The 202261-nt window shown below is 43.1% G+C and overlaps 5 protein-coding genes and 2 pseudogenes across 9 annotated transcripts in view; 4 read left to right on the plus strand and 3 right to left on the minus strand.

The window, feature by feature from the left end:
• The window catches only part of SNAP23 (synaptosome associated protein 23), a 35509-nt gene extending 17106 nt beyond the window's left edge, over positions 1-18403 (plus strand). Inside the window, exons 2-8 of the mRNA XM_082835602.1 lie at positions 3055-3156; positions 3730-3771; positions 4187-4235; positions 4985-5102; positions 14179-14337; positions 15417-15561; positions 16765-18403. Coding sequence (XP_082691728.1) covers positions 3100-3156; positions 3730-3771; positions 4187-4235; positions 4985-5102; positions 14179-14337; positions 15417-15561; positions 16765-16830 — 636 coding nt within the window. The 5' untranslated portion in view covers positions 3055-3099 and the 3' untranslated portion in view covers positions 16831-18403. The remainder of the gene's footprint in view (positions 1-3054; positions 3157-3729; positions 3772-4186; positions 4236-4984; positions 5103-14178; positions 14338-15416; positions 15562-16764) is intronic.
• A 2134-nt stretch (positions 18404-20537) lies between these two features.
• LRRC57 (leucine rich repeat containing 57) lies at positions 20538-26766 on the minus strand. Its single transcript, XM_082835485.1, has 6 exons — positions 26582-26766; positions 26386-26491; positions 26142-26280; positions 25207-25475; positions 22708-22893; positions 20538-22061 (listed from the first exon to the last, which is right to left on the minus strand). Exons 2-6 carry the CDS (start codon positions 26467-26469, stop codon positions 22020-22022), a joined length of 720 nt encoding a protein of 239 aa, XP_082691611.1. The 5' UTR covers positions 26470-26491; positions 26582-26766; the 3' UTR covers positions 20538-22019.
• A 110-nt stretch (positions 26767-26876) lies between these two features.
• HAUS2 (HAUS augmin like complex subunit 2) lies at positions 26877-36229 on the plus strand. Of its 3 annotated transcripts, none has more exons than XM_082837808.1 (6): positions 26877-26984; positions 30378-30470; positions 30827-30896; positions 31875-32007; positions 34091-34199; positions 35820-36229. In XM_082837808.1, the coding sequence occupies exons 1-6, from the start codon at positions 26892-26894 to the stop codon at positions 35982-35984; spliced, it is 663 nt and encodes a 220-aa protein (XP_082693934.1). In that variant the 5' UTR covers positions 26877-26891; the 3' UTR covers positions 35985-36229. The 3 variants fall into 3 exon arrangements, with proteins under 3 accessions (XP_082693934.1, XP_082693936.1, XP_082693935.1); XM_082837810.1 differs by lacking the exon at positions 35820-36229 and adding an exon at positions 34968-35150; XM_082837809.1 differs by lacking the exon at positions 30378-30470 and having other exon boundaries at positions 26878-26984.
• A 15848-nt stretch (positions 36230-52077) lies between these two features.
• Positions 52078-178090, plus strand: STARD9 (StAR related lipid transfer domain containing 9; the record flags this gene model as incomplete). Its single annotated transcript, XM_082834581.1, has 34 exons — positions 52078-52124; positions 56503-56572; positions 58363-58479; positions 112908-113024; positions 114521-114553; positions 114643-114704; positions 116796-116908; positions 127986-128055; positions 129486-129558; positions 132233-132300; positions 133373-133470; positions 133887-134096; positions 134262-134359; positions 135496-135573; positions 135998-136069; positions 139476-139655; positions 143156-143207; positions 143541-143678; positions 144364-144446; positions 144566-144669; positions 149832-150025; positions 150462-150921; positions 152641-152915; positions 153416-162707; positions 162914-163111; positions 163530-163713; positions 164066-164203; positions 175803-175920; positions 176096-176217; positions 176419-176483; positions 176650-176852; positions 177018-177115; positions 177334-177492; positions 177989-178090. The coding sequence occupies 34 exons, from the start codon at positions 52078-52080 to the stop codon at positions 178088-178090; spliced, it is 13491 nt and encodes a 4496-aa protein (XP_082690707.1).
• Positions 87186-89531, plus strand: LOC309960399 (importin subunit alpha-1-like; annotated as a pseudogene). Its single transcript has 2 exons — positions 87186-87676; positions 88370-89531. The product of its transcript is annotated as an importin subunit alpha-1-like (transcript).
• Positions 111346-112720, minus strand: LOC309959737 (non-selective voltage-gated ion channel VDAC1-like; annotated as a pseudogene). The gene has a single exon. The product of its transcript is annotated as a non-selective voltage-gated ion channel VDAC1-like (transcript).
• A 3954-nt stretch (positions 178091-182044) lies between the features above and the next one.
• On the minus strand, positions 182045-194784 carry CDAN1 (codanin 1; the record flags this gene model as incomplete). Its single annotated transcript, XM_082842867.1, has 28 exons — positions 182045-182216; positions 183033-183140; positions 183404-183561; positions 183748-183811; positions 183939-184046; positions 185461-185609; positions 185795-185873; positions 186040-186103; positions 186446-186604; positions 186883-186986; positions 187072-187208; positions 187429-187483; positions 187670-187759; positions 188005-188092; positions 188484-188650; positions 188767-188913; positions 189260-189380; positions 189675-189880; positions 190421-190496; positions 191381-191470; positions 191939-192048; positions 192221-192341; positions 192764-192842; positions 192925-193038; positions 193171-193340; positions 193531-193734; positions 193975-194465; positions 194695-194784. 28 exons carry the CDS (start codon positions 194782-194784, stop codon positions 182091-182093), a joined length of 3675 nt encoding a protein of 1224 aa, XP_082698993.1. The 3' UTR covers positions 182045-182090.
• Positions 194785-202261: the final 7477 nt, after the last annotated feature.

Here is a 202261-nt window from a genome sequence, read left to right on the forward strand (position 1 = left end):
CACAGATATTTAATCTATTGGGTTATACCTAAGAAAAGTAAGTTTAATGGGATCTTTGTGTCAAGTGATGTTTCATTTTTCCTTCCCCGCCCCTTCTCTAATTCTCTTTACTCTACCATTCTGGATAGCCTTTCCTGACTGCATGAGAAAAACTTCTGGAGATAATAAATACGAGTAAAGCTATATAGCTAGTTCTAGCTTGCACCCTGCCTGACACTTCTGAGCAGTTTAGTAAAGGCTAAAAGAGCCTAGGGAGTATTATTCTTTGTCTCTCTTTGGCCTTCCCCTTACAATTCTGCTTTGTCTCACTTACTCCCATTTTCTATAATAATGTGCTCAACATCCTCAAAAATCCAGAGTAGAGAAGTCTTAGGCAGCTCTGTCCTGATATCAGCATGCCAAACATGTGAGAACTTTACAGAAGTCTGTTTCTTGTTTGTGTGTCATCTGCTCAGGGAGGGAAAAAAAGAAGTACTAGGCAGCACTTTGAGTTCACTTAAAGGGTGTGTCCTAAAACATGGCACCACTGCTATGCCAGGAGTGACTCTTCACATCTGCTTCCCAGCTATATCTGCCTTTTTTTTTTTAATCTGCCTTTTTGATAGTTAAAGGCAAGGACTCTTGGAATCTTTAAGTTTGACAGAGGTCAGTTTTACATTCAAGCCTCTCTTTGAACCTACATGGAGTTTTGCTCATATTTACTAGGAGAATAACAAATATTGACTTGTAATTGGCAAGAATCACTTCTAGGAGTAGAATTACAAAATTATACAGTTTGAGAGATCTGAGCTTCCTTGCTCCCAAAATATCTTCCTACCCATAGTATACTATATCGGAAAACCTAATCGGGATGTCATTTCCAGATACTAACTGATTAGCGTGTATTGCTTTTCTTAACACTTTCTGCTCTGTGGGGCATTTAGGAGTTTCACGTGAGAGGGATAGATAACTTTGGAGCGTACCGCCTAGGAAGGACAGGCTTTGAAAGGAACCTTGTGTGGGAAAGCACGAGACTGCCTGGGCAGGCAGATGGGGATATTATAGAAAGGAAAAGCATACAAAAACGGTGGGAGGGTACAAAGCAACTTCCTTTTCTTTTTATAATTACAACTATGAAAGATTGACAGAAGAGAAACTGTAGCATAATCATATGTGTAATTAAAGCTAAAGTCTCATAAACAATTAGCAAGGTAATAAAGCATGTGGTTCTGTTTATGCTTATATCTAATGAATGATCAGTTCTTAATTCAAGAGAGGCCTTTATATCTTGATTATGTATCTTAGTATATGAACCTTTTGGCAGAGCCACAGTCCTACTATGGCATACAAGCTATGAGATTAAATTTGCAACTTTTGGCAATTTAATAATTTTAATAACAGTAGTTTTATGAACATTAATGTCTTTAATCAAGGCTCAAAATCTTAATTAAATCCTGAAATGGTTAGCAATGACAGTAGAATTATAAACAAGGCTCTAAGTGTAATGCCTTCCTGTCCTAGGAATGGGATATTGTCGCTTTTTGTTTAGATGGTTCTAATAAAAGTGTTGGTTAGCTACGGATGTGACTAAAAATATCTGTATGTGACCAGCAGGCCATTCTAAATCATGCACATGTAATGGCAATTTTTGGTTTGTGGTTCTAGTGTTGATTTGAAGGCTTTGTGCTACTATTACATGTAGCTTTGTTTCTAAGATCCACTTAAATGAGCGTACATCTTGTTTTTCTACTTACTTGTTCATTCAGCACACATTTACTGGGGTACGAACTGTCAGATCCTGTTAGGTGTTAGAGGTACAAAGATATAATAAAATCCTTTCCCTCCAAGTGTTCAGTACTAAGAAGTTAACAAAGTTCCCTGCTCGTCAGTGTACTCCATGGCAGGATTTCTCAACCTGAGCACTTTGACATTTTGGGCCAGATAATTCTTGTTGTGGGACTGTCCCAAGGAGCATTATAGGAGGTTTAGCAGTATCCCTGGCCTCTACCAACTAGATGCCAGTAACATTACTCCTCCTTACCACCCCCCAACTCCTGGCAATCAAAAAATTCTCCAGACATTGCCACATGTCCCCTGGGGATAAATCCAGAATGTGAACCACACTTTTATATGTGTCATTGACAAAGGGCTTTCGTAAAATTGGTTTTCAAATTTTTAATAACAAAGCTAGCAAATGTAATAAAAAGAAAACAACCTAGGTAAGTCACACAGTGCTTATTACTCCACATGACTGCTCAAAGAAGAATACTATACAACAGTGTATCGCTGTTAATATTAGAGGGCAGGACTCTTGGAATCTTCACCTATTAAAAGTTTTATGTTTCAGTTTGAATGTCTGTGAGATCACTTCCTGAGTTACTATGAGTTACTAAGTTACTAAGTATAGAAGAATAATTGTACAGTTTCTTAGGGACTTCACTAAAATAACAGACCATACAGTAATTGGAAAGGGAGAGTCTACTCTTAATAAAAACTAGGTCTTTTCTGAGCTCTCTGTATCAGCATTATCCTTCTCTTGTTAAGAAGGAAAGTATTTCATTTTTTCCAATGAGTAGCCTGGACAACTGGCACATTTTTAGAATGTTTCCTGTGCTTTGCAGGCACAGGACTTTGAATTTGTTACTTTACTAATGGAATACTACCTAACTTCAACTTCTTCACCTTATTGCTTTTCCATATTCAGACAATGTACCAAGAACATTGTACAACCAGGAATTCATTTTAATAGTTTCTTGAAGCTTGTCTTCTAGTAATGCCTTCCTTCTCAAAGTAGAAGGACCACTTTCCTATTAGAAACAGTGCTTCACTGGAAGTCCTGAAACCTGAGTTTTAGTTTCACCTCTGGTAATAAGTAGCATTTAAGCATTTACTTACCATCTCTCAGCCTTAATTTCTTCACCTGAAATATAGATAGATAGGTAGATAGATAGATAGACAGATAAATAGATAGGGATAAAGATAGGCTATTTTACTGTGGTTTCCAAGTATCCTAAATTCTATAAATATACACTCTTTGCTCAAACAAACTTGTTTTTTGTGTCCTTATTCTTACAGAATATCCACATTTCAGTTTCTCCACCTATCAAGTTTTAATTCATCATGGATAATCTGTCAGCAGAAGAAATTCAGCTGAGGGCTAACCAGGTTACTGATGAGGTAAAGGTTTTACTTGGAATAAGTAATAATTCTCTTTCAGTTTTCACAGTGGAAGGATGAGAGGACCTTCTTAGAAGACCATTTTGGCTTCTTCCTAGTCTCTTTATATCAAAGGATGCATTTGCTCTAGAGCGCCATTACTAGCTCCTTATTTTTTCAACTCATCAAAAAGCTAAATAAGTGAAAACAACTTGTATGTTTTTTTTGTTTTTTTTTTAGTCATTACTGAACAGTTACTTACAACAAAGATATTCTAGATTTGAGGAATTCTGACATTTAATTTTAACAGAATTTTCTAATATCTGTGTAATATACCTAGATTTCTGCTTACGTTAAATTTTTTATAAATCCCATTAACTTCACCTTCCAAATTTTCTCTTAAGGACCATCTGGTAGGAAGAAAGTAACCAAAATTATAGTAATAAGCTTTCTTTTTTAGTTTTAAAGGGAGAGGTGGATGGGCTGGCAATCTTTAAATATAGAGTAGCATTATGAATATGGCCTGTGTTCAGATTTTGGGCGGGGGGGGAGGGGAATTGTTGTAGAATGCTGAAACTCTGTGTTTTTTTCTAGTCTCTGGAAAGTACAAGGAGAATCCTGGGTTTAGCCATTGAGGTAAGAAGGTGTTTAATCATCAAGTTAAGTATAGTAACTGTATAGAAGGGATTCTGATAGCACAGGCTGGAATTACTGTTAAGAATCAGAAGGGTATTGTATCAATAAGCTTTATTATTTGAAACCAGCAATTGCTGAAATTGTCAAACCATGCAGTAATGGGCCTTTTTGTTTTTCTAATTGATAGTATTGGAATATGACAAGGAAGACAATTCACCATGAGTCTGCGACTTATTTTGGGGGGTTAATATGTTAAAGTGTGTTGGTTTGGGGAGATTAGTTTCCTCTGTAGCTCTAGTCCTCTGAGAAACTTAAGTTTCTAATGATTCTCTCTTGCTGTTTTTCAGACTTTGTAGGTTCTGTTTCTGTTTTGTTTTTATTTTGCTGTGCTCTCAGCGTTTTTCCCTTCTTTTAGTCTCAGGATGCAGGAATCAAGACTATCACTACGCTGGATGAACAAGGGGGTGAGTTGCAGTCATTGGCAGAAATTCTTGATTTGATTTAGGATGCCAGAAAGCCTTTTCAAATCAGCCGTGTATAAAATTAATTAAGCCTTTGGGAGTACCTTCCCTTTGTAAGATAAGAGTGACATTTTACTTCTTTTCTGCTGATTTGAATTATATCATGTTTGTTGCCTATTTGAGGTGGGGGCCACAATACCCCATTGTATACCAAGTATTTATTATGTAGCAGGGCTTATTGTGTGTATTGGTCGTACATGAACTAGACATTATGATATTTTTGCATCATTTTCAGAAATCAAGTTAAGTCCTTAAATAGGTCAGATTCAGGCAGGCTTGGAAACATTCTGTTTGATTTGGCCCTGAGCAATCTGGTCTAGTTTTTATTAATCTTATGACAGCCTTCAGGTTTTGAGCCTATCCAATAATAGAAATGCTGGGGATCTGGTCTAGTCACAGTACACTTAATTTGGTTGCAGAAGTGATGTCTAAACCAATCCTCACATGCTCCTATTATACAAATTTCTTTAGAACAAATCTTTCCACAGTCAGAGGCCAGGTGCCCCAGGATCAGTATGTGAAAGACTATTTTCATTCTGGACAGTCTGTAATACCATCTGGCCCTGATACAGTCACTGTGATGGGTTACTGGTGGATTCGAGGTTAAAGTTTTTGCTGTTCCATCATAATGGCGTTTTCTGGTTGGCACCGTGAATGTAACACAAAATGTAACTTCCACAACTTATTCTTAGAACAACTAAAACGCGTAGAAGAAGGCATGGACCAAATAAACAAAGACATGAGAGAAGCAGAGAAGACTTTAACAGAACTAAACAAGTGCTGTGGCCTTTGTGTTTGCCCCTGTAATAGGTGAGTTGATAAATCAAGACCTTTTTCAAATAAATCTAAAGTGAGAGCACACCCCTCCCCACCTCCCAATAAGTATGACAGGGCCTAAATAAGGAACTTTGTTAGATCAAGTGAAGCTGTTTCTCCTTCAGTCAGATCAAACTTTTTGTATAAATGGGCATGTTCACTGCAAACCATCGCTTAAATTTGATCAATCTTTCGATCAAGTCCCAATTTCATTTTTTAATAATACAAGAAAAGGTTAGGAAATATACATCTGGGTAATACAGAGCAGGATAGAATTAGTGTCTTTTCCCTTCAAATAAGGAGAATTAACAAAATATATGTTCTGTGGTAGGCACATGATGGATGGTCAAGGGAATAAAGGACTTGGATCCTGGCTTCAAAAGACTTACCATGTGGTTGGCTATATGAGAGAGAATAGCAAAAAGTAAGAACTATATAAATCTAGGGCTAGATCATGTGATATCAACTGAGGCTAAAGGTATAGAACTGATAAAGGTTGGTTTGGAGACCATCTTATAGGAGAGATAGGACTTGAGTTGGGCTCTGAATGACTAGAAAGATCTGGATGGACATGAAAGAAGTGGGAAGACATTTCCTGTGGAAGATTTAATTTAAATAAAGATTACAGAGGAGCTTGACTTAACTGTACTACATGATTCACATAGATGAGAAGTGGAAAATAATACATAAGTAGGCAATAGAGGAACTTTGAATGCCAGCCTAAGGGGTTGATTGATTGGAGTGGAGTATATAACTGCACACCAAGAAACTAGTTAGGAACCTTTTGTAAACTAGGCCCGTGGGGTATAACTTTATCATCAAGATTAGAGAGAAAAATGTAAGTCAAAAAAATTCACGTTAAATCAACTGATTATATATCAAACATGAAGAAGGAAACATTAAAGAACACTCTGAAGATTTGAGGCCTCTAGTAAACTAGGAGATGAAAAGTCTTCAAATTATTTGTGTATAGTGTATGAGATTATACTTGACAGAAAGGAATTCATTCTTTTTAGTGACTTTATTATTAATATTTAAATTCTCTACTTAATCTTGGATAATACAAACTCCATGGTGTTGACAAAAGTACATGTATTCAGACAAAGATGAGGAGTCATTAACAAAGCAACTTTGAACTTACCTTTGGCTGAAATGACGTTGTCTGGAGATTGAGTGACTATCCTTTCTGCTGAGAGTATTCATTTTTAAAGAGCTTTGTAAGCATTACTGCTTCCATCCAGTTGTCTCAGCTGGTGTGGTAAACCAAAAATGAGATACGAAGGTTTACAGACTCTCAGCATTTGTTTACTCCTCAAAGGAGTTAGAAATGGAGGAGGTTTTGCTCTGTCATGCTTTCAGATAAGTGTTTCATGTGACAGCATTCTCTGTGCCATTTCTACTGGAGAAAATAGAGTTAAATTACTTGTTGGTCAACTTTAGTGTTTGTTTTGGGCATAAGAAGCTAAGAAAGACAAGTCTGTTGACCTGTTTAGACCTTGGTTGACTCTCCAAAAGTGCATATTTTAATAACTATGACCTGCGAATCAGGGTTTAGCAGATTACTTTCAGCAAACAAGTTAGAAATGCACAGATTTTTTTTAATCTAAACTCTTTTTTTAACTATGTTTTGCAAACTTACTTGCACTTTTCTCCTATGTTCTATGTACCCTCTTGGAAGAGTTCAGGGGAAAAAGTAAATGAACTTCATTGAGATACATATTAAGAGAAGAGCAAGGAAGAGGAAGTCCTCCCTAGAACCTAGAGCAAATTATCTCTGATGAGTAGGAAGAGCAGGGAATAAGGTGGTCTGATATCATAAAAAGTGGGAAATGGAGCTACATAAGTATTAATTTTATTTTTCTTTGTGTACCCAGACAAGCATAGGCAGGATTTTCTTGGACAGCCTGAGAGAGAAGGTAGAGTATGGTCCTGAAGCAGTCCGTCGTCAGCCTCTAACCTCAGCAGAGCCCTTTCCTAGTGGGTCAGGAGAAGAAAGCACTTCATAACAGTTGGAATCAAGGGGCTCCTATAACAGAACACTTGTTCTCTGAAGAGGAGAGAGTAGTGTTTCACTTTAAATATTCCGATTTTAATTGCCTCCCTTACATCCATCTCTCCTTTACACCATTGAGTCCTTGCCCTCTATGGTATCTCTTGTCCTCTGCTTTATCTATTTTCACTCCTGCCAGGGGCGTGATCTTTCTAAGCTTAATCTGCTAATCTGTGTTTCAGTTAGGCTTATCATATAAATAGCCATAACATGAGCTTCTCAAAGGCAGAGACAGTATCTTAGTCTTCTGTATAAAGCTAGTACTAATTCTGGTACTAGTAATAACAACTCAGGTCCACAGTCTCCTATCTGCCATTTAGAAATCTAAAAAACTCTGAGAGCCAAAGGTTTGTTTTTTTTCGGAATGTAGTGCCACAACTTATTAATTAGGCTACGAGATGTAACCTGAACTGAAGCTATTTAATAGTCTTTATTACACTTAGCATAAATGTTAATCTGTTTCACTGCAGAAATATTGATGTATGTGATTGTGTGGTACTGCTCAAAATGTCTCACATCCAAACAAAGAGTTGTGAGCCTGTATATTAATTTAGGCTCTTACTATCCTGAGCACTTTAAATTTAATCCTTACAATACCCTTAATATGAGATAGTTCCTCTTATTATCACCATTTTACATATGGGGAAACAGAGGCATAAGGAGGCTACACTAACAAGTGGAAGAGCTGAGATTCAAAACCAGGCAGAGCCCTAGTTTTTAACTGTATGCTACATTGCTTGACTGGCAAGAAAAGAATGAACCTTTTTGTTGTTGCTTTTGTTAGATGCATTACTATATAGAAAATGTCTTGAGTAGATTTGTTCTTTGAGATTTCTTTTTTTAGTAGTATTCATTAAAGCCATATCAGCAGATCTTTTTCTAATAAGACATGGAAATAGCTTCACTTAACAGAACCCTATATTAGAAGTGAATTTTAATTTTAGCTAATTCTTTTTAAAGGACTACTAGAATTTGAAAACAGACTATCAGGATTAAACTTTAAAATTGTGAATAAATGTCATTCTTTTAGCTTGCTACTATTTGAATCCTAAAAGCAAAATAGAACAGATCCTTATTAAAAATCCTATATCTTTGTCAGTAAGTTTGGGGTTTTTTGTTTTGTTTTGTTTTGTTGTTTTGGCCGCGTCACACTGCTTGCGGGATCTTAGTTCCCTACCAGAGATCGAACCCAGGCCCCTGGCAGTGAAAGCACCCGAGTCCTAACCACTGGACCTCAAGGGAAGTCCCTTTGTCAGTAACTTTGATAAGTTGTAATTCTAATTAACGAGTTTAAAAAGAGGCAGGTTTAAAATGGGAAGTCTCAGAATAGTAAACTGCCTGATGTCCCACTTTAACCATTGTCAGACAAAGTATTCCTCTGTCTTAACCTGCCTCTCTTCATTCTGTGCTTAAAATGTCAAACATATTGGCACATAGTTTGAAGATAGGTTGGTATTTCTGGACCACTTGCTAGAGAAGTTGAAAATTGGTACTACAGGTTTTATCCTATTGAATCTTATGTCATATTAAAATGTAAATATTCAACTCTGATTAGTTAAAATAAATATTGAATTACTGTATTTTAGTCAACATTTGAGTGCTTCCTCCATCCTACTCACTGGAGATACAAAGTATTTGCCTTCTCTTCATGTTAATTTTCATAATTTTAGGACAGAATATCATCATTCAGACATTCTTAGGAAAAACGAAGTATGCTCTGGTTTAAATAGTTTTCATGTTTTTCTTTTTATCTAGATTCTCAGATGTTGGTTGTTTCTATGAAACCAGGCAGGAATTTAAATGCATTATGCTTTGAAAACTAAACCTGTTTCTGTTCTGTTTGATTGGCATTCACTGTTTTCTGCATTTCATTCTCTCACCTAATCTCTTCCTTTCTAATATGCTTACTAAAAATGAAGATTTAACATCAGAAGCTGAGCTCAGTAACTGATCAAAGGGAACTTTAAGATGCAGTCTTGTGGCGCAATTTGGGCTGTTAACCTGCTATCTAAAGGTGATGCTTCAAATGGCTTTTCTGTGCATGTGCATGGATTTTGTGAATGGTAGAGACTCTTAAAAGCTGTGCTGTGGTGTGTAATGTAAAGTGAATTTGTTCTTGATGAGTGCTGTCTGCCAGAAGATGGATTGACGAAAGGATGTTAATTTATAATACCACCCTTTGACTAATGGCTCTGATACTAAGTTTTTGCTTAAAAAACACTTAAGATTATAAAAGTAAAAACACCCCTAAAGTTTCCTAAGAAGTTTTAAATAGGTTGATCTTTGTAGAGAATTGCTGCATTCTAGTTCTGATCAAAGGGAAGGGAATTCAGGCTAAATACATAGACTTTGATTTCAGCTTCCTTTCTTCTGTTAAGTTTTCCTACTCCTTCCTGGTTCCAGAATCAATATTTCCTCTCTTGAAGTATTGCTTCTAATGATTTTGGATTCCCCATGATTTAGGCCACTACCAAATTGAGGAATTAACTGCCAATGTAAGTCATCTTAAATGCCATTTGGAACAAGGTGGGATATAAATTTTAAATGTTGCCATATCTAGTTACCTCCTTTTTTTAAATAAGGGTTTACCCTCTTTATATATATTATCATCTGTTCCATAATACCTATTATGTCATGTGTTAGCTTGCTGTGGTTTCGTACTGAACTAATGCAGAGCTAACTAATCTTAATTTTTTTATGGAAGTTAACCCTCTAGTCAGCCTACTGTTTATTATAATGTTTGACTCCTAAATTTTGGATCTTTATTGGGACTATGAATACCATGGTTAAATGTTAGAAAATTGTTTGATTTGTACCCTTTGTTTCTTGCCCTTCTTTTTCTTCTTTCCTATAACCTGATCACCTCTCTCCCCCCCCTCCGCCCCCCAGCTTGGGCTTTCTTTTTGCTATTTTATTCAGTTAGTACTAATGTTGACAACCAAAACTCAAAAAAGAAATTGTTAAAGTTACTGTGTTCATATCCTGATACTTGTTTTCTATATTTATAGCAGCTTCTTAAGGGATATTTCAAATTCTTATTTCAAACATGCCATTTTTTTTTTTTTTTTTTTTTTGCGGTACGCGGGCCTCTCACTGTTGTGGCCTCGCCCGTTGCGGAGCACACCACTGCGCCACCAGGGAAGCCCAAACATGCCATTTTTGAATGTGATATTTATCTGAAAAAATGTAGTAGTTAAAGATTATTAAACTCTTCAAAACTGACAGTCAGGGGTAAATCTAACTTTCTAGATGGAGTTCTTAATTGCATTAAAATCTACCACAAATTTGCTTAAGCATTTTATTATGAAATCTAATTTCTTCCCAGAGGGGCTGTTAATTTTGTTATGCAGAAGAGTTCTGTTGCAAATCAGAACCATTTCTTTCTTACTGTAGACCAGAAACAACCCTGGCCTAGATGTCTTTTTATATAGCTATATTCCTACTATATTCGGCTGCTTGTAGATCTCAAAGCTAGGGAATGTTAATGGGCTATAAGAATAAACATGCCAATTGGTAATCTGTGCAATTAAAGACATGAACTTTTAACTAAGGATCAGGTTGAGTTGAAACCAAAGAACAAAAATATTTGTCTGGGCTTCCCTGGTGGCACAGTGGTTGAGAGTCCGCCTGCCGATGCAGGGGACACGGGTTCGTGCCCCAGTCCAGGAAGATCGCACATGCCATGGAGCGGCTGGGCCCGTGAGCCATGGCCGCTGAGCCTGCGCGTCCGGAGGCTGTGCTCCGCAACGGGAGAGGCCACAGCAGTGAGAGGCCCGCATACTGGAAAAAAAAAAAAAATTGTCTAATGCTTTACAGAACAATTTTACATCTATTATCAACAGCCCTGTGACTTATTAAGTACTGTTATCATCTTAGTTTTACATATAAGGAAAAGATGCTCAGAGATGGAAGTTTGCATAAGGTTCTGTAGCTACTGAATGACAGGTCTAGGATTGGGATTCAAGTCAATTTACTCTAAATCTTGTGGCTTAAAAAAAAAACCTTGTGTATACGTTCACTTCCTCCAGATTAATTCCTCAGTGTCCCAATATATAGTAATACTAAGGTGTACTACCATAGTAATCTAAAATATTCCTTCTACAACAGATTGGAAGTCTCTTAGAACAGTGTTTCTCTTCCTGGTTGGGCAGCTAAATGATCTATTGAATTTAAATAAAATCATAGTTACAACAGAAGATTCCCAGGCTCCATCAGACAAAAATTGAAGTAGAATTTTCAGAATGTAGCCTGAAATACACATCTGTGTATTCAGAATCATCCAGGTCACTTTGGTGCTCAGTCAAGTTTAGGAAATACTACCTTTTAAAGTACTTAAGACCCTTTGAAGGAAGACAAATTAGATTAAAACCATTGTTGTTTTTATTAGATACTCAGCTGTCTGACAATGCCCTTAAAAACAGGTGTCTTTAAGGGTTTTACAACTCAGTGGGAGAAGCTCCAGGGTAACAGCATGTGGCAGGACCTTGAGCAAGCAGAAGGCATTATTACCTGGAGTAGAGGTGCTGAAAGAGACATGGAACTATCACAAGGATGAAGATATGAAATCAACAGCATATGAAAATCACTGCTTTATAAACATGCAGAGCATGTCAAAACTGCATGAAAAAGTAGTGCAGAGATTTTTTCCCCAATCCATTTGAAAATAAATGTGACAATTCAAGTCAGCTTTTTGTACCTTTTCCCCTTGATATTGGAAGAACATCAAAGATCCAGTCCTCTTAAAGGGAGAAGGGTTTGATAACCAGTCTGATTCTTTATTTATAAACTATGCTTTAATTGAACCTCATTCACAATATCATGTTAAAACAATTCGTTTGCATCTTATGCCCCTTATATCTAATTGAAGGAAGAATTCTCAGAAGTTGAAGGAATTTCAAATATTATTTCTTAAGGTTGAGGAGGTTGGAGCATGTGTATATCCCTTACTAGACCAAGAGCCCACAAGTCTGTCCCAACCCAGTGCTTCTGTGCTAAGACTCTCAGAAGCACAGTGTCTTATTATTTAGTGACATTAGAATTCCAGCCTTCAATCTTTGACCTGTTTTACAGTCTAACATCCTGATAAAAGCCTCACTTATATTACTTCTATTAATATTTCTGGTTAACTTTCTGATAAACTTATATGTTGTTTATTTTGCTTGGTTGCTATTACTCGGCTTCAGAATTTTGCCTGAGACCCATCTTATTAACAAAGAATACACGTAAATGGGTTTTTTACTAAACAGAAATTATTTATAAATATTCATTTAAATAATGTGTATATCAGGGACTTCCCTGGTGGTCCAGTGGTAAAGAATCTGCCTTCCAATGCAGGGGATGCGGGTTCGATCCCTGGTCAGGGAACTAAGATCCCACATGCCACGGGGCAATTAAGTACACATCACAACTACTGAGCTCGTGTGCCTCAACTAGAGAACCCGCGTGCTGCAAACTACAGAGCCCACACACTCTGGAACCTGAGCGCCACAACTACAGAGCCCACGTGCCCTGGAGCCTGCACTCCACAACTAGAGAAGAGAAAACCTGCACGCCACAACTAGAGAGAAGCCCGCGCAATGCAAGGAAAGCTCCCGCATGCCTCAACGAAGACCCTGTGTGTCACAACTAAGACCCGATGCAACCAAAAAAAAAAAAGTAGTACTAAATAATGTGTATCCCACCTTGTTCCAGGAAGGATTTAACATGGCTTATTAATAACTAAATAGATTGATTTATTAAACATATAGTACCCTTTCTGTGGCATTGATGATTAAGGTCTAAGATCCAGTTCTAGGTTTGCCAAACATGAATCCTCACAGGATCCTATTAAGAAAGGAGCCACTGCTTTCCTAAAATCTCTCCTTTGCTTTTGCGATTTCAAAACTTCCTCATTAATGTATCATGTGGAATAAATCAGAAACCAATGTTATAGCCATATACTACTTTGTTTTTGTTTATAGAAAAGCAAAAACTAAAATTGTGTGAGTGGAAACTTTACCTAGCCAAATAATCAGTAAGAAAAAGTTTTATTTGTGTTTTTTGTAATAGCCACTTAAAAGTCATTTTACTAGGTTCTTTTTCTTGCCATTTATACCAGTTCAAATAGTAAATCCCACGGTAAAATTCTGGCTTTGGCTGATTTTTAGCTATGTCAGTTAATCTAAACATACGCTTCTATTTTTAAGAGGCTTGGATTTAGGATCTTTTTTTTTTTTAAGGTGGAACAGTAAACTCTTAAATGAAAAAGTCCTAAACCAAAGGATTTGTAACTGGTACCATTGTAGCCAAAGAACTCATTCATTGCCTTTCCTTCATAATGTTTGTTTCTTAAGAAACCTTTCTTAAAAAAAATTTTTTATAATAACTTTTTTAAAATTTTATTTTTTTATACAGCAAGTTCTTATTAGTTATCCATTTTATACATATTAGAGTATATATGTCAATCCCAATCTCCCAATTCATCACATCACCACCACCCCCCAAAGAAACCTTTTTTAAAAAATTTAATGCACAATTCTAACTTTAAAAAACAGATCAGCTGAAACTACTACAGTTTAAGTAAGTGAGCAACTGAGGTCTAAATACTGCCCACTCAGCCTTCTTTCTCTTCCATCCCTCATCAACATCTGAGATGCTTCCAAGCAACCATTAAGGCATCCCAGAGCACCTTTCCTAAGATTTTTTTCCTAGTGTCCATTAACCTCTTTTCTGGAGAGTGTCAGAGGCTAGGAGAACCTGAAAAATCAAATAATTACATTTTGGTACTTGCTAACTGCTCAGTGAAGATTTGGTGGAAGTAGTTTAACCTTTAAAAAAATGTTTTTAATGTCAGTGGGCTTACACAGTTCATCTTTTTCAATGCCAGATTGTGATGGAGCATAGTGTAGATAATCTAGATCTAGCTGCATGTAGCTTTTATTCTAAGGGTGCTAGGGCATCCCTAAGGTAACAAGCACTAATAATGTCATTTCTCCCTCTCCTGCTTTTTGGTATCTCTCTACACTCCTGACTCTTATATAGGACAAAGAACTTTGAGTCTAGTAAAGTCTATAAGGCAACATGGAGAGATGGTGGAGACAACTCTCCTAGCAATGTAGTATCTAAGCAGCCAGGCCGAGTGACAAATGGTCAGCCTCAGCAAGCAACCACAGGAGCAGCCAGCGGCGGATACATTAAACGGTATGCCAGCTCTTCCCGATATTTTTATTCTTTTCCTAAATGAATGGCTTTCTCTGGAGACTGGGTGTAATTATGCATGAACCCCAACTTATTAATTAGAAATAGCATTTATTCCTTTTTTTTTTTTGGATTTTTTTAAATTTTTTTTTGGCCGCACAGCATGTGGGGGTGTGTGGGATCTTAGTTCCCCAACCAGGGATCGAACCCGTGCCTCCTGCAGTGGAAGCGGGGAGGCTTAACCACTGGACCACCAGCGAAGTCCCTTATTCCATTTTAATATTTGCCTTCTGACAAAATGGTGACTGGGATTGTTGACATTCAAGGATGGATTAACTTTTCTTTGTAAAGTACTTTCCAAATTATTCAAGTAATCATGTTTTACTTCTGTAAATAAGAAGATGTGTTTTAAAATGTATCATCTAGAGTAGGAGTCGACCAAATCCCTATAAGGATATCTGTAAAAGGTCAGATAGTAAATATTTCAGACTTTACAGGCCATACAGTCTCAGTCACAACTACTCAACTGCTCAACTCTGTTGTAGGGTAAAAGCAGCCATAAACAATATATAAACAAATGAGCATGGCTGTGTTCAAATAAAACCTTATTTATAAATTCAGAAGGCAGGCCAGATTTGGCTTTGGGCCAGGATTTTGCAACCCTTATTTTAGAGCAGTAGTTCTTTAGACCTAAGCATGCATCAGAATCACCTGGGAGGTTTATTAAAACACAGATCGCTGGGGTCCCTTCCAGTCACTGATTGAGGAGATCTGGAGTGGAGTGTGAGAATTATCATATTTTCATGTCTAACAAGTTCCCAGGTTATGCTGGGAATTACACTTTGAAAAACCACTATCCTAAAGTTATTTCTTAATCTTAAATGGCTTTAAGATGTTGTGCTCTCTTGGATTAGTCTTTCCATTTTTACTATGGAATGTTTCCCAAGAATGGTAACCTGCATCTGTTGGGTCCAACACTTGCTGAGGTCATTTTGGTTACTTATTTTTATAAAAACTAAATCCAGACTCACTCCATTTCTAATTCACCCCAAAGTACTGAATTAACTATCTTTTTGTGATAGTATAACAAATGATGCCAGGGAAGATGAAATGGAAGAGAACCTGACTCAAGTGGGCAGTATCCTAGGAAATCTAAAAAACATGGCCCTGGACATAGGCAATGAGATTGATGCTCAAAATCGACAAATAGAACGGATCACAGAAAAGGTAAGAGCTTTTTAGTGCCACAGGAAAATGAGACATCCGGTATAGTGTTTAGTAATAGACATCTGTGCTAGATGCTCTGGGGGAGAGCAATAGGGATAAGATCCTGTCCTCACAGGCCTTGCAGTTTTGATGAGTTCTAACACATTGAAAAACAATAGTCGAGTTCTCCTGTCTTACTCAACTGGTTCATTTTGAAACCAAGACCTTGGGACGAATTGGTTTTATTTAAAATTCCACACATGAAGCTCACAATCTCCTCTAACCTTTCTGTGAGCTGTCGGGGTTTTTCTTTTTGTTTTTTTGTTTTTCCCCTGAAAGAGTGAGTTAGCTTTTGGAATTTTATTTTGTTAACTAATAACAAATTAGTAAGTTCCTGAATCTTAATCTCATGAGTCAGTAGGTAAAAATCAGTTCTGCAGAATGGTTCTCATGGGGTGGACACACAAAAACAAGAGTAACAAAAAAGTGTGGTTGCTATTTTTTACTTCATATGATATAAAATATACTGAAATTGTGTCCTGTGTTTGGTTGTGTCACATCTAAAAGCTGTTCTTATTTATTGTTACTTCATTAAAATCTCAGTATACTTTAAAGATTGGGGTAAGTTTTTCAGCTTGGCTTTCTGTTGAATCACTTATGATGGATTTCATTGAGGCAAATAATGGTTCATAAGATGTTTTCAATGCTGTTATGTGGGTTTAGGCTACATATTACCCATCATTTTAACTTACATATTGATATGGATGGTGATACATCTGTTCCACAGATCTTGGGGTAGGTTATTTCAGTCTCTGGGTGAGATCTAGGCTAGCTCCAGATGAGATTCTATGATTCAGTTCAGGGGACTCCCGCAAAGTCCAGATCTATAGCAGAGAAGAGCATTATATTTTCACTGCATCTACATGCCATTGATTATAAGATGCATCCTAGTTTCAGACATGTTAAACTATGAAAAAAAATGTTATAGAACTCATGAAATACTGGCAACTTCTTCTGTTATATCTTTGTCATGTTTATACACCCAGGTTTTTCCAAATGAATTTGATATTCTGTCACTTCTTGCCCAAAATGAGTTTTGTAATGTGGCTTGGACTATTTCCTGAATTTTCTCAATGTGTCAGTTACTCTAAGTACATGAAATTTAATGTTTCTTAGAGCAGCTTATCTTGTGAAGTAATGCTGGTATATTTTTCTTTTTTCCAGGCTGACACCAACAAAGATCGTATTGACAATGCCAATGCCAGAGCAAAGAAACTCATTGACAGCTAAAGCTACTGCTGTACTTCTTTATCATTTATTCACTTCCCTAGCTCCTCCTTCAGTCATTACCTTTCCAGAGTTTGAAATTTTGGTTCCACACTCTTCTAATCGGGAGATGATGTGGAAGAAGATCTAGGAGTAACAGCCCCCCTATTCTTTTATTTTCTCTTTTTCCCTTGAGGGTAGACTGTGGCTTAGTTTTCCTTCTAGTACTTTCTTTCTCAGTCCATACTCTTAGGTTGGTTTTCATACATCATATATAATGTTATTTTTCATTCTCTCCATTTACTTAGCAAGTTCTTCTGCTTTGAAACTTTGGAAGCATTGCCAAAGACAGCCATGTCAAAGGCTGGGGGCAGTAGGGGCAGGCACAAGGAGGAGAGGCAAGAGATAAGAGGTTGTTACCTCAGTAAAACCTGCAGACCCTAAAGCCAAAAGTTGCATAACCACAGTGAAGATCTAGTTGGTTTTAATTTCTGTTTAAGTTGCAGTTTTTGCCAGTTTAGGCCAATGCTTGGTTTTGGAGCCTTATACACAATATTTTTGTTATACATCACAACTTTGCAACCTCTGCTTCAAATAACAGAATGAGTTTTCTTAAAGTGAGCTTAATTTCTGAACTCTTGGTGGTTCATCTATGTACATAGATTCTATGATCCCATTTCATATCGCACCATATAGGAACACATGGTATAAATGAATGGCTTTTTATTTTCATATTATTAATAGTATCATGGTCCCATTACAGGCCTATTAACCTCATAAATTTGTCATTAGTCTTTGAAGAAGAAATATGTAAATATGTATATATATTATGAGAATTTCTCTCTACAGCAGGGCTTAAAATTTTTTGGAAAAGTTTGACAAAGTATATCACGTGAATTCAGATTTACCTCAATGCCAAGAATTGTATAGATAGGAAAAAAGAAACTTGTTTTGATCTCAGGTAGAAAATAGTTAGATTACTTTGAGTTTTATGTAGCTTTAAACTTTTTTAAAAACTAGAATTTATTCTGTTTAAAAATGATTTAGAAAATTATGTCTTTGGTTTACTTATTGATGATTGCACTATGATTCTCTTAGCTTTTTGGATTCAACTTCCAGAATCACATTTGCTTAGATCCTGAACAGTGTTATAAGAATCTGATTGGTATTTGTCACCTTTATTTAAAAACTAGCTTCTGCACACTTCAAAGCTATTAATGTCGATTGGTTTGACCAATAACCACTGTTTGATCCTTACAATTAAATTTTGTAACTAACTAATGGAACTGTTTTTTCAAATAAGTGATGTGCTTCTGTGAGTACTTTTTGGGGGGTGGAAAGCAATAATTTTGTCTGCTCTTATTTGACAAACTGAATAGAGCAAAGATCCATAAATCAAAAGGCACTCCAACAAACACCTGACTTTATTAGCACCTTTCCCATTTTCATTGGAAATATAGGACTTTTCATTGCTATGATTTGTCATGAGGTTCCTTTTAATCATTACTAGTTGTTTTATTCATTTGAGCTTATAATATACTAGCGACTGAAAGTGTTTATGAGTGAAAACTGCAATGCACTTACTGGAGGAGATAGAGTTAACATGGGAACTTTCAAAGGCTGAAAAGGAAAATATTTATAGTGAGATTTAATTAGGCCCTAAGTAATAGAAATGCCACATGCCAAAAAGGAGTAGTTTGGCAGGTGGTAGTAAATGTGTGTGTATAATAAGAAGGTATAAAACACTGGGGGCTGTTCTATACTTAAATATCCTTCCTAAAAGCGTTAAAAAATTTTTTTAACACTATTATGGCTGAAGGAAATAGTTCTAAAGATACCAGTATGCTGTTCCAACAGTATAATTGGTTAGAAGTGTGAACTAAGGCACCATATTGTCTGGATTTACACTCTAGCTCTGCCACTTGCTGGCTGAGTGACTATAAAACCATTTCTGTGCCTCAGTTTCCTTGTGCGTAAAGTGGGATTAATGATTCCTACCTCATAGAGTTGCTGCGAAGACTTAATGTGGTAATGCATGTAAAGCACTTAGAGCAGTGCCCAGCAAACGTAAGAGCTTATTAAATGATAGCTGCTATTCTCTCTAGAGCGGAGCTCTTTTTGGGTCATGGATCTCTTCGTGAATTTGATGAAAGACAACACAGCCTATCTCTCCAGAGAAACAGACACACAAACACACACGTGAATCATGCATAAATGGGTCTTGAAAGCCCATCCATGGATCCCAGGTTACATATTTTTTCAAAGCTTCTGCTACTGAGAAAAGAGGAATGAGGACCTAGAACTTAGGCTCATAATACACTAGAAATAGAAGCTGTTGACTTAAAAGTCTTCTCCTGTGACACTGTCTGGAAACTTGTTTCTATTACTTTTGAAAGGTAGTGACTGAGGTGGTTAGCACAAGCTCTGGAGTCTGACCAACTGTGTTCAAGTTTTGGTTCAATCATTTACTAGTTTTGTGACCTTGAGCATAAAACTGACCTATAATTAAGGAGTTAAACATTATTCTCCACTGAACTTAATTTTTTTTTAACAATAAGCTCCCTCTTCAGGTTTCTGGTCTTATGACAGTGATCGTTATCCCCTATAGTTGTGCCTGTTTTTTTCTTCTTTCACAGTTTTAATTCATCATTTGTTTACCACATTTCAACTCTAGATCTTTTCATGTCATGTATGGATTAGGAATCTCCCCTTAACTTAAATTTCTACTTCCCAGACATCCTATACTCAATTGCTCTTAGAATTAGTTTCTTTAAACGCTATTCTTTAGGTTACTCCCTTACTAAAATCCTAAGTTATCCCAGTTACATTCCTAAGCATACTTATAGTTCTCAGGTTGATATTCAGGTTCCTTATTCTCTACTCATTTGTTTTTCATCCTAATGTAGTGTTTGCTCCAAGCCTTCCATTTCTGTACAACTTGCTAAATTCTATTTTAATGTTTTACAGGTAAAATAAATAGCACCATTTATTGAGCGCTTACTCTGTCATAGGCACTATTCTAAATGCTTTTATGTATATTTTCACCAAATCCTCATAACATACATGAGAGGTAGGAGGTGTTTCCCCATATTATGGATGAGAGTAAGTTGCTCGAATTCATAAAGCTAGTAAATGATAGACTTTGGATTCAAATCAGGATCTTTCTGACTCCAAGGCCCATGTTCTTACTCAGTATACTACACTGACTTCTAACCAAGCTCTAAAAGAAGGTAGGTGATTTAGAATCTCAGTCTCCAGACCTCAAGTCAACCCACTTTATTAGCTCATATCTAAGTCTAAATACTTGTGTACTGTATCTTTGGGCATATTACTTTACTTAATCCCTGCCCTCAAGTAGCTCAGTCTAGCAAGAGGCAGATGAATACAGAATGTGAGAAATGCTGCCGTAACAGATGGAGCAGTTAATTCGGCTTAGACTTCTCAGGAAGGGGCTTAGACATAGAAAAGGAGCGTGTTAGTAAGAGAGGGCATTCTGACTGAGCAAACAATGTAAAGACAGTTAAAGGAGACAGACGTTGCACTGTGGGTTTAAGGAGCAGAATAACCTGGTAAGACTGGGCAAGTGAATGAGAGTGAAGAGAGGGTATCTGGAAACAAGGCTGGGTCCAAGTTGTGAAAGTTAGCCATCAAAACGGGATTCTCTTAAGGGTAGGGATTTTTAAAACTCCCATTAATAAATGTCTTGGGACATTTAAGTTATTTAATTTATAAGTTCTGATTTATTAGATAAGTATTGATAAAATAGAGAAATGTTCAGTAGATCAATAAGATTAAGCATTAAACAAAGTTTATAAAAAACAAAACTCAATTTGCAATGTAAACTGACACCCCCATCCCTCCCCAGTTGAGAAACAGAATAACATGGGAAAAAGAGAACCTCTAGACCAGATTTAAGGTCAGAGAGACTTTCCTCATATAAACACTAGGCTCTTGTGATCTCTTGACGTAATGGTTAAACTAGGTTTGTAAAATGAGAACTAACAGTACGTGGTAAATGACAGCCCCTTGGCTAAGACAAAACATCAGAAAACAGCAGAGTTGTAGCTTTCTAAATGTTCATGCCAGTAACAGTCTGAAAAAATCTACTTTTATAGCTTCAGTTTCTCTTAATAAGCATGGTTTCCAGTACCACAAAATGTTTATAAGTCACATGAAGGCATTTCAGTACTCTTGCAACCCGAACAAGAACATAAAACATTTCTTATCAGTTTACTTTCAAACAAAGGGCCATTTACAGGTTAAAGTTTCCCTGTTGTCTTACTTTAAAGGATTAACCTTTCTTCCAGCCATAGTTATTAAAAAATCTTTAGTATATTCTCTCATTCAGAGAATAAATTTGATAAACATAAGTTGTTGTAAAATACTGTAACAGTAGCTTTTTGATAGGTAATTTGATTATTAGAGTTCTAAATACAAAAAGATGACCAGAAAAAAGAGACTGTTTCTAACAAAGCTTCAGGAAAATCTTGATTATTAAAACCCTTGTATCTTACAAGTTTTGCATACAGTTTTAGCTCTTCAGAGCCCTCTATCAATAAGGCACCTGCAATAGTAAAAAAAAAAAAAAATTGCTACTGCAGCCTTGGGAACACCTCTTAGTGTTGTGTTGTTGCTTCTCTGACAAAGTACACTTTTAATCAAGAGTCATACCTTTATGTACATCCTAAATTCCAAGTATAAACATTGCAATTGAACTAATGGACTGGAGTAAAATCATAAATCCTTAGATTAACCATAGCAGCCTCTCATGAATTATTTGAATTTCATAAAAATATGAAGTGTCAACACAGGGTGGAATGGCAAATGATTTTCTGAAAGCTCGCACATTGAGACACATGAAATTTCAAGCTGTTGTGTGGAGCTATTCTGGTACCAGGCAGCATCCCCTCACTGTATACATAGCAACTAGCTACTGGGTTTCTCAAAGCCAAACAAATGATGGTTTCAAAGATCAACATTGTCCTTTGCCCTATCCATGACTCAAAATGGAAGAGTCTTCCTGTGTTTGATTCCCTTTAGCTTATTTGAGATGAGCCCTGGAAAGGAAAAAGATCATTGAGTGAAATATAACCTCCTGGAATATCATCTCCTCACTGCAGATATCCTTGACAACAACAGGAGCCTTTCATTCAGCCAGATTGCAACAGGTTCCAAGTCAGTGTCCTGTATGGTTCACATGCTCCTGGAGAACATCATGCAAACTTCTTCTTGGTGGCTGTGAACCTCTCCATGTACTGAAAATCATGAAAGAATACATGTGTTATTTTCCCCTGAGCAAATAACTAACTTATTGGTTATTTGAGATTTTATGATTTTTTTTCCTTTAGTTTTTTTTTTTTTCCGGTACGCGGGCCTCTCACTGTTGTGGCCTCTCCCGTTGCTGAGCACAGGCTCTGGACGTGCAGGCTTAGCGGCCATGGTTCACGGGCCCAGCCGCTCCGCGGCGTGTGGGATCTTCCCGGACCGGGGCACAAACCTGTGTCCCCTGCATCGGCAGGTGGACTCTCAACCACTGCGCCACCAGGGAAGCCCATCCTTTAGGTTTTTATGGTCCTTCATTTCCTACAAAATCTACCTATTCTAGATGCAAATTTAAAGCACATGGTTTTGTGGGGTGTTTTTTTTCTTTCCTTTATATCTTAATAGGACACCTATCAAAAGAAAAAGATGCTTTACAATAAGCTGTCGAGAGAAAAATATCATCTTGGCACAATACCATTTGGCTGATTCTCAGAACCCACCTCCAAAATGGAGAACAAATCCTTACTGACATAAACGGATTATACATACGTCCCGTACCTAGAAACACTCGTGTGAGTTACTTCACCTTTCTCTTCTCTGGAGCAGTGACTAGAAATTCAGAAGTACACTAATACATACCTTATCATAGCCTTCCAGTTCTCGAAGTTTCTTTATTTCAAAAAGGTTGCCTTCTAAAGCAAGCAGACAGATCTGGGAATCACTGAGGATGCTCTGTGGAAGCATACTGAGCTCAAGACAATTCTCCTCCAAACGAAGAACTTTAAGGCGAGGACAGCAAGATATCTTCACTGAGATCTGAGCTATCTATTGAACAATTTATAAAAGGGATAATAGGAAAAAGTATAAGCACTGTAATGATTATTTTTTACTAAATTAAAAAATCTTTACTTGACTATTTGTCCTAGTTCTTTCTTCTACCACCTCCATTTTCTCACTACCCACACTCACTCCAGAAGCCTCTTGTGTTATCCAGCTTCTGTTACTACTACACTTTTTTGGGGAAAAAAAACAAATCTTTTTTGAAGGTCACCAGTGGCTTTTTGGAAACACATTTTTCTGACAATAAAAGCACTGTTCATTATAGAAAATTTGAGAATCATACGAGGTTAGAGAAAAAAGTTACCTGTAATCCATCACTGTAAACATTTTGGTACAATTACTGCCAATCTTTTACGTGTACATAGATGCCAACCACTTTACTGCCAAAGTCAAGGATTCATTGCCCTCATTCCCTGTTGCATTTGACTGTGCTATCCCTTGCTTGAAACTCCCACTTCTTGTACCTAAGTGCTGTGTTTTTCTTCCTATCTTTTGAATTATTCCTGATTTTTGGCTTCCCTTCTTGTTTGTATGGACATTTTTCAAGCAGCAGTCCCTAATACTTAATATTCAATCTTTCTAAACTTTCTCCTAGAAAGCTCATTCATTCTCTTTTTTTTTTTTCTTTTTTGCGGTACGCGGGCCTCTCACTGTTGTGGCCTCTCCCGTTGCGGAGCACAGGCTCTGGACGCACAGGCTCAGCGGCCATGGCTCACGGGCCCAGCCGCTCCACGGCATGTGGGATCTTCCCGGGCCGGGGCACGAACCCGTATCCCCTGCATCGGCAGGCGGACTCTCAACCACTGCGCCACCAGGGAAGCTGCCATTCATTCTTAAAGCTATCACTTCTTTTAAGCTATCTATCTACATTCATTTCTGCCCACCTCTATTCCACTCCTATGTCTCTGATTTTTACTAAAACACATTGGATGTTTCACCATCATAACCCACTCAGCATGCCCATTCCCAATAGCACCACTCTTCTTTTAGGCTCTTGAGCTCAATACCAAGCAGTTATCTTTGATTCATTCAGCTCTTCTGCCCTTTAAATGCTCCAAGCCACCTAGTTATATTTACTATGCCTGGTATCATCTCAGACCATCACCTGGGACCTTGTTAAAACTGCAAATTCTCAGACCCTACCCCAGACCTACAAAATCAGAAACAATGAGTGTGGAGCCCAGTGATCTCTTAACCAGCTCTCCGGGTTATTCTGATGCACACTAAAACCTGAGAACCATTGATTTAAGGCAGCATAGGTGAATGTGGAGCAAGTGCTCAATTTGCTTAACAAGTTTTTTCCAATATTTTTCCCCAAATATTCAGAATTTTTTTCCAAAAAGCTCAAGAACATACAAGAATATCCACTTTAAGGAAAAGATAAAGCCAATCTCATCCAAGACTGACTGAATTTCATCATAACGTAAGGTCAGGACATTCTAGAACAGTTTTGTCCAATAAAACTTATTGCAACTAGTGGAATGTTCTATATCTGTGCTGTCCAGTATGGTAGCCACTAGCCACATATGGCTGTATTAGCCATACTTGAAATATGGCTAGTGCAACCGAGGAACTGAATTTTTAAGTCTAATTTAAATGAATTTTAATGGCCATGTGGCTAGTGGCTACTGTAATGGACTCTGCAGATCAAGAAGCGTAGACACTAGAAAAACTAAAGACTACCCAGTCTCACTATGATCAGTGTTTCATCATTTGTGCCTTATGTCTAGACCAAAGATTGTTTCTGCAGTCAGATATGTGTTAACCAAAGAGTTTCTGAAGTTATGGAAATAAATTTTAAATACTGCAATTAAAGCTGTCCAACAAGCTCCAAAAATCCTACCACTGACGGTTTTTCCGCAAAAGCAGGACACACACTTGACAAAGATGTCAGCAAAAGGACAACTGAATGAACTCTGATGTCCAACTCTGAGAACATATGAGTTTAAGCCTCTTTTCCACTCTATCCTCCTGACATAGCTCCTTGCTAGATGATTAGAGGTATATTTGAGGATGATCTGAAGAACTCAAGGTTTGTGAAACAGAGGTTTAACTTTTGAAATTGCCTCACCATGTTACCCATCCTACCCTCCAAAAAACACCTACACAACAAACACACCCAGTGTCTCAACTAACTTCACGGCACTTTGGGCTTTGAAATTAGTCCAGCCCATAGAATAGACCTCTCTTCTAGCCTCTGATACCCCTCTCCATGATTACAGTTTAGAGAACAATTGTTTATTCAGGAGACCGTAAACCCACATACATGCTGTAGAAAAAAACCCTTAAGCTCTAGACCTGGTTCTGGTTGAGGTTGAGTTCGATGACCTGCAGCTCCTGCACTGTGTCAGGTATGCTCCGAATTTGGTTCTTGGAGAGATCCACTACATCCAGGTGCCGTAGGTTACAAAGTTGGGATGGTAGTGCTCTCAGCTGGTTCCCAGAGAGGCTCAGGGTCTTAAGGGCAGATAGTTGCCCAAAAGTAGATGGCAGCTCTCTCAAGTGATTGTTGTTTAGGCTTAGTGTCTCTAGTTTTTTCAGATTGCATAACTCATCAGGAAGGACAGCTGGCAAAGAAAAATTTAAAAACCTGAATCCAATACAGCTGAAAAACACCTTTGATGAAGTTGATAAAAACTATATGGCAGTCTGTTATGCCTCTTGTTAATATACATAGGCATTTCACATGTTGTGCCATTTTTAAGTATTGCATTTTTACCAACATCGTCTTCAGAAGGTGAGGGTGCCATCAAAATTCAGGAAAGCATTATGTGTATAATAGGCTCCTTTTGTGAAGGGGCCACTGCACAATCCCACAGCAATTTTGTGGGATTTGGAAGGCCCTCTCCTTCCCATCCCATCCGCCCTTCCAAATTAGCAGCAAAGTTAGCTCTGCTTACATTACACCCCAAAGATGGTCCCTTTCAAGTCCAAATTAGCCTCCTACCAATCATTACACCAGGAGAGGAGGCTTATATATGTAATTACAAGAGATAGAAAGCTTCAAGGACTCTGACATTCTTCTGCATCTTGAGCTCCTGAACAGTTTCATAACAAAAATCAGCTTGTAAGAAAAAAAAAACACCCTTCTTTTTCTTTTTTAAGATTCTGATACATTTATTTGAAAACCAGTTTAATAACATTATAATCGTACTCCACACTCTATTCCAAGAGAAAAACCACCCTTCTTAACAGCTGATAACTAGCAAAATTCCCAGGCGCAAAACCCATACTCAGTTTGTTGTTGTTCAAGGACAGGCTCTTCAGCAGAGTGAACTTCCCTATAATCATAGGCGGTAGACTCTCGATCTTGTTGTTGGACAAGTCGATGGTCCTGAGATTGCTTGTCAGCTTCTGCAACTCTGAGGGGAACTGAAGAAAGGGGCTCTCAGCGCGGAGAATCCCTTACCTATTAACTTCACCGCCCGCCGTCCCTCTCCCTTTAAATTCCCTTGGTCGGATCCCTCCCAGTCTCACCTCGGTCAGCCCACGGTCCTTAAGCTGAAAGACACCAGTTTTCTGCGCGGTTTCCACATGAGCGCGGAGGGCACTGTTTCCCATCCTAGCGCCAAGGCTCGGGTCTCTGCGGGAAGGAAGAGCAGCTGTCACCGCTCGGCCCTGCACCCAGCCACCCCGTCGGCCTCCCGGCTAGGTCTCAAGCTCCAGCTGTCACCTCCTGCCGATCCCTGGATCTTGGGGGCCAGCTCAAGAGTGGCAAGGAAGGGAAGAACACCAGGCCCCACCGCTTTTGCAGCTGTTCCAAGGCTAGACGCCGCTAGGAGCCTACAGAGGATCAGGGATCCCCGAACTCGCCTCCTACCCCTCCGCTCACAGCCGGCTCCGCAGGGGAGGACCCGGGACCCGCGCTCGCCTGGGATGCGCTCCCTAGGCTTCCGCCGGGTCGGAAACGCCCTGTGACGTCATCGAGCCGCGCGATGCGTTCCGCTCACTCTCCGCGCCACCCGGAAAGGCGGCTGCCAGCCATGGCTGAGGCGAAACCTTGGGACCCGGTGTCCGAGCCAAACGCTGCGGGGCTACTGCTGGGACATTTCGTAGCTTCGGGGTTGGTTACTCAGGTGCGTGGTGGGCGATGCCGTCATTAAGGGGGTGCCCACGGTGGTGACAGAAGATAGCTGTGAGGTGGTGGTGCTGGCTGCGGGAGTGGGTGGGAGGGTGCTGGCTGGGGGCTGTTCTAGAGTCGGGGCCGACGAAGCTTCTTGTAGGCAGCAGAAGTGACTGGTCCGCGATGGGTTCTGCAAAAGCGGGGCTCTAAGGAGATGGTGTTTCAAGTGTCTGGCAGGCGAGTTATCCCAGGTCAGTTCTTGGGCGGTAATAAAGACTAGTGTTACCCGCCTTTTTTCATCCAGTGATACCGCCTCTAGATTGTAATCGGTGGTGGGGTTGGGAAATAACGGGTAGGTGGTTAAAACATACGTTCCCAAAGAACGCTCGTTTGTGTGAAATATTGAAGCATTACGGGAGGCGCCGGGTACAGGAGAGCGCCAAGGGAAGCACGCATCTTTAAAGGCCGGGGGGGAACAAAAAAACATTGGTGAAAAAGACCCGAGAGACCTTGGAACATGATTGGAGGAAGGAATTAATTTTGAGAAGGAGAGAAGAGGGAGATTAGCCAAGGGGTGGTAGTTTTAGGTTCGGCGGGAAGAGCATGTTCATAGGCCAAAGGGAACAAGCCAACAGAGGGAGAAATTGAAGATGTGAGGGAATAATGGAATAGAAATGGCAGATGTGACAAGGGAATGGGAGAAGGTTGAGAGAAGGGAAAGAAAATTTGAGACAATGAGGAAGTTGAGGAATTTCACTAAAAAGGCAACTGAGAAAAATAGAAAAGGTAAAACCATCCACAGAGATTAGCACTATGCACATGATGAAAGATTTATGAAAAATAGACAACTTTTTATACCTAGAAGAGTCATTAGAGAATTCTACTATCTACTTACAGTAATTTTAAGATGCAGAAACTAAGACCTGAGGAGACCAAGAAACGTGTCCAGGGCCACTCAACTAGTGAAGTAGAGTTAGATCCCAGAGCTCTCCCTTTTCTGACACATTATATCATCTCTAAAATGAACTGTAATAGATGATAGATACTGTAACACTATCTTGAAAGAGTTTAAACTTCTGTTGAAGGACTTTTCTAGATTACTTGAAGACCTAGTAGCCAGACCTTATGGATTTGGGGGGAAACAAGGGGTAGGAATGAATGCGTTGGAAAATAGGCAAAACATAACCACAGCACTCCCCAGTTCTCACCTTCCTCACTTCTCTCCTGTGTTTTCTTGCTACCAGATTACCTAGTGCTCTCACCTGTATTGTCCAGTTCTGTAACAAAGTAATTTGGTAAATTCATACTATAAGACATTTGGGACTGAGAATTGGGCTGCGGGTTGTCTTTGGGACTATCTTCGTAGTGTCCTTCAAGTAACACTAATTAGACAGATACCTGTTTTGCCAATCCATAGCTCCATAAGACCTTGTTATAGGGACTTCCTTGGTGGTGCAGTGGTTAAGAATCCGCCTGCCAATGCAGGGGACACGGGTTCGACCCCTAGCCTGGGAAGATCCCACATGCCATGGAGCAACTAAGCCCGTGAGCCACAACTAGTGAGCCCAGGTGCCACAACTACTGAAGCCCGTGCACCTAGAGCCCATGCTCCGCAACAGGAGAAGCCAGAGCAATGAGAAGCCCACACACCCCATCGAAGAGTAGACCCCGCCCGCCGCAACTAGAGAAAGCTCATGCACAGCAACAAAGACCCAATGCAGCCATAAACAAATAAATAAGTAAATAAATGTTTTTTAAAAAGACCTTCTTATAATCTTACTGCACAGCTAGGCCCAGTGAGGAAACTTTGAAGATTTGTAGCATGATTTTACTTTAAGCAAACTTTACATATAAAAAACCTATTTTTATTACAAGGATTTATCATTGATTCTTTCAGAATGATGTATTATATGATCCCTTTAAGCAGTCCATCCCTTAAGTGCACATCCTCCCATGTGAATTAAAAATTGAGTGATGCTTAAAATTGTGATGTGATATGATACAACTCTTATAGAAAATGTTGTTTGTTTCAGCTTTGTTCTTTTTTTAAAAAATATTTATTTATTTAGGCTCCCTTGGGTCTTAGTTGCAGCACATGGGATCTTTAGTTGAGGCATGCAAACTCTTAGTTGTGGCATGCATGCGGGATCTAGTTCCCTGACCAGGGATCAAACCCAGGCCCCCTGCGTTGGGAGCACGAAGTCTTACCCACTGGACCACCAGGGAAGTCCCAGTTACTGAGCATTTATAATGTTTAGTTCTTTCTGTCTGGAATACCTTTTCCTTCCCATCCATCATGAGCTTGTTAAGGGCAGAGAGCTTGTTTCGTTCATCCTTGAATCTTCTATTGCCTAACTCAATAAATGTTGTAAAATTGATTATCATCAGTCAGCAAACATTTGCTATGAAGGGCCAGAGCATAAGTATTTGAGGCTTTTAGGTCCATAGGGTCGCAACTAGGCTGTTGTAGTATGAAAACAACATGAGATAATAAGTAAATGAACGAGTGAAGTTGAATTTCAATAAAACTTTATTTCTGGACCCTGAAATTTGAATTTCATATAATTTTCATGTGTCACAATGTTTTTCTTTTGATTTTTTTTCTCCAACAATTAAGAAATATAAAAACCATTCTTAGCCCTTAAGCTATACAAAAACAGGCAATAGGTGCATTTAGTTCATAGGCTGTAGCTTCCCAATCCCTGGCCTATATGATATCTGAAGTTCTATCCTGTGCTAACATTCTAGAGAAGAAAAAGAGGATAGAAAAAATTATAGATGAAGCCAAGGGATGAACAAGATAATATTCTTATTCTGAGATAACCTGCAATTTAAGAAAGCAGTATAATATAGAATGAAAGGATAGAAAGGAGGTGGGGGGTAGGCTTTTTCAAGGAATAATTATGCCTGGACAAAACATTCCTTTATCTAAGAGAGGGAGAATGCGGAAAGAGACAGTATGAATGACTTGTAACCAATAGAGGTCATTTAATGAATCAGGTGAATGATTCCATAGCCCAGGAAGTGTTTAATTTTAGCCCCAGGAAGGTCTGAGAGACTATGTCATTTGTGTAGAAGTGATTCTCCAAGAATTTCAACTTTAGAATTTTTTGGTAAGCTATCAGCAATGCCAGTCTATTGTGCATGATGCCTTAAGAAATAGTACAAAGTGATTTTCTTCTTTGTTTTTCTTATTTTTAAAATATTAATATTTAGGCAAAAGATTTGTGATGGTGCAGGTTTTAAAAAACAGGAAATATACATTGCACTGTCCTACTCTGTATTTCATTTTTCAGGGGCAGCGTTGGACATAATATATCCTCATATTTTAGACACGTGGCCATGCTATTCCAACACACACATAAACTCTGACATATTGCTGCTTTCTCTGTTCACTTACCAATAGGAGATGTTAAATATATCTAAGAAATCAACTTCTTGCTTTGTGAACTTCTCCAGACTACAGCAGATCACAGATATTCAAGCTGAAATCTACCAGGTAAATTATGTTGGAGTTTTTACTTTCTACCTCTAGTATGGAAAAAAATCTTAACTGGCTCCAACAGTAATCCTCTTGCACGCAGAACAGTGTCTAGCACATAGTCGTATAGGCTTTTCTTTGCAGTAGTTAATAATAGTAGTAATGGTCATAGTAGTAGTTAGGAGTAGTAGCAGTAGCAGCAACAGGGCTTGAACACCAAAATGAAAAGATTCAGTAAATCCCTGGGCTCTCATAACAAATCATCCTCCTGGTCCCCTTAAATATTCCTGAGTTAAAGACTGTCCATTTTTATCAAAGCCTTTACTTCAGGCTACTTTCTGCATGAGCTAAGTGTTTTTTTGTTTCTAATGTAGAAAAACCTGGAAATTGAACTCCTAAGACTAGAAAAAGATGCAGCAGATGTTGTCCATCCTTCCTTTTTGGGTAAGTGGTTTAGTTAAATGAGTAATCATTGAAATTTCAACTTTTTCTTGGATTACTTTAAGCACTAGGCTATAAAATTATGATAATTTTTCCAGGTATTGCCCCAAAGCTAACACAGTCAGTAGAGCTTAAAAGACAAAGGCTGAGGAACTTTCCAGATGAAAGGATCCTAAAGAGACATGACAGCTAAAGCACAGGGTAGTCATGGATTGAATATTTGATTAGAAAATTTTTTTTTTAATATAAATGACATTATTGGGATATTTGGTGATGTTTAAATATAGGCTGTATTAAATATTGGTAGTATTGTACTAATGTTAAATTATCTGAATTTGATACTTGTAGTATAGTTATATAAGAGAATGTTCCTATTTTGGGAAATACTTGCTGAAGTTTTAGGAGTAAAAGGTCCTGACATCTGCAACTTACTCTCAAATTGGTTAGCAAAAATATATGTATGGGCGTGTAGAGAAGAAGGGGAAAAAAAGAAAACGTATCCAAATGTTAGTTGGTGAGTCTGGGGGAAATGTATATGAGAGTTCAATCAATGAACTATTCTTGAAACTTTTAAGTTTCAAATTTTTTCTAAATAAAAATTTAAAAGAAGAGACAACTGACAACCATTAACAATTCTGGGGAAAATATTGAAATAAAAGTAGCTTATAAGACAAATGCTTGTTTTTTAATGCTCTAATATAGAATATTAGAGACAGACACTTTATGTGAAGAATATGGCTCTGGCTATAAACACTGAACTAGGAGTAGAATTGGGAAACAAAGAATTTAGCACTAGATTGGGTTGTCAGTAGGAAAAGTAAGAGAAAATAGTTGAAAATGAAACTGGTATTGGTATTAAAGACAGCAAAGGGGAGATATTTAGGAGAGAAATGGTGGGATTAATTTTTGACCATTGATAGTATTAGTGACTTGAAAACTTGTCCTGTTGCTAATTATAATTACTGTTTCTGGTTTGTGTAGCACAGAAGTGTCATACTCTGCAAAGCATGAATAATCATTTGGAAGCGGTGCTAAAAGAAAAGCGGTCCCTCAGGCAAAGACTGTTGAAACCCATGTGCCAAGAAAACTTGCCTATTGAAGCTGTTTATCACAGGTTAGACTAAAAAGTAGACGTTAACAGTCACACATGTTCCCTGAGGGTAGTTTTTGTTTAGACTAATAGTTATTTCATAGCATAATTCATTAAACAGTATATGAGTGATCGTATCTATTAATATTGTTATTAATGCTGATACATTAAACCAGAAAGAAAATGCTTTACTTTTAAAGAATTGTAGCAATGGTTAAGAGAAAGACATTCCTTTTGCCCATTGTGTCTTAGGAATTATAAATAATGACTTTAATGAAAGAAATTAGATCCATAACATATAGTAAGGTGGATAAAAATCATTTTTATTATGTATAGACAGCTTTCTGTGATGTAAATTTATTGTTGCATTAATGTTGCCTCTATATAAAAATTCTGTTGGGGGAGTTTAAGCAGGGACAGATGAAAACAATGTCAACTGAAAGGAGAAAAATAACAGTTCTGATCTCACCTCTGCTGTTTATATGCCTCAAAGCCTTGGGCAAATGATTTAAGTTTTTGCCTTAGTTTCCCAATCCATAGAATGGGGATGCTTTCTATTGCTCTCTTTCTCATAGGAGTATGGAAGTTATCAAATTGAAGGTGTAGGTAATTATTAATAATAAATAACAGTAAAATTAAAAAGCAGTCATCTGGGGATCTGATGGCTAACTTTCTCCACCAGTGCCTCACTAACTGACCCTGAGCAAATCAATATTTCCTCTAAGTGTCAGATCTTTTATCTTGCAGTAAAATAATAAATATACAAATCCCATTCTTGTGGATATATTCAGTATCTATTCAGTGTAGTTAAATATCATTAATGTGTATATTATACATTATATATATCAGAAGAACTGAGTAATAGTTTTAAGGCATTTTGCAAATACAAAGATTCAAAGTAGTTTCATGTGTAGGCTATTTCAGTGAAGTACATTTATCCTTATTGTCTTCACCCATCACCAAGAATGTGTAGATTGAAATGGAATGAGGTTTTACCTAGAGAAATTTTTTTTAAGTTCTTCACTCTTTTTTAAAAATTTATTTATTTTTTAAAGTTTTTAAAAATTTTATTTTTGTCTGCCTTGGGTCTTCGTTGCTGCGCACGGGCTTTCTCAAGTTGCAGCGAGCAGGAGCTACTCTTCGTTGTGGTGCACGGGCTTCTCATTGCGGTGGCTTCTCTTGTTGCAGAGCACGGGCTCTAGGTGCGCAGGCTTCAGTAGTTGTGGCACGCAGGCTCAGTAGTTTGTGGCCCACGGGCTTAGTTGCTGTGTGGCATGTGGGATCTTCCTGGACCAGGGATTGAACCCGTGTCCCCTGCACTGGCAGGCGGATTCTTTTTTTTTTTTTGGCGGTACATGGGCCTCTCACTGTTGTGGCCTCTCCCGTTGCAGAGCACAGGCTCCGGACACGCAGGCCCAGCGGCCATGGCCCACAGGCCCAGCCGCTCAGTGGCATGTGGAATCTTCCCGGACCGGGGCACGAACCCATGTCCCCTGCATCGGCAGGTGGACTCTCAACCACTGCACCACCAGGGAAGCCCCAGGCGAATTCTTAACCACTGCGCCGAAGTCCCAATTTTTTACTTATATGAGAAAATTATTAACATTGATGTTTGTCTAACATTAGATTGGGCTACAGATGTGATTAGTGTTGTCTCTTTCTGTTTTTGTGTTTGGATGAAAAGTTAATTCCTGTTTAAATTGAAAGAGAAGAACCTTTTTTTTTTTTTTTTTTTTTGCGGTATGCGGGCCTCTCACTGCTGTGGCCTCTCCTGTTGTAGAGCACAGGCTCCAGACGAGCAGGCTCAGCGGCCATGGCTCACGGGCCCAGCCGCTCCGCGGCATGCTGGATCCTCCCGGAGCGGGGCACAAACCCGCGTCCCCCTCATCGGCAGGCGGACTCCCAACCAGTGTGCCACCAGGGAAGCCCAGAAGAAGAACCTTTTTTATCACTGATATTTCCATGAATGCAGAAAGGTTATTAACGGCTCATTGGGTGGATTGTAATTCTCTTAATTTCATATTAAAAGTCCTAATTAAAGGGAAAAAAGAGAACACAAAATACCTGAAGTAAAAAAAAGAGTTGACTTTTTTTCTCCCTCCTTCAGATACATGGTGCATTTGCTGGAGTTGGCAGTAACTTTCATTGAGAGATTAGAAGATCATCTTGAAATAATTAGAAATATCCCTCATTTAGATGAAAATCTAAAGAAAATGGTGAGTATTACCAATAGCATTTAAGTACCTCATCAACTCCTTTCACATTGCTTTTAGCTATCTTTAGTTCTTTTATACTAGAATCTCAAATGTGTGATCTCCTTGTCTAACTTCTTTGTTGGCTAATATTATGAGCAAATTACTTTTTTAAAATCAAGATGCCTTTTCTTTATTTAGAAGTCATTTTACATTGTTTTATTCCAGTATTTATTAAATATGTGTTATCTTCATTGTGCAAGGGACTGTGCTATAGGTATCATGAGAGATAAACAGATATGACCAATCCCTCTCCTCAAATTCTCAAGGTTTGGTGAGAGAAAGTGTAAGATACTCTCTACTTTATAGTATTGTATTTGCACAGTGAGTGCAGCAGAGAATTATAAAGAAAATGCTGTCTTTTAACACTGGGAAGGAGGTGATTACTTTCACTTTAGGGAGATTAGGAATAGGATAGGAAGTAGGAATACTTGAATAAAGTTTTAAATAGGAGTTAATAGCAAGCTCCATCTTGAAGAATCAGTGAAAACTGGATGTGCATCAGAAAGAGTAGTTCCGCCGAAAGCAGCAGTGTGAGGAAAGCCATGAAAATTAGAGAGTACAGGTAGTTTGAGGGAAGAGTGGTACTCCACTTTGGCTGATGCTTCAAGGTATTGAGAGGGAGATTGACTCGGGGTTAGTTTATGGAATATTTTGAAAACCAGACTAAGAAGTTTAGACTTTGTCTGAGTACTGGGGAATCACTGGATGTTTTTTTCTTTTGTTTTTTAGAGAAGGGCACAGAGGGTTGACTTGAGCAGGACTGTACCTTAATCATGGAGAAAATATTGGATAAAGTAGACTGAGGCTTGTCACTCAAAGTATGGGCAGAGCATCAACATCACCTGGAAGCTTGCTAGAAATGCAGAATTGCAGACTTCATTCACTTTAGACCTTCAGAATCTGAATCTACATTTTAACAAGTTCCTCAGGTGATTCCTATGCACATTAAAGTTTGACGAACTGTGGGTTAGAGGACTAGGCAGAGGAACAAAAGGCAGAGGAACTTGGAGAATAGTCATTCAGATAAAAGATTTAAAGCATAGGAATACAAAGGATTGTATAGATTTTTAGATTTTTGGAGGTCAAATTTCTAGCACATGGCTACTATTTGGACAAGGGACACATCCAAAGAATGAAGTTTCTAGCCTTGGGGACTTGAGGATAAGTAGGATCAAGAGATTAAAGAAGCCAATGAGTTTGTTTTTTGATATGTCTTGCAGAGACAGTAAATGTTCAGTCATGGTTTGTTGAACTGTGGTTAAATCAAGTTTGAGATATTGAATATGCATCTAGATGGAGATTTCCAGCAAACTGAAATGTAGGACTAAATTTTAGGAAGAAGATTAGGTTTGACAATATAGATTGAGGGTCATCTGCATTGAGGTGATTATTGAAGACAAAGGAGAGATGAACTCACAAAGAAAAAGAACATGTAGGACAGCACAATTTTAAGGAACCTTTGTATTAAGGGGCTGGAAAGGATGAGTTGTCAACTTTTGGTGTCATAATTACTTATGATATAGTAATGTATTAATGACACATGATTTCTCTCCTGTTTTCCCCTTCTTTCAAATGTTATAGAGCACAGCCTTAGCAGAGATGGATATTTTGGTGGCTGAGACAGCAGAACTGGCAGAGAATATACTCAAGTGGCGAGAACAACAGAAGGAAATTTCCTCTTGTATCCCCAGAATGTTAGCTGAAGAAAATTTTCTTCATAAATATGATGTTACAGTGCCTCCTTAACCTTTTATTTCTAAAATTAATGTTCAAACTATTAATGAAAAGTAATTATCAACTTTTTATTTTTGTTTAATTATATGTAGTCATGTGAAATCCATTTCTAGTCAATTATAACATGGGTATTTATAGACTTTGCCACTAGCAATACTGAAAGAGCCCTCTTTATATTGAAATACCGAGATTCCAAGTTCATTAAGACAAAACTGAGTTTTCCTTTGTTTTTCATGTATTTTCATTCCACTTTTCAATAAAACTCAAACACAACTATAATTAACGTGAGTGCATTAACCATATCTTAGGCAGCAGACTTTATTATGTTGTTTTTTAAAAAAATGCTTGTTTCTGGGTTCGAAGAGTCTTGAATCTGAAAGTATGTTGCTTATTCCTGTGAAATTGTCGCTAAGTATGCAAAAAACAGCAAAATAGCAGACCTGACCACTATGCTTTGAAAGGCCTGCTTGTAAGGTTGGTCCTTGGCTGGCATCTGGGAACTTAGATTTCTAGGGTTCCCTCCACTCTCACTGATAAGAGTTGCTTGCTGTGACTAAGGCGTTTGTACGGTGTGGTTTGTGCTGAACACCAACTTTCTTCCCGGGAGTCTAGAATTTTGGTATATGATAGGCAGAAGGTACCTATGTGACTATCCCGCAGTAATAACCCTGGCACTGCATCTTTAATGAGCTTTTGTGGTAGACAGCATTTCACACATGTCACAACTCAGTTGCTAGGGGAATTAAGCACCTCCTGTGGTACTCCACTGGCAGGGACTCTGGAAGATTGTGCCTGGTTTCCCCCGGACTTTGCCCCATACACCTTTTCCTTTGCTGTTTTGCTTTGTATGCTTTTGCTGTAGTAAATCATAGCCATGAGTACAGTCATATGCTGAGTCCTATGACTCCTCCAAGCATATCATCAAACCTAGGAGGTGGGGAGGGGGCTCTTGGGGACCTGACACACTAAGCAATTGCAGAGGGTGTTCACTGGCAGCCTTAGAAATAGGCAAAGAAGAAAAGTAGAGCAAAGCAAAGAAAAAGGCACATTATTGTAAAACTTACAGAGGTTTTACCTTACAAATTGCGCAGATATTTTACCTGAGATTATTATGCATATAAAAGGGAGTGGTATACTAAGTCTCAGGATGCTTTCATTTATATCAGTAGTAGAACTACCCTTGGCTTATTTTCAGACTTAGGGTTCTCTTTTGCTTTTTTTTTAAATTTTTTAAATTTTATTTTATTTATTTTATTTTTGGCTGCGTCAGGTTTTAGTTGTGGCATGCGGGATCTTTGTTGTGGCGCCCAGGCTCTTTGCTGCAGCCTGCGGGCTTCTCTCTAGTAGTGGTGTGCGGGTTTTCTCTCTCTAGTTGTGGCGTGCGGGCTCCAGAGCACATGGGCTCTTGAATTTGTGGCACACGGGCTCTCTAGTTGAGGCACGAGGGCTCAGTAGTTGTGGCGCGCAGGCTCAGTTGCCCTGCACCAGGTGGGATCCTAGTTCCCCAACCAGGGATCAAACCTGCGTCCCCTGCACTGGAAGGTGGATTCTTTACCACTGGACCACCAGGGAAGTCCCCTCTTCTGCTTTAAATGGATGCTTCAATATTTTTATACTGTCCTATTCTCTGTATCACTGGAGTTCACTCATCCTTGTATTCATCACACTCTTAAAGGCAAGAAGACCTTAACATAGTGGATGAGTTAAGTAGTTGTTCATAAGGAAACAGGATCATTACCCAGAACTACCCTGCTAAGAAAACATGTCTTGAAGCCTATTCTGCTGACCTTTGCAAATGGGTTATAGAAGAGTGGTCATAATTTCTTGAACATTGCCTAGACTCTTTAAGCAAAACTTTTAGTTGTATTTCATTAGAAATCTGTTCAAGCCCAGCCTTGGTTTCAAACATCTTACTAAGCTTCGTCATGTATTGTCAAACTTATATATATGAGTATATGTGTGTATATATATACATATATATGTGTATATATATATATTTTTTTACATCACATATGTCACAATTATTGATACACCTGGTTGTTTTGGGTTTTATTTTTGCTTTTTTGACTTTTATGTCTTTTTCAAAATAAAAAAATAAACCTGAGATTTTTAACTAAAATTTTGTGGCTCTTGTCTGAATCCTATATGATTAAAAGGACAGATTCTTTATTTAATATACACAGTTAAAGTGTAAGCATACAGGTTATCTGACTCACAAAAGCTTGAGGTAAGTTGAGACAGGTCTACTACAAAGAGAAAAGCTAATTTAGTCTGTGCTAGAGTCAATAAGTGTGCATCAGTTTTTTTTTCCTCCGCTTCTAGATATGTGGATAAAAACAAACAAAAATAACTCTGAATGTCTTTCTATTTAACACCAGAAGTTGTGTGAGATTTGTGAATTCACTTCCAACATAATAATGATGCCACTTTATGAAGACTATTCTGAAGGAATTGAGATGCTACCTGGTTTTTCCAGCATTTTTCTTACTTTACTCCTTGCTCTGATCTGTGACTCTGCCAGCCTGACCCCTGTTATCCTCTCAAACCTCCATAAAGTTAGGAAAATAGTCTGAGGAATAGGAAAACCCAAAGGGTTTCTTGACATGCAAAATATAGAGTTTAGATATTAATAAAACTAATCAATGTATTGTGGAATTTCCTGAGATGTAAAATGAATTTATGTAAGAGATTTATTCTACAATTTGGGGAATCTACTCATGTAATTGAGTTTACTTTAAATTAGTTCAAGATAAGCAGATCACGTTCTAGAGTTCTTTTAATTTTGCCTTTTCTTTTTCCTTTTTCACCATTTCCAAGTTATATTTTCTCTTCTCCTTTTGGAAATACCTCATAAATATTTGTAGGAAAAATCTACATTAGGATGTGGTAGGAGCAGGAGTCCCATTAGCAGTTTATGAACTTTTCCTGGGAGACTATAGACCTCTGATGTTGCTCAACCAGAATTTAGGGTAAAAAAATAGGAGTCAAATATCTTACTTGAGACTTTGAATCACTTTATTTTCTTAATGTGGAAGGCTAGTAAAAGTCATTCATTTCTTGAAGGTTGTGGTGAGATGACATTTTCAAGGAGACCCTACACAAACTCTGAATATGCTTCCTTATCAAAAATCAATTTACCTCTAGAGGGCAACATACACTATTTTTTTGGGGGGAGCTGTCTCAGGTCTTAGTTGTGGCACGTGGGATCTTTGCTGAGGCATACGGGATCTTTCGTTGCAGGGCGCAGGCCTCTTTCTAGTTGTGGGATGCGGGGTTTTTTCTGTTCGCTAGTTGTGGCGCTTGGGCTCTGTAGTTTGCGGCACACGGGCTCTCTATTTGAGGCGTGCAGGCTCAGTAGTTGTGGCACGCAGGCTCAGTTGCCCTGCGGCATGTGAGATCTTAGTTCCCCGACCAGGGATCGAACCCGTGTCCCCTGCCTTGGAAGGCGGATTCTTTACCACTGAACCACCAGGGAAGTCCCATATACTTATTTTTGATCAGTAGATGCTAATAAAGTTTTCTGTAACTTAACATTTTCTTTTCTGAGTCTTAGCTTTTGTGGGACATAAAAATTTACCTTGGTCAATGAAGATTTACTTGAAAAACTGCTGGATGGAAGTCTTTCCGTAGAATACCTGACGGTAGGTGGGAATCATGGAATAGGATATCAGTAATCTGAACTGCCTTATCTCCCCAAGCTCATCTTAATCTTATATTCCTCTCTCCATCTCCACCCCCAAGTTCAGGAGATTTAGAGACAGGGCTTGTCTTTAGCTACTACAATATGGAGAGTAATAGCAAAGGCTTTAGAATTATACCTGGTTTTGAATCCAAGTTCCACCATTTACCAGCCCTATGTTCTTCCTAACTTATTTAATATCCGTCTTACTTTCCTCATCTCTAAATGAGATGATAACAGTACCTACTTCATGGATTCTTGGGAAAATTAAGTGAGATAATGCATAAAAAACAATCAGTTCCTAGTACACAATAATTGAAAGTCATTGCTGTTATTAGTTATAACCAAAACAAAGATGGCTTTGGTAATTCCCTTTCTAAGCTATTCCTTTTATTCCTTCAGGCAATAAGTTCCAAAATATGAGTTAGATATGGTGGAACTTAGTTAAAGAGACTTTTCTGGGTTTCCTGAAATTTTACCATGTAAATCATGGTGAGGTCACTCTAAGGAGTCAAGAGGGAGAGAGCTAGCTTGGTTAAATCACAGAACAGTGTAACTTCACTTACAACAGAGGAAATTCAGATGAAAACTTCTGAGTTATCATTTCTCACCTATCTGATGGGCATAAATTCAAAAGTTTGTTGAGATACTCTGTTGATGAGGCTGTGGAAATACAGGCATGCTTAGCATTGCTGATGGGAATGCAAAGATCAGTCATATGGCCCCTACAGAGGAGAATTGGGGAATATTTAGCTTAATTACATAAGCATTTCCTTTTGGACTCAGCAATTCTATTTATAGGAACTATTGCAAAGATATACTGGCAAAAATAAGAAAATATGTATGCACATGGCTATTCATACCAGGAATATTTCTGATAGCAAAAGACTGGAAACAACCAAATTTGCAGTTAATCAGGGAGTGATAATATAAACCATGGACATCCACACTGTAGAGCACTATGCGGTTGTAAAAGGGAATGAAGTATATCTATATTTACTGACAAGGAGTGATCTACAGGATCCACTGTAAAGTATAAAACAAAGTCAGAATCAGGAATTCCCTGGCTGTCAGTGGTTAGGACTCGGCACTTTCACTGCTGTGGCCAGGGTTCAATCCCTGGTCAGGGAATTAAGATTCCGCAAACTGCACAGTGCGACCAAAAACACAAACAAAAAAAACAAAGTCAGAATTGTATGTATGATATGTTACTGCTTATGTAAGAAAGGGGGGAGATAAAAAAATATATATATATATACAAAACTAAAAAGCATGGTTACCTATGGGGGAGAGAGGCAACAGGGTAGAAGCAACAGGGTAAGAAGCTAAACTTCTGAATAGATCTCGTTTTGTAAATTTGACTTTGGAACCAGGTAAATACATAATTATAAAACAAAATTAAAGGATTCCTAACATTGATAGAAAAATGAAACATTTGACTATATATCAAGATGGTGGCCTAATCAAACTGAGAGTAATTATTTCAAATGACTTTAAAATTCAGTAAATTTGACTGAATATTCCTAGTGAGCTATTCCCTATGAACAAAAAAACTCCAAAAAAATAAACTGTTTTCAGTACTCTTCTTATTGATGGTATTATTATTATCATTATTACTCAGAGACTGTGAGTATACCATGAGTTAAAGCAAATGACTAATTATGTTGATATAGTTAGGATAGCAGTATATGTTATGGAAGACAGTATTTATACTCTTTTTTGGAAACTTTTTGATTTTATTTAAGTATAGTTGATTTACAGTGTTGTACTAATTTCTGCTGTACAGCAAAATGACTCAGGTATACACATATATATTTTATATATACATAATGGAAAACAATATTTTATATTCTTTTCTATTATGGTTTATCCCAGGAGATTGGATATAGTTTCCTGTGCTATAGAGTAGGACCTTGTTGTTTGTCCATTCTATATGTAATAGTTTGCATCTACTAACCCCAAACTCCCAGTCCATCCCTCTCCCTCCCCTCCTCCCCCTTGGCAACCACAAGTCTGTTCTCTATTGGGAAACAGTATTTATAGATGTAAGATTTCAATGAGACTAAAAACTCTGTGGTCCTGAATTTGAATTAAAAGTATGTATACAGCAACTATACTTCAATTTTAAAAAATATAAATAAATAAATACATTTTAAAAACTATGCAAGTGGAAAAAAGGCCTTAAATCAATGACAAACACAATAGCAACAAGCACCAAGATTATAGTCTCTGAAAAGCAATTCATACTAAAAGGAACCACATTATGCTGTACAGTACATCCCCATGATTTGTTTATTTTATTAATTTTTAAAATATTTATTTATTTATTTATTTATATTATTTTATTTATTTTTGGCTGCGTTGTGTCTTAGTTGAGGCACGCGGGATCTTTGTCGAGGTGTGCGGGATCTTTCATTGCGGTGCGCGAGCTTCTCTCTAGTTGTGGCGTGTGGGTTTCTCTTCTCTAGTTGTGGCACGCAGGCTCCAGAGCACGTGGGCTCTGTAGTTTGTGGCACACGGTCTCTCTAGTTGAGGTGCACGAGCTCAGTACTTGTGGCGTGCGGGCTTAGTTGCCCTGCAGCATGTGGGATCTTATTTCCCTGACCAGGGATTGAACCTGCGTCCCCTGCATTGTAAGGCAGACTCTTTACCACTGGACTACCAGGGCAGTCCCGACTTGATTATTTTATAACTGGAAGTTTGCACCTTTTGACCACCTTCACCCATTTCTCCCACCCCCGACCCCTCACCTCTGGCAACCACCAATCTGTTCTCTGTATCTATGGGCTTGATTTTTTTCTTTCTTTTTTTTAAGTTTAAATTTTTATTTATTTATTTTCTTAATTTTGAGCTTGATTTTTTTGTTTGTTTTTCGTTTTGTTTTAGATTTCACACACAAGTGAGATCATAGAGTATTTGTCTTTCTCTGTTTTATTTCACTTAGTGTAATGCCCTTGAGGTCCATCCATGTTGTTGCAAATGGCAAGATTTCATTCTTTTTTATACTACTGAGTAATATTCCACTGTGTGTGTGTGTGTGTGTGTGTGTGTGTGTGTGTGTAACATATCTTGTTTATCCATTCATCCATCAATGGACACTTAGGTTGTTTCCATATCTTGGCTATTGTAAATAATGCTGCAATGAACATGGGGTTGCATATACCTTTTCGAGTTAGTGGTTTTGTTTTCTTTGGATAAATACCCAGAAGTGGAATTGCTGGATCCTATGGTAGTTCTATTTTTAATTTTTGAGGAACCTCCATACTGTTTTCTATAGTGGTTGCACCAATTTACAATGCTACCAACAGTGCACAAAGGTTCCCTTTTCTTCACATCCTTGCAAACACTTGTTGTAGCTTGCTTTTTTTTATAATAGCTATTCTAACAGGTGTGAGCTGATGATCTCATTGTGGCTTTGATTTGTATTTCCCTGATGATGGTGATGTAGAGCATCTTCTCATGTACCTGTTGCCCATCTGTCACATACCTGTCAGCCACTTGTATGTCTTCTTAAGGAAAATGTCTATTCATTTTTAATTTAAAAACTCCACTTTTTAATTGAATTTGTTTTTTGGTTTTTTTTTTTTTTTTGGTCTATTGAGTTGTATGAGTTTTTAATATATTTTGGATATTAACCCCTTATCAGATACATGATTTGCAAATATTTTCTCCCATTCTGTAGTTTGCTTTTTCACTTCTTTGATGGTTTCCATAGCTGTGCAAAAGCTTTTTTAGTTTGATGTAGTCCCACTTGTTTATTTTTCCTTTTGTTGTTTTTGATTTCAGCGTCAGATTTTAAAAATCATCACCAAGACTTAGGTCAAGGACTTCCCTGGTGGCGCAATGGTTAAGAATCTGCCTGCCAAGGCAGGGTACAAGGGTTCAAGTCCTGGTCTGGGAAGATCCCACATGCGGAGCAACAAAACCCATGTGCCACAACTAAGGAGCCTGCACTCTAGAGCCTGCGAGCCACAGCTACTGAGCTCGCATGCCACAACTACGGAAGCCCATGCACCTAGATCCTGTGCTCTGCAACAAGAGAAGCCACCTCAATGAGAAGCCTGCACACAGCAATGAAGAGTAGCCTCCTCTCGCTGCAACTAGAGAAAGACTGCATGCAGCAACGAAGACCCAGCAAGGCCAAAAATAAATAAATAAAAAATAACTAAATTTATTTAAAAAAAAAGACTCAGGTCAAGGAGCTTAACGCCTATGTTATTAGGGATTTTATGATTTCAGGTCTTATGTTCAGGTCTTTTTGAGTTAACTCTTGTGTATAGTATAAGATAATGGTCCAGTTTCATTCTTTTGCATGTGGCCACCCAGTTTTTCCAACACCATTTATTGAAGAGACTGTCTTTTTACCATTGTATATTCTTTGCTCTGTTTTCATATATTCTCTATTCCGTTCTGTTGATCTATGTGTCTGTTTTTATGCCAATACCATACTGTTTTGATTACTATAGCCTTGTAATATAGCTTGAAATCAGGGAGTATGATGTCGCCAACTTTGTTGTTCTCAAGATTTCTTTGACTATTCAGGGTCTTTTGTGATTCCATTACAAATTTTAGAAATTTTTTTTCTATTTTTGTGAAAATGCCTTTGGAATTTTGATAGGGAATGCATTGAATCTGTGGATTGCTTTGGGTAGTATGGTTATTTTAACAACATTAAGTCTTCCAATCCATGAGTATGGAAAATTTTTCCATTTATTTGTCTTCTTCAATTTATTTTATTAATGTAGTATTCAGTGTATAGGTCTTTCACATCCTTGGTTAAATTTATTCCTAGGTATTTTATTCTTTTTGATGCAATGTAAATGGTATTTAAAAAAAATTTTGTCTTTCTAATAGTTTGTTATTTGTGTATAGAAATGCAAGATTTTGTATCCTGCAACTTTAGTGAATTCTTTTATGAGTTTTTTTTGGTGGAGTCTTTAGGGTTTTCTATATATAATATCATGTCATCTGCAATTAGTGACAGTTTTACTTCTTCCTTTCCAATTTGGATGCCTTTTATTTCTTTTTCTTGCCTAATTGTTCTGGCTAGGACTTCCAATACTATGTTGAATAAAAGTAGTGAGAGTGGGCATCCTTGTCTTGTTCCTGATCTTAGAGGAAAAGCTTTCAGCTTTTCACCTTTGAGTATGATTATGATGTTAGCTGTGGGCTTGTCATAAATGGCCTTTATTATGTTGAGGCACATTCATTCTATACCTAATTTGTTGAGAGTTTTCATCATGAAAGGATGTTGAATTTTGTCACATGATTTCCTGCATCTATTGAGATAATCATATGATTTTTATCCTTCCTTTTGTTAATGTGGTGTGTCACATTGATTGATTTGAAGATGTTGAACCATCTTTGCATTACTGGAATAAATCTCATGTGATCATGGTGTATGATCCTCTTAATGTATTGTGGAAATAGGCTTGCTACTATTTTGTTGAAAATTTTTGCATCTATGTTAATCAGGAATTTGGTCTGTAATATTCTTTTCAGGTGGTGTCCTCAGGGTAATGCTGACCTTGTAAAATGAGTTTGGGAGTGTTCCCTCTTATTTTTCGGAAGAATTTGAGAAGGATTGGTATTAACTCTTTTTTGAACGTTTGATAGAATTCACCAGGGAAGCTGTCTGGTCCTGAACTTTTGTTTGTTGGGAGGTTTTTGATTATTGATTTAGTCTCCTTACTGGTAATCAGTCTGTTCAGATTTTCTATTTCTTCATAATTCAGTTTTGATAGGTTGTGTGTTTCTAGAAATTTATCCATTTCTTCTAGGTTTTCAAATTTGTTGGCATATAATTGTTCATAGCAATCTCTTATGATCTTTTGTATTTCTGTAGTATCAGTTGTAATGTCTCCTCTTTCATTTCTGATTTTATTTTTTGAGTCCTCTCTCTTGTTTTCTTGGTAAGTCTAGCTAATAGTTTATCAACTCAAAAAATCTTGATAAAGAACCAGCTCTTAGTTTCACTGATTTTTTTTCTGTTGTCTTTTTAGTTTCCATTTTACTTATTTCTGCTCTGATATTTGTTATTTCCTTCCTTCTACTAATTTTGGAAATTTTTTTCTAGTCTTTCAGGTGTAAATGTAGGACATTTATTTGAGATATTTCTTGTTTCTTAAGGTAGGCATTTATGAACTTCCCTCTTACAACTGTTTTTGCTGCATCTCATAAATTTTGTTGTGTTTATTATGTTTGTTTGTCTCACATATTTTAAAATTTTTCCTTTGATTTCTTCTTTGACCCATTGGTTATTCAGTAGCATGTTGTTTAATCACCACATATTTGTGAATTTTCCAGTTTTCTTCTCGTAATTGGTTTCTAGTTTCATACCATTATGGTCAGAAAAGATGCTTGATATGATTTCAATCCTCTTAAATTTATTAAGACTTATTTTGTGGCCTAACACAAACAAATATAATGTTATATGTCAATTATACCTCAATTTAAATATTTTTAATTAAAAAAATAAAATAGAGACCTAAAAGGAACCAGAAATCCTTGAAGAAAAGGCTGATAGCACACTTGGAACATGTTCAAGAGGCACCTGGAACTTCTTATCACGTCAGGAATAAAGGAAGCTAGCAAAGATTACTGAAGCTGAGTCAAAAGTCAGTGAGGGTCCCGCTGGCCAAAGTTGGGATGATTTTGGCTATCAAGAATAGTAACTGGGCTTCCCTGGTGGCGCAGTGGTTGAGAGTCCGCCTGCCGATGCAGGGGACACGGGTTCGTGCCCTGGTCTGGGAGGATCTCACATGCAGCGGAGCGGCTGGGCCCGTGATCCATGGCCGTGGGCCTGCGTGTCCGGAGCCTGTGCTCTGCAACGGGAGAGGCCGCAACGGTGAGAGGCCCGTGTACCGCAAAAAAAAAAAAAAAAAAAAAAGAATAGTGACTGCAGGGACTTCCCTGGTGGTCCAGTGGTTAAGACTCCACGCTCCCATGCAGGGGGTCCAGGTTCAATCCCTGGTTAGGAAACTAGATCCTGCACGCCGCAACTAAGACCCGGCGCAGCCAAATTAAAAAAAAAAAAAAAAAAAAAGAATAGTAACTGCAGTAGGCTGAAGCAAACAAAATATGCTTAAATTCATGAGTTTATAATAATGTCAAAAAAAAACAACAGCTCATTATCCACCTTTGGAAAGTGCTAGGGAACCAACTTATTTTGAAAACTAGTAATTGAAACAAGCATTTGTCCTGCCTTTACTATGCTACCTGTCCCTCAGTTGATGAAGAAAAGTTGCTCTTTATAAGTATGTCAACACATAAATGAAAAAGGATAAAATTGGAGTTTATCACTTTGCAACCTTGTGATATTGTGATTTATAGTGAAAAATATATATTTGGTCTTTGTCTCACTTTTGGCACAGAGCTCCTAAAACCCTTGGGATTTCCTAAATGATGAGTCTGGTAAAGGTGTCTCTTGTGATGTTAATGAGGTGACTTTTTGACCCCACTGAGGGATGGGGCCTGGTTGCCAGGAGAAGCTACCATATAATTAGAGGATTGGAACTTTTAGTTCCAATCCTGGAGGTTTAAACAATCCTCCTGGGGCTGGAGGTTTAAACAATCAGCAATGGCCTATGATTTAATCATCCATGCCTATGTAATGAAGCCTTCATAAAACCCCCAAAGGATGATGTTCAGAGAGCTTCCAGGTTGGGGGACCAGAACACTTCTATGTATCATGTGCAGGGCCCCAAACTCCACAAGGACAGAAGCTCTTTTGTTCAGGAGCTTGCCTTATGTATCTCTTGAACTAGCTGTGGATTTATATCCTTTAACAGCCTCTGTAGCAAGCTGGTAATCTCGTGAGTAAATGGGTTTCCTGAGTTCTGTGAGCTGCTCTAGCAAATAAGTCAAACCCAAGAAGGGGGTTGCGGGAACCTCTGATTCTATAGCCAGTAAGGTCAGAAGTATCAATAAAAGTAACAACCTGGATTTTCGACTGGGATCTGAAGTCTGCTCTAGCAAATTAATTGTGCCCAGGGAAGAGACAGTCAGAATCTCTAATCTATAGCCGGTGGGTCAGAAGAAGAGGTAACAACCATGGGCTTACGATTGAGGTCAGAAGTGGAGAGCAATCTTGTGAGACTGAACTCAACCTGTGGAATCTGATGCTATCTCTAAGTAGATAGTGTCAGAATTGAATTGTAGGAGACCCAGCTGGTGTTAGAGAATTGCCTGGTGTTGTGGGGACCGCCCCCCAGCCCCACGTTGGAAATTGGGTCCAGAACCTTTAAGCTCCTAATGAAGTGATGATCTAATTAACTCAGAGGATGCTCATTAGTGACTGCAAATAACACAAAAAGAAAGATAGGTGCCGACTGATTTGATCAAGCCTCTAAATTGAACTACCAAGTTACAGAAAATGCAGAGGACAGAAAAACATTTAAATATCACCATAGGGATTAACTTGCAGAACTAGTCTGTGGGAAATTTACCGGAAAACTGCCTGGTTTCTTAAACAAATAAATGCCAGGGGGGAAAAAGGAGAGGGACGAGGAAGCTACTGAATAAAAGATTAAAAGACATATCAATCACACTGTATTTGGATCCTCATTCAAACAAAGAGACTGTTAAAAAAACTTATGAGAAAATTAGGGAAATTTGAATGCTGAGTATTTGATGGTGTTAAGAAACTAATGTCTTTGGTTGTGATAATGGTATTATGGTTATGTTAAAAAGGTAGTCCTCATCTTTCAAAGACACATATTGAAATACTTATGAGTGATATAACCAAAAATACAGAATATTGTTATGCTGACTTCTCCAACCTTCTCCAATATAGAAATATAAATATATATTTGGCTGCACCATGTGGCTCGCAGGATCTTAGTTCCCTGACCAGGGTGAAAGCACGGAGTCCTAATCACTGGACCGCCAGGGAATTCCCAAGATAGAAATATATTCATGCAGCAATACTTTCCATCCACCCCCCGGCTTTATTGAGATATAATTAACATATAACACTGTGGAAGTTTAAATTATACATGATTATTTCATACATGTATATATTGTGAAACATTAATATTGGTTACTATATCCTTCACCTCCCATAATTACCATTTTTTTGGTGATGGTAGTGGTGGTGAGAACATTTAAGATTTATTCTCTTGGCAATTTTCGAATGTACAATACAGCATTGTTAACTATTGTCACCCTACTGCACTTTAGATCCCCAGAACTTATTTATCTTACATCTGGAAGTTTGTACCCTTTGACCAACATCTCATTTTCCCCAACCCCAGCCCTGGCAACCACCAATCTACTCTCTGTTTCTGTGAGTTTGTCTTTTTTAGATACTTATACAAGTGAGATCATACAGGGTATTTCTGTCTGAATTATTCAACTTAGCATAATGCCCATCTATGTTATCATAGACAGCAGGACTTCCTTCTTTTTTAAAAGGATGAGTAATATTCCACTGTATGTGTGTGTATATATATATATATATAAATAAATATATACACATACAATTTGAGATGTATATATATATATATCAAATTTCCCATTCATCCTTCGATGGACACTTAGGTTGTTCCACATCTTGGCTAATCGTAAATAATGCTGCAGTGAACATGGGGATGCAGATATATTTTTGGGATAGTGATTTAATTTCCTTTGAATATATACCCAGAAGTGAGATTGCTGGATCATAGGTAGCTCTATTTATAATTTTTTGAGGAACTTTCATACTGTTTTCCCTAATACAGCCATTTTTTCCACTGCAAAGCACAGTGAGTAGAGAAGCCATTCAGAAGCCTAGGGTTCCAGGCAAATTTGAATTGTAAACCAGCTGTCCCAATACTCTAGGGGTGGGTCCTTTCAAATAGATGAGAGAGGAGACTGGATAGGTAAACTACTATTGGAACATGCCTGACGTACAAATCAAAGGCTCACCGTGACTCTATTACTGCCCCTGGGATACTAAAATAGCCTCCTGACTGATCCCTCTTGGGCTTCCATCCTTCCCCACTCCTCAGAATAATCTCAAAACAGTGGCCAGAGTAATCATTTAAAATATGTACATCATATGATTTTACTTTTCTCCTTAACACTTTCCAATGGCTTTCCAGCTCACCTAGAATAAAATCCAAAGGCTTTACTACGGTCCCATGCTACCTCTATGACTCTCCCCCCCTGTCATTCCATGCTACCTCCACTGGCTTTCCTGTTGTTCCTCTAACATTCCAGGCTTTCTCCAAGTTCAGGGCCTTTACATTGGCCTGTTCCCTGTGTCTGAAATTGCCTTTTTACATAACAGCATGACTCTTTTACAACCTTCAGATTTTTCGCAAGTGTCACATTCTCAAGGAGGTCTTCCCTGGGCATATTATCTACAGTTTCAACACTCTCCTTTACTCACTTCCCATCCCCTTTCCTGCTTTATTTTTCACTCCTTAGCTAATCTGATATACAGTTTACTTAATTTGTCTTACTTATTATAAGTTTCTCTCACCAAGCTGCATGAGGTCAGAGGTTTGTCTGTTTTCTTCACTGCTATGTCCCTGGTCATAATAGGTGATTACTTAGGAAATATTTGTTAAATACATAAATGAATACCTGCAAGTCACTCCCCGCTCCACAGTTCATTCAAACCTAGTCATGTCACCTTACCAATGATGCCTTTCCTGAAGATCCTATACAAAGTAGCACCTTTCCCCCTACATACACACAGAGATCATTACTGAATCTCCTCACCGTTCTTTTTCCAAAAAATTGCATTTAGCACATTTCGACATATTATATATTCATGTATTTATTCTCTCTTCCCTTCCCTGTGGATTCTAATTTCCATGAAGGCTGGGACTGTATCCTCAGGGCCTTAGAACAGCCCTTGACTCTTGGTAGGTACTCAGTAGCTATTTTTTTTTTTTTAGATTAATTTGTGCTTTTATTTGCCAGTATTAACTACAGTGGCCTGCAAACTTTTTTGATCTAAAAGGTACATTTTACATCACGATCCAACAAACGCACATATATATAATATGTATACATATATAAAAGTGAAACAAAAGTTTTGCCAAAAACGTCTACCCTGAGTGTTCTTTTTTTTTTTTTAAACCAAGGATGAATTTCACTGACACATCATAACCACCAAAGTGCCCAGTTCATCTTAGGGTTCACTTTAATGAAATGAATAGTGTTGCACGTTCTACAGGTTTGGACAAAAGTATGGTGACATAAAATCATTATAATGTCATACAAAGTATTTTCACTGCTTATAAAAACTTCTGTACTCTACGTATTCATCTCTCCTCTCCCCCCAAATCCTGGCAACCATTGATCTTTTTATTGTCCCCATAGTTTTGACTTTTCCAGAATGGCACATAGTTGGAATCTATTTTTTTTTTTTTCCTTTAAAAGAGAGGTTCAAAGCCTTTATGTCTGTAAGACTACTCATGGCCCACCCACGCGTGGACCTGACAGGCTCTAGGTGGCAAACTCCCCCACTAAATACCGTAGCTTTCCTTCCAATACTGAGCCCTATCGCACTGGTCCTGCCCAGCAGCCACGTGGAGGTGCAGGGGAACACGTGTTGGGTATTTGCTCATAGGAAGGTCACAAGCTTTGTGCCCCTTCTCACAATGAACCCAGATTCCTGTCGGGTGTGTTGTAAACACACGAGCCATTTCTTCAGGCCCCCTGCTCTGAGCACACCCCAAGTAGCTATTTCTTGGATTAATTAATGAACCAGTTCGGTCCGATAGTCTTCCCGCCACAATCACGAACTCTGTCAGGGTGGCTATGAGCTTCCAGCACGATCAAGAGAAGCTCGCCTGCGAGCACTCTAAACTCCTTCATCTCCCGTGCCTCTTCAAAGAAAGGCGATGCCCTTTGCAGGGAACTGCAAAAACATCGGTGTTCCCCATTTCATTTCTGCTCCTAAAATTTAACCACTGAATTAACAGCTCAGGCGAACGCAGCGAATAAAAGTATTTAGCAAATTACTTTGTAAACTGTCTTTGTAGTCTGTCTGTAAACTAACTTAAATTTAACGGATTTACTCCACTTTATACCACCGTCACACGGTGGGAGAACAAAAGCTAGTTCCCAGTAGGCGGGAGCCGGCCCCAACCAGCCAGGATCTGCGCCCTCCCGCCCCCGACAGGATTGGTCCAGGTTCCGCAGGCACCGCCCTGGTCGGGCAGCCTGCGCCCTCGTGGGCGGGGCCGTCCCGTGAGGCGCGTGGGAGGAGCGAGGCGGGGCGGCCCGGGCGTCTTCCAGTCCACCGAGCTCAGGATTGGCTGAGGTTCGGCAGGCACAGCCGCGGCCGGGCATCCGCCCGCATATGGGCGGGGTTGTCCCGTGAGGCGCGTGGGGCAGGCGGGGCTGGGCTGGGCCGGGGCTCGGCTTGGGGCTGGCGTTGGGGATGCTGCAGCTGGGCCGACCTGCGGGACTTGAGCCTTGGCCCAAGGGATGGCCAACGTGCGGGTGGCCGTGAGAGTCCGGCCCCTCAGCAAGAGGTGAGTCTGGGAGGGAGGGGGCGCCTGAGGCGTCAAATGAGCTGAGAGGAGGGCGAGGTCCTCGCCTCTCCCTTCAGTGATTCTGGCGCGGAGAAATCAGACACAAAGTGGCCGAAGGGTCCAGCGTCCGGAAACTGTAAAAGCCTGGCGGGACAAAGCCTCGCTCGGGTTGGGTTTTCAATTAGTGCCCTGGCGGGGAGCGGTTAGTGGATAGCCTCAGGGTGGCCTACCCTGTGTCCCTGGAGTCCTGCCAGCAGGAGTTTTGAGGGGCCGCGGCTCCAGTCTTTTTTTTTTTTTAACATCCTTTTTGGAGTATAATTGCTTTACAATGGTGTGTCAGTTTCTGCTTTATAACAAAGTGAATCAGCTATATGTATACATATATCCCCATATCCCCTCCCTCCCACCCTCCCTATCCCACCCCTCTAGGTGGTCACAAAGCACCGAGCTGATCTCCCTGTGCTATGCGGCTGCTTCCCACTAGCTATCTATTTTACATTTGGTAGTGTATATATGTCTATGCCACTCTCTCACTTCATCCCAGCTTACCCTTCCCCCTTCCCGTGTCCTCAAGTCCATTCTCTACGTCTGCGTCTTTATTCCTGTCCTGCCCCTAGGTTCTTCAGAACCTTTTTTTTTTTTCCCCATATATATGTGTTAGCATACGGTACTTGTTTTTCTCTTTCTTGATGCATGGTGTGGGCCTTTCTCCCTGGGTACACCGAGAAGGGCTGGGAAAGGGGGAGAGGGATCGGGCGGTCTCCTGTCTCTCCTTGGTGGCTCTGGAGTACCTGTGAGGAATGGGGCAGAATTGTGTGCGTGCCTGTGTGCACATGGGTTTGTCTGTGAAGATGTGGAGGAAAGCAGATTGTAAGGTATGAGAGGGAAACGGAGGCTCAGAGAGATGGTGGTTTCATTCGGTGCTCGACAGCAGAACTGGCAAGAAGGGGAAGTTGTTTTAACCCCTTCCCGCAACGTAGTCAGTGCCCATTTCCTCATGCGTGAATCTGATCCTGCACGTCTCAGCTGTTGAGGCATCCAGGGTCCGGCCGCATAATTTCTTTCCCTTCTTACTGATTTTCCACTCATAGGTTTGGAAAGTCAGGGAAGGCTTCACAGAAGGGTTGGTGCTTGAACCCAAACGCTTTTAAAAGAGCTGCTAGAGTCTGCTGACAGGTGGAGAAGGTGTAAAGAGCACTCCGTGAGAATACTGAGAGCGAAGGACTTAGGCGGTTAGGAAACAGAAAAGTTTCTGTTGTTTGAGGAGAGGGTGTGTGGAGGGAGATGAGTAGTAGGAGATAAAGCTGGCAGAATGTGGTTTGGGACCTGAAGGCACATATTGGAACTATTTGGGAGGCACAGACTCAGTTAACAAAGTCATTGGATCTTATGTGGTACTTGGAAAGAAATCTTAGCGGTCAAGCTTCCATTCTTAATTTTTCCAGATGAGAAAATGGTCTTGTTTAAGATCTAAAAGTAGGTAAGAGCCGAGATTCCTTTCACCAGACCAAGCCGCTCCTTCCTGAGATAACAGAAAAGTTGGACTTCTTTCTCAGATGCCTGTTTACTCAGTAGGACTAGAATAGACCATCAGTAAAATGATAATATGGGAAATGGCTTTGGTGCCCTCCCTTCTACCTCACAGTTGTTTCCCATAATCAGAAAATCCATGTCTCATTATAAGATGCTGCCCCTTGTTTGTCCCAAATCATCCATCATTGAGAAAACATGTTTTCTTCTGCCAATACTGTAGTCTCTGGAACACTAGCCACTGCTCTGGCAAAAGTTACTTTTCATGCACTATATTCCCTTTCTGTGCTCTTCTTTTTAAATCTGTGAAATAGTGTAACTACTTTAATGGGTTTTTTTGTGAAGATCAAATGAAAGGGTATATTAAAAATACTTAGAGCCTGGCTCATTTTAAGTGTCCAGTAAAGTGCTAGCTATATAATTTTTAACAGCTGCTTTTATTCCTCCCTCTTCTTAGCTGTCTTTTTTTTTTTTTTTTTAAGTTTTACAAATGAACAGATCAGTGGAAATGGCTTGGTTATTTTCTCCTCTAGGGCAGTGATTCTCAAATTATAGGAGACATACAGTCCACCTGGGAAGCTTGTTATAATGCAAGTTGTTAACAGGAGTTCCAATTAACTAGCCCCACCTTCTCCCATAATTCTGATGTAGGTAACCTGTGGACCACACTTTGAGAAACACTGCCCTAGGAGTAACCGTGTAACTGAGCATTTATTCCTGTGCAAAATCTTTAACCCTAACGAATGAATGCCTGTTGGTAGAATTCAGGACCCAGAGACATCAGTAGACTTCCTATGAGCTCTGTGCAGTCCGCTGCCCAGTTGAGGTTGGTGCCCTTTCTTTCCCTTCTGCTCAACTTTAATTTGTCCTCATTTTGTTTTAGAATATTTTGGAATCACTAGATTACCAATGGCAGTGGTCCAGGCAGGGGAAGGGCAGCATCTCACCCACCTTTAGTGCCATATCTTTCTGTCAAGAGGTCAAGTTCAAGACCCTTTTTTCTTTTGGCTGCTTTAGCCTAAAAAAGTCCTAGATAAATCCTCAAAAAAGGGCTTACTTTAAAAAATTAAATAGATTTGCAAACATTATTGCATATTTTCCCCCTTATTTTCTTTATTGTGCAAATTTACTATAACCTGTGTATTTTATAGTGGGTGGAGGGAGAATAAAACCTACTTTTAAATGCAGAGAGGAAAAAAAATTATCTTAACACCAAAGATGAAAGATTTTCTTTAGGAGAGCTGAGGGCTGGGGGCAGGAGGTGTAATTTTATGATCCTGGGGGACAAAGAATATCCCTGCTGCCTTAAGTACTGTCTTGTATGAAATGTGAAAGAAAGAGCATCAGGGCCTTGAGGAAATTTAAGTAACAGAAATGTCATCACCTGGGAGAGGGAAATTTTTTATCCAGGGCTTTATCCCAAACACACTGATAGGTTTAAAAAAAAATCTTAAATGTAAAGACCCCTGTCTCACTGTGCACCCCTTGCCATCCCCCAGCCCCCAAATCCTCAAGGTCACATCCTGGAAACCCTGAGGAAAGATAAAAATGAGACTGAATATATTTGCTCAACTTTCAGGTCTCAGGCCAGGAGTAATTTAATTGATAACTTTCTCTGTAGTAGAAAAAGTGCCCATGAGTTAACTCTCATCTATTAACATTCTGACCTTAAGCACTTTAGCTAAAGTTCTTTATGTTGTGAAAAAGGATTTCATATCTAGAATGGAGTGTATTCCATTCATTTTGGCCTTAAGGTATATGGGTCATATGGATTAAGCCCCTTAAAGTGAATTTAGGGGTTGGATAGTTGTTAGCAGTGTTACTACAGAACTGCAAGTTTAGGAAGATTCTTAAGGATCTTGGCTCTCATTCTGATTTAGGAAGACATAAGGAAAGGATTTGGGAAGCATGTTCTCAGGTCTCAACAGAGAGGACTCCAAAACCTTTTTTTGTTTTTTTCTGTGCTCAGAATATCAGAGAAAATGAGAAGTGATGCCATGCTGTGCGCTGAGCAGAGGATATTCTCCACGGTTTCCAAGCCCGATTTCTAAGTCATATGGCTTTGTGGTTAGACAGATCTGGGTTGAAATTTCAGCTCTGCCACTGCTAGCTGTGTGACCTTGGACAAGTTACATAATTTCTCTCAGCCTTGGTCTTCATTCTGAAAAAATGAAGATATGTTAGGAAGCTATGTCAGGAGGGTGTGTTAAGAGGATTGCATAAGATGAAGTATAGTACATACTCAATACAGTGCCTGGCACATAGAGGGTGCCCAACAACGGTGACTCTTCACTGTTTCCAAGCCAAATTCTAATAATCCAGGGAAGTGTGCCAACTAGGGGACTGCTTGATATGATGCTGATAGCCATTAATGGAGATGGACACCCCAGTTATGGAGACAGCAGTAGGGAAACACTTTGTCCCAATAGCGCTGTTCTCAGCTGCTCTTTTCTTTCTTTTTTTTTAAAAAAAAATAAATTTATTTATTTATTTATTTTTGGCTGCATTGGGTCTTCGTTGCTGTGTGTGGGCTTTCTCTAGTTGCAGCGAGCGGGGGCTACTCTTTGTCGTGGTGCACAGGCTTCTCATTGCAGTGGCTTCTCTTGTTGTGGAGCACAGGCCCTAGGCGCGCGGGCTTCAGTAGTTGTGGCCCACGGGCTCAGTAGTTGTGGCCCATGGGCTTAGTTGCTCTGCGGCATGTGGGATCTTCCCAGACCAGGGCTCAAACCCGTGTCCCCTGCATTGGCAGGTGGATTCTTAACCACTGTGCCACCAAGGAAGTGTCTCTTTTCTTGATTAACTTAAAGAAGCAATATTTCTTCTCATATGGGTTATGTTTTGTTTCTAGGGAGACCAAAGAAGGGGGAAGAATTATTGTGGAAGTTGATGGCAAAGTGGCAAAAATCAGGAATTTAAAGGTAAGCGTGAAATTGTTTTCCTTTTTCTTTCCACTGAGGAGCTAGTATTATTACAGGGCTTCTGTGGGTGAAGGTGGGTATGTGAATGTGTTTAGAGAGGGGGATTGGGAGAGGGAAGGGCATGTATGGGGAATTGTGGGAAGAGCTTTGAGCAACCACAAAGCAAATATAAAAATACAGCAGGAAAGAAGTTCCAGGGATGTGGCTGCTGCAGCCCAAGTTCTATCAAGTGGGGTACAGCTGTTTTGGAAACTGGTCAGTAGTTGTTCTGAAAGTAAACCCTAAGAGTGTTATGGGGGCTGTGGCCAACTGGAATCATGCTGGGGACAATCCATGCATATATTTAACTCACTCGATCCCCAGTTAGACTTCGGCTCAAGTCTCTTATTGGATATCACTTCATCTAGAAGCACTACCAGGGCTTTTAGTATCCATCTGCTAATGCAGGACTCTTCTTTTGGCCATAGTGAAGGCTAAGTAAGAGACTTTAGATCTCAGAAGAGAGTCAGTCACTAGCCCGAGTTTTGCTACAAATTCTCTTTTACAGATCTGACTGATCTTTGAGTCACGATCGGACAAATACTGGCAACTTCCTCCCCTCCCCTTCACCCCTTCCTAGGGCTAATTTCCTCCATCCCATTCCTCCATTTCCCAGGCCAGTGGAAGTGGAAGGGATTCTTTCGAAAGAACAAATGACCCTTGAGCAGTGGAGAGGGACGGGGCAGCCGGCCATGTGACTATTGCTGTGGTCAGCTTGCAGGTGGTACTGAGCATTCCTGAGAGCTGAGGAAGCTGACTTGCAGGACGAGGGTTATCTGGATCCCAGGGCCCCCAGCCATGCCCACTCTTGTGTTACTCCTCTGATGTGATCTGTTTCCTTTTGTCAGTAGCTCTCTGCTGAAAGAGAAGCCTGCCAGACTTTGAACAGGAGCTCCCCGGGGACAAAAGACCTTTCATTCTCTGCTGTCTCTTATTTATGTCTCTGTTGCCTAATCACTTCAGCTGCTTTGTTCTGAGAGCCCATATTTTTGGTTCTTAAGAATAAATTCTGGCCAAGATCAAACTCTAATCTGCCCCCTGCACACCTCGCTGACTGCTTACTTCACTGAGGCCAACTATCCACTAAGAATCTCTTAGTCATTCTGGCAGCCTCATTCTATTGTGACTTATGGTACCTAGTTCAAAGGATTGTTTCTCCCTGTCCAGAGTCTAAATTTTAAATAGTAAGATAGGCATTTCTGTGAATAATGCCATTCTCCCCAGTACCTGGAGGTCAGTACAGTTCTAAGCTCTGGCTCTGCCCTCATCTACCTTGGGCAGTTGGAGTGGCCCTAACTCTTCTGTCCAACATGCTTTCTCATTCACTGGGAGTGGATACCCCAAAGACCTCTGTGTTTGCCCTAGGTTGATAGAGCCTGTCAGGCCCAGGGACTGAATTACTCATGTACTACCAGTATCTTCTACAGAAATACTTAGAGAAGAAATGATAGTAAGAAGAAGAGGCCCAGAGAAGGAAAGGCTTTTTCTCCCAAGCTGTCTCATGCCTCATAGGGCTGGTTCGTATGTGGGTTGATATGTGATAGTATGATAGACAGGCATTTAATTCTCTGGGGCTTCATTGTACCTAACAAGATGAAAACAAAGGTTACTTTTTCTTTTTCGGGTAGATATGATAAAGATTCTCATGATCAGTCCAGGTATCTCTAGCTACAGCAGAGAGGAATCAAGTGCTACTGGCCAGATTCTGATATTATAGTAGAGAAGACACTGGATCCTATGTTTGATTTTAGGTGGACGGTCGACCCAGTGGCTTTGGCGACTCCCGGGAGAAGGTTGTGGCATTTGGCTTTGATTACTGCTACTGGTCAGTCGACCCAGAGGACCCCCAGCATGCATCTCAGGATGTGGTAATGTCATTTTTCCTTCACTCTCCCCAGCTCTTTATAATTGGATAGTTATTGGGAAATTAAAATGGAATCTGGGCCCTGGCTATTTCTTACTTATGGTAGTTTGGTCAGAAACTAATGATGTTTTGATCTGGGAAGTGGTAGTGAGAGGCATCAGTTGCAGAAAGAGCAAAGGAGATAAGAAAAGACTGCTTGTTGAGGGCACGGAAATTGACTAGTGTCCATTTAGGCTTGGACCTCCGTCTGATTCAGATGGGTACGAGGTAGTTCAGGCAGTGTTCTGCTCCTGTGGTAGGTGAATGGGCTCACCTCAAACTTGACCTTGTGTTGTATGCAGCAGAAGGGCCCATGAGTCGTAGAGACTGGTATCTTCTTTGATTCTTAGGCTTGTGCTCCTAGGCTGAGTGTAAAGGGCTGGACAGTTAGTCTGCCAGCCTGGAATGTATGTAAGAGGCGAATTCCGTTCATCTGCTGAGGATTGAGAGGATGAGCCAAGCCTGTACTGGCTGGTGCTGTAGGTCACCCTTCCTGCTGATTAGCTCTCCCATAAGTTTCTGAGGCAGCACGTCTGGCCAGGTGGGTCTACAGGACTTCTCTCTGTTTCTGTGAAGTAGCAGCCTTGTCCTGGTTGGAGCACTGTCAAAGGTCATGCATTTAGTCCCCATGATGTCCAGCAAGCCTTGCCTGATTCAAGTCTGTGACCACAGACAATAGTCCTCACCCTAGTAGCTGCCAGGGTCCTTTCTAAAATTAGAAAAATCATTTATTTGGCCTTTCAGATGTTCTTTCTTACACGTGAAAGAGAATACTAGAGGAATATGTCTTTAGGAAAAAACATTGAAAATGGAAAAATTTGGGGGAGAACCCTAGACAACCATTGCCTATCAGTGCATACATCTTTGAATAAAAAGCCAAAGTGTGTCTTCTGCTAAGTATGTTAGTCTTTTGTGAAACTTTTCCTAATTATGCCAAAGAAACAATGTTATCAAGCCTGAGTGACTTGGAGGACAGCATAGGCATACCTCGTTTTATTGCACTTTGCTTTATTGCCTTAATGGATACTGCATTTTTTACAAATTGAAGGTTTGTGGCAACCCTGCATCAAGCAAGTCTATCCGTGCCATTTTTCATAACATTTATTCACTTCGTGTCTCTGTGTCATATTTTGGTAATTCTCGTAATATTTATAACTTTTTCATTATTATTATATTTTTTATGATGATCCCCGGTCAGTGATCTTTGACGTCACCACTATGACTCACTGATGGCTCAGATGATGGTTAGCATTTTTTAGTCATAAAGAATTTTCAAATTAAGGTATGTTCAGTGCTTTTTAGGCATAATGCTATTACACACTTAGTAGACTGCAGTATAGTGTAAACATGACTTTTGTCTGCACTTGGAAACCAAAAAATGCATGTGACTGGCTTTGTTGCAATTATTTGCTTTATTGTGTTGGTCTGGAAGTGGACCTGTAACATCTCCGAGGTCTGCCTGTACTGATTTTCTGCTGATACAGACTTCTGAAGATGATTGAACTTCTGAAGATGATTGGATAATTCTAAACCATGGAAGTATAATTCCCCATCCATCCCTTTTGAGGGGAACATGTGGAAACAAGACCCTAGACCACTGTGAGATTTGTTGTTTCAGTGGGTCCCTTCTATTATAATATGAGCACCCCTCTTTTTTTTTTTTTTTTTTGCGGTACGCGGGCCTCTCACTGTTGTGGCCTCTCCCGTTGTGGAGCACAGGCTCCGGATGCGCAGGCTCAGCGGCCATGGCTCACGGGCCCAGCTGCTCCGCGGCATGTGGGATCTTCCCGGACCAGGGCATGAACCCGTGTCCCCTGCATCGGCAGGCGGACTCTCAACCACTGCGCCACCAGGGAAGCCCGAGCACCCCACTTTTGTAGTCACAGTGTGTTTGCTGTAAATGCTCAGCAGAAAGGGGCAGTGTGGGTATTACCTGGCCCCTACCAAGTCTTCTCCATCCTTTGGAGGATGAGGTCACTGGCAGGTCCAGGCTTATCTTGTGGCCCTTGACTTTTATCCCAGCACTCAAGCAGGTATGAGGTATCTGGTTACTGGTGTTTGTATTGTTCCACTGAGATCCTCCAAGAAGAGCCAGGAAAGGAAGTGACTCTCAAATAAGAGCATGGGACTCCTAAAGCAGTTCACCGTTGTGACAGTATTTGTGGTATCGAAGACAGTGGTCTTTCTATTAGCAGAAAGTGTGAGCATTCTGATGGCTCTTTCCATCCTTCTTGATCATAGCATACTTAGGACTGTTCTGTACATAAGAAACATTAACTATTTTGTGTAACATATTTTGGGTTTTTTTTTTTTTTTTTTTTGCGATATGCGGGCCTCTCACTGTTGTGGCCTCTCCTGTTGCAGAGCACAGGCTCCGGATGTGCAGGCTCAGTGGCCATGGCTCATGGGCCCAGCCGCTCCGCGGCATGTGGGATCTTCACGGACCGGGGCACGAACCCGTGTCCCCTGCATTAGCAGGCGGACTCTCAACCACTGCGCCACCAGGGAAGCCCTGTGTAACATTTGATAGATAATCTGGGAAGTATGTGTAAACTAAACAAAACTACATATCTATATCTATATATCAGCAAGCCCAGGTATAATTTTGATATGAGGCTCACTTTTTATATTTATGTAGCTTAAGTGTATAAAAATAGCCTAGTGGAAACCCAGAAGCCCATAGAGGAGGGGAATTCATAAATATGATTCCTTTTCTGTTGCCTGATTTGAAGTTCAATGGAAAGATCAAATGGCATTTGGACAGGAAGCCTGTGCAGAGAGATAAAACCAGTGTCTCCTAAGGTTTATTCTGGCTTGTTTACTAATTGTCTAAGGCACTCATGGGTTACGAGAGGGAAGGAAAGGAGTCTCTGTCACAGGCTGGAGAAGGGCCAGAGGTCCCAGAATGGTGGCAAGACTAACATCCACATGATTTGGTTGGAGGGACTCATCGCTTTGACACAGAAATTGGAGCCCAGTCTTAACCCTAATCATTACGGCTCTGAAGTCACCAGGGATAGGAAAGGCAGATTATCATAAAATCATAGGACTTGGCATAAGAAAGCATTTAGATGTCATCTGTTTCATCTCCCAAAGTACAGCAGTCCTCTCTACTGTCTTTGTGATCGTATTTTGGCGGGTGGGGGGAAAGGGGCCAGTCTTATTGAAGTATAATTTTGGTACAGTAAAATTCACCATTTAGTGTACAGTGTACAGTTCTGTGAGTTTGGACAAACACATACAGTTGTATAACTTACACTACAATAAGTATATAAAACAGTGCATCATCCCCCCAATTCCTTCATGTACCTTTGTAGTCAGGCTGTTCTTACCCACCCAGCCCCTGGCAACTGCTGATCTGTTTTCTTCCCTACAGTTTTGTCTGTTCCATAATGTTGTATAAATGTAATAAAATAGTATGTAGCCTTTTGAGTCTGGCTTACTTAGCATGATGTATCAATACATGATATTCACCTCTGCTGTTGTGTGTACCACGTATCAGTCTGATCTATTCAGACTCATTTACGTCATCTTCTTGCCCTAAAGAAACCTCATGGCTTTGGAAACACCAACTCTAATTGCACAGAGTAAGGGACCAAGTCCCTGGAGGACTGTGGCTCCTTTTGTGAAGGAAGGACTGTCATCACCCTCAGAAGAACAGCACTGATTTCAGAATATCCAGATATCGGAGGGGAAATTTTCCCCACGGGCCTTAGGGGGATTTTTGAGCAACATCATAAGGCATTGCTTGATGGATGTTGACGAGAAGTCACGTGTTCAGTGTTGGTGTTGCTTTCTCCTCGTAGTCTCTTAGAGCGTTAGCACTTGAAGGGAACTTAGCAGTCCTCTAGGCCAGGCTTCCCCAACCTTAGCACTGTTGATATTTTGGCTGGTTACTTCTTGGTTGTAGGGAGTCTGTCCTGGGCATTGTAGGATCTTTAGCAGCATCCCTGGCCTCTACCCATTAGGTGCCGGTAGCAGTCCCAATCGTGACAATGAAAAATGTTTCCAGGCAAGGCCCACTCATCTAGGCCACCCTCTCCTGTTCCAGATACAGCGTGTAACTTACATGGTCTTATACAGGCAGTTAATGCCAAAGTGGGACTGGACCCTTGCCTGCTGTGGTGGCCTTTGCATTGCATTGTACCACTCTACCTCCCTCTCTTTATGTTTATGTTACAGCCTCAAAAGATAGGTTCAAGATTAAAATTCCTTTGTGCTTTAGCACTTCCCAGTCCTTAGTGGTGACACACTTGAACACGTAGATCAGGTGTCAACAAATATGAGCCTCTAGAGAGCAAATCGGCTACTGCAAGTTCTGCTGAGAGGCAGCTTCCTTGTTAAATATCTATAGACTCTAAGTGCTTATCATTTCATTTGACTTTCTTCCAAAATCTATTAACCCTATATTATTTACTCCATTTTATAGATAAGGAAACCGAGCCACAGAACGGCTACAAGACTTGCCTGAGTCACTTAACCAGTAAGTGGTAGAGCAGGGATTCAAAGCCAAGACTGTCCGGCTCTAAATTCTATGTCGTGTCCACCAAGCCTCACTGACTCTCAAAAGTAAACAAATCTCATTCAGTCTGCTAGTGACCTGGTCCTCTCTTTATGCATATTATCTAATTTAATCCCTTCAACAGCCTGAAAGGTAGAAGATTTTATTCTTCTTCTGTAGTTGAGGAAATTTAGGATAAGAGCGATATGATCTGCCCAAAGTCACACAATAAGAAAATGAGTCTTAGATTTGAAAACAGGATCATCTGAATGCAAAGTTCATATTCTTTACTAAACTACAGTGTAAAAAGATAAAAAGACGGATATAGGAAAAGGAAGAGATGGAAAGTTGAGGAGAATGGGTGAAGGGAAAGAAGAGAGAGAAAAGGTTATAGTGAATGGGGACTAGCAGGGGATTATACTACCTGACTTGTCCATTACCCCATGACCCTGATGTCATCAGCATCCTATTCTTTTTTTAAAAAATTTATTTATTTTGGCTGTGTTTTGGGTCTTCGTTGCTGTGCACGGGCTTTCTCTGGTTGCTATGAGCAGGGGCTACTCTTTGTCGTGGTGCGCGGGCTTCTCATTGTGGTAGCTTCTCTTGTTGCGGAGCGTGGACTCTAGGCGCGCAGGCTTCAGTAGTTGTGACACACAGGCTCAGTAGTTGTGGCTCGTGGGCTCTAGAGCGCAGGCTCAGTAGTTTTGGTGCACGGGCTTAGTTGCTCCGCAGCATGTGGGATCTTCCTGGAGCTGGACTCGAACCCGTGTTCCCTGCATTGGCAGGCGGATTCTTTTTTTTTTTTTTTTTTTTTTTTTTGTGGTACGCGGGCTTCTCACTACCATGGCCTCTCCCACCGCGGAGCACAGGCCCCGGACGCGCAGGCCCAGCGGCCACGGCCCATGGGCCCAGCCACCTTGCGGCACGTGGGATCCCCCCGGACCAGGGCACGAACCCGTGTCCCCCGCACCGGCAAGCGGACTCCCAACCACTGCGTCACCAGGGAAGCCCGGCAGGCGGATTCTTAACCACTGCACCACCAGGGAAGTCCCCAGCGTCCCATTCTTAAGGGAGGTCGTTACTGACCTAATTGTGTTTTCAGTCTTTATTAACATTTGGACTTGCAGCCAAAGCTTTTCTTAAAAATTGACCTGCATTTTATCTGCCTTGAATCTATATTAATCGGCTTCTTCTCTTGAAGTTAGACCTGGACTTGAATTCAGGCACGGCCACTTACCAGCTGGCTTACTTTGGGACAAGTTATTTAACCTCTCTGAGTCCTAGTCTTTTCAACTTGAGTTACTGTGAAGAGGAAACAAATAATGATGTGAAGTGTTCAGCCCAGGGCTTGACAGCTAAAAGTGGAATGTGAGGTCATGAGTGCTGTGGCTTGTGTCCCTGTTGTGATTACCACTATCACAGTACAAGAGAAGTGAGGCCCATGCTTCTTTCTAAGAGCTGAACTAGATTTGAAAATCTTCTTTGAATCTGGTTGTGATCCCTTCTGGGATCAGCATGCTCCACTTGGAAAATTAACTTCCCTCCCTTCCTCCTGGTCAGGAACATCTGTTGGAGCGGGAGTCCTCTGCACAAGCATTTTGTGTTTGGGCGATTGTATGTTTGTAAAACTTTCCATGAGGAGCATTAGCTCAGCTTTACCCACCAAGGACTGTGAGTGGCTGTCAAAACAAGTGTAGACTGAGTCAACAGAAAGTGCGTCAGGAACAAAAAGCTACCCAGCCCTTGTGGGACGTAATTGCTTCTATTCTCCTGGGAATCTTTATTTTAAAATGCTCTGTTATTTGGCTAAAACACAATAGTTAAAAAACCTGTAGCTTTTCCAGATGAAATATCGTGTGAGTGAGCAGAGATTTCCTCCCCACAGCCACCACATTCAAAACTGAAATTATAGCAGCAATGTGATTATGCTTGTTGTTGTTTTAACACTGTTTCATCTCCATAATACACTGAACACCAAACAACACACAGAGAACATCCATTGCTTACCCCCAAAGAGCCCTGCCACGGGGCAAGGTGGGGAGGAGTGTGTGTGTGTGTGTGTGCGTGCGCTCGTGCATGTGCGTTTGTGTTACAGGTTCTTTGGTGAGTATTTTCTCCAGTTCTGGACTTCAGCTTGAGGATGTTAGGAACTTGGAGAGGCTTCAGAGGAAAACCCCACATACCCCAAAATGATTAAAGGGCTGGCTGCAGGAACCAAGAGGAAAGCCACTGTCAGTGTAGTGCACCTCATGTGCATTCTGCATGTGATTATTTAATGAAGGAATGTTGCTCCGGAGACGGGAAGACAGGTAATAATAATGCTCTACAAAAAAAAAAAAAAAAAAAAAAAATGCTCTACAGGTACAGAACATGATGATTTTAATAGTTTATGGAGCATTAGAACCAGCTGGTCTTCATTGCCATTTGGAGAAAATAGAGGATTTCAGATTAAATTGCAGAGGATTGTTTATAAAGACATGAAGAGTAACTTGTGCAGAGTTTTTGAATCTGGATATGTGGACCTAAATAGTTTGACTTTAGAATTCCAGAATGTTGGTGTTAGAAGAAATGCTAGAGACCATCATGGCACGTATTTTAAAGATGAAGGCCTAGAGAGACAAAAATAGTAGTTAATAGGATTTTTTTTTTTCTTTTTGGGCGGTCCAGAGTTGTGCTTGGTGTTGCAGGGAAATGCCTGTTGCTTATTCTAGTGACAGGATCATGAACTGCAACACATAGTTTCGTGCAGGGCAGGAAGTGTGCTGCTTAGCAGAATCCCAAGGAAAGATCTTGTTCTTGAGACTGGGCCTATCCCTGGCTCTGTACTCGTCAAGATGAGGAAATTACACTATTGCCATTTAGTAGCATGGGGATGGGAAGGCATTGAGTGACTATTATCATAGGTTCTGTAACATGACCAGGCTGGGGCTAGTTAACTGCTGCCACAGAAGCAGCATTTCTGTCTGGGGACTGCAACCCATTATAAGATGAAGACAAGTGATCTATGAGCTCCTGCTTCGGAAAGTAAGTAGGGTGAGGTGGAGAGGGGTATGGCTGTCACTTCTTTTGTATCTCCTGAACTTGGAGTATGAATGAAGGCTTTGGGGAAAGAGGAAAGAAGGTGGAAGAGCTACGGAAACTGAAGAGGGACCTTGGAGGAGCAAGAGGAGGGGCAAACATGAAGAAGAAACTAAGGTGAGAAGGAATTTGAGAGTTCACAGAGGGGTTAGGGGTATATCACTTTTTACAGTAAATATTATTATCTCCAATTTAGGTACAGGAGCAGGCTCAGATAGGTTGAGTAGCTTGCTTGAAGGTCACCAGCCAAGTGATAGAACCAGCATTCAAACCTTTGACTGTGTGATTCCAAAGTCCAAGCTCTCAAATGCTGCACCACACACAGCTCTATTTATTTCTGTATTTCCAGTGTTGCACATCTTAAATGATCAGTTAGTGGTTATTGGGTTGATAATTCAATTTATGGTTCAGTGGATAAGTGATAAGTTAGCACTCTGTCTTCTTGAATCTTGCTGCCCGTTTTGAGGAGGCCTTGCAGTTTGCCTAAGTTGGAGAACCATAGACATCTATGAATTTCTCTGTGCATCCCTTTCCCTAATGCATGTATGTGCTAGGGCAGCTGGGGAGCGTGTGGGCGTCAAAGGATTTTCTCATGAATATTTGCAGAGCTGTGTACATTCCAGCGCTAGTGCTATTTCTTCCCAACCAAGATGGAGACAGAAGTTGAAGGGAGAGAAGTTTATAAGAAAAAGCCTTTTTGTTCAATAATTGGATGGGGCTCTTCTGGCATGAGTGGGGGAAGGGAGATTACCATGAGTGCTTCATTTCAGTAAGTTCCCTCTGCCAATAGCACAGCTGCTCAGCTCCATAAGCATGTCCATGGGCTGGATTTTAAAGGAATAAGGTCATTCTTTTGGCTTCTTCTAACTCATTTTTTCCCCCTCTCTGGAAACTTGATTATGAATTTTTAAAGGGTAGCTTTTAGACTCAGAAAAATCTGAAGAACAGAGATCCTTGACACTTAATGCTTGCTGTTGGTGCTGGATGCCTTTACAAAAATGAACAGCAGAAACTAGAGAAATCTTTTAAAATGCAACAGCTTGTTTGGATTCTTTTTTCTCCTCTGTGAGTCAAGGGTAACAGGAATTTCTGGTTGTATCTGGAGTCCTTGAGATTTAGGCTTGGGAGAGAGGTTATCTGTAGGGGTGGCATGCCCACATTTTGATAGTCAACTGGAAACCTGGTGCAGCCTAAGCATAAATACAGACAGAGGTCCTGAGCTAGGTGTCCTTGATGTTCCCCAGAAGTTCTCTTGCTTGCATCTGCAGTGCTGAGAAGTTGCCCTATTCTCCGCTCCCTTTACACTTGAATTTGTCCTGGGTTTATAAGGATTGTCAATTAATTGCTTGAAGAAATGATGATGGAGGTGATCACTTTGAGGGTCTTTGGAAAAACTGATTTGCAAAATCATGTGAACAAGAGGATATAAGATGAAGCACAGCCCTTTGAACAAAAGGTCTGTGTGTCCACCACAGCAGAGGTGTGCACAGGCAGACTGGTAACAGTAGCCTTCTCCAGAGGAAGCCACCTGGTCTGCATCACCAGGTGCTAAATTCTCTCCCACATACTTGCGCAGTAAGCCTGTGTCCAAGTCCCCTCTCAGCACCTTTCAATGGTCCTCTGTTTGTGGGAGCCAGTCCAGCTGACCAACAAAAGGCCCCTTCTAAGTGCAGTGTTCTGAAAAGGGTTCAGAAAGTATGGGGAAAGGAGCAGGACTGGTCTCTCTCTAGTTCTATGCTCAGCAGAAAGCAGACAACTGCATAAAATGTGTCAGTAGATTAATTAGTTTCTTAAAATATTTTGCTATGAAAGCAATACAAGCTAACTGGAAAACGTTCAAACAGTCCAGAAGGGTGTAATGTAAAAGGTGAAAATAGCTTCCCCTTCCATGCCTCCCCACTGGTCTCATTCTCCAGAGGTAACCACTGTCGGCAGTTCTTTGCTATCCTTTCAGACATTCTCTAATCATAAGTAAGCATATATAGTATGTCTCTTTAAAAAAAAAATACTAAGGGGCTTACACTCTGTACTTTTTTTCAACTTGCTTTATTCTATGCAACTTATCTTGGCCCTAATTTATTTGTAGTACCTATAGTTCTACCTCATTGTTTTAATGCTACATGGAATTCCATCGTATAAAGGTATTGTAGTCTAACTAGTTTTCTAATGATGGATAGTTAGAATATTTCCAGCTAACTATATAATACAATATATTATTACATATTATATAATTATAATTCCAAAATTTTGTAATTCTGCTATTATGTAAATATATATTATATTATGTTTCTATTATTCACTATAATACTAGAGTGATCATCTTTGCATTTTTGCAAGTGTAACTGTAAGGTAAATTTCTAGAAGTGCAGTTGCATGTTCAGAGAGTATGTATATTTTAAATTTCAATAGATTTTTGTCTAATTGTCTTCCAAAAAGATTGTACCAATTTACATGCTTAACAATAGTGTATCAGAATACTTTATCACATTCCTTGTCAATACTAGGTGTTATCAAACTCTTTAATCTTTGTCTATCTTGTAGGTAGAAATGGTATCTTATCTTTGGCTTTTCTTTTTATTATAATTGGGATTGAGCATCTTTGTATGTTTCTGGGCCATTTGTATATTTTGTTCCCTGTGAATTGCGTGTTCATATATTTTTTCCCCATTTTTCTACTGTATTGTTCATCTTTTTCTTTTTTTTTTAAAGATTTATTTATTTATTTATTTTTGGCTGCTTCAGGTTAGTTGCGGCATGCAGGATCTTCGTTGAGGCATGCAGGATCTTTCCTTGCGGCGCGTGGGCTTCTCTCTAGCTGTGGCGTGCAGGTTTTCTCTCTCTAGTTGTGGTGCGCAGGCTCCAGGGCGCGTGGGCTCTGTAGTTGTGGTGTGCGGGTTCCAGACCGCGTGGGCTCTGTAGTTTGTGGCACACAGACTCTCTAGCTGAGGTGCGCGAACTCAGCAGTTATGGCGCGTGGGCTTAGTTGCCCTGCGGCATGTGGGACCTTAGTTCCCTGACAAGGGATCGAACCCACATCCCCTGCATTGGAAGGCGGATTCTTTACCACTGGACTACCAGGGAAGTCCCTTTTTCTTACTTATTATTTTTTTTGCGGTACGCGGGCCTCTCACCGCTGTGGCCTCCCCCGTTGCGGAGCCCAGGCTCCGGATGCGCAGGCTCAGCGACCATGGCTCATGGGCCCAGCCGCTTCGCGGCATGTGGGATCCTCCTGGACCGGGGCACGAACCCGTGTCCCCTGCATTGGCAGGCGGACTCCCAACCACTGCGCCACCAGGGGAGCCCTCTTACTTATTTTTAAGAGCAGTTAGAATATTAAGGAAATTGATCCATGTCATAGATGTTGCATGTTTCCCCTGTTTACTTTTGTTTTGACTGTGTAATTTTTTTCCCGTGCACCCGTGTGTGTGCGTTTAAATGTAGTCAAATTATTGACCTTTCTCTGTGGCTTCCTAGTATGCTAAGCTTAGAAAGGCCTGTCATTCTGAGATCATAAAAGTTTTGCCATTTTTTTTTCTGGTGTACTAATGGATTTATCTTATTAATAGTTAAATATTTGATCCATTTGAATATTTTTGTTGTAGGAAATGCAGTGGGGCTTCATCTTTACTTTTTTTCCCAGATAGCTAGCTAATTGCCTCATTGCCATTTACTGAACACCCATCCTTTCTCCACTGATATGTAAAAGCCATTTTTATCATTTGCTTAATTCCTGTATATACTGGGGTCTCTTTTATTATTATTTTTAATTAAAAAATTAAAAAAAATTTTTTTGGCCACGCTGTGCAGCACGTGGGATCTTAGTTCCCCGACCAGGGATCGAACCCACGCCCCCTGCATTGGAAGCACGGAGTCTTAACCACTGGACCGCCAGGGAAGTTCCACCTGGGGTCTCTTTTAAAACTGTTTTGTTTCATTGATTGATTCGTACTTTTGTGCCAGAACTATACTGTTTCACAAGTTTTCAAATATTCATAAAAGCATATACCATACTGTTTTACTACTTTTTAGTGTTGGACAGGGCTGGTCCTTTCTCATTTCTTTTTCAGGCTATCCTGATTATTTTGGTGTTTGCTCTTCCCCAAATGCCATGCACTTCCCTGCTTTTGCTCATGCTGACTCCTCTTTCCAAAATATGTTAAAATATCTCACCTCCCCAGTTCCTACCATTCAAAATGCTGCTTATTCTTTAAGACCCAGTTAAAATGGTACTTCCTCCTTGAAGTTGTCACCATCCCTTAGATTCTCATAATATCTTGTTACTCTCTTGTGACACTCTGCATATTAATTTAAATTAACGCTCTTTGGGTACATGACTTACCTATTTTATTAGACTGAGTGATCCTTGAAGGCAGACTAGGCCTCATCCATCTTTGAATACCCTACATTTCCTAGCGTAGTGACATTTCTCTCATTCAGTCAGTAAGCACTTGAGAAGCAACTACCATCTGCAACACAGTGGGGTTGAGTGCTGTGAGGAATATGGGGTGATATAAGATGTGATTCCTGCCCTCAGAAAGCTTAGTCTTATTGGGAATAATAATAAATATAATAACAGTATACTTATATTATTATAAATGTATAATTTTATATTTATAAATAATCCTTAAAATAATAAAAATAATCAACAATACCAAGCATTCAAGTGTTAAATGAGTGGTACTTAGATTAAGTATTTCAGGAATCCAGAGGAGTAACACACTACCCATAGATTCCTTTGAATGAGTTCAAGGGAGGTCACTGCAGTCAGAAGGAAAGGCATAATAAGCAAAGATTGTAGGGCCAGAATGTACAAGATGTGCTTGAGTGGATCAAGTGCTGCCAGTCCAGGGTGAAGCTAAGAGGATGTAGTCATAGTGTCCGTCTCTCCAAGTGTCCCAGGAGGCCAGACTCCCACATTCCATCTCTGTGCTGCTCCAGACTCCTAGGGGATATGGAGGCTAATCCCAGGTTCTTTGGGACAGTGGCAAAGTGGCCTCGGGAGCATCCTGGATGCTTAGCTGAATCCGCAGATACAGACCATGAAGATATTTAACCTGAGGGCAGGAGGCGGCGTATCCTGGGTTACAGAAACAGCATTCACTCACCGTTGTCTGTTGTATGTCGGTATATGCTAGGTGCTGGGTAAACAAACTGTGAGTGTGTGTGTGTGTGAGTGAGTGAGTGAGTGAGTGAGTGACAGAGACAGAGTTTTGCTTAGTTGCTTTACCTCACCTGATATATCGCGTTTTATGCTGATCAGATTTTGAGCAAATCTATGTCTCATTCAAGATTTTTTTTCTGGAGGTTCTAATAGGCTATAGTGCCCATTCCATCCTTTTGTCCATCCCCATTGTTGCTTGGACACCACTGCCTTTCTTTGTTTCCAGAACCTTGGTTTGGGGCCATGGTATCTCCATTGTTGCTGCTCTCTCAAGAGTCTGCCCCTGGGACATCTTGCAGATCTGTTTTGTTCCAGAATGGTAGAAGTGTTCTGATTTATTGTAGAAAAATGCCTCCCAGGAACACATTACTGGTTCTTCCTTCTGGATGTGCCTGTTGAGCTTTACTAAGAACTGTGCATGTCCAGATGCTTCCATACAATGAAAGGAAGAGGACATGCTTCCTATTCTTTGGGAACACAGATGTAGAGAGCCTTGCTCCTCAAAGTATGGACCTTGGTATTGCCTAGAGCTTGTTAGAAATGTGTACTTTCAGACCCTAAGCCAAATGCATTGAATCAAAATCTGCATTTTAAAGAGATCACCAGGTGATATGTATGCATGTGAAAGTAATTAAAGTTAGAGACGCAGATTCAGATCAAAGAGTTCTGGGTTGGAGCTTAAGATACTGCTGGACTGAGGACTACACTTTTAGTAACAAGATTCTGGAGTTCATGATATATTGTACCTTAAATTATACAATTTTGAATAGATGACTGCTCTTCCCAAGGTCCAGATAACTGTGCTTTTGCTTTGGCTGTAAAATGTGGATTATTCCCTGGTTGACATTTCTCTTACTTGTATGTCTGGCTGACGTAAGAAGGAAGACATGTTAGACACTGACATATCCACTCACACAAGTGCCATCTCAGGCAGACCTTGATGGCTTTTGGTTTAGTGGAACAACTTTATATTATGTGATTTAAATAGCCTCAGTTTTCTTATCTTTCAAGAGGGAGTGATGATCCCAACCTACCAACACACGGGAATACTGTTAGACTAAAATGAAGTATTAGGCTTGAGAGGACTTTGAAAAAAATCAGAAAGATTAAATAAATATCAGTTGATATTATTACTACATTATATTCTCTGATGTTTCTGTACCAAGAAAGAAGTCTCTTTACAGAGTTGTGTATACTGCCAGTGAAAGTATCTTTTGTTCTTAATTCTTTAATGATAAAATTTTTTTCTAAAAATACTATAATTAATTAAAAAATAGGTAATATATGCACATGGCAGATAAGACAGTACAAAAGGATGTACAGTGAAAATTAAATCTCTTTTCTATCTCCTGGTACCTCTTTCCCCTATGCTGAGGCAACCATTGTTATTGATTTCTTGTGTATATTCCTATATATTTTGTGTACATCTAAGCATGTAGTTGTATATTTATTCTTTTTTAAAAAAATGGTAGCAGACACATATTATTCTTGCTTTGTTCAGTTAATGCATCTTGGAGACATTTTCATATCTGTATATATGATTACCTCACTTTTTTGATGACTACATAGTAACATTTTATGTGAGTGTACCATAATTTATTTGCTACTGTGAACTTTTAAACTATTTATGTCTTTATATTTACAGTGAATTTCTTGTAGGCAGCATATATGTGATTGAGTCTTGCTTTGTTTTCCTAATCAGACCATCTCTGCCTTTAATTGGGGCTATTTAGAACATTTACATTGTGTAATTACTAATATAATTATGACAATCATTTTTCTTTTTTCTTTTTTTTCTATTTGACCTATCTCTTATTCCCTTTTTTGTATTTTTCTGCCTTTTTTGGATTGAGTATTTTTGTGTTTCCATTTTGTTTTTGTTGGTTTATTAATTAAAGTCTTTGTTTTGTTAGTGGTTGCTTTAGGGTTTATAGTATACATTTTTAACTTATCACAGTCTATATTTAAGTGATAATATACTACTTCCCACATAAAATAAGGTACACTAAAATACTTCTGTTTCTTCTCTCTCAGTCTTTATACTATCAAGTCATACATTTTATATCTACATATGTTATGAACTCCATAATGCATTGTCAATAATTTCATTTAAATGGTAAATTATTTTTTAAAGAATTTAAATAGTAAGAAAAAAAATCATATACTTGCCCATGTAGTTAACGGTTCTAGCGCTCTTCGTTTCTTTTTTCCATCTGGTATCATTTTCCTTCTATTAGTATATTCTTTAACTTCATTTCAGCTATCATATTTTGGACACTGAAAAGATGAAGACCGTGTTTGAGTTATATCTGACAAACCGTATAGCATTAATTCTGGTGTCAGCAGATGGATCCACATTGGTTTGTGACTTGCTCTATGGACTCAGTAGAGCAGATTTTAATTTAGCATTTGTCTTCTAAACCAAAGACAGATCCTTTGACAGGCACAGTGATAATATGCTGTGGCTTCTAGAACATGTACAGGAGACTTTTCCTTATATTCTAAAGACAAAATCAGAAATTGATAATTTACTATGAAACATTTTGGAGCATTTCAAGTTGTAGGTCTTAGCTGTCCAATATCTTTGTTACTGCTTGCTGTTCTTTCTGAACTGCATTTTTTGGGAACAGGAATTTGGCTTCAAATTATTTTTTCCGGGATCTGAAGTTAGGGGTGGTTGTTACTGTATACTGGCTCTTACTAGTCTGTGGTTTACATACATTTACATAATCTCAGCTTCCAGCAAAAATAGCCTTTTTGGAATCCTGAGCAGGTGTGGAGATGAAGGGAAACAATCTGTTTATATCGCTGTTTTGTTTACTTTTACCTGCTTGGCCCCCTTTTCTCTCACCTCTCCCTTAAATCAACATTAAATTTGATGTATCTTTTATTTGTGAAAAGCTCACTAAGGTCATGTAATATGTGATTGTTTTACCTTATCCATTCAACATACTTCTACTGAAAAATATGCCAAGAATTGTGCTAAGCACTGGAAATAACCAATAAGAATTGGACATTGTAGTTACCCATGAAAAACTCTTAGTTCTTGAGGGAGGCAGATACACAGAGTTAATTACTTCACAGTGTGGTAAATACTACAGTACTGATAAATATTTTAATTAAGCATTTGAAAATATTTGAAGAGGGAGGTAGGCCTTTTTTGTCGGGGGTAGGGAGGGGAGGTTGTAAAAAGTCTAGTCCGGGCTTCCCTGGTGGCGCAGTGGTTGAGAGTTCGCCTGCTGATGCAGGGGACACGGGTTCGTGACCTGGTCCGGGAAGATCCCACATGCCGCGGAGCGGCTGGGCCCGTGAGCCATGGCCGCTGAGCCGGTGCGTCCAGAGCCTGTGCTCCACAACGGGAGAGGCCACAACAGTGAGAGGCCTGCATACCGCCAAAAAAAAAAAAAAGTCTAGTCCACAGCTTGCTTGCTCTTTTCAGGATTGAATAGGATTTAAACCTGTAGTTCTCTTCCAAAGGTGGGAAGGGCATTCTTCTTAAGACTTGAAAGTGGTGCTTCACATACATGGATTTAACTACACAGCTTGGTGTGTTTCCAAAAAGACTTCTCAAAGCATCCCATGAATCATTCACTAATCCTAACTTGAAGCTCCTTCCTGGTTTCATTCTAGATACTGTTTAGTCTTATAAAATAAGTGTATGAATCATTTGATTGAGTCTGGCTACTTAGCATATTAACTTGGTTTATGATCATGATGAGGGAGCTGGGTTTGGTGAAAACCTCTCTTCTCTGCAGGAAAGGCAGAGTAGATGGTTTCTCATTTTTTCGAGTGTGAGCTATTTATAGACTCACTTCCCCCCACAGACTGAACACAATAGGAGCCTGAAATCAAATGGTGACCAGATGTGCCCAGGCATCCCCCAGTTTGTACTTAGAAGTTGGAAAAGGCAGAGCCCCAGGACGTTGGTCTTAGGGCAGAAACGGTTGGACTCACTCATGAGATTATCATCTGTATACAAACAGTCCCTTGCATCTGGTCCCCAGGAGCGGAGGAGGTAAACAGAAGCGTGTGCGCACTCATTTTTGCTTCTCTTCCTTGAAGTGGGGGATTGTTCCTTTGTTAGTCATTTCATTGCTCAATTCTTGTCTCTGTAGTTAGGCAGTTAGACAAAGTACAGATGCTTTCTGGGGATATGTGCTGAATTGATGTAGGAGGAAGAGCTAATGCAGCTTCCATGTAGTTGGTGGAGACAGTGGCTCTGCTCAGATGAGAAGAGATCTGACAGGAATGGAAACCCTTAATTACTTTTTTTCTTTGCTCTTCCTCCCCTAGTAAACTAACCCCATCTTGTTTGTGGTGGTGTTATGGTTTAAAGCACAAACATGTAGTGGTTTCTGGCTGGTATTGCTTTTCCTTTTCTCCCACATTAGAGATTTTGAGAAAGTAGAAGCAACTTCCCCCTTCAGTAAGCATCTGGCAACATTTCCTTGGAGTTTAGAGATTTTTTTTTTTTTTTCCCGGTATGTGGGCCTCTCACTGTTGGGACCTCTCACTGTTGTGGCCTCTCCCGTTGCGGAGCACAGGCTCCGGACGCGCAGGCCCAGCGGCCATGGCTCACGGGCCCAGCCGCTCCACGGCACGTGGGATGTTCCCGGACCAGGGCATGAACCCGTGTCCCCTGCATCGGCAGGTGGACTCTCAACCACTGCGCCACTAGGGAAGCCCGAGTTTAGAGATTTGATTTCAGGGTTTGGAAAAGTTGTGCTTAATTTCGGACAATATTCTCATGAACAACTCGCTTAAGGGGGATGTGAGAGAAGAAAATACCACCTTTTGAGAACCTGCTCTGTTCCAGGTACTGAACTGAGTACCTGACTCATCTCATTCACTCTTTAACAGCAGCCCCCAAAGTGGGTTATTATCACCTCTATGGTACAGATGTGGAAACCAAGGCTCAAAGAGTTAGGTAACTTTCCCAGGACCACAGTACTAAGAGATGGAGCCCAGATTGAAACCCAGATCTGCTGCTTCCAAAGCCCTTGCCCTTTCCACTGCACCTGCTGTGTGCGCTAACTACTCCTGACTGTGCGCGTGCCTCTGATATTTGAAGTATGACATAGATTAGCTGACAATTAGAAAAATTTCAGCTGATAAACTGTGCATTTACCATAGGAAAGGACCCAGGAGCCGTGATGAGGATCGTGTGTTTTCAAGCCTCCCTGTTGATGCCTTCCTCTGAGATATGGAGGACACCACCTATTTTAAATTTTGTATCTGAAGTGCTTGTCTACAGGTGCAGTCAGCGTGTGTTCTTCTGAATCCCCCGAATAGCTCTAATTGACCCAATCACTTTCTGAGATACAAGAAATAGCTCCCACGTTACAGCAAATGGATGCTTCATTTCACCTGTTCTGACCCAGGGGCCAGGTTTTGAAGTGGACTTTAAAAGTGTCGAAATGGGGACTTCCCTGGTGTTAACCACCCTGGTTCAGTGGTTAACAATCCGCGCTTCCACTGTAGGGGTCGCAGGTTTGATCCCTGTTTGGGGAACTAAGATCCCACATTCCATGCAGTGCGGCCAAAAAAATAAGAGTAAAAGTGGTGAAGTGTACCCAGAAGTGCCCATGAAGGAGCCTGGGGTCTGTGCACTAACCCTGCCAGTCAGTGTGCTTCTTTCCTTCCCGGCACAACTCAGTATTGCTGGTGCCTCTTTTTCTGAGTAAGTCCTTTCTCATCTGTGAAGTACCCTGGGGTGACCAGTTTCATATTGGGGAGGGAAAGAGTGAATGCAGGACCTCTAGTTTGAATCCAGAAGAATCTTAATATATGTTTTTGAATGAGATGAAATCCTACATTGTTTTCTAGTTTTTTCCTAAATTCCACCAGCTTTAATTTCCAAATATTTATTTTTCTGCAAAGATGAACCTTATCTGCTCAGTATCTTCCACATAGAAGCATTTATGCACCAGAGAGAATGAATCTCTTAGGCATTCATCAGCTCTGTTAGGGTTTTTGGAGGCTTATTAACTACGCTTCATTGAAAATCAGTCCCAGGTTCCTAACTGTCCAGGTTTGTGTCAGTGCATCTCTTGGTTGTCACCAGCAAGTAATTTTTGAGCTGAGTGCTCACCACTGTCGGGTCTCTCTTGGATCATCTAATTTTTTTGTCTTTTGCATGCACTTTAGTAAGTGGCTGTGACAGCTCCAAGAAGCACCTTTGTTCCGGGGCTGTTGGCTAAGGCTGCTTTGTTTATTTGGTTGAGGTGACTTGAGATGAGGGGCTGAGGCACAAGAAGCACCACAAGATGGGTGCGGTTAGAGGTCTTGTGGTTCTACAGGCAGCTCTGTCTTCTGCAAACTACCAAGTCTTCAGGGAAGACTGGAGGAGGGAACTGTGGCTCGAGGGAGGAAGGCCCCTGCCAGTGGGATGCATGAGGCAGATGCAATTCAGATCAACGCAAAACTAATTTCTTTAACTAGACCTTGGATTGCTGAGAATGGTATAGGCTTAAGCTGGGCTGACTGAGCTCGACTATGAAATTAGAACTGTCTTGAGGGCTCAGCTTGTTTGCTTCTCCAGCATTAAGTTTGGTCTCTAGAGACCCATTCAGACTAAACAATATTAAAAACAGGAAATTTGCTCCTAGCAGCATGGTTGCGGAAAACTTTTTCCACTTAGGCAGGAATGAGAGTTAAAAACAGGAACTCCATCCTTGGGGCCTGTTTTCTTCTTATATAGAAGTAGTATTAGCAACTCCAACAACTTGAAGCAGCTTTGCCCTACTTGACTTCCCTTCAGAGTGCTGCCTGAGGGCATCCATTACGAAAGATGGTAAAGAGCCCTCTTGAACACATTCAAAAATATGGAAACAGTGCTATGTGGAGGATGCTGACCTGGTGATGTATAGCTTGGCTGAAGATCACGTGTGTGGAATTAATGCAGGCAGTGCTTAGGGGAGACCTGGAGAACAGCTGTCGTTAATTTTATTCAGCACACATTTATGGTGTGTATTCTGGATTGGGTCCGCGGGTTATATATTCATTTATAAAGTCAGTGTTAACTGAGCGTGTACTATGTGCATCGTGTGTGGGGCCCTTAGGTGTATGATGTGTGTGTCCCCTTCAGTACTGCAGGGGCCTGCTCGGGTTTGCTCGTGACGGTCAGCCCAGGGCATCCCTGAATCTGGGGGTTCAACTCCTGGGACTGCTGCTTTTTTGCATAATTTGCTGCTGAGGTTGGTGGGGGTGGACAGGGGACATTTTGGAAGAAGGGAGTAAGGACAAAGAGGAAGCTAACAGCTAGAGAGGAAATGCTCTTCTTTTCTTCCTCCCCCGCTGTGATGGCACTCTGCCTAAACAGTCCAGCGTTGAGGAAGGCTTCTGAAGCCCTCAGTGGACGTGAGCCAAGCCCTCGCTGTCACCCCACCCTTTGTTCACAACCCCCTCCTCTGGCTCAGTCGATGTGTCATGAACAAGCTTCTGCAGCAGAACAGCCTGTGTGGTGAAAAGATTCCTTAGCAGATGCGTGTCATTATTTTTGGCTGGTAAGGAGACAGAACTACTCTTTTTAAAACTTTTAAATTGAAATATACACACAGAAAAATTATATGTTCACACATTATAAGTGAACAGCTCAAATTTTCTACCCACTTGAACTTTTACAAGCTGAGCATACCCACATAACCAGCATCCAGATCGAGAAATAGCGCATTACCAGCACCTCAGAAGTCCCACTTGTGCTCTGTTAAAATACACTGTAAAGCTCTTTCCTGGGGCTTTTTTCCAGTGAATGCTCTGAGAGGCAAAGTAATGTCCCTGCCTAGCTAATCACTGAATTTAAGAGAGGGCAGGCGGGCCAAACACAGCCCTGCCAGCCTTTCTCCTCAGCCTTCCCTTCTTTTTCTGACTTGGCAGCTGTCAGGATCCAATTAACCTCCTCGTGCATTCAGCCTGGGGCTGGTTTCTAGTTATAGAGATGCATTTTGGTTTGTTCTTTTTTTTTCTGGCTGTGCTGCGTGGCATCCAGGATCCTAGTTCCCTGACCGGGGATCAAACCCGTGCCCCCTGCATTGAAAGTGCAAGGTCTTAACCACTGGACCGCCAGGGAAGTCCCCATTTTAGTTTGTTCAGTGCATTTCTTTAGCAAAAAAGTGATGTCATGGAGAGCATCTTCAAAATAGAGTAGATTAGTGAGGTTTTAGTACGTGTGCTGTCTATCATCCCTTCTCAGTTTTGGTACTCTTCAGGTTGAGTATATGCCATATTTAATATTTGTATGTGGGATTGTATTACAGCCCAGCATTATGAGTTATTATCCACATGTAGGCAAAGCAACTGGCAAGCTTCCTGGGAGCCATGCCTGTGCTTGGGGTAACTCCATGCTTGATCATATGGCCCACATAGTAATGGAAGGTATATACGTAAAGGGGAGCCAATAAGAAGAAAGATCATAGAGTTAGAATTTTGTAAACTGGTCAGAGTTTTAAAAAATCATCCATTATGCAATGTTGTTCTTGGTTTAGACCGTGGACTGTAGTATCACACTGCTTGGGTTTGAACCCCACCTCTGACATTTGCTAGCTGTATGACTCTGGGCAGCTTTCTGGACGTCTCTCTGATTTGGTTGCCTCACTTGTAAAATGAAGATGATAATATCTACTTCATGGGTTGTTGTGAGGAATAAATTATTAATGCAGGTAAAGTGCTTTGAATATTACCTGGTACATTTCAATAGTGAATAAATTGTTGTTCTTGTCAATCTAGTGTCATGACAGATGTTAAAGTAACAGCTATCTGAACCTCTTTTTTTTTTAAATTAAATGCAAGTCACTATAGAATTGAGATGGAATATAGAAATTTTCTTCTACAGAAATTTTCTTCACAGCCAACTTTGCACGTTTATTTCATAACATAGGACATATATCCACAGCATGGGAAAGAAAATCTCACAATAAGTTTTTTTAAAGCTTAGTCTTTGTTTCCTATAAATTCTCTCTATGGTAAGGTAGGACCACTGTAAGTTTCATTCTGCAGAGGTGGCTGAAGTTTTCCTTCTCAAAGTGAGGTCTCCAGATTAGCAGCATTGATATTACCTGGGAACTTGTTAGAAATGCAAATTATTGGGCCGTACTTCAGACACTACCACTGTACAAATTTTCTTCTATTTGTAGACAGTGGGGAGCATAGTCATAATTACAGGTTGGGGGAAGGATTAGAAGTTGGGAAACACCTATCTTAAATGAGCTAACTTCTTCCTAGTGTAATATTCTCTAGTTTACAAAGTGCTTTCACATGTATTGTCATCGTCCCATGTATTTGTCACAAAATTGTTGTGTTAGGTACCATTATTTCTACATTTTAGAAGGGTTGATAAAGACTGCTGTTACCTAATAAGTTGTCAGGTGGGAACTTTGTCATTTGGAGTCTCCTGAGTCCAAATCCTGGTCTCGTTCTGTAGCACTGTATAGCCTTTATGTCCTCAAGCTGTGAGTGGGCTGTTTTCAGTCTGGCTTCCTCAGTAACAGACCGAGATAAGGAGTTATGTGAAAGTCATTTATTAGGACGTATCACTGGAAAAGAAGTGGTAGGTAAGGTGGGGAACTGAGACTAGCAAAGGAAGGAGGAGGCCAAGCAACTCCACAGAGGTGCTCTGAAGACAGAGTATAGAGTTTTCCGAATCAAGAATGTCCCGAGTTTCCCTGTACCCATCAGTCATTGGTAAAAACTGCCTTCTAAAGAACAATTGGCTGTTATTCCTGTCCTGCCCCTAGGTTCTTCATATCAATTTTTTTTTTAAGATTCCATATATATGTGTTAGCATATGGTATTTGTTTTCGTCTTTCTGACTTCACTCTGTATGACAGACTCTAGGTCCATCCTCCTCAGTACAAATAACTCAGTTTCGTTTCTTTTATGACTGAGTAATATTCCATTGTATATATGTGCCACATCTTCTTTATCCATTCATCTGTCGATGGACACTTAGGTTGCTTCCACGTCCTGGCTATTGTAAATAGAGCTGCAGTGAACATTGTGGTACATGACTCTTATTTTTTCTTTTTTTGCAATACGCAGGCCTCTCACTGTTGTGGCCTCTCCCGTTGCAGAGCACAGGCTCCGGATGCGCAGGCCCAGTGGCCATGGCTCACGGGCCCAGCCGCTTCGCGGCATGTGGGATCTTCCCGGACCGGGGCATGAACCCGTGTCCCCTGCATGGGCAGGCGGACTCTCAACCACTGTGCCACCAGGGAAGCCCACATGACTCTTTTTGAATTATGGTTTTCTCCGGGTATATGTCCAGTAGTGGGATTGCTGGGTGGTATGGTAGTTCTATTTTTAGTTTTTTAAGGAACTTCCGTATCCATAGTGGCTGTATCAATTTATGTTCCCACCAGCAGTGCAAGAGTGTTCCCTTTTCTCCACACCCTCCCCAGCATTTATTGTTTGTAGATTTTTTGATGATGGTCATTCTGACAGGTGTGAGGTGATACCTCATGGTAGTTTTGATTTGCATTTTTCTAATGATTAGTGATGTTGAGCATTCTTTCATGTGTTTGTTGGCAATCTGTATATCTTCTTTGGAGAAATGTCTGTTTGGGTCTTCTGCCCATTTTTGGATTGGGTGGTTTGGTTTTTTGATCTTGAGCTGCATGAGCTGCTTGTAAATTTTTGGAGATTAATCCTTTGTCAGTTGCTTCATTTGCAAATATTTTCTCCCATTCTGAGGGTTGTCTTTTTGTCTTGTTTATGGTTTCCTTTGCTGTGCAAAAGCTTTAAGTTTCATTAGGTCCCATTTGTTTATTTTTGTTTTTCTTTCCATTTCTCTAGGAGTTGGGTCAAAAAGGATCTTGCTGTGATTTATGTCATAGAGTGTTCTGCCTATGTTTTCCTCTAAGAGTTTTATAGTGTCTGGCCTTACATTTAGGTCTTTAATCCATTTTGAGTTTATTTTTGTGTATGGTGTTAGGGAGTGTTCTAATTTCATTCTTTTACATGTAGCTGTCCAGTTTTCCCAGCACCACTTGAGGACACGGGGAGTGGGAAGGGTAAGCTGGGACTAAGTGAGAGAGTGGTATGGACATATATACACTACCAAATGTAAAATAGATGGCTAGTGGGAAGCAGCCGCATAGCACAGGGAGATCAGCTTGGTGCTTTGTGACCACCTAGAGGGGTGGGATAGAGAGGGTGGGAGGGAGAGACGCAAGAGGGAGGAGATATGGGGATATATGTATATGTATAGCTGATTCACTTTATTATAAAACAGAAACTAACACACCATTGTAAAGCAATTATACTCCAATAAAGATGTTAAAAATAAAGAAAGCAAGAACATCTGGCTCTTAAAAGGTGTTTCAGTAACCTGAGGGCAGTCGTCCAAGAAAAACAGATAAAGAGACACAGATACTGACTTTTGGAAGTTAAAGCACACCCACTGGCTGGTTCACATGAAAATAGTAAAGGAATCCAAGTGTATATAGGTGTAGAGCATTAACAGCACCTGCTATGCCATCAAAGCTGGTCCAGAAGACTGAAGTAGGGAGCTAAGGAATTCTGAAATACATGCTGGTCTTGGAGAGGGCTGTGGAAAAACCACTCTGTGTATCCTGTCCTCAAAACTTCCTGGGAGAGCCCTGCCCCCAGCACAGCTTCTGGTTATGTCCTGTGGTCAGTAAACACTCAGTCTACTGTATTCTCTGCATCTACCAGTATGGGCATTAAGAATTGATACTCATGGGCTTGCCTGGTGGCACAGTGGTTGAGAATCTGCCTGCCAATGCAGGGGACACGGGTTCGTGCCCTGGTCTGGGAAGATGCCACATGCCGCAGAGCAATTTGCCCCGTGAGCCACAATTACTGAGCCTGCGCGTCTGGAGCCTGTGCTCCGCAACAAGAGAGACCGCGATAGCGAGAGGCCCGCGCACCGCAATGAAGAGTGGCCCCCACTTGCCGCAACTAGAGAAAGCCCTCGCACAGAGACGAAGAGCCAACACAGCCGTAAATGAATAAATGAATAAGTAAGTAAATAAATAAATAAATAAACAAAGGATTGATACTCATAATGATGACCTCAAGTCCTGCCATTGCCAAATGCTTAGACACTAAGGAAGAGTATACCGAACACTTTGAAATTCTAATGTAAATGAAGTTGACAGTGGTTTCTGGCTATCCAATATATCAGAAATGTGTTTTTAATAAGAAAATCTCATTTTGTCATCATCTAGGTAAAAGTGAGTTAACCATTGCTATGTGATAGTCACTCATGCTGCTCACTCAGTATTCCTGGCTTTTCATCTTCTGTTGCATGATAGAATTTCACTTCCTGGTCCCATTGTGTGAGGGGAGGGGGGCCATATTATGAGCTCTGTCCAGTATATTTTAAGGAGAAACGATGTCTGAGCCTTCAGTTGCTGGAGTATGACCTTCCAAAGCCCTCTTTCCTTCTGGCACCAAGATCAGTAATGTCGGAGATAGGTAGTTCTGTCAGAGAAGATACAACAATCAAGACTCCCTACTGACCCACAGGTAGCATGAGCCAGAAATAAACTTTTGTTGTTTTAAGCTACTATGCTTTAGAGGTTTGCTACAATAGCCTAAGCTAACCTAAGCTTGTCCTGGCTGATGACTCTTCAATGTTGATCTTATTGAGTGACTTTAACTTTGGTACAGTATCAGTTATTGTAAGAAAATGGGTCGGGACTTCCTGGTGGCGCAGTGGTTAAGAATCTGCCTGCCAGTGCAGGGGACACGGGTTCGATTCCTGGTCCGGGAAGATCCCACATGCCACGGAGCAACTAAGCCGGTGTGCCACAACTACTGAGCCTGCACTCTAGAGCCCGCGAGCCACAACTACTGAGCTTGCCTGGTGCAACTACTGAAGCTTGCGTGCCTAGAGCCTGTGCTCTGCAACGAGAGAAGCCACTGCAATGAGAAGCCCGTGAACCATAACGACACCACAACAAAGAGTAGCCTCTGCTCGCCACAGCTAGAGAAAGCCTGCACGCAGCAACAAATACCCAACGCAGACAATAAATAAATAAATAAGAAAATGGGTCTAGGTGATCTGTCCATATACTTTCACTTTATTTTCAACGATAAATGATTTTAATGTATTTCAAAGGATTAGAAGGCCTTTCATGTATGTAGGACGCTCTTTAGTTTTGCTTTGTTTCTTATTCCACTTGGAACCTTCAAACCCACTTATATTTTTGAAGTTGGCTCTAAAAAGGACTTTTGCCTTACAACTGTGGGCCATATCTGTCCACCACCTGACTTAGTGAAGTTTTATTGGAACATAGCTATGCCCATTTGTTTATGTAGTGTTTATGGGTGCTTTTGTACAAAAAGGCAGAGTTGAGTAGTTGTGACAGAGACTCTGTGGCCCGTAAAGCCTAATATATTTGCTGTATGGCTCATAATAGAAAAAAATTTGCTAACTCTGTCTCACAGATCCTTAATTATTAGGAATGGAAAGATTCCCGGATGATTTGCCTGAATTGCTGCAGATATCCTAGCTCTTGGAAGTTCTGTCTGATGGAGTGAAGGCCTTCTCCTGGATCTGCAATGTCCCTTTATTTTATATACTACCCTGAAAGCAGTGAAACAGCTTATTCCTCTTGGATTCTGCCTGTGAATAAGCAAAGACTCCCTCACGCCTGATAATCAAATCATTTTTCCATATTGCCTCCGTCGTTGTCTTTGTCCAGACCAGACCAGCTGCTGGGCAAACTGCTAACGAGTCCACTTGTCATGTGATGCTGCTCAGTGATTTGACTTTGTGCTTGTTGCTGTTGACAGTTGAACCTGCCGTTTTGATAGGGCTTTTTCAGGCTACATGGGAGAGAGGTGATCAGGTTGTCTCACACGATGGGTCATGAATGTGAGGCTACGTGAGGAAATAAGGAAACTGTCCACAGTCACACAGCCAGGCTACATGACAGTGGAACGTTATTCATTACTGCTCAGAATTCAGCAGTAACTGTAGGAGGCCAACAGCAGCTCTCTGTCCCGCATTCAGAGCTCCCCAAGAGTTGATCGTGTCCGTTAATCTTTATCCAATTTGGCATACCCTTATTAGCATTCTTATTTGGGGTCATCTAATGGTTGACAGTCTCTCTTTTGCCCATACTTGCTTTGCTTGGGGCCCAGTCAGATGGGGCCTAGAAAACAGGGTTAAATGACATAAAACGTGGCAGATTATGATCAAGGAATCACTTGTGGTTGTCTTCTTAGAAGTGGCTGTGGGAATGGCAAGTCTTTAGATTCTATTCCAATAAATCCATCTTTCATCTTTTCTCATAGGATCCTGTATAAGGAATCTGTCTTTTTGCAAGGAGGAGGGAAGCATTAGAGCCAGAAACCCATCTATCTGTCCTGGGAATTCCTTGCTTATGTCCAGAGAGTATGAAAGCCGCATATGGGACCTACCAGATGGCACATGCCACTTGGACAGTTGTTCATGGGAACATTCCTTAGCAAAAAAGCATTGTTAGAAATAGCAAAATCTTGTATAAACAAAGATACGTGTTTTGGTGATCTCAAAGCTCAGTTTTTCTGATTCATTCAGTAATCAGAGGCTTAAACTAAGAATATGAATTTATGTTTCTCTGTGTGGTATGTGTATCTATTACCTCTGTATGAGTATTTGCTGCTATGTGCAATTTTCCTTTTTTTTGAGGTTTATTTTTTTTTAAATTAATTTATTTTTGGCTGCGTTGGATCTTTGTTGCTGTGTATGGGCTTTCTCTAGTTGCTGTGAGCGGGGACTACTCTTCATTGCGGTGCGCGGGCTTCTCATTGTGATGACTTCTCTTGTTGCAGAGCATGGGCTCTAGGCACGTGGGCTTGAGTAGGTGTAGCTCATGGGCTCTAGAGCGCAGGCTCAGTAGTTGTGGCACACGGGCTTAGTTGCTGCGTGGCATGTGGGATCTTCCCAGACCAGAGGTTGAACCCGTGTCCCCTGCATTGGCAGGCAGATTCTTAACCACTGCACCACCAGGGAAGTCCCTCTTTTTCTTTACTTTTTTTCTTTTCAGAAAAAGAAGCCCTAGACAAATAGACAGGGATTTCTATTTTTATCTTTTGATAAAGGTGATAAGAGTTGCATTCAGTAGGGCATATTTTAGGGTCTGACACCAGAGGGACCCTAGACTTTCCTCTTTGACACCCCATCTCCTTCCTGGATGAAAGGTGGTGAAGTATAGTGATTAAAAATATGGTTTATGGGCTTCCCTGGTGGCACAGTGGTTGAGAGTCCCCCTGCCGATGCGGGGGATACGGATTTGTGCCCCGGTCCGGGAGGATCCCGTGCTCCGCGGCGGGAGAGGTCACAACAGTGAGAGGCCCGCGTACCGCAAAAAAAAAAAGGTTTATTTTCCAGTTTCACAGATTACTGGCTGTAATCCTGGACTAGTCCCTTTATCTCTCTGTGCTTCACTTACCTCATCTGTAAAACAGCGATAATGACACCTACCTCAGAGTTGTTGTGAGGACTAAATGAGTAAGTAAATATAAAACACTTAGAACAGTGCTTCGCAGATAATAAATGCTACATAAGTGTTATTATTATCTTCTCTGATACCTGATCACCATCTTATCCAGCACACAATAATTTCTCCAATCCCTTTTCTGTTCACAACAAAGTATCCTTCTGTCTTTCCTGGTAGCATGTGCATTTTAATAGGGGCACTGTGAAGTTACAGCAAACTCAGATGAATTACTCTAATGGAGAGAATTTCTAGTATTCTACTGGGTGGTGGGGAAAGTCATTTGGGGGCACGTCGCGGCAAGAGGTTGAAGAATCAGGGGAAATCACATGCTTAGAGAATATCTAGAAAGAAGAGACTTGAATATGTCTGTTTCCTTCCGTTTCTAGCCCCAAGTTTTCTTAAGTCAAGAAGCTATAGGGTCTGCACAGCCTCCTGTGGAAACCTGAGCTGGCTCTGTAGCTTTCTTCCTGTGTCTCATAACCATGTCCAGCAACAGGAATGCTAACTCACCAGCTGCCTGCCTTAACAGATTCAAGGGCATGATAGTACAGAAAAGAGGCTGCACTGAATACTGGTTAATGTGGAGCTGAGGAAAGCTAATAAGCTAAGAAGGATGACCAGGTGCTGAAAAGGAGAAATGTAAGGTTGCTTCCTGAGGCTGCTGCTTCTCCACTGCAAGAAAACCAAAACAACCAGGGCACTGTAAATTGGTCTGTTGATGATACTGTCAAAGGCATCAACAGCAGCAGTTGGGAAAGCCAGCTCCAAGTGACTCAAGCTGCTGGGAAACTGCCTTCTAGGAAAAACAGCCCCCTGTAGACAACATAATCTGGGCTGGTTTGATTCCAGAATTTGTGTCCTTCTTGGGCAGAACTGACTTTAGTCCCATTCAGTTTGAATCTGCTTGGGTGCTCATTAACATTGCCTCTAGGACGTCAGAACAGACTGGGGCTGGGACTTCCCTGGTGGTCCAGTGGGTAAGACTACACACTCCCAATGCAGGGGGCCCAGGTTCGATCCCTGGTTGGGGAACTAGATCCTGCATGCATGTCGCAACTAAAGATCCCGCGTGCCGCATCTAAGACCCGGCGCAGCATACATGCATAAATCAATCAATCAGAACAGACTGGGATATAGAAGATGTGGCACATATATACAATGGAATATTAGCCATAAAAAGAAACGAAATTGAGTTATTTGTAGTGAGGTGGATGGACCTAGAGTCTGTCATACAGAGTGAAGTAAGTCAGAAAGAGGAAAAACAAATACCGTATGCTAACACATATATATAGAATCTAAAAAAAAATGGTACTGAAGAACCTAGGGGCAGGACAGGAATAAAGATGCAGACGTAGAGAATGGACTTGAGTACACAGGGAGGGGGAAGGGTAAGCTGGGACTAAGTGAGAGAGTGACATTGACATATATACACTACCAAATGTAAAATAGCTAGTGGGAAGCAGCTGCATAGCATAGGGAGATCAGCTCGGTGCTTTGTGACCATCTAGAGGGATGGGATAGGGAGGGTGGGAGGGAGACGCAAGAGGGAGGAGATATGGGGATATATGTATACGTATAGCTGACTCACTTTGTTATACAGTAGAAACTAATACAACATTGTAAAGCAATTATACTCCAATAAAGATGTTAAAAAAACAGAAAAAAGAAAAACAGACTGGGGCTATGCTGTCCCAGCATTCATTTCTCTGCTGGCATCTCCCCATGCTTACATAGTGAACAAGGTGTATGGGCTCTTGGAAACATTGCAGGTGATGGTTCAGTTTTTTTTGACTAGGCTATCAAGTGTAGTGCAGTTGATCCACTGTTGGCTTTTTCTTGCAGTTCCTAATGTGTCATCTTTAGCATGTGGTTACTTGTAGCACCTTACCTGGACACTTTCAAACCTTTGTTGCAACAAGAATCCTGCATCCCTGTTAGATGCTGTTGAGCAAATTCTTCCTACTTTAGTTCGTCTCCTGTATCATGATGTCCAGAAGTATTAGCAGATATATGGACAATATCAAATATCATAGCTGGCCACCATCACCAGATACAGTGAGTTGTGAATCATGGATTAGTCCCATTCCTCATTGGTGTTCTAAGGCAGACTTTAAGACGCAAAAGGAAGCTGTATGGGCTGTGACCAGATAGAAAAGTTGTGGAACAGTTGAACAGATTGTGTAACAGATTGTTCATTGGGGCATAGTAGAATTGTTGATGAACCTCTGAACTGTGAAAGATACCAAAATTACCATGGTTATTCTGAATGCCATTTCAGGTATCTTCCAGGCTGCTGAGAAACTAGGTGAAACTGAGAAACTTAGTATAATTGAAGAATGTAGAGGTCTGGACAAAACTGAAGCTCTATAAAACCATGAAAATGAGTCTGTGTAACAAAGTTTCATTAAGTTTGATTGAGAAATGCTTCCCTATGGAGGAACAAGAATATCAAAATGTTGTGCCAGAAACTGCCTCTGAAGGCTGTACGTCCCAAGTTCCGGATGGCATTCTGGGACCACTTTTAGATTGTACAACTAAAGCATAAGTTTATTATACCAGACGTGTACTATGTTTGGTATAAGTTTGTCTTACTGTTTCTCTAAGAGCTCTTTAAATGTGGTTTGCTATGGTAAAACTACTTTTTACAAGGAAACTATACTTGAACAGTTCCAAACTGTGCATATTGTATGAAGCTTCTCCTCTCAAAGGGTTTCTTAATTTCAGTGTGGAATTTCATATCTTGCAGCGTCCTATAAAAAGATTATTTCACCCTTTGCTTCAAAAAAAAAAAAAGCAGCAGCAGCTGTGGGTCAGCAGGCAGTCAGGGCATAGAGGGTTCAGGGGAGGCCTCAGGTTTTGTTGCAGTTCTGATAGAGGAATTTAGACTTTATACTTTGGAGTGTCTAGAGGTAAGGGTCATATTCTATAAAAATAAAAACACCAGTAATAAGGATATATGGTCAAGGATATTTATTGAACCATTTTGAGTAGGGATAAAATAGTAGAAACAAGTCATTGCCCATTTATAGGGGAACGATTGACTCAATTTTGGTACATATACACCGTGAAATATATTGCAGATGTCTTAGAAGAATTCAAAACCCATAAATATGTGAGTGAGCGTGTGTGCGTTTATGGTTATGACTGTGGGAAGAACAAGAAATGATGCCAGTTGTTAATGTCTTACCCACAGGTGGGAGTTAATGTATGAGGGAGGAAAAGAGGAAGGGAAAAGAGGGGTGGCAAATAAAAAGGAAATAAAACGAAGCATTGCCCCCGCAGCATGCATGATAGCCCAGTTATTTTAATTATTTATTTATTTATTTGACTGCATCGGGTCTTAGTTGCAGCACGCAGCATCTCTCGTTGCGGTGCGCAGGCTTCTCTCTAGTTGTGGTGCGTGGGCTCCAGAGAGCGCAGGCTCAGTAGTTGGCGGCACGTGGGCTTAGTTGCCCTGTGGCATGTGGGATCGCAGCTCCCCAACCAGGGATCGAACCCACCTCCCCTGCATTGGAAGGCGGATTCTTAACCACTGGACTGCCAAGGAAGTCCCCCAATTATTTTAAATTGTGTTTGTGTAACTGTGGATTTGTGTATGCATGAAAAAAGGAAGAGTTGTATCTATGGGAAATAACCTGTATGTTAATGCTATGTTATGTGATAAAAAGCAAGTTGCAGGTTGACGTGCATTATATGTGTCTCTTTCAATGAAAATAAAGAAAAACGAAGAACTGTATATCCTTATATATGTGGAGAAAGGTATGGAGGGACATACCTGTTCGTTATATCCTTTCCGTCAGTACTTGAAGGGGACTTGTTGGATACTTAAATGAGTAGGATTAGGGGTTGAGGTAGGGAAGGAAGGTTAGTTTTTTCTTCATGCGTTTTATTTTTTCACTTGGTACAAGAAGTGGGTGTTCTTTGTAGTTTGAAAAACAGCAAAGAAAGAAAAAAATGTAATCTTGTCTGTCTCTAATAAGGCTTCAAATTCTGGTCATTTAATAATAGCAATGTCGGTGAAATTTGGGGGTGAGATTATAATTCTCTTCATGTGCAAACGAAAAGGTTAATGGAGCAAAAAGACTCCAAAAGTGATTAACAAATGGCAGAAGGATCAGATTTTATTGTTTTTGACCAAAGGCTTTAACAAAATTTTACTGAGACTGCTATTTGGAAATACTCAAAGGAGACTTGGTAAAGTTTCTCCCAGTGTGAAGCAAAACAACAGGAAGTAAGGAAACCTTGAAGAACAATTTTAAATTGTAGGGTAATAGCTTAGTGTTCAACAGATAAGATTTGCCTTTCCTGATAACTCTGGTGAACAGTTATTTTGCTAGTGGCAGAATATCACAGTGGTTAAAAGCAAGAGCTTTGTTTAGAGGTACTTACTACCCATGGGACGTCAGTTTTCTCGTGTGAACATTAGAGAACTTTGATAATATTAACTACCCTCATAGATGTATTGTGAGGATTAAATGGATTAATAACATTTAAGGTGCTGAGAGCCTAACACAAAATAATTGCTCAGTAAATGTTACTAGCTATATGAATCTAAAACTCTGGTTTTTGAAAAAGTGCTTTAAAAAAAATGGTAGACTTTTTAATGATGGCCATTCTGACTGGTGAGAGGTGGTACTTCATTGTAGTTTTGATTTGCATTTCTGTAATAATTAGTGATGTTTAGCATCTTTTAATGTGCCTATTGGCCATCTGTATTTCTTCTTTGGAGAAATGTCTCTTTAAGTTTTCTGCCCACTTTTGGATTGGGTTGTTTGTTCTTTTGTTGTTGAGTTGTATGAACTGTTTGTTGAATAAAGCACTTCTGTTGAAGTATTCATTGTGCAAAGTAATCCTAACAATTATCCTTAAACAATAGGAGTAGTGCAAAGCACAGTATTTTGCTTTAATAGGCACTTTACAAATATTGGTTGAGTAAATAATTTCATATGGCTTTGTTAGAGTCTCTGTTTAGATTAATATCATTTCACATATTTATATTTTTCAAAAATTTGAAAGGAAAAGTACATATATAGAGTGATAATTTAGGTGCATCTTAGTTAATGGATTCAAGAATAAAAGAGATTCCTATGTACTTAAATATAGACAGCTTTCAGTAGGGAAATATGAGGGTACTAATTTGTATTTTAGAAAATTATTATGAAGGAGAGGATTCTGGGAAGAAAGCAGGAATCTGTCTTCCCACCTAGATGACAATTGCACTGGCAGAATCCATCTTAAGTAACTGTTTTGGAACTCTGGAGTCTATTGAAGACTTGCCACTTCCAGAGGAAGACTTGGAGGACAAATTGAAGTTAATTTCAGCTCTTAACATAGTAGCAGCCACCCATTCCCTATTCCCAGCCAAGTGGCAGGCAGCTATGCACTGGTCCTGGAGCATCTTGCACGTAGCTTGCAGAAGTCAGGGTGGGCAAAAAGGACCCTGTTTTCCAAATATCGGGAATCTACTCTGATTGCTAATTGCTGCTTCTGATCACAGAGGTGCAGGCAAAGAGGTAGGCAGCCATTGTTGTTGCACCTTTCTCCAAGTCCCTCCCCATCCTGCTGAAGTGACTTCCAGGGGATTTAAAGGGCCAGCACCCTTCTCCCCACCCCCACCCCACTTCATTTTTCTCTTTTTCTCTTTTTGGGAGCTAGATGTTTATGACCAGGGCATTCAAAAACAACAAAACACACAGGGGAAATTAAAAAGTGACTAGACATGCCCAGGGAAAGGCTCAGAAAAGACCTGAGAATACTTTAGCTTTACACCTCTGTCTGATCCTCAGCACAAAGACAGCCTACAACAATCAAAAACACAAAAACAATAAATGAAAAGAATAACAAGAGACAGCATATGCTGGAGAAAGGAAAGAATCTGATTTCCAGAGTTACTACATTATTAGGTTCAAATGTCCAGTTTTCAACAAAAAAGTCACAATACAAAGAAACATGAAAGTGTAGCCCATGTAAAGGAAAAAATTAATCAACAGAAACCACCCCTGAGAAGGACCTAAAGGCAGATATACTAGACAGAGACTTTTAACTGTCCTAAAAATGCTCAAAGAACTAAAGGAAGATATGGAAAAAGTCATTAAAACGATACATGAATAAAAACCATATGATCACTTCAATACACGCAGAAAAAGCTTTTAACAAAATTCAACATCCATTTACGATAAAAACTCTCCACAAAGTGGGTATAGAGGGAACATACCTCTACATAATAAAGGCTATATATGACAAGCTCACAGCTAACCTGATACTCATTGGTGAAAACCTGAAGCATTTCCTTTGAGATCAGCAACAAGACAAGGATGCCCACTCTTGCCACTTTTATTCAACACAGTATTGGAAGTACTAGCCACAGCAATCAGACAAGAAAAAGAAATGAAAGGAATCTAAATTGGAAAGGAAGAAGTAAAACCGTCACTGGTTGCAGATGACATGGTACTGTACATAGGAAATCCTAAAGATACTGCCAGAAAACTACTAGAGCTCATCAATGAATTTGGTAAAGTTGCAGGACACAAAATTAAAATACAGAAATCTGTTGCATTTCTATACACTAACAACAAGCTATCAGAAAGAGAAATTAAGAAAAAAATCCCATTTGCCGTCACTTCAAAAAGAATGAAATAACTAGGAGAAAACCTGGTCATAGCACTTTCTCCATACACTGCACAAATCTTTTTTTTTTGTATTCGGTTGCATTTTTACCTTGCTTGAAATAATAAAGCATAGCACGCCAAAAATGTTGCTTTTTTCTTCCATCTTCAATATTAAAATGGCTACACAAAAATTCACCAATTTTGATAAGTCTTTTTCAAATGCATTGACATGACAGCTGTCACATACAATCTAACAAGATTGTTTCAAATGAAGTTAAATACAACCAAGTGCTACTAGAGCTATCTTTTTTTTCTTTTTCTTTTTTTTTTTTTTTTGCGGTATGTGGGCCCCTCACTGCTGCGGCCTCTCCCGTTGCGGAGCCCAGGCGCCAGACGTGCAGGCTCAGCGGCCATGGCTTACGGGCCAAGCCGCTCCACGGCATGTGGGATCCTCCCGGACCAGGGCATGAACCCACGTCCCCTGCATCGGCAGGCGGACTCCCAACCACTGTGTCACCAGGGAAGCCCTACTAGAGCTACCTTATGGAAAAAAACAAGTGAACCTTTTGGCCAACCCAATGAAAGACCTGTACTTGGAAAGCTATAAGACACTGCTGAAAGAAATTGAAGATGACACAAACAGGTGGAAAGATATATCATGTTCATGGTTTGGAAGAATTAATATTGTTAAAATGACCCTACTACCCAAGGCAGTCTATAGGGTCAACACAATCCCTATCAAAATACCAATAGTACTATAATAAATCATTTCATAGTACTATAATAAATCATTATAAAATTTGTATGGAAACACAAAAGACCCCAAATAGCAATTTTGAGAAAGAACAGCTAGAGGTGTCATGCTCCCTGACTACTGACTATACTACAAAGCTACAGTAATGAAAAGAGTGTGGTACTGGTACAAAAACAGACACATAGGTCAGTGGAATAGAATAGAGAGCCCAGAAATAAACCCATGTACTTATGATTAATTAATCTATGACAAAGGAGGCAATAATATACAATGTGGAAGAGACAGGCTCTTCAGTAAGTGGTGATGGGAGAACTGGACAGCTACACGTAAAAGAATGAAATTAGAACATTTTCCCACATCATGTACAAAAATAAACTAAAAATGGATTAAAGACCTAAATTTAAGATCAGAAACCATAAAAATCCTAGAAGAAAACATAGGCAAAACACTCTTTGATATAAATCATAGCAGTATTTTTTGATCCATATTCTAAGGCAGTGGAAACTAAAGAAAAAATAAACAAATGGGAACTAATTAAATTTAAAAGCTTTTGCACAGCAAAGGAAACCATTGACAAGATGAAAAGACAACCTACTGAGTGGGATAAAATATTTACAAATGATATGACCGTTAAGGAGTTAATACCCAAAATATATAAATAGCTCATACAACTCAGTATAAAATAAACAAAAAACCAACCTGATTAAAAAAATGGGCAAAAGACCTGAATAGACATTTTTCCAAAGAAGACATACAGATGGCCAACAGGCACATGAAAATATGCTTAACATCACTAATCATCAGAGAAATGAAACTCAAAACCACAATGAGATATCATCTCACACCTGTCAGAGTGACTATCATCAATGACCACATATAACAAATGTTGGTAAAGATGTGGAGAAAAGGAAACCCTTGTACACTGTTGGTGGGAATGTAAATTGGTGCAGCCACTGTGGAAAACAGTATGGAGGTTCCTCAAAAAACTAAAAATAGAATTATATGATCCAGTATTCCACTCCTGGGTATATATGCAAAGAAAATGAAAACACTAATTTGAAAAGATGCGTGCACTTCAGTGTTCATAAGCAGCGTTATTTATAATAGCCAAGATATGGAAGCAACCTGAGTGTCCATCAACAGATGAATGGATAAAGAAGATGTGAGATATATATATATATATGTATATAATATATGTGTGTGTGTGTGTGTATATATATGTCATGGAATACTACTCAGTCATAAAAAAGAATGAAATCTTGCCATTTGAAACAACATGGATGGACCTGGAGGATATTATGCTTAGTGAAATTAGTAAGATAAAGACAAATACTGTACATATCACTTATATGTGGAACCTAAAAAATAAAACAAACAAATGAATATAACAAAACAGAAACAAACTGACACATATAGAGAACAAACTAGTGGTTACCAGTGGGGAGAGGTGAGGGGCAAGATAGGAGTAGGGGATTAAGAGGTACAAACTACTATGTATAAAATAAATAAGCTACAAGGATATATTGTACAGCACAGGGAAGATAGCCAATATTTTATAATAACCTTAAATGAAGTATAATCTGTAAAAATTTTTAATCACTTTGTTGTACACCTGAAACTAATATGATATTGTAAATCATCTATACCTCAATTTTTTTTGGCTAAGCCATGTGATATGCGGGATCTTAGTACCCCGACCAGGGATTGAACCCGCACCCCTTGCAGTGGAAGCACAGAGTTGTAAACACTGGACCACCAGGGAAGTCCCATATACCTCAATTTTTTTAAAATGAAAGAAAAGAAAACCTCATCCTTTGCATCACCCCAATATTTAGTCTTATCTTACAACATATCTGACTTTCTAAATTTCACCTGGACAGCCATGCATTTTCACTACTCGCAGCTTTATATGTGTTATTCATACTGCCTAGATAATCAACCTAATAATTAAAATCCTACTCATGGCTTGAGGCCCACTTCAGATGTTCCCTGTTTCATGAAGTCTTCCCTGCTTCTTCAGTTGAATTCAGTTCTGTTGAATGTCTTCCTTTTGCTCTTCCAGGTCAACTCTTCATCGTTTTCTACCTTTTTCTATGCCCCAAAAGCTGACCTGTTGGACTAAGCATTGGGCTTCCTTGCCCTCTGGCTTGAGTTGGGGTTGAACGGTGGAGAGCTCTAACAGATGAGAGGGAGAGGTTTCCTCCTGAGGGATTGGCTTGGTCTGGCCTCACCTGTTAACTTAAGTCACAGCTCCTCTCAATGTGGTGCTCTCCGCATGGTTCTCTTCTTCCAGGTTTCGGTGAACGTTTTTCCCCCTTCGTCCATTTTGGCTCTGAGGTGGTGAATTTCCAGGTACTGGTTCCAGGTTACTCCACTGTCCCTTGTGGTTTTCCTACTTCACACCCACACCTTTGTGAATAGTCTTTTTACTTAATTAAACCTGAATGATTCTAATTTGAATATACCATCTGTTTCTGTTTAGACCCTGATTGATATAGTGCCACAATGTGTTTCTTGTACCTGTAGTACATTTCATTTTATCTTTATGGTTATTTTTTAATTTGATTCAACAGGACTGCAAAATAAATATCTTATGCTTCATTAGCATTTTCATGTATTAAGCGTTTTCTCATAATTTACTTCATTTGATTTTTACAATAAACTGTTTACAATAAACGTCATCCCTATTTTACTGATGAGGAAAAAGGAAACAAAGCACGTTACTCATACCAGGTCACACAGCTAGTAAGTGGCAGTGCTGTTATCTGTAGGAACCCAGGCCTGACTCAGAATCCAGGGTGCTTTCTGTTGTTGTATTTTTCCTTACATCTTTTTATTAAACTTAAAAAAATTTTTTGAAATGATCACAGATTTACAGAGAAGATGAAAGTACATTCAAAAAAATTTTTCCTGAACCATTTAAAAGTTGCCAACCTGTTACCCAGTTATCCCAGTTACTTGGGTGTGCAGTTCCTTATACTAAAGGACATTCTTTAACATAACCACAATACAACCTTCAAATCTGGGAATTTAAATTGTTATATTACTACATCTAATCATTAGATCCCATTTGAGTTTTGCTGATTGTCCCAGTGATGTCCTTTATAGAAAAAGGATCTGGTTCAGAATCACTTGTTGCATTTAGCTGTCTTATGTCTAGTCTAATTCATCCTGGAATAGTTCCTCAGTTTTTCTTTGTATTCATAATCTTGACACTTTGGAAGATTACAGGTGAATTATTTTTTAGAATGTTTCTTAAGTTGGTTGTTCAATGTCTTCTCATGATTAGATCCAGGTTATGCATCTTCGGTAGGAATATCACAGAGTTCACTTTGATTTCTTGATTAAGGTGGCATCTTGCTAGGCTTCTCCACCGTAAAGTTACTCTTTTCCCTTCTTTGTAATAAATATTTTGTCGAAAGGTACTTTGAAACACTATGTAAATATCCCATTCCTCATCAAACTTTCAAATTATTTACTTGTTTATATTTGTACTGACTTGTGGTTTCCCATTTTAGTCAGTGGATGACAGTCTGTTAGTATTATTGTTTGTTATGATGCTCAGATTGTTCCCATTAATGGGAAATGGCATTTAGCCAAGATCTGGGTGCTAGGTGTGATCATTGCTATTGAGATATCACTGTTCCTTGGTCTCCTCAGTAGAGTTAGACAAAGCTAGGGAATATATATTTGCATATACAGATGTATATACACACACACATGCATACAGTTCCATTATATCTATTTACTTATACTGAAACTCATGAGTTCTCACTGATTCTGATCAAATACTCTACAGTTGAAAGAAGGAAGTATGAAGAGAGAACTTGAGTGCTAGATGGAAGTAAATGAAAAATAACCCAACCAACTTAGCAAATTTGTTTCAGGACAGGGAGTGCTTGACTAAGGAGAGTTGTGTTCGTAGAATTTTGGAAATTGAGGGCTTACAAATAGTGAAGGTAACTCTTCTGCTTTTTTTCTTTGTGTTCCATACCACTAGGAAATATTGACCTTGAGCTGCAATTATAAATACTAGTTGCTAACTGATATTTTCTAATGGGAATTTTGGATTTCATTCATCTCATGTTGGTATGAGAATAAGAAAACTGTCAATGGTTAAGAACTCATTAAGTTAGTTGTGTCAGTTATGAACCTCTAAACTCAGAATTGTGAAAATGAATCACAGAAATGTTTAAAATGCTTAAGTGTTTGAGGAATATAGGAATGGCAAGCAATACACAACAGGTTATATACTATGAATAACAATATAAAATTTATATATTTGTAGAAAGATGGAAAAGTACAGTAAAAATTTATTGTGCTTAGCAATGGCATTTGGTCAGTTATTTAATTTTTTTTTACTCTTTTGGGATGTTGATTATTTTCTTACTGATTTGGAACTGCTCATTATATTGCAATATTAAGTTGTGGTAAATCTACATTGTAGATAATAAATGCCATTTGGAGAAGATAGAAGAAAATGAGATGGAAGTATTTTACATTTCAGTCTTTATTTTCCTTCTTTCTGCTAACTAACGCAATATAGTGAATGCACTTGGATAAAGAATGAGTGCTTTGGTCTTTTCCAAGTGCCTCCTGGTTCTATGGTCATGGCAGTAGCTGTAGGGTCAGAGAAACTTTAAGTGGGGACACTTCAGGAGATTCTTCAGGCCTATGTCATGGTTAAGAAAATTGCAGCCCTTCTGTCTCCTTCTCTTCCCTCTGTAGGTGGGAGCTCATGGATCCTTTAGCTTTCGGGGGGTTGTGAGAAGAGGGCTAGTCTATCAATCCCAAGCAGAAGATCCTAGAAAGACCCTGTGATATCCAGCCACAGAGTAATTTTCATTTTAGGGAGTGATACTCTCATACCACTAAAGGGTTGCATCGTGGGAATGGACCACTGTCACTATAGTTGGGCCTCTCTCATTGAGGCTAAGAACAGCTGCTGATGTCTGTCCTTTTTGTACCCATACTTCCTTGTTCAAATAAGAGTAATAAAATAACTTCAGTGAAGCGATGAGGCAGAGAGATTTGTTTGGCTGTTTCTGGGGTTACTTGCCTGGATGTTTGTTATTCCTAAGGTGGCAGATCTTTAGTCCTTGGGATGAACTTTCCACAGTTGACAGCCAGGTATTAAGAGATGGCAAGTGGAGGTCTGAAGGTTTTTCAGGGAGAGTAAAGTGACGTAGTTGTTCTGTTGTTTCACCCAGAATTCTGACTTCTTGAAGGATTGAAATGACAAGGATACATTTTAGATTTTGTGGTACTGCAGTCCTGAGGTCACCCTCACTTAAGAGAGAAGGCCTTTATCCGGGGGACATTATTCAAAGAAGGGACTTATCTGAAAGCAAGCTTAAGACACAGGTTTAGTGCCACCTATGCTATGAAGATTTTTCTACCCCAGCCCACAGTCTTTTTTCCTTCTCGAAATATAATATTATGTCTATCCTTCATTCTTTTTCTACTATGTAAAAGTACTGAACTTTTTACTAACTCTGTGATCATTGTAGATCGAGACAGTATTTCAAATGTCTTTCAAATCTCCCACAGAGACCATGCAGTGCTAGGGCCCTGTTAGGAATTTAATAAATACTTGCTGCCGAGGTGAAGAGAAATCCAGTTCTGGGAACTGCCAGTCTCAAAACTGGTTTCTTTCAATATAATAAAACAAGAAGCAGACTCACAGATATAGAGAACAAATTAGTGGTTATGGGGGTTGCGGGGGGCATATAGGAGTGGGGGGATGGGAGGTACAAACTATTGGGTGTAAGATAAGCTACAAGGATGTATTGTACAACATGGGAAATATAGCCAATATTTTGTAATAACTGTAAATGGAATGTAACCTTTAAAAATTGTATAAATATACAGTGGAGATGGGCTTCCCTGGTGGCGCGGTGGTTGGGAGTCCACCTGCCGATGCAGGGGACACGGGTTCGTGCCCTGGTCCGGGAGGATCCCACATGCCGCGGAGTGGCTGGGCCAGTGATCCATGGCCACTGAGCCTGCGTGTCCGGAGCCTGTGCTCCGCAATGGGAGAGGCCACAACAGTGAGAGGCCCGTGTACCGCAAAAAAAAAAAAAAATTGTATAAATATACAGTGGAGAAAAGACAGCCTCTTCAATAAGTGGTGCTGGGAAAACTGGACAGGTACATGTAAAAGTGTGAGATTAGAACACTCCCTAACACCATACACAAAAATAAGCTCAAAATGGATTAAAGACCTAAATGTAAGGCCAGACACTATAAAACTCTTAGAGGAAAACATAGGCAGAACACTCTATGACATAAATCACAGCAAGATCCTTTTTGACCCACCTCCTAGAGAGATGGAAATAAAAACAAAAATAAACTAATGGGACCTAATGAAACTTAAAAGCTTCTGCATAGCAAAGGAAACCATAAACAAGACCAAAAGACAGCCCTCAGAATGGGAGAAAATATTTGCAAATGAAGCAACTGACAAAGGATTAATCTCCAAAATTTACAAGCAGCTCATGAAGCTCAATAACAAAAGAACAAACAACCCAATCCAAAAATGGGCAGAAGACCTAAATAGACATTTCTCCAATGAAGATATACAGATTGCCAACAAACACATGAAAGAATGCTCAACACCATTAATCATTAGAGAAATGCAAATCAAAACTACAATGAGATATCTCACACCAGTCAGAATGGCCATCATCAAAAAATCTAGAAACAATAAATGCTGGAGAGGGTGTGGAGAAAAGGGAACCCTCTTGCGCTGTTGGTGGGAATGTAAATTGATACAGCCACTGTGGTGAACAGTATGGAGGTTCCTTAAAGAACTACAAATAGAACTACCATACAACCCAGCAATCCCACTACTGGGCATATACCCTGAGAAAACTATAATTCAAAAAGAGTCATGTACCAAAATGTTCATTGCAGCTCTATTTACAGTAGCCCAGAGATGGAAACAACCTAAGCGTCCATCATCGGATGAATGGATAAAGAAGATGTGGCACATATATACAATGGAATATTACTCAGCCATAAAAAGAAACGAAATTGAGCTATTTGTAATGAGGTGGATGGACCTAGAGTCTGTCATACAGAGTGAAGTAAGTCGGAAAGAGAAAGACAAATGCCGTATACTAACACATATATATGGAATTTAAGAAAAAAAAAATGTCATGAAGAACCTAGGGGTAAGACAGGAATAAAGACACAGACCTACTAGAGAATGGACTTGAGGATATGGGGAGGGGGAAGGGTAAGCTGTAACAAAGCGAGAGAGAGGCATGGACATACATACACTACCAAACGTAAGGTAGATAGCTAGTGGGAAGCAGCTGCATAGCACAGGGAGATCAGCTGGGTGCTTTGTGACCGCCTGCAGGGGTGGGATAGGGAGGGTGGGAGGGAGGGAGATGCAAGAGGGAAGAGATATGGGAATATATGTATAACTGATTCACTTTGTTATAAAGCAGAAACTAACACACCATTGTAAAGCAATTATACTCCAATAAAGATGTTAAAAAAAAGGCATGTACCAGTATGTTCATTGCAGCTCTGTTTACAATAGCCAGGACATGGAAGCAACCTAAGTGTCCATCAACAGATGAATGGATAAAGAAGATGTGGCACATATATACAATGGAGTATTACTCCGCCATAAAAAGAAACGAAATTGAGCTATTTGTAGTGAGGTGGATGGACCTAGAGTCTGTCATACAGAGTGAAGTAAGTCAGAAAGAGAAAAACAAATACCGTGTGCTAGCACATATATATGAAATCTAAGAAAAAAAAAGAAAAAGGTCATGAAGAACCTAGGGGTAAGACGGGAACAAAGACACAGACCTACTAGAGAATGGAGTTGAGGATATGGAGAGGGGGAATGGTAAGCTGGGACAAAGTGAGAGAGTGGCATGGACATATATATACACTACCAAACGTAAAATAGATAGCTAGTGGGAAGCAGCCGCATAGCACAGGGAGATCAGCTCGGTGCTTTGTGACCACCTAGAAGGGTGGGATAGGGAGGGTGGGAGGGAGACACAAGAGGGAAGAGATATGGGAACATATGTATATGTATACTGATTCACTTTGTTATAAAGCAGAAATTCACACACCATTGTAAAGCAATTATACTCCAATAAAGGTGTTAAAAAAATTAAAAAATTAATTAAAAATAAAAAGAAGGACTTGTTTCTTTCAGAATAATGATTCTTCTCCTCATTGGGTATGGCATACGTTCCAGTTGGCCTTGTGTATCTTTACCTGCATTTCAAAATTTCTCTTGTAGTTTCTTTCTCCTCCTGTTTATTGGAAACTGTTTAAACAGAAATTTCCATGGTATACATTGCATGGATATACATATATGATATGAATAAATATGGGAAATAAATCTCTCTGTAGTTCACAGTGTAAAGTGGAGGAACCAAATAGTTTCATCTGTCAAAGTCAAATATAGGCCGTTGCCTGTTTTCTCTGGAAAAATCTGCTACAAAAAACCAGGGGCAGGATCCAAATGATGTTGATTAACCCCTAGCTGGGCTTACAGTGGGAAGGAAATGTGAACATTTATACTGGGCAGAGACCCAAAGATCAGTGACCTGCAGTGGTGTTGAGGGAGTGGCCTGACATTTATAAAGAGTGGACAGCATTTCCTGATACTTTGTGGGGTTGTTTTGGCACAGCTGGCACAGTTGAGACTTTCTTTCCCTTCCTAAATACGTTGTTTGCTCTTTGGGTAAGCTATAGCCAGGTGGACAGTGGGGCCTGGGCTGTGGCTTAGATAGACTTGGATACTTGATGGGTGGGGCTATAGCATGCTTTCCTACTGAGAAATTAAATAGAATTTTAAATTAAAATATTAAGTCATCTAATTATAAATATAGGGAAAACTGTACTTATGAGTATCATAAATAACTATAGTAAAATAAAAAATAAAAACAATTGGGTTTAGTTAGTATCCTCATTGTATTCAAGTATTCCTAATTACTATATTTACATCAGAATTTAAGACCTGAAAGGGACATTAGATATTATCTAGGAATAGAACAAAAGTCTGAAAGAGTAAGCTGTACACCAAAATGTTAACAATGGTTATGTCTAAATGGTGGGAGTATTTTTATCAGCATTTTCTGGGTTTTTTTTCTATTTTAAATATATTTATTTATGTAATAAAACATTATAAGAATACTTCTCATGGTGAATACTCAAATACTGATCCTTGTCAATAAAGATGACATCTATTACTGCATTAAGTAGCAGTGTTACTAAAAGGGAAAAAAAAGTCTTCTAGTACAGTCCTTTTAACAGTGGAGTTATAGACCAAGAGATACGTGATGTTTAAAATCCATTTAGATGGAATACATCATAGAATTTAAAGCTGTTTTCTCATAAATATTTCTTAGGTAAATTAACAAAAACTGGTGAAGAATTTCTTTTCTGTGTGAAAATCATAGTTGATAATAGCAATTTCATTCTATAATAGAAATGTATGGGTCAAAAGGTACAAATTTACAGCTATAAAATGAATAAGTCATGGGGATATGATGTACAGCGTGGTGACTATAGTTAATAATACTGTATTGCATATTTGAAAGTAGCTAGGTGGGTGGATTGTGAAAGATCACAGGAGGAGAAAAAAATTTGTAACTGTGTATGGTGATGGATGTTAACTCGATTTATTGTGGTGATCATTTTTCTTAAAAATTTATTTATTTATTTTTGGCTGAGTTGGGTCTTTGTTGCTGTGCGCGGGCTTTCTCTAGTTGCAGCGAGTGGTGGCTACTTTTCGTTGAGGTGTGTGGGCTTCTCATTGCTGTGGCTTCTCTTGTTGTGGAGCGTGGGCTCAGTAGTTGTGGCTCGCGGGCTCCAGAGCGCAGACTCAGTAGTTGTGGTGCATGGGCTTAGTTGCTCCGTGGCATGTGGGATCTTCCTGGACCAGGACTCGAACCCGTGTCCCCTGCATTGGCAGGCGGATTCTTAACCACTGCGCCACCACGTAAGCTCTGTGGTGATCATTTTGTGGTATATAGAAATGTTGAATCATTATGTTATATACCTGAAACTAATATGTCAGTAATACCTCAATTTTTTAAAAAGCCTGGGAAAAAAGAGAAATGTATGAAGCCTTTCTGTGGGAAAGTATTAAGGGTTAAGAACTTCATGTATTTTATTGGCTAGGTAACCTCTCTTTCAGTTACATGATTTTCATACTTATAGAAGGGAAAGAATGATCCTTAGGCCCTAGCAAAACCGATAAGACATGAAGAAAGAGTTTACAGTTTTTTTTACATTAATGGTTTCTGAAGATTTTTTAGAAATGAATATTTAATAAGGTGGAAGGTAGAAGTTTTTTTAAAGGTATCTATGTGAAGTTGGGGCATATTAACTATGGTGTCTGTATTGGATTTTCCAAAAGTCCATGGTTCTTTTAAAGTACATGGGAGTACCAGCGAGAATGTTAACTCTTTTGAGTACTCCTTATACCAAAAAATGGAAAAAAATAATATGTAGTAACAATAACAACAAAAACTAGCACAGTAAAGTGCTTACTTTGTGCCATTGTTCTTAAAGTTTTACATGTATTTACACAGTTAATCCTCTCAAAAACCCTGTGAGTTTTAGGTGCTCTTTAATCTCCATTTCACAGGTGAGGAAACTGAGGGAAGGTTACTTGCCCCAGGAACCAGATTTCAAATCTGTTAAGTTGCGAAGCCTGTGTTCTTAACCATTAAACTATAACTGTAGCTATTTAGAGGAAGGCAAATTATTCTAAGCCCTTTCCCCAACTCCAGGCCGCATTGTTATATTTTGTACATGAATACTCTCTTCAAATAATAGGCCCTGAACCCTAGTTTTCTGTACTGCTGCCACAAGTTTGGAGATAGGATGGATCAGTAGATCCACAAATAGTACCAGCTGTACCTCATGGTCTCTGTGTGATGAGAAGTAAAAGTAAGTACAACTCTGGGCTACTTGAGGTTTTCCTAGCAGCTAACAGTGCTAGTGAAAACATATGTTTGAATAGTTTCCAGAGTTGTCTAGAATTATTTTCCAGTTTAAAGATGCCTACTAACACACGGTTTTAGGATTTATTATTTTTTTACATCTTTATTGGAGTATAATTGCTTTACAATGGTGTGTTAGTTTCTGCTTTATAACAAAGTGAATCAGTTATACATGTATTCCCATATCTCTTCCCTCTTGCGTCTCCCTCCCTCCCACCCTCCCTATCCCACCCCTGCAGGCGGTCACAAAGCACCCAGCTGATCTCCCTGTGCTATGCAGCTGCTTCCCACTAGCTATCTACCTTACGTTTGGTAGTGTATGTATGTCCATGCCTCTCTCTCACTTTGTTACAGCTTACCCTTCCCCCTCCCCATATCCTCAAGTCCATTCTCTAGTAGGTCTGTGTCTTTATTCCTGTCTTACCCCTAGGTTCTTCATGACATTTTTTTTCTTAAATTCCATATATATGTGTTAGTATACGGCATTTGTCTTTCTCTTTCCGACTTAGTTCACTCTGTATGACAGACTCTAGGTCCATCCACCTCATTACAAATAGCTCAATTTCGTTTCTTTTTATGGCTGAGTAATATTCCATTGTATATATGTGCCACATCTTCTTTATCCATTCATCCGATGATGGACGCTTAGGTTGTTTCCATCTCTGGGCTATTGTAAATAGAGCTGCAATGAACATTTTGGTACATGACTCTTTTTGAATTACGGTTTTCTCAGGGTATATGCCCAGTAGTGGGATTGCTGGGTCATATGGTAGTTCTATTTGTAGTTTTTTAAGGAACCTCCATACTGTTCTCCACAGTGGCTGTATCAATTTACATTCCCACCAACAGTGCAAGAGGGTTCCCTTTCTCCACACCCTCTCCAGCATTTATTGTTTCTAGATTTGTTGATGATGGCCATTCTGTCCGGTGTGAGATGATATCTCATTGTAGTTTTGATTTGCATTTCTCTAATGATTAATGGTGTTGAGCATTCTTTCATGTGTTTGTTGGCAGTCTGTATATCTTCTTTGGAGAAATGTCTATTTAGGTCTTCTGCCCATTTTTGGATTGGGTTGTTTGTTTTTTTGTTATTGAGCTGCATGAGCTGCTTATATATTTTGGAGATTAATCCTTTGTCAGTTGCTTCATTTGCAAATATTTTCTCCCATTCTGAGGGTTGTCTTTTGGTCTTGTTTATGGTTTCCTTTGCTATGCAAAAGCTTTTAAGTTTCATTAGGTCCCATTTGTTTATTTTTGCTTTTATTTCCATTTCTCCAGGAGTTGGGTCAGAAAGGATCTTGCTGTGATTTATGTCGTAGAGTGTTCCGCCAATGTTTTCCTCTAAGAGTTTGATAGTTTCTGGCCTTACATTTAGGTCTTAAATCCATTTTGAGCTTATTTTTGTGTATGGTGTTAGGGAGTGATCTAATCTTATACTTTTATAGATTTATTTTTAACTAACATTTTTCCCTCCTTGAAATGTCTCTTTTACTTCTCACTTATCAATAATTTTTTTTAGTAGTTATTTATTTAGGCTGCTTCAGGTCTTAGTTGCCGTACGTGAGATCGTCATTGCGGTATGCGGGACCTTTTTTAGTTGCGGCACGCGGCATGCTTGTGGGATCTAGTTCCCTGACCAGGGATCGAACTTGAGGCCCCTGCATTAGGAGCATGGAGTCTTACCCACTGGACCACCAGGGAAGTTCCAACAATTTCTGATACCTGTATTTGAAATCAATATTTATTTCATCATTTTGAACCCTTTTTCATCCTAAATGGAAATCACAGTTTTTGTTGTTGTTGTTGAGTCTACTTGGGGCTCAGAGAACATAGTATATAATAGAAAGAACTACAGAGCTACCAAAAACAAGCAAACAAACAAACAAAAAATCTATCAGTGAAAAGTTCCTATAGGAAAATACAGCGCAACCATTATTCTTGGACCTTAAACAGTCATCATGAAATCTCCAGAGACATAGTTGATTCTAACTGCTTTTGAGAAGGGTTTGTCTGCTAAATGTCGCTGATATCAGGGAAGTCCATTCCTTGAGATTTATCTTGTGGATCTTCTTTTTAAAAAATAGACTTTATTTGTTAGACTAGTTTTAGGTTTACAGAAGAATTGAGCACAAAGTGCAGAGAGATCCCATATACCTCCTGCCCCCAAACTATCAACATTGCACACTGTTGTGGTACATTCGTTGCAGGTGGTGAACCTACATTGACTGATATATCATCTAATGTCCATAGTTTATATTAGGGTTCATTTTTGGTTTTGTTCATTCTTGGGTTTGACAAATGTATAATGACATGTGTACACCATTATAGTATCATAGAGAGTAGTTTCAGTGCCCTAAAAATCGTGTGCACTCCACCTGTCATCTCTCCCTCCCCCAACTCCACCCAATCACTGATGTTTTTACTGTCTCCATAGTTTTACGTTTTCCAGAAATTCATATAGTTGGAATCATACAGTAAGTAGCCTTTTCAGATTGGCTTCTTTCACTTAGCAATGTGCATTTAAGTTTCCTCCATGTTTTTTCATGGCATGATAGCTCATTTCTTTTTAGCACTGAGTAATATCCTGTCATCTGGATGTACCACAGTTTACACATTCACCTATTGAAGGACACCTTGGTTGCTTCCAAGGTTTGGCAATTATGAATAAAGCTTCTGTAAACATCTGTGTGCAGCTTTTTGTGTGGATATGTTTTCAGCCCCTTTGGGTAAATACCAAGGGAGCATGCTTGCCACATTGTATGTTAAGAATGATATGTTTAAATGGAATATTACTCAGCCATAAAAAGAGTTATTTGTAGTGAAATTGAGTTATTTGTAGTGAGGTGGATGGACCTAGAGTCTGTCATACAGAGTGAAGTAAGACAGAAAGAGAAAAACAAATGCTGTATGCTAACACATATATATGGAATCTAAAAAAAAAAAAGATTCTGAAGAACCTAGGTGCAGGACAGGAATAAAGATGCAGATGTAGAGAATGGCCTTGAGGACATGGGGAGGAGGGGGAAGGGTAAGCTGAGATGAAGTGAGAGAGTGGCATGGACATTATTACACTACCAAATGTAAAATAGATAGCTAGTGGGAAGCAGCCGCATAGCACAGGGAGATCAGCTCGGTGCTTTGTGACCACTTAGAGGGGTGGGAAAGGGAGGGTGGGAGGGAGACGCAAGAGGGAGGAGATATGGGAACATATGTATATGTATAAATGATTCACTTTGTTATAAAGGAGAAACTAACACACCATTGTAAAGCAATTTTACTCCAATTAAGATGTTAAAAGAAAAAAGAATAATATTTTTATTTTATAAATAAAAACAGAAAAAACTGGCAAAACGTCTTCCAAAGTGTCTGTACCATTCTGCATTCCCATCAACAATGAATGAGATTTCCTATTGCTCCATATCCTTGTCAGCATTTGGTGTTGTCAGTGTGTTGGATTTTGGCCATTGTAACAGGTGTGTCTGGTATCTCCTTGTTTTAATTTGCAACCCTAATGACATATGATGTTGAACATCAAAAATTCTGGTTCCTAGTTTCAGTTGCCCTTAGGAAATGAGTATTGCTAGGGATTTTGGTTTGGGCTTCAGGTGTTGTGAGTCCCAGTACAGAAGCATCCAGTGGACTATCCCCTATTTAGCACATCCTTAAAAAGACTGGAAGTGCTGTGTCACATAAAATTAACCTGTCTGTTGAATGCTTTCTTCTGTTTATATTCCAGAAAAAATAAAGTTACACTGCTCATCTCTCCTCCTGAACTGGACCCTCTAGCTTTAGATTGCCTTTTGGTGATTTATTTTAGCCTTCCAACTGTTCTTGGTATTCATATTGAGCTGTTTCCATCTGCTTCATTATAATACCACAGTCAGAGTGAACCACGGTGTCATCTGGCTCTGTTGTGCTCTATTTAGGGCTGTGGTTTTTCCTAGAATTTATGATGAGCTAAGCCTCACAGTTCTTGAAGAATGGAATCTGAACTTTCTACCAGTTCCACGTTTGGAGCCTACTAGTTTTTCTTGTTCACATCTTTTACTGTTGAGTGAAAATTGTATCTTCAGAGATGTTTTTCATAAAACCTCCAGGTGATTATTTGAATTTGTATAAAGACATGGGCGGAGTAACATTCTGCTGTCTTCCTTTACAATCCACTGAGCTCATTCTGCTCTGCTGTGTGAGTGGTGGGAAGAAATAACACTTTCACTAGATGTGACCTTGCTCTGTCTGCACCTCTGTTTCCACTTTCTTCTGGAGCACTAGAAAGAAAGGTTGAGTTTTGGGGAACATTTCCAACTAGTAAATGGGTAGCAGCCAACTCAAGTGGTCTGGTGAAGAGAAATAACCTCTCCTTTCTTCAGTCTCTGGGAATTTTACCAAGACAGATGTCAGGAGGCAAAGAGAACTCTGCCCAGTTTTCAGTTTTGCTAATATAGAGGTGAATGAATGGCGAGTACAGAGCTGGGAGGGAGATTGGGGGAGGGGGTGGGAATGGTCCAAGGTCCAAATCTTTTACCACTCCCTGGGTTATTTTGGCCCTATGCCTGAATATTAGAAGCACTAAAAAACAAACAAAACATAAATAGTTCATTGGTCAAGAAGCGTAACTATAGCTGCTAAAACACAATAGGGTAGTATAATCTTAGGTCAGCAACTGCTATCTTCGTTCCCGTGGTCCCTAGTTACGTGTGTTATCTCACTTAATCTTCACAACAAACCTGTGATATAGTTCCAAAATATCCACTTTACTGGGAAAGAAACGGAGGCTTACAAATTTTAAGTAAAATTTTGTGGGACCATACAAATTTGTATGGTCCCACAGCTATGAACCATAAGAACAGTATTCCAATTTGGAACCAATTTGGAACCGTATCAGGAGATTCACAGAATTTAAGGGAAAGTAGAAAAATGAGCAGGAAACCATGGGGCCCTAGGTAGTGGGGAAGCCAGGCAAAGCTGTATCACAGAATAGTCTGATTTGAGCACCACACTTGGCACTTGTGTGTTCAGGATGTAGTACTGATGGACTCTCGATGCCAACAAGGAGAATTTATTCCTTTGTGTTTGTGTCATTCTTTGAAAATTCAAGCGCAGGCACCTAGTTGGCGGGCCTCATTTCACATGTTCGTGTTCTAGCCACCAGGAGGTGGAGAGGGTTTCCTGGACTATTTGGCTTCCGTTGGGGGAGGGTTGGGCCGTGCTTCCAACCAAGACTGACACAGTCAGGTTCCCCCCGCAGATAGGAAGAGTATTTGGATGCTGAGTAGCAGCAATACAAAGGGTAAATGCCCACCATACCAGCTGTGTATGTAGATGTCTATGTGGCATTCTGCTGAGGACTGGTTCAGCTGGAAGCTATGCCTTCCCCATAAGCCAGGCTGTTTTGTCCTGAGCCTGGGGTCTACCTGACAGAGTCCAACAGGACTTTCAGACACTACACAAAGTATAGGGGTTTTCATAGGAGGACCTCTGGCTGTTTCTGATTCATTAAAGCTGACCACTACAGAGATGAGTGACAGTGGAAGCAGTCAGCTGTTAGGATCAGTCTGAAGAGGCAGCATGTAGAAAAGGGCCCCATAGGGAAAACTCCTCCCTAACTTCTGGGCTTAACTGATTCTCAGTGTGGTGTCTTGAGACCCTGAATTTGTGTGAATTGTTACTGCGCAGTATTTCATTGTAGCTTTACCTGATTAACCATATTAAACTTTTTTTTTTTTTTTTTTGGTAATGGGAAGGAAAAAGAATTAATGTACATGGTTTTTCTTTACTAATTTGCTTGCATGTCTTTGCCTTTCTCCCAGACTCTTTTTGCCTTAAGGTTAGGGACCATATATATCAATTTTGTGTCTTTAATGTCTAGCCTTGGGCCCAGCATATAGTAAGCACTTTGAAAAATATTTGACTGACTAACTGAATGAATGAATTTTCCTTAGCAATCTTCTTTTTTTTTTAAGGTTTCAGCATTTTATTCAAGTTTTATTTTTAAGTGATGTTAATTATAGCATTTGAAGGGGAGGAACTAATTCCATACAAAATGGAAGACTCTAAAACGTACCCATTAAACGGCTAAAAAATAAACTGAGTGGCGAGAATACAACAGAAGTTCAGTTTAGATTCTGAGTGTTGTTCCCATGTGATTACAGTTACAGAGACTCTTCCCAGCTTGCAGCTGGAGCTCTTTAGAAGCTATTTCATACTCTGGTGCAAGGGCGAAAAAACACAACATGAGAAAAAACACAATTAAGTCCTGAATTATTGGCTTCATCACATCCACCTTCTCCACCCCAAAATGGCACAAAAGAAACAGCAACCACACCCCGCAGACTACTTTTTGGTGTAAAAGAGGTGATGGATTGCGGTGGAAAAAGTCCCTGCCTAAAAAAGTCCCTTTCAGATGAGTTTGTATACACCATCAAAGAGTCTCTCCTCAATCAGGGTAGGAAACCAAGGTTCAATTCTCAGGAAGTCACAATTTCATTCATTTACTCAATACGAATTTACAAATTACAAAGTGCCTGCAAATTATCAACTTCCACTTGCAGCCATTTCTAGGTAAAAAAGAAACCTGACATCTCTAGAGGGGCCAGCAAGCTCCCCCTCAAGTCTACAGCTGAAAGGACCTTTTTTGAAATTGGGTTTCTTCTGTACCTCTGCAAGGGTAACACCCTAAAGCTGAATCATCTTTAACCTGGAAGTCTAACATGATATTTAGCGATACTTTCATCCCAGACATACAACATTAAAAGGTACGCTAAATTCTGAAGGTAGCTATGCTGCAAAATAGTTTAAAATTAAATGATTGTACAGTATTCATTTATGCTTGAAACTCCAGTCCTAGACCAAGCTTGTGGCCACCAGCGTTGACATTCTTGCCATCCAGCAGAACTGACAGTGTCAGTTTGATACCTGGCTTTATGGTCTGAGTATATCCTAACCCTATCAGGCTGGAGCTATTCACTTTAGCCAAGAAGCAGGCATCAGGGTCGATCTGGTACTTTGCTGTTATTCCGAAGTGAGTGTTACTGTTTCCTGCTGTCCAGGCCAGATTAACAGCAGTCTCCAACTTGTTCACTTTCTGATAAATGGAGCCGCCAGACTCTGTCCCATCATTTACATTAGTGTGAAGCTGGAACTCATCCGTCTTGTAGCAACCGCAAAGTTGCTCTGGGTCACTCAAGACTTTGCGGTCTCAAAATTCACCTGGTAGCCAGCCAGCCAGCCCTCATAACGCAGCACCAGAGCACCCCGGATGGAAGGCCCAGCAATGTTGAAATCGACATCACAACCCAGGTTGATATGTTCCCACTTGTACCCTGTCTTGATTTTAGCATTTTTTTCCCCCAGTGTTTGGTGAGAAGGATGAATCGAAGGTCAGCTTCAGGCCACGTGCAAGCTGATCTTCCACGGTAATTCTCCGTGCGTAGTGTGTTGTCAGCGTTCCATTTCTGCGTAAACGTTAGACCATATTTGGTCCATCTGTACTTGCTTTCCAGACTGCCTGTCACTTTGGTGGTCTCGGTGTTGACTGAACCTGTAAATTCCAGTCCATTCTCAGATTTTGTTTTCAAATCAAGTTTTATTAAGCCAAATCCATAGCCCTTGGTGAAGACATCCCTGGCAGATTTGCCAAGATCAGCATATGTGGGAGGCACAGCCATCTTCTGCTCAGAAGTGGTGGCAGTCAGCAATCTTTTTTTGAAACTGAATTGATTCTCATAAAACAGTGGGGAATTTATAGTCATGGATGTTTGAAACATTTTATATTATTTTAGATTAAAAAATAACTTACAAGCTGCTGTGGGAAGAAGGACCAGAGTGACATGCTCTCTATTTTTATTGTTATAGGTGTTCCAGGATTTGGGGACTGAAGTACTGTCTGGAGCTGCCAAAGGCTACAACATATGCCTTTTTGCCTATGGGCAGACAGGCTCTGGGAAGACATACACCATGCTGGGCACCCCAGTGAGTATTGGGATTGGAATGCAGTATCTTCCTAAAGCCACAGGAAGCCTGAATCTTGCATTGTCCTTGCCACTGAGAGAGGATGTGAGTTTCATAGTCAGTCAACTTCAGTAAGATTTAATGGGTCCTATTCTATATTAAGAATGCGTTTCTTCAGACTCACAGACTTAGAGAACAAATTTATGGTTACCAGGGGGCAAGGGTGGGGTGAGGGATAGTTAGGGAGTTTTGGGATTGACATGTACACAGTGCTATATTTAAAATGGATAACCAACAAGGACCTACTGTATAGCACAGGGAACTCTGCTCAGTATTATGTAACACCTAAATGGGAAAAGAATTTGAAAAAGAATAGATACATGTATATCTATAACTGAATCACTCTGCTGTACACCTGGAACTCACACAATATTGTTAATCAGCTATATAACTTTTTATAAAATAAAAAGTTAAAAAAAAGAATGTTTCTCAGCACTTTAATTGAAAGGTAAACTTTGAATAATTTAACCCCTCTTTATTACACCCTGAAGAATCTTAGAATTTTACAATTCCCTTTGATGACACAGACCTTGTCAGTTCTTCTGAATTTCTCATATCATTTCCAAGTTCATCACCTGTAGCTTTTTAACACCTTTGGTGTAGACAAGTCCCAGACTGAGTGTTAAGTGCTGGCTAAGGCCATGTGGATATGGGGCTATGTGTGTGTTAGAGCTGAGTGTTCAGAAAGAAGCAGGAGAACCAGCTACGGGGATGGGAGCTTTCAAAAGTGTGTAGGACTTATGAGAGCCTTCCTTTATCATGGAAAATTGGGAGGGTAGAGTTCCTTAAGAATACCTCTTTGTTTTAGGCTTAGAAGTACCCTGGTGAGATGAACTGGTAGGGCAGGTGACAAATAACACCACACAGGGACATTCTCTAGGACGTTATTCCTCCTGAAAGATTATCCCTGCTGCCGTGGGCCCAGATCATTGCTTACTACGTCCATGTTTAGCCTGATTTTATAGATTTTAAATTAAAGAAGAAAATTCCCAATAACCCAGGGGTGTAAAGCCCTTAACCTGAGTATAAGTTAGCACTGGATCCAAGATGAAAAAAGAAGCCGCTTCTCTCTAAATGTGTGTTTTGAACACCCATGTACTCTAGTCCTCCTGTGTGTGCAGGGTTAGGAGATAGGGTTCTGGGAGGGACCACCATGGTAAAGTGAATTCATCCAAGAAGGATGTAACCTTCTCTGCATGAAAGTATGTACCTGGGTTTGCTAGCTTCTTCTCTCTTCCTTCTTACGGCGGTGATCTGCCTCTCATCTGGTACATTCCTCCCATGAGAGTCTCCTGAGAGCACTGGCAAATAGAGTGTTCCACATACCGCCGGGGAAACTGCCTGAAGTGAAGAGGCTAGCACAAGGAGCCCATCCCTGCTGAGGGTGGGCCCTGGGTGTTGGGGGGAGAGCATCACCGTGAGCGAACAGTAATGCTTTCTTCTCTTCTGTTCTCCAGGCCTCTGTTGGGCTGACACCACGGATATGTGAGGTATAGACTCTCTTTTGATTGGATCCCCTCAAAGTAGGTCTTCTTTGTACACTCCCTTCAGTGAAACTCCAATCCTCTGGTTTGTGCAGGGTCTCTTTGTCAGGGAGGAAAACTGTGCCCCACTGCCTTCCTCCTGCAGAATAAAAGTAAGGTAAGAACCTGTCTGTCTCTGCGGCCTGAAGTGTTTCTGTTTCCACTCCAGAGCCGTCCTCTCCACTTCCATAGTCGCCCAGAGGAATGGAGAAAAGCCACAGCAGAAATATCTTGCAGTACAAGATGAAAAACTTACTTAGGTTTTAGGTTGTAGGAAACTTAGTTCCTATCCTCAGGCTTAACAAGCTGGCGTCTCCTGTGGACCAGCTTCCCCTGGCTAGCTGGTTTCCTTTCCTTTATTTTCTGTACAGTTTCATACTAGCTTTTGGGATTTCTGTTCCAGCCCCTCCTGGGTTGTTCTCCAGGTTAGTAGTTCCCAAACTCTAGTTCCTAGACTAGTGCTAGGAATAGAACGTCTCCCCAACGTGACGTTTTAACCAGTCTGAACTGTAAATGTTGGCGGAAGGTTACCAATTGCCCTTAATTCTCTGTATTCTTTTTTGCTTTTGTTTTTGGTGTTCAATGTCCTTGTTTAAAAACATGAGACAGGGCTTCCCTGGTGGCGCGGTGGTTGAGAGTCCGCCTGCCGATACGGGGCACGCGGGTTCGTGCCCTGGTCCAGCAGGATCCCGCGTGCTGCAGAGCGGCTGGGCCCGTGGGCCATGGCCGCTGGGCCTGCACGTCCGGAGCCTGTGCTCCACAACGGGAGAGGCCACAGCGGTCAGAGGCCCGCGTACCGCAAAAAAAAAAAAAAAAAAAAGAGAGACATAATTCACATACCATAAAATTCACACTTTTAAAGAATATATTTCAATGATTTTTTTTTCTGATATTTACAAGTTGTTCAACCATCATCACTATCTAATTACATAACATTTTCATTACCCTAAAAAGAATAACTGTCTGTCTGAGGTTTTTCTGTTTTGTTTTTTATAAATTTATTTATTTATTTTTGGCTGCGTTGGGTCTTTGTTGCTGTGTGCGGTCTTTCTCTAGTTGCAGCGAGCAGGGGCTACTCTTCATTGCAGTGCACGAGCTTCTCATTGCTGTGGCTTCTCGTTGCGGAGCACGGGCTCTAGGTGCGCAGGCTTCAGTAGTTGTGGCTCGTGGGCTCTAGAGCACAGGCTCAGTAGTTGCTCTGCGGCATGTGGGATCTTCCCGGACCAGGGCTTGAATCCGTGTCCCCTGTATTGGCAGGCGGATTCTTAACTGCTGCGCCACCAGGGAAGCCCAACTATATGTTTTTAAAATTAAATGATTGTGAACACTATTTTTACATTTTTTAAGTTTATAAAGTAAAAATTTGCAAACCTCTATGTGTATAAACATATACATATATGTTAGGTGTTCTGTTGTCCATGAAATCTGGGAACCACTATTCTAAGAGATATCTGGAGTTCCTGTGTCCAAATATGAGAAGATTAAGGAGAAAAATTTAATAAGAAGAGTGTGCAGAGAGCAGCTTTGAACTGGAGCCTTTTTTTCTGACTGCTGGCTCCACAGGCAAGCATCTGTGTTCCAGTGAGGAAGATCTTTCTGTGAGAAGTCTGCTTTCTTATTTAACAAAATATTTACTGATTTTAATTAAGAATTGTAGCTGTGTTATTATTTTAAAAAGGCATAAAATGCCAGTAGATACCAATGAGACAGCATATCTTAAACAGAATCCCAGTGTATAAGACAGGTAAAATGAGAATTCTGCTACTTAAATTAGGGGTGGGGAGCAGACCCTTCTCACTTAGCTTCCTGTGTTGCTCAGCATGGCCCTTGAGATGCCTTCAGTGAATAATAGAGCTCAAAGATCACATTTGAAAAACACTTCAAGAAACATGCTTGTAGACTCTATGCTCTGGGGGCCTGATCGAGGCACAGGCTGGTGGCAGCCTAAACCCATGGCTGAAATAGCCTCTTGAAGGCTAAACATGAATCAGCACTGACACTGTAAACCTGAAACTGCGGAGTAATGACAGCCAATGCTCAAAACCCTATTGTACACATGCAGAACGAGACTCAAGGGGGAAACCTGGCGTGACCAAGGTCTTAGACTGTCAGAGCTAGAACTAGAACTAGGACCTTCTGATTCTTGGCTTAGTGTTTTTCCCACATTTTTTCAAGATCTAATTATATGCCTTTTTCTACATGTCTCTAGCTTCCTGGAAATCTATAATGAACGAGTGCGGGATCTGCTGAAACAGTCTGATCAAAAAAAGACCTATAATCTGCGGGTCAGGGAGCACCCAGAGATGGGGCCCTATGTGCAAGGTGAGCTACTGTGGTCCTGGAGGTCTGAGACTAAACTGAAGCCTAGGAAGCTCTCCTGACGGTTGCTGATTCATTCAACAAACGTATAATGAATACTTACTCTGTGCCAGCTACTGGTATTAGATGCCAAATAGGTACCAATAAGTAGAAAAGGCAGTCTTGCCCTCCCAGGCAAAGTTATACTCTTGTGGGGGTGAGTCAGAAAACAAGCACTACTTACAGTTGTAATAAAGGCTAATAAAAAGATAAATAGATACAGTGATGGCAAAGAACACTGGGTGGTGTAGGCAACCCATCTGCATAGTGTGGTCAGGAAAGCTTCCCTGAGGAGGTAATATTTTAAGCTGAACCTGGAGTGGATACAGGAGCCAGTTGTGTGAAGAATGGCATAGCAAGAGGAAGAGTGTTTCAGGTTGAGGGAGCGGCATGGGCTAGAGCCCTGAGTGAAGGGCTTGGTGGTGTCAAGGGGGCCAGTGTGTCTAAAGCATGGGGAGTGAGGGGGAAAGTGACATGGAATAGGGCTGGGTCTGTGGTGCCAGGTCCAGCAGGGCTGGGACTGATTCCCAGGTCATCCAGTCTCCTTTTCGGGGCACTTTCTGTTCCAGTGGTGGTGATAGTCAGGGACAAGGGGAGATGTCAGACATGGAGCAGGGTCTACTTGCTGTTTCCTCATCAAGCACTGATACTTGGTGTTTGATTCTATCTGTCTTATTCTATTAGGCTGAATCTTGCTATTAAGTAGAAACTGTTGGGTTCTTTTGTGGGGGAAGCTTATTTAAATCTTGACAAGGAGAGGGACATGAAAGATCAAGAGCTGGTCTCTTCTCTGATCAGGGCATGGCTAATGGCTGACTCAGTAGGTGTGCCAGTCACTGATTCTGCTGAGTCTTTTCCCAAATGTTCCATCGTAATTGGCAGCCTGGAAGCAATGATGAAAATACCGTTTACTTTGCTAGGAGCCAGTTGGAGATTCCTCTGTAAAACTCTGTGGATATATATTTCTGTGTAAAACAGTAATTTGAAGGCAGACCATGAGTGGATGCAGTAGTGCCACAGTTTCTCATATTTTAATTTATTTTTATCTTAATGTGCTTTTTGGGTGTGGGGGGCGGGTAGGGGGAGTAACTAGAGGAGACCTCAGATGTAGTCCCAATGTCTTCGTTGCACAGAAGATGAAATGAAGTCTGGAAGAAGTTAAGGGATGTTCCCAAAGTTGCACAGCCGGTTGGGGCAGGGTTGGAACTGGGAACCTTTTCTAGGACTGGAAGAGAAGAATGGGACAGAATCCTGTACATGGAGGAGACCTATGATCATAGGTTCTTTGATTGGCCTAGCACCTGAAACCCTGAGAATTCACGCAGGGTGGTACAGCTTGGGTCATATACCCAGCGACAGGATCAGACTTAAATCTCAGGGCTCTTTTGGATACCTTCATGAGTGAACCCTTGTGGAGAGGAAGGATGCTTGGTAAGAAATAATTCTAAACCAGCAAAAAGTCTCTTAGGTCCTTTGGGTTACATGTTTCTTAAAGTTGGTCTGGACTTTCTCAAATCATTACAAATACAGGTGGACATTTCTCTTACTTCCTAGTAAAGGAGCCACGAGCTCACATAGTATAGAGCCAGCCTTGGAAGCCGAGACCCTAAATAGTCACTCTGAACTTATTCCCATTACTACCCTCTGATGGCATTACAGCAAACTTTTTATTTTTAAAAATGTTTGCTTTCTTTATTCATTTAGTATTTATATTACCTGCCAGTCTGTCTGTCTATCTTTCTCTATCTTCGGCTCATATATTCTGTGAATACGATTCCAAAGCAGAAAGTGGTTTCTGCTTTGAAACCAATTCTACAGGAATTTATTGAGTACTTGCTGGATGCCTATACTATTCAGGTTGCCATGGGGAAATATGAAAGATACAAGGCCTTTAAAGAACTTGTAGTTCCAGTTTAGAACTATAAGCCTGAACTTGATAGCTGCCTAAATCCAAGAAAAGAAAAGGGGTAGCCTCTTACTTTTCATTAAAGTTTATGAATTAGATGACAGATTAAGTTGAAATCTGAAATGTACAGGGCCCTGCCCAAAGCACACGTAAAAGTCCAATGGTTACAGGGTCTAAAGTGATATTTAAGTGAGACAAAGGCACTATCATATTTTTGCTTTGGTCTTTATCTTAATATACAGGGATGGGTACAAAGCAGGAGGTTGTTGGAAGAGGGTAGTTGGGACTCTGAAAAAAATTATTTTGTATTTTCTTTATACTCATTCTGCACATAACAGGAGTATTTTTGTGTGTTTGTTTTTTTAATTCTTACACCTTTTTTTCCTTGCCTTTCTACACTGACTAGGACCTCTAGTACCATATGAAATAAGAGTGGTAACAGTATTTAGTTTTGTTCCCAGGGGAAAGCTTCAGCATTTTACTATGGTGTTTGCAGTAGCATTTGTTGTTAATACTCTTTATCACACACTTCTCAAACTATCTGTGAGGAAGGACCGGTTTTTAAAAAAATTTCCAATCCATGGCGAACAAATACTTTGATAAAATAAAGATGAATTACTAGAAAAAAAAGAAAAAGACATCTTAGTTATAAGCCCAAATTCTTCTTTATTAGATTCAAAAGATATAAAATTTGTAATATTGTTGTAAAGGTTTCTGTACCTGTCTCATCGCACATCAGTAACTGTTTGAGAACTGGCTCCAGTCTGTGCAGCAGCTTTGAGAAGCACTGCCTTAGCAGGTTAAGGGAATTCTCTTTTTTATCTTAGTTTTCTAAGAGTTTTTATTTTTATTTTATTTTATTTTTTCGGTACGCAGGCCTCTCACTGTTGTGGCCTCTCCCATTGCGGAGCACAGGCTCCGGACGTGCAGGCTCAGCAGCCATGGCTCACGGGCCCAGCCGCTCCGCGGCATGTGGGATCTTCCCGGACCGGGGCACGAACCCGTGTCCCCTGCATCGGCAGGCGGACTCTCAACCACTGCGCCACCAGGGAAGCCCAAGAGTTTTTATTTTGAAACAAACTTTTGAAAAAGTTGCAAATATAGTATAAAGAACTTTTTTTATTTTTACATTTTTTAAATTTTTGGCTGCATTGGGTCTTCGTTGCTGTACGCGGGCTTTCTCTCGTTGCAGCGAGCGGGGGCTACTCTTTGTCGCGGTGCACGGGCTTCTCACTGCGGTGGCTTCTTTTGTTGCGGAGCATGGGCTCTAGGCGTACGCACTTCAGTAGTTGTGGCACGAGGGTTCAGTAGTTGTGGCTCGCAGGCTCTCGAGCGCGGGCTCAGCAGTTGTGGCGCATGGGCTTAGTTGCTCCGCGGCATGTGGGATCTTCCCTGACCTGGGTTCGAACCCATGTTCCCTGCATTGGCAGGTGGATTCTTAACCACTGCGCCACCAGGGACCACTGCGCCACCAGGGAAGTCCCTAAAGAACTTTTTTACTTGAACCATTTGAGAGTAAATTGCCAACCTAATGACCCTTACCCCCGATTATTTTAGGGTGTTTTTCTTTCAAACAAGAATGTTCTCCTGTATAGTTACAACACAGCCATCCAAATCAGGAAATTAACTTGGATGCATTGCTACCATCTGATCCTTAGAACCCTTTTAAGTTTCACTAATTGTCCCAGTAGTTGTCCATTTGAGAGTTAAGGGTTGCCTTTGGTTAGGGTGTCTCTAGTGTTCTCCAGTCTGGAAGGCTTCTTGGTCTCCCTTGACTGTCATGAACTTGATACCATTAAGTGGTGCACAATTTTGATATGTCCCATTACTCATGATTATTAATTTCCTCACTTAAGGTCATATCTGCCAGGCTTCTTCACTCTGAAATTGCTGTTTCCCTTTTGTAATCAACAAGTGTTTTTTGTGGGTGCGGTCCTGTGAAACCATGTGTGTGTCCTATCCTCATCTGACATTCAGTTTATTTATTAATTTATTTATGTTGGCATAGACTCATGGTTTCTTATTTTATTGAATGAGTCGCCTTCTGTTACTACTATTTTTTATTTTGATGCTCCAATTATTCCAGATTTAGCCAATGGAATCCACTTCAGGTGTGTTCCTGTGACATTTTGGCATATCACCATCATTCTTTGAGCACTTCCTTGCTTTCTGACAGGAGATGTTTGAGGTTCATCTGCTTTCCCTGCCTCAGTCTTTGAATCAGCCATTTCTCCCAGGAGCCCTGGTTCTTCTTCTTTTTTTTTTTTTATTTGTAGTATAGTTGATTTACAATGTTGTGTTAATTTCTGCTGTACAGCAAAGTGCTTCAGCTATACATATATATACATTCTTTTTTTAATATTCTTTTCCATTTTGGTTTGTCTCAGGATATTGAATATAGTTCCCTGTGCTAGACAGTAGGACCTTGTTGTTTATCTATTCTATATGTAATCTGGTCCTTTTTATTGGAGAAAAGTTTTTGGAAGCCAAGATCTAAGTTCTAGGTATGCTCATTGCTTTTGAGATGCTGCAACTCCTAGTCCTTCTGAGTGGACGGAGCTAATATATGTTCACACCAGTACTTCCAACTGCAGTTCAACACAGCAGGGTTCATTCTGGATTTCTCCCTTTCCAGATTTGTAATTCCTTTATCCAAAGGTGGAAATGCTTCTTTGATCGGTCCCTCCACCCCCATGTGTAATTAGTCTCGTCATTGCTGTCCTCTCTCTTATGTGGATGCCCGCCTCACCTGGCTGTGCCTCTCACCACAGGAAGCCATGCTCACCGTGCCTGCATTCCAGCGCTCCGTGCAGGGCTGCCTGTCCCCACCCCTCACTGTGCAGGTACCTTCCATACCCCTCTTGGTCTTGGTATTCTTTTGCTGGGCCACCTCCTCACGCCAACTTAGAAATCTTGTTCCGCTGCCAGTCCCTCTGTGGGGTTGCCTTTCTCTCCTTGTTGGGCCTCTGACTTCTCACGGCAGGCTGCCCCCACACATGGGTAGCCTGCTCACCTTCCCCGGGCTCCCATGCCCTGCACTGGGCTGCCTCTGTGGGGACGCTCTGCTCAGCCCATCAGGCTCTGACTTTCTGTGCTGGGCTGCCACCCGTGTCCTCCCCTCCTCATCCCACTCTCACGCCAGGCCTTCCCTCTGTGGGGACGCCCTCCTTATTCTTCTCAGGCTCTTCACCCTGACGTGGTTGCCTGCCTTGCTCTGCTCCACGTAAGGACTTTAGGACTAAATTGTTCACGAAAGGGAAATGGAAGGGGTTCTAGGAATTTTTTAAAAACATAAACAGCCATTGAATTTTTTAAAAATACTTATTTATTTATTTATTTAGGCTGCGTCAGGTCTTAGTTGTGGCATGCAGGATCTTCCGTTGCAGCAGCCGGGCTCTTTGTTGTGGTGCACGGGCTTCTCTCTAGTTGTGGCACGTGGGCTCCAGAGCGTCCGCGGGCTCAGTAGTTGCAGCGCGTAAGCTCCAGAGCACGTGGGCTCTGTAGCTGTGGCATGTGGGTTCTGTAGTTGCAGCATGCAGGCTCTCTAGCTGTGGCACGTGGGCTCAGTAGTTGCAGCACGCAGACTTAGTTGCCCTGCGGCATGTGGGATCTTAGTTCCCTGACCAGGGATTGAACCCCCATCCCCTGCACTGGAAGGCGGATTCTTAACCACTGGACCACCAGGGTAGTCCCTGAATTTTTTTTAATATTTGCTTTATATATGCTTGTCTATATTGTATGATTTGTGTCCTTTGTCCTGTTAATAAGGTGAATTACACTGATTTTTGAATGCTATAGCAGTCTTGCATTCCTAGCATAGACCCAAGTTACCTGTGATATATTTTCCTTTGTACATACTGCGGAATTTGTATTTCCAGTGTTTTGTTGGGAGTTGTTGCATGTATGTTCAAGAGTGAAATTCTCCTCTAATCATCATCTTCCTTGTCCTGTTTTTCTTCCTCCTCCTCTTCTCTTCTTTATCCTTCTCTGATTCTCCATTTTCCTTCATCAGGGTTAAGTATAAAGGTTATGTTTGTTTCCTAAAATGAGTTGAGAGATGCTGCCTCTTTCTATTTTCTGAAAGACTTCTTGTAAGATTGGGGTTATTCCTCCTTAAATATTTGGTGGAATTTGCTGGCAAAGCCTTCTGAGTCTGGAGGATTTTTTGATGAGAAGGTTTAAGATTATAGATTTGATTTCTTTCAAATATTCTATTTTTTATTGTACCAATTTTTGGTAAATTGTATTTTTCTAAAAAATCCACTTCCTCTAAATGTAAGACATGTATCTGCATTAAGAGTAATATCCTCTTACGCTTTATGTGTAAGATGACTCTTTAAATGTAGGATCTCTTTTTTCATTCCTAACTGGTTATCTATCCCTTGTCTCTTTTTTCTTGTTAAATTTAAGGACTTATTAATTTTATTTGTCTTTTCAAAAAATCAACTTTTGGTTTTGTGGCTTCCCTCCACTGTAAGTTTATTTTGTATTTATTAATTTCTGTTCATATTTTTGTTATTTTATTCATCCTTTCCTTGAGTCTAATTTGCTGATTTTTTAACCTTTGTAAGTAGATGCTTAGCTTGTCGATTTTCATCCTTTTTTCTTTCCTAATATATTTATTTACAGCTATGAATTTTTCTGTAAATATAACTTTAGCTGCACTGCACACATTTTAATGTGTAGTATTTTTATCATTATTTAGTTTAAAATTGTATGTAATTTTCATAATGATTTCTTTTTTGAGCCATGGGTTATTTAGAATTGCATTTCTTAATTTTCAAATATTTGGAGATTTTATAGTTCTATTTTATTATAGGTATCTATTTTAATAGAACGGCATTCAATGAACACTCTATATGATTTCATTAAAAAAATATATATGTATAACAATTTGGTTTGTGGCCTAGCCTATGGCTAAGTTTTGTAAATTTTCCATGTGTTCTTAAAAGTAATTATGCAGTAACTGGGTATAGCATTTATATAATACTATTTGTCAAGTTTGTTATTTGCATTGCTTAAACCTTCTATAACCCTATTGATTTTTTTTTGCTTGTTTTATGAGATAATAAGGAAGGCTAGTTAAAATTTCCTGTTATGACTATGAATGTCTTTTTCTCCTTTTAATCCCAGCAATTTTTGTTTTATATATTTTGAGACTATTATTATGTGCATACAAAATTAGAATTATTAAATCCTCTTGATGAATGCTTCTGTCGTTTTGAAGGATCCCTCTTTATCTCTAATAATGCTTTGCCGTGAAGTCTACTCTACTTTGTCAGGAATTACTATAACTACTGTAGCTTTCTTTTGGTTAGTGTTGGCATTTTAATCTTTTTTATACTTTCTCCCTTTCTATATCCATATGTTTTAGATGTGTTTTTTTTTTTAAATAAAATATTTGGCTTTTGCTTTGTTTTATCTAGCATCACAATTTTGGTCTTGTAATTTGAGCATACTTCAAGCATATTTTGGTCTGTTTATTTTTAATATAATTACTAATTTTATTTGGGTTTAATTCTGTTACATTGTGTTTTCTCTTTACATTGTTTTATGTTCCTTTTTCTCTACTTTCATGATTTTTGAGTTGGTTAATTTTTAAAATTATCCCATATTTCTCCTCTTTTACTGTTTACACATTGTCTTATTATTATTTTAGTAGTCATTGTAGAGATTACAGCATGGGTCATTGACTTATCAAAGTCTAATATTGTGGTCTAAACTTTTTTTTAAATCTCCTACCTTCTGTCTGGTATTTTCCTTCAGCTAAAAAATAATCTTTAGTATTTCCTCTAGTGTGGGTCTGCTGTTTACAAATTCTCTTGGTTTTCAGTTGATTGAAAATAACTTTATTTCTTCTTTATTCTTAAAGGAGAAGTTCACTAAGTATAGAATTTTAAGTTGGTGGTTATTTTCTTTCAGCAATTAAAAATTATTCCACTGACTTCTGCCTTCCGTTGTTTCTGTTGAGATGTTATTTTAGTAATTCTTTTAAGGTTTTTCTCTTTGTCTTTGTCTTTTAAAGGTTTAGCATGAAGTGGCGAGGGATAGATTTTTTTTTTTTTATTGTGTCAGGCTTCCTGAATCTGTGGTTTTATATCTTTTTTTGCAGACATTTCTAAGCCATTACTTCTAACATTGCTTTTACCCCACTCTCTCCTTTTGGAGCTCCAATTACAGGTGTGTTACATATACTTTATGATTCTTACCCTCTCTTATATAATGCTTTGTATCTTTTGGCTCTCTGTGCTTTATTTTGGTTGTATGTTTCTGACACATGTTCCTGTTCACTAATTGTTTTTTTTACTTTTTTATAAATTTATTTATTTTATTTATTTAGTTTTGGCTGCATTGGGTCTTCGTTGCTGCGCATGGGCTTTCTCTAGTTGCAGCGAGCGGGTGCTACTCTTGGTTGCAGTCTGCGGGCTTCTTGTTGCAGTGGCTTCTCTTGTTGTGGAGCACGGGCTCTAAGTGTGAGGGCTTCAGTAGTTGTGGCACGTGGGCTCAGTAGTTCTGGCTCGCGGGCTCTAGAGCGCAGGCTCAGTAGTTGTGGCACATGGGCTTAGTTGCTCCACGGCATGTGGGATCTTCCCGGACCAGGGCTTGAACCTGTGTCCCCTGCGTTGGCAGGCAGGTTCTTAACCACTTCACCACCAGGGAAGCCCTCACTAATTGTTTTTTAAGCTATGTCTAACCTGCTGTTAAACTTAGATACTTAGATGAGAAACTTAGATGAGTTGTTTTTTTCACTTACAGTAGTTCTTACTTCCCAAATCTACATTTGATCTTTTTATTATAGTTTCCAATTTTCTCTGAGATTTTATAATCTTGTCTTTAGCCCCTTGAAAATAGTAAGCACAGTTACTTTAAAGTTACTGTAACTCCAATATCTGGATCTTTCTTAGGTCTCTTTCTATTCCCTATTATTTTTGCTGGTTTTCATTTATGTTGTCAGGTCTACTTATGTGTCTGGTTTGTTATAATTTTGTGCCAGACAGTATTTGCTAAATTGCTTATAGAAGTCATTTGTAGGTCTAGAACAGTGATATCTGCCAGTACAGAAGACTTTTATTTATTTGTGCCAGGTTCCTGCACACATTAGTGATTCAGAATCACATCAGTCCAATTTAAGGACTGAGAATGTTCAAAGCTGAGCTGTAATCCCTTCAGAGGCTATTTACTTCTAATTCAACCTTATTCCTGTGTTTTAACCCTTTGGGCTTCCAACCCAAAGATGTGGTGTGCCATAGGGCCCACTCCAGGTGGGCTGTGGACTGCAGTCTGTGTCTCCCTAGACCTGTGAGTTTGTCAAGAGAACTGCTGTCAGCCACTTCTCCTCAAGGTTTGGCAAATGCTCTCAGAGGAGAAGTGTCCCCAAATGCTGGCCTTATCTCTGTGGACTTCCATCCTCCCCCAGTATATAGCCTGGAAATTTTTCACTGTCTCATCATCCCTCTGTGCCTTCACACTGATATCTTTTATATTTTGTCCAGCTGTCTCTAATAGTCTTTAGCAGAAGGGTTGGTTTATATTATGTAATTTGCCATTACAGAAAGCAGAAGGTCTCTATCCTTGGTTATTTTTTTATTTTTATTTTTTTGGCTGCGCCGGGTCTTAGTTGCAGCACACAGGATCTTTGTTGAGGCATGCAGGGTCTTTTAGTTGCAGCATGTGGACTTCTTAGTTGTGACATGCAGACTTCTTAGTTGTGGCATATGAACTCTTGGTTGCGGCATGCATGTGGGATCTAGTTCCCTGACCAAGGATCAAACCCGCACAGAGTCTTACCCACTGAACCACCAGGAAAGTCCCTATCCTTGGTTAAATTTTTAAAATTCTTTTTATTATAGAGAATTTTGAACATTTTGAACAAAAATAGACTAGTATAATGTACCCCCATTTCACAGTAACCCATAACCCAATAACCCTTTGCAAATTCTGCCCTGTCCACATTCCTGTCCACATTCTATATTATTCTGAGGCAAATTCCAGATGTCACATCAATTCATCTAAATATTTTAGTATGTAGCCCTAAAAGGTAAGGTATGTCTTTTTAAAAACTCCTACCCAAAACTATTATCACATCTAAATAATAGTAATAATTCCTTAATATAAAAAATCCAGGGCTTCCCTGGTGGTGCAGTGGTTAAGAGTCCGCCTGCCGATGCAGGGGACGTGGGTTCGTGCCCCAGTCTGGGAAGATCCCACATGACACGGAGCGGCTGGGCCCGTGAGCCATGGCTGCTGAGCCTGCGCGTCCGGAGCCTGTGCTCCACAACAGGAGAGGCCACAACAGTTAGAGGCCCGCGTACCGCAAAAAAAAAAAAAAAAAATCCAGTCAGTGTTCAAGTTACTTTGCTAATTTTTAGTGTAAGTGTATTCAGCTCATCAGCCCATAAATTTACTTTGGTTCCTGAATCTCTAATACAGAGATTCTCTAGCACAGTTGTGAAGGCCTTTTTTGACTTGGTGGGTAACCAGCCATAAAGATTTACTTTCATGCCCTTAAGCTCTCTTTACCTATCTAAAGCCTGCCCATTCTACAGTGGCTAAATTCAAGTCTCACTTCCCCCATGGAGCTTTCCCTGACCACTCCTCTGATCTCCTCAGCATTTATTATCTTTCTAGTCCTGTGGCACTTGGCCATATTATCTTGTATCATAAAACTTCTCATGATTGTAAACTGTGGGAGGATAAGGACATGTGTACTGTATGGTTTGTATGTCAAACCGAGTCCGCCATTTTGTGGGGCACGTAGCCCTTGTCTGCCTCAGGAATTTTGTGAGGGCCAAAGGAGGTAATTTATGAGAACTTTTCTTATAACCTATATAGCAAAATTGTAAGGAATTGTTATTGCTATTCTTTTCATTGTTGTTAGCATAACCGCTACATGAATTCTAGACTATAATGTCTGTGTGGGCAGAGACCTATGTTCCCAGAGAGACTGTCACAATGCCTGACAGTAGGCTTCCAATAAATATTTGTTGATTTAATTTATTATCTGAATTAAGTTGTTCCCTCATTCTTGTCTGTCAACTGATATGAAATAGGATGATAAATTTAATTACCTACAGGAAAAGGTTAAACTTTGCCAAAAATTTTTAATTTCTTTTTTCCTCCTTGCAAATTGGATAGGTTTATCTCAACACGTAGTTACCAGCTATAAGCAAGTAATTCAGCTCTTGGAGGAGGGAATAGCAAACAGGTAACAGGTTTGTTTGTCCTTGTCATTCGTTCAGTCTCATTCTTATTTCCTGTGTTCTCATCCCCCTTCACAGTGTGTACTCTCTCTGCAGCTCCCCACATCCACAATCAGCAGGCCTTTCTCAGAACAGAAGTGTACCCAGTGTAGGGGGCAGTGGCTGAGATCTAGTGCTCTTCTCACTAGTGGTGAAGCTGGAGTTTGTTTTGGGTATAATAATATTAGGCAGTAAGCCCAGAGTATTACTCTATGCTTTGTCTTATAATACACGACTTCTGCTGTTTTTCATCAAAGAACAGATTCTTGCTTGCACTGTCCTCTCCTTGATAGAGGTGATATACTTTAATATAGTTTATATATAGTTTAAAATGTTTCAGAAAACCATTTTTCTTCTAGTTTTGCATACTGTAAAGGTTACTCAAAAAAGGACTGTTTTGAATCTGCTATGAAATACTATTGACTCTCCTGAAACCTGTTGTAAATTGTGATAATACTCTATTTTTAGTTACTATGAAATACCCAGAATGTTATTTTACACCCCCAAAATAGCCTTTTTTACCTGAAAAAAAAATTAGGGGAATTTAGAGTCTTCTGCGTACCCTATTAATAACACGTCTGAGCTCACTGAACATAAAGGAAGAAATTTAAATTTAACATTCTGTTCCTTGGCTTTCGTGGAACTGTTCTGGAGGCACTTGCTTCATGTCTTCAGGGTATCCTGAGCTCCTTGATCTTTAAGTGTCAGGCCTTACCTTGTCCTTCTTATCCTTGAATAAATCAGCCTCTAGGTTTTGACTCTTTTCTTCAATTCTGTAACTCCTCTGAGAACAGAAGTCAATGAGTTGGTCTTAAACTGAGGCAAGATTGACTTAGATTTAGATGAAGGGAAGACTCTTTTGACTTTAAGGGTCAAGATTGGAATGAATCTTTCAGGGAGCCTATGAATTCTACCTGGCTTAAGCATGATGTTCATGTAATTCAAGATCTCATTTTAGCCCTTTCTGGCACTATAAGGTTAATATTCTGTGTTTAATCATGACTTACTTTCTCTGTCTTTGAGCCTTCTTCTCCAGCAAGCTCTCTACGTCCATTTGTCTTATTTAAATGGGTCTGTTTTAGGGATATTCTTACAGGTTGATGACTCTTTAGTATCACGCTTTCAACTCTGAGTTTTAACTTCTATTGCTTAAAAAAAGTTCTAATTGTGGTTTAATATGAAGCTACACTCGCTTTTATTCTCAGATATCAGGACCTAGAGCACTGCTTCTGCCCTCTTGGGGCCACTCTCCTAACAATAACAGACTAAATAACGTGTGTTTCATGATCCTCACTTGTGAACCTCAGCACTAACATCTCTTGTGTTCCCCTTGGATCCTTAAAGATCAACATGCATAAACAATCCTTGTCCTAATTTTCTTCCCTTATATACACAGAATCACAGCAGCAACGCATGTTCATGAGGCCAGCAGCAGATCCCATGCCATCTTCACTATCTACTATACGCAGGTTGGTTACCACTTATATTTGCTTAGATTTCTTCCTTTCATTGTCCCTTTTGACTGATTTCCTGTCTTCCTTCCTATTTCTTTTTCTTTCTTCCTACCTTTCCCTTTATAGGTCCTCTGATATGACCTAACATTATAAGTAGGACCTACACACAGTCTACTAAGCTACACACTCAGAAAGTGTAGAGGCATTTCATAAAGACTAATCAAAATATCTTTGACCTACATTTTACTTTTAACATTTCAAAGTACTTTAATATCTATATGATCAGTCTGGGCATTTAAAATGAAAATAAACATTAAAATTAAAAAGTAGGGACTTCCCTGGTGTGGCTCAGTGGTTAAGAAGCCTCCTGCTAATGCAGGGGACATGGGTTCGAGCCCTGGTCTGGGAAGATCCTACATGCCACGGAACAACTAAGCCCATGTGCCACACTACTGAGCCTGCACTCTAGAGTCCGTGAGCCACAACTACTGAAGCCCGCCTGCCTAGCGCCCGTGCTCCGCAACAAGAGAAGCCACTGCAATGAGAAGCCTGCGCACCACAATGAGGAGTAGTCCCTGCTCACTACAACTAGAGAAAGCCCGCGTGCAGCAGCAAAGACCCAAAGCAGCCAAAAATAAATAAATAAATTAAAAAAAAAAAAAGAAACTGACTGTAAGGGCTCCACATGTTGGATTCAGCATACAAAGACTTCCAAGCAACTAATATAAATACGTTCCAAGAGCTGAAGGAACCATGTTTTAAAGAATTAAAGGAAAACATGATGATAATGACTCTAGGGAATTTCAATAAAATGATAGAAATTATTTTAAAAGGGGGAATTCTGGAAATGTACAATAACAGAAATGAAAAAATCACTAATGGGACTCAAGTGCTGATTTGAGATGGCAGAAGAATTAGTGAAGTTGAAGATAAACAAATAGAAATCATCCAATTTGAAGAAGAGTAACTGAAGGGAAATGAACAGAGCTGCACAGACCTGTGGGACATCAGGTGTGTCAACATAAGTGTAATGGGAATCCCAGAAAGAAAGAAGAGAAAATAGGCATAAGAAAAAATTGAAAAATAATGGCCAAAAACAATTGCCAAATTTGTTGAAAGTCTTTAGTGTACACTTTATTCAAAAATTAACTCATACTGGATCGTAGGCACTAATGTGAAACCTAAAACAATTAAACTCATAGAAAATAACATGGGAGAACATTTGTGACCTTGGATTAGGCAAAGTTTTTTTAGATATGGCACTAAAAACACAAATTGAACAAAAGAACAAATTGAAATTTGGAATTGGTCAAAATTTAAAACTTCTGCTCTTCAAAAGACACTATTAAGAGAATAAAAAGAAAAGCCACAGGGAGAATTTATTTGTAAAACATATGTCAGATAAAAGACTTGTACCCAGAATATATACAGAACTCTCTAAACTCAATAATAAAACAACTCAAAAAAATGGTTAGAAATTTTGAACTGATACTTAACTAGAGAAAATATACAGATGGCAATTAAGCACTTGAAAAGATGCAAACATCATTAATTATTTAGAGGAATGCAAGTTAACACCAAATGAACTATCACTACTCACCTTTTAAAATAGCTAAAATTAAAAAATTATTATACTAAATATTGGCAAGATTGTAGGAGCTGGAGTTCTCATACACTATACTACTGGTACAACAACTTTGAAAAAGAATTTAATAGTTTCTTTAAAAATTAAACATATACCTACCATATGATTCAGCCATTGTGCTAGGTATTTTCCTAAGAGAAAAGAAATCATATGTCCACACAAAGACTTGTACACAAATATTCATAGCAGCTTTATTTGTAATTGCTCAAAGCTGGAAACAACCCAAATGTCCATCAAGAGGTGAATAGATAAGCCATGGTACATTTATACACTGGAATACTACTCAGCAATAAAATTGAACTTTTGACACATGCCTCAACCTGGATGAATCTCAAAATAATTATGCACGGTGAAAGAAGCCAGACATTGTATGACTCATCTGTGTGAAATATCCTGAGAAGACAAATTTATAGAGATTGAAAATTGAGTGGTGACCCGGGGCTGGAGATGGCAATGGAGATTGATTGCAAACAGACTCGGAATTTGGGGAGTTATTGGAAATATTTTAAAACTGGATTTTAGTGATGGATGCACAACATTAAAATTAAGCAACAACAACAAAAACCCCATATTGAATTTTTTTAAAAAAAGGAAAGGTGGTTTTGCTCTTGAGGGCTGGATGCCCCTGGATAGAACAGAGAGAGGCAGAGTCCTGCCCAGCAAGTTAACAGGCTGTGACTCTGGTTAACAAGAGACAAAGCCCCATCATCCGCTCCTCCAAACCTACTATGGATCTCTACTGATGGGTCAGAGCCTCCTGGAGAAGAGTTGAGCATTTACCCGGTAAACCGTGCTAGGGAGACTTTGTGGGGGGTTGCCCACCTACCCTATGGAAGTTTTGCTCACATTTTTAATGATGGCAGGACTCAGGGCTTACTGATTGTCAGATATTGAGAGCTCATCTGGTTCAGAACACATTAGAATACAGATTTCTTGAGTGAGTTGGCTAAAAATCCGAATATCACCTTGGTTAGGAGGGTGTCATGGGAAAAAAACAACATATTGTTCCAAGTGACAAGCTTTAAATATCTTTTCTCCCTTTAGGCAATCCTGGAGAACCACCTCCCCTCTGAAATCTCTAGCAAGATCAACCTTGTGGACCTAGCAGGCAGGTAATTAGGATCTCAAAGCCAAGTGGAATTACTCCCTTGACAGTGACCTTGTTCTTGCTCATTTTACGGGGAATAAACTTTTCCCCACCTTTTACACATTTCAGTCATCCTGAGAAAACTACAAAAGAAACAAATTGTTTGAATGCTAGGTTAAGAAACTGTAGTTTTCCGAGGGCTAAAAAATTTTATGTTAGGGGTTCTCAATCTTAGCTGCCCATTAAAATCACCTGGACCTTTTAGAGCTCCCAATGCCTAGGTTGCACCTCAGATCAAATAAATCAGATTATTAGTGGAGTCAGAGGGAGTGCCAGCAGTGTATAGCCAAGATTGAAAACCAGTGCTCTAAGTAGAGAGGACTGAGTTAGCGTGCTTTTTTCCTTTGACCTAATATTGATTTTATGCAGCTCTACACATTTCTCAAAAAAAAAAAAAAAAAGGGTTTAAAAAATACTGTGGCATTGGGGAGAAGATACTGCCTTTTAAGTATTAGAAGGAAACATGAATTGTACTCATTTACATATCCAGAAAGAAGAAACTCTCAGGAATAATGTGGTCAGAAAAAAGTGTAACATGAAATAAGGCATATTTTCTTATTTTAAAACTGCTAAATAATTAATAATGGTACACCACTCCCTTAAAAGCTTAAGTGCTTTCTGGAAGAAATTGTATCAGCCAACTGGAAGTGTGAATTTCTAATATTTCACATTTACTTAAATAAGGAATTTGAAACCATTAATGACACAGCATAAAGCCATTAATATGTGAAATTAAAACAAAAGGGGAATTGTATATACCAAAAAACTATGTTGGTATCATTACTGTGAATAAGTATTAACTCAAAATGCTCTGGCAGCCAAATGTAATGAATTGTTTGCTTTTTATTGCCTGAGAAGCAGAAGGATGCCAGTTTGTTACATGATGGTAACATTTTTTCTGGAACTGAATTCTAAGGGATTTATTATGTGGATCTTTTACACAAAGTGCAACATAATAGATAGTGTTTTTCAACAGCATTATAAGGATAGTGTCTTCTTGTTCACTTTTGTTTCTCTTTTCATCCACTGTGTTTTAGTGAAAGAGCAGATCCCAGTTACTGTAAGGACCGGATTACTGAAGGAGCCAATATCAACAAGTCTCTTGTGACTCTGGGGATCGTCATCTCCACCTTAGGTATTTTGACGGTAGCCTGGATTATCAGAGTGGGAGGGGAGACTTTGAAAAATAACTCATATGTTTTCATTTTGTCAAAATGGAGTAGATACTTAAAAGGTTCTTTCTGATAAAGTTTACCTTCTGGCTTTGGGCATGAAAAATTGATATTTGTAGTTTTTGAACACAATGTGACCATCATCCTACCGCTCTCATTCCAAAAAGAAGGGAGACTACAAAATTGTTTGGCTTAAATATTCCATCTCTTGAGTCCAGAGTCTAATTCAGGGACCATACTTAAAGCATCCAGTCATAGGCAGAAAGGGATTAGGAAGTGTCATGCTAAGTCTGCCTTCTCTAATCATTGCTTTGTTTTAATGCATTTGTTTCGTAATTCCTTTTTTTTCTTCCACTTTTATTATTTTTTGTCTTTTAAGCCCAGAACTCTCAGGTATTCAGCAGCTGCCAGAGCTTCGGCAGCACAGTAAGCGATGGTAGTGACAGTGGGATCCCTAGCTCTCCTTCCAGGACCAGCAGTGGAGCAGGACCTTCCCAGAGGCAGTCTTACATCCCCTACCGGGACTCTGTGTTGACCTGGCTGCTGAAGGACAGCCTCGGAGGCAACTCCAGAACCATCATGGTTGCCAGTGAGTAGGCTGCCGTAGCTGGTTCTGGGTTGAGACTGGTGCTCTGCCACTGCTGCCCATTTCATCAAGGGTCTCAGACAGCCTGGGCGACGGCAGCAAGGCCAGTGGTCATGGGCTGGGTTGGAAAGGCTTGGCGTGTGTTTTAACCTTCTCCTTCTACCCCAGCCGTGTCTCCTGCACACACTAGCTACAGTGAGACCATGAGCACGTTGAGATATGCATCCAACGCCAAAAACATCATCAACAAGCCACGGGTAAATGAGGTGAGACCTTCATTTGAAGTCCTGGTCTGGTACAGCAGTTTACTCCAAGTTCTCCTTTTTTCGTCTCATTTGATTTCCTTCTCTTTGTACTCACCCCAGCTGCCAGACTTGTTCTCCAAATGCCGAGGGAGTGAAAGTCTTTCTTTCGGTGTCATACCGTTCTCTCATATCTCAACTGGCTTCATTCAGTTGCCTTTTTTGAATAATTTATTTTAGATGTTTATCTAAGGCCATTGGTCTTAAGAGCCCTTGTACACTGTTGCCACTTGAGGAAAGATCATTTAAAAGTGTCTGTGTTTACTGCCTTTATTCCAAGTTTATGTTGCTCTGTGCCTTTTTTCATATGCAAATTGCAGTGCCGTCTCTGTTTTGGGTAAAAGTTGCATATGAGGAATCCTTTAGTCTTGAAAGCTGAATTAATAATGAGAATATTCCAAAAGTTCCTCATCTACTTTGCAGTTTCGGTGAAAAGTTCCAGGGCAGGGATCACAAATGGGTGGCCCACATCCAGCCCATTTATGGACTGTTTTAAAGGGCAGTGTAGGGACTTCCCTGTGGTCCAGTGCTTAAGACTTCGCCTTCCAATGCACGGGTGTGGGTTCGATCCCTGGTCGGGGAGCTAAGATCCCACATGCCTTGCTGCCAAAAAACCAAAACATAAAACAGAAGCAATACTGTAACAAATTCAATAAAGACTTAAAAAAAATAAAGGGCAATGTAATTTGTCAGGTACTAAGTTTAGTCACACTCAATACAGGAAGATTAGCACCTTACATGCTCTGGCATTTGTATTGTATTACCTACCTGACCTCCTGCTCTAGGCAGTGATTCTCAGACTTTAGTGTGTATCAGAATCACCTGGAGGGTTTGTTAAATCACAGGTGGGCCCAGGCCTCAAGAGTTTCTGATTAATAGGTGTTGGGGCATCACGGGAGTGGGGGTGGTCCACAGAGTTTGCATTTCTCACAAGTTCTTAGGTGAAGTTGCTGCTGATCCTGGGACCACACTTTGAAAAGACTGCCCTAGAAGTTACTCCAAAGGAGTAATCTGCTTCTTCCAGGCTAATTGCGAGTAGCATCTCACAGCCATTCGGGGCCTGATATCAGTCAGTGGTGACCGAGTTCTCTGTGTTTCAGGATGCAAACGTGAAGTTGATCAGAGAACTCAGGGAAGAGATTGGAAGACTGAAAGCCATGCTGCTGAGCTTTGAGCTGGTATGTGGGCAGTCAGGACTTTTCTGTCCTCCAGAGCCCCTTCTCTTCTGCAGGGTATCTGAGCCCTGCTGCATTGTGTTCTCAGTCAGGTGATGCTTGTAGAGCAGAGGCCAGAGATAGGATGGTGATTACTCTGATTACCTGTGTAGTTTCAGATGGGGTGGGCACCCTCTCACTGTGTCCTCTCTGCTGTCCAAAGGGCATTTTCCTGAATGGCCCTTGTTCTGTATGTGGGCAGATACGGGGAATGGGGCCCTCCAGAAAAAATTTCCTTGAATTCTCCTTCTTTGTACCAATCTGAGCCCAACTACTTAGGCTTCTGATTTGTTTCTGCTTTTAACGATAAAGTCTTTCCTTTATCTGCATCTTTTCCTTCACAAGAGTGAGGGTGGGACCCATGAAGCACATCTCTCTCTTTGTGCAGAGAAACTTCCATTCATTGAATGAGGGAAAGGATGAAAATCTGAAGGAGCTGGCTCTCCAAAATGAATTGAAGGTGGGTCTGTTGGGGAGACTCAGTTGTGCTTCACATCACCTTGGAAACAGATTTGACCTCACTCCATCATTCCTGGGCCAGAACTGCTCCCCCACCAGGACAGAGAGGTTCTGTATAGAGACAGCCTTTGTCTCCATTGAGCCTTGAGTTGGGGGATGTGTTTGTCATAGGGCTGGTGACTGGCTTTCTGACTCTGCTTTGTTTTCCCAGGGGATCATGATAACTCCCTTCAGATAGTGACAGTAGCCTAGGAAAAAAATTATTTTCTAGTAAATAAGTAAATCAATGACATGTATTCATTGGACATCAACTAGGTGCTCAGCACAATGCTGCAGGAGATACAAAGAAGTCCCTGCCCTCAGATGGCTTGCTGTCTAGTTGGAAGCACATTTAGAGAATGATTAAATGAAATAACTTACGTGAGTTAGACGTAAAGAGCTTAGGAAGGAAGAAATCAAATGTGGCTTGGAATTTTCAGGGCCAGCCTCAGTGCTGCAGTTGGAAGGCAGAGAACTTGAGCTAGACCTTGGAGGATGGATAGGGTCTGTTAGATAGGGAGATGGGCAGAGGTATTGGGGTGAGGGAGGGATAACAGAAGCAAAACCACGGAAGTGAGAGAAGGGCTGGTGTGAGACACGTGGACACACGGGGTGTGAGGGCAGCGAAGCTGGCTAGGATATGTGTTCCTGGTAGAGAGGAGCGGAGGGGAGGGGAGGAGAGGTCCAGTTCAGGAGGTTTGAACTTGACATGAACAGGGTTACTCACAGCTTCTTGAACCCAGTTAGTGACATGATAAAGGAGTATATTGGGTAAATTAATATGACAGTTGCATGTAGAATGGATTGGGGGGGAAGCAGAGAGATCAACAAGGAAAGAGACTGTTGTAACCCCATGAGGGTGAGGACATTTTGGGAGATTGAATCAAATGGTGATTCCCAGAGACTTTTTTTTTTTAATCACTTGTGTTAAGTTTTTTTTTACTTTTTTTTTTTGGCCGTGCCACACAGCACGCAGGATCTTAGTTCCCTGATCAGGGATCGAATCCGTGCTCCCTGCATTGGGAGCACAGAGTCTTAACCACTGGACCACCAGGGAAGTCCCCCAGTGACATTTAAAAGGAAGAAGTAGCAGGCATTATTTGGTGACAGGTTAGATTTAGGTCTTGCAAACAAATGTCCCCATTTCCAGTACTCTACTGCATCATCCTTATGTTATTAAAGTATCCTGGCTATGTCAATATTTTGTTACCCAAACTAAACTTTAGGACTACTTCACATATCCAGAAGTTTCTCAAAAATTCTGTATTTAGCTATATGGTCTGATTTTTGGTTCATTCCAGGCACATTAGCATTTTTACTTTATACAGGCTGGCAGACCTGGACTTGAACCTGCCGCTTGCTAGTCTTACAACCTTAGGCAGGTAGGAGTGGGTGATGAAGGCTGGCCAGAGGGGAGGTGTCCTCTGCAGCACCTCCAAGGGGATGTGCCCTGCCACCTACCTCTGCCAGGGCCCAATCCAACCCAGCCTTTCACGGGTACCCTGTAGTTTTCAAACTTCAACTCAATGATTATAACATTAAAAAGAATGTTTCAGGAATTCCCTGGCGGTCCAGTGGTTAGAACTCTGTGCTTCCATTGCTGGGGGCACAGGTTCGATCCCTAGTCGGGGAACTAAGATCCAACAAGCTGCATAGGGCAGCCCAAAAAAAGAATGTTTCTAGAGTCATAAAATACTTGTACCTAAACTTGGCATGATTTTTTTTTTCTTAAGTTTTCTCTTTATGAGAGAAGGACTTAAATGAATCCATGTCCTTTTCCTGGTCTTCCTCAGTTCTTCCACTCCCAAAAGAAGCTTCCTGCCTTGATAACAATTTCCACCGTAAGAAATAAAAAGGACCCTATATTCAACATTGTTCCTTCATGTTTCCCAAGTGGGCTTAGCTTAAGGCCTCTAAGCCTTGGTGTGTTTATTTTTAAAACTCTGTTCCTGATCCATAGTAAGCCCTCAGTGTTTTTTTAAATTAATTTTTTATTGGAGTATAGTTGATTTACAATGTTGTGTTAGTTTCTGCCGTACAGCAAAGTTAGTTATACATATACATATATCCACTTTTTTAGATTCTTTTCCCATATAGGCCATTACAGAGTATTGAATAGAGTTCCCTGTGCTGTACAGTAGGTCCTTATTAGTTATCTATTTTATATATAGTAGTGTGTATTATATATGTCAATCCCAATCTCCCAATTTACACCACCCCCCGCCCTCAGTGTTTAATAACATTAGTTATTACTGTTGTTATTTTTTTGTTGTGTGGTAGTTCAGACCAGTTTCATAGTCTTCATTCTCCCTGGGGAGACCCGTCTTGGTGCTTTGTTGGTTTCTGAGGTGCATACAAGCTTATATTAGAATTCAAGGTGCTGCACCTTGGGAAAGAAGTTCACAAGAGGACTCCCAGTATGGATCACATAGGAGGGGGGGTGGAAAGAGGGGAATTTAAACATATCAATAGATATGTGACTCAAATCCCAACTAATTTTTTTAAATTAATTAATTTATTTTTGGCTGCATTGGGTCTTCGTTGCTGTGTGTGGGCTTTTCTCTAGTCGTGGCGAGCAGGGGCTACTCTTTGTTGTGGTGCGCAGGCTTCTCATTGTGGTGGCTTCTCGTTGTGGAGCACGGGCTCTAGGCACACGGGCTTCAGTAGTTGTGGCATGTGGGCTCAGTAGTTGTGGCTCGCGGGCTCTAGAGCGCAGGCTCAGTAGTTGGTGGTGCACAGGCTTAGTTGCTCCATGGCATGTGGAATCTTCCCGGACCAGGGATTGAACCTGTGTTCCCTGTATTGGCAGGCGGATCTTTTTTTGTGTGTGTGGTACGCGGGCCTCTCACTGTTGTGGCCTCTTCCGTTGCGGAGCACAGGCTCCGGACGCGCAGGCTCAGCGGCCATGGCTCACGGGCCCAGCTGCTCCGCGGCACGTGGGATCCTCCCGGACCGGGGCACGAACCCGTGTCCCCTGCATCGGCAGGCGGACTCTCAACCACTGCGCCACCAGGGAAGCCCAGCAGGCGGATTCTTAACCACTGCGCCACCAGGGAAGTCCCCAAATAATTTTTAAAAATAACATTTATGGTACTTTTTTTTTTTTATAAAAACAATACATGCTCATTGCAGAAAAATTTAAAAATAACATTTATTGAGTTTCTATTTATAAAAGTAACAGTTGCTTTTTGAGGAAAACTTAGAAAACAGAGAGAGCTCACAGAGGTGCAAGGGCCCATGTGCGGACTTGAATAGTCACGGGGAGGAAAGTGAGGAAGTGATGCCGTGAGGAATAGGGCCGGATGGCGCTGAACCGTTCATCTGCTCCCTGTACTGAGTGTCCAGGACCACCTCCTCTGTCTCCTCAGATTGACCAGCTGACTAAAGACTGGGCCCGTAAGTGGAACGAGTGGAAGGCCCTCGTGGAACATTACAGAGTGGACATCAACAGGAGGAGGGCTGGGCTGGTCATCGACTCCAGCCTGCCACACCTGATGGCCTTGGAAGAGGATGTGCTCAGCACAGGTGTCGTGCTCTATCACCTCAAGGTGAGCGGGCGGGCGCACCCCCCCTCTCTCCTTAAGCCGTTGGCCCCAGAGGTCAGGGAGGGAAAAGCCGCAGAGCTGCCCTCAGGTGTGCCCTCAGGAAACTGGGCCTGCCAACCAACTGTGATCTGTTTTGTTTTTGTATGAATACAGAAGAAGACTAGTAATCAGAACAATCATTTGGTTTTCAGCTGCTGCTACTGTCTCTCTTACTTTTGTTTTCTATGCCTAAATTTCCTTATTTTAAAGTAAGAATAATGCTGCTTGTATTCCTTATCCGGCTTCCTGAAGCACAGGAGTGCAGTCATGGAGGTGAAATCCTAACCTCGAAATTCCGGCAGCAGTCCTGAGCGCTCCCCGCAAACACAGGCTGCTCACAGACGGCTTTCAGAGGCGAAAGGGATCAAAAGATCTGAAACAGTTCCCTTCCCGTACTTTCCCACTTCATTCAACCCCCCTTCTCCATTACTAGGTTTGCCTGGGAAAGAAGAGAGGAAAGGGGGAGTAGATTTAGGAAGCTTCAAGAAAGTGTGCAGGAGTCCAGAGAGCTGGGGGGTGAGGGGTGACCAGGGCGTGCCATGCAGCCACCCACAGAAAATAGAGTGTTGCGAAGGCCTTCCACAAAGACCTCGCTGCCCTGGTTCTTTGTCACCTGGAGGCCAGGGCCTCACTTCTGAATGAAGTGTTTTGAGGGTTAGTGACCCATGTAATCCCATATCCTGTCCTCATCAAAAGTGTCCTACTCTAGAAGGACAGTCCCCATGGATGGCTGAACATACCTTACATGGCCCAAATCCCGATGCTCATTGAAAATCCAATCTTCATTTTGATAATCGCCCCAGCACGTTAAACCGACATTTAAAAGGAACAGAGTTTATGGGGATGTGTGACGCTGCTGTCATCCCTGTAGAAATCAGATTGCTATTGCTGCAGTACATGTGGTGGGAAGATGTCGGCACGTCTCACACATTTAGAAAGTCTGTGTTCTGAGGATAAGCCCTCGGGGAAGTTGTCAGAGACTGAGCCTCCCAGACAGAAGGTTAAAGTAGCTTCTTTTTTTGACACGGTATAAATCATCTCAGTGAAAATGCCTCAGGCAGAAGCGGCTGTTACCTTAATAACAAATCTGAACACCACAGGCTATCAGTCGTTCCATTTGTCAGAACCATGGGGAGAGGTTGGAGGTCAAGGAGAGACCAGATGGATTAAAATGCTCAGTATTTGAGTAGAACTGATCTGATATACTGATTGGACTTGGAGTGAGTGGATGAAGTTAGACGTCAAGTGGCAGAGCTTAGGGTAGCAGCAGAGGGCTGAAGGATGATGGGGAGATTGAGTTGGAGGCCGGAGATGGACGATGCTGGAGTGCTGGTGTCCTTGCCAAGTCAGTGCACTGGGGGTCACTCCCTCCCTCATGTTCTGGACGTGAACCTGGGGAAACAGGATTTCAGTCTACTTCTAATCATGGCATTTCTGCAGGTTTTGTACCCATTTCCCCCCTTTTTGTTTGTTTAGATCCTGGTTTGGGTAGTAGTATAACAGTAGTCACTCAAGATTCTCTGTTTTTATTTGCTAACTTGGTTCCAGACCCAGAACTAGTCCCTCGCAGTGGCCTGGGAACTGTTTGCCTGAGTCACCTTGGGAAGCACCTTAGGTGGGGAGCGGGCAGCAGGAAGGGAGGGTGGAGCAGGTTACTGATATCCTGGACTTCATCTCATAACTGCCTTTGTGCTGCTGCCCCTCCCAATAAACAGGCATAAAGAGGCAGAGGGGCAGCAGGCACAGGCGCCAGCTCAGCCCATGTTAAATGAGATGGCAGCACATTTTGGGGTAGTTTCTGCTCTGCAGATCTAGAAGTTGGGATGTGCCGTGGCCTTTATTCCTTTGGGAGGAATGTGCCTCATCATCAGGGCTGACCTTGAACCCCTGAGAGTGGTCTTGACCCCCCCTCCCTCGATTCTGGATGGCGGTGTCTGGAGACCGGCATCCGTTGGATCGTGTGATCCTCAGTGGCTGAGAGGAAAAGCCTGGGCTCTGGCTGGTTGTGGGTGTGCGGGGGGAGCCAGAGCCTTGTTCATTCCTTCCAGGGGTCTTTCTCCTCAGGCAATTTTGGGAGAGCTACAGGGCCCTCCTTTCTGGCTGCTGATAGTGAAGCCTAGTGCAGAACTTTCCAGTCACTTCAAAAACATCAGTCACCGGGCAGGTGGTTTGGCGAGGTTGGAAACACATGGGCACAGGACCTGGAGAGACCTGAATGCTAGCCGGGGTTGTCTTATTTAGTGGGTGGGCTCCCTGGGCAGCTTATCCCCTGTCAGCTTCAGATTCCTGATCGTAATACCTACATTCTGGGTTGTTAGAGGATTAAATGAGAGCTATCTGTAAAGCACTTGGCGCAGTGCCCGGGACACAGGGAAAAGTTAGTCAGTAAATTATAAATACATATCTTGGGCTTCCCTGGTGGCGCAGTGGTTAAGAATCCGCCTGCCAATGCAGGGGACACGGGTTCGAGCCCTGGTCCAGGAAGATCCCACATGCCCTGGAGCAACTAAGCCCGTGTGCCACAACTACTGAACCTGCGCTCTAGAGCCCTCCAGCCACAACCACTGAGCCCGTGTGCCTAGAGCCCATGCTCTACAACAAGAGAAGCCACCACAGTGAGAAGCCCGCGCACCGCAACAGACAGTAGCCCCTCGCTCTCCACAGTTAGACAAAGCCCGTGCACAGCAACGAAGACCCAATGCAGCCAAAAATAAATAAATAAATTAAAAAAAAGAAAAGATAAATACATATCTAAACTCGCATCTCTGTTGCCGTGTTGCTGCCTTCCTCAAACAGAGCTATGTGGTCTTAAACTGCATTGTTATAGTCCAAGGGCCAAAGGCCTTGTCTTCTACTAACCCAGTGATTCATTGATAGTAACTCCAGTTTCCCCCTCCTCTCTTGTACTCTCTTCCAGTCTTTTTTGATTCTAGATGTGCTCTTCTCCTTTTTGTGCTTCTTTTTTGTGCTTTACTCTTCTTAGAATCTGGTGTCTGTTAAACTTCATCTGCGGACCAAGAAGGTAAAAATCCTGAGCTTCCATACATCATCCTAGAAGGCATGTCTCTTTGAGACTGACTGGACCAAACTTGGACCACATTAACCTTAAGCCCCGGGAGAAAGCTATACCCATGTGCCCACTTCCTCAGACTAGAGATGCTCTGACGGCCTAACTCCAGGCTATGGGACAGAAAGGAGCCGGCCAGCCCTAGTTGGACTTTGCAAAAAGCTGGTGCTGCTTAGTCATGCATTTTTCTGACCCCACCGTCTCAGGGGCTTCCTGGGCTGCAGCGTGAGTGGGCAGAACAGTCAGAACATCCTGGAGCAAAGCTGAGAAGTGGTGTGGAAAAGGCTGGGGTGGGCATGGGAGGATGGTGATGACGCTCAAACAGGTGGGCTCTCCTTTGGGGGCAGGGCTGCATCCCTTTTTATTCTCATTAAAATGGCTTTGTTTTTCCCTTTAGGAGGGGACAACAAAAATAGGAAGGATTGACTCAGACCAGGAACAGGACATTGGTGAGTGACAGAGCGTATGGGTCCGATGCTCTGTGGCAGGTATTCATGCTGGACGGGTTTCTTCAGAGGAGCGTGATGGTGCTCTGAGAGGAAGGAATCTTTGAGGTCTGAGGGGCCGCTCCTCTTTCCCTGACAGGTTGTGGGTCTGGGACATGATAGGAGGAGACCCACACGGTGGGATGATCCAGGTCTGGGTGGTTTCAGGTGGTGGCTCTTCCTCTCCTGTCATGATGTGAGATCTTCCAGATTTGGATTCTGATCTCATCAGAAGACTGGAGGAGGTGTTTCTCTGGGCTGTGCCTCCACCCAAGTGACCCCCGCCCCCTTCTGTAGTCCTGCAGGGTCAGTGGATCGAGAGAGACCACTGCACTATCACCAGCGCCTGTGGGGTCGTCATTCTGCGGCCTGCCCGCGGGGCCCGCTGCACAGTCAATGGCCGGGAGGTCACTGCCTCCTGCCGTCTGACCCAAGGTAGGGCCCCCTACAGCCCGGTTTATGCCAGGATGAGTGATCGGCGAGCTCCATTCTCATGGGCCAGACCCAGAGAACTCAGTGAGGCAGGCTTTAATGATGGAACACCCAGCCTCTGCACCCAGAGATCTGAAGATTCCCTAATACAGTCCTCTTCCCGTAAACAAGCCCCAATTCCAGGGCTCCAGAGCAGAGAGTGACTCTCTGAAATTAGTACCTGTGTTTGTTAACTCTGTGTCCTTGGGAAAGTCTCTGAGCCTCAATTTCCTATAAAATCGTTGTGAGGATTGAATGAGCTAATCTGTGTAATGTTCTTAGCAGTGTTCTTGGCACTTAGAAAACATCCCTTATCATGATTACTGTCACTATTACTACTACTATTAATCTATTCAGATTCTCTCTGTCCTTTGAGGCTGAGCTTGGATACCCCTCTTCAACAAAGCATTCCCTGACTACTCCACCTGGAGCTCATCTTGCTTTCCTTGGGAATAGCAGAGCTCCTCCTGTTCATCTCATTAATTCAATACATACGTTGTACGGTATCCAATGAATACATATCTTATTGACTCAGCTAAATTATCAACTTGCGGGGGCAGGACTTTGTGCCCCAGAACAGTGGCCTGCACGTTACATGTGCTCAGAACACGAGCTGTGCATTGAATTCGCATCGGTCTCTGTGCCACAGGAGCAGTCATAACCCTGGGGAAAGCACAGAAGTTCCGATTCAATCACCCCGCAGAGGCCGCCGTCCTTCGGCAGAGGAGGCAGGTGAGCACATGGTGTTTCCACGTGGCTCCTGACCTCCCCGCTTCTCCTTTCTGGAGGGGGTCGAGCTTTGTCCGGGTCTGTTAGGACGGGGGTGATGATGCTTCCTTCCTTGTCTGCAGGTTGGAGAGACTGTTGGTAGCAGTGGCTCTCTGGAGTGGCTGGATTTGGACGGAGATGTCACTGCCTCCCGGTTGGGTCTTTGCCCTTTGCTTGGGAAGGAAAGGTGAGAGACAGCTGCTCGTTCTGCTGTGGGACGTTTTGGTTTTGCTTTTTAATTCATTACAACATGGAGCAGGGAGGAGATGAGTGTAGCAGCCAAGCTCGGAATGAGGCCTGGTCTGAACCAACGTGGGCGAGTGTTCTGAGGACGCTGAGCTAGCCGCTCAGCTGGTGGTTGTCAGGGTGGTGGTTGTGGCCTTCATTCATTTCCCCTTGGGTATTGCAACTTTCTTCATCACTGAAAGAGGTATATATCATATGATGTTTCCTGTGGCCACCTTCCTCTGTCAACAAGATTTACACCTGATGTATTTGTGGATATCTTTGCTGCTTTTGGACCTACCTCTTTAAATTCTATTAACCCCTTTAAATTCTGGCCTGCCTGTGTGTGAGCTCACGTGTGTGTCATTTAGCTCCAGGACTGTGGCTTCCTCTGAGTTTTTAAAGTGACTGTGAGATTGAGAAGACTCTTTTCCTCATAACCGTGGGTCCAGTACTATGCATGAGGGGCAGGAACTCCAGGACCAACATGAAAATATCTTGGGGCTCTGCCCTGTGCTACTCGCTTCACCTGCCTTGAGACTGTGGAGTGTGGGTCCGAGTTTTCTCCATGACTCATGGGAACTGCTTTTCTTCTTCATAGTCGTTCTTTATCCATTTCTGCATAGAAGCCCCCTCCCAGATCGAGATGCCTTGTGGGTTGGATCCTGGGAATAATGGTGTCCTGTTCTGCAAGCCACAGTGGCTTGTACCTTGGAGACTTCCTGTAGAAAATGTCAGCAGGGGACCCGGTACCTGTGCGACCCCTGGTGTGGGGGGCTGTCCAGCACCATGAGCACAGGGTGCCTGGGAGGGTTCTGATGGCCCTTGGTCCCCTGTTGCTCTTTCCTCAGGCCAGGAGCCTTGATGGCAGCTGAGGATAGCCTTGGGGCAGACTTCGGTGGTGAGATGTTGGATGAGGACAGGAGTGCTCTGAGGCAGGTAGTACGAGCAGCAGGCAGGTGCTCACAGGAGGACTGCTGACGACCAGAGGACGATGCTCCAGGGCCTAAGGGAGGATGGTCAGTGTTGGGTGACGGTGGGCCCTGAGGGGTGACATAGGGTGGAGCATATCAAGATCAAGGTAGACTCAGGACTGAGGCCGGGGCTCTTGTTTGTCAGAGTGGCCTCCCTTTTTGTAGTGAAGTCATGAAAGGAGGCCTTGTCTTAGGTCAGTTCCTTTGGGAAGTTGCACTGAGGATGTGTTTTTCCCAAAGTCCAGAGGTCTGCAGGGAACGGTTCTGCAACTTAAAGAGCCTTGGATGCTGAAGAGATACGTTGGAGTTGGGTAAAGCGGCCTTACCTCCTGGCTGTACGACAGAAAAGCTGTGTGACCTTAGGCAAGCTACTGAGTCTCTGAGCCTATTGGCTCACCTCTAAGTAAGGATGCTACCGTCTCCCTCCCAGGGGTCCTCGTGACACCGGTTGAAAGAGCGAGTGCACATGGAATACTTTGTCCAGTGCCCGACACCCCACAGCCCCGCTGCCGGGAGGCCCTCACGGCAGGGGCTGCCCGGGAAGGTGGCCTCCCTTTTGCTTTCCTGTCCTCCCACCTTGCCCCAGTGGACCCATCCACCCCAGAGAACACTGGACTTCTGCCTTTTTAAGGTCTTCTCAGGCTCTCTGGCCCCATGGGCATGGACGTGACCTTTCAGTCGCACCAAGAATGCACCCTTTCATGCAGAGGACAGAGGGGGACTGGAGAATCAGGCCTCTCCCCCTCACTGCCTTCACTCTTAAGCTCCAGCTCTGGGAGCCTGTGGGCCAGGCCGGTCCTGCCCAGCTACCATTGCCAGCACGCGTGCGCCAGCCCCTGGCAGCAGCGGGTGGTGTGGGCTCAAGGCTCTGAGCGGGCAGAGGGCCCGGGAGAGAAAGTGAGTGTGCGGAGCCCTGCACGTCATCAGCAGGGCTCCCCGTCTGGGCTTGTGTCTCCACGAGGGTCTCTCATATGCTCTTGGGTGGGGTCGGCTCCAAAGCCTCCCCGTGTCCTAGGTTTCCTTTCCGCCCTCTTTCTCTCTGGAGGGATGCTTCTCTGGTGGGGAGCCTGTGAAGCCAGAACCGACTCTAGAGCAGGGGAAATTGGCCTGTCGGCCTCCTTTTCTCCCTGCAGCAGTGAGTGATCTGGACCTGAGAAGAGTTTGTCCTTGAAAACTGTCTGTTGTCCGTGTTCTTGGCATTTTCTCCCTGGGAATTCTGGGAGCTTAACCTTAAGTGCCTAGAGCCCGGGGGACACTGTTGCTGCTGCCACAACCTCTGCCACCTCAGCGAGTAGGTGCCATTGCATTTCTGCTATGGAAGCTGCCGGAGACGAGCAGCCGGAGGGCGCGATGGAGCCCCGGCAGCAGCTGGGGATGCTGGAGTCCCCCAGGGAGAAGGGCACCGTCTGAGAGGCACAGAGGTCCTTGGCCGCAGGTTACTAAAGACTGGCCCTTGGTGATCTACCCAACATATAGCATTAGGTCGGCTTGTTCTTTTTCACATGCTTCCGGGGAACTTGGCTGATGTACTCAGCACAGGAGACATTTTCAGTCTGATGGTGTATGGCTCCTCGGACAAGCGTGCATGTCTGTGGGGCTCCTCCCAGACAGTCTCTCCTTGTGGGCTTGCAGCTGCTATGGAGGAAGCTGTATTGGGTCTGTAGAAGCTGACAGGCTGGCTACAGCTTTCCCCGGGGAAGCGTGGAGGAGCTCTCTTCTAGGGAGAAGCAGATTGTAAATCTGAGGGTCCGGGGACAGTCAGAGAAGGAAGCTGAACACTCTCAGGGAATTCAGAATAAAGATCTCCTTCCTACCCCTTGTATCTGATGTTGTAGATCTTAGCTGGGTGTGTCTAAGACCCTCTGATGGGCTCGGGTTTGTAATTCAGCCGTGTCTGTGGTCAGACACAATTTGGAGCTGTGACACAGGCGTGATACATATAAATATATGTGTAAAATGTTTTCCATTAACTGCTTTTTCTGTGTGTGTGGCACTAACTGGCTTCTTATTCCAGTTGCTATCCCTGGCCTTTGCCTTATGTGTGACGAACGGCGCCTTTCCTGTTTTCTGTACCTTCCACTCTTGTGTGTTGTCCTTTTGCCCACAGCAGCCAGCAGCCGTCTTCCCCAGAGCACGCTCGCACAGGTACCTGGGCCCCTCCTGATTCCTGGACTCACTGTAGATTGAGTCACCTCCCAGCCTCCTTTCCAGAGAGGAGCCTGCTGTTGTGTCAGCTCCCACCCACGCCCCCATCCATCTATTCACTCTCCCACCCGTCCCTCCTTCACTGTCCTCCTAAGGCTACGTTAAGAAATCTTAATTTCTTCTAAGACAGAGGCAGCAGACTTTCTGTGAAGGGCCAGGTTGTGCTGTAGCCTTCGCCGCAGCTATTCTGCTGTGCCAGTGAGGCCCGGAAGCCCTCGAGACGATACGTAAACCACACATGTGGCTGTGTTCCAATAACTTGATTCACAGAAGCAGGCAGTGCATCATTTAGCCCGAAGGCTGTAGTGTGGGGACCTCTGCTTTCATTCTGCTCTACAAAGTGATAAACCTCCGAAGTGGAATGGACCCCTCAGAGCACACTGCTCAGATGGTTTGCCATCTGCTTCTAGTGTTAAGTCACTTAGAGAATCTCCAAGCCTGAGAGCCGTGGCCTCCTGGGGCTGGAATGAGGGCCGAGGGCAGGATAAGCGAGGCTGGCTGGGGCTTTTGTGTCGGTCTCCAGCAGACCCTGACCCTTCCCAGATGCTCCCCCTCCCAGCCCGGAGTGGAGCCCCGTGCATTTGGCTCTTTTTGAAACCTGAGTGACAGGGACAGAGAGGCCCTGCGGAAACAGCATGGGAGGCCCTTGCATAGAAGTCACGTGTGACCTAGGGAGAGGTTAGCATGAGGGGAGAAGCTGTCAGTCTTCAGAGGAAGGCTCTTACTTATCCATGGTCACACAAGAACCTGGTGGCAGAGTAAAAGCATGACTGTAGTCTAGAATTTTTTTTTTTTTTTTTTTTAGGTGGAGGTGCCAGGGATTGAGCCCGGGTCCTCATGAAAGCCAAGAGAACCTTTTTTAAAATAAATTTATTTATTTATTTTTGGCTGCATTGGGTCTTTGTTGCTGCGCACGGGCTTTCTCTAGTTGCAGCTAGCGGGTGTGCGGGCTTCTCACTGCAGTGGCTTCTCTTGTTGTGGAGCACGGGCTCTAGGCGTGCTGGCTTCAGTAGTTGTGGCTCCTGGGCTCTAGAGTGCAGGCTCCCATAGTTGTGGCGCATGGGCTTAGTTGCTCCACGGCATGTGGGATCTTCCCGGGCCAGGGCTCGAACCCATGTCCCCTGCATTGGCAGGTGGATTCTTAACCACTGTGCCACCAGGGAAGTCCCAAGAAAACCTTTTTAAAGTTTGTATTATTGGAAAATTTTAAATACACTACAAATGATCAACTCATGGCTAATCTTGTTTCATTTATATCCCCAACTCCTCCCCACTGGATCTAAACAAATCTTGGACAGTTTCACCAGTAAACGTGTCAGCATGTATCTCTGAAAGGTGTGGTCAAGTCTAAAGCTCTTGAACCCTCGTCCAGGGAACAGCCCTTGAGTGGAGACCAGCTCTCCCCTGGGGCTCCTGCTGCATACACAGCTTGGCGTGCATCTGGGTTTCCTCTCCTCCTACTACCACATCAAGAGGGTTTCTGCTTTAGGAGTGGAGGTGCAGTCATGATCGCTGAACAAGGAGGAGAGGGTTTCCATTCCCACAGTGTTTCTGGAGCTTCTGCTCTAGTCTAGTTACAACAGATTTTTAGCAGATACCTTTTTATTCTTTTTTAAAGGACAGAGTTTCTTGATTTAGCTAAAATGTTGTGTTTTCTAAAAACAGCCGCTTTACTTTCCTGGTTATTTTCCTTAACCAAAACGAACTTGTGTTTCTGCTAAACCCACGGTCTAAGAATATGCTAGTCTCAGGACTGTTCTCCCCTCCCGCACTGTGACATCATGAGCTGCCTGTGACACCGTGCCTGTGTGTCCCAAGTTGCCAGAAGTCCAAAGCCCTCTCTGCCTTATTGAATGCAGGACTCCATGGGAGGGGCTAAGGCCGTGGAGGTGTTTGCTGAGCTGGGTTTACATTTCCCCCCGGGTAACCCCGGCCCCTGTGACAGGAAAGCGCTGGGAGAGCAGAGTGACAAGGACCACAGGCCACCAAGGGCTGGAGAGACACCCTGTGGGGCCCAGATTCAGCAGCAGCGGCTGTGCTTCGTGGGGGATTTGAGGCAGCGAATCCTAGCGGGACAGATTAGAGCCAAACAGGAACGGGAACTGGACGGGACGTGTGCCAGCCAACAGGTTAAAGACGGTAGGAGCCTGCTTCCCCTTCCCATCTCTCCACACCGCCCTGGCCCTCTGTATTCTCTCCTTTGTTTTCTTTGTGATATGATGGAATCTTTGGTGTTAGGGGTTCTCTCCCCTCTTTTAGAGACCAGAGGCTCTTACACAGGGGCTGGAAGCAAGAATAAGGAAGCGACCTTCCTCACTGCCCTCATGCGTGCTTTTCCAGGTTCTGCTGCTGGCCCTAGCATGTGCCCGCTGCCCTGCTGAGGCCCGGGGCTTCGTCCACCTGCCCTGTGGTCAGGGGGCCCGGCACTCCTGCCCCAGAGGGCCATGTGGCCCTCATCCCACCACATCACCCTGGCCAGCCCTTCACTCTGTGCAGGTGCAGCCGTGGCCAGAGGTGCCTGAGTCCAGGGAGGGAGGACGGGCTGACCTTCTCTCAGGGTGTTTTTGGTTCGCAGACCAGCAGTGGCTACTCAGAGAAGGGACCTGGCCAGCCGGCTTGCAGCAGGAGGTGCAGCAAGACCGTGTAGAAGAGAAAGAACTTGCAACCGCTGTTCCATCTGATTCATGGTGCCAGACAGACCCTGAGACTCAGCCATCTCCCCTGGTCCAAAGCCAGAAGAGGGTGGTGCACCCGCAGCTCCTGCGGAGACTCGCGCTTCGGGTGGTGGAGCGGAACGGCCGGCAGGGAAGGGTCTCGTTCCAGCTGAAGAGGACCATCGAGAAGCCGAGGCTGCTGGGGGCCCACAGGAGACCGGAGCAGCTCAGGTTGCTGTGCTGGCTCCAGGATGACTGCCCCCGGAGGCCCCCCTGCCCTGGTGCCCTGGTCCTAGGGCCTCAACGCAGAAGCAGATTGACAAGGTGCAGTTCCTTGCGCCTCCGAAGGCCCTGCAGCCGGCACTCGACCCAGCTGCGCAGGTACAGCCGTCGGAGGCCGCCTTGGGGCACCGGCTGAGGTTTACAGCCTTGCTGCCCGGGCAGCGATCTTTACTTCCTGGGGCCTCAGCGTCCTCCATTTGTGAAATGGAAAAATGTGTCTGCTCTTCTCTTCCTCATCACTTGTTCTCCTGATCACTCTCTTCTTTCTCTGTAGTTGATGTCTTCTAAGATTTTCCCTGCCCCCACTCTGAGGGGCAGCTCTTGCTGCTTTGATCATATCTGCTGAGGGAGAATCTCAGCCTCATTTTCCACGTGCTCTAGACCCTGACTACCACGTATGTCTCCTTGTGTGTGTCCTGCCGCCACTCTGTCTCATATTGCCTCAGACTGCACTCTTCCTCCCTCCCCTTCCCTCCCCCCCGACCTGCTGGCTCCAGTCAGTTTCCCAGCCCACCGACCATGCTGAGCAAGTGGAACACTCTCTTTCTGACTCCTGGGTTCATTGTGGGATCCTCCTTGTTTCTCTTCTCCTTCACTTCTCACATTCAGTCAAGGTGAGGATATGTTATCTTCCAGACTGCTTGGAGCAGAGGACTATGTCTACCTCTTTGTATCCTCCAGGCCTAGCGCAGGGCCTTGCCCATATTAGGTGCCCAATTAATGTCTATTACTGTTATGTTTGCTTACCAATCTGGTCTTCAGAGTACTAGGTAGGCTTTTTTTTTTTAAGTTTTATTATGCAAAATTTCCAACATACACAAAGTTGAGAGAGTTGTGTACCTGTCACCCATGTTCAGCAAATGTCAAGATTTACCGTGCTTGCTTTGTCTCCCCTCCTTCCTTTTTCTGATGAATCATTTTAAAGCAACTTTTAGACGTGATGTCATTTCAATCCTACATCAAGTATACACTTCTGAAAAATAAGTTTTCTTATAACCACATTGTCATCACACCCAACAAAATTAAGATTAATTATTCAGTATAATCAAAAACCTAGGCCATATTCAAATTTCTTTAATTGCCTCAAAATATATATTTATAGTTAATTGAAATTAAGATCCAGTAGAATTTACACACTGCATGTGGTTGTTATGTCTTTTAAGTTTCTTTTAATCATGCTTTTTAAAAATTTCTTCATATTGTCGATTTGTTAAAGAAAGTGGGTCCATTCTGTAAAATGTGCCCCTTTATAGATTTGTCTGTTTGATTCCTTGTAGTGCCATTTAAGTTATTATTCAGTTCCTCATGTTGGAAGTTTTCCCTAAAGGTGTGGTTAGATCCAGATTCAGTTCAACCTTTTTGTAAGATAAAGAAAATGAGGAACAGGGTGTACCTGGGGCTTCTTTGAGAGCCAAGACTATAGTCTGTAGTTTCCTTATGTACCTAAAGAGCTGACCCTGAAGGCTACAGGGGACAGTGACATTGGCCTAGTTTTTTTTTTTTTTTTTTTTTTGCGGTACGCGGGCCTCTCACTGCCGCGGCCTCTCCCGCTGCGGAGCACAGGCTCCGGATGCGCAGGCCCAGCGGCCATGGCTCACGGGCCCAGCCGCTCCGCGGCATGTGGGATCTTCCCGGACCGGGGCACGAACCCGCGTCCCCTGCATCGGCAGGCGGACTCTCAACCACTGCGCCACCAGGGAAGCCCTGGCCTAGTTTTAAACCTCTTTCAGAGCAAACTAAGTGGGACTTTATATTCCTTCTCTCAGCAGGAAGTAGGGACCTCTTACTCTTCTGAGGTGGCTTTCCTTGTCTCCACAGTATTTTCCTGAATTGGGATCCCGCCACCACGTCACCTCCTGTGCCTGGCCCTACTGAGCAATTAGCAGAGAAAACCCCATCAGAAGAGTACTTGCCCCAGGCTGCTTATTACCCCCCAAGGAAAGGGCATTCCACCAAGCATGCCCTCCGTTCTTCAGGCGAGGGGCAGCTCTGCACAGCCAGGAAGGCCCTGGCCAGGAAGGGGGCCTCACCCTCTGGCACCTGCCTCACTGAGAGCTGCGAGTCTGCCAGTGTCCAGGAAATGGAGAGAGTGGGTAAGCAGCCCCGTCAGAGGGTGGCCCAGAGTTTCGCAGCTAACAAGCTAAAGCCATGGGATAAGCCGGAAGTCCTCACCCCTTCCACCCAGACCAGGAGGGCTAAGGCCACTCACCTGCAGGGTGGGGAAAAGAAGGGAACCTTGGGCCCCATGAGGCTGCTGAGGGAGCCAGTTGTGGTTCCTCACATCCCCATGGATCCAAACAAGCCACTGGGCGTGGAAAGACAGCCAAGACTTTCTGGGCAGAATCCACCCCACCTTCTCCAAGCGGGGCATCAAAGGGGCAGCAGAGGGTCCTGGCAGCTAGGGTTGAAGAGTCCTCTCGCTTGCCTCACAGCAGCCCTTTGAAGAGGCAACACAGTGCGGGGGACCCAGACACCACGGCCTCACTCACAGGTTCCAGCCCTGTAGAGGATCTTGCGAGAGAAAAAGGTGGTGATTTATCTGATGCAGATAGCAGTTACTCAGTCGATTCTCTGTCCTATGTCTGTGCCAAAGCCCTGCTGGAGCCACGGAAGCTGGAGGAGCCCCAGGGGAAGGAGCGGCATCTCCCAGGGCCAGATGACTCCGACAGCGAAGACAGCCAAATATCTGAGGACTCGCTGGCCGAGAAGGGGTACCAAAGCCCACAGGACAGCCCAGCGCTCAGTTTTCTCACCCGTGGCCATGGCCACTCCAGGGCCAGAGCTCAAGCCTCCGTGAGGGGCTTCACCACATCCTCAGACAGTCGACTGTTCACCCAGACTCACAGGAGCTTTTCCCTCGACAGCCTGGTTGACGCTGAGGAAGAACTGGGGGACGATCGGCAAGGAGAGCCTTTCTTCCGTTCAGCTGACGAGATGCCCACGGAGACTTTCTGGCACCTGCAGAGCTCCAGTCTGCCCGCAGGGGACGAGGAGGCAGTGTGCAGGCCTGGCCCCATCAGCCACAGAACAGGAGCCAGGCTGGATGCCGCCCTGCCAGTGAGCAGTTCATTTTACCTGGAGCTCCAGCCCCGCCGTGAGCAGCCCGAGTTGGCGGTGGAGGCAAGCCCCACAGAACAAACTAACACTCTCCAAGATGTGCCGCTTTCCAGAGGGAGCCCTCTGGTGTCCATGGATTCCTGGTTCTCCCGTGACTCCAAGAACAGTCCCAGTAGCCCCCCAGGTTCTTTATGTCCAAGTCCTGACGTCCAGGATGTTCAGCCCTGCGGTTGGGAGAGGCCTGGATACTGGCCCAATATGGAAGGACTAAAGTCATCAGATACAGAAACAGTCCTGTCCTGCAGCTCCAAACGGCCCCTGGGTGGTGCTGAGCTGCCCTGCAGTGTCAGAAGTGCATACACAGTCCCTGTTTCTGATACGACCAGGGTGTCCCTCTGGGGCTCTTATAGGCTTCTTCAGCCAGGAGCCGATGGCACCTTTCAGACCAGAGGAGTCCCTGACATGGCCCAGAAGGGCGTCTCTGAAGCCTCTGACTCTAGTGTGTCAAGCTTGTTGGCTGCCTCTGCCACCTCATTCACTTACCTTGGCAGTGCCTGTGAGAGAGACTGGGCTGCCCTTCAGCGAAAGTACCTCCTTGAACTGTCTCATCCTGTTTTGGAGGCCACAGGAGCACCCAGTCTCCCTCCTCGAGGGAAGGGAAAGCCCTCCCTCGAGGAAGACTCTGGTTCCCTGACCCAAGCTTCTGGCAGGGGAGGAGATGCTCTATTGCCAATTGGTCCTAGGGTATCTAGCAGCCCGCATTTCAACAACTTTCCTATCCATCTGTCCAGAATTAGGCGTCTGAGAGCTGAGAAAGAACAGGACAGTCTGCGTGTCGAGGTAGAAGGTACTTCAGAATTCTTTACAGCTAATGAGAAAGAGGTGAGTCATAGTGGAACTTATTCAGCGGACGTAGAATCATCGACTTCTGGAACTACAAATGCGCACGTCTCTACAGCAGCGAACAAGACAGCACATCCCGTGATGGAAGCATGGGGAGTCAAAGAGAGCAGCTTGGAAGAAGCCTCTCAGAGTAGCGAGAAACCTGGTCTCATGACGTCCTCTGATGAATGTTTCATCCTAACGAACGCCTGTCACCATATTGTCACCATAGACACCAAAGAACCCCATTGGCCCCGAGGCTGGGCTCCTTTGAGGAAGAATAGTGCAGACCCAGGGGGGCAATTAGGTCAGAACAGCCACCACCTCCCGCAGGAAGAGAAGACAGACTCCCAGGAGAGCTCCAAGGAAGCGGGTAGAAGACACAGCAGGTTTTCCTTTGCCTTTCCTTCAGGTCCAGAGCTGTACCTCCACTCTGCTCCCTGGAATCCACTCCCATCTTCCCTGCAGCCACCTCCCTTGGAAACATTCTATGTGACCAAAAGCCGAGATGCCCTAAGAGAAACCGCCTTGGAAATCCCAGCTTGCAGAGAAGCAGGGGCGCCCTCCCCCCATCCCAGGGAAGCATGGGGCTTTGGACAGGAGCACCAAGTCCTCCAAAATGTGTATGTGAAGAATAAGTTGCCAGCGCTGTTACAAAACCAGAATTCCAAGATTGCATCGTCTCAGCAGGTCATGGCAGAAAGGCCAGCTGACCCGAACACCAAGGAAGCTTGCAGGGAAAAAGGGAAATGCCTTGGAAACATTAAAGAAGAAAGCCATAACTCAGTTTATTTTTTTGTCACTCAGAACAGACATTTTCTTCCATCTACCAGCATAAAAGTATGTGAATTTGAAAATCAAGTTGGAATTTTAAATAAACACAGTCTTCCAGTGCTCAAGCAGGGAGAAAAGGCTAATGTACAGTCCTACTGCAGTGTCTCCTCAGACAGTTCTGGGTCAAGGAAGCCTCCCCTGGTGTGTGAATCTGAGACGAGTGGGGAAGAAGAGCAGGGGCAGGATGCAGTCCTCAGAGAGACCCCGGCCTGTGACATGAAGAGACGGTTTCCTTCCGGGGTCAGGTCTGATTTCATCTATAAAACCATCAATTTAGGCCTTGACAAGGACAAGATAGAGGAAGCCGCTCGCTCTTTGAAGTCCAGATCAGTACATCATAGAGTAAGCAGCCCAGAGACAGCAGCCCAGGATGAGAGTCCAGCCCACAAGGGGGAAAGGAGGAATGAAATTGGGCTTCCTGGAAGAGCGCTCCATCCCAAAGATGGCTCAGAAGAGTTTAGGCTTCCACAGGCAGAGTCCATGTATGAAAGATTCCAGTCAGTTACGTGCTTTCAGGAAAGAAACCTCGGTGAATGCAAGGTCCCTGGAAAGGTGCGAGAAGCGTTAAACCCCAAAGAAGAACCTCCTGAAAAGAAACGGAGTAAAGGAGATAATAATGCTGATGAGATGGCTAGGCTAACTAGGAGTGTAATGCAGCTGGAAAATGGCATCTTGGAAATTGAATCCAAACAGAGTAAGCAGCTAAATGCTTCCCACACACTGGGAGTCAGTAAGGAGTTTATGTTCCAGGACCAGAAGGACCAGGAGATGGCTGACCATGTGCTGAGGCCAGGCAGCTTTAGAAACCACCTGTCCTTCAAGGATCAGCCATCTTCTCCAAAATGGAAAGATGATGTTATCTTTAGGGATGGTGAAGCTGGACAAATGGAGGTTAACAATAGCATTGATCCCCAGGTACACGACATCAGATTTGTGAAGGGGCACACCCACCCAGCTGTATTAGACAGACCCGCCAGGGAAACTGGTGGTTATTTAGGGACATTTACAGTTTGCAGAGAATGCACCAACTCTTCTGCTCATCCAAGGGAAACGAAAGCTTCGGCTGGAGCTCTGCCATTGCAGCCCATGCCTGAGAGGACTTCTGCGGAGGGCGAGCTGGCGAATGCAGTGTACCCCAGACGGCTGCCCCGTGGCTTGGGAAGTCTCGAGGAGCTGGAGACCGTGAAGGGTGTTCAGGAAAGCCATTTTGCCAAACGCATACGTAGTTCTAAGCAAGAGGAGCCGGAAGTTCAAGGCAGAGTTGAAGAAACGGCTATGCAAAGAGGGAGCCTACAGGAGAAAGACAAAGTGGTTTCATTGACTCAGAAACTCCCTGGCCTGTGCCAGCATTGTGTGTGCACGTTTTTCAGCCAAGAGACTGACCCATTGCCAAGCCAGCCAGGGGCCTGTATGGCTCCTCGCCGGGACCTGAGTAACGCCTTGCCCTTGAATTCAGCAAGGCCGCCAAGAACCTGTCTTTATGTACCTGGTACTCTAGGCATCTCTTCTGTTGACTATGTGCTGGATCCCACCCTGTTGAAAATGCCCACCAGTCCCCTGGTAACTGGAGCGGGGCGTCAGGACCAGAGTGGAGAGCCCGGACGCCACAGTCCACAGCACGGAGACGATAGACAGGGCTTCTCCGCGGCACACCCTGCTTGGTGCGGGTCTGTGATATCCATGGCTGTGGGATCTCGCAGTCAATCCAGTGCACCAGCGAGCATTCCCCTGGGGGCAGAGGGCAGGAGGTCAACAAGCACCAGTCTGCAAGGCCACGGAGGGGACCTCAGGAGCACCTTGCTGGGCTTGGGTAGCAGGGTGCGTTCTCCTTCCGAAGCCGAGGCAGCTGTACCAAGAGGACCAGACAGAGCCAGTTCCCTGAACAGGGCCTCTAGCCCGCTTGAAAGGAGGGCCAGCTGCCCCTTAGAAGAGGGGGACAAGCGAGGCAGGGGGGAGAGGCAAAAGGCAGAGAAGGAGGCCGAGGACCTCGGTCCTGCCAGTGGTGCTTTCTCAGCACCTGTGTTCTTGCCAAGGCTGCCTCAGCCGGAGCCCTCTGCCCATCCACCCACGTGCCTGGCTGAGTTGGAGGAGATAGGACAGGCGAAGGCCCAGGGGAAGCAGCTTCACAACGTGGTGGCTGGGGGCACAGTCCTTCCTCACGATGAGACGCTATTAGGACCTGAATGTTCTTCAGGGGCCCCTGGCAGGCCTCAGTGTCCACAAATGGGCCAGTCAGTGTCAGCCAGGACCAGAAATGAGGGTGAAGCACGGGGATTTCATGTGGCGTCTCTCTCTGCTAAACCAGGACACCTGTCAAGTGATGAGAGGACATCTGTCCTTCAGGCCACACCCCCCTCTGCAGACAGCTGTCACCCTCTGCCCAGCACTGACACTAACACGGGGCCACGGCACTCCTCACGGACTTCCTCCCGCGTTGACCCTGCTCCAGGTAAAAGTCACTGTACTGGAAAACTGAGACATTTCCTGGGAGCCGGTGAACAGTTTGTGCATCACACTAGCTCTTCTGAAATCATAGAGAAAGAGGGAGAAGCAACCAGAACACCTTCCTCTGCTGATGCTTTGGGCTCAGACAGTCTTCCTTTTTCAGCAGCTGTGGAGGAGGACGGGAAGGTAATGGTGGAGGAAATAGTGACTGCCTTACCTTCTCAGGCCCCTTTTGATGCTGCTGGAGGGATTCCATGTAGGCGAGGCCCGTTTGCTGCCTGGGAAGCTGCCCAGGGCATTCTCCCTGGCTGGCAGGAGAGCAGCCCAGCCCACCAAGAACCTGGGACTCTGGACAACACATGGGGAGGAGGTCTTGGTAACTTCCTAGTGGCTGCACAAGGAGGAAAACCAACCTGTTTTGAAAGTCACCTTGTGATCTGTGATGTTCAGAATTCTGCCAGTCTCTCAGGGCCTAACCGAGACCAGGGCCAATGCCTTGAGGCTTCCACCGGCTTAGAAGAAGGGAAGGCGAGTCCCAAATGGGGTGCCGTCCTTCCCAGAGCCCTGGGAGGGATTGAACCGGAAGCTCCCTCTCAGCAGCCTGTGAAGCGGGAGGGGAGTATTGGCTCTAGGCTAGCAGAAGCCTGCAGGGCCAGCGTCAGAGGTCCCAGGCCAACTCTGTTGCCAGATCAGAGACCCGGAGGAGTTAGGGAGGAGGCCCTGCACAGGTGCCCGCAGGAAGCTTCAGACTGTGGTGTCTTTTCGGGGAGCACTGAAGGCAGCAGGACCCTCAGCCCATCCGGGGGCCAAGCAGACAGCAGATCCCATCCTTGCCGGCAGCCGTGCAACCCTCAGCCCGTTGCTTCCGGGGCCCGTGCCTCCCCTTCCTCCACTTCACTGTGTTACAGAGACAGTGACCTGGGCAAGGGGGCTTCCGAGGCCACCCCACATACTCGCCACCCACCCTGCATGGTCCCCCCCAGGGCCTGCGGGGTGGAGAGAGGAGAGGGCCATTGCAGGGAACCTGATGTACTCTGGGCACATGGCCTTGAGCCCAAAAGCATTAATGTGGAGTTGGGGCCGGTAGATGGCAGCACCCCGGAGACCTCTGCTGCTGCTCTCCTGCCTGCGGCTCAGGGCTGCAGCTCCCCTTCCGCCCCTGATGTGAGGACAAGTCCCCTCAGCCCCTGGGTTGCTGATGGAAGCTGCAGGTCAGTAGGGGATCCTGAGAAAAAGGCTGGCAAGAAGAAAGTCAGCGCCGAGCTTGAGGCTCCCCCTTTCCATGCAGGCAGGTGCTCTGAGCCACCCGGGAGGTTTCAGGACAACTCCGCTGGTGGCCGGAGTGCACAGGGCTCTCAAACCAAGCCAGAACCACCTGCAACAGCTGGGGGACCACACAGCCTGAATTTAAGTGAAGGGTGTGTTGCGAGTGAGCCGCCGGTGGGACCACAACATGGATGTTTGGGAAATGCCATCAGATGCCTTCCAGAAAAGCCGCAACTTTCCGCGGAGTCCAAGGATCCTAGTGGCTTGGATCCCCAAGCCAAATTGGTAGCAGAGTTACAGTGCGTCTCCGGTCCCCAGGTTGACAGCCCCCGGGAGGAGGAAGAGCAGCAGAGAGACCAGGCTTCAGGTGGCCGAGAAGATGCTGCCCGGGGCAGGAGCCCCCCATGTGCTGATGCAGGTGGCTCAGGCAGCTGTCAGATTAGAGGTGCAGGCAGAGAGGACGAGGCTGTGGCCAGGGTCCCTGCAGCCTTCAGAGACTCAGCCACTGTCCCCTTGGGGCAACGTGGAGCATGTTGGCCTGTGGCCTGGGGCCCCGGGCAGCCCTCTTCTGGCGGGGAGCAGCCGGCACCCTGCCACCGGTGCTCACTTCCTGTGATCGCCATCGTCTCTGGCCCCAAACACTCTAGACCGCAGTTCTCTGTGGTCAGCCCTCACCGGTCTCTTCAGGAGCTAAGCTTGAGCGTGGAGCCTCCTTCCCCGACAGATGAGGATATACAGGAGCCTAGCAGATTGTGGACCCCACATCCCAGAGGCTGTTTCTCAGGAAAGTCTGCGGCAAGAACGTCTCTGAAAGCTGAGGGCTGCAATCAGGAAGCCGCCTCTGACCTGGACGGCATCGCTGCTGATCCCAGGCCCCTGCCGTCCACACGCCCTCCTTCCCCGGTGACTTCAGCTGTCTCGTGCATGCCGACCCCCGATCTCATGGCTGCTCGGCTATTTGGAACTCCGGAACAGGCCCAGCCGGGAAAGCCAGAGAGACTGGGTGGCCAGGCTCGGCCAGAGGCGTGGTGCTCTGAGGTGGGCGGAGGAGCCCTGCTTTTTGGCTCCAGCGCCATCGATCCCTGCGCCCTGCCCTGGCGTCCCGAGGGGCCTGCGCGTGTTGGCTGGAAGCAGTATGTGTTTGGCGGCGCAGCTGATGTCTCCCGTGGCCCGACACCCCAGGGCCTGACACCGTCAGACGTGGACCGGTGCTCCCGTGAGGACGACGGCCTAGACGACCGGGGCTCCCCGGTCTACTCCCACCACAGCACCTCGGCCAGTGCCCGAGGCCTGTCAAGTACACGCAGCCTCGTCGAAAGTGCCCGCCGTTCCCGTGAGGCCTGGGGAGCCTGGGGTTCCTCATTTGCCCTGGGGAGCCCCCACGTCCTGATCAGCTCTGAAGGGGCAGCCCCCCCTAAGGGTCCTGACGAGAGAGGCGGGTTCCCGGGCACCCCTGATGAGGCAGGCTGCCTGAGGAGGGAGCCTCCCTTGGCTGGAGGAAGTGCTGCGAGCCCGGTGGATGAGATTATGCTGCTGTACCCATCAGAGGAGGGCGGCCCTGTGGGTGTGTCCAGGATGAACACCGTGGAGCAGGGCACCCAGACTTTGGGCTGCAGGTCCCGCTGGAGCCACGCGGACCTCTCCTCTGCTCAGTCGGATCTGGCCTCTTGGGCCAGCATGCACAACCTGTCTCTCCGCCTCTCGCAGCTCCTGCACAGCACCTCGGAGCTGTTGGGGAGTCTCTCCCAGCCAAGGGTGGCCGAAAAGGAGTGGAATGCCAAGAGGGAGACCCCGGGTGAGGTGCCCCAGGCACTGAAGATGGACGGCTGTACTCAGACCACCATGGATGAGGGCATCCAGACTGACCCGGCCTCACCACCTCTGCACCTCCAGGCCCCAGAGGCCAACCCTCAGAAAGTCAATGCGGTCCTTGAAAGGCTGGGCTCAGATCTTTCCATCACGTCTCAGGAAAAGGGACATGTCCCCGGGATGCTTAAGAAGAGAGGGGCAGAGGGAACCGCACGGAAAATAGCAGGGCCCCGAGATCTTCAGGAAGAAAGTACCCTCTGTAGGCCCCGGAGTGCCTCCGTACCCTCATCCCACTTGAGTTTTCAGAAAGTTCCCCCTGGGCAGAACCTGCATCCTCTGAGCCCTCAGGCTTCTCTGGATGCCCCCCTGCCTCCCAGCCTGGCTGGTGGCAGCCCCGGCCGCAGCCTCGGTGCACCTCCCTCCCCAGGGCCCTGTCCCCACACTGTGGAGCCTGTGGAGGAGCCCGGGGTGTGGAAGGAGCAGGGCCCCACGAGCGCCTTGCTGGTGGACAGGGCCTCCTCCCCGATCCTCACGCTTAGCGCCAGCACCCAAGGGTCAGGGCACCCCCCAGGCACTTTGTCTCTCTCGGACCCCTCAGCTCATTCCCTTGAAGGCTGCCAGAAGTTTGTCTCCCGCCCAAGCCTTCCCCTGGGCGCCCCGAGGGCTGCAGTGGGTAACTATTCTCAAACCACTGATGAGTCAGGTAGCTCTCAGAGCGTGGAGGCTCCGTGTGGAGAAGGTGGCAGTCCCTTAGAAGGGGGTGACCACAGGTGCTCCCTTGGGCTGAGCTCCCGAGGCCACCCAGAGCAGAGCGCAAAGCCCCAAGTCCGTTGCGTGGAGCAGGCCCCGCAGGGGCGTCAGCCCAGGACCACCACTGGGGTCCAGAGCAGACTGTCGCCTCCCCCACCGGGAAGCAGGAGCCGGAGGCTGACTGATGGCTTTGTGCCTGAGGACGTGGCCTCCCTAGAGTGTGGCCCACTGAGCAGTAGGGGGCTGAGTCGATGGCAGTGCAGGACAGAGAATGGGGGTGAGAGCTCAGTGTCTCCAGAGGAGCCACGGCCCGCTCTGAACATTTCCTCTTCGTGGGGAGGCCTCTGGCGCCGCCGCAGCTGCCCTTCCTTTGAGTTGGCTGACACCCCAGGGCTCCGGGGTTGCATCTTGGGCCCAACTGAGGCCTGCCAGCCTGAGGGGCCGCTGCGCCCCAGTTCCCAGACATGCATGGCCCCTGAGCCCCAGCACCACGGTCTGAGGGACCTCCCGGTGTATAACAAATCCAGCGATTGGTGTGGGGGTCAGGCCGGCTCCCCTGGGGCGCTGGGTGTGATGGATTTGCTGGGGACCAGATGTGATTGCAGCTCAGGACAGCAGGGACAGAGGCTCCCACAACCTCATGAGGACCAGAGCCAGGCGCCCGAGTGGTCCCAGAGGGAGCAGATCCCCCTGCGAGTCGGGGCCCAGACCCTCTCCCTCAGCGTGGAACTCACGGAAGCAAAACTGCACCACGGCTTTGGGGAGGCAGACGCCCTGCTGCAGGTGCTGCAGAGCGGGACGGGGGAGGCACTTGCTGCCCAAGAGGAGCAGCCGTACGCCCGGTAAGGACCCATCTGCCCGGTAAGGACCCATCTCGGAGTGGGGCGACGAGGGCTGGGTGGAGAGGAGAGAGAGCCGAGCCGGCTGACAGCCGGCCGTTCCCTCCTCCCGGCTCAGCTCTGGGACCTTCCGGGGGTCAGAGATAGGTCTGGAGATGGAGAAGGGCAGTCAGGGTCAGCTTCAGTGCCTCACTCACGTTCTGTCTCAGGCCAGAACGCACCGCAGAGAACCTCCGGAGGGAGCGGGCTGAGCGACTTCAGAACTTCCGCCGGACGCAAAGCCTCAGCCCCCAGAAACAACTGAGCTTCCCATTCAACCGGGATCTCCCCACCTGGGCCTTTGACTTGCCCAGCAGGCGCCGAGAATACCTGCAGCAGCTGAGGAAGGATGTTGTGGAGACCACCAGGTATGGTAGACCAAGAACCCTGTGGGGAACAGGCTCTGGGTGGGGCGAGTGTGGGGAGCAGGGCCTGGATTTGAGCGTCCTGGACACCGGAGGCTGCAGCTTCCTTTGCCAGGAGCGATTCCAGGAGTGGGTCCTACGTGACAGTGGACAGTCGGAGGCAGCTGTGGAGACTGAGGCAAAGGGAAAGAGGAGGGTTTGGGAGGGAGCAGCGGACGGGGTGGGTGGGGGTGGATAGAGGAGCCGTGCCATGCTGTGTAAGACTGCAGGCCTGAGCCTCAGGGTGTTTGTAAGACCACACCCGAAGGCCCTGTGGGCAAAGAGAGGATGGGCCCTTCAGGAAGGTGGTGTTGAGCGGGCCTGGGCCATCGCCCACTCAGCATGTTAGAAGGCATCTCTCCAACCCTCTGGTCTTCCCCAGGAGCCCACGGTCAGTGTCAAGGTCTCCTCACCCACCCTCTGACATAGAGCTGATGCTACGAGAATACCAGCGGGCCCGTGAGGAGGCCAAGGTGGAGATTGCCCGGGCCCGGGCCCGACTGCGGGAGCAGACTGAACAGGAAAAGCTGAGAATCCGCCAGCAGATCGTCTGCCAGCTGCTGCGGGTGGGGAGTGGGGCAAGCCTCTGATTTCAGGGTAGGCTCGGAGCCCGGGGCGGACCAGGGCTGCCTCTGAGTCTTGGGACTTAGAATTTGGAGGAGGGCGTTGGGCCCCTGGTGCCAGCTCAAAGCTGCTTCACTCTCTATTTTCATGCCATCCTCATCAGACCAGCTCCCGTCCCCAGGCCAGAGTTTGGGAGGAGGCGGCTTGGGTATATAGTTGGGGTGGGGGTGGGGGAGGCATGGGGGTATGAGGCTGAGGCAGGAGGCAGTGGGAGGTGACGGGAACTGGGGAGGTGAGAAGGGGTGAAAGTGAGGGTGCACCTGGAGCTGGTTGACAGTAATCTGTCCTTCCCAGGAAGAAGAAAAGCTACACACCCTGGCCGCCTCAAGCTCTTGGTGCACCAGCTCCAACGGAAGTCTCTCCTCGGGTGTCACCTCCGGCTACAATAGCAGCCCGGCCTTGCCAGGCCAGCTCCAGTCCCCAGACAGTGTGGTGAGTAGGCAAATGCAAGCACGAATCGGGCCGGGAGCACCCTGGCAAGAGTTTGGGAGGAAGTTCTGCCTCCTGGAGGCCACTGCTGACGTGAGCCCTTCTCCTGTACGATGGCCTTTGTCTTCCCTGTGGTTTTTGTCTCCCCTCCCTGTTTACTCATTCATTCATTCAACAGGTGTTTATTTTGTAGGCACTATTTTAGGCACTGAGCAAAATTGTTCTTGTCCTTAAACAGATTATTAGAGGGATAAATATTAAACAGCTTATTTTATTATTTAATTATTGTTGCAGTAGTTTCTGTGAAGAAGGGGTGCTAAGCCGGATGAAACAGGGACCTGACCTAGTCTGGAGGATCAGCAAAGATGCTCTGAAGAGAATGTGTTTAAACTGAGACTGGAAGGCCGAGAGGTAGTTAACTCAGTAAAAGTTGGTGTCTGGAGATATGTGGGGGGCAGGAGAATAGCCTTCCAGGCAGAGGGCCCAGCAAGTGAGGGAGGAGGAGTTGGGGGAACTAAAAGAAGGTTAGTGTGGCTGGAATGTAAAGAGTGAGATGGAAGAATCACAGGAGAAGGGACTAGAAAAGGCAAGGTTGTGTAGACACCATTGGAAATTCTGGCTGCTTTCTAACCTACCTGATCATGTTACTTCTCAAAGCTGCTGACAAGCTTTTTAGTGGGGAGGAGAATGACGAGCTTGCCAGAGAAGTGGCAAGAGCAGCCCTGGGTAGACCCGCTCGCGACCTTGGCAAAGCCGAGTGAGAGACGACAGTTGCTTGGTTCAGGGCACCGCCCGAGTGGAGGAGCAGATGTGGATGCGCTGGCTAGAGCGTCCAGAGGACACAGGGGCAGATTGGAAGTTGGAGGCTGGAAGCAGGAGGAGTCAGAACCACATGCACTTTGGGCTTGAAGGGCTGGTGATGTCCATGTGACGAAGAGCCCTGAATGGGGCAGGTTTTGAGGGGAAGATCATGAGTCTAGTTTGGTATTTACCAGGTTGAAAGTGCTTGTGAGAAATGCAGGGGAGCAGCTGGAAATCAGGCAGTTGGGATCCAGATCTGGAGCTCAGAGGTAAGATCTGGCTGGGGATATAAAATCTGAAATTCCTTTTATAAGCAAAACTTCACACAGTAAAAAAAAAAAAAAAACAAAAATCAAATCGTATTCAAACAGTAGCAAAAGACATAGAATGTCAAGTGCATTTTTCAGTCTTTTTGCCTCCCCAGAACCAGTTTGGTGTATATTTCCAGAGATAGTCTGTGCATCTATAAGGAAATGTGTATCTTTTGAGAATATGTATATCTTTTTTACAATAGTGTGTTAATATCTGCTGTATAGCAAAGTGATTCAGTTATACATATACGTACATTCCTTTTTTTATATGCTTTTTCATTATGGTTTATCATAGAATATTGAATACAGTTCCCTGTGCTATACAGTAGGACCTTGATGTTCCCATTATTTTTCTTTTTCTGACCCTGTAGTGTATTCTTTTTTTAATTTAATTTTTATTTTATATTGGGGTATAGTTGATTTACAACGTTGTGTTAGTTTCAGGTGTATAGCAAAGTGGTTCAGTTATACATATCATTCTTTTTCAGATTCTTTTCCCATATAGGTTATTACAGAATATTGAGTAGAGTTCCCTGTGCTATACAACAGGTCCTTGTTGATTATCTATTTTATATATAGTAGTGTGGGTATGTTAATCCCAACCTCCTACTTTATCCTTCCCCCTGCCCCACCTTTCCCTGTTGGTAAACATAAGTTTGTTTTCAAAGTCCGGGAGTCTCTGTTTTTGTAAATAAGTTCATTTATGGGGCTTCCCTGGTGGCGCAGTGGTTGAGAGTCCGCCTGCTGATGCAGGGGACACAGGTTCGTGCCCTGGTCCAGGAAGATCACACATGCCGCAGAGCGGCTGGACCCGTGAGCAATGGCCGCTGAGCCTGCGCGTCCGGAGCCTGTGCTCCGCAACAGGAGAGGCCACAGCAGTGAGAGGCCCGTGTACCGCAAAAAAAAAAAAAAAAAAAAAAAAAAAGTTCATTTGTATCATCTTTTTGGATTGCACATATAAGTGATATCATATGATATTTGTCTTTCTCTGTCTGACTTCACTTAGTATGATAATCTTTAGGTCCATCCGTATTGCTGAAAATGCCATTATTTCATTCTTTTTTATGGCTGAGTAATATTCCATTGTGTATATGTACCACATCTTCTTGATCCATTCATCTGTCGATGGACATTTAGGTTGCTTCCATGTCTTGGCTATTGTAAATAGTGCTGCAATGAACATTGGGGTATGTGTATATTTTCAAATTATGGTTTTCTCCAGATATATGCCCGGGAGTGGGATTGCTGGATCATATGGTAGTTTTATTTTTAGTTTTTTAAGGAACCTCCATACTGTTCTCCATAGTGGTTGTACCAATTTACATTCCCACCAACAATGTAGGAGGGTTCCTTTTTCTCCACACCTTCTCCAGCATTTGTTATTTGTAGACTTTTGGATAATGGCCATTCTGACTGGTGGGAGGTGATATCTCCTTGTAGTTTTGATTTGCATTTCTCTAATATCTATATTGAGCATCTTTTCATGTGCTTTATGGCCATCTGTATGTCTTCTTTGGAGAAATTGCTATTTAGATCTTCTGCCCATTTTTTGATTGGGTTGTTTGGTTTTTTGATATTGAGCTGTATGAGCTGTTTGTATATTTTGAAGATTAATCCCTTCTCAGTCTCTTTGCTTGCAAATATTTTCTCCCATTCTGTGGGTTGTCTTTTTGTTTCTTATGGTTTCCTTTGCTGTGTAAAAGCTTTTAAGTTTAATTAGCTACCATTTGTTTATTTTTGTTTTTATTTTCATTACTCTGGGAGGTGGATCCAAAAAGATATTGTTGCAATTTATGTCAAAGAGTGTTCTGTTTGTGTTTTCCTCTAAGAGTTTTATAGTATCCAGTCTTAAATTTAGGTCTTTAATCCGCTTTGATTTATTTTTGTGTATGGTGTTAGAGAATGTTCTAATTTCATTATTTTACCTGTAGCTCTCCAGTTTTCCCAGCACCACTTACTGAAGAGACTGTCTTTTCTCCACTGTATATTCTTGCCTCCTTTGTTGTAGATTAATTGACCATAGGTGCATGGGTTTATTTCTGGGCTTTCTCTCCTGTTCCATTGATCTATATTTCTGTTTTGGTGCCAGTACCTTACTGTTTTGATTACTGTAGCTTTGTAGTATAGTTTGAAGTCAGGGAGCCCGATTCCTCCAATTCAGTTTTTCTTTCTCAGGATTGCTTTGGCTATTTGGGGTCTTTTGTGTTTCCATACAAATTTTAAAATTTCTTGTTCTAGTTCTGTGAAAAATGCCATTGGTAATTTGATAGGGATTGCATTGAATCTGTAGATTGCCTTGGGTAGTATAGTCATTTTGACAGTATTGATTCTTCCCAGAACATGGTATATCTTTCCATCTGTTTGTGTCATCTTTGATTTCTTTCATCAGAATCTTATAGTTTTCGGAGTACAGGTCTTTTGCCTCCTTAGGTACATATATTCCTAGGTATTTTATTCTTTTTGTTGCAGTGGTAAATGGGAGTGTTTCCTTAATTTCTCTTTCTGATCTTTCATTGTTAGTGTATAGAAATGCAGCAGATTTCCATGTATTAATTTTGTATCCTGCAATGTTACCAAATTCATTGATGAGCTCTAGTAGTTTTTTGGTAGCATCTTTAGGATTTTCTCTGTATAGTATCATGTCATCTGCAAACAGTGACAGTTTTACTTCTTTTCCAATTTGTATTCCTTTTATTTCTTTTTCTTCTCTGATTGCCATGGCTAGGACTTCCAAAACTATGTTGGGTAAGAGTGGTGAGAGTGGACAACCTTGTCTTGTTCCTGATCTTAGAGGAAGTGCTTTCAGCTTTTCACCATTGATTATGATGTTAGCTGTGGCTTTGTCATATATAGCCTTTATTATGTTGAGGTAGGTTCCCTCGATGCCCACTTTCTGGAGAGTTTTTATCATAAATGGGGTTGAATTTTGTCAAAAGCTTTCTCTGCATCTATTGAGATGATAATATGGTTCTTATTCTTTAATTTGTTAATGTGTATATCACACTGATTGATTTGTAGATATTGAAAAATTCTGCATCCCTGGGATAAATCCCACTTGATCATGGTGCGTGATCCTTTTACAATTCTGTTGTTGGATTCACTTTGCTAGTATTTGTTTAGGATTTTTGCGTCTATGTTCATCAGTGATATTGGCCTGTAATTTTCTTTTTTTGTGTTGTCTTTGGTTTCGGTATCAGGGTGATGGTGGCCTCATAGAATGAGTTTGGGAATGTTCCTTCCTCTGCAATTGTTTAGAATAGTTTCAGAAGGATAGGTGTTAATTCTTCTCTACATGTTTGATAGAATTCGTCTGTGAAGCCATCTGGTCATGGACTTCTGTCTGTTGGGAGTTTTTTAATCCCAGTTTCAATTTCAGTAATTGTGATTGGTCTGCTCATATTTTCTGTTTCTTCCTGGTTCAGTCTTGGAAGATTGTACCTTTCTAAGAATTTGTCTGTTTCTTCTAGGTTGTCCCTTTTACTGGCATATAGTTCCTTGTAGTAGTCGCTTACGATCCTTTGTATTTCTCTGGAGTTAGTTGTAACTTCTTTCTTTTTAATCAATTAATTTATTTTTGGCTGCATTGGGTCTTCGTTGCTGTGCTGCATGTGGGCTTTCTCTAGTCGCGGGAAGCGGGAGCTACTTTTCGTTGCGGTGTGCGGGCTTCTCATTGCAGTGGCTACTCTTGTTGCGGAGCACAGGCTCCAGGTGCGTGGGCTCAGTAGTTGTGGCTCAGGCTCTAGAGTGCAGGCTCAGTAGTCGTGGTACACAGGCTTAGTTGCTCCGTGGCATGTGGGATCTTCCCAGACCAGGGCTCGAACCCGTGTCCCCTGCATTGGCAGGTGGATTCTTAACCACTGCACCACCAGGGAAGTCCCTGTAACTTCTTTATTTCTAATTTTATTGATTTGAGCCTTTTCCCTTTTTTTCTTGATGAGTCCGGCTAAACGTTTATCATTTTTGTTTATCTTTTCAAAGAACCAGCTTTTAGTTTCATTGATCTTTTTTTTTTTTTTTTTTTTTTTTTGCGATACACGGGCCTCTCACTGTGGCCTCTCCCGTTGTGGAGCACAGGCTCCGGACGCGCAGGCTCAGCAGCCATGGCTCACGGGCCTAGCTGCTCCGCGGCATGTGGGATCTTCCTGGACCAGGGCACAAACCCGTGTCCCCTGCATCAGCAGGCAGACTCTCAACCACTGTGCCACCAGGGAAGCCCCATTGATCTTTTCTATTGTTTTCTTTGTCTCTGTTTCATTTATTCCTGCTCTCATCTTTATGACTTCTTTCCTTCTACTAACTTTGGGTTTTGTTTGTTCTTCTTTCTCTTGTTGCTTTAGGTGTAGGTTGTTTATTTTTCTTGTTTCCTGAGGTTACATTGTATGGCTATAACTTCCTTGGCATTCCTTGGCTTGTAACTGTATCACTCCAGCCTTTGCCTTTGGCATCACGTGGCTTCTCCCTGTTTGTCTCTGTGTACCCGTGTCTTTGTGTGGCCTTCTTATAAGGACAGCAGTCATTGGATGTATGGCCCACTCTAATCCAGTGGGACCTCATCACAACTTGATTGCATCTGCAAAGACCCTATTTCCAAATAAAGTTACATTTACAGACAGCAGGAGTTAGGACTTCAACATATCATTTTTGGAGGACAGTAATTCACCCCACAACAAGGGCTCATCCACTTGTAGCATGTATCAGAATTTCATTCCTTTTTATGGCTAATGATATCACATTGTGTGACTATCACATTTATTTGTCTGTTCATCAGTTGATGGACATTTAGGTTGTTTCCACTTTTTGCCTATTATGAACAATGCTGCTGTGAACATTAATGTACACGTTTTTGTGTGGACATGTTTTCACTTCTCTTGGGTTTTACCTAGGAGTTGGACTGAGATCATAGGGTAACTCTGTTTCACCACTTGAAGAACTGCCAGCCTGTTTTTCAAAGTGGCTGCACTATTCTGCAGTCCCATCAACAGTGTATAAGCAATGTATTTCTCCACATCCTAGCCAACACTTGTCATTATTCATCTTTTAAATTATATTCATCCCAGTGGGATCTCAGGTGGTACCTCATCGTTTGCATCATCCTGATGGTTAATGGTGTGAACTTTTCATGTGCTTATTATAAATTTATAAATTTTTTTTAGAGCAATGTCTTTTCCCATCTTTTGTCCATTTTCTAATTGGGTTGTCTTTTTATTAAGGCAAAGAGTTCTTTATATATTCTAGTATAAGTCCTTTATCAGTTATATGATTTATAAAAAGTTTCTTTATTCTGTGTGTTGTCTTTTCACTTTCTTGATGGTGTCATTTGAAGCACAAAGTTATAAATTTTGATCATGTCTACTTTAATTTTTTCTTTTGTTGCTTGTGCTTTTGGTTTCATATCTAAGACACTTGCTCAATCCAAGGTCACAAAGATTATGCCTATATTTTCTTTTAGTAGTTGTATAGTTTTAGTTCCTACATTTGGGTCTTTGATCTGTTTTGAATCAATTTTTGTATATAGTGAGAATTAGGGATCACATTTCTTTCTTTTGCACGTGGATATCCAGTTGTCCCAGCACCATTTGTTCAGACAGATAATCTTTTCTCCCATTGAATTGTCTCAGCACCCTAGTCAAAGATTAACTGACCATAGATGTGTGGGTTTATTTCTGGACTCTTAATTCCATTCCATTGAATTATATATCTATCCTTAGGCCAATACCACACTGTCTTGATAACTGTTTAGGTTTGTGGTAGATTTTTTTTTTTTTTTTTGCAGTACACGGGCCTCTCACTGTTGTGGCCTCTCCCATTGCGGAGCACAGGCTCCGGCCGTGCAGGCCCAGCGGCCACGGCTCACGGGCCTAGCCGCTCCGCGGCATGTGGGATCCTCCCAGACCGGGGCATGAACCCGTGTCCCTTGCATCGGCAGGTGGACTCTCAACCACTGTGCCACCAGGGAAGCCCCTGGGTTTGTGGTAGATTTTGAAATCAGGAAGTATATATCTTCCAACTTTGTTCTTTTTCAAGATTGTTTTGGCTATTCTGTGTCCCTTGACTGTACATATGAATTTTAGGGATAATCTTTTCAATTTCTGAAAAGAAGTCAGCTGGGATTTTGATTGGGATTGCATTGAACCTATAGATCAATTTGGGGAGGGTTGCTATCTGAACAATATTAAGTCTTTCAATTCATGAACATGGGATATCTTTTCATTTATTCAGGTCTTCTTTATTTTCAACAATGTTTTATAGTTTTCAGAGTATAAATTTTTCGTGTTTTTTGTTGTTGTTAAATTTATTCCTAACTATTTTATTCTTTTTGATGCTATTATAAATGGGCTTGTTTCCTTAATTTCCTTTTTGGTTTGCTCATTGCTACTATACAGAAATACATTTGATTTTTGTATATTGATGTTGTCTCCTGTTCTCATTTATTCTAATACTTTATTTTATTAGACTCCTTAGGTGATATGACCTTGTATATAGAATATCCGATCTTTTGTGGTTGTTTTCTTGCCTAACTGCCCTGGCTAGAATCTTGAGTACCATGTTAAATAGAAGTGGTGAGAGCAGACGTTCTTGTCTTGTTACTGATTTTAGGAGAAAACCATCCAGTTTTTACTATTAAGTATGTTAGCTGTGGGGTTTTCGTACATAATCTTTATCAAGTTGAGGAGATTTCCTTCTAGTCCTAGCTTATTGCTTTTATCATGAAAAGGTGTTGGATTTAAATACTTCTTCCTGTATCTATTGAGATGATCATGTGGGTGTTTTCCTTTGTTCTATTAATATATTACATTGATTTTTCTATGTTGAACTAACTTTGTGTTCCTGGGATAAATCCCACTTGGTCATGGTATATATCCTCTTTATATGTTGCTAGACTCAGTTTACTAGTTATTTTGCTGAGGATTTATTTGTTTAAATGCACAGGGATATTGGTCTATAGTTTACTTGATGTCTTTGGTTTTATCAGGGTAATCTTGGCCTCATAGAATGAGTTGAGAAGTGTTCCCTCCTCTATTTTCGGAAGAACTGTGAAGAACTGGGTTAATTCTCCTCTAAATGCTTGGTAGATTTCACTAATGAAGCTATCCCATCTTGAAATTTTCTTTGTGGGAATTTAAAAAAATTTTTGATTACTAAATTTACTTATTAAATGTCTATTCAGATTTTCCATTTCTTCTTGAGTCAGTTTCAGTAGTTTGTATCTTTTTAGGAACTTGTCCATTTCATCTGAGTTACCTAATTGTTGGCATGTAGTTCATAATATTCATTTATTTTTTTTCTTTTTCGTAGATGTAAATACCTGAAGTTAAAACTTTCCCTCTGAGCACTGCTTTAGTTGTATCCCACAAGTTGTGAGATATATATAGATATAGACATAGATATAGATATATATCTGTATATAATCTTTGCTTTATAGTAATTTTGAAATTTCAGTTTGTATTTCTTCTTTACCCATTGTTAAGAGTTTTTCAAAACTTTTTGGTAGAAAGGCCGTGTTTTCTGATTTTGTTATTTTTTTTTAAGGGAACTTTATTTTTATTTATTCATTTTTGGCTGCATTGGGTCTTCGTTGCTGTGTGGGCTTTCTTGAGTTGCAGCAAGTGGGGGTGTGTCTTCACCCCCCTTTTTTTATTTGCAGCGAGTGGGGGTGTGTCTTCATTACGGTGTGTAGGCTTCTCATTATGGTGGCTTCTCTTGTTGTGGAGCATGGGCTCTAGGCACACAGGCTTCACTAGCTATTGCACGAGGGCACAGTAGTTGTGGCTCGCAGGCTCTAGAACACAGGCTCAGTAGTTGTGGTGCACAGGCTTAGCTGTTCCGCGGTATGTGGGATCTTCCCAGACCAGGGCTCAGACCCGTGTCCCCTGCATTGGCAGGTGCATTCTTTTTTTTTTTTTTTGGCAGGTGCATTCTTAACCACTGTGCCACCAGGGAAGCCCTGTTACTAATTTTTAAGTTTGCCATGTGTTGAGAGAATGTATGATTTCAGAGAAAGTAAATTTTCTTTTTTTTATATTTGAGGGTTTTGGTCATGAATATTCCATTGGCTTCTAAAAATCTTGTTTATCTTCTTTGTCGTCTGTGTTTTCCTTGCTTTGGGGGTGTATATGTGTCTTCTTTCTGGTAATTTGGAAGCCTTTTTTTTTTTCCTTTCTCTTCTTTTCATCATTACTTTTATATATTTAAATAGTCTTTATTTCTTGATTTAGCAGTTTTCTTTTCACCCTGGCTGTAAAACATGAGGAAATCAAGTGTATTTCCACCTTCTCTCATTTTTTCTCATTACCTTTTGTTACAGTATTTCTATACTATTTACAGTGTTTGTATTCAGAGTTCTAGTTCTCGTGCTAGATCAAATGGACTCTGCTCATTTGCAGTTCTTTGGCGTACATTCTTTTTTCTACCCTAGTAATTCTTCTTGTAATTTCTTCAAGAAAGACTCAAGGGCACTATATTCTCTAGGTTCTCTGAGTTCATATTTGAAAATGTTTATTGCCACTTAAATGAAAGAATATCTGTAATTAAATACCTAGAAGCAGGATTGCTAGGTGTCAAAGGATATATGTATTTTTAATTTAAAATATGTGATAAATATTTTCAAAATATACCTATTTACACTCTCAAATAACAATATATAAGTGCCTACTTACCTACATTTCTGCTTAACAGTGTTTATTAAGGGTTTTTTCCTTCTATCTTTGTGAATCTCATAGGCATAAAATAGTATTTCATTTTAGTTTTAATTTGCAATTCTCTTGTGTCTGAGATGGAGTGCCTTTTCAGATATTTAAGAGCCCTTTGGCTTTTTGCTCTGCCTGCCAGTGTACTGGGTCCATTTCTGTTAGGTTGTTCTTTTGTTTTTGGTGGCCTTTCCTTATATTAAGACAGTTATCCTTTTGCCATTTGAGAGGCCAGTGGGTTTTTTTCCTAGTTGTTTTTATGATATGTTAATCTAGTTTTTATCAGTCTTTTCTTTCATGGCTTCTGGAGTTTGTGCCCTGTTTAGGAAGGCATTTCTCCACTATGAGATCATTAAATTTTTAAAAAAATTTTCTCATAGTATTATTAAATTCTCCCCCACCCTGTATATTTTTGAGCCACAAAACATAAGTAATTTGTTTTGGCAAGATGTGTGAAATGGGTCTGATGTAACCTTTTCTTCAGACGGTGACCCTGTCGTCTCGCAATATTTATTGATTAATCCACACATATTTACTTTTGGAAGTCATCAGTATAGCACTGGGAACAGATGGGATCACACAGGAGTATATTATAGAGCGAGAAGAGGGCCTAGGCCCGAGTCTTGAAAGAATCCCAATAAATCAACTTATGTTTGGGGAAGATGAGCCAACAAAAGAAACTGGGAAGGAACACCCAGAGAGACAGAAAGCCAAGATCCCAGGGATTCAGGAAGCAAGTGAAAGGGAGATGCTCAGTAAGATGAGGACTGGGACCTGTTCACCACATCCAGGCACATGGATCTAGCAAAGGCTAGATTTGAGTGCATTCAGAGGGTATAAGAGGTGGGAGATGGCAAACGGTGACAATCATTTCAAGTTTATCTGTAAAGGACAAAAGAGCAAAGATGCCTGTAGAGGAAAGTTTTTAAAGGTGGGAGAAATTTTTGCATGCTTAAATGCTGATATGAAGAATCTAGTGAAGAAGGAGAGGTGGAGGCAATAAGTGAAGAAAGAGATCAGTAGTGAAAGGTTCTTGAGAAGGTGGCACAAAAATCTCAATCTGCCTGAAGTAGGAGAGACCACTTGGATGCTGCAGCAGGAAGAAAGGACGTAAGGATGGAGACAGAATATCTTTGTTCACTTTTTTTTAAAAGTAACACTAGGTTAGGAACCGATGATAGAGGTAGGATAGTGGATGCCTGTTAGATCCAGCAGAGGTCAAGGGTCATGTCATTGAGAAGCTGCTTGTAGTAAAGGTGTGGTGGCTGTATTGCAAATCGAGAGGATCATCCCCATTTGTTTCCAAATTAGGACCTTTGGCTCAGCTGCTGTACCTGGGGCTGGGGCCAAGGGTCAAGCTTTTCTCACAGCCCGTCACTTTTCTTCCCCATCCCACCTCCCACCTCCCACCTCCCAGTTGGGCTTTGTTTGCTGCCCACATTAAACAGAGCTCCAGCCATGGCCTCATTCCTGTTGCTGCAGTGGCGCAGAGGGCCCCCCCACTCACTGACCCCTGGTACCCCATCGTCTCAGGTCCCAGTTCATTCTGATTCCTGTTGGAACTCTCCTACAAGCAACCTTGAGCGTGTGGCTTGAAGGGCAAGGAAACTCTCCAGGGGGACTGGTTTCTATTGTGGTTGACTTCTCAAGGGCATCCAGCAGGGAACACCTTTTCACTTGAGCCTTTATGTTGAAAGCTGTTTGGTGCTGTTCAGAGGCAGAGGAGATAATTCTGCACTGGCTTTCTGGTGCTCTGCTCTCTCCCTGCCTCTGCTCTGGTCCTGAGCATCTTCTCTTCTGCAGGGGGACACAAACTTGCCTGATTCCAGAGACTCCTGGATAGGGGAGGTATGGGGCCACTCTGCAGTGAGGAACAGTCAGCTGAACCTGGCCGGCTCTGCCTGGAAAACCTCAGCCTGCAGTGAGTGGTGGGGCAGAGCTACCTACCTGGTGTGGGGACTTTGGGGCTGAGGTCTGCTAGATCCTAGGGAGCCACTGTCCCTCAGGAGGAGGGACATTATTATTGAAGGAGGCCCTTGCTGCCCTGAGGCCCTGATGCTCATGCCGTCTCAAGAGTCTCCACCTGTTCATTGTAGGCCGCAGAGCCTCCTTGGGCAGTTGCTGCTGTTCTCCGTCCAGCCTGTCCAGCCTGGGGACCTCCTTCTCCTCCTCCTACAAGGATTTGGCCAAGCACATCGTGGACATCTCTATGGCTGATGTGAGGTTTCCTGTAGCCGACTCTGCTGGGTGGGGAGGAAGAAAGAGGAGGGAAGGAACAGGGCAGATGAGGGCTTCTTCAGCAGCTCTCTATCTTTACAAAAGTGGGGAATTCAGTAAATGCTGGCCTGAGGGACTAATCCGAGAGTCTGCTTTGTACGAACTGTGCCCACTAATCTGGGTGTGGTCACTGTGTCCCCAGGTAATGGCTGCTTGCTCAGATAATCTGAACCACCTCTTCAGCTGCCAGGCAGCAGCTGGCTGGAAGTAAGTTCCCTTGCACAGTGTCTTCTCCCTGTGGCCCTGCTCGCCTTCTCTCCTTTCCCTTCTCCACCCCGGCTTCCTTGAGTCCCTCACCGTGAGCTCTTCCGGTGACTCTAGAACCCAGCTTTCATCCCCTCCTCCTCTTCCCCACCCTTGGTGTCTCCCCCAGCCATCAGGGCAAGGAGCAGGACGTGCATCTGTACTACAAGGTGTTTTCTTCTACTCGGCATGGCTTCCTGGGGGCTGGCGTGGTGTCCCAGCCACTGTCTCACGTGTGGGCAGCTGTGAGTGACCCCACCTTGTGGCCGCTGTACCACAAGCCCATCCAGACAGCGAGGCTGCATCAGCGGGTGACCAACAGCATCAGCCTGGGTGAGCCCAGGGGACAGAGGCAGCAGGGTCAGAGGCAGTGTTCTCAGGAGGCCGGGTACTCAGCTAGGTCCAGTGGGGTGTCAGGCTGTGGAATGATGGGGTGTCACAGGGTAGAACCCGGTCTGTCCATGTACCTTCTGACTTCCTGCATCCCTGCCCCTCCAGTGTATTTGGTGTGCAATACCACCCTGTGTGCACTGAAACAGCCACGGGATTTCTGTTGTGTCTGCGTGGAAGCCAAAGAGGTGCCTGCCTTGCTGGTGGTAAAGATGTTGTGGGAGGAACTTGGACTGACATGTTGTGAGAAGCAATCTTTGTGGGCATCAGGTCCTCTGGGGGAAGGAGGGCAAGTTGGGCCAGGGTGGGGGTGAAGGCTGGCCCAGTGTTGCCTTCCACGGTACTGACTGCACTGGAGCCTGTCCCTGTTTGTCCCTGTCCCTCCCATATCACGTAGGCTGAACTCACATTGCTCTGTTTCCAGGGGCAACTGTCTATCATGGCAGCTCAGTCTGTGTATGATGCGTCCATGCCGAGACCCAGCAGGGAGATGGTCCGAGGGGAGATCCTGCCCAGTGCCTGGATCCTGCAGCCCCTCACTGTGGAAGGGAAGGAGATCACCAGAGTCATCTACTTGGCCCAGGTGATCCACCTTGTGCAGCTGGTCTCACAGCATGCCTTGATTTGACCCCAGCCCCATGGGAGCTTTCTGTATAGCTGTTCAACATCCTTCAGTACCCAGGATCTGTGGCCTGAGAGCTGGAGACTCAAGGGTTTCTTGGGTCACGAATCAGTGGGAATCAGGAAGGAATTAGGCAGAGTTGATCAACCTTCTTCTGAAGCTGCTCTTACCAGAGCCTGGCGGCCTACATCCTCTGGCTGTTCCCAGGGTCCTCAGGAGATAGATGAGTCATTGTGAGGCAGAGCAGCACCCTCAGTTCCCTGACTTGACCTTTTGTCATTGGGAAGTGAAGCTTTTGCCTAGATCTGAACAGCAGAGCACAGGGCTGTAGACAGTTCAGTTCAGAGCCTCTCCAATCACAGCAGCCTGGGGTGGCTGCTTATGGCTGAAGTGTGCCCTGGTGCACTCTTCTGGGTCTGTCTGCACCTTTAACTCTTCCCTCTCTGGTTTATTTCAGGTAGAACTTGGTGCTCCAGGATTCCCCCCTCAGCTCCTAAGCTCCTTCATCAAACAGCAGCCGCTGGTTATAGCCAGACTGGCTTCCTTCCTTGGTAGTTAGCATCTCACGGTCAAGACGGTGCTCCAGGACACCCCAGAGATGCTGGGGCAGCTCTTGTTACTCTCTGTATCCTGATGTTAAGAAGAGCTGAGGCTACCTGCTGTGGCCAACTGGGCAGACAGCAATCATCCCTGAGTTGCCAGCGAAACCTAGTCAGTACTTGGTCACAGCTGGCACCTCTGCAGAGCGAGGGGGCCTGAGCTCCCGGCTGTCCAGAGTGAATGAAGCTCAACTCACCTTTCTGGATTTCTCACCTTTTTTGCCCGTCTCTGGAACCCTATGGCATACAGGCCACTCAAGGATCAGGACTGGACACAGCCAGCAGAGCTGGGAGCCTGCAGTGCTCTGACATGGTGCTTACTTAGTTCGGCGCAGCCCTGGGGCTGGTAGGGAAGCAGGAGCCATTGGCCAAGACTCTGCTCAGAATGTGCTCCAGCAGTCAGCTCCACTGTGGGATGGGGTGTTAGGAAACAGAAAACGGTTTAAAAAAACAGCTGCACAAACCAGAACACTGATTTAGAATTGTCTCTCCTCCCTGAATTTTTACAAAATGCTTTATTATTAATTTTTGCTTTGCCGCCCCTCTTCCTTTCCCTCACAGGAGAAGACAATTGTTTGGGTCTTGGCCCCAGTAAGGAGTATAGAGTAATGCTCTGTCATGGAGCCACCACTCCAGAGCTCAGAAGAATGGGAAGACCACTGTAGAAACTGGCTGGATAGATTTGGGGTTAGGGTGGGGGCCTAGCTCTTTGAGGAGGGCTTGGGGTGGTGCGTGGGCATCTCTCATTTCAGAGATGAAAAACTGTCTTTTGAAGACAAGAGGGAAGATAACGGACCTCCTGGAAGGAGGTAAGTGATTTGTTAGGAGGAAGCACAATTCCATTCCTTACCTCACTCAGAGATTTGGTCCCAGCCTTGAGCACTCCACGCACTGCTGTAGCCCCTTCTATTCTAGGATGGGATGGAGAATGGGTTCAGTTTTCTTGTAACTTAGCCTGGCTGAACTCGAGCTTTGAATATTCTGTATGGTTACCTGAAGTGTAGGGGTCGGAGAGATTCTCAGCTTCAGTTCTGGTGCCCCAGAGTCTTTGGTGGAAGAGGGCGACCATATGGGGATTGAGAAGATGTGGTAAAAGGTAAATTTCTGTATAGTACAGAAGAGGTTTATTTTTCTAAAAGTATCTGCAGGATTTTGTTTTTCTCTTACCTCAGATTAAGTTATTTATATATTATTGAAGGTGTTTTTTTTTGATTGCTTTTAAACTTATTTTTCTGGTTAATTTTTTTGGTTACACTTGATATATTTAACACCCTATTTATGTACTCCCATCTCTCTTCACATGAATCTCTAAGACCACTGATTGAAAAGTGCAGAACACTTGCAAATTAAAAGTCCAATGTGTACTTTTATTCAGTGAAGATTATCCTGGGATAGTCTAATTGTGTCGTTTGGGCTCAGAATTCAGCCTGGTGATTGTGATGGCAGTAACTACTCATGGCCCAGTTTCAGGCTATATAGTTTACACATGTGTATTGAGTGTTTCCCATGAGCTCAGCACTGCTTTGCACATAAAGAGCAACCAGGTAAGTTGCCCAGCTATGGCCAGCTGTAGCCCAGACATGAGGGAGGATTCCAGAACAGATTCCACTGCCACACTCAACGGTGACCATAGACCCCTGGAAGGAAGCTCTTTAACAGGTATGCACCTCTAGGGCTTCTGAGGTAGAGCCAGCAATGGGAATCCGAACGGTGGTTAGCCTGGAGGTGACTGTATCCCCTAAACTAGAGAAGCCACAAGCCAGGCATGTGAGTCAGCAAATCTAAAGAACATTAACTGAGGCTGATCTTACAGTAAAATGCAGAGGTGGTAAGGATAATCCAGGGACCTGACTCCAAATGATCAAGGAGAAGTCAGGTTTTGGTTAAGACAGGTGGTTCTCAGACTTTATTGTGCTTCTGAATCACCTGAAGGACTTGTTACACCCCAGGCTGGCCCCCACCCTAGAGTTTCTGATTTAGAAGAGTGGAGAGGGGCCCACATATTTGTATTTCTAGGAAGTTGCAGGTGATGATGAGGCTGCTGGTCTGGGGACCACACTTTGAAAACCACTGATACTGGTAGAGAGCAGGTCTATGGAAAACAACGTAAATACTAATGAGTTCACTAGTTCGTTAGCTGCTTGTCTCTAATTCCTTTCTTATCTTACTGCCTGCCTAAAGTAAACCCTTAAGGTTCACACAGGCCAGCGTTGTTTCCTGAATTGGGCCTGTGCGGTTTAACTAAGTGGGCTTTAAACTCAGCATCCTTGGGGCTTCAGGCTTTCCTCCATGCTTGCCTGCCTGTCCCACCTCACATGGAGCTGAGTGTCTGAAGTAGCTGGGTGTCTGCTTACCTCGGGGCTCAGCTTCCTGGGGCAGTGCTTTCGTTCAGCCACACCTGATGGGTGCAGAAAGATAAAATATTTCTTAAAACTGTTTTGGTTCCCAAGCATTCAGAACTTCCAGAATTTGCTATAGTATAAATTGGATTTAAAGGACAAATGAAGAGATGAAGAAAAAAAGGTTCAGATGCAAAAACTTATTGATTAGGATGAGCTGAGGGGAAGGGATGATCACTGCCTGACTGCGCAGAAGCATGATTACAAAGTGGTGAGACACACCCCCATTTTTAACTTTCTGTGCTGATGGGACCTACTGTAAGGGCTCCCAACTGGCTTTACTAAAGTCATACAGCAGACCTCTTTAGACCCAGAGCATCTTACCCTTCCGTGGGTTGGAGACCTCTTTGACAGCTGGGAACTTTTCTCCTAAGAAATACACACATATGCACAGACAGATTTTGCAAGCCACTTCAAGAGGGTTCACTGAGTACCCTCGCCTTCCCCTGAGAGAGACTGAATCTCTGCGCACACTGCCAAAGTAGAAAACCCATGAATTCTAGAAGAGTGCCTTATCAAGGTAGTGCTTGCTTAGTCAAAATTGGTGCATTTATAGACACGTAGAATGCTTTTGTTCTGAGCCAAATCAAACACCCCCAGCCCCCCAAGAAGCAAGCATCACAAGTGGGCAGTATCTGGTGAGTAGAAACTTCACACATCCTAAACCTTTAAAGGAGTTGAACGAAGTCAATACTGTTGGCAGTGGCTTAACAAGGGCCCCAGGCTCTCTGGCCTGCAGGGTCTCACATGATGGAATATTTAGGCATTGCTAAGTGGCCAACCAATGGGACAGCTCTACCCTGTCAATGCTCACCTCCAAGCCCACCTGAGACTTTGCAGCCTTCTACAGGGACGAGTAAGGTGAAAATAACTAGACATGAAGCCCTTGGTAAAGAAAACAGTTTATTTTAAAAACCTCTAATGTTCTGCCCGTGCTTGGCCCCTGGATGGAGCTAGAGTCAAAAGTTACTACCTGCACGGGACTGAAGGCAGGTGGGGTGCAAGGTAAAAGGCAGGTTTCTGTTGGGCGAGCCCCACATTTGTTGTACGTTTTTAAGGAGATGGCAGTCCAGCTCCTGGTGGTAAGAAAATGTAAGACTCCCAAGATTCATGTTTAACTTTACTCACAAGTTAAGCAGAAGTCACTTCCCTCTGTCAGTCATGATTTCCCAAACTACAAAGCTCTAAGAGATGCTGGGACAGCAGCAAGTGGGGCTTGAATCTTGTGCCGACAAGCCCCCACACATCATTTCATAATAAATGCCAACTCTTCTTCTCCAGGACTGGAGTCTCTAGGTTCTTCCACCATAATCCTGAATCGGGTGACCCCCTCCTGCTTCCTTTAGGACTTGGGATGGTGAGCCCACAGTCACGGGGATGCCAGGCTGCCACTCTCTTCCTTTGCATGTGAGCAGGAAGCCTGATGACAGACTGAGCTACTTCCACACCAGCAAGGGTCAGGGTGGGCACTTGGGGTGGCTCTGGGGCCTCCTCCTGAGGCACAGTCAGGCTGGGTTCCAGCGCTCTGGCGAGATGCCCAAGGTAGGGCCGCTTCCCAGCCCTAGCTCTGGGCCAGCACAGTCCCCCGGTTTGGCTGCACCAGCTCACAAGCTCTTAGCTGAGGTTGTGGCACATGGGGTTCAGCTAGAAACAGGTTGAACAGTGTTGCTAATTCTTCAGAAAAATCCTGGAATAAGCAGAAAGATGACAGAAAAGGCAGACACACAGTTCTAGATTGTTCAATTCACCCTTTTTACTAAAAATCAATCCCAAATATCAAGCCCTAGCTAACCAGACAACCTGTTTTATTTTTTCCCAACTGCCTTCTACCTGGAAATGGACTTGGAAACCTTGTCCCATTAGTACTCTAGGATGCTCAAGTTCCAGCAGGGAGAGTGAACTCTAATGGGAAGCTCAAAACCACTAATGAGTACTTAATATGCACATTATTTCATCTTGAAGAACCCCAGGAGGTCTAAATTATTCCCATTTTATGAATGAAGAAACTAAAATTACTTTGTCCCAAATCACAATAACATCAAGGACTAGCTGAGATTAAAATCCAGGTTATTCTGATTTTAAAAACCCACACTTGGGAATTCCCTGGTGGTCCAGTGGTTAGGACTCGGCGCTTTCACTGCTGGGGCCCAGGTTCCATCCCTGGTTGTGGAACTAAGATCCTACCAGCCATTTGGCATGGCCAAAAAAAAAAAACACAAACCCACAAACTGCACACTCACTATGCCATAAACAAACTATCTGCCTCTTCCATCTTCCCTTCCTCCGTGGACACAGTCCTTCATACAATAGATACTTAAATGTGAAAGAGGACCCCCAGAGCAGCCACTTCATTTCAGGGTGGTCCTCAAGAAATCTGACAAAATCCACTGAGCTTTGGGAAGATCCTAAGAATGCCAGGCCCCATCACTTGCCCCCTTTCAGGATAAAAGGGACATATGACACCTGTTCCCTTTCCAGGTAAAAGGAGACGAGGACTCCTTACCCTTGGCCACTGGGCCTCATGGAGGCTGCCTAGGCAGGCCTCTATCTCCATCCGTCCCATCAGACCTTTCTCTACCAGCTCCCGGAGCAAGAACAGCAGCAGGTCCCACTGCAACACACACAGAGGAAGAGGTCAGGGTGGCTAGGAGGACTGCACAGTGACCTTGATACAAAGGGCAGAGCTGCTGAGGGAGGAGGGGGAGACGAGCCAAAACTAAGGGAGTCTGAGCACGGAAGAAAAGATAAGCACAGCCTCAGCAAAGGGGGACTAAACCAGCTAATAACATTTGGGGTGGGGATGGTAGGAGTAACACGACTGCAGAGGCTTCTCAGAAGCCCACTTGCCCCCCTCCCCCCACCTCTCTGGCTCACCTCCCTCGGCCGAGTGGCTGCCAGAAGCCCCACGTTTCTTGGCCTCAGCAGCAGCTGCAGCGGAACCGGCACTTGAAAGTCCTCCTTCCATAGGGAAACCAGCATGAGCAGGAGCCTTCGAGCCTGCCCTCTCTCCAGCTGCTGCTGTGCCGGGGGCCCTAGGACAGGAATTTGATCTGCAACTATGGGGAGAGAGGAATGCCAAGCTCTAAGAAATGGAGGCAGGGTCACGTGGCCCTGGGAGGACACAGAGTAGAAAAAAGCTGTTTTCTAATCTTGCTTGTACCCCACCCTGAGAACTGGGGGATCCGGCAAGAGAGTGATGTGATAAAAAGGAGCCATACCAACGAGGGATGCTAACTCCACAGAGCACTTTGCCAGATGCTGCTCAGCAGGTGGGCACAGGAACTGGGGGAAAAACGGGGAGACCTTGGACATTAGCACCATCCTTAGAGCAGCAGCCCCAAGCCAATGCAGCTCTGATTATTACACGCTGGACAAGGATACATAAGAAGAGCATCTCGTCGTGTCTCACCTGGCGACACCGCAGCATCTGGCCCAGCTGGCCTAGAAGCTGCTCCAGATGCTCTGGGGAAACTCCCTCCTCAGAGTCCCGGGGCCCCACGGCCAAAGAGAGCACATCCTGCAGAGAGGGGTGGAAGCAGAGTAAGGCTTCGTGCCAGGCCAGGGCCAAGGAGACCACAGAGAATGTGGCTTGGCGTGGGGATCAGCCAGTGGAAAGAGGCAGAAGGAAAAGGAAGACAGGGCCCTGGGGTGAAGTAATGGGCAAAGGTGCCCTTAGACTTGGGGCTTGGGCAGGACAGCACAGCTGGGAGAAGCAACCAAGTGGACAACAAAGGAACAGATGGAGCAGGTAAGCCAAGGGACAACGCGCTGCCAGAGAGCTCAAGAGATGGCACTCATCTTGGGACAGTCATACCTAGCCAATTCCCAGACAGCATCTTATTCTGAAAGCATTCAGGGGAACTGTCCTGTCGTGTACATGTCGTACTATTTTCTGTCCCTCATGATTCTCTGTTCATCTTCTCAGAAGAGTCGAGGTTTCAGTACAGAAATCCTCTGCATGTTGAAAACCAGTAGCTAATGGCTGCTGAGAGTTTTCTTCTCCCTCTTACTCTTCTAATTTTAGTCTTTTTTTTTTTTTTTTTTTTCAGTACGCGGGCCTCTCACTGTTGTGGCCTCTCCCGCCGCGAAGCACAGGCTCTGGACGTGCAGGCTCAGCGGCCATGGCTCACGGGCCCAGCCGCTCCGCGGCATGTGGGATCCTCCCGGACTGGGGCACAAACCCGTGTTCCCTGCATCGGCAGGCGGACTCTCAACCACTGTGCCACCAGGGAAGCCCTTTAGTCATTCCTTTTTAGTCTCTATTCCAAATCTTTATTCTCACACTACTACCCCAGATCTGGGTCACTAGTTTAGGACTCTGCCCCAATCACTCAATTCTGCTGCTGGAGGACAAAAGCAGCCCAACAATTCGTAAATGAACAAGCGTGGCTGTGTTCCAATAAAACTTTATTTACAAAAACAAGCAGCAGGCTGGATTTGGCCCACAGGTTGTCAGCTGACTCCTGCTCTAGACAGTACGAAAAAATTTTTTTTCTCAAATTAAGAGCATTGATAGATTATTCTTATTGCCTGTAACTAAACAAGCATCACCTCCCACATAGGAGAACACTTCTGAAACCATATCCCAATACTGCAATGACTGTTCCTTAGAGACTTCCTACTGCACTGGACAGCCATTCCCTACCCCACTCCCATCATCATCTGTGTAACGTGTACTCAGTCAACAATTTTCACATCTACCCCTTTCCCTTTCACCTTTTTGGGTGATTCAAGTACAGAAGTCAGAGAACAGCAGTTACGAAAACCGTTCAATTCAGTTCTGCCCTACCTAATCCCATTCAGTAACAAAATGGGAACTAGCTGGACAACACAGAAAGCTGCCACACAAATACTAGAGTTGAGGGAGAGAGGAGGGAGACTAGGAAAAGAGCAGGGAGGAGGGGAGCCGAAGGGAGTAGGGAGCTGTGTACTTTTATCTCGGAGATGAGGTGGGAGGGGAGGGGAGCATGGTGCTCACAGGCACGGGAGCAGCCCCTCCGCTCCCCCCGGGCAGCTGGCTCAGGACCCTGGGCTCGAAGCATGCGACTCACAGCCGCTTTCACCTCCCTTCTGATCAGTGCTGCAAGTCAGAGGGAGGACAGAAAAGGGGTCATCAAAGCAGCCCTGCACAGGCTCACCATGCCAACCCATGCCCTTCCCTGTTACCAGCTGGCTCTGAGTCCTATCTCCCCCACATGGCCTCCAACTTCCTGCCAGTCCACTTTTGAAAAACTTGGTCAGCCGCTCCCCCTCCCTGGACCTTACCTGTGACATTGGCTGACAACCAAGCACAGGCTTTCTCTGTTGCAAGCCCCACAGCAATGTTCTCTGCACTGCTCAGAACCTGTGACACAGAAGTTCTGAGTCAGGGGCAAGTTAGGACAATGACGAATGCCCAAGTCCAGGAGTGACCCACCTGCCACCAGAAGCCTCACACATACAACCCCGCAGCACTCCTCTCCCACCACCAACCGCCCAGCCCGCTAACCCCAGGACTCCTTCCTACGTACAGCTGCCGGGGTCTCCTCAGGGAGCAATGCCCTCACGGCACCAGGGCTCTTCTTTTGGCAGAACCTGAAAGGAGACAGAGGTCAGTGATGTCTAGATGCGTCAGCCTGGCCCACAGAAGGAAACGCCCCGAGTGCAGCAGTCGCCTGAGCTGGAAGGGCTCTGCCTCAGGGGAAGGCACCCTCAGCCCTCCGGCCCCACCCCAGATGCCCTTCCAATTCAGCTCTGGACTCTGGGCCCTAAAACCTCTAAAAACCAAGATAAGAGCCTACAGAGCAGGCAAAAACACAAAAAAAGCAGGGTGGGAGAGGACCAATAAAGGATGAGTATAAAAGAGGAAAAAGGGACAGGAAAGTAAAACTAAGAGGAGAATGGAGATGAGAGGATTCAAACAGACTGGCGTCTTACTCCCGCCCCTGGGTCAATGCCTGGGCCCCGTGAGGGCACAGCCGGGAACACAAGATCTCCAACAGTTGGGCTGGATCTCCCCCTTCCTGTCCCTGCGTCACCAGCTGCTCTTGAAGAAGCGACTCTGCCTGGCGCACCAGATCTGCCACCAGCGTGGCCCTGCAGTAGGAACAGCAAGGTTTTGAGGTAGTTGGAAAGGGTGAATCAGAAAGGGGCTGCAACTTCAAGGAAACCTGGTCAGAACTAACTTGAAAGAACGTCAGCAATTTTAGCCTCCCCCCGTCCCACCTGGCCCTTGTCCTCTATCACCCGCTCCCCCGCCGCCCCTCAGCTGACTTTCCTCAGTTTGGCAACAAGGTGTTATAAAGGGGAAAATTGTAAGAAAATGAGACTGGGGACCCTCAACACCTCCATTCCCAATCCCAACTCATCCTCACTTGATATGCTTGACACAGTTCGAGCCGATTCTCTCTGCCACGAACTCCACGGTCCTGCGCAGGGAGGGTGGCTGGTTGTGGAAAAAGGCTTGAGCCAGCTGTGCCTGTTGGGAGGAGGGGGCAGGGCAGTGAAGGGTCCGCTTTCCCTTCTCCACTGCGCGGGCCCCCCGCCTCTGCCCTGCCCCCTACCTGCAGCCCTTGGGTGGTCCGGGGAGGCTGGGCTCCCAGGCCGGTGGTGGTGGTGGTGGGGGTGATTTTCCTGACGAAGCCCCCACTCCGTCCACTGCTTCCTGATACCCAGGAGGCGAGCAGTTTGCGGAGCTCTCCTGCATCAGAGAAGCCCAAGTGTTTAAGTTCCAGAACCGTCCCACCCTCCCCAGCATCTTGACTTTTAAGCATTTAGGGAATAGAAAGACTGAGGCACCAGGGAGCGCCTAAGAACAGAACAATGTACTGGGGCGCTGCGCCCACAGGGTGCCTTTTGGGTACTCATGAAGGAACAGGCCAAGGACCAAAGACCCTCTGAGGGGAGACCAGTATCCTCACCAATATAGGGGCAGCAAGTGTAGAGCAGGTGCTGGTCCACCACAGGCATGCTGTCCTGGGGGAGAGAACAGGCCAGTGTTGGGAAGGCAGGCTTCCCTTCCTCCCCAGTGTGCCAGAAACATAAAAGTCTTATATAAAAGGCTTCAGTCTATTCTGGCTTGTCTCCTGCTGGGCCCTACCGGGCAGCCTGCCTCCTTTACTCTTGTGCTTCCCATGGCTCTGGCTTGACCCCAACACTCACCAAGCCATGCTCTGAAGCTACTGTGTCCACCTCAAAGGCATCCAACTGACCCTCTTCCAGAAAGAACAGGTCCTCAGGGACTGTAGGAATCTGGCAAGAGATTAGGGCAGTGCAAGTCAGCACTTCAGAGATTCGTCACACCTCCTACCTCATGGTTCCAGGGTTTAGACACCAGGTTCAAAGCCACCTTCCTCTGAAACTATGGCAATCCCTACCCCTCCTCCGAACCTTCACCTTCTGGCCCCACCCTTGTTCAGACTCATACATCCTCCCTTTCCCTGTCTTCAGCCACAGTAGTCACCCCCTTCTCCAACCTGGACCCTCACTCCACCAACCTGGAAAAGCCAGCCCAGGACAGCCAGCAGCAGCAGCTTGTTCAGGAAACACATCTCCCCTTCACTCTCCTTTGACAAGACCAAGCTCCTAAAATGTAAATGAGGGTGTGAATGGAGTCTGTGCAAAGAGAGAAATGGAATACAGTAACAGAAAGCTATCACTGGCAAGGTACTTCTCAAAAACAGACCTAAAAGGGACTGCTGTTGTACAAGAAACCAGGTCTCATCACCCCACCCAGATCTGTACTCCCTTCTGAGCTGGGCCACAGTAGGAATAGAAAACGGCCAATCAAAGTGCAAATATTCAATAACCGCCCACTGTCTTTCCTTGTGGATCAAGGCCTGGCCTCTTCCCTGAGGGTCAGTTACGGCTACGGTACCACACAGGAAGCACAGGCTGCTTGACCCTCTTCATAAATGGCAGCCTCAGCAATGTTCTCCCCACACCCTTTTCTCAAGCCTGCTCTCTCTCTACTCACCGATGCAGGTGCAGCAGGAGAGTGAAGATGCTGCGGTAATAGTCCAGCATGGGGACGATGTGGTCAGCCAGGGAAAGGAACTCCACCAGCCAGGGCACCGTGAGCACTGCTCGCCGGGCCCGCAGCCCCTGCTGCAGCAGAGCCCGCACATCCAGGACCGGGGGCACCTGGCAGGGCCAGTGTCAGTCAGTGGGTGGGTCAGTCCCAGGGGCTGGGGGAAGCCTTCTAACTCCATTGCCTTGAAGCTCCTCCCAGCTCCCTTCTTACCAGAGCCCCCAATCACCTGGCTCCTCAGGGCCAGAATGGTGTCCTGGAGCTCACGGGTCGGGGGTGGTTCGGGCCCCCGGTATGGCAGGAAAGCCACAAAGCCCAGGAATTTAGCCAGAAGCCTCAGGCTGAGCAGCACCACAGCAAACTGCCTCCGTTCACCCTGCAGGGCATCAAGAAGGAAAAGGTCCCAAGCATAAGGCTTCTAGAACAAAACCAAATCTGTGGGACTTCTCTGGTGGTCCAGTGGTTGAGACTTCGCCTTTCAATGCAGGGGGTGCAGGTTCGATCCCTGGTCAGGGAGCTAAGATCCCGCATGTCTCACAGCCAAAAAAACCAAAACATAAAACACAAGCAATATTGTAACAAATTCAATATAGACTTTAGAAATGGTCCACATCAAAAAAAATCTTAAAAAAAAAAAAAAACCCAGATCTGTTACAGATTTCTTCTTGAAAATACCCTTTCCCCCTAGGTCAGAACCCCATCATCTCCCTCTGCTGTCTAACCTGCCAGTCCACGTCTGATTCCCCGTCTTCATCACTGGGCTCAGGCTGAGGCAGGGCAAGGCTGTTGAGCTCCCGGATCTTCAAACTCAGGCTATCCATGAGATGCTGATTAAACTGGAAGCTATGAAGAGGAGGGGGAAATAAAGGTACTGGAAGAAGTGTTGGAAGGACCAGAATAGAGAAGAGGTACTCCAGATAGAAAGGCTCAGCAGGGTAGACAGAGGAGGCCAATGAGGTTATGGGTGAAAGAATGAGAAGGGAAATGGAGGCAGGAAGTGTGAATTAGAAGGAGCCCAGGCAACACCCAGTCCCACCCTGTTATATTCCAGACAAAGGAGAGAAAACGCTGCCCTTCTGTGAACACAAACCTCTTCTGGCCTCTGCCCCCACTCTCTGTAAGACAGGAGACCTTTACCTGCTGGCACTCAAGATGAAGTCCCTGAAGAAGCCCTGACAGCCTGGGAAGGTGGGGGGTGGGCAGGGCCCCCCACTGCTCTGAGGGGCCACAAGCCGTTCCTGCAGGCGCCGCAACCGCCCCAGCTTGTCAGCTCCAAGCATATTTAACACATCTGGAGCCTCGCCCAAGACAGTGCCCCCGGCACCACCAGGACTCTGACACATCTGGGGTAGGGGGAGGAAGAGAGAAATCAAAAAACCAGTGAGTTTTTCTGGAAAGAAGGACTGAACAAAATGAGGAGGAAGTGATGAACCCTGTATCATGTGCCATAGATATGTTTTTTGAGGTCTGGATTATATTCTTATTTTTATAGGTGAAGAAACGGAACCTGTAAGATTCAACATCTGCCTAGGGTCACAAGAGCTAGGATTTGAAACCAGACCTGAGTCCTAACCCTGTGCTCTTTCTACCACAGCACAAATCAAGGGCAAGAAAGTAGCGAGGTGCTGAAGGAAGGCCAGGAGAGCCCGGTGTCTGAGGAGGCCTGGGGAGGCAGGAGGTGCAGGGCATGGGAGAGAGCGCTCCGCCCCCTCGAGCTGGCTTCCTGAGTTTCAACCACCACCCAAAGAACAGAACTCTTGTTCAATCTCCAGCCAAGGACCTGCCTGCTTGCCTGCCCTATCCCAAAGTGCCAGCCATTACTTGGCTGCCTATAATACATACTGTCCACTGTAGATTAATCAGTCTCCCGCTAGGGCTATTACCTGGAGAAGTTGTTTTTGGAAAAGTCGAACAAAATGGCTGTGGCTGCAGGCTGCAGAGAGTTGACTCATCATGGCTCTGAGGAATAAGAGGCAGGGATGGAGTGTGATGGAAGGAGGAAGAGGGAGAGAAAGATCTGAGAGAACAAGCCAACCCTTGGGCCTTTCAGCCCTTTACCAGGGGCTTGAGCAGACCTCTGCCAGAGCTGGCTGGCACAAGGCTATGGGAAAAGGTAAGGGACACTCTCCTCAGCCCCAAGACCCCTCAAAGCTAGAGATACACTTAACCAAACATGAAATAATACCACCCCTCTCATCTTCAGTCTACACTGAATGCCAGTGAGCTTCATGACCAACGTGGACAAGAGAATATTCTTTCTGTATCCTAGTTATCTAGCTATGCAAAGTTATCCGTATTGTCAAATGAGATGATGAAGAAAATGGAGGTCGGAAAGGGTCTAAAACTTGGGCCAAAACTCAAGCAAACTGAAATAACAGCATTCCACTTTTTCAAGCATTTGCAATCACAGAGCAAGTATGAGTGATTTCTGAGTGGAAGGAGCTGGAGAAACAAATCGCTTTTTTTTTTTTTTGCAGTACGCGGGCCTCTCACTGTTGTGGCCTCTCCCGTTGCAAAGCACAGGCTCCGGACGCGCAGGCTCAGCGGCCATGGCTCACGGGCCCAGCCGCTCCACGGCATGTGGGATCATCCCGGACCGGGGCACGAACCCGTGTCCCCTGCATCAGCAGGCGGACTCTCAACCACTGCGCCACCAGGGAAGCCCGACAAATCGCTTTTGAGTAGAGGCAGAGATGGCAGTAACTGAAGAGATTAAGGAGGATAGAAGAAAACAGCTTTGCCCTGGAAGGACAAAGCCTTCCTTCAATCAGCTACCCAAGCACCACTAAGCTGCTCACTACTGGAAGCAAGAAAGACAAGGTGACCGGTGTATGAGCACATACCTGATCCTGCTGCCCAAGCCCTTCTCAAAATCCCAGCCAGGCTCTTCATGGCGATCTTCCCACTCTCGAAGCACCTCATAAAACACATCCCTGACAGACACATAAGAATGTCCGATCAACTGAAGCACAGCTGGCCTAACTCATTCTCAGGAGTGCCTTCCCTAGCTCAGAAGAACTGAGGACAGGACTATCCACAGCCCCGTTCCTTATCCTCTCCAGCGTTCTCTATGTGATAATGCTACAGACCCGGTAGCAGTACACCACATGCTTCACATACTTCTGTGGGCAGTTAAAGTTGATATGGCACTCTCGTCTGAGAATCCAGTAACTAGAGTCATACACCTGCGAGAAGGCTGCTAAGGTCAGAGGTTCAAGTCCATGGGCATGAACAGAATGAGGCTAAGTGGCCCTTATGATGTTTGCCAGGAAGGGCCTGGTAGTGCTAAACTACCACCTGTTAGTGTCAAACTCCTAGTTTCTATGAAAATGACACAGACTGCCTATCCCAGAGAAAATCCTGCTTCATCCCCTTCCCCCAAAGTTCCCTTTTCTTATCACCTCTGTTTTTTAAAAGTATGAAAGGCTCGATCACTGGAGAAGTTGGCACGATTGTCAGTTTCTGGCTGAAAGGAGACAGCTTGTGCAGAAGGTGGCATCGCCAGAGAGACCTAAAACATGGCAGTGACAATTAGGGACTGAAGCTGGCAGAGTTCATGCTCAGAAAACTTCATCCCCATTCCAGTGCAAATGACACTACAGTGATGTGAGCTGGGCTGCCTGAGTTATGAGACCAGAAAGGGTCAGGTCCAGGCTAGTAGATGTCTAAGATGGGGTCACTACCTTGGCAACACTGCCCTCGTAGGCAGCTCGCAGGTGGCCTTGCAGAACTGGTGAGAAGCACAGTAGCCGTTCATTCTCAGCCAACAGCTTCAAGGTCCCTTTGTCCAGGTGGGAAAGAACGCTACAGGGACAAGAGCACAAATGACCAAGAATGGGACAGACTGAAAATAGGAAGCTGGCACCTGCACACCACACAGCGTGTTACCTGGAGCATGGAGCAGGTACATGAAGAAAAGTCATGGGCAAAGGATTAAAGATGGAGGCAAAGGGGAAGGAAATAAGAGAGACCTAATGGAGCAGCAAACAAGAGAGCAGGGCAGAAACATTAGATAAACCCAAAGGTCAGCTACCAAGACCACCGGGGGCAGTTTGATTCTTTCAAGGGCTAAATTCATAGCCTTGACACAAAATTGAAGGTTACGTGGAGGAAAAGGTCCAGGGTCACACTACACCTGTGTTAAGCACAAGCATGTACCCCAAGTAACAAGAGAACCAAGTGGACAATGGGAATAAGGCTCAAATGCCTCTGTTGGGGAAACTCACTGAAACTGATGCTCCAAAACCTGCACTGCAAAGAAGACACAATCATGGACACTCTGGAACAGAGGGCTTTCCAGGGAATCTAGAAGGACAGTACCAAGTTGTTGGCTAAGAATGATTTCATTTCCAGACCCCATTTCTCAAAAAGAGGCTTGTTCACCAACCTACGGCTCCTGGATTTGGTTCAAGGTCACTGTCCTTGGCAGCCACCATCCTCCGGGCGGTAAGGAGCTGAAGGACGAAGAAAAGCTCCAAGAAGAGGTTTGGTACCAGGTTTTCTAGATAAGAAAAGAAACTCCAGGGTATTGAACATCATTCAGAACCAAGGCTCAGTCCTACATGCTTTATCAATTCTTTTAACCTGTGGTTCTACAAGTATCTCCATTGCAGGGCCTTTTGCTCTCACTCACCTGCAATGCATGAAGAGTAGACAAGGGCTACCAGCTCCAGACGCTCACGGGAGGATACTCTGGCAGGGTCAGCGGGTTCAGCTGTGAGGTTTCCTGTTCGGCTGGGGTGAGGACATCCTGATTCTGGGGTGGGACAGGCGGGAGCAGGTGACTGCTGCAGCAGCTTAGAGCTATGGGGAAAGAAATGTCGTGTATAGTCAGCCTGCCTTCCCCTCCACAGCTATACTCAGGTTCCTCAAAGAGACATCCACAGACCAGGAAACAGACCCAGGGTTCCCAGGGGACAAATCAATCACAGAGAAAAGCCCTGCCAATCCCCCACAGAGGCAGCTGACATCCCAGGGAGCAGCAAGGCCATACCGCTCCTTCCTGAGCATCTCCCGCTCCTCTTGCAGACTTCTGCACCCTGGGGAAAGGCTATGGCCCCAAGGGCTAGTGTCCAGGACTGAGGGTTGGGAACTGGGGACAGAGTTGATTGGGGGTGAGGTGAAGCAAGTCTTGGGCTTGGAGAGTGACCGCTCTTCGCTCACCGGAGTTGGGTTGATCCTGCGTGAAGGCTTGGTCCTGCTGAGGAGTAGCCACAGGTTTTTCTGATATTCCTTTCTTCAATCATCTCCCCCTCCACCACCACCTCCACCACAACAGCCTGGACCCCCTGCAAAATGCCCCTCACCACTATAGTTATCTCATCCCCAACCTTCTAGCCATTACCATGCTTTACTACAGAGCACCCAGCCTTAGTTTATTAACTCCCCTGGTAGAGCCTTCGTGCCACCCATCTCCCGGTTAAGGGCTGATTCTCACCCTGCAGAGTCGGGGGGAACCGAGCCTACGGGAGGGAATTCCTCCAGGTTGCTGAGGTTTGGCGGATCAGAGCGCGCGAGGCTGGGGCTGCCGGGGCTGCCAGAGCTCTTGGGCCTCCGGCCCCCGGCCCAGGGCAGGCTCTCCCCGCTGACCCCCTCCTCCAGGGCCCCGGGGCCGCGGCCTCCTCGCTCACGGGCCGGCCCCGGGCCCCGCCTCCTGCCCCCACGGCGGGCCGAAGGGGCCTCAGCGGCGGTGGGGCTCGAAGGCTCGGTCGGAGGGAAGAGCTGGCTGCGCGCCCCGCGGCCGCCCCGCGGCGGGCCCCCGGGTCTCCCTGGCAAGGCTGCCGAGGAGCCCGAGGCCTTGGCGGGGGTTGGGGGGCCCTGCGGGAGGACGCGGCTGCTCTGTTCCCTCAGGAAGTTCAGCAGGAATGGCACGAATTCCTTCCGCAGCGGCCGAAGTGAGATCAGCGCGGCCGCCTCCCCGGGGTCATCCTGAGGGAGAAGCAGCGAAGGGCGAGAGGGTCAGCTGCCAGCCCGGGGCCGCAAGCAGCCGGGGCCGCAGGGCGCGCTGAGGGGTGGGCGGCCGGGGGTAGCGGCCCCTAGCTGGAGCGCACTCGGGCCGGGCTGACAGCCAGGCACCCTAGAGGAAGAGAACGAGAAGGGTGGTATCTCCCGCGGGAAGGAGATTCGGGCCAGCCTGGGGGCGTGTCGGCGCTGTTACCTCCGAACTCTGGGCGCTGCGCGCGATCCACCGCACAGCGGCTGCGACCGACAGCTCCTCTCGCAGCAACGACTCCAAAACGGCCGCCATCCCGGTCCAGGCGCTCGGAGGCGATTGCGCAGGCGCAGGCGCCGGCGCGCCACAGGCGCCCGGGGGGCGGGGCGACCGTTGGGCCGCGGGGTGTAGAGGGCGGGACCAGGGCGGTGGGGCGGGACCAGGGCGGGACCGAGACCGAGACCTGGGCCGGCGGCAGCGGCGCTTCAGCAGGCTGAGGCTCTGCCCAGGCTTTGGCTCAAGGCCGCGGATGGGTCCGCGGTTCCCGACAAGAGGTACGGTGGGCCCCCAAGTGCAGCGCACCACTATCGGTGAGGCCCGGCCCCGGCAGCTCTGGCCCGAAGGCGACCTGCCGGGACTCGGGGACGCGGCGGGGGAAACCAAGGGCCCGGGAGAGCGGCCGGACGGTAAAGGTGAACGATTCTCCAGAGAAGATGCCTATATTTTCTACGATAAGCACATTCTTTTCTTTCAAGAGTCTTTCTAGGTTCAGTCGTCACCACCCTAAAGAAGTTAGGCAAGGTCAAAATGAAGTTAAGCTAACTTTATCCTTTCTCAAAAGCTGAGTCTCCTGCCCATGCGGTACCAATGGTTTTCCCCACTCACCATCAACTGATCATTTAAGACTTTAAGACAGAATTCTTGCAGGGGGGCTTTTTAGGATCCTCAGCCCACAACCCTTAAAGTGCCTCCGCCCATCCTGCACATAGAATAGCCTAGTCTGTATCTCTTATACATTACACAAGGTGAATATGTGAGCTACTTTGCAGTTGAGAAGTTAACAGGCATATACATAATTAGCTTCTGGGAGCTTGAGTTATTTCTTAATTTCTCTTATTTCGAAAACCATCAGTCACCTCTTTGGATGTTGCTGCTCACTGAGAAATCAAGACAGGGAACCAGGCAGAGAAAAACTAATGGCACTAACATTCCAGGCCAGACCAAATCAGGAAGGGTGAAGCAGTGCCCATGTGAATGCCTCCTGAGAGTTCCCCTGGTTCAAAGGAAGGTGGAAAGGAGAGAATGGTGGGAAGCAGAAATCACTCCAGTGCTACAGGGACATTTCCTACAGAGAAGGAAAAAGAACCCCTGGTTTTTATCTGCAGGGATTGTGAACACCTAGTTTCTATTCAGTCCAGTGCTTCTTTTTCTAGGTCACTTCTGGATGCGGTACTGCATTTATAGAACACTTTCTACTCCCTGTTGATCTTGTAACCTCTGGTGCATTCAATAACTTTATCAGAAAAATAATATTTCCCACCTTTGAAATCCAAACCACCACACAAATAGAACTAGAGTTTGCATGCGGAATGAATATTTTATTACTAGATTATAAAAATAAAATACAAAATAATTTTAAAACAGAACTTAAAACACTGTACAAAGCTTTAATATGATACAAATGGGAAAATTAAATAAATAATTACACTTTTATGTACAGATGGCCTATACAAAAGCACTCCATGTTTCTGCCAATACTCTATGTCCTTGGTTGCCTGAGCAAAAATGCATAAAGAGGGCTGCTTGGAAGGGAAATGGATACAATACCTTTGAAGGTATTTCAAAGAGCAATTCTCATCACTCTGATTTCATGAAGAGGAGAAGAAAGGGAGAAAACTATGAAATTGTTAAATTACTCTAACTTACTGGTCTTGCTCGACAAGAGAGAATTCTTCTGGTTTGTGATTCCATCTGATTTAAGAGCTGCCAATAGTTCAGAACTTTCAAGAATTATATCTAATTCAAAGCTAGGTGTTTCCCAACTCCCTCTTTTTTCCTAAAAGCTGTGAACTTGTATGTAAATGGCCCAGTGAAATTCAGCACTTGGTTATTTTAGGAAAGGAGTCAGAAGAGGGGGGACCACGAACTGTGCATGAGAAATGAGGGAGCTCAAGCCTGGGTCATCTGTTATTTTCTTTACTCAGTTCATCCAATCCAATTTCAGAGCCCCAAGTGGCACAGTGTTACATTTCCTTTAGCTTCCTATCTTTGTATCTCTGAACGCTTTTTACCTTAGTGAACTAACTTACCTAACTGGTGAATAGTTTAAAAAGAAAAAAATCCCAAGGGCTTCCCCTTCCCTGGTTTGATCCCTAAAATAAATCACATTCAAGCTCTGGTAGGTTTGTTTATCCCTTGTGGATGAGAGAAGAACACCCAGACAGACCCCAGGTATGGTGAAGTGCCGTGCATGAATTTTTAAGGATTTAAACTGTATATTTTAAGAGGGAAAAAAAGCAACATATGGCAATGGTAGTCTATATAAAAATTTGGTCTACCTAGTGTTTTTAACAGGGTGAGTGAACACTTATGTACACAATATGAGACAATATTAAACTACTGAAAAGATAGATAAAATTTCCTTTCGTTAGTGTGTAAAATTATATCATCAGCAAATTCTATAGTCACATGGGCTCAAAGGTCTGCCTCACTGAATCCTATTCTCTAGGTCAAGGAACCCAGAACCCCTGGCCCAGGGTATCTGAGAGATATGTCAGTATCATCAGTGATACATACTGTGCCCGTATCTGTCACTTCAATTAAAGAGGCAGATCTTGTTAAAGTTCCACAGGGCAATGAAGAAAAAGGCTTCACATCCTTTACATGTCTCCTTAAGACCAAGGATCCAGCAAAATCTAAGGAAATATTCAAATCATTACTGAGTAAAGGTTTCGGCTTGGCTATTCAGTGTCTTGAGATTGTGTATCACATCAAGCAATTTTCCAAACTTGCTTAAGGGGAGTAAACATCAAGCTTATGTTTTAAAAGTTGGAGCAGGTATTCACAACTGAATTAGAAAATGTACTGATGGGTCAAGACTTTAATATCATCACTTCATGTCCAGCCAGGGATTTGAGATGTGCAGCATCCAATTCTCCTTAAAATGAATAGGGAGATCCTTGTCCCATGTCCTGGAGTTACCTAAGAACTATAGGAATTCCCCATTTATCTCCTGCAGTTCTCCCTAGCAATGTTGGCAACAGATTCTGCAGGCTCCTGAGTCTAACTGGCTTAAATTTCTCATATTTCCAGAGGGACAGCCAAACTCTTGAGAATATCCAATGATATGTTTCCACACTACTCCCACATCCTTGAAGTATATACCAGAGTTCTATTGGATGAGGACAGGGAAGTGGGATGTCCTAACAACCACCTGGGGTTTTCAATGTACTACATCTTTCCATATGGTCTGAGGACTGGAACTGCCTCTGGTTCCCTTCTCTAAGTTAAGGTCTAAATATGCACCTGTGATTTCTGAACTTGGGTAAATATTGACATGTGAAGACTACCATAGTGGTTACATGCCTTAATCCATGCCATAATACTTTTTATATTAGAACACAGATAAATATTCTGCAAATAAACTGTCTACAGAACCAAACTCAAAACTATACAGTTGTCACCAACCGTTCTATCTCCTCAGTGATACAGGTGCTGAAATACATCTCCCTTTAGGCAAAGTCCCAACAAATCTGTGGTAAATACGTATAAACAGAAATGGGCAGATTTTAAAACAATGAACGCAAATAACTTAACTCCAAAACACATGAACATGACAGAAGAAATGGTTCCCTAACATATGCCACGTTTTGATAGATATCAAGGAATGAAAAGTTTTAAAATGTGAAAATTTTGATTTTCAAGACTAAATCTAGACTTATCTACAAATAAATGTATTTTCAAATAGCCAGGGTAAGATGCATTTTTTGCCCTAAGACACTAAATTCTGAATTCTGGATCCTGTTTCTCCTATCACCAATTCCTAATGTTAGATTAAGAATGTAGTTCCTAGAACAAAGAATCCTCTGCTCTTCAGGGAACAAGCATAATGATTTTAATTCAAAGCTACTGGATATAGAAAAACTAGTTATTGTTTTAACTGTCTGTATCTGGGTTTATAAAACATGCACCAACACTTTTGCTTGTCAATTGAATATAACCATACAAACATTCACATGAAAATCTGTGGCCTGGAAGGAATCTCTGATGATTACAGAAGAACTTCAAATTCCCATAGTGGCTAAGAGCGAAACAGATACTGCACCCTAGTCCGCTGGATTAGTGAGCAGCTGAGATTTGTTAAGTATTTAAAGCAATCAATATAGAGTAGATAATGACAACAGTGGGTCTCAATTACCATTTTGCCACTAATTTAGGACTTGATTAACTTGTTAACTCAGGAAAACCCCCCAAAAACAAAAAAGCATTCACTCCACAACATGCAACTTGAAAAACAGTAACTATGCCACTGTCAGCAAGGCTAGCTTGCACACCAAGTTGAGAATAAGAGTGCCTACTTAAGACTTAACATTCGAAAATGTTTATAATCTGTGCTTTAAAGTTAAATTTGATATGACCCAATTTTCATTCTTTGTTCACTACACATTAAAGTTAAATGCCTTTAAGCTGTGCAAAAGACTGCTATGTGGAATTTTAACATTTCAAACAATCTACACCCTGGAGATTTGGCAGCATAATTTAGGAATAATGCTACCTAAAGGGACTGAACTGTTGCCAATTCCATCTTCCGCTCCACCCAAGTAACTCCAAAGACTAGACAAGGGAGGGTAAGGGCAAGTGTGACTAGGTAACTAGCCATTTTGTTGTGAAAGGAGAAACTAGGAGGCACCTGGTTTTCAAAAGATAATTTTAACTTCTGCCCCATACTACTCTTAATATAGTTTGGCTTGACTTTAATTGACGGCCATGTCCCTCACCTTAGGTAGAATAACCAAACTGGTTTAAAATCAGTTGGATGATCTATGTTTGTCACTGAAATCTGAAATATGCCATCACTAAAAAAGTTAAAAATAAATAAAAAAGAACTAACAACAACAAAACCCAACTCATTTTCTGTATCAGACTCTAAAATAAAACAAAACCAAAAATCCTTGTGCCAAAAGTGCTTTGCTCAGGGCTGCCAACATCTCTTTTTAGCCCAAGACATCTAAAAATCTAAAAAAACAAACTGCTTTTAAAAACCGTAGAGTAAATCTCTATACAAGATAGTCCTCTTAAGTGTATCTATTAATACATGAGATATAATTAATCTGTCTTCTTTTGAAAGTATCAGAGCAGAAATATCTTTGGTTAACTCTTTTCTCTACATGAAAAATAAAATATTCTTACACAACAAGGCTGTTTCTCTCTGGATCTTGAGTTTGTCAGTGCCATTTAGAAAAGGCGGGCAACACAGTGGAAAAGCTGGGAGAAAAATGGAAGGAACCAAAAAAGAGAGGAAACATTCAGTTGCCATGTTGCCATCACTCTCAGTTTTGACTTCTAGCAGAGAAATGCCAATAAGAAATAAAATAGCACACATACTACAGTTTGCAGCCTCATCAGCTTTTCAAGTAGTTACCATGAGCACATTTCTGATTAGAGGGCTCAGGATTTAAAGCTGGCTACTTTTAGCACAATTTAGCTAATAAAACAGGAAAAAGATAATTTCTTAATTGTAGATTACTTCCCACCGCCCACCTCCCCAAGTGAGGTGAAAAGAGGAAAGGAGAATGGTAATTTGTAAGAGATTTTTTTTTTAAATCAATTTATGTCAGACCCATGATTATCATCCCAGTTTATCCACTCTAACCATAAGGACAGAATTATGTAATTAACATGACAAATCTTTGAACCAGTATTACAAGCGAGTCCTAGTAATTTTTTCCCCTATTAAAATCTTTTAAAAATGAAAATTAAATAACCTATCTTGGCTTGTTAAAGACTGCCAACCTTTGCATTATTCACAAGGAAGGCAAAAAGAATGTTGTGTCACATGCCAAGAACGTATTTTCAGAAAATGAAGATAGACAAGGCCCAAGTGTACACGAGGCACACAATAAAAAGTAATTTTACCATCTGTGATCTTGAAATTACAAATGGAGAATGAGAAAGAATGAGTTTATATAAGCATATGTTTCTCTATATATTTATAAATATTTATATAATTTACCATGAAGACATGCAAGTAGTGTTATAGCAACTATTATACAATATAATACAGAAGGATTGGTCTTCCAATATTACAGTCGCTTTAGTTAAACAGCAAATATGTCTTATCTATTGCATTCCTCTGTAGTCTTGAAACCGGAGAGAAATTAAGATTCCACACTATGCTATATTTCTTATGGGAGACCGTATATGCCTCAATAGTGTTTTGAGTTTTTGTTTTTTGTTTTTTTTTTTTCAAAAAGCTCAACACAGATAAAGAGAACAAGATAAGTTCAGTGCAGCTTCAGGGCAGCTTTGATGCAGCATTAGAATATGTTCACTTGGTGAGGAAATATCTTTCTTTTTTTCTGTTTTCCAATTCAACCGTATTAGGTTTGGCAGCAAACACAAGGTCAAAGACAAAGCACAGATGTTTGCTAGAAGGCAAATTTCAACAGCAAGCAGACCAATTTACCTGACCTTAATAAGGTCTTTACAACACAAAAACTGTGAGTATAAAAGAACTCATTTAAAAAATCTAGTATAATTTAACTTTTACTGATTCCTCTTAGCAGAAGAGTGAGATCAGAACAAATATGATCCTCCTTACAGCTTTATAAATTAAGATTACATGGAAATCAGGTCAAGAAGCCCAAATAGTCAAACTAAAGCACAGGTGAAGCAGGTAATAAAATCTTAAAAGATAAATATTGAGCCTAAATTTATTTTCTCAGATACTCATTCCTTATTGGCTAAATGTATAAAATACAAAGTTTGAGAATTTTAAGCCTCAACATACCTAATTTCTTCCTATTTTTCTTTCTAAAGCTCTAAAAGCATAACGTCACATTCCACAGCAATGTACTTCCCTGGTATTGTCTTGGAGGTTGATAGTAGAAATAGTTGGTACCTAGAAGATTTAAAGAAGCAAGGTCTACTCTGGTCAGTTTTCCTTCCACAAGGAGGAAACTAACAGGGGAAAGAGGGTTCTTCTATCTTGAAGGGTATTACTCCACACTCTCTCCCTCTCCCTAAAGCACTGAAGCCTGCAAAGTAGTTTTATTTAGACTTTTCCTTCCTTTACCTAAGTTTCATCAGTTATTTTTCACAATAAAAATATACTGAGTTAAGTAACTGTTGCTCCAAAGAGAAATATTAGGGGATTTAGAAAAGTAATTGGATTTGAAATTCTCAGCACGTGCTGCCAAAAGCACGTTAGAATGTATTGTCAAAATAAGAGAGACTGGATCAGGTGACAAACACTAACTTTAAAAAATGTGAAATCCAGGGAGGGTACTAGGAATGAGGCAAAGTAAAGGTGTGAACTCTCAATACACCAGATAAACACACAAGCCAAATGTATACGAGCACTGGCTCCCCAGCAACACACTTCTTACATATTCTAATATCGGAGCAATTCTGACTCTCCGAGGTTGGGAAGTTTGGAAAGCAAATATTAAAGTAAGAAGTTTCACTTTTGCTATATAATCTTTTAGTAGAGCCTTAAAAAAAAGTAGGCTAAACCCCTTAAAATTCCAATCCACCCCCTACCTTCAACATTTTTGTTTTGAAGGCAGATAAG

This window comes from Leucopleurus acutus, assembly GCF_964270905.1.
Source record: "Leucopleurus acutus genome assembly, chromosome: 1".
Classification (NCBI taxonomy): domain Eukaryota; kingdom Metazoa; phylum Chordata; class Mammalia; order Artiodactyla; family Delphinidae; genus Leucopleurus; species Leucopleurus acutus.

Coding starts and splice junctions, on each gene's coding strand:
- LRRC57 (XM_082835485.1), bottom strand. CDS start 26,469: ATGGGAAACAGTGCCCTCCGCGCTCATGTGGAAACCGCGCAGAAAACT. Junction 26,281..26,385: donor AGGACCGTGGGCTGACCGAG/GTGAGACTGGGA, acceptor CCCTTTCTTCAG/TTCCCCTCAGAGTTGCAGAA. Junction 22,062..22,707: donor AACTGGAAGGCTATGATAAG/GTATGTATTAGT, acceptor CATGATTTTCAG/TACATGGAGAGGTTCACAGC.
- HAUS2 (XM_082837808.1), top strand. CDS start 26,892: ATGGCTGAGGCGAAACCTTGGGACCCGGTGTCCGAGCCAAACGCTGCG. Junction 26,985..30,377: donor CTTCGGGGTTGGTTACTCAG/GTGCGTGGTGGG, acceptor ACTTACCAATAG/GAGATGTTAAATATATCTAA. Junction 34,200..35,819: donor ATGAAAATCTAAAGAAAATG/GTGAGTATTACC, acceptor CAAATGTTATAG/AGCACAGCCTTAGCAGAGAT.